The sequence below is a fragment of the Halichoerus grypus genome, chromosome 15 (genome assembly GCF_964656455.1).
Source record: "Halichoerus grypus chromosome 15, mHalGry1.hap1.1, whole genome shotgun sequence".
NCBI classification, from domain to species: Eukaryota; Metazoa; Chordata; class Mammalia; order Carnivora; family Phocidae; genus Halichoerus; species Halichoerus grypus.
Genome location: NC_135726.1, coordinates 11598142 through 11881634, shown reverse-complemented (window position 1 = coordinate 11881634; position 283493 = coordinate 11598142). Strand labels below are relative to the sequence as shown.

Genomic DNA, 283493 nt, shown 5'->3' with positions numbered 1-283493 from the left:
GGATGAGCTGAAAATGTCGTGTGACAGAGGAGGCAGGGACTGACGTGCTGCCGCAGGAGCCGAGGAAGCTAGGGAAAGCACTGGAAGCTAGAGAGGAGCAAAGAAGGATCTTCCCGTAGGATTCAGATGTGGCATGGCCTTGCCAACGTCTTGATTTCAGACTTGCAGGCTGCAGAACCAGGAAAGAACAAATTTATTTTATAGCTTTAAGCCAGTCTGTGGTACTTTGTTAGGACAGCCCTAGGAAACTGATATAGTACCCTTAACATGATATGATGAAAATGGTCCTTTAGCTTTCCTCCCCAGAACCCATAACTCCTGTCTAGTCAGGAGGAAAACACCAAACAAATGCCAGTAGAGGAGCATCCTACAAAATACGGACTAGAACTCCTCAGAACTGTCAACGTCATCAAAAACAAGGAAAGTCAGAGAAACGGTCACAGCCAAGAAGGGCCTATCCCTTAATCCGCTAGAGCTGCTGAGACCATTAACAACAACATGTGCTTCTCATAGTTCTGGAGGCCAGGAAGTCCGAGCTTTAGTCTTTCCATTTGTAAACAGAGGTATCTGGACCAATAGACACCCTGATCCATTCTGTTCTGGATCTACTCATGAAAAATGGGAATCTTTGATTCAACTGCTTAATTTTGTAATAATACTTGGTCCAATAGTACTCATACCCATGTCTTTTTTATTTTTTATTTTTTAAGATTTATTTGGGAGAGAGGCGCCTGGGTGGCTCAGTCGTTAGGCGTCTGCCTTCGGCTCAGGTCATGATCCCAGAGTCCTGGGATCGAGCCCCGCATCGGGCTCCCTGCTCCGCGGGAAGCCTGCTTCTCCCTCTCCCACTCCCCCTGCTTGTGTTCCCTCTCTCGCTGTCTCTCTCTCTGTCAAATAAATAAATAAAAATCTTTAAAAAAAAAAGAAATTATCTCTAAATCCTCTATAAAAATAATGCATCCAGTACTAAAACTTATTCAGAATGACTATGACTTTGTTTTTTCACTTTACAAACTATTCTTCATTTTATTTTTTATTTTTATTTTTTTAAATTCAATTAGCCAACGTATAGTACATCATTAGTTTCCCATGTCGAGTTCAATAATTCATTAGTTGCGCATAACACAGAATGACTATGACTTTTTTGCCGAGCCAAGATCTGGCCAGCAGGAGAAACAGGCTGAAGGGGCAGCTCCCTCCTCTGGCACGGGTACCACTCATTCCCCTCAGGTGGTTGCCTCTGAAAAGCTGGGTGTTGCTGGTAGCAAGGTGCGGGCTGCATAGGAAGCACCTGGTACCCTCAGGTGGCCAGGACTACCAAATTGGATGATCCTGGTCATGGCTGCATTTCAAGCATCGTAAGATCCTGCTCCTGTCATTCTTTCATTCCTCATCTATCGCAAGCACAGTCCTGGAAAGGCAGAGAGAAATGAAACAGTCCCTTGTATACCCAGGGGATCCTTAGATATAACCTTTCTAAGCCATTGGCCATGTGAGAATCCTTCACTCATCAGGGAGAAAGACTTGTCAGACGCTCAGGAAGATAACTGGATTTTGCAAGGTTCAAGCTGTTCCGTTTATGTTTAATTTATGTTTAAAATGAAGGAACAAAAGCATGAGGTATTCACTTTCCTCGGATTTTTTTTTTTTTTTCACTTTCCTCGGATTTTTTTTCCTCGGAGAATTTTTTTGCGAGCTTCTTACTTTGTAATTTTCCCGGGAGAAAAAGAGATGGAAGGCCACTTCTCAGAGCCCCCAGACAAGGAAGGAAAAGCTGAGATCAGGTCTCACTCCCTCCCATCATCTCAAGTATGAAAGAGGGAGGCAGGCCGACTTGCTGGGAGGAAGGGAAACCAGATGGAGTGGTGTTGTCAGACACTGGGAATAACCAAGGGCATCTACCAGTAGGGGTCTGATGGTAGAGTCTTGGAATTATGATTATGGAGCCTCACACCTGATTGCGGAGTCTTGGCTCAAACCGCACCTGCTCAGTAAAGCCTTCTCCGGCCACTCTGTTCCCAAATGCACCCCACCACAGCACTCCTGACAGGTCCTCCTCCGTGGTGAACGCCACCTGACACGCCGCATGTTTTTTTTTTTTTTAGATTTTATTTATTTATTTGAGAGAAAGAGAGAGAGACAGAGAAACAGCATGAGAGGGGAGAGGGTCAGAGGGAGAAGCAGGCTCCCTGCTGAGCAGGGAGCCCTATGCGGGACTCGATCTCAGGACTCCGGGATCATGACCTGAGCCGAAGGCAGTTGCTTAACCAACTGAGCCACCCAGGCGCCCCACGCTGCATATTTTACTTTTTCTGTATTGCCTGTCCCCCAACAGGAATGTAAGCTCACGGGGGAGGGAGCTTTGTGTGCGGCACAGAGCTGTGTCTTCACAGGCGCTTGATAAACCTTGATGGCAGGAATGCTGAATCAAGGGGTAGAAAATAAAGACACCCGTCACCGACCCTGTTGCTCAGTACCTTAGAAAAAGAATCATTTTTAGACCTGGCAAGGAGTAGGGAATCGCTATTAATATATAGCCAAAAATTCTTCCTAAATATTGACCTTCTCAGGTTCGGAGTCCAGATGAGGGAACAGAAAGTTGGTAATTAAAATTTAACATGATCAGGAAAATCCAAATGTGGAAATTCTTCAGGAGAAACAACACTGTGTTTTCAACATGTAAATGGCAAAGAAAAAAAGATATGGATGGAGAACCTCCGTATTAAAAGACATCGATCACAGGGTGTGGACTCATTTGGATCTTGAGTTATAAAAACTTGAAGAAATATATGATGTTTCTGAAAAGAAGTTGGAAATACGAGGGCGCCTGGGTGGCTCAGTTGGTTAAGTGTCTGCCTTTGGCTCAGAGCATGATCCTGGGGTCCTGGGATCAAGTCCCGAATAGGGCTCCCCACTCAGCGGGGAGCCTCCTTCTCCCTCTGACCCTCACCCCCTACTTATGTGCTTGCTCTCTCTCTTTCTCACTCTCTCTCAAATGAATAAATAAAATCTTTAAAAAAAAAAAGAATTTGGAAATATGAACACCAACTGGATATTTGAATACCACTAAGGAAACGATGTTAATTTTTTTTTAGGTGTGATAATGGCACACAAAGATTGTGCTGCAAATGTAGTCTGCAGACTCCTGGGGTCCCCAGGATACTCGCAGGAAATCCAGGAGGTCAAGATTATCTTGATAATAATACTTAGACATTATTTTCCGGCAAAAGCAGTTGGAGGGGAGGGGGGCCTTCCTGGTGCCACAGCAGGATTCCAGAGAGTGGCACCCCACTGAACTAGCAGTCATTGCAATCTGTGCTCTCACGCAATTCTAGAGAAGGAATGCTAGGTTCACTTAAGAATGACCTTAATGGAGCAGTAAAAATTATCGGTTGTATTAAGTCTCAACCTTTGAGCGTGTCTTTTGTTTTTGTTTTTAAGATTTTATTCATTTATTTGAGAGAGAGAGACCAAGCAGGGGGAGCAGCAGGCAGAGGGAGAGGGAGAAGCAGGCTCCCCGCTGAGCAAGGAGCCCCACGTGGGGCTTGATCCCAGGACCCCAGGACCACGACCTGAGCTGAAGGCAGACACTTAACGACAGAGCCCCCCAGGAGCCTGGAGTGTGTCTTTTTAATACTCTGATGAAACAGGAGGAATGCACAAGTACTTCTGCCCCATGCAGGAGCATGATGGTTGTCTCCAGGAAAATCACTCATGCAGTCATTTGAGTCATGAGCTGAACTAGCTGCTTTTCTCACGCAACACCATTTTTACTGGATTGGCTGACAGTCAAACGAAGGCTGGGTGTTTGGCAGACATTTTCTCAAAAATGAATGAAGTGAGCTGTCACTTCAAGGAAAACAACTGACTATATTTGTTGCCCAATGATAAAACGAGCTTTCGAGTGCAGATCAGAATTTTAGCGAAAACTTGTATCTGCTTCCCAATATTTAAAGCTTTTCTGGTGAGACCAGTGGTCATATTACTGTGGTCCTTTGATACTATGTAATGAAATGTATTAACACTTAAAAGATCTTCATGACTCAGTGAGCCAGTTATTTTTCAAATGACCAAGGCATGATGTTACAAAATCATGCCTGGATAAATGATCCATTCAAAGTGCAAGAAAGACCAATGGATTTTTTTTTTTTTAAGAATTTATTTATTTATTTGAGAGAGAGAAAGCACAAGCGGGAGGGGGAGGAGCAGAGAGAGAAGGAGAAGCAGAATCCCCCCTGAGCAGGGAGCCCAAGCCAGGGCTTGGTCCCAGGACCCCGGGATCACCACCTGAGCTGAAGGCAGACGCTTAACCAACTGAGCCACCCAGGTGCCCCCCAATGGATTTTCATATAACAGAGTACAAAAGTTCATTGATAAGGTCACGTGTTGTGATATATGATCTCTGCCCCATAGTAATGTCATTTGAGCAAGTTAACAAAAATTAAAACTTTTTTTGTTTAATGCCTATGAACAAACCACACTGTTATTTATGTGCTCCACTTTAGTCACTATTATTACAGTTAAAATCCCTTTACATCCTACAGCAGTGCCATCCAAGCATGTCCTTAATGGTGCCAGTGCTTGTTGGAACAGAAGGAGATGTTACAACACACCTAGGTGATCGAACAACCTGTAGGATATACTGGGTAGTTGACTGGGAAGAGAGCACTCTGTGAAACTTTAGTGAAAAGTCAAAAAAATTAAAAGCTACATTTAAGATTAAAAAAAAATTTTTTTAAGTAATCTCTACACCAGTCGTGGGACTCGAACGCACAACCCCAAGATCAAGAGTCACATGCTCCACCAACTGAGCCAGCCACGTGCCCCTAAAAGCAACAGTTAAATAAAAAATGCAATTGTGGGGACGCCTGGGTGCCTTGGCTGGTTGAGCGTCTGCCTTCGGCTCAGGTCATGATCCCAGGGTCCTGGGATTGAGTCCCGCATCGGGTTCCCTGCTCCGCGGGAAGCCTGCTTCTCCCTCTCCCACTCCCCCTGCTTGTGTTCCCTCTCTCACTGTGTCTCTCTCTGTCAAATAAATAAATAAAATCTTTCAAAAACCCCCAAAAAACAAAAGAAAAAGCAATGTGTTTTCCAAAAAACATTCTCTACACTTATCCTTTATTCCTAAGAGGAAATTAATAGAAAATAATGTGGTTTTGAATTTTTCAAGCTCTTCAGAAACAGTTCACAGACACAATATTCTGTGTTGTTAAGCATAAGGCGGTAGGACAAATTATTTTGTCCTAATTATTTTGTCCTTTGTGTGCATATGGGGGATGGGATTTTTGTATATTCCAGTAGTCTTCAAAATACACATAAAAGGTATTATTTTGTGTAATACATTTTTATATCTAATAGTTATTAGTCTTTTTTTAAAAAATGTCTTGAGTAGTCTGTTTTTCTTTCTGAAGTATGGAATTATTCCATCAAACGAAAAAATAATCAGAACAGTATAATTAGTAAATAACAAAAATACCTTTCAGAGAATTTGATTTTTAGTGATTTAGAGTTATGCATCTGTCACTTCAATCCAGGATATTAATTTTTTATTTAATTTAATAAAATAGAAAATAAAATAAAATAGAATTAAATTGTTTAAAAAAAAAAAAACACTATGCATGTGCAGAGGCCAATGGCGTATGGAAATTCTCTGTACTTTCTCCTCAAATTTTTCTGTGAACATAAAACTGCCCTAAAAAATAAAGACGAAAGAAGCTAGTTGCAGCCCGTGATATCTTTATGGCCACTTTTATTTTTTTACTTTTATTTTTTTTAAAGATTTTATTTATTTATTTGACAGAGACACAGCAAAAGAGGGAACACAAGCAGGGGGAGTGGGAGAGGGAGAAGCAGGCTTCCCTCCGAGCAAGGAGCCCCAAGCAGGGCTCGATCCCAGGATCCTGGGATCATGACCTGAGCCGAAGGCAGATGCTTAACTAACGACTGAGCCACCCAGGTGCCCCTACTTTATTTTTTTTTAAAGATTTTATTTTTAAGTAATCTCTACACCCAACATGGGGCTTGAACCCATAACCCTGAGATTCTCCATGGAACTGAGCCAGCTAGGCACCCCTGGCCAATTGTATTTTTTAAAAATGAGAAAGGTATGAATTTAATGTTACATACGGTTATCTTTGAAAAATTATAGGTGACATTTACTTTTATTTTATACATATTTTCTAATTAGTTATCATAGATTACCTATGTAATCTTTAAAGGCCAGGTTTTTGTATTTGGGGGTAAGTGGTAGTTATAATTCATAACCCTTTCTGGAGGAAATGAACAGTTCAGACCCGGGATTATCGCCTCCGCCGGGGATTATCTCGGTCAGGCTCCTGCCACCCGCCAAACTAGAAGACCTTCCTGAGAGTCCCTACAGCGGCACGCCCAAAGGCTTATGGGAAATGTAGTTCCGGAGTTGGATAAACCACAACTCAGAGGACCCTGGGACGGCGAGCAGCCCTTGCATCTGCGCATGTGCAATGCTGCGAGCGCGCCGGTGGCTGCCCTTCCCCCACCTCCTGCCTTGAGTGGGTGACAGGGCCCCGGTCTCCGCGCGTCTTCACCGACCCGCGCCGTGACCCGGCCTGGCACTGAGCCACAAGTGGAGGCTGTGCCCCTCCAGGTATGAGGGGGGTTGCCACGCAGCTCCGCGGGGCTTGAGGGCCGAGGGGAAGGAGATGAGGGATGGGCTCCTGTCCGCGCGGGGTGGGAGCCCAAACTTCGGCGACTCGCAAGCGGCGGTGACCCCCGGGGCGGCGTCAGGGGCCGCCCGGCGCTGTCGTCGGCGCGGGGCTGGCGGGGCCCGCCTGGCCGGACGTGCGGGGGCGGAGACGGCGGCGAGGGAGGGCGGCGGCGGCGAGGGCTCGCCTTCCTCCCTTTGTCAGGAGAAGCGCCGCCGACCGGCCGCAAGTGTCTCCTGCCGCGCGGGAGCGAGTCCGGAAGCCCGCGCGGGTGCGCGCGTGACCAGGCCCCGAGGGCGCGGGGCGAGGCCGGGGGCGGGGCCGGACACACCTGGCGGCGCCCGGAAGCCGCGTGCGGCGTGCCCGAGCCTCGCCAGGTGCCGGGAGGCATGAAAGCCCGCGCGAGTTGCCTGATGCACACGGCGTGCCAAATCTTTTTGCGAAAGCCTTTAAAGCTAAATCTTCCTCTGATCCTTACATCTAGCCTGTGACGCCGCTAGTATCTCAGTTGCAACTGGAGGTAAAACGGAGGCTCAGATGGATGGAATACCCGAGATCATACGGCCAGCCAGTACTTTGTGTGAATGGCACAGGTTTTTTCATTTGCCTTTTGATTTTGCTCACTGGTAGTTTAGCCATGCAGGCGTTTTGAGTTTCTCTGTAGTTGAATTTACTGCTCTTCCCACTTTGAGATTATGCAGGTTGACTTATGATTCCCACTGTACTTTGGAATCAGTTGTATTAAAAAATCTGTCTATACTTTTATGATGATCCTATTAATGGCTGCATTTAATTAGGGGGAATGGACTCCTTTATGATGTTGGGTCTTAACTGCAGGCCTTCCCAGTGTTCAAGTCCTGTTTTGTTTTGTCCCCCTTAACGGCACTTGATAACCTTAATGACAAAAGTTTGTCATTTTTCTCAACTTTTTTTTTTTTTTAAGATATTATTTATTTATCTGACAGTGAGTGAGAGAGGGAACACAGCAGGGGAAGTGGGAGAGGGAGAAGCAGGCCTTCCGCGGAGCCGGTAGCCCGAGGTGGCACTGGATCCTGGGAGTCCGGGATCATGACCTGAACCAGAGGCAGACGCTTAAGGACTGAGCCACCCAGGCGCCCCTCTCAACTTTATTCTTATGTCGTATTTTATTGCTGTTGAAGACTTAATCATTTCTCCATTATTTCATATTTTTTCTCTTGTTTTTGTTGATATTTTCCACTGTTCTTATTTTGTATATTTGGGATTTCTCCTCCTTTTTGTTTTTGCCTCCTTAATTATTGTAGATAAGTTATTTTTATTATTAAAGAATAACTCTTTAATATCTATAGCATCTATAGTAGTGTCTCCTCCATCATTTTTGATACTGGTAATTGGTGTCCTCCTTTTTTTTCTTCCTTTTGGTCAGTTTGCCTAGAAGTTTTTCAGTATTACTGATCTTTTCAGATAACCAGCTTTTGGTTTTCTTGAATTTCTCTGTTGTTTTTCTGTTTTGAAGTTTTTTTTTAAATATATTTCTATGCTTTATTATTTCCTTATGTTTGCTTTGGGTTTGATTTCCTTTTTTCTTTCTGATTTCTTAAGGTGGAAGCTGAGTTCATTGATGAAAATCCTTCTTCTTTTCTGATATAGTTTAATGCAATGTTTTTTGTTTTTTAAGATTTATTTGTCAGAGAGAGCACAAACAGGGGGAGCGGCAGGCAGAGGGAGAGGCTGTCTCCCTGCTGAGCAAAGAGCCTGACGGGACTTGATACCAGGACCCCGGAATCATGACCTGAGCCAAACACAGACGCTTAACTGACTGAGCCACCCAGGTGTCCCTAATGCAGTGTTTATAGTTACAGTTAATATAGTTAATAGTTTAATGCTGTATTACGACTTTAGGTATGTCCCTCAAATTTTGATATGTTGTGCTTTCATTTCCATTCAGTTCTATGGTTTTTTTAAGGTTTCCTTGTGACTTTTCACCCCTTGGTTATTTAGAAGTCTGTTGTTTAATTTCCAAATATTTGGAAGGAAGGAATTTCCAGATCTCTTTCTATTAATTGATTTCTAGTTTAATTCTGTTTCAAAGAATATACTTTGTTACAAATTTCAGTTCTTTAAAACTTGAGGTTTGTTTTCTGGCCAAGAATGTGATCTATCTTAGGAATTTTTAGTATGTACTTTAATGACTGTTGTGCTGTTGGTGGTGGAGTCTTCTATAGATATGAAATGGGTCAGGGTGGTTGATAGTGTGGTTCAGTTCTTCTGTATCCTTACTGGTTTTCTGTCTACCTGTTCTGTCACTGAGAAGAGTATTAAAGTCTCCAACTATAATTGTGGATTTATCTATTTTTTTCTTTCTGTTCTGTCAGTTTTTGCTTCTTGTATTTTGAAGTTCTTTTGTTAGGTACTTATACATTTAGGATTGTTAGGTCTTCTGGTCATTTGGCACATTTATCAGGTGTTATCTATCACAGTGACATAATATCACTGTCTCTGGTAATATTCTGAAGTCTACTCTGTTTTATATTAATGTAATCACTCTAGCTTTCTTTTGATCAGTGTTTACAAAGCATATCTTTTTCATCCTTTTACTTTTTTTTTTTTAAGATTTTATTCTGGAGACAGAGGGGGAGAGAGAAAGAATGTGTGGGGAGAGGGGAAGCACAGGGAGAGGGACAAGCGGACTGCACGCTGAACATGAAGCCCCATGGGGGGCTTGATCTCAGGCCCCTGAGATCATGACCTGAGCCAAAACTAAGAGTCAGACACGGACACTGTGTCAGTCAGACACAGACCGAGCCACCCAGGCGCCCCCATCCTTTTACTTTTTTATTTTTTTATTTTTTTTATTTTTTTATTGTTATGTTAATCCCCATACATTACATCATTAGTTTTAGATCCCCATCCTTTTACTTTTGATCTAGCTATGTTTTTATGTTTCAGACTGCTTATAAACAGCACATAGTTTGGCCTTGCTTTTTTTTCCAGTTTGACAACCTCTATCATTTCTTTGGTGTATTTATACCAATTATCAGCATGGTTTGATTAAAATCTACCGTCTTGCTAGTTTTTTCTACTTGTCCTATTTGTTCTTATTTTCCTCTTTTTCTGACTACTTTTGGATTAGTGGGTATTTTTATGATTTCATTTTTTTTCTCCACTATTGGCTTATTTATACCTCTTAAAAAATTTCTTTTGTGGTTGCTCTAGAGTTTACAATATACATCTGGAGTTAATCACAGTGGACCTTTAAGTAATATTATATTGCTTTGTGTATAAGATCCTTATGACCGTATACTCCCAATTTCATCATCCCATCTTTTGTGCTCTTGTCATGTCTTTTACTTTTACATATACCATAAGCCCACAAAACTGCTGCTATTTTTTGACAAATCAGTTATCTTTTAGAGTGATTAAAAGTAAGAAAAAGTTTCCTTGGGACGCCTGGGTGGCACAGTTGGTGAATCAACTGCCTTCGGCTCAAGTCATGGTCCCAGGGTCCTGGGATCAAGTCCTGCATTGTGTTGCGTCGCATCTCATCGCGTCAGGCTCCCTGCTCAGCGGGAAGCCTGCTTCTCCCTCTCCTCCTCTCTGCCGCTTCCCCTGCTTGTGCTTTCTGTGTCAAATAAATAAATCTAAAAAAAAAAAAAAAAAGAAAAAGTTTCCTTTAGAGTCATCTTTAACTATTCCCAGAGATCTTTATTTCTTTGTGTAGATCCAGGTTTTTGTCTCATATCATATTCCTTCTACCTGAAGAACTACTTTAAATATTTCTTGTAGTACAAGTCTACTGGTAATGAATTCTCTGTTTTTGTTTGTTCAAAAAGGTTTTGATTTCAGTTTTTTTTGAAGGATATATTTGCTGGGTATAGAATACTGGGTTGATAGTTGCCCCCCCCTTTTTTTTAAGATTTTATTTATTTATTTGAGAGAGAGAGCACATGAGAGGGGGGAGGGTCAGAGGGAGATGCCGACTCCCTGCTGAGCAGGGAGCCCGATGCGGGACTCAATCCTGGGACTCCAGGATCATGACCTGAGCCGAAGGCAGTCGCTTAACCAACTGAGCCATCCAGGCACCCTGCCCCCCTCCCTTTTTAAGTACTTTAAAGATGTCACTGCATTATCTTCTGGATTGTATAGTTTCTAATGAGAAATTGGCTGTGACTCTTTATCTTGGTCCTCTATATAATGTGTCACTTTTCCCTCTGGCTACTTTCAAGACTGTCTCTTTAACCTCAGTTTTCAGTGGTTTGAATATGATGTGTTGCATATGGTTTGGCTTGGTATTTATCCTGTTTGGATAAATTATTTGAGCTTCTTGGATCTATAGTTGGTATCATTCCTTATTTTTGGAAAATTCGCAGTCATTATGTCTTCAAATACTTCTGTTCCATTCTCTCTTCTCTTGGGATTCCAGTGACATGTTTGTTACGCTGTTTGATACTGTACTACAGCCTTTGGATTCTCTATTTTTTTAAGATTTTATTTATTTGACAGAGAGATAGAGCACAAGTAGGCACAGCCCCAGACGGAGGGAGAGGAGAAGAAGGCTCTCCTCTGAGCAGAGAGCTGGATGCAGGGCTTCATCCCAGGACCCTGGGATCATGACCTGAGCTGAAGGCAGCTGCTTAACCGACTGAGCCACCCAGGCGCCCCTGGATTATCTGTTTATTTAATTTTTCATTCTCCTTTGTCTTTGTGTTTCATTTTGGGTAATTTCTTTTGACTTGTCTTCAGAATTACTGAAAATTTCCTCAGCTTTATTGAGTCTACTACTGAACCTGTTGAAGGTATTCTTTCAACTCTGTTACTGTGCTTTCTGTATTTTCCATTTGAGGTTTTTTTTTTTTTTTTGCAGTTTTCATCTCTTCTCAAATCTCCCATTTGTTTATTCATGTTGTCCACCTTTTCCATAAAAATTTTTAAAAGATGAATCATAATTGTTTTAAATTCCCTGTCTGATATTTTCATCAGTTGAAGCTTGTGTTGATTGCTTTGTCTCTTGATAGTGGGTTGTCTTAGTCTTGCCTTTTCTGGTATCTCATAATGTTTGATTGAAGATGAATGTTGACAGCATGATCCTTTCTGTCCCTTCTCTTTTTTTTAAGATTTATTTAGGTGTGCCTGGGTGGCTAAGTTGGTTAAGCCTCCAACTCTTGATTTTGGCTAAGGTCGTAATCTCAGGGTCATGGGATTGAGCCCTGCGTCGGGCTCCATGCTCAGCTTGGAGTGTGTTTGAGTTTCTCTCTCCCTCTGACCTTCTGGCTTGTTTTCTGTCTCAAATAAATAAATAAATCTTTTTAAGAAGAACCATGAGTGATGATGGACTCTGAGAAACAAACTGAGGGTTCTAGAGGGGAGGGGGGTGGGAGGATGGGTTAGCCTGGTGATGGGTATTGAGGAGGGCACGTTCTGCATGTAGCACTGGGTGTTATGCACAAACAATGAATCATGGAACACTATATCTAAAACTAATGATGTAATGTATGGGGATTAACATAACAATAAAAAAATTAAAAAATAAATCTTTTTAAAAAGGATTGATTTTAGAGAAAGAGACTGCAAGTAGGGGGAGGGGCAGAGGGAGAGAGAGAGAGAATCTGAAAACAGATTCCCTGTTGAGCATGGAGCCCAATGCAGGGCTTAATCCCAGGACCCCAAGATCATGACCTGAGCCAAAATCAAGAGTCGGCTGCTCAACTCACAGAGCCACCCAGGCACCCCTTTTCTGTCCCTTCTGAAGAGGCAAGGGACTATCCCAGTAGGTGGCGTTTTCCCAAGTGATGTGTAAGGCTCTGTAAACAAGTCATTGTAGGGGTTCCAAGGCAGGTCCAATCATTAATAACAATATCTTCCTTTTTCTGTCTTCCAGTTCTGCCTTCATAGTTCCCAGGCTTCACCCAAAAACTGCAAAAAATGAACAAATCCCAGGTGAGTTGATTGTTTTTCCCAACTTTATTTTTCAGTGCATCTGAGGAAGTTTCTAAGGACCCAGAAAATGAAATAGAAAGGCATAGATGAGTAAAACTCAAGGAAAACATAGTAAGAATGATCAGTACCAGCAGCCAGAAAGCAAACAAGTTGTTTTGAATTGAGTATGAGTGTCATCTCCTTGGTTCTCTGGTATTAGGTCTGAATAAATTTTATGGACCTTCATATAGATGGTGTTTTGGACAACATCCCCACACACAGTGGGTTTATCAGTTTGTCTCTGGTTATTTTATGTAGCATTCTTCACTGCAAATGCAGGGTTTTATGTGTATTTTATTTTTTCAATCAAATTATCATGATGCCAAAGAATTCAGTAAATCCCTGGGTGTGTATTTAAATTCTCCCCCAGCTTCCACGAGTACCACTGTCATTCCTTTCTTGAGTAGCTTTCCAGAGTTTATATGTACATATTTACACAAGTACAAATATAGGTTATTATAAGATAGCATATTAATCATGCTGATTTGTTTATAAAGATTTTTTATTTATTTGAGAGTGTGAGCGAGAGAGAGAACACAATCAGAGGGAGCGGCAGAGGGAGAAGCAGGCTCCCCACTGAGCAGGGAGCCCAATGTGGGGCTCTATCCCAGGACCCCGGGATTATGACCCGAGCTAAAGGCACACGCTTAACCAACTGAGCCACCCAGGCATCCTATATGAGTTTTATTTTGTTTTTAATTAATAGACTTCATTTTTTTAGAGCAGTTTGAATTTACAGAAATGTGAGCAAAAAGTACAGAGTTCCCATATACTTCTTCACTCCTTCTACACAATACCCTGTTATTAGCATCTTCCATTAACGTGGTATACCTGTTAGAATTCCTGAGCCAGGGGCGCCTGGGTGGCTCAGTCAGTTAAGCGTCTGCCTTCGGCTCAGGTCATGATCCCAGGGTCCTGAGATTGAGCCCCGCATCGGGCTCCCTGCTCAGCAGGAGGCCTGCTTCTCCCTCTCCCTCTCCCATTCCCCCTGCTTGTGTTCCCTCTCTCACTGTGTCTCTCTCTGTCAAATAAATAAATAAAATCTTTAAAAAAAAAAAAAAATTCATGAGCCAATATGGACACTTTAACTAAAATCTATAGTTTACATTAGGATTCATTCTTGGTGTTGTACGGTCTATGGATTTTGACAAATATATGACAAGTATCCACCACTATAGTTTCCTAGAATAGTTTCCTGGCCTAAAAATCCGCTGTGCTCCATCTGTTCATCCTTCCCTCCCTCTCCCTGAGCCCCTGGAAACCACTGATCTTTTTACTGTGTGCATAGTTTTGCCTTTCCCAGAATGTCATATAGTTGGAATCATACAGTATGTAACCATTAGTTTTTTTCACTTAGAAATATGCATTTGAGGTTCCTGTATATCTTTTCATGGCTTGATAGATCATTTCTTTTTACCACTGAATAATATTCTGTTATATGGATGTACCGTCATTTATTTATCCATTCACCTATTGAATGGTTGCTTCCAAGTTTTGACAGTTATGACAGCTGCTACAAACACTCATGTGCAGGAGATAAAATAACTTACTTGAATAAGTACTAAGGAGTGTAATTGCTAGATCATATGGTAAGGGTATGTTTAGTTTTGTAAGAAACTGCGAAAGTGTCTTTCAAAGTGTCTGTACCATTTTGCATTCCCAAGAGCAACAAATGAGAGTTCCTGTTGCTCCACATCCTTGCTAGCATTTGGTGCTGTCGGTGTTGTGGATTTTGGCCGTTCTGATAGGTGTGTAGCAGTATTTCATTGTAATTTGCAATTCCTTTATGACATGATGTTGAGCATCTTTTCATATGTTTATTTGCCATCTGTATATTTTCTTTGATGAGGTGTCTGTGAAAGTCTTTGGCCCATTTTTAAATCAGGCGGTTTGCTTTCATATTGTTGATTTTTAAGAGTTCTTTTATATATTTTGGATACCAGTCCTTTTTCAGGTATGTGTTTTGCAAAGATTTTCTCCCTATCTGTGGCTTGTCTTTTCATTCTCTTGATTATGTATTTTTATCACTCAGTAACATATCTGAAGTCTTTCCATATCAGAACAGAGTTTCCTTGTTTTTTTGTAAATTGTGTAATGTAACATATATACAGAGGAGTATTTAAAGCATTGTAATACTCTTTATACACATTATAACAATGTGTATAATAAATATGTATGCCTTAAAGAATAATAATAAAATAGGCACCCATGTACCATACCCAAGGTAAGAAATAGAACATTCTCTGAGGTGCCTGGGTGGCTTAGTCAATTAAGCGTCTGCCTTTGGCTCAGGTCATGATCGCAGGGTCCTGGAATCGAGCTCCACATCGGGCTCCCTCCTCAGTGGGGAGCCTGTTTCTCCCTCTGCCCAACCCCCCCCTCTTGCACACACAGGCTGTCTCTCAAATGAAATAAAAATAAAAATAAAAAAAAGAAATAGAACATTCTCTGTTCCTTATGATACATTCTATGATTCAGTCCTCCTCCTAGGTAGCCACTATCTGGATATTTTTGTGAATTATTCTCCTGCTTTCTTTAAAGATTTTACAGCTCATCTATATGTATCCCTAATCAATATAAAATTAAATTTTGAGAAACTGGAACTGGAATTTATATTACCTTGTTTTGCATAATTTTCTTTCTGATTGGTGGAGTTCTTTTTTCTTTTTCTTCCAGACATTAAGATCTAAAGATGTCCTTTTATGCACCCATGTTCCCTTTGCCAAGACTTGGGTGTTTTTTGTTATTTGGGGTTTTTAAAAAATTTATTTAAATTCAATTAATTAACATATAATGTATTATTAGTTTCAGAGGTAGAGTTCAGTGATTCATCATTGTGTATAACACCCAGTGCTCATTACATCATGTGTCCTCCTTAATGCCCATCACCCAGTTAACCCATCCCCCCATCCACCTCCCCTTCAGCAACCCTCATTTTGTCTCCCATAGTTATGAGTCTATGGTTTGTCTCCCTCTCTGATTTCATCTTATTTTATTTTTCCCTCCCTTCCCCTATGATCCTGTTTTGTTTCTTAAATTCCACATATGAGTGAAATCATATGATCATTGTCTTTCTCTGATTGACTTAGTTTGCTTAGCATAATACCCTCCAGTTCCATCCACATCATTACATATTGTAAAATTTCAGGTTTTTGATGGCTGAGTAATATTCCATTGTAAATATATACCACATCTTCTTTATCCATTCATCTCTTGATGGACATCTGGGCTCTTTCCATAGTTTGGCTATTGTGGACATTGCTGCTATAAACATTGGGGTGCAGGTGCCCCTTCAGATCACTACATTTGTATCCTTTGGGTTGTTAAGCATTGTTTTTTCAAGTTACATTAGCCAGTGTTAACTAAAGAGATGTAACCAGTCATGCGTTATTGGTCATAGTCTAAAATGATACAGCCTTACTGGGGAGAAGTATGGCAAAAATGATCAAGTAAGCATAAGTCTAGTTGTGTCTAGAAATTTTGCTGGTATTGGATAAAGGTTTCTAGGAGAAAATGAGTTGAATAGAGTCTCTGAGTCATAGTCTGGCTTCAGCTTTTCTGAGAGTTTCCAGAAATCCCATTTGGAGAAGTCATTGGCAAGGTCATGAGAAACATAGGGCTCACATGCTTGGGCCATCTGGCAGGGTCAAAGTGTGGATCAGGTATTGAATGTCTGGTAGAAATATAATTAGAGCAAGTCGGTTGCTCTATATTCTTGCTTCTTAGCTCACTGGTCAACTGCCCACTCTCAGGAGTAGATCAAAGCAGAACACAAGAAGTGAGTGTCCTCATGTGATCCAAGGCAGCCTGGTTTGGAGGGGAGAAAGAGTTGTCATCAGCACATGTTCAAAACAAGTCAAACCAAGTATGGAAAAGAATCTGGGCCAGGTTCACCCAGGCATTCTGCCCTCAGGTTAAAAAGGTGGTACAATGCAGTAGGCATATTGTTTGTGACAGCCCTCAAAATGCCTGCTTTTGAATCACACTATTCCAGTCTCTGTGACAAGCAGTTTGGTGTCAGTAGAGAATCCCTGCCATCCTGCATTCTCTTTCACACTTTTCCTAGGGATTTCCTTCACTTCTGATATTGATCGTTTTCTTGCCCCTTCCCATGTCTTTGTCTTGTTTGGGTGACTATTGTTTTATTGGAATACATTCTCCAGTATCTTCTTAAGAAAGGGTATGTGAGAGATATGTTTTTGTAGACTTTGCATTTCTGAAAATGTCTTTATTCTGTTGTGATACTTGATTGATAGATAGTATGAATATGTATTTGTCCATTTCTTGCTTTAGTTCTGTCTGGTTTTGCTTAATGTAATTTGAAGCTCTGTTATTGAGTGCATGTGCATTTATGATTGTTCTCTCTTCCTGATGGATTTACCCTTTTATCATTTTGGATTGCCCTTCTTTATCTGTGGTTATAGAAATACAACCATACCTACTTTTTTATGATTAATGCTTTTGTGATGTATTTTTTAAGTGGTTTCTGTAGGGATTACAGCTTATATACTTTACTAATCATCCTGAATTAATATTATACCAGTTCAATATTATCTAAGAACAGTATACATTATATTGCAGTGAATTCTTGCAGGTTTTGTTAATCTCTATATATGCCTTTATTTTACCTTTTTTAAAGATTTATTCATTTGAGAGAGAGAGAAAGTGCATGCCATACAAGCAGAGGGGAGGAGCAGAGGCAGAGGGAGAAGCAGACTCCCCACTGAGCAGGGGGCCCAACATGGGATTTGATCCCAGCACCTGGAGATCATGACCCGGGCCAAAGGCGTCTAGACACCCAACCATCTGAGCCACCTAGGCAGCTCTCCTATTTTACCTTTATTTTGAATAATACTTTCCCTGGGTATAGAATTCTAGGGTTTGTTTTTTCTTTCAGTACTTTATTTTTTTTTTTTTAAGACTTTTTTATTTATTCCTTTGAGACACAGAGATACAGAGAGAGAGAGAGAATATGAGCAGGGGGAGAAGCAGAGGGAGGGGGAGAAACAGGCCCCCCCCGCTGAGCAGGGACCCCGATGCGGGGCTCGATCCCAGGACCCTGGGATCATGACCTGAGCCGAAGGCAGACGCTTAAGCATCTGAGCCACCCAGGCGCCCCTTCTTTCAGTACTTTAAAGATGACATTCTGTTTTTGTCTCACTTCTGTGATTTCTATTAAGAAATAAGTCTTCATTTTTTTTTTTCCTTGAAGGAAAGGGATCTTTTTCTTTAGGCTACTTTTAAGATACTCTCTTATTCTCTGGCACTCACCAGTTTGAGTATGATGTGTCTAGATATGGTTGTCTTTGCATTTATTCTGCTTGGGCTTTATTGAGTTTTTTGGATTTGTGGTTGATGCCATTTACCATATTTGTAAAATTCTCAGCTATTATTCTTCAAATATTGTTTCTGTCCCCTTTTTTTTTCCCTCTTCTTGTGAGACTACACATTACTCTTTTTTGGTTTTGCTTTCAGCATTTTAAGCAATAGTGCATTAGACTTCTTGGCCATACCTCACATTTCTTTTTTTTTTTTTTAAAGATTTTTTTTTAATTTATTCATCTGAGACACAGAGAGAGAGAGAGAGAATGAGCAGGGGGAGAGCAGAGGGAGAGGGGAGAAGCAGGCTCCCCACTGAGCCAGGAGCCCTATGTGGGGCTCGAGACCAGGACCCTGGGATCATAACCTGAGCCGAAGGCAGAGGCTTAACCATCTGAGCCACCCAGGCACCCCCGTACCTCACATTTCTTATTTTGGGTTTTCCTCCAATTTTTCCTCTCTGTGTTAGTTTAGACATCATCTTACTGGCCTGCCTTCAAGTGCACAGTTCTTGTCTTCTGCTGTGTCGTGTCTGCTATTAAAGTCTCTACAGTGAGTTTTTAATTTCAGTTAAAAACTACATTTTGCAGTTCTGTGATGTTCATTTGCTTCTCTTTTGTAGATTCCAGTTCTTTATTGAAATATTCTCATATTTTTATCTACATTATCCATCTTTTTCTCTGTATTTTTTTTCTCTGAAGTAAACTCTACCCCCAACATGGGGCTTGAACTCATGACCCCTAGATCAAAAGTCACATGCTCTACAGACTGAGCCAGCCAGGCTCCCCTCTCTGTATTCTTTTACATAATACTTTACAGTTAATCTGAAGTCTTATGTAGTAACTCTAATCCATGGATTATCTCTAAATATATACTGTTGACTGTTCACCTCTTGTTTCTTGTCTTATCACTGCTTTTTTTGGTTTTTCACATATTTTCTAGTAATCTTTGTTTATTTGCTGGACGCATGTATAATACATAACTCCCTCTAAAGTGTGTTAAATTGTGTTTTGCCAATAACTTAACTATGGCAGAACAAAACTGTTGCCATCTACTAGTTCTCCTAGAGGCTTGCCCTACGTGCACGTTAGGAACCACCCAGAGATCTGAGGTGAATTTTTATGCAGAATTTTAGAGCCCCTTCTCTATGTCTTCTTTATGTTCATTATCTTGCCCCCAAATCTCAGTTGCTTTGCAGACCCACATGCTAATTTTTATTTTTTTCAATGTGGCAACAGTGCCACTTGCTGCTTGGGGTCTGTTTCTCTGTGCTTACCTTTTAGAGAAAATACCATTAGGGACATTTTTGCTGTGTATAGAATTCAAGATTGATTTTTTTTTTTCAGCGCTTTTATCATTGTGCTCCCCTTATGTTCACTGTTCTTTCAGTAATTGTAGCCCTGCAATGGTTGGTCTCCAGTGCCTGCGAATTATCTTATATATTGGTCCAGCTTTTATTGTTGTTTTTCTCTCTCAGAATTTTATTTTTTAAAAGATTTTATCTATTTATTTGAAAGAGAGAGAGAGCATGAGTAGGGGGAGAGGCAGAGGGAGAGGGAGAAGCAGGCTCCTTGCTGAGCCAGGAGCCCGATGCAGGGCTCGATCCCAGGACCCTGGGATCATGACCTGAGCCGAAGGCAGACGCTTAACGACTGAGCCACCCAGGCGCCCCCCTCTCAGAATTTTAAAGTGATTGCTTTTTAGTGTTGTAGGCATGAAGTCCAGAGGCCTTTCTACTTATCAGAATGTGATCTTTCAGTTCTATCCAGAAACTTGTGGGTTTTCTCTTTGTACCCAGTGTTTTAAAATTTTCTGATGATTTGTTTTTTAATTCTGTTTGCATGATAGTTCATAATGTATTTTTTCTCACCTTTTTTTGTTTGGTTTTGTCAAGTGTGAAAATGCAGAGGAATACAAATAAAATTGTATTAGGGTTGAGCTATATGAAAGTACAATATTTGTATGTCACAACAGTTGAATGGCATCAATTTCAATATGGCTCAACCTAATAACTATCAACCTATTACAGTATCCAGTAGTTAAGACTTAACATCTTGGCTTATTTGCTTCCATACTGTAGGTATATATAATATATATACACATATATACACACGCGCACACACACACACACTAGAGAGAAAGACTATATAAATATATATATATGTCATGTATATACCATGTATATATATGTAAGTTCTTGTCTTTATGTGACACAGTTTATATTGAATTCTCTTAGTCTTTCTCATTATCATGGTTCTGATCTCCCTAGCAGGCTCTTGTTACTCCTGGTATTAAGTCACCTTATTCAATGCTAAAATCCTCTTGACCATTAAAGCTTGTCTCCTCACTTTAGAGGTAGCCAGTATTGTAAGTTTTGTGCAGGTATGTGCACTTCTCTTTTTCCATACTTTTGTACGCATTAAATAGAATTTATAGAATTTGAGGGTTGTGGCATATACGTATTTTTGGAATTCTGTTTTCACTAATATTTTAATTATTGATGTTCCTGTGCCAGCTTTTCTGTGCCTTTTATTTTGAAGCTTTGCTATTTAAGTTTGCCTCTTGTAAAAAGTATGTGGTTTTTTGTTTTTTTTTTTTTTAATTATCTGGGGGCATCTGGGTGGCAGAGTTGGTTATGTCAAACATCTGACTCTTCATTTCAGCTCAGGTCATGATCTCAGAGTCATGAGATCAAGCCCCATGTAGGGCTCTGCACTCAGTGTGGAGTCTGCTTAAGTTTCCCTTTCTGTCTCACTCTGCCCTCCCCACCTCTAAAATAAATAAACCTTTAAAAAGAAAACTTCTCTGAGGATCTTAACCTTTTATTAAATGTTTATTCTATTTTTATTTTGATTACTGATTTTCTTCCTCTTGACACTTGTAGCACTTTTCTTCTTCTCCTGGTCTGCCAAAATATATTTCCATTCAGGGCGCCTGGGTGGCTCGGTCGGTTAAGCGTCTGCCTCCAGCTCTGGTCAGGATCCCAGGGTCCTGGGATCGAGTCTCACATCGGGCTCCCTGCTCAGCAGGGAGCCTGCGTCTCCCTCTGCCTGCCACTCCTCCTGCTTGTGTGCTCTTTCTCTCTCTCTGACAAATAAATAAAATCTTAAAAATTATATATATATATATATATATATATATTTTTTTTTTAAGATTTTATGTATTTATTTATTTTAGAGAGAGAGTGGGGAAAGGACAGAGGGAGAAGGAGAGCATTTCAAGCAGACTCTGTGCGAAGCCCAATGCAGGACTTGATCTCAGGCCCTTGAGATCATGACCTGAGCCGAAACCAAGAGTCAGACGCTTAACCTACTGAGCCACCCAGGCGCCCCTATTTCCATTCTTTTAAAGGTTTAGCTTACTCTTTTGGTGCTTATGTTTTAAACAAAGTTTAAGAAGTTAATTACAATTTATATTTTCCATACACACACAATACTTTCTCTCTGCTACAACTCCCAGATTGCTGGAATCCAAATATTAGTTTCAGCTAATTACTTAACACCTCCTTCCCACATCCCCTATGTAGTTATTTTAACAACATATTTTGCTGACTTATTGCTTCCTGATGCTTTTTGTATCTACCTGACTCTTGTTAGATTTAATTGTCTTTTTTATGGTTCTCATCATTTTATAGTAAAATTACCTAACACTTACCTGACATTTATTATTTAGTAGCCATTATTTTATTTTATTGGAAGATTTTTATTTATTTGACAGAGAGAGAGAGAGAGAGCATAAACAAGAGGAGAGGAAGAAGCAGACTCTCCACTGAGCAGGGAACCCGACATGGGGCTCGATCCCAGGACACTGGGATCAGGACATGAGCCGAAGGCAGATGCTTAACCTCCTGAGCCACCCAGTCACCCCAGTAGCCATCATTTTAGATCAGGTTGTTAAACTAATGCCCATGAACCAAATGGCCTTCAGCCTTCTTTATGTATGACCCACAGCTAAAAGTGTTTTTTACGTTTTTTTTAATGGCTGGAAAAAAAAAATCAAAAGAATAGTATTTCATGGTATGAAAGTTATATGAAATTCATATTTCAGTGTCCATAAATCAAGTTTTATTGGAACACAGCCGTGCCCATTTGTTTACAAATATCCTATGCCTGCTGTCACAGTACAATGGCAGACTTGATTGCTTGTAGTTGAGACCACATGTGGCCTGCAGAATCCAAAAGATTTACTACTTGGCCCTTTATAGAAAGTTTGCCAATTCATTTGTTCATTCAGCACTTTGAAGATACTCTGTTGTTTCCTGGCTTACATTGTTTCTGTTGAAAAGTCAGCTGTTGGGGCGCCTGGGTGGCTCAGTCATTAAGTGTCTGCCTTCAGCTCAGGTCATGATCCCAGGGTCCTGGGATCAAGCCCCGCATCAGGCTCCCTGCTCCGCGGGAAGCCTGCTTCTCCCTCTCCCACTTCCCTCCACTTGTGTTCCCTCTCTCACTGTGTCTCTCTCTGTCAAATAAATAAATAAAATCTTTAAAAAAAAGAAAAGAAAAGTCAGCTGTTTTATTGTGTCTTTGTAGGCAGTGTGTCTTTTTTCTCTGGGATTTTTAGCAGTTTTATGATGTAAATAAATGTGATTTTCTTTGTATTTGTTCTTGGGGTTAATAGTGTTCAATGGTCTGGTGTGTGAGCTGTTTTGGAAAATTCTAAGCCATTGTTTCTTCAAGTATTGTTTCTGTTGCATTTTTCCTCTTGTACTGGGACTCCAACTGCAAGTATATTAGGCCTTTTTAGTTTGTCCCATGTGTCTTTTAGGCTTTTTGATGTGTTTCCCATCCTTTGTTCTTTCTCTGTTTCAGTCTAGGTTCCTTGCTGACCTATCCAGTTTTCTCATCATCTTTTTAGATGTGTCTGACCTGCTGTTAAATCCAGTTACATATTTTTAAAATATCTTTTCTGACATTCTTTTTTCCTGTTTAGTTTTACTATGTGCTGTTCCTTTCTTTTGTGGGAGGTTATGTGGCCCATGACTTATGCCTGGGTGATGATGAATCACATTGTATGTCTCTACTTACATTATGTTGAAAATGTGGAGATGGTTTCACTTATACTTACTCCATGCTGAGAAGCTGAGTAACCACTAGTAAAACTGGTATCTAGATACAAATTTATTGTCAAGTACAAATACAGCCAGAATTGATCTAGGAATCATGTAGATTACAAACTGAATAAAAAACATTTTTAATGAAGAGACAAGCATACTAGAGCATGCATGACATCTCAGGAAAATGAGCCAGATATTAAGATTTAGCAAATATTACCAAAATCTTTACACAATCTGACTATGAACAATACAGATGCTGTATTATTTTGGCTGGCTACTTAGGATGTTGCTATAGGAATTATGTAGCATGTCTCTTCAGGAAGAAGAAGATAATGAAAAACAAAGTTGAATACTCCACTCAATTTAGCATTTTTTTTTTTTTTTAATTTGTGCCTAACATAAACTCATGTACTCTGTGCTAACAGGAATATAAAGATGAGCAAGGTACAATTTCTGGTCTAAAAAATTTTAGCATCTAGCGGGGAGAATGGAAGGAATATGACACACTTAACAAAAGAAAGCAAGGCAAAATTGCCACAAGAGATAGAAACAAAATACCCCAGGGTTTAAAACCGATCAGGGACTCAAAATATGGAAGGATCACATCTAAGTGATCTAGGATGTTATCTTACTGGAAAGATCTTTGCATAGAGAGGAGAGCCATGGGAAAGAGGGATGGAAAAGAAAGTTGAATGATGTTGAATACTGAGCTAGTCATTGTTTATTAATTTTTAGTAGATAATGATTGTGTCGACTCAAGGTAATCGTGTACTAGAGCTATTCTTTAGAAAAATGATGTTAGCTTTAGAATGTGGGGTAGATGAGAATAAGGGGAGACAAAATAAGAAGAGGCTTTTGTAATTTGGGTTTTCAGTGGAAACAATAAGCAAAGGAAAGACTTGAGGGGTTCTCTAGCTTGCCTATCAGGGTGAAGAATGATCTTGCTTTTTGTGTCCCTAGTACTTTAGACCCTTGGAAATTTCCTAATGATCCTGTTTTTCGAACTGTAATTTCAGAAGTGATCTGATAATAAGAATAAATATTTACTACTGGGAAAACGTTGGCTCTATGATTGTTGACCCTCCGTGGCCTTGATCTCACCCATGACCCACCACTTGTATTCTCTGCTCCCATGCCAAGTGGCTAAAGAATTCTAGAAGAGGTCATGAAATAATGCTGATTAGGCTACCTGCAAATTTGTTCAGTATAACTAGGTCATTTGTAGTACTCAGACCTTTATGTCATTTTTTTCTTACTACTTTTCCCAAGGCTAGGAGTTATGAATGGGAGACGGTAGGAAGTCAGTAGGGCAAGGGTTTCAAAGATGGTGACAAGTGTAATCTAGATTTTGGAGGTATGGAATCTTACAGGGGCAGTGACAGTTGGGAAGAATCACCAAGGCCTAAGGAATCAAAGGTCGTAACTGAAGATGAAAGATACGTAGATTCAGAATAGAGAGAATGTGAATAGGTTAAAGAAGATTCTTGTACTCAAAAGTCAATTGGGAGGTGACAGTTTAGATGTATAGACAGTCTCCAGCATAAGATTGTTTAACTTATGGTTTTTTTTACTTTACGATGTTGTGAAAGCAATACACATTCAGTAGAAACTGTACTTGGGATTTTGAGCTTTTCTTGGGTTCACAATATGTGGTAGGATATTCTTGTGATGCTGGGCAGCAGCAGAAACCACAGCTCCCAGTCAGCCACACAATCATGAAGGTAAACAACCAGTACACTTAAAACCATTCTGTACCCGTACAACCAGTCTGTTTATCATTTTCAGTACAGAATTCAGTAAATTACATGAAATATTGAACACTTTATTATAAAATAAATAGGCTTTGAATTAGATGATTTTGCTTACATGTCAGCTAATGTCAGTGGTTTTTTTTTTTTAAGATTTATTTATTTGAGAGAGCGAGAGAGAGAGAGAGTACATGAGAGGGGGGAGGGTTAGAGGAAGAAGCAGGCTCCTCGCTGAGCAGGGAGCCCGATGCGGGACTCGATCCAGGGACTCCAGGATCATGACCTGAGCCAAAGGCAGTGGCTTAACCAACTGAGCCACCCAGGTGCCCCTCATGTCAGTGTTCTGAGCATGTTTAGGGTAGGCGAAGCTACGATGTTCAGGGGGTTAGGTGTACTAAATGCATTTTCCAACTTACAATATTTTCACATTATGATGGGTTTATCAGGATGTAACCCTGTCATAAGTCAAGGAATATCTAACAGTTTGAAGGGGTTAGGAAGGGGTATTAAAAAATGGTCTGCTCTGGATATCAGATATGCTAGGCACACCTCTCCTCATGGCCATAGGCTTTTTCCCCCCAGAACACGAAATTCATTCCAGATGGAAACCATACTGTCTTGACAAGTCTTTGAAGTCAGTCATGCTTGACATCCCTTTTAATGCTATGGTATCAAAATTGTGTTTTATCAACAATTTTGGGGGGTTTTTGTTTGTATAGAGTATGGAAAACAGCACTGTGAGAAAAAAGAATATTTTCACATTTGATGGTGGAGTCATTTCTAAATTATTTTAACTTGAGGGCGCCTGGGTGGCTCAGATGGTTAAGCGTCTGCCTTCAGCTCAGGTCATGATCCCGGGGTCCTGGGATTGAGCCCCGCATCCACAGGAGTCCGCTACTCCCGCTCCCTCTGCCCCTCCGCCTGCTTGTGCTCTCTTGGTCTCGTGAACACACGCAGTCTCTCTCTCTCTTAAATAAAATTTAAAAAAAAACCTTGTTTAAAAAATAAATTATTGTAACTTGAGTCAAAGTAATGTGCCACAGGTTTATCCCCCTCGTTGGTCTAGCAGCCATGCAGAAGTTCTTACTGTACTTATCATTTAGCCAAGTGGATGCAGATTAATAAAATCCATATAGCCACCATTCAGGCCAAGAAATAGAAATTAGCCAGGATTCTTGAAGCTCTTGTGAAATCCTCCCTGTGTAGCTAGAAATAGTTCATTTTCATTGCTTTATAGGACTCAATTAATTGTTTTAATATACCACAAAAAAATCTATTTTTTATTAAAGATTTTATTTATTTGACAGAGAGAGACACAGTGAGAGAGGGAACACAAGCAGGGGGAGTGGGAGAGGGAGAAGCAGGCCTCCCGCCAAGCAGGGAGCCTGATGCAGGGCTCGATCCCGGGACCCTGGGATCCTGACCCGAGCCAAAGGCAGACGCTTAACGACTGAGCCACCAGGTGCCCCCCACAAAAAATCTATTGATGAACATTTGTTTTGGGGCTTTGGGCTCTTAATGTAAAATGTGACTGTGAACATTTTCTTTTAATCTTTTATTGAGATATAATGACATAGGATTACTAGTTTCATGTGTACAGTGTAATGATTCGATACTGGTGTATATTGCTAAATGATCACCTCCATGAGTCTGGTAAACATCCACCACCATACATATTACAATTTTTTTTCTTGTGATGAGAACTTAGCAACTTTCGAATATACAATTCAGTATTGTTAACTCTAGTCACCATGCAGAAACATTACACCCCTACATCTTGTCTTATACTTGGATGTTTGTACCTTTTGACCTCCCTTCCCCCACTTTGCCCACTCTCCACCCTCCACTGTAGCAACCAGTTTGTTCTCTGTGTCTATGAGCTTGGTGGTTTTGGGGTTTAGATTCCACATATAGGTGAGATGATACAATTTGTCTTTCTCTGACTTATTTTGCTTAACATGATACCCTCAAAATCCATCCGTGTGTCACAAGTGACCAGATTTTCTCTCTTATGTCTGAGTAATAATAGTCCATTGTATGTATGTGCCACATTTCCTTTTCCACTCGTCAGCCCTTGGACACGTAGGTTGTTTCTGTATCTTGGCTATTGTGAATTAGGCTGCAATGAACATGTATATATAGGGGAGTGCATATATCTTTTTTTTCAGATTTATTTTTATGAGTGAGAGGATGTGCACGAGTGGGGGGGGGGGGTGGGCAGAGGGAGAAGCAGACTTCCCGCCGAGCAGGGAGCCTGATGTGGGACTCTATCCCAGGATCCTGAGATCATGACGTGAGCCAAACGCAGACACAACCAACTGAGCCACCCAGGCGCCCTGCATGTATCTTTTCAAGTTAGTGTTTTTGTTTTCTTTAGACAAATACTCAGAGGTGGAATTGTTGGATCATGTGGTAGTTCTGTTTCTCGAGGCAGCTTCATACTGTGTTGCTTAGTGGCTGTACCAGTTTACCTTTCCACGAACAGTGCACAAGGTTCCCCTTTCTACACATCCTTGCCAACATTTATTCCTCATCTTTTTGATAACAGCCATTCTCACCGGTATGAGGTGATACCTCACTGTGGTTTTGATTTGCATTTCTGTGATGATTAGTGATGTGTTGAGCGATCGTCTCATGTACCTGTTGGCCATATATAGGGCTTTGGAAAAATGTTCAGATCTTCTGTCCATTTTTTAATTGGATTGTTTTGCTATTGAGCTATGAGTTTTGTATATTTTGGATATTAACCCCTTATCAGATGATTTGCAAGTATTTTATCCCATTCAGTAGGTTGCCTTTTCAGTTTGTTGATGGTTTTCTTTCTATGCAGAAGCTTTTTAGTTTGATGTAGTTCCACTTGTTTATTTTTGCTCTTCTACCATTTTTATGGCTTGGCTATGGTAGAGAGATCTACGGATGCCTGACATTTTGTCTTATAATTGTAAGTTCCTCTTCTGCCTTTATATATTTAAAGCTTTAACTCTTTAATACTGTCTGATGTGATACCACAGAAGTACCTACGTGAGCATCATCTCTACACTGGTAACATTCAATACTGCATATTTACGCATTTATCTCCCTGTACACATTTTCAGAGAACAGTGTTTGATTAATCTTCAACGCCTATCACATATGATAGTGTCAGAGGTAGGGGGGAATCTAAATAAATGCTTTAACTGTTATAAAGATAGTTTGGAAACATAAAACCGTGAAGATGTATAGTTGGTGTTCTGGTGAATGACTGTTTTGTAACAAGGTAAGAGTAAGTTTTCACATATCCTTTTCTACATTATCAAATGTTGATCATTTCAGAATGAATAGCAATATGCCATTTCAGGGATCCGTTTCATTCACGGATGTGACTGTGGACTTCACTCAGGAGGAATGGGAGCAGCTGGACCCCTCACAGAGGATCCTGTACATGGATGTGATGCTGGAGAATTATAGCAACTTACTGTCAGTGGGTAAGGACCTCTTTCGGGTGTACCTTAGTGTTTGCCTACCTTTTGTGTACTTTCTCCCGTACCCGCAATTCTGAGTTTCTGAATTAGTGGTTTTGTCCTTCAGCTTCAGTTGTTAAAGCTGAGAGAGAGTGCAGACTCTGAAGTTCTACCTTCTTTATTTTGGCGATTTCGGAAGTCCAAGCAGTTAGGAGCTATGTTCCATTAGCAAGTTATCTGATAGTGTCAAACCAGATGTGATTTTCAAGCAACAGGAAGAGAAGTATAGATAGCATATTAACAATTGCCATTTCACAGTTTTCTAGGGAAGATGGCAAAAGAGGGAAGGAGAACCAGAAGCCAAGGGAAGTAATATCCTAGGGATCATGAGTGGGTTAAAATATTTTAAAATATTTTTTAAGAAGCAATTTTTCAGGTCCCCAAACCTTTAGCGCTGGCCAAGACCAGATAACCTGTATTCCTCAGACCTCCGAATCATACCTCTGATTATGTCTGTCCCTGCTTAACTTTTTTCCTGTTTTTTTTGTATTTTCCCCTCACACTTGACATTGCCTAACCTTTCTTAAACCTTTGTGATTAGTTTTGTCAGTTTGCCAGAATGGTGACTGTGATATTTTAGGTCATGGAATTAATGTAATAGCTGTAAGGAAAAAAAAACCCAACAAAATTTTTTTTTAGTGTAAGGGCGATGTCTTTGTCCTAGACACACATGGCAGCAGGATCACAAGAGTCAGGAATGACCAGGACCATACAGATAAAAATAAAGGTTCTTAAAGGTCTAGGTCAAGGTTGGATAAATCTGATCCTTAAGATTTCTTTCAAATAAAAGTAGGGACAAGACTGGTTTAGAGAAGAAACTAAACATAGTAGGAGAAAAATAAGATATTTCAGTAGAAAAAAGTAGTGAAACAAAGGATTCTGCCTCAAGGATCTTGGACCCTTGGATTAATTTTATTTCCCACAAAATAGGAGTTCTGGATCGTGTCATCCACTTGCAAAAGTCATACTTTAGAGATTTGGATCTTTACAATAGAATCAGCTCTGCCGACCGGTGAGAAGTGTTGGAAGTTGCGTGGCAGGGGCGCCTGGGTGGCTCAGTCGTTAAGTGTCTGCCTTCGGCTCAGGTCATGATCCCAGGGTCCTGGCATCGAGCCCCGCGTCGGACTCCCTGCTCAGCGGGAAGCCTGCTTCTCCCTCTCCCACTCCCCCTGCTTGTGTTCCCTCTCTCTCTGTGTCTCTGTCAAATTAATAAGTAAAATCTTTAAAAAAAAAAAAAAAGTTGCGTGGCAGAGATGAGCAGATCATGGTCATTCAGAGCCTAAGGGGTAGTTGCTAAGCTCAGATCAGCCTAGGCCTTTCCCCTTAGCACAGACCACGAAAACAAGCAGATGAAGATGTTAACTGTTCAGTGTCCTTGAGGACAATTCTGAATCTCCTTTGTCCCCAGACTTGCCAGACTTCCCACATCATTTGTGCCCTGTTTGCTGTCCTTTTTACCCTTTAGGGCCATTTTGTAATGTGGCACTGCCACTTGCGTCCATTGTCAGCTCCCACTTATTTTTTTTTGCCAAGGACTTTTTTTTTCTTTCAGAGTTTTAAGAACTAGGCAAAATTTGCATTGGAGACTTTTTAGTACTAGAAGACTGGATCCCGCACTGAAGAGACAGCCCCACGATAGAACACTTGTAGAGACTTCACATCCTCGAACATTATAGCGCAGGGGCTGACCGAGCGTTTCTCATGTGCTCTTTCCTAGAGGTGTGGAAGGCTGACGACCAGACGGAGAGGAACCACAGCAACCCCGATGAGCAGGCGAGGCCATTTATCATTTTTAAGAACCAAACCCCAATTGAGGAGAGAGGTAATCTCTTTGGAAAAACATTTAATCTCAGCACAGATTTTGTTTCTTTAAGGCACGTACCCTATAAATATGACTTATATGAAAAAACTTTGAAATCAAATTCAGACTTACTTAATAATAATAGAAGCTATGTAAGAAAGAGAGCTGACGAGTGTAACGGATTTGGAAAAGCACTCCTCTATCTGAAGCAAGAGAAAACCCATAATGGATTAGAATACTCTGAATATAACAAAAGTGGAAAAGTCTTTAAAGAAGCCATTTTTAAACATCAAAAAATTAGAAATTTGGTACAACCTTTTATTTGTAATTACTGTGACAAAGCTTTCTCCTTTAAGTCACTCCTCATTAGTCACAAGAGAATACACACTGGAGAAAAACCTTATGAATGTAATGTATGTAAGAAAACCTTCTCCCATAAAGCAAACCTCATTAAACATCAAAGAATTCATACGGGGGAGAAACCCTTTGAATGTATTGAATGTGGAAAAGCTTTCACCCACCAGTCAAACCTCATCGTACACCAGAGAGCACATATGGAGAAGAAGCCCTATGAATGCAGTGATTGCGGCAAGACATTTGCCCAGAAATTTGAACTTACTACACACCAGAGAATTCATACGGGAGAACGACCCTATGAGTGTAATGAATGCGCAAAAACCTTCTTCAAGAAATCCAACCTCATTATACATCAGAAAATTCACACAGGGGAGAAACGCTATGAGTGCAGTGAATGTGGGAAGTCCTTTATCCAGAACTCACAACTCATTATACACATGAGAACTCATACCGGGGAGAAACCCTATGAATGTACTGAATGTGGCAAGACATTCAGCCAGAGGTCAACCCTTAGATTACATTTGCGAATCCACACAGGCGAGAAACCATACGAGTGTTCTGAATGTGGGAAGGCCTTCAGCAGGAAATCCCGGCTCAGTGTCCATCAAAGAGTTCACTTGGGGGAAAAGCCCTGAGAATGCAGCCAGCCAGGACTGTGGAAAACCCTTCCACCCCAACCCTTGACCATGGGGGAGAAACCGCACAAAGGTACTGAAGGAACATGGAAATTCATAGTGAGATACAATCCATCACATCAAAAACATGTAAAAACAGGGTCCCCTCAGAACAGTGTTATACCCAAAGTTAGATACGATGCCCAGCTAAATCTACATCAGCATATATCCAATTGTAAATAGACATGCTTAGTTGTATTACAGTGAGCTTTTTAAAATCTTGAATTACTCAAGAATGAAATGTTCTGGTCAGCAGCATAAAGGATCAATACCTTAGGAATTTAGTGGTTATGTGTGATCCTATCTTAGATCTACACATGTAAATTTAACAGTTACTGGGAGTTTGAAATTCTTGTCCTCTGACAGTTGGGGCACGAATAAGATTTTCCATGCTAAACATAGCGTGTTTTTCAGTACCTTTCCGAGCCAGTATGCATTCCACATGAAATAGGTAACAGTTTCCGTGGCAGATGGCCTATGTTTTCTCCTACTGCTCGCTGGCATAGAGAGTCGGTCTGACCATCGTTATTCCGCTGCCTCTTCAATAAACAGAAGACAATGTTGAAGTTTTAACTTGTTTCTGGGGTTGCTAATCACATCAATATGTAAATGAGCCATAATTAAGGGGATTTCGAGAGTGCAAGAGCACTGTGGGCCGGCACTCCGTGCATGCCCCAACTGAAGAGGCCCTGTCTCTAGCGCACAGTTGTTTTGCAGTGGGCTGTTTGTTTACGTACAAATGCATGTCTTTCAACATAGTGTATAACCCAGAAACTACTTGTATTTTTATTTTTGTTTCCCTATTTCTCTTAATATTTTACAAATTGTCTTATAAAAAAGTAGGATGTGTATGTGGTTCACAAATGTTACATTTTAGAGACTTTAGAGAAAAAATTTAAGAAACTGTCAGTAAATGTCTTACTGCTTTTTAAAATGTCCATGTGCACAACACTTTAGAAATGCGTTTTTGCCACATTCTGTTTAAAGGAGTCATTTCCATTCCTTGAGTTTCACGGTCATCAACCAAAAGCATCTCCCTTTGGAACTCTTTAGTACAGGTTAAGCCTTTCCTTTAAAGGTTCACAAACACCTTAGAAGTTAGACTTTTCAGTGATCTCTCCATATGTTTAACAATTAACCTAAAAAAAAAAAAAAAAGCTTTTTGCATAACTCAGAGGCAAACCATCTTAGTATTGATTTCAAATTCCCATTTCTCTCCTGATCAGTCATAAATCGCACACTAGATTTGTCACTGGCAACTGGCCTTTTTCTTCCTTGTTTCTGAATGTCATTGATGTGCTGTGACTATATATGAATGTGAGTGACTTTCTGAACAGGTTTTACCAGAACAGCTATAGTCCAGTAAGTCTTTGTCTTTCTAAACTGTCCTCTTGTCTACTACCAGCAAGGAAGCAGGGGAGAAGATTCATCTCATACACTGCTGTTAGAAATGTGTAAAGTGCAACTCTTAACATTAAGGATACACAGACCCTTCAATCCAGGAGTCTCACTCCTGGGAATCTATCCCTAAGAAAAGATAAAGTGCCAGTTTAAACTTAAGATTATATGTTTATCAATGTATATTGTATTTTTTGATAAGGACAAAAAAAGGAAACAATGTGAATAACCATCAGTAAGAGAATGATTGAATAAACTGCAGTAAAACTATACCATGGCTGGATGGTATTCCATGGAGAAGAATGTGTAAGTGCAAATGCTTCCAGGTCAGATGAGAAGAGGGAGAGGGAGGGGGGAGAGGAAGAGGGGAGAGAGAGTTTGTGTGTGTACAACACATTTCTAAAATAAAGATCTAAGTATATGTGTGTGTGTGTATTTGTATGATTTTATGGTCCTGGATAATAAAATTCTCTGTCAAAAAATATAATTACCATTAAGTCTAATGGAAAATGTTTCATGCATTCCTTGGTCCCTAAATTAAGTCATTTATACTAAAACAACATCATAACTCACTCGTAACACAAGTTAAATAATTAGCATTCGTTAACATAAGGCAGGTTCTCTTTATAAAACGGCTGTCTTCTGTTCTCAGGCTCTAGCTTTCATAGCTGGATGGTATGCTTGAGCCTGTGTTCTCCATGAAAACACATATTTGACATTCATTGTTTACACAAGGAAATCTTTAATACAAAAAAATAGTAAAGACAGAAAAACCCATGAAAAGTCATTTTTACAAGGTCATTATTACAAATCAGCAAATTACAAATGGTTTGAGAAAACATACCCACCTTTACAAATGCAGAGGTAACCATTGGGGTAACTGTCCTTTCGTGAGCTGTTTGCTCCCAAGGTCCTAGAAATCCAGATCAGGGAAAAAGAAAAAAAAATTCCTTGTAATCCTCATAAATCAAAGTGGTTTTAGATGAAACTTCGGAAACAGTTCTTACAGCCTGGGCATGTGGGTGCATTTCAGTCTTGCAGCGCGCTGGGCACAGCCGGCTGGGGGGCGATGCGCTGTGCATAGCAGAACCCAGCCAGTAGGGGCTGTCTCCAGATTCTGACCTCCACCCATCTGACTCCACACCCAGGCCTGCTGCACTTGGCCCCATTACCTGTCTTTATTCCATTTGATACTTTAATTTTGGAGTTTCTATTTCCACAGATAACCTTTTCTTAACTAAAATGCTTACACTTTCACCCATTGTTTTAATGCTTCCTAAATTTAAAGTTGGGGATCCTCTTGGCATAAAGCTAGCATTGATAAATTTAATTGGCATCTCTCTACTGTTAAGTCTAAGGATGGTGGGGGGATTGTAGGTCTAAGGAAACCAGGATGAGGTGCTGGGGCAGAGCTTGAAAAAAACATGGAAATGTGAGATGCTATGGGTCCTCAGGGTTGGGGGAGGGGACTTTGTGGAATGCCGCTAGAGGTTTCATTCCAGCCACCCCTGCTCCGTCATCCTTCTCTGCAGCTGCATGAGGACACAGAGCCCCAATCCCAACCCGACAGCTGGTGTGGGCCATCAGGGACCTGGGCCATCCCCAGGCCTTGTTTGGCTAGAATTTTTCTTGACTCAACTACTTACCTGGATTGTCCCATCAAATCCTGCTGGCGCAAGTAGAGTGGACTCTCGGTGTCTGGTCTCCACTTACATCTTCTGACTTGGCTAGGTCTGTATTCTGGGGATTTTGAAGGGAAAAACTCCCATAGTTCATCCTGCTGAGCAGTAGTCAATAGAACATATCTGGGACCCTCTGCTCTGGTTTTCCAGATCTGAGCGCAGTGTTGGTAACCTTCTTATCCTCAGGTCTTACCTCTTCTATCCCAAGAGGCTGCTCTTCTATCTCAGACATACACATTGAACTGTATGTAATATGTTTGAATAAAGGACAATCTACCTTTCTCGGTTTTATAAGAACTGTCAGAATGTTAACCAAAATACAACAAAGAAACCAAAACACACCTATAAAGGCTAGTGAGACTTAGGTCAAAGAATCCAGAGATGGGTACTGAAGACTTCAGTTACTGGTTAGTAAAATGAGCATAAACCCCCATGAGAAGTCCGGACCACAGCTGTTGACACGGATAGTGGACATGGGTACATTCATTCATTCCAGAAAACATTCTAGGCACCAGCAAGGGAGCAGGCATTCGTGGGCTGCCAGGGACACAGTGGTGAACAAGATCATATTGTGACAGAGGGCTCCGGTCTTGGAGGTGTTTGCTTACTAGCAGTGCTTCCCAGGAGCAGAAGGAAAACCGGGTAGAGGACCTGCTTCAGGAAGCTGGAGACCTAGGTATGGGCTGGGCCTGCCCCTGTGAGAAAAATGAGAAGCCACAGGAGAGCTTCAAATAAGCAATAGCATCATCTGCTTTTTAACAAGTGATGCTAACTGGGAGGAGAATTTGAGTCGGTGCCCAGAAACAGAAACCCCCCACTTAAGAGGAGAACCCTAAGAGATGAGGTTCTGCCACTTCATGGCCCCCATTTCAATGGCTTCCAACAAAATTTCAAATAGCAACCAAAGGCTTTCTCAATTACTGATTGTTGGCAATCAGTGAGAAATGCTCTTGCAAATTCAAGTTCACTTAAATTCCTGCTTCCCTAGATCTCTTCCCAATGGCTCCTGATGTTTGAACCATTCCTCTTCCTCCAGCCCATCCAGACTCATGAGAATTACCCATTCTCACCTCAAAACTCTGGAACTCCACAGCCAAAAGAACATTTAGAGCAACTGTCCAGGTGATCTGGGACAGGGCTGACCTGAGCACTTTCTCCATCTGGTTGGTGCTGAATGTGGGCAGGGGAGTTATGGGAGGCTGGTTTCCCTGCAAGGTGCTGAAGCCGTTACTGAAAGTGAGAAAAGGAAGGAGAGTAGTGCATGAAAGTTGATACCTCTTAGCAAAGTGAGGCGAGCCTGGACTGAGCAGGGGCGACCCCCTTTACATTGAAGTGGCAGAGACCAAGATGTGGGAGGGCCTGTCATGCTGGGATGTAGGCCTCTGAAGGTAGCAAGGGGCCCGGGGGACTACGGCCTCGGATCACTTTGCTCAAGACAACAGACACTGTAATGTTGGAAACTAAAGCCAGACTTCGTGGTAAGCATCCGGCTAGGGGTGGGGCAGGGACTGGCGAGGGTCAGCTGGTTCGGCTGTACTAGGTACGGGCTCAGGCTCAACAGTGGGCGCAGGGTGGCCAGGCCTGGGCAAGAGGGGGGTCGCTGAGGGGTGCCCTGCTGAGACAGACAGACGTTGATGGAACAGGCCATCTTGAGGAATGGGTGATTGGTCGCAGGTGGAAAAACATGACCAAATGGGTCAAGCTGCTGAGGAAGCTTAATATGGCTTCCTGTGACCTCAGGAGTTCAAATGCTAATAAAAAATACTAGCAACAGCTGCTTCCAGCCGACCCGTAGTAACAACAGTACTGCTATTAGTGATGGTCAGTAGGTATCGCTTGCTTCTTACGCTCTGGGGCAGCACGCTGCTCTTTGCTTTGTAGGCATTAGCTCCGTGAGGAGTCAACTGCTTCACTCCCTGCTGTCATTCCGCGTCCCCTGACCCAGCGGGATATCATGGGTTCAATCCCTGGCGGGATGTTACTTAAAAAATGGACAAATATAAATGTCCCTGATGAGGGAGCAGAAAGCTAGCTGAGGACAAAGCAGAAGCGGACACCCCACAACCCCCCCCCATGGGATATGTGTGACGTTCCTCAGGCACTCCTGGCTGCCCCAAAGGAAAAACAAATAATTAATTCATAGAGATTACAATCCTGCAAGACAGGAGTCTCCCTCGGTTTACAAAAGCTTTAGCAATTTACAAGAACAAAGCATTTCTCTCAATGGCCTAGCTTCCAGAAGGCAATGTAGATACAATTAAGTGTCCTTATAATCTGTAGCCCATTGACAGATACTGGAAGTGGGCAAAGTGTACTGTTCCTGTTAATGCCTTACTAGAAGGAAAAACCACCTTAACTTGACAATGGCAAGGTCTCCGGTATCCTGTGAGTCTTCTTTAACATACAAAAATCCTTTTGAAACCTCCCTTTTCCTTACCTCCCCCAACTCCCAAGTATCAGCCACACCTCACAAACCCGGGGCAGCTTTTTCTCCCTACGGGTCCTGTCCCTGTGCTTTAATAAAACCACCTTTTTACACCAGAGATGTCTCAAATTCTTTCTCGGCTGTCGGCTCCAGACCTCACCCCACCGAACCTCACCTATATTCCAAAACCCCATCATCCCAAACATCTGCAACCACCATCTCCTAAAAACCCTGAGGTGGTAATCAGTTCCTTGGCAAATGCAAACTTCCGTGGAAGGTTCCTGGGCGTTGTTCAGTGCCATGGCGTACCTACTGCCGAGTGTCTGGCATTAACATTCCAGAGGTCTAGGGGCTTTTCCCAAAGTGAGTATCACACTCGTGGAGGCAAACCCCAATCCCAGGGGGGTTCTGGAAAGCAAAGTGGCTGCCTTAGAAGAGGGGGCACATGAAGATTATCACACAAATTTTTCCAGTAACAACACAAGATCAGGGTAACAGGAGAAAATCACAAAGTAGAAACTGAGATCAGAAACTATACCTTAACTGAAACTCAAACCTTTAAGATTTTAAGCAGCAGGAAAGAGAAAAGGGAATTGATTGGCCATCACAAGTTTGGGGGCTGGGTCCTGCATTATTACTCATGGCTGCTGAAATGCTTTAACTGGCCAGTATCTCCAGAGACCATACGACGCACAGATCCATAACCCACTCAAAGATCCGTCCAGGCTATGGGCTTGTTTCCCCGAGATGCCACAGATCCGGCGCCCCCTCGGCTTTACGCCTGATTGGGGCAGAACCAAGAACCGTACCTCCCAAGGCATAGGAAATGTTTTCCTGTTGCCATAGGAAAAGCTGCCGGGGTTCGGAGACCTGCAGTGATGGGGAAGAGGGAGAAGGCAAGGCGAAGGCCCCAGAGCCACCCGCTCGTACCAGGGCCCTCCCTCTCCTCACTCGGATCCTCACTGCCGTGTGCTGTGCCCACACTTCCATCACTCCATCCCAGTGCTGACAGCTAAGGCTCCCAGCGAACGGAAACCACGAATGAGCCCCATCTCCCGCGGCACAAAGGTAGCAGGCTCCATTGGCAGGGGGGCTCCGTGCCTGATCCCACTGCGTGTGTGGCAGAGGGGCTTCCCCCACGCCGACACGCGATGCTCGGACACCAGCTGGCTGCCCTAAGATTCAGCTCAATTCTGACGCTATCCACTTAGAGATCACATCAGATTCCACGGGTTAAAGTTTCAGTCCTAAGCCCCTTGGGGGTTTTTATGAAGGCTTCAATACATTGGCCCGATTGATCACATCGCTGACAACTGGTGATTGAACTCATCTCCAGGCTCTCGCCTCTTCCCAAAGGTCAGGGGGTGGGACTCAAAATTCCAACCCTCTAGTCCCCTGGTTGGCTCCATTAGCAACCAGCCCCCATCCTTAGGAGAGTTCCAAAAGTCAGCTCATTAACATAACAAAAGACATCTTTACCCCTCTTACCACTTAGTAAATTCCAAGGATTTTAGTAGCCGCCAGAAATGGGGACAAAACCCAAATATACGTTATTATAAATCACAACATTACAGCCCATCCCCCCTTCTCAGACATGGATCCCTTACAGCCAGTCTTAAAAGACAGAGGTTACTGGCATATTACAGAATCCCATTCAGTCACTCTTAACTGTCCTGTCCATCATATCCTGTGAAAAGGTCTCCTCTGGTGAGGCCACTCAGATTTGCAGGCCACCATTCAGTCCTGTTGGGTTCCCAAAGCAGGAGGGGTCTCGAGGACACACGTACCCTTTCATGCATCTGGGGTGGTGCAGTTAAGAGACCATATCGCCTCTTGCTTGGAGCCTCTTTCAAGATGTTCATGTATTATTTGATTTCCCTCATCACATAACCCATGTATTCAATCCTTTACCCATAGCTAGTATTTTTTCCTTCTCTCCATTTATCCCCCAATTCTTCCCCCTCTGGAAGGGACATTAGGTTTGGCCACTGCACTGGTCTCGACTGCAAGCAGCTTTCCGAACAGGATGTTGTCCATTCATCTTGAAACTGCCCATCGTAAACCAAGCAGCTCTTTGTTGGCCAGATGAGAGCTGTTCCTAGAGGCCCATCCACGTTATTCTGGAACTCTTCCTGGGCACGGCCTTCCTTACTAGACTGTTTCTCTGACATCACCCAAAACATTAGGAGTATCTCAGTTTTCACGATTATTTTACATCCTGGAAACCCTCTCAATCAGTGCCCAATAGCAGGCTAATAATTGTCGCTCAAATGGTGTACGCCGGCCAGCAACATCCTCTATCTGGGAACTTTCTGGTCCAAAACCCCCCAGTCACTGCTGGGAGGCTGTCTCGAGCACGCTATCAAATCACAGCTTGGCTTCCTATGTGCCCCACAAAGCAAAGTCCAAAAACACAAAGTCACACCATAAAGATACAACCAGGGGTAGGAAGTTAATGAAACCGACATGAAATCGGTCCGAGCGCCGGAGGCTGAGATGAGGCCCCCCGAGTGGTCCAGGTCCAGCTCTCGACACTCACTGCTTATTTCCTTCAACAGTGGAGCAGCTCGGTTATGTTCAGAGGTCTATCGGGCAGAGCCTTTGGTGACAGCAGCCCTTCTAATGTGGTCGGACGTGAAACGGTCAGCGTCCTCCCTTTTTAAAGAGGTGTCATCAGCCTTGGGCCTCTGCAGGTCTCCTGGTGCCAGTGATCATGCTCTCACGGTTCTTCCAGGCTCACATGGCCTCACGGATTAGCAGTCCTTAGTCCTCCCAGTCCGTGCTGCCTTCGGTGATATCTGGCCATGGGTCCAGTGCCCTTGGGCTGCTTGCGTCCCTGCTTGACCTGACGGACTCCGCCTTGCTCTCTACCGAGGTGCTCATGGGCTTTTGCCCTAAGCCCCAGTCTGCAGGAGTACACGCGGCAGACGATTCCACAGTCCCATGAGCCTGGGGATCACAAGGGTCCAAAGGCTCTGAGAAAGCGCCCACCTTCTGTGATTCAGACATGGCCGGTTTTGTTCAGGTGCCCACTCAAATACAGTCTTCTTGTGGGTAGTCTTAGAGATGGGAGTTAGCAAAATTCCCAGATATGGAGTACACATTTTCCAAAATCCAAGTAACTAACCAAACACTAGCGTCCTGTTTGGTCCTAGGGATGGGCAGTGACAGCTATTTTTAGTTGCTGGCATGATATCCCGAGTGGCTCCTGCCCAGGTTATTCCTGCAAATTTCACCGCTTGAGACCCTTGGACCTGGATTTATTAACCAGAACCAGTTGGTCATGGGCATCATCATCACATTCAAATCAGCCCCAGCCTGATCTTCATTTTTCCAGTCTTTCATAAGGTCATTAATGTAGCATATTATTACTCTTGACACCTGCATAAAGTATGAATCCCTTCTGACCACATTATTGATGGTAGCTGGTGAGTTCAGATAGCCAAAGGCAGCCTAGTAAACAGAAAGCGAGATCCTTCCTGCATGAAGGCAGACTGCGGTGGGCTCCTCTCCAAGATGAAGAGAAGAAAGCCTTTGCCAGATCAGTCACTGAGGACCAGATTCCTTTAGCCTGCTGTGTTTTTTCTCCTTTCTTTCTTTCTTTCTCTTTCTTTCTTTTTTTTCTTTCTTCTTTCTTCCTCTTTCTTCTTTTTCTTTCTTTCTTCTTTCTCTTCTTTTTCTTTTTCTTTCTCTTTCTTCTTTCTTTTTTCTCTTTCTTTCTCTTTCTTCCTTCTTTCTCTTTCTTTCTCCTTCTTCTTTCTTTTTTTAAGATTTTATTTTTAAATCACCTCTACAACCAACATGGGGCTTGAACTCACAACCCTGAGATCAAGAGTCAAGAGTCATGTGCTCTGCTCCGCGGACTGAGCCAGCCAGGTGCCCTGAGCCTGTTGTCTTTTCCGCACAGCTGGAGCCGCTGAGGCTGAGAGCGGCACAAATTTATTCAGTCCTCGGTGGTTTACTGTTGGTGGCCATGAGCCATCACTGCTCCCACAGGGCACACGGGGCTACCGTGCTGAGATTTTGTGGCTACCAGGACTCGGGTTTCTGGCATGTCATTAACCAAAGTGGTAATCTCCTCTTGTTCACCTGGTATTCAATTAACCACCTATGTTGGCTCAGGCAGTTCTAGTGCTTTCTGTTGGGCATCTCCAATTAACACTGGCCTGAGGGTGGACTCACATGCCTTCTGTATCAGCCCAGAGAAGCAATCCCCACTTGGACATAATATCCACCCCATAAACTCAGGTAAACAAGATGCTACCACCTTACATAAAGTCTGTTCAAAAAGAAAATCCCAATTTTCATCCCAGCTTTCCCCTTCATCCCATCTAAGGCTGCATCTCCATAGCCTCCCGATCTAACCTCGGCTCCTGTCAAGACTTCACCAGCAGGTTTTGGAATCACAGTGCATGGGCTCCTGCACTAAGGAGTCCCCGAAAAGGCTCTGCTCCCTGCCTTACCCCAGCGCATCTGAGAAGGCTTCTTGAACAACATGTTGTTCAGTTTTTAACAGGGAAGTTACATGGGCAGAAGCGGCCCCCTCCATCCCATCTGGGGAACAGGCTGAAGATCCCCGTTATCATAAAGCCAATCCCACAGAGCTTGCCTACGCTCTATCAGCTGCTTCATGTGGGGTGTCCCACCTGGTGTTTATAAGGGGAGTGAGCAGTCCCCCTTCTCAGGATAGACACACCTCACAGGGGCTTTTATCCAGTCCGCCCAACAGGCTCTTCCCTCAGCAATAACCTCTTGTGTGTCTGGATCGGGGGCAGCCATGTCAATTCAGCCCTCATGACACCACCTCCCCAGGGGGGGGCATCAGACTCCTGTTGGAGGAGATCATCGAGAGGACAGGACCACCTACTGACCCACAAACTAGACCCTGTCAGTCAGAAACTCCTGACCCCTCCCCTGACCTTGGAATCTATGTTCCCCCCCTGTCCCTGTAGGAGGAGCCCCTGGAAGGATGCAGCCTTGAGCAATTAATGTGTTTTGAGGCCATCTGGACAGGATACATGACTGAACCCCACTAAGGCCTCTCTAGGAACCAGTAACGTTCTGGTGGGTGGGTGTGGAGATCTGCTTATGGTGCAACTGCCCAAGAGAGCCTTCATGGCCATCCCCTTGCTCATGAAACCTGCCGCCTGCCAGGCTACGTTGGTCCACCTCTCCTTGCAGTCTCTCCTTGCCCTCCCTGCATGGAGGCCGGTTTCAAATTTCACCCAGAGAGCTCCTGAGGTTGTAAACCACCAATTCCAGAGGTTAAGGGTTCAGTCCCACAGATTGCATGTGCACCCCACCCCCATTTCAGACACCAGTCACCACGTCAGGTTTCTACCTGGGCTTCTGACCAACTGGCCATCAATCAGAGCCCTCCCTTGTGTTCAATTCATTTGCTAGGGCAGCTCACAGAATTCAAGAAACCTGTTTACTCACTAGGTTACCATCTTATTATAAAAAGATGTAAGTTGGGAATAGCCAGAGGGAAGAGATGCAGAGGGCAGGGTACCTGGGAAAGGGGCACAGAGATTCCATGCTCTCCAGGGGGCCTCACTCTTCTGAATCCTCATCTCTTCACCAACCCTGAACCTCTCCCAACCTTGTCCTTCTGGGCTTTTGTGGAGGCTTCATTACATAGGCACGACTGATTAAATCATCACCCACTGGTGATTGAACCCCATTCTCCAGCTCCTCTCTGGGCCCCAAAGGTCAGGGGGTGTGACTCAAAGTGCCAACCCTCTAATCACAAAGTTGGCTCCACTGGAAACCCGCCCCCCATCCTTAAATGAGTTCCAAAAGTCACCTGATTAACCTAACAAAAGACACCTCTCCTGCTCTCACCACTTAGGACATTGCAAAGGTTTTAGGTGCTCCGTGCCGGCGACAGGGACAAAGACCAGGTATATGTATTTACTATAAATCACAGTATCACAAATGGGTTTATCACTGACAGGACCATAGTGACCCAAATGACCCCTTCTTCATTTCCAACCCTGAGGAGGCTCACTTGACCCAGAGTGGAGAGAAATTTTTTTTGCAAGGTCCTCCCCCTAGTTACAGGGCATGGCTACTACATTTTACTGGGATTGCTAAAACCGTCCACAAGGCCCTGGAGGGCACTGCCATGGTTACCAGACACCGAGATTTCCACCCCAGACACCCAGACACTTCAGACTCATGCCCCTCCCCTCCAACAAATTTCCTTCAATAGAAAAGGCTGCCCGCTCCCTCCCCAGGAAACCCGTGGTCCAACTTTGCCCATTAAGGTAAATAGAAAGGTAAACCTTTCTTGGGAGTTATGAAAACTCGGGGTTCCTGTCTACTTGCTCTGTGGACAGCCATTCTCTAAACTCCACGCCCTGAAACTAGCATTCTCCCAGCTACAGCCCCCCTCTGCTGTCCACCCTCTTGCCACACACTTGCCCCGTGACCCGAGCCCGTCCTGGCTACTCCCTCTGCCCCCTTCACTAACCTCCAGGATTGGCAGTCACCTAAGCACCTACCCTACGAAACTAGCAGCCCCCCAGCGCCTGTCCCACTTCCCAGAGAGAATCGCCCCTATACCACATGGTGGCCCACCGAGACAATAAAAATATGCAGTCCGTTTTGGCCCCATGAGACACCAGCGTCCAAGTCAATGTCATTCTAGGAAATCCCTGTAAGTTCTCTGAAGGGAAGTCCTTCTACCTACAAGGCATTGCCAGTGAAACTATCAAGGGTACACAGACCCATTCAGATGTAACTATTAGGACCGTGACCTCAGCTTCCTCTGGAGGTGGCCCCCTGGCTCGCTCTTTCCAGGTGTGGGTGCATTGTCACCACCCCGGCACATAGAACAAACCCAAGCTCTTGGCCTTCCTGATGGGACTCACCACGTGGATGCCGGGGACTCTTCCTCACCTGGGGAGGACAGCACTCCTGAACACGGAATTACACCAGCACTGAAAGCCAAGGCCCTGTTATTAGAGCTGTGACGACAGGAGTCAGGAAGCCCACCCTCCGCCGTTGTAATGGCCCCACGTGGCCGGCACTCAAGCCAGTCACTGATGATGGCGCCTCACCATGGACTGAGGTTCCCCTAAGGCTCGGATTCCCATTCTCACAGAACCGACTGAGCACATACGATGGGCACAAGGAGCGTCCTTCGCGGTCACTCATGTACCTAATGTGTTCTGCTTGTTGCCCCACAGAGGAATTCCAGGCCCAGTGTGGTTTCACTTTGGAAGGGCTACTTTTATGCAGTTCCCAGAGAGATTTATTTTCTCGTTTTTTAGACAGTGAGTGGGTCATGGGGAAAAACAGAGGGAGAGGGAGAGAGGGAATCTTAAGCAGACTCCACACCCAACGTGGAGCCTGACATGGGGCTCGATCTCATGACCCTGAGATCATGACCTGAGCCAAAATCAAGAGTCGGACCCTTAACTGACTGAGCCACCCAGGTGCCCCTACAATTCTATGTAACCTCTGCCACCAGGATTTAAATGCCCTACGGTAAAAAGTCTTGCTTGGGGCACTTCCCTGATGACGTTATGCTGAGGGGTCCCCCTGGGGAGGCGGTCCCCGCAGATTCACACACCTGCACAGGCCACCGACACCACACGGGGTCCAAGGCCCAGCCTCATCCGCCACGGCTCTGGGCATCACCTGGTTCTCTAAGGACTGAGAAATTCCCCCAACCATCAGATGGGCATCACTCGCCCTTCAACCACCCACCACTCTCCAACAGGCCCCACACCTACGCAGCCTCCTCATGTTCTAGAGGACACGTTCTCCGGCCCTCACGAACTCTTCGCCCCCCGTAGGCAACCACGTGCACGTCTGCCGCCTCCCACCGGGGCCAGGCCCAGCAGTGCCCCCGCAGTGCCCAGCGCGCAGGCCAGCCCCCTCCCGGTAGTCCCCCCGCTCTGCGTTCCCACGCAGGTCCTTGGCCACAGCGGACTACGCCTCCTGGAGGCTCCGGAGCAAACACGAGCCCACCTGGCTTCCTACGGGCTTGCGGCCTCAGCGCCCTCCCCCAGCCCCATACGCGCCCCTCGAGCGCCAGCTTCTGGAATCCTGCTGGGCTCTTTGAGGGACCAAGGCCTACCCAGCGCCCACCGAGTCCTTCTCCGAGAACAAGCTCCCGTACTGGCTGAGGTCAGAGACGCGGGCCCGCAGAAGCCTGGCACAGCCCGAGGCCTCCTTGTGGAGGGGGGCCTTCAGGAGAGGGCTGACCTGGCGTCAAGGGCCTTTCCCTTGCGCGAGAGCCCTGAGGAAGTGAGAGGGACACCCTGCTTCCTCCTGGGGCCGCCGCCCCCCGGGGAGCCCCTCGGGACCAACCGTCTGTGGTGGACAGGAGTCTTCGTCACCGATGGCGGTAGCACTGTCCGTCACACCAAGCAGCTCGCGGGGGGCCATGGCAGCCGCTAGTCCCGGGGGGGGGGGTTCCGGCCCAGCCAGTGGGCGGAACTTGCAGCTGTTGGCCTCACCCTTGAGGAGATGGCGACACGGGGCCTTCTGCAGGTCCACACTGTCCCCGACTCCTGGGCTTTGGCTAACGACCTTGCGGTTTGGTCTGACCAACAGCCAAGGGACAGTTTTCTCCCCAGAGGGCAAGCGCATCTGGGGCACCCACACGGGGAAGGACTGAGCAGAGGCCCCACTTCCCATCGGTCACACACACTAACCGTCCACCCGAGGCCACTCTCAGCCATACCTCGGACCCCCTCGCTCCAGCCAACACCCACCCTTCCCGGCCGCTGGTGAGGGGCCCACCCAAGCTCAGGTCGCAGGGGGATTCGTGCCTGAACAAGCCGGGCTCGGGCGAGGGACTCCCCCTCTCCACAGCTGCAGCCAAGCTTGGGACACAGAAGTGCATTCTCTGCTCCCCAACGAGACCATGGATACCATGCGGCTGGGGACACAGCCCTGGGGAGACCCACCGCACGCCTGCCGACAGACGGACTTCCTTGGCCCCTGGCGCCCTCTGCTGGGCCTTCCAGATAGGCCAGCGCCATCACCGATGCTTCCCGGAGACTCCCCTCCGGGACCCTCACCCAGAGCTCCTCCTCAAAGCAGGGCGTCTCCTTCCTTGTTAGCCACCTGACAGGACAGACTCTGACCAGGGTGCCCATCTACCTGTCCGGAGACTCAGCAGTGGACTCTCCAACACAGTGCTCCTGGGAACTCACATTTGGCTACCACCCCCAGGCGGCTGGCTCCTTCAAGAGACTCCCCTTCGGTTCCTTTCAGGCAAGTGATCCCTGAAACGGATCAAAGTCTTGCCCAGACCCTCCTCTTGCTTGCTTCTTGCCCCCGGAACTTCACGCCCCATGTACCCCACTCACCAACTGTTTCAGAGACCCCCCCACCGAATTCCACTTTTTGTCATCTCTGGCAATCCTCAATCTCCCACCCTCCAGGACAGTGTCCTTTCTACTTTGTCCTGATTCCGCCCCTCGCTTCTGTAGGATTTTCCCAGCAGCGCACCATCTACTTCACACTGGTGAGCTCATCGGGGCTGACAGCCCAGTGTGAGGCCCCCCATCCCTGAGTCCCCTCCCCCCCAGGTCAGGAGCCCATCGAGTTAGTGGGAGATCACTTCCTTGGGAGTCCTAACCATGGTGGGGACACTCCAAAAGGAGCCACCTCCCTGCTGGCTGCTCTCCCCAAATATAGTGGCAGCGAGGGCTGGTTCATGCCGCTAAAATCCCTGCTGGGTTCCAGGCAGTAGAAACCCTCTCCCGGGGACCCACAGGGGCATGGTTTGGGTATCCAAGAGGGAGAGAAACGCTCTGCTTGGGAGACATGAGCCATACTCAGGAGTGAGAGCACCACGTGAAAGCTGCAAGGCATGGCCTTCCCCCCACTAGACGAGATAATCCACCTCAGCTGCCGAGAGCTCTGTACCCAGCAGTCAACAAACAGCTGGGCCCTGGGGAACCGACCCAGCTCGTCCAACGCTGCGCTCTACGGCTGTGGCTGATCTTCAGGCCGTGTACGGCCTGGGGGTTAGGGTTACTGGTAGACCCCTGGGCTTCACCCTCACACCGACATAATGCTGGGAAAGTACCACTCCAGCCCGCGACTGCATGACAGGATGGAAAAGCCGGGAACGTTGGAGAGCCCAGTTGGCGGGGCTCAGGCCAGCATGCCATGCATGTGGGCGGCAAAGGGACTGAATCTCTTTTTGGACAGTGTCCCCTTGCAAGCCATGTCTAAAGGACATTCGCGAGCCCCCCCCCCCCCGCCCATTTCTGCACAGCACGTGGGGCTGCAAGCTAACTGGCCATAATACCGTGTGTCAGAGACCTTGTTGACGGCCCAAGATGTTAAGGGAGTCCGCAATACTGCCTACATCTTTGAAGAGACTCCCAGGGCCTCGGAGATCACCAAGCTACTTTCACAGCTGGACTCAAAGTTTGGGGCTGTGGCTACGCGCTGGATTTCAGACTAGTGCCTGTGTAATCATTACAGGATTTGCTACTATAATCTTAATTCGACGTGTAATTTCTTGGTAAAACGTGCTCTACCTGAGTTTTAAGCCACCTGCTACGGATGCTGCTCATGTCGTCCCCAGGGGCTCCCGGGCCTCACAGCGCAGGCTGACCACGGGTTCGGTTGTAGGCAAGCGTCTGACTAGAGTTGCTGATCTCCAGGGCATCCGCTTCCAGAACGGGTATCTCAAATAAACCCGCCGCCAGACTCTCTAGATGAGAAGCCAGGCTGCCCCACACCCCCAGTTTCCTTTGTTTTAGAGATCTCTGGTGGACTTGGAGAGCTCACCCTCCGACCTCATTTTTCCCTTCCGGGGCTTGCATTCCCGCACTTGTTTTAAATTCACCGTAAAGAGGGGGTCCTTGAAACGCCGGGCCCTGGCATCACCGATGAGTGCCCGTGGGATGTGGGAAATCCTGGGGTGAGCTCCCCGCTCTGCGAAGCAAGCCCTGCTCACAGAGGAACGACTGTTGCCCCACCAAGCCCACGATCCAGATGCAAGAGGAGAGGCCAGGGCCCGACAGGTGGTCTCCAACAGCAGGGCATCCCAGGTGCCCCAGGGGAGTGCAGAGCAGGGGGCGCACCTGTCCCTGGTTGCGGCAAAGGAGGCCTGCTGCAATTCGCAGGTGCCAGGAACGCCAGACTGGGGGAGGCAGCTCGGCCTGCCGGTCATCGTCCTTGATTTCCTTTGACCGCATAGACTGAGCCGGGCCCCTGGTAGCGCTCCCGCTGTCCTGCCCCGGGGCTGCCGGCCGGAGGACTCGGCCTCCACATCCGCGCAGGGCAGGACCCCGGAGGCCACCGGTTAGGGTAACTGCGTCCACGGAGCCCAGTTCCCCGGGGTCCCAGCACGTGGCCCCTGCCCGCCCGGCCTCTCTCACCCGCACATTCTCTCAGGCTTTGCTGCGTGGCCGCAGCCCCCGAGCCTTCCCGTGGAACAGCCAGCCCCTGGGCCTTCTGCCTTGCGGGGCGCATTCCCCGTCCGGTGCCCACTTCTGCACCTTCTAACCCCTGTCCCCACCCCCCCGACACACATTTCTGCCTCCTCCACTGTGGCCCACGGCTGCTTTCCGGGCTTCTGGGAGCCATCCTGGCAGCACGGGGGCGCCGTCCCCTGGGGCCCTGGACAGGGGCCCAAAGCTGTACCCCGGAGGAGTGCTCCCGAATCACTGCAGTCTCCCTCCTCCAGGGCGAGGTTCTGCCGCCCTTGACCCAGCCCCCTGCGTCCGGCCCCACGGCCCTGCAGCACTTGCCCGCTGCGTCCTAGCGCACCTTTGGGGTACAGCTTCCGCCATCACTTACCAGACCTGCCACAGCATCACGGCCAGAAGGGGAGGTGGGGCGGACACCGGGGAGCCTGCTGCCCTGCAGGGCCCTGACCTCCCGGCAGGCCTGTGTCGGCTGAGGTCAGCCTCGGAACCGGGCTGCGCTGTGACTCAGTCCTGGCCCCAGGAGGGGAGCGCGCCCTCCGAGCTCCCAACAAGGCACACCGGTTTTCACAGCAACCTTCTAATTGCCTGAGAATCGCTCTCAGCTTTTTCTTGTCTTTCCCCAAAAACTTAATTGGGCTTAGCAACAGCCACGCCATTTCACGGTCCTTATGGTTTCGCCCTCCCGCCAGGTTTTTCAAACTCCTGATACAGGGAGCCCCCTGGTGAATTATCTTCCACCAGAATACTGCCCGATTCGTCAACGGTAAACATTTTAACAACTTGTTTGTTACCTTGTGCTGGGGCATAGAGGCCAGGGGTCCTCACTGCCACCCAGCAGCCCCTGGTCCAGTTCCAGAACCCCATCCTGCACCTGCTTCCGGGGCCCACTCCTAGCTGAAGCTCCGCATAAAGGAAGCTTCTCAGAGGGTGCTCCCTACCTGGTCCAGGAAGGATGGGACGCAGCGCTGGGCACAGGGACAAGGTGGGCTTCACCACTACCCTCACTGTAGGTGAAGAGATTGGGCCTTTACAAACCCCCTGACCAATCAGGGCTGTGGGCTGCCCAGAAAGGAGGCATGGCCTTGCTCTCGATGATTCTCTTCAGCTGAGGAAATCCCCAGAGAGGCCTGAGAGCGGAGGGCTGCCTGCCGACAACCTCCACTCCTAGCACTTGGGGCGTCCACCGTCCCTATGTAAGCCGTCCCAGGATCCAGCAGGCTGTGGGTTCCGACGCGGGCTGATGGGTGGCCAGCGACTAGTGTGACACTGTCCCGATGTGAATGGAGAACATTCTCGTCTGATCAATTCAGACGTTTCAGTTAGGTAGGAAGCAAGTTCACCTGCGTCCGGACAGAGAGAAGGTGGGGAGCGTGCATCGTGTCAAACATACCTACCTTGGAACAAGAAAACGCGGCAGCGGATCCCGTCCTCCAGAGGCTCTGTTTGCAGACGGGGACCGACTCCTAGTTCAACCGTGGAGTGTTTGCTTAATTGTACTTAACTGATTGCAAAAAGGTATATTTGGAACGTGGATATGTAAATCAACATTTTCAATTGTAATTTTTATGAAACTTAACGCGGATCAAGTATTCCTTTTGAAAATTTAGCATCTTACTTGAGATGTGCTGTAGGTGCAAGTTACACACTGGGTTTCAGAGACCACGTATGAGAAAAAGAATGTAAAATATACCATTAATAATTTTAAAACATTGATTACATGTCGAAATGATAATATGTGCATATACTGGCTTAAATAAAATATAGTAATAAAATCAAATCACCTATTTCTTTTTACTTTTTTAGTAAGGCTACCAGGTAATGCAAAATCACTTATTTGGCTCACCTTCTATTTTGCACCAAATGAGTCAGAAGGAAGTCGGAGTCAAGGCACAGCCATGCGGTTCTCAAACTGGCCACTAGGTGGCAGCCTTAACCCAGGACTGCGATTTTCAGACTCCAGGAGGCAGCCTCCCCCAAGATCAATCTTCAGGGAAATCTAGAGGAAAATACGGAGATAGAGAGAAAAGTGGGAGAAAGACTTGGGAGAGGAAAGGACGTTCTGAACCGCGGGTTGTGTGTAGCCATGGCTGTGACCAATGGCAGGAGGCTGTGGGCTCAGCTCTGGGAGAATAAAGTGGAAGTGCGTTGTCCTAATTCTGTCTGTTCCTTCCCCAACTCCAGTGCTTTGGGGCAGTGGGTACCTGCCCCGGGCCCACCTATGACAGCTAGTGCAGATGTCCTTGGATAAATGGGTCGTGCAGAAACTCTGTGCTGGTGAGGAGCTGAGAAGGACAGAAAGACCACCTCCATGCCCCCCTCAACCCCCTCTGGGGGCAGCTACTCCCTGGGGACCGAGCACCAGTGTAGCCCAGAGCAGCCTCCTGGTAGGAAGGGCAGAGATGAGCTGTGCTTGTGTACCTGGGGCTCATCCACTGCTTCTGGGTCCTAAGCTCAAGGGACTGACCCCTACCAGCGGCTTTGGCCTCTCCCCATGTGTGTGGGAGGACCCGGTTCTCCATGCCCCGTTCTCCGAAATAATGAGAATTCTGAGGACCTCAGCTCCTTGAAAAGATATCCACAAACGGGAATTACAGATTCCACTGGAAACAGATATGAGGGGGGAGAAAAATGGACCGAGACTTAAAATAGGCCTAAACACCATACTAAACAAGGTAAGATCATTTGCCAGCAATACCAAATTAGAACAAGAAACTAGAAAAAGAAGAGCCAGGTAGAAATGATAGGCATGAAAACCACAGTGATTGAAGAACATAATAGAAGGCTCAATAGAAGTAACACAGTTGAGAAATTGTGGGGCGCCTGGGTGACTCAGTCACTTAAGTGTCTGACTCTTGATTTTGGCTCAGGTCATGATCTCAAGGTCGTGGGATCGAGCTTTGCGTGGGGCTCCATGCTGGGCGTGGAGCCTGCCTAAGATTCTCTCTCTCCCTCTGCCTCTCCCCCAATGCCCCCCCATCCCCCGCACTAAATAAATAAATAAATAATCCATTTTTTAAAAAGAAATTGATGGGTTAGAAGGTAGGTTAAGAAACTCTCTTGGAAGAAACAGGAAATGAAAAGAAATAGGGAGGCTAGAAGAGGAAATGCCAGTGCCTAGAAAACAGGGGTCCCAGAAAACGAGATGAAGAAAAAGCAGAAACGGATACAACTCTCTGGGCGAAGAAACTATGGAGATAGATTCCTCAGGTTGAAGGAAAAATTTAAAAAAAACCTTAGATTGGAAAAACTCAAGGGTGCAACCGTAGGATTCCATTTGTATGAAGTTCCAAACGGGCAGAGCCAACCTGTGGCACTGAGGTGGGCGTGGGGACTCTGCTGGGGCCGCGGAGGGGGCGTCGGAGGCTCGGTGCTGTTTCCAGGTCTGGTTGCTGTGTGAATGTGTGCTCAGAAAAATTCATCGAACTGGGGCGCCTGGCTGGCTCCGTCGGAGGAACGCGTGATTCCTGATCTTGGGGTCAAGAGTTTGAGCCCCATGTTGAGGGGTAGATTGTACTTAAAGTTAAAAAAAAAAAAAAGTTAATCAAACTATACACAATTTGTGCTTTTTCTTTTATTATATCATTCTTTGGTAAAAAGCTCACCAGAGCAGGAGAGAACACACTGCCATATAGCTCAGGAGTGGAAGAAATCATGATGGAAATAGAAAAACTTAGGACGATATATTATATATCAAAATTTATGGGCTGCAATGAAAACAGTGCTTTGAGGGAAATTTAAAGCCTGAAATATTTATATTCGGAAAGAGGAAAGGCAGAAAAATGAATGAGCCAAAGAGCCAAACTAAGATGTTAGAAAACCACAAATAATAAACACAAATTAGGAGGTTAGTGTTACCCTGATACCAAAAGCAGATGAAACACAAAAAAAAGAGAATTGTAGACCAGTATGTCTCATGAATATAGAGGCGAAAATTCTCCATAAAATACTAGCAAACCAAATCCACCGGCATATTATACACCCTGGCCAAGTGGGATTTATCCCAAGCTCGAAAGGGTTTGGAATAAGAACATAAGAACGTAAGAAATGGACCAGTGGAATACACAATGTTAACAGAATGAAGAAAAACCCATATAACGATCTCAACTGACACAGAAAAAAACCTTTGACCAAATTTAACATCCTTTCATGATAAAAAGCACACAGAAAACTAAGAATACAAAAGAACTTGCTGGATGCTAAGGGGCATTGATGAAAAACACACACAGGTAATGTTGTATCCAATAGTGAAGGATTGAAAGCTTTCCCCCTAAGATCAGGAACAAGACAAAGATGCCTGCTTTCACCATTGCTAGCAAATATTGTACTGGAAATTATGGCCAGAACAATTTAGACAAGGAAAAGAATTAATAAAAGTCATTAAAATTGGAAAGGAAAAAGTACAGCTATCTCTATTTGCACATATCATGATCCTATATATAGAAAAATCCCAAAGAATCAACAAGTGAGCAATTCAAGCTAATAACTTCAGGAAAGTTGCAAGGTGCAAAAACAACACACCACAACATCAGTTGAGGTTCTATATACCTGTACCTATAATACACATGAAAAGAAATTAAGAAAGCTATTCCAGGGGTGCTGGGTGGCTCAGTTGGTTAAGCATCCGACTCTTGGTTTCGGCTCAGGTCATGATCTCAGGGTCGTGAGATCGAGCCCTACATGGGGCTCTGTGCTCAGTGTGAAGCAATTGGAACCCTCATGCATCACTGGTGGGAAAGCAAATGGTGCATCTGTTGTGGAACACAGCCTAGAGTAGCCGGTGTCCGTGTGCGGAGAGCTGCAGAAGAAAGTCCTCACCTGGGGGACAGGTGTGTGGAGGGCAGGAGCCCAGAGTGCCTGGTGTCCACGTTGGGAGGACCGTGGGAGGGTGGTGTGGGATCGCCGAGGGACCTCCTGTGTTGGCGGAGGGGCTAGGGCAGAGCCCGGTGGGCACCCTCACACACCCCCCACCCCGTACTGACCGATCCTCTACCTGCAGGAACCTTCCTCCTGCAGTGTCCCTGTAGAACCTTCTATGAGCATACATAACCTTGTGTTCATTGTGCAAAACACACGCTTTCAGGAATTCCATCCACTATGGCAGAGTGGATGTCCATGGGTGAATTTAGAGCCAAGAGGCGATAAATCACTAGCTGAGGGCACAAACCACCCTGGTGAGGCACGACCTCAGAGACCTTGAATCCCATGAGCCTTTCCTAAGACACCTACCAGAGAATGAGCTTCCCTCACCAGACTGGCTACAGAGACATGGCCAGAGGGCTGGCGGTGAGCCCCAAACGCCCAGTCATTTGAGGCTGAAAGAGAAGGTGAGGGCTCTGTGGAGATATCGAACAACTATTTAAAACCGGGGACCCCTCGGGGCGCCTGGGTGGCTCAGTCAGTTAAGCGCCTGCCTTCTGCTCAGGTCCTGGGATCGAGCCCCGCATCGGGCTCCTTGTTCAGTGGGAGGCCTGCTTCTCCCTCTTCCCCTGCTTGTGTTCCCTCTCTCTGTCAAATAAGTAAATAAATAAAAATAAAATCTTAAAAAAAAAAAAATCCGCAAAGGAAAAGCTAGTGAACATTTCCTCTCCATGTGCTATAGGAACAGCACCGCTGGGCAACTGACTGATAGATGGGGGCGTCTCTCTGGAACTATTCCAGACAATATAGGAGAAATAAATGTTGAAATGAAGGTGCCCCCATTGTACAAGCCACAGAAGAACCAGCCAGCATCTCACCTCAAAAAAGAGAGGCAGCCAGTCCTGACACCTCTGATGAAGGAAGCCGGCCCCCACCTTCAGCCGGGCCAGTGGCATTGAACCTGAGTCTGATGGGGCCTTTGGATTCAACTGCTGAATCCCAGAAATTCAGAGGACAAGGAGGAAGCAGAAAGGACAGCGGTGCCAAGCTCTGGTGCTGGATTGGAGATCTCCCGAGCTACATAGGTGTAATGTGAGTTCAACCTGTGCAGGGGCGCAGGGAAGGGCAAAGGGCACTGCGCAGGGCGGGAGCTAAAGGCAGGGGAAGGTGCCTGGTGGCACGTGGTGGAGGAAGCAGCCTTCATGGATATGCTATCTTGGTCCCAGTGCCCACCCTTCAGGGCTATGGACTGCATAGCCTGGCCAAGGACCGCTGCCTTCCAGAAAGTTCCTTGGGTCAAGCTGGGTCCAGTAGGTAGAACCTTAGTTCTACCCCGTGGTGGAGTCCTGAGCAGGGAGGATGAGAAATAGATACAGCTTCCCCAAGAATGCCTAAAGGGGATGATAACAACACCCCAGGCAGGTGATAGAGATACTCAGCCCCACACCTCCTAGGCCACACAGAGACACGGGTGAACGCAGTGCTCCCCTCCGTATGCTTTTATTGGAAACACTCAGGGTTGGGATAGTGGGAGCCACGGGCTCAGTTGGCAGCAAGTATTTCCTGAACCCAGGGAATGAGCTTGGTGACGCGGGCGTACACAGCAGGGACAGAGGTAGAGCAGGTCCCACTGCCCCAGGACACGATGCCCACCAGGGTCCAGGCTCCGTCTTTCTGGCAGACCAGGGGGCCACCAGAGTCGCCCTGCAGGAGAAGAAAGGACTTGTTCCCAAGCCCGAAGCGGGGTGCCAGGGCCCCAGTGTGCCCTGACCTGCCCCAGCCCAGGTTCTGTGCAGAGAAATGACCAGGGTGGGCACAGTGACTGAGCAGGAGACCCTTCGATGTGGGCCCCACAGCAGCCGCAGCTCCGTCACCGACTCCTGGAGGGCCTGGCTGGGGCAGGTGGCCGACCCTCTGACCCGGCCCGCGTCTGTACAGTGGGCCGGAAACCTCCGCCACCCCACGCCCCTGCCCCCGCCCCCGCGGGGCGGCTGGCGTGAGGATGGCACGGCCCCCGGGAGCCCCGCAGCACGCCCCGGCCACAGCGAGCCCTGGGTCCGAGGCACCTGCTCGGCGGCTCCGGGCGGCTCCGGGCTTTGGCCGCGCCGGCTGGCGGGAGCGAGCGGGAGGAGCCGCGCGCAGAAAGGCCTGAGCAGGGGCGGGGCGGGGTCGGCGAGCGCGGGCGGGGGTGGCGGAGCCGGGCCGCACCTTGCAGGAGGAGACCCCGCGGGCGCCGGCGCAGATCATCACAGCGGTGATCTTGCTGCCCCAGAACTTGCGGCACTCGGCGTTGGACAGGAGGGGCAGGGCCGCCTGCTGCAGCTTGTCGGGGGTCTTGTCGGCTGGAGGGACACAGCAGGCCGGCGGGGGTCAGGGCCCCTCCCCCGCCCGCCCCCCGGCGGAAGCACTTGGGACGCTGGAGGAGGGGCCGCCGCCGGGGAAGGGGAGACCCGGCCGGACCCGGGCCCCGAACCGCAGCTGGACGTCGGACTCCCAGCCCCGACCCCGGGGCCAGCGGAGCACGGCCACCGGCCTCCAGTCCGGGGAGGAGTCCGGCCTGGAAAGGGGGCAACGTGGACCTGGCTGCAAGTTCGTGAGGGCGATGCTTGCTGGTACGTAGGTGTTTCTCGGCAAGTTAGTCAAGTACAAGCTCTTTTTTTTTTTTTTTTTTTTTAAAAGATTTTTATCTATTTGAGAGAGAGCAAAGCAGGGGGAGCAGAGGCAGAGGGAGAAGCAGGCTCTCCACTGAGCAGGGAGCCCGACGCAGGGCCCAACCCCAGAACCCCGGGATCATGACCCAAGCAGAAGGCAGACGCTTAACCGACTGAGCCACCCAGGCGCCCTAAGAGGGTTTTGAATAAAGAAATGGAAAGATTTATGGCTGTGTTGCAATTTAGACAAGAAAAAAAAGGAAAAGCCACAGGGGTGCCCCCCTGGAGACTCCTGCTACTCAGGCAGCCCCAAGCGCAGACACATCTCCTGGGGGGAAACGCCAGGTCCTGCTCACCGTTGTACTTGGTCCTTCCCCAGCCGGTGGTGACACACAGCAAACCAGGGGGGAATTCGTCTGTCGCCCCGGGCAGGCACACGGGGGACACGGTCTGGGAGAAGCGGGCGGGCGTGGCCAGCTTCAGCAGGGTGATGTCATTTTGGACGGTCAGCATGTTGAACTTGGGGTTCTTGAAAACCTATAGGGCAGAGCCAGAACAACAAAATCAAGCCCTCGGATTCGCTGGCAATCTGCAGGTTGCAAAGAGATAAGCTCTTTCTCTGGCGGCCGGTGGAAGAAACAGACCCACAGGAGCCCGGAATGAGAATTCGGAGGGCAGCCCCATCCACCCCTGGGCTCCTGCGTCTCAAGCAGCCCAAAGGTCTTGTCCTTCCTGCTCCTGCCCCCAGCCCCTCGGCTGAGCCCCCCAAGCCAGTAGGACAGGGCTCAGGGGTACCTTGGCAATCTTCAGGACCTGGATGTTCTCCTCATCTGAGCGCTGGTTAAACTCCCCAGCCACGACCAGGTGAGACGTGCTAGAGGAATCACGTGGAAGTTAAGGACTAGGAGTGGGCCCTGCTCCCTCCTCACCCCGAAACGTAGCCAGAAGCAGAGCCCTGAGCCTGCCCAGGCCTCACCTGACCCCGCAGTGGGCGGCAGTGACCACCCAGTCCTTGCTGATGAGGGAGCCCCCGCAGAAGTGGAAGCCAGTGCTGTCCTGGAGGAAGACAGACAGGGCAGTGCTGGCTGGACACCAGTAGCCCCCAGCCTGGCCCCGGGTAGGCCAATACCCCAGTGTGTCCTCCACTCAGGGGCAGAATTCCCCCCTCACCTGCAGGGACACCTGCCAGGGCCAGGAGCCCGGGACAGCGTCCTCCCCATTGACGATCCTGGACAGACCACTCAGCACAGGCTCGATGGTGGGGACCCCGCAGTCTGGTGGGGGGGCAGGAGGAGGGGGAAGAAGGCTGAGGCCCAGGGCCAATCTGCAAAACTCCTAGTTTCTTCCAGGCCCGCGCAGGACCCCACACCACCCTCCTACCACCCCCAGGCAACTTCTGCTGCAGTCCTCAACCTGTAGGCACGAGGATCCCCACATGCAGCCTGCTAACCCTACTCATGCTGCCATGTCCAGGGCTTTCCTGATGAAGGAGCAGAAAACAGGCTGAGAAATCAGACTGTGGGGCTGGACTCCCAGCTTTCTTGCTGTGAGAACTCAGAGTGTCCTTGAATCTCCACTGCTCATTTACCTCAGTAAACTGGGGAGCAAACAAGGCTCCCCTCTCAGGTCAAAACTCACCTGTTGGATGGGAGGAGTGAGATTAAAATTGGCTAATCCCAAGCGCACGGGGAATCTGGAACTAGGACGCCTTGCCCAGGCGGGTAGGAAATGGTACATTCCACCCTTGTGCCCTCGCTGAATTTTCTTTTCCAGAGATTTAAGGAACTATTCATGCATAAAGTTTATGTTTCTTCATTATTTTATTAAATAAAATAATTTGGTTCTGCCCCATACATGGACACATGGGGAAAACAGAAAACGAGGGCTTGAGTCGTCCCAGACGCTGAGAAAAAACAAGTGTACTTAGTATGTCCGTGAGGACCTGGGGAATTCTCGGCACCTGTGCAAGTCAAGTTAGGCTCCCGCAGCCGCCACCGCACCCCCCTGGGTAACACAGGCTGGTGCCTGCCCTGCTGCCCCTGGGTAACCCAATGCAGAGCATTCTTGCCAGAACATGTCAGCATACTAATCGCTTTCTTTGTAACAGCAAAAACATTAGAACTATCCCAGGATGAATTTATACAGCTGACTACAGTGATTACAGCGATGGGGCTCCGCACCAACGGGGATAAATCTAAAACATTACATGGGCGGCAAAAGGTACTTTATTATTTTATTTTTATTTTTTTTTGACAGAGAGAGACACAGCGAGAGAGGGAACACAAGCAGGGGGAGTGGGAGAGGGAGAAGCAGGCTTCCCGCCGAGCAGGGAGCCCGACGCGGGGCTTGATCCCAGGACCCTGGGATCATGACCCGAGCCGAAGGCAGACGCCCAACGACTGAGCCACCCAAGCGCCCCCGGACTTTATTTTTTTTAAAGTAAGCTCCGTGCCCAGCCTGGGGCTTGAACTCTCCACCCTGAGATCAAGAGTCGCAAGCTCCACCGACTGAGGCAGCCAGGTGCCCCGGGCATGTTTTAAAATTGATGTAGCGTATAATACTGTGTGTGGAAGTTTGTACGCATTTTGTACGGTATCTGTGGATTTCTAAGTATGTAGTAAATTGGTAAAAACCCGCCCAGAAATGAGGCACAGCAAGCTCGGAATCGGGCTCACATTCCACGAGGGTCGGAGGGAGAGTGTGGCTTGAGCTGAATCTAGTTTATGTTTTATTTTTTTTTTTTTAAGATTTTTTTTTATTTATTCATTTGAGACACAGAGATACAGAGAGAGAGAGAGAACATGAGCAGGGGGAGAAGCAGAGGGAGGGGGAGAACCAGGCCCCTTGCTGAGCAGGAGCCCGATGCGGGGCTCGATCCCCGGACCCCGGGACCACGACCCGAGCCGAAGGCAGACGCTTAACCATCTGAGCCACCCAGGCGCCCCTAGTTTATGTTTTAAAAAGAAATCCCTGAAGCAAGTCAGCAAAAAAAAGTAATATTTGCAAAACCCTGATGGTAGGTACGTGGTTGTCGTATTATTTCCTGTAGTTTTTACCATTTCTTCTTCTGTTTAAATGGAAAATAAAGGACTTCACAAGTGCCTGGCACAATAAATAAAAATCTAAGGACGGGCACTGAGAGTCTCCTGCGACCGCTCCCCTCCTCTGCTCACAGTACCCCTGCCCGAGCCAGGCCTGGGGCCCCGGGACTCAGCGGCGCCCAGATTGGTCTCTGGCACCCTGGCTCAGAGTCCAAGTGCTCAGAGAGCCCCAGAAGGACCCCTGTGCTCCCCACTGCCTCAGCTTGCCAGTCTGGGGAGAGGCCCCTGCATGCAGGGAACGGGGTTCCAAACTCCTTCTTGGCTGGGCCCCAGGGCTCGCTCTGGACAGAGCCCCTCGCGCTCCTTCCCTGGGGCTGGGTGCAGAGCCACTGGGGGCTCGGGACCCCTCCTCAGCCTGCTCCAGGCCTGGCAGGCCCACCCCTGGGGTCCCGACACTCACAACCGAAGGCAGCCTCCACAAGGGCAAAGCAGGAGAGAAGCCAGAGAAAGGCCATGTTGCTGCTCTCAGGGCAGGAAGATATGGGACAACCACGCTGGGGGCCCTGCTTTTAAGTCTCCTGGGCCACCCCAAGCCCTGCCCAGCCCCTCTGGCCCTGCCCAGCTGGAGAAGCCCGAGGGCCACCCTCCCTGTTATCCAAAGACCTTGAACGGTAAGTGGGGGTCAAGCCCCTCAAACAGCCAGGGCTTGCTCTCAGCCTGGGATGCCTCAGCCCCTGGGAAAAGGGCAGCTGCTCTGAGGCCTCGTCACCCCTGAGACTTGGCGATGCTTGGCATCCCAAAGGCTCTGTGACAGGCGACGCCGGCGCCCCAGCCCGGAGCCGGGGCCCTGGAGAGCGCAGCTCCGTGCAGCGTGTAGCCAGTCCAGGAACCGGCCGCTGCCAGGGCAACGGGGAGGAATCCCAGCTCCTAATCATAGGCAGTCCCCCCATGGGATTCAGAGAACCCCGGCTGTGGTCGCCGGGAGGCCTCCAGGACACTGAACGTAGGCGGCGGGGGCTCAGCAAAGAGTATTTTCAGTGCAAGATCATCTACAAGTGTTCTACAGATGTTCTGGGTCTTCCAGAACGTCCCCTTCAAACCAGCCCAGCCAGGCAGCTTCTGAGCGTGCGTGAGGGTGTGTGGGGGGGTGAGGGCTAGAGCATCGCCTCCACGGAGGCCACTAGTAGGTTCTAGGTGGACAAACACGCTGACAGGCCGTCCTGCATCTAGCCCTGGGCTCAACTCAGTCTCTTTCCGTGGTAACCCACAGCGTAAGGAACTAGTCACTGTAGATAGCTCCGTGTCCTGTAAAGTGGGGCGTTGATTGCTGCCATTAAATGACACACAGGGAAACAGAACAGAAACGATATTATGGTCCCAGAACACTGAGAAAAGGAAGGTGTAGGTAATAGGATGGTGATGCATTTGCCAGAAGCAGGGGCCCAGTGACCTCTCAGCAGACCCTGGTGTAGACGCTGGGTGCTCACATGCATACGGCGCACGGTGCCCCTGTCCTCGGGAGGGTGAGAGCCTAGTGACAGAGTCGGACACTGAAGGGACAGGACTATGATATCGTGAGTCCCATAGTCCAGGCAGGGAAAGGAGAGTGCTGCGGTTCTGGAAGGTACTCTGGGCTTCAGCCCTGAGCTGGTGTGTCGAGGAAGGTGGGGTGACTAGAGGAGTCTCCTCCTGAGGCCTCCGGGCACTGTGCTCCCCAGGGCTGCGTCCCCCTGGGTGAGGCTGGCCAGAGTGAGCAGCACAGGGTCACTGCTCCTGATCGGGACTCCAGTGGCCTGGAGGTTTTGTCTTGATCTGTGTGTGCTCAGTATGGGGTTTGTTCGAAATGCTTCCGGGGGCGGGGGGGGGGGGGATGGTGAGCAGGGGCTCTAAGCAGTGGGGACAGTGGCCACGGGTGGGGCAGGGTCCCGGAGGAACCCCGTATCTCTGGGGCAGGGCTGCCACATTTCCAGGGACGTAGAGAGCCTGCGGCTGGGTGCTAACTGGGTTTGAAGCTTTTTGGCAGCCCCCGGGGATCCTAGCTGAGGCAGCCCCAGCTGTGAGTGTGAGGAGTCCATAGTTAAGGTCCAGATCAGGGTCATTTATTAAAACATTTACATTCATTCGGGTTTTCTTCTCTTTTTTTCCTTCGCTCATTCCAAGCAGGTAGCCAAGCCAATTGTATTTTCCTTGCCTCAGGGACTTTTCCAGAGCAGAAAGCTGAAGCAGCCCCAAGTCTCTGGCTCTCCAGGTCGGTTGCGAAAGTAAACTCCTGGCCCACTGGAGTGTAGGAGGAATCTTCTGGAAAGGCAGGGACAGCTTCCCCAGTTGCAGAGGTGCGTGCGGGTGAGGCTCAGAGCCACGAGGCCATGGCTATTCCTATCTGCTGCTGCCTTTCCTACTGTGACAGTAAACCAGACCACGAGGTGAGCGCCCCCCGCCCCCCCGGAGCAGCGTGGCCTCCGGGCTGCCCGCCCGAGCCGTTCCCCCTTCTCGTCCACACAGGGGGCTCCCGCGGAGGGTCACCCGCCCCAGCTCTCAGCGGGGAGACTCTGACTAGTGTCAGCAGGCGGGGCCCAGCGCTCGGGCAGTCTTGTGCGCATGTGCGGCGTGGCCCCCGGCCTCCCGCCTGAGGCGCTGACTCGGGGCTGCGGCCTCCCTGAGCTGCCCGGCAGCACCTGCCTGGGCGCCCTCACGCGAGAGCGAACCCCTGTTGCTTAGCCCCTGTCTGCCATTGTTTTGTGACGGGCAGCAGCTGGAGGGATGCAAAGCACCTGTCAGAACGCGCTAGGCGTCTTGCATTTTGCCCTCTCGGCCCCCTGGCTGGCCTCCAGCGCGCTGACCCTCAGGGACAGGAGCGGGGCCCCGAGAGGGGGGAGGAGCGAGAAGTCCGGTATTTCTTCTCCGGGCGGCCTCCCTCGCCAGCGGCCACAGCTCCTCTCAGGAGGCCCTGTGGGCTCAGCTACCCTCTCTGGGCTCCATAACTGCTCCTCCCTGGTCCCGTCAGCTCCGGGGATGTCCCTATGGTTCTAGAGCCCTGGGCACCGCACCAGCCTTGTTTGTTTTCCCTAAACCCTGCCCACACCTTTGTAAAGTTTCCTTTATTTAAATTCACCTCAGTAGGGGCGCCTGGGTGGCTCAGGTCATGATCCCAGGGTCCTGGGATCGAGACCCACGTCGGGCTCCCTGCTCCTCCCTCTCCCTCTGCAGCTCCCCCTGCTTGTGTGCTCACTCGCTCTCTCTGTGTCAAATAAATAAATAAAATCTTTTAAAAAAAATTAAAAAAGATAAATTCACCTCAATCACCCAATTTTGAGTGTGCCGCCTGTTTTCCAGCAAGACGATGACTGATAGAGTGGCTGTGTCCCCAGGCCCACTGAACATGGGATTCTGGGAAAGCGATGCTCACAGACTGGAGAAGTCCATGGAGAACCTCTTTGTCAGGGAAGAGGAGACCCCAGTGGCCCACGGGGTGATGCTGTGGCATCACCAATTAACACTGGCGGTGGCAGAGGCTGAAGGGCAGGTGGAAACAGGCCCTGGAGGGCAGGTAACTGTGGCACCGAGTCCCTACGGGGTCAGCGGTGATCATAAATACTGGAGAGTTGAGTTGGACCAATGGTCCAGGAGCACACAAGAAGATGATGAAAACCACCAGTCATCCGGGAGATGCACATCGAAACCACAGTGAGATATAGCCCATACCCTTTAGGATGGCAAATGAAGCCAAAACAAACAAACAAACAAACAAACAAACAGAAAATAAGAATGAGAAAGGATGTGGAGAAGTGGGATCCCTTGTACAATGGCAGTTCCTCAAAAAATTAAAAACAGATTTACCCCATGATCTTGCAATTCCACTTCTCCATATACACCCAGAAGAATGAAGAGCAGATTCCCAAAGAGATATTTGTACACCCGTGTTTGTAGCAACATTATTTATAGTATCTAAGACATGGGAGCAAGCCACATGTCTATCAACAGATGAACAGAGAAACAAAATGTGGTCTACGTATAGAAGGGAATATTATTCAGCCTTAAAAAGGAAGGAAATCCCAACAGAGGCTACAACATGGACGAACCTGGAGGGTATCATGCTCAGTGAAAGAAGCCAGTCACAAAAAGGCAAACACTGTATGATCCCATTTATAGGAGGTCACTGGACAGCAAGTAGAATGATGGTTGCGTGCCGCTGGTAGGGGAGACGATGGAGGGTTATAGTTTAATGGGTGCAGAGTTCCAGTGTAGCAAGATGAAGAGAGTTCTGGGCATGTTGGTGGTGGGTGTACAACACTGTGAATGCACTTACTACCACTGAGCTGTGCACTTGAAAATGGTTCAGATGGTAAATTTTATGTTATTTGCAGTTTACCACAATTTGAAAATTAAAAAAAAAAAAACATACAATGAGATACCACTTCACACCTACCATGATGACTATAATTTTTTAAAAGGGAAATAAGAGGCTTTGGCAAAGAATTGGAGAAACTGGAATCCTCGTACAATGCTGGACGGGATGGAAAATGGTGTAGTATCTGTGGAAAACAGTATGATGGCTCCTCAAAGAGCTAAACATCGAATTATCGTATGACCCAGCAATTCCACTCCTAGGTATACATTCCCCCAAAATGAGAGCAGGGATTTGTTCAAAGCAGCACTATTCACAACAGCCGAAAGGTGGAAACAACCCAAATGTCCATCGGTGGACGAATGCATAAACAAACTGTGGTGCACCCACACGATGGAATATTATTCAGCCGTGAAAAAGAATGGAGTACCGATATGTCCTACAACACGGATCAGCCTTGAAAGGATTATGCTCAAAGACAGAAGCCAGTCACAGTGGCCCACCTACTGCACGATTCCATTTCCATGAAACATCCATCATAGGCAAACCCATAGAGACAGGTATTAAATTCGAGGTTACCAGGGCTGGGGGAGAGGAGAATTGGAGTTATGGTTCAGTGGACACACTTGAAGTGATGAAAACGTTTTGGGAGTTGAGGGCATGGTTGTGCAACATCGGGAACGTAATTAATGACGCTGAATTGTACACTTAAAAATGGTGAAAATGACAAATTTCATATTATATATATTTTACCACAATTTTTAAAAACTAATGTAATAAACCAAAAACCATCGATTCATCCACTTTAAATGGGCGAATTATACAGTACATGATTTATACCGAAACGGCCACAGATGAGCCTGGAGCCTGACTTGGGGCTTGGAGACTTGCAGAATCTGACAAACACTCAACCCCATCAGGTAAGGAGCTGGTGGGGAAGCAGTGGGGTACTTTAGGTAGACAGAGCAAGGCTGGAGAACTCTGAACCCTCAAATCTCCGTGAACCCCCTCCTGCCAACACAGGTGCTCCCGTCCCCCCATCTGAGGGAGCCAGTCTCGCTCCGCACACAAGCTCCGGCCGACCTGGGGCTGCCGCCTTCTGAGACAAAGCCAGTTCTCCGCAGAACCTCCCCACCCATCCGCACCACTCCCTGGCCCGTAACAAGAGTCCATCCTTCCCATTTCCCTGTACCCACACCTTTCACCCTCAAACTTTATATGGAAGGTGAGACACTGAAGATAGAAACGGGCCAGAGCCAGACCAGAGAGAGGAACAGCACTCTGACCCGCCGTCTGCGGCAACCAGGCCAGCGAGCCCGCAGCAGCCCACCCTAGACAGCCACGACTCGATTCATAACTGGCCGCTTTCCTCATCTTTGCCCCAGCTTCCAGCTTAGGACCGGCCCAGTATGCACCCCTAGCCATGCACCGGGGTGCCCCCCTTCCCCGCGCCAACAGCCTGCGATCAGGGCACGCCTCCAGCCCGCCCTTTGTCCACGACAAACCTTCCCCTCGGCCCTGCCTGCCCGAGGCCAGTGAAGCTGCAGGACCCCCCACCCCCGCTACGGATAGCAAGCTCTGAAGGAAGAGCCCCCCCTTGGGCGGTTTTCCCTGTCTTCCACGAAGGCCATGCTCCCGCACGCGTGTTACCCTCCAGCGTGCAGCTCACGCCTCCTGCATCTCCCCGCTGTTGTGAGCTCTGAGCTCGCGTCGCCCGATGGTTTCCCGAAGCCGCACCTTTAGGAGCGGTCTGCACGAGCTGCCCTGTCTGAGGGGGGCTACTGGTTTCCCACGGGGGCCCCCGCAACTCCATCTCGTCTCGGCTGCACGAGCCTGTTTCAGGAACCGCTCAAAAGGGAGAAATGCTGCCGAGGAAACTGAACAGAAGCTGAGCCCCGAGCCTGGTTTTCCAGCTCGCCATCCTGACAGCACTGAGCCTCTTAAGAAACTCATCCTTGCCTTAAGCACACAGAGTTTTCTGTTCTGCTGGCGACCGCTGACTTGCACAAAAAGTCAGGGCTTTTGAACTGGGGGACCCTGGGCTGTTCCATTTCAAATGCCTAAATCCTGAAGGAGTCAAGGCATAAGAGTTGGGTCATTGACGAAAGGAAAAAAGATGTAAGAATCAGTTTCTGTTTTTCCAGCCTCAGAGGAAACAGTTTCCCTGGTGTGGCAGTCGGTGCTGGGAGCTTACCAAAACCTCGTCCTCCATTCTGCCAAATTTTGTTTGAGGTAGAGAAGGTTCAGCTAAAATGCTGCCTTTCCGGACCCCCCACCCCCCTTGCAAATGGAGGTGGTCTGGAGACATGGCTCTGCTAATGAGATGTAAGCAGAAATCATTGGATGGGGGCTAACCAGGAAGATTTTTTTTTAAATGGGACAGATTCTGGTGGTCTTGCTTTTTGTCTTTTTCTCTCCCCCTTCTTTTCCTGCCTGAATGCAGCTGTGATGCACGGACGTTCAGTAGCCCTATTGGAGCCATGAGGAAAACGCCACAGGTTTTTGAGCTGCCACACCAGCCTCGGACTATCTCCCTTTAGAATTCATGTTAAGGGGCACCTGGGTGGCTCAGTCGTTAAGCGTCTGCCTTCAGCTCAGGTCATGGTCCCAGGGTCCTGGGATCGAGCCCTGTGTCGGGCTCCCTGCTCAGCGGGAAGCCTGCTTCTCCCTCTCCCACTCCCCCTGCTTGTGCTCCCTCTCTCGCTGTGTCTCTCTCTGTCAAATAAATAAATAAAATCTTAAAAAAAAAAAAAAGAAAAACCATCTGGCTGAGTGAAAAGAATCCAGATACAAAGACAACATACAGTACAGTTCCATTTATATCAATTTCTAGAACAGGCAAAACTAATCTGTGGTGAAAGAAATAGGAACAGTGGTTGCTGGTTGCCTCAGAGGAGGGGTAGCTGGAAAGAGGCATGGGGGAACTTTCTGGAGTCATGGCATTATTTTATATCTTGGTTGTGGTGTTTGTTACACTATGGTGTGTGTGTGTGTGTGTGTGTATCTATTCATCCCTCTGTTCACTTAACATCTGTGCATCTCATCACATGTAAATTATACTTCAATATATCTTATTTTTAATAAAAAAAGAGGGTTGGGATTTGACCTCCTGAGAGGCAGGCCTTCAAGAGGAGGGGCCCCCTCACCTAAGGAAACGGACATTTGAGTGCCCGCCTCAAGCAATACCAGTCTTAGACTTGTCGGGGGTGGAAGGACGCCCTCCCTCCAGGCCAGGCAGGACCTGGACACCCCCCACCCCACAACCTCCACCTGGGCCCAAATCCCAGGAGGTAGCTGCGCAGGGACTGGCTCAGGGCCTCATGTCCCCGGCAAAGCACAGGCTGCCTGGGCAAGAGCGGTCCCCACGCTGTTTGTTCGCAGCGCGCACACGGAGCTGGTCATCCCGAGTGCACTGCCTTGAGCCACCCCTCTTCCTGGCACTGCCTCAGCAATGCCCGCTGAACACACTAGCTGCTGCACGCTTGCAACGAGCCGAGCAGCGCGGAGGTAAGCTTTTCTGAATGGCACACGACCCGCAAACAAGGCCATACCTTCTCCCTGGGAGTGTGCAAGAGTAGACATGGGTGCGCTCCAGGAGCGCAGGGGGCAGGGTTCCAAACCCATACCGTCAACTTGATTGGCCGAACAACTGGGTCCAGAGATGCGTCGGCTCCTCCTGGGACCCTGACGACTGGCCGCTTGGCCGAGGCCTAACCGCGCGCGGGCGGAGGCGCCCGGCGTCCGGGCCAAGGGGTCCTTCCTCTGGGTCTGGGGTGGCGGCGGGGCGGGCTCGAGGGCCGCGGGCCCCGCCCCAGCGAGCTTCCGGCCCCGCGCCCCGCAGGAGCGGGTGCACGTGCGGCCCGCCCTCCCCGCCCTGCAGCTGCGCACGTTCCCACACCTCCGCAGCCGGGGAGCCAGGGGCGCGGGGCGGGCGGGGTCTCGGCCGCGGCCCCGCCCCCGCCTGCCCCGCCCCTCCCACCTGGGGTCCTGCCAGCCCCGCGGCCGCGGCCACCTGGCCGCCCGGGGCTGCCACTGCGGCTCCACAGGTGGAACGACGCGCCCGGCGGCCGCAGCCGCTCCCGACCGTGTCTCCACCAGGGCCCTCCTCGGTCGCCCCCCCCCGCCCCCGGGCTTTCTGCCCTGGCCTCCTGCCTTCCGGGCTCATCAGTGCCCTCTGCCTCCTGCGGGCGGCCTCCTGAGCATCACCCTTCGCTCTTGTTCCCGCCTCGGCCTGGACACAGCCCCCGGGCTGTGCTTGGCGCACTCCGCTGCTCCCGAAACTTAAATGTCCCCTTCTGGGTGAGGCCCTCCTGCCTCGGTATTAATCACGATAACTCCTTAGCTGGTAGGAATGTACATTTTTTTTTTTTTTAACTCTTCTCACTAAATTCTCCCACTGCTTTCCCCATGTACGCTCGCTAAAAGCAGGAGAAATTTCTTTTCCTTGGTTGCAGCCCACTATGGGCCTGGTTAGCTGGGCCGGAAAGAATGAATGGGCTTGCAGGGATAGCATGGTCTCACAGAGGGGGCCACCCTCTGCCTCCTGTTTTGGGCCCTGCTTTCCCACCTGAAACAGTGTGGCCACCCCGCGTTGTCATCGGACAGTCTGCTAGAATGCGGAAAGGGCACCGATAGGAATTTCAGGAAGGAGTCCGGAGGACCAGCCAGCACGGATTGTGTGTTAGGCCTGGTCCTAGCTCGGGATGGGTCACGCCCTTTCATCATGTGGGATCCATACTACAAGCATCCCCTTTTACATACTTAGAAACAAAACCAGAGAGGGCACTCAACCTGCCCCAGTCTGCACAGCTGTGTTGTGCTGAGACCTGTACTGTGGAGCACGCTACCATCAGTGCGATGGAAATTAAAAGCAGCCCTGAGATATCATTTTTCCTTGTGTGTTTTGCGGGGCTCACGCTGTGCCTGGCAGCCTCACTCTCAAGTGCTGAGAAAGGGCCCCACTGTCCACCCTGTTGCCCAAGCCAGAAGCCGGCCTCCTTGCCTGCCCCCGCCCCAAACCCCATTTCCTGCCTGATCCAGCCTCCAGCAGCTCTCACTGAGGCCATGGTTCCAGGATGCCACACACTCGATTCCAGGGGCCTATGGCGCCTCGGTGAAAAGACCTGGCCTCGTGTGAACAGGCAGTGTGCGGCTTGCCCCTCTCAGCCATGCTGCACATAGCCCAAGTGACCGCCCCAGATACTGAATGGAACCTTCACGGAGACTGCTTGGCCATCCCCAAGACCAGGGGAACATCCTCAGCCCTGGCCACCGGGACCTTGGTCCCCACACCTCCTTCCTCCTTGACCACACTGCCCAGGGCTTTAGAATAACTAACAGACCAAGTAAATTACTTGTCCAAGGTTCTCCTGCCCATGAGAGAATAGGCTGGGGCTCAAACCCTGCCCAGGCCAGGCTGCTGTCCAGAAGTCCCTTCCTGGAAGAGGAAGCCCAAGTTTTCTGAGCCCTTCCCCATGGCTATCTTGTTTGGCCCCACCTTTGCCCTTGACCCAGACCCAAGCTCGACCATGGGCCACAGGTGCTGCCGTCCCATGCCCCGATGCCAGCCCTGCTCTGGCACATTCTATGTCCTCGGGCACATGCCCAAGAAAGGGATTGTCACCTCAAGGTTGGCAGATAACAGCTTGGTGCCCAGGGATATAACGGGGAGCTCCCCAGACAGGCACGCTACACCTCCCTGACCATGGCCTTCCTCTGGGTCCTCTCCTGTTGCGCCCTCCTGGGCACAGCCTTCGGTGAGTTCGGGGCAAACAGAGGCCAGAAGGGATGTCTCTGCTCCCCTTCAACCCCCGGGGTCAGAAGGGGCAACAGGGTCCCTGCTCCCCGTGCAGGTGCACATGGTGGTGTGAGCCTGAGCAGGTCTCTCTCCCCCTCTGAGCCTCACCAGCCCCATCAGCACGATGGGGGTGCTGGGAGGATTGGACCAGACTAGCCAGTGCGAGGCCCCCAGCAGGAGGTGGGCCTTCCTGGGGCTGACTGAGGCCTTGCACGCTGTGCAAGGGACAGGGAGGCCAAGTCGAGGGAGCGAAAATTCTCTGAACAGCTAGTGGCTCCCAAACAGGGTCAGAGGATGAGCAGGCGGCAGGCGTGGCTGGACCACCACGACCCTTTGGGACCCTCGAACCCAGCACTTTTAAACTTGTGTTCACTGAGTCCTTGCTCTGTGCCAGGAAGAGAGCAAGTTCCTGCTTTGCCTGCTTAGTCTTCTTGCTGCTGCTGCTGCTTTTTTTTTTTTTACGATTTATTTATTTATTTATTTGAGAGAGAGAGAGAGAGAGAGAGAGAGTTTGAGGGAGGGGAGGGGCAGAGGGAGAGGGAGAGAGAGAGAAGCAGACTACCCTCTGAGCGTAGAGCCAGACTTGGGGCCCGATCTCAGGACCCCAAGATCATGACCTGAACTGAAATCAAGTGTCGGACATTCAACCAACCGGGCCGCCCAGGCGCCCCGTCTTCTTGCATCCTTATCCCAACTCTGTGAGGTTAGCAGCTATATGATCCTCTCTTTGCAGATGGGAAAATGCTCAGAATGGTAAGGCTGGGCAGTGGTGGGGCTGGGTTCACACCCCCAGAGCCCTGCCTCCATCTCGTGCTCCGGCCTGGCCACCACCTCGAAGCCAACCTGTTGGGCTTGTCTGGGCTGAAGCACACGTCAGACTGAGTTGTCCCTGGGGGTTCCTGGGAGAGTGGGACCTGGGTGGGGAGTGCTTGGCCTCCATCCCTTACCTCATACTCCCACCCCCAGGCTGCGGGGTTCCCACCATCCATCCCGTGCTGAGTGGTCTGTCCAGGATCGTCAATGGGGAGGATGCTGTCCCGGGCTCCTGGCCTTGGCAGGTGTCCTTGCAGGTGAGGGGGGAATTCTGCCCCTGAGTGGAGGACACACTGGGGTATTGGCCCACCCAGGGCCAGGCTGGGGGCTGCTGGTGTCCAGCCAGCACTGACCCGTCCGTCTTCCTCCAGGACAGCACTGGCTTCCACTTCTGCGGGGGCTCCCTCATCAGCGAGGACTGGGTGGTCACTGCCGCCCACTGCGGGGTCAGGTGAGGACTCAGGGTCCCCAGGAAACCCCTTGGTGGGGGGGGAGACTCTCAGCACTGAGGGCTGGACCTTTAACTCCTCGTGCCTCAGTTTCCTTGTTTGGGAATGTGTAGAAAACCCAAGTCATGCTGGTCTCCCGAGGGTCACCAGGAAGGAAACACCCGGCAGGCTGTAGGTGCAGGTGTTTCAGGGGCAATTACTGATATTTTGCGCTCCCATCTCTGGATCAACAACTCTGAGCATATGCACAGAGATACACACGCACACACATGCAGTCTGCAGCCCCTCGCATGGCCCCACCACCTCACAGCAGGATCCTCCTTCTTTCTCGGGCCCTCTCCAGAACCTCCCACCTGGTCGTGGCTGGGGAGTTTGACCAGGGCTCAGATGCTGAGGACATCCAGGTGCTGAAGATTGCCAAGGTATGGTGGCCCTGGAGTCCAGGCTTGACCCCGGGGCGGGGGGCAGGCCCTCAGGAGTGTGCCGCCCAGGCTAAGGCCTGAACACCCCCAGATGCTCCCGACCACCCCGGTACCCCATCGTGAGGGGGCAAAGCAGAAAGCAGGGTGTTCAAGGTCTGCGCCGTGGTCCTGGGCCTGGCCTCGGGCTTCCGGGGCTGTAGAAGGAGCCGACAAGTCTAAAAGGCCATTGTGCAGACAGAAGCACTGGGGTGACCTGGGGTGGCCTGGTGTCCTGCTTCAGCCCCCCCGTCAACCTCTTCCCGGACCCCAACCGCCGCTGTCCGCCCCACCCCGCAGGTTTTCAAGAACCCCAAGTTCAACATATTCACCGTCAACAACGACATCACCCTGCTGAAGCTGGCCACGCCCGCCCGCTTCTCCCAGACCGTGTCCCCCGTGTGCCTGCCCGCTGAGAACGACAACTTCCCTGAGGGGACCCTGTGTGTCACCACGGGCTGGGGCCTGACCAAACACACCAGTGAGCACCCTCCAGCCGGGTGGGTGGGAGGTGGGGGGCCGGGCCGTGCCTGCTGACCGCCCACCCTGCCCTTCCAGATGCCAACACCCCCGACAAGCTGCAGCAGGCGACCCTGCCCCTCCTGTCCAACACCGAGTGCAAGAAGTTCTGGGGCAACAAGATCACCAATCTCATGATCTGCGCCGGGGCCAGTGGCGTGTCCTCCTGCATGGTATGGCCTCCTGGACTCACCCGGCGCCCCCTCCCTCCCAGCCTGGGGTGGGTTCCGGCAAAGTCCCAGGTCAGGGGCTTGGCGGGAGAGAGGAGATGGAAGTCACACGCAGGCCTCTTTGGAGGGCCTGACACTCTGTCCCTGAATTCCTGCTTGAGCAGTCATAAAAATGCTTAGTTCTCCTGGCTGATCACCAGTGACCGCAACAGAGGGATGCCAGGGCAGGGGGCTCTGGTCTTGAAACTGCCCTATTGCAAAAATCCATTGAAATCAGTGTCTGAACGAATGCCCCCCTCCTCCCCCACCGGAGCAGTGCAAGGTATAGCCTGGGTAGTGGACCACGGCGCCCAGAAGTCTCCAGAAAGAGTCGGGCTCCACGGCCAGGCCAGCACCACCCATGCTTCCTTCCTATCAATCAAACCCGCTTTATTAGGCCTCTATCAGAGGGCCCCTGGTGATGGCCCAGCCTTACAGGGGCACAAACCACACAAGGAGCTACTGCAGCTTCTTTCATAATCCCTCCAGTATGTACCTGCCAGGTGTCTACGGGCTGCCAGATCCAAGCCCCTCTTTCTCCCTGCAGGGCGACTCTGGTGGCCCCCTGGTCTGCCAGAAGGACGGAGCCTGGACCCTGGTGGGCATCGTGTCCTGGGGCAGTGGGACCTGCTCTACCTCCAGTCCTGGCGTGTATTCCCGCGTCACCAAGCTCATGCCCTGGGTAGAGCAGATCCTGGCAGCCAACTGAGTCCCCAGCCCCACCCTGCCGTCCCTGCTGACCTGCTCCCACAAAGCCTCAATAAACCAATAAAAGACACATTGATGATGTGCTCTCCTGTGTTGGGGCCCCTGAGACCCTGAACTTGCATCTTCACTGGGACGAATGGCAGGAGGTCCCTGGAGGGCCCTTTTTTAGTCTTGCTCCCAAGAGATGAAGTGGGATCTTGGCCCCCACCCCTCACTCCTTGCTCCCACCCTCGTAGGCAGCAGGGTCCTGGCCATCCAGGCCCTGCTCGAGGTGCTCAGGGCCCCCACCCCCGGGGAGTGGACAGCTGGGGGATGAGCCACCTGCTGGCTGCACACACCTGTGGTTCCAAGGAACCTTCCCAGGAGCAGCCCCCTAGGGCTGCGACTTTCCCAGGCCTGCACAGGAGTCAGGTGCTCCTCAGCCCAGGGACTCATGATAAGGAAGGGATGGCGAGGCCGGCTGTAATTGGTGGGCTAGGGGAATATAATGGGGGTCATTTGGGCAGCCCCATCCCACCTCCTGAGCCACACGCCATGGCCTTTCTTTGGGTTGTCGGCTTTCCCCTCTTTGGTAGCAGCTCCAGTAAGCGCAAGGTTCGGGCAGGCCTGGCAGCCCCAGACCAAGCCTCTCCCACCCCCGGCCCCCCGCACCCCCCAGAAGCTGGGACCTGGAGGGCCAAGTCCTTGCACCTCCCATCACCCGCCCCAGCTGACCCCCTGCCGGCCCCGCTGGCTACCCCCCGCCAGCTTCTCTGGGTGCCTTTCCTGGGCTCCCCACTCCTCCTCCGCCTAGAGGTCCCTCGGGCCCCTCAAACTCCACTGGTCATGCTGGACCTGCCTCGTCTTGGCCTCCTCCAGCGGCTCAGAAGCAGGGGGTCATCTGGGCTCCTCCACCATCCACATGTGTCCCCGAGCCACAGGAATTCTGCCTCGGGAACGTCTTCCATGCCCGTCCTTTTGCCCTGCCTCTTCTGTCTTCCCGACTTGGGCAGCCTCCTGGGTTTGTGCCGCTCCAGGTGGAGTAACACTCGGACCCCGACCTGCTCCTGCTGCAGACTCAGGGGGCCGTGAGAGCACCAGGGACTCAAGCAGGACATCCCAGCCCCAAGACCCAGGACCCTGCGTTCAGAGTGGGATGGAGGCTCCTCTCGGGGCACACAATGGGTTGGGGAGCTAGCTACATAGGGAGTCTCCGGACCCAGGCTTCTAGCTCCGGGCCCCAACTCCAGAGGTCCTCCAGCCTCCAGGACCCTCCACAAGGGCACCAGCTGCCGGCTGGGTTAGGAGGGGCTGAGTGCCCTGCAGTGGCCAAAGCTCCGGGTGCTAGGTGGCCACAGACGCCTGGAAGTGCCGGGTCTTCCCCCCGCCCCATCCACTGACCAGCTACCCTGGCCCTGGCACCCAGGCTGCGGAGTCCTCGCCATCCACCCCGAGCTGAGTGGCCTGTCCCGGATCGTCAGTGGGGAGGACGCTGTCCCCAGCTCCTGGCCCTGGCAGGTGTCCTTGCAGGTGAGGAGGAAGTTGAGGAGGAGCGGGTTAGACTGGGGGGGGGGGTCAGGCAGGAGAGGCGAGGCTGACCGTCCCTCTCCCCTCTCCCCGGACTGGCTCCCTCATCAACCAGCTCTGGGTGCTCACTGTCGCCCACTGCAGGGGCAGGTGAGGCCCGGGCTCGGGGAACCCCCCCGCACTCCCTCCCCAACCCCCCCTGCCCAGGCACTGCTCCCCGGCAGGAAGGGTCTGAGGCAGCCGGCGGCTGGGGAAGAAGCCGCCCCTACCTCCTAGCTATAGGCAGAGCCACCAGCTGCAGGAGAAGACCCCCACCCTTGTGCGCCCCACTGCCTCGGACCCCCGCTTGGTCCAGGAGAGCAGCTCGAGGCCTGTGCCCTCGCTGCACAGATGGGGAACCAGGCCCCCGGGGCCCCGTGGCTTGGCCGGGGCTTCCCTCACCGGGCGCAGTTCCCAGACTCCCCTCCGAGGTGGCCAGAGCCTGAGCACCCTCTGCCACCCCCTCTCTCCAGGAAGAGCCACCGTGTGGTGGCTGGGGTGTCTGGTCATGGCTCTGATGACGAGGCTGTCCAGGCGCTGAGGACCGCGGAGGGACCGCTAGGCGGGCAGGCTGCGGTGGGGCTGCCCCCCCCCCCCCCCCCCCCCGTGCCCGGGAGGAGGGAGGGGCAAGGGGGGCAGGGTGTGTGGGCACAGATGACCCTGGCCGACCCGCTCGGGCCTCACCCCTGCACTTCTCGGTCCAGAGCCTTCTTTCCCAAGGAACAAAGCTCCTTTACAAATACGGAAGGTTGTTTCTGATGGTAAAATTAAGTTTTGCTCAGGGTAGAAAAGCACAAAAATATAAAAACTAAATATCGCCAATGTGTCAAATGCCAGCTTCCAGAGATTTTGTCTGTGCAACTCCATCTGTGCGTCCTTCTCAACGACCGTCCGCCTGGCGCTGAGCCCTCTGCGCCTCCAGGCCTCTGTCCCCGCACTTCAATCCCCCAAGTCCTCCCTCTGAGCTCTGCCCAGCCCCCACCACGTGTCCCCAGGTTTTTGAACACCCGCTGTGGGACAGGATTATGGCCAGCAACGACATCGCCCTGCTGAAGCTGGCCACGCCGGCCGGCCCCGCTCTCCAGCACCGTGTCCCCCGTGTGCCTGCCCAGCGCCAGCACCAGCTTCCCCGCGGGCTCCGTCTGCGCCACCACGGGCTGCGGCCAGACCCAGGGCGGCTGTGAGCGTCCTGGCAGGGCCTTGTCAGAAGCGAGACTCATTCTGGCTTTTGGTCTAAGTCCCAAGCACGTAAAGTGCAAGCCATAAATCTCTTTCTTTATTTAAAACCCTCTTAATGAAAAACCTACCAAACATGAATAGAGATGAGCTTAAGCGCTCTGTACTTGGAAGACTAACTTGCCGAGAAACACCGACCTACCAGCAAGCATCGCCCTCACGAACTTGCAGCCAGGTCCACGTTGCCCCCTTTCCAGGCCGGACTCCTCCCGGGACTGGAGGCCGGTGGCCGTGCTCCGCTGGCCCCGGGGTCGGGGCTGGGAGTCCGACGTCCAGCTGCGGTTGGGGGCCCGGGTCGGCCGGGTCTCCCCTTCCCCGGCGGCGGCCCCTCCTCCAGCGTCCCAAGTGCTTCCGCCGGGGGGCGGGCGGGGGAGGGGCCCTGACCTCCAGCCGACAAGACCCCCGACAAGCTGCAGCAGGCGGCCCTGCCCCTCCTGTCCAACGCCGAGTGCCGCAAGTTCTGGGGCAGCAAGATCACCGCTGTGATGATCTGCGCCGGCGCCCGCGGGGTCTCCTCCTGCAAGGTGCGGCCCGGCTCCGCCACCCCCGCCCGCGCTCGCCGACCCCGCCCCGCCCCTGCTCAGGCCTTTCTGCGCGCGGCTCCTCCCGCTCGCTCCCGCCAGCCGGCGCGGCCAAAGCCCGGAGCCGCCCGGAGCCGCCGAGCAGGTGCCTCGGACCCAGGGCTCGCTGTGGCCGGGGCGTGCTGCGGGGCTCCCGGGGGCCGTGCCATCCTCACGCCAGCCGCCCCGCGGGGGGGGGGGGGCGGGGGCGCGGGGTGGCGGAGGTTTCCGGCCCACTGTACAGACGCGGGCCGGGTCAGAGTCGGCCACCTGCCCCAGCCGAGGCCCTCCAGGAGTCGGTGACGGAGCTGCGGCTGCCGTGGGGCCCACATCGAAGGGTCTCCTGCTCAGTCACTGTGCCCACCCTGGTCATTTCTCTGCACAGAACCTGGGCTGGGGCAGGTCAGGGCACACTGGGGCCCTGGCACCCCGCTTCGGGCTTGGAAACAAGTCCTTTCTCCTCCTGCAGGGCGACTCTGGTGGCCCCCTGGTCTGCCAGAAAGACGGAGCCTGGACCCTGGTGGGCATCGTGTCCTGGGGCAGTAGCTGGTGCCACCCATTCTCACCAGGGGTGTACAACAACGTCACCGAGTTCATTCTCTGGGTTCTCGAGGTTCTAGAGAACCCCCGCCCCACCCCCCACTTCTGCAGAACCCAAATAAAACCCTGAGAGCAACCACACGCCTCTTCACTTCTGTGTCCTGGCCAGGGTGCTGGGTGGGCGGGCAGGAAGGATGGCTGCCTTCACTGGGGTCCCTGCTGTGGAGTTTAGAGCCGAGAGGGCTGACAGGTCCTGCCCTTTCTTCGTAGAGTTAGAGAGACCGAGGCCCAAGGTCACATGCACAAGAGTCAGCGCCAGGAGCCACACCTTCCTGAGTCCCAAGGCTCTTGCCTCCCCCACGGTGCCGGACATACCCCGAGAGGCCAGGGGAGGACACACTGACTCAAGGCAAGGGCCCTCTGGGCCCCCAAACCCCAACTTGGAGGCCAAGTCTATGTGTAATTCCAGAAAAGATGCTCTGGAAGAAGTCCCACAGCTGAAATAATGAGCTCCTCTCTGAGAGCCAAGTTCTGGGCAAGGTCTGTGAAAACGAGTTTCCGTGGTGCCCTCAGTGGGTTCTCTGCCCTGGAATGTAGGCCCCAGGAGAGCCCAGCGCCCTCCTGGAGCTGCTTCAGGCCACGCTGGCTTGCCCCTGACCTCGCCGCGGGCCGCACCCCTCCTCGGAGGACGGCTCAACTTCTCTCCAGCAGCCTGGGCTCCCAAGGTCTTGGGGCCATTGGCAGACCTGCTCTCACCTTGCAGAAGAGCCCTGGCCCAGCCCTGTGTCCCAGGACCTTGGTTTTCTCCTGAAGGGACCCACTTTTTCTTCACCCTCCCAAGAAGCCGTCCACAGCCTCAGCCCAAACCGCCTCAACCTGCAGGTCCTACCCTGTGGCATCTGAGAGCGAGGACACACCTGCCCACGTCCATGAGCCCTCCTGACTCTCACACCTCTCACACCAGAGGCTTTTCATTTTTAAAATTTTATTTAAATGTAGACTATTAGTCAAATGATTGGAAAACCAATAATGAAAAATAGTGTTCTAGAGTTTTTCTCCTGGTACAGTGGCGCTTGCGCTGTGGGGGGACGGGGGACCTGGCACCGCTGTGGGGCTAGGATCAGCTCAAGGGGTCCTCTGAGGCCATGTGGGTCATGGCCCAGGGGTCTCTGGGCCCCAGCCCCCCGTGTACGCAGGGAAGACCACCAGCCCACTCCTCAGCCTTGGCTCCCCGGGGGCCCAGCTCTGCTTGGGCTCCTCTGAACAGGTGTGGTCCCATATCCTGCCCCATCCTAACTATGTACAAATCCCTGGACAGTCTGGGGCACCAGGCCCGGACAGAGCTGGGGCGCCTGTCCCCACGCCTGCAGCATGGCGACTCTCTCGGGGAAGGTGCCCTCCTCCCGACCCCCATCCCTGTGGTCACCGGCTCTCAGGCAGCTGCCAGCTGGCCCAGGACCCGGCGGAACTGCTGGGTGCTGTGGCCCAGCTCCTTGACCCTGTCCACCATGTCCTGGGCAGCGGCAGGCGACGGGTACTGCAGGGCAGCGGCCTTGGTGGTGGCCACGATGCCGCGCAGGAGGTCACACAGCAGGTTGCTGTAGTGGGTCACCTGGCTGCGCACGTCGGCCGCCTTGGCCTGCCTCGACAGCGTGTCCCCGATGAACACCAGCTTGTGTGCGCTGAGGATGACGAACTTGCTGTGCGCCACGAAGATCTTGGGCGGCTGGTTGGTGGCCACGGCGCTGAAGAAGGCGTCCACTGCGTTGGTCAGCGTGGTCAGGTTGGCCTCGCACTGCTCCAGGTAGAAGAGCAGCAGCTCCCGGTCCGAGGGCCCCAGGCTGCCCGTCCGCCCCGGGGCCAGCGGCCGGGCCGGCACCCAGTTGGCCAGGTCGTGGTCTATGGGCCGGGACACCTCCTGCTCCAGTCGCTCGAACTGCTTCAGCTGCGGCAGAGGGAAAGCACAGTGAAAACCACAGCCACACTGCACGAGGGGAGGCCGATGGCTCCCCGCGGGAGCGCACGACGCGAGCCACCTCCAGGCGACAGCCGGAGCACGCGGCCTCCAGGGCCTCCCCGAAACTCGCCAGTAACACCTGCCAGTCTCAGAAGGTAGGATTCCACTCTTGTAACATTTCTGAAGCCACAAGATGACAGAAACGGAGAATTGGTAGTCGCCATAGTTAGGGACGTCGGTCTCTGCTTACTTAGGATGCACTCACTGTGGGAAAGGGGGTGAAGGGTACACTCTCTCTGCACCTTCCGATGGATCTATGCATACTTCAGAATGAATTTTAAAAACCCCACATTTTGTCTTCAACCTATATGTTGCAAGAAGATTCAAACGAGTGTCTGGGTGGCTCCATTGGTTAAGCATCTGACTCTTGATTTCAGCTCAGGTCATGATCTAGGGGTCGTGGGATCGAGCCCCGCAAAGAGCTCTGCGCTCAGCACAGAGTCTGCCTGGGAGTCTCTCCCTCCCGCTGCCGCTCCCTCCACTCGCTCTCTAATTAATTAATTAATTCTTTAACCGCCCCCCCCCCCCCCAAATACACCAAGCAGAAAACAAGACAGCTGTCAGCTGGAATCCCGGGTACCCAGAAGTAACCTTTGGTGGAATGCAATCCTGGTCAAGTATCTTTTAGAACCAAATACTAAAGTATTTGCAGATAAAATGATATAACGGCTCCAAAATGCTTTATGGGGCAAGGGTGTCAGATAACCGGATTAGCAATTGTGCTGAGAGGGGTTGAGGTGGGTGAACGGTACCCAGGGGCCTGCCTTCTTTAATTTTATAAAGGTATTCAATTTCCCATAATAAAAACTTTAAACAGAAGAAATGTACGGGGGTGTGCCTGGCCAGCTTAGTTGATAGAGCGTACGACTCTTGATCTCAGAGTTTCGAGTTTTGTTTTATTTTTTTTAAAGATTTTATTTATGTGAGAGAGAGACAAAGAGCATGAGCGGGGGGAGAGGGAGAAGCAGACTCTCCGCGGAGCAGGGAGCCCGACGTGAGGCTCGATCCCACGACCCTGCAATCATGACCTGAGCCGAAGGCAGACGACGCTTAACCGACTGAGCCACCCAGGCGCCCCGGGGTTGTGAGTTTGAGCCCCATACTGGGTCTTTAAAATCTTAAAAAAAAAAAAAAAGTCATGGTATTTGTAAAACTTCAGAAACAAAATTCACATAAAAAAATAGTGACTATTCTTCAAGATGCTTTCCTTTAAACATGAATATTCCTGTTTGCTTTTTAACCAGCAGACTGGAAACACTACATGTGCCTGCAAAACATGCGGGTCATGGGCACCAACCCACCGTGCGGTCGAAGTCTGCATGACTTCTGACAAAGCTGACGACTCATCAACAGCCTAGCCTGTTACCTGGAAGCCTTACCAGTAACAAACAGCTAATGAACACGTATTTTACAGATTACATGTACTGAATGCTCTTTCCTCACAACACATATTTTCAGTATTTCTAGGCTACGTGGTTCATCTGCAAGCTTTTTCAAACTGTCTTAGTCTCCAAAATACTTTTCCAATATATTTATTGAGAAAAAAAAATCCAATGGGCAGAAGACATGAACAGACATTTTTCCAAAGAAGACATCCAAACGGCCAACAGACACATGAAAAAGTGTTCAATATCGCTCGGCATCAGGGAAATCCAAATCAAAACCTCAATGAGATACCACCTCACACCAGTCAGAATGGCTAAAATTAACAAGTCAGGAAATGACAGATGTTGGCGGGGATGCGGAGAAAGGGGAACCCTCCTACACTGTTGGTGGGAATGCAAGCTGGTGCAGCCACTCTGGAAAACAGTGTGGAGGTTCCTCAAAAAGTTGAAAATAGAGCTACCATATGATCCAGCAATTGCACTCCTGGGTATTTACCCCAAAGATACAAAAGTAGGGACCCGAAAGGGTACGTGCACCCTGATGTTTATAGCAGCAATGTCCACAATAGCCAAACTGTGGAAAGAGCCAAGATGTCCATCGACAGATGAATGGATAAAGAAGAGGTGGTATATATATACAATGGAATATTACGCAGCCATCAAAAGGAATGAGATCTTGCCATTTGCAACGACGTGGATGGAACTGGAGGGTATTATGCTGAGCGAAATAAGTCAAACAGAGAAAGACATGTATCATATGACCTCACTGATATGAGGAATTCTTAATCTCAGGAAACAAACTGAGGGTTGCTGGAGTGGGGGGTGGGGTGGGAGGGATGGGGTGACTGGGTGATGGACACTGGGGAGGGTATGTGCTCTGGTAAGCGCTGTGAATTGTGCAAGACTGTTGAATCTCAGATCTGTACCTCTGAAACAAATAATGCAATATATGTCAAGAAAGAAAAAAAGAAGAAGAATGTAGCAGGAGGGGAAGAATGAAGGGGGGGAAATCGGAGGGGGAGAAGAACCATGAGAGACGATGGACTCTGAAAAACAAACTGAGGGTTCTAGAGGGGAGGGGGGTGGGAGGATGGGTTAGCCTGGTGATGGGTATTGAGGAGGGCACGTTCTGCATGGAGCACTGGGTGTTATGCACAAACAATGAATCATGGAACACTATATCTAAAACTAATGATGTAATGTATGGGGATTAACATAACAATAAAAAAAAAAGAAAAAAAAAATCCAGGTATAAGTGGATCCATGCAGTTCAAAACCGTGTTGTTCAAGGGTCAGCTAAATACAGTGTTTTATAGCCTACTTCCGGCCCCTAACAATGGGTCATGGGCTTCACGCTGGCCAGTGTGTGTAAGCGCAGGGGGAGAGGGCATCTCCATGACCAGCAGCCCCTGCCTTGGGAGTCATCCATGTGGACTGACGTGTCCTTCCCCAGAGCAGGTTCCGACCAGGGGCCTGAGGGGCTGGGACCAGCTGTGCACAGGCTCAGGGACAGACAGGTTGTTTTATCCAAGATTTCAAGCCTTCATTTAATAAGCAAAACCAACATGGAACTGCCCCTTCCTCATCCCTGAAACACTCGGCAGCAACTGGGGGAGACTCACCATTTGGCTCCCTTATGCAGGGGAGAGAGCACACTCATTTTCAGTTTGGACTCTGGGGGGTCTTTTCCATTCTTTGGCCATTCTTTTTTTTTTTTTTTTTTTTAAAGATTTTATTTATTTATTTGACAGAGAGAGACAGCGAGAGAGGGAACACAAGCAGGGGGAGTGGGAGAGGGAGAAGCAGGCTTCCCGCTGAGCAGGGAGCCCGATGCGGGGCTCGATCCCAGGACCCTGAGATCATGACCTGAGCCGAAGGCAGTCGCTTAACCAACTGAGCCACCCAGGCGCCCCTCTTTGGCCATTCTTAATAGCCACCTAATATTCTACTCTATTAACGTTTGTATTTTATTTATTCAACCAATATTCTCATAGTAGACATGTGGGGCAGGGGGTTCCCAATTTTTCACTGATGTGGAAATGAAGCAATCGACACGTGCGTCCACACATTTTATAAGCCTGGACTGTACAGGCGTTTCTGTCCCTGGTCGAAGAGGGCTAGATCTTTATAGAGTTTTCCATGTATATTCCTGTCTCTTCTTCCAGCTTCTAGGAATTTACCTAAGTGATCAAGCAATCAGGTGAAGAGATTTATATTCAGTGCAGCACTGTTTACAGAAGCACTTCTGGGAATAACCGAAATGTCCCACCAACAGGGGACTGGATAAAGAAATGCTGGCAGACTCCAGAGAAGATAAAAGAGGATAAAGCACGTGTCCATTTCTTAAATCAGTGGAGATTCCATATGTGAGAAGGACAGATGATGGATGGATGGATGGAGATACATCTAATTATGAACCTTTATTCCTTTACTGAGTATGTTCTGTGGGCCAGGCTCCTCCTCGGTATGACACATTCTTTACTCAATTCTCCCACTGACCCTGAGATGGACCCACTATGATCCCCACCTTACCGCTGGGCAAACGGTGGCTTTGTGAGGGTCAGGGTGGAGCCAGCAAGCTCTCCTGGCCTCTGCCATCCTTCCCAGTGCCCGGGGGGAGGGGGGGGTACGGAAAACTTGACGGGTGGTATTTCTGTGCTGATTTTGTGCTAGTCTGTATTTTAATTTTTTATTATCTTCATAATCAGAATAAAATACCTCATTTCTTAAAAAAAAAAATCCCTTTCCTACCCTCGGGAAATGATCCAAAGAAATGAAGAAAATTCTACATCTGCAGGTAAGCCCAGCAGTACAATCATAATCAGGGAAAGTGTGTACAACGTAAACACTCAACAGTAAGAGATGTCATGTGGCCTTTAAGAACAACTGAGGAGGAATGTTTAACGCCATGGAACAATCTCGAGATAAAAGCAGATGTAGAATCATCGAAAACACACGGAGACAGGCCCCTCCAGACCAGGAGCAGGGCTGCAAACTAGCCCCAGGGCACCCCCACTGCCTCGGGGCCTTGTTTCCTGCCTTTTTACACTTTTCTCTGTGTGTTCCCCAAAATGTCTCCCATAATCACTCTGATAACTCACACAGAAATCCAACACTCATGTTGACAGTCGGCGGTTGAGCAGGGAGGGCTGTGGGTTTGGGGGGAGGGTGCTGGGCTCACCGGCGGCCCGAGCCCAGGGAAGCCAGTGACCCTGGGCATCCTCACCTGCTGCAGCTCGAGCTGGCCCTTCCCCTGCCGCATGATGTTGCCCTTTTCCAGCAGCTCCTTCTGGGTCTTCTCAAACTCTTCCTTCCCCTGGAGGCAAGGCACAAGGACTGGGCTGAGCCAGGAGCCCCTCAGCGGCTGGGGGAGCTCAGGGCCCCGCAGGCAGCCACCAGGAGCCACCAGGCCAGGCCCAGGCTCACATGGCAGGCCCCGGGCCCACAGCAGGGACAGCTTCCGAGACGGCGCCTCTCTGGGGCCCCTTTCACCAACTGCCAGCCCAGGGAGGGGCTGGGCACACTCCAGGTGGCCAGGCCATCCTCCCTATCCTAGCTCCCATACCAGGAATCACATTCAAACCCTTCCTCTTGGCACACAGGGCCTGTTCACCCAACCCTGACCACTGGGCCTTGGCACCTGCTGACTCTCAACCTGGAATGCTCCCTACTGGGGCACTCAGAGGCCTGCCCCTACCCCACCTTTCCATTTCCCGGTTTTCTTTCTTTCCCCACGCCTGGTAGGAAATCCCTCTCCCCACACAGAAGACAGCTGCTTCTGCCCTGCTCACTGGAGAAGTCCAGCTCCTGCAGGAGCTCAGGAGCCGTCCCTGGCTGGCACTGCAGGGCCCCTGACGACACGGCCACGTTGGTCCAAAGGCCTGAGGGGGGTAGAGGAATGGGTTTGGGTGGGGGGGGTGCATCTGGCCTGGAAGGTCAGAGAGAGGGCACAGGGACTCACCGAGGCCTACTGGGGCCCAAATTCTCTTTTGGCCACAAGAAGGCTCAGTATGGAGGGGATCAAGGTCCCCATGACAGGGGTAGCAGAATTAGAGACCTGAGAAGGCCAGCAGGCTTCCCCGGGGAGCCGGGACGGGGCAGGCACTTACCTGCAGGTGGACGTAGTCGTAATCCTCCATCCAGCCCCCCTCACTGTTCTCATACTGCCCGTCCGGGGAGTCCTGGGAGGTGAACTTAGGGGGTGAGGGCAGGGGCCGGGACTGGATGCTGCTGGCCTTGTCGATGGGGTTGGGGTGCAGGGGGCCGCCCCCCTCCGGCCCCGGCACGGGGGCCTTGGTCCGTCTGAAGAGCAGCGAGGCATTGCCATGCAAGAAGGAGGCCAGCTGCTTGGCGTCCTCGGGCACAGCCCGTGAGCAGGCCACCAGGCGGTCCAGGTCTTCGGGAGTGGCCCCGGGGCCTCCCCGACCACCGTCGAGGGCCTGACCGTGGGCCCCCAGCGTCTGGTACACATCCTCCATCTTCTGCAGCTGCCGGCTGAGCTTCGCATGCAGAGCGCGGTCAGAGGTGTGGGCGGCGTTGCCTACAGCACCGCGGGCAAACTCCAGCAGCTCGTGGACGGCGCCCTGGACGGCGGCCACGGCGGCGCGCAGGTCCCGCACCAGCGGCTCCTGAGGCTCGGCGGCGCTGCGCCAGCCCCCCCCGCCGCTGCCCGCCAGGTCCAGGAGCTGGGCCACGGTGGCGCCGACGCCCTGCTGCAGCCGCGCCAGGGCCTCCACGGCCACCTCCAGCTCCAGGGGCTCGCGGCCCGGCCCGGCGGCCTCCAGCGAGGAGGCCGACTGGCTGCTGCGTGTGCTCCCGGTACTGGAGGCCGACAGCCGCTTGGCCTCGCTCGGGGCCTCCCGCTCGGCGGGCGGTGGCACTGCGTACACGCTGTCGTCGGCCACACTGCCGTCGGCCGCCTCGGGAGGGAGCAGCCGCTCGCGGGGCACATCGTACAGGGTGCCAGGGCCGGGCCGCCGCAAGCCGGGGGGCACGTCATAGAGGTCAGGAGCGGGCGGAGGCACGTCATACACATCCTCGGCCGGCAGGGCGTCCGGAGGGGGCGCAGCAAGGACCAGCGGGTGGCGGGTCGGGTCAAAGGGCTTGGCCTTGGCAAAGGCGGGGGGCACGTCGTAGGTCTCCTCACGCAGCAGTGGGCCATCAGGCACGTCCTTGCTCACTGACGGAGGAACATCATACACCTGGGGGCAGAGGAACGGTCAAGGCCGCCGCCCGCCCGCCCGCCCACCCAAAGATTCAGACGCAGCACACTTCATCCCAGTTCATACCCACACAGGTTCCAGCCTGTGCTCAACATCCTGGCTCCAGGGCTCACTAGCTCTGTGACTTAAGGCAGGCGACTCAACCTCTCTGTGCCTGTCTGCTCAGCCGTAAGATGGAAGAACTCGCTCACAGGTCTGCTGTGAGGATTACGTGGGTTCATTCACTGTGTAACTACAAACACTCGGTGGGAGGACAGCTTCCACACCACCCCCACCCCCTCACCCTTGTATTCTCTACTCCATGGCAGGAGCTTGGTTGATTTAGGGTGACGACACCCCGGTTCACCCAGGACAGCCCTGGTTTGTGCCTGATGCCCCCTCATAATTACTGGTCCCCTTTCACTCCCAGAAGTGTCCTGCGTTGAACGATAAATCCTGTGGTCGCCTTGCTAATACCCTGTGTGATCCTCTCAAGAACGTGCTAAAGGCCCACGAGGGGCCCTGGTGTAGACGAGAAGCGGAGGCTGGAGGAGCACTCAATTTCCACTTCTGTCACAGAGTGAGTGAGGGGCAGAGCCGCTGCCTGCGGTCAGGTCTCTCGCTGCCTCCAGGCCTGCAGACGTGGGACCCCCAACCCACCCCCAGCACACACTCCGTCACACCCAGACCCTGTATGTCCATCAGGCCTCAGCCCCCGACTGCTCACCGCACGGTGGCTGGACAACGGCAGGCCCTTCTCCACGCTGGGGGGCACATCGTACACATCCAGGGACGGATCCCGGCCGCTAGGACCCCTGACAGCCATGGGTGGCGTGTCATAGACCTGCGGCAGAGAAGGTGCAGTGACTTGGGTGCTAGGGCCACCAGCGGGGACGGGAAGAGCAAAAACCCCGCGGCACTGACCCCAGGACCACCCTGGCCAGGGCAGAGGAAGCCCACCTCCCTGGGCGGGGCCAGCCCAAGGTCCCCTCAACTCCCAGACCCAGGGCCTACCTCTTGGCCACACTGGCTGGGAAGCAGAGCCCGAACTGGGGGCACGTCGTAGATGTCCTGGGGCCCCGGGGCCAGGAGGTGGCGGGGGATGTCGTACTCGTCCTGCTCCGGCTGGGAGGCCTCAAACACATAGCCCTGCCCCACACGGGTGGGCACCACCACCTGGGGGCAGAGAGCCAACTGTCACCAATCTGTCACCACACCCTCAGGTCCCCAGGGAGAGCCTATGCAAGGGGGTGGTTTCCAAGGCGGGGCTAGGAGGCCCTTTGCGTCCTCTACCCTTTCTTCAATGTGACGCAGCATCTGGGGAGCACTAGAACCCCCGTGGTTTGTCTGGAGCTGTCTGGCTCTGGCCAGGAAATGGCAGTGCTCTACAGCTGGATGACCTGGAAAGTCCCAGAGGAAGGTCCAAGGGGGCTGACGAAGAGGGTCCGCCCATGACTGGGATGGCCCTGCCTGACACCTCCTAGCTGCCCCCTCCTCAGAAAGGCTGCCCAACACGGGGCCGCCCCCGCTGCAGGAGCCAAGAGCCCCCTCCTAGCTTTGGGACAGACATCACGGTGCCAGGCTGTGCCCACCTGGAGGTGGCCTGCAGGAGGTCCCAACAGCTGGGACCTGGGGCCTCCAGAAGGTGGTGCTCCTGCCCTCCTCATCCACCAAGCACATCCTGGGGAGACTCCGGAAGGCAGGGCCACCGAAGACTCCCAGACCTCAGGGCCAGTTCTTGGGCTATGCTGGAAAGTTGGGTGTGGGTGTGAGGGAGTGGCCAAGACTAGAGCCCAGGCCCCCGCACTCCCCAGTACACCACACCCACGGGGCTGCCGACACCACACCCACGGGGCTGCCGACACCACCATAACCCGAAAAGGATAAGAACTTAGGGGATGCTGGCCTAGAGAAGGAGCCAACATATTCCCCTCTCTGGTACCCTTCCCTGGCCTGGCATCCAGGACAGCAAGCTGCTGAGAGCCCTTCACACCAGCCTCTTCTTTCCGGGCAAGCACCCTGGCCCTGCAGGAGCGCGCAGCCTAGTGGGAGGGGCTGGCAGGATCTAACCCCGCTCAGGGCACGCCTCCCCCACAAGGCTCCATGCTCAGCGCTCTGGGACAGAAAGGCCTTTTGTTCCTTAGTCAAAGGGGATGTCTGGAACGGAGTTGACTCAGGCCCTCCCCACACACATCCCTGGGGGCAGCAGGGCTGGCCCTCGGGCTCGATGCCCCCAGAACCCTGCATCCCGTGCCTGCACTGGTCCCCACGGCACTGACAGCCGGCTCCGCACGCCCACGTGTCCTGCGTATTTGCAAGCACTAAGTGCTCCCGCAGCAGCAGAGTACCCCGGGCCTGGGGCGTGGGCCCCGGCACCTTCCTGCTCAGCCCCGGGCTTGGGACAGCCTCTGCTGCTGCGCCCTCTGCCCACCTCCCAGGCAGCACAGCAGAACCGGGCCTCGCCGTTAGCTGCCGGGGCAAGCGCCTCCGTGGGGTATTCCCTGCCCACCACACCCCACCCCCAGCGTGTCTGGGACTGGAGTTGGCGGCCCTCCCCAGACTCATCTCCCTCCCTGAGCCCCAGACTTGAGTCTCCTCCAGAGCTATTTTTAGCCGCTAGAACCTGCCAACGGACAGCACAGGCGGGGCAGGCGGGGGCAGGCGGGACGTGGCAGGTTGGCAGGGCTTTGAGGCGAGACCCGAGGCGTCTCCAGGCCCTGCGGACTCCGGGAGGCAGCCAGGTGGGGAGCCCGCCCCACGAAGAGGGGTAGGGAGCCGCTCACTCCGAGGCCCACAGTGCCTCCCGGAGACAGAGAGAACAGGGAGCACAGGCGGAAGGCTCTGGGGCCGGACCCCAGGCCCAGGCCATGGGCAGCTTGCCACTCCGGCAGCCGAGAGGGTGACAGTAAGCAGCTACACTGGCCAGCAGACGCTCTCCGTCCGAAAGAAACTGTAAGGCAGCCACCAGTGAGGGAAAGCTCGTTAGGGAAACCTACTCTCCAGAGAGCTGCTGAGCCCGCTCATCACAGGCTGCCCTGCTCTGCACCTGAGGCCCCGTTAGCAGGCCCCCGAGGCCCCCGGGGCGGGGGGGTGACACAGCCAGAGCCTGGGAGGAGACACAGAACCCTTGACCCAAGACCCACGCATACACATGTCAACAGTGCAGAGAACACACAATACCACACGAAGACACACAACAGACCCAGGCAGGGCCGGGCCCCAGCAGGGCGTCTGTAGAGCGCGCGGGGTGGGGTGGGGGCTGGGGGGTATGTGAGCCCAGAGACCCCACTGGGAAAGGCCACACCCCCTGCCGCATTCTGCTTGGGCCCGCAGTCACCCTCCAGGTAGCTCGGCTACCGGTCTCCCCCTTCTGCAAAATGGACGTCACCCCACGTGACCCAGGCTGGCTCCTGCTCTGGCATCCCCTCCCCCCCCCCAAAGCCTCAGCTGCTTCCTCTAGAGCACCGCTGGAGTGCTGTGGGACCGAGCAGGTGACAATCTAACCTCTCACCCAGAGCGAGGGACATGCTGGACACGGCCCCCTTCCCAGCTCCTGGGCTCCCCAGGAGGAACAGGATGGAGCTCAGCTGTGTCTGCCCAGCTGTCCCCTTAGCACAGCTGCGGCCCCTGACCCAGAGGCACTGCCCACAAGCGACCTCACAGAAACACCTCCCTCTCTGGGGGCCCTGCCTGCTTCTGCCCTCAGCTCTGCCCTCAGCGTCCTCCAGCCACGCCCCAGCCCAGACGCTGCTAACGCTGTGGTATGGCCCTGACCTCTCCCCCCGGCCATGCGGGCCACGGTGCCCCAGGCTCCACGCACCTGACCCTTCCCCTCCTGGCCAGCGGCCTCATCACTCACCTCTGGCTTCCTGGGTAGCAGGGCCTCCCACCCCACCCACAGTCCTGGCAGGGTCCCTCCTCACCCTACCGGACCTCCACCCCTGAACTAAGAGCCTCCGCTTCCCAGACTTCTGAGGGGGAGCACAAGGTTTATGAAGCACAACCTTGAAATGTGGGCAGAGAAGCCTGTAGCGAGATGTTTACTGTCTGTTTGTACCCCAGACCATGCAATCAGGCCCCAAGGGGAGGGGGCGACACAACAAAATCTGGGGTGCCCATCACAATCACCTTAGGGACCCCAGAAAATGCTCTTGAAATCCGTGGAACTTACAGTCTCAAAATGCAAAAGTGTGCATACAAATCCACGCGAGACAGATAAAGAATACGCGATAGGTAGAATGATCACCTCCTGACTGGGAGTCTCCTCTCCAGGTTTTTTCTTTTCTTTTTTTTTTAAGACTTTATTTATTGATTTGAGAAAGAGAGCTAGAGAGAGAGCACAAGCAGGGGGGAGTGGGAGAGGGAGAAGCAGGCTTCCCGCCGAGCAGGGAGCCCGATGTGGGGTTTGATCCCAGGACCCCGGGAACACGACCTGAGCCGAAGGCAGACGCTTAACGACTGAGCCACCCAGGCGCCCGTCTCCGGGCTTTTTCACACGTTATGTGTTTTCTATGACAAATGAGCACCGCTTTCATGACCCTAACATAAAAGCAGATGCTCCAGAGGCTGCCCAGGCCAGGAGCAACGAGGCTTCTCAAGGGAAGGCAACACGGCCCCAGGACACAGGGCGCCCGCCAGGCCAGGGCCCTCAGGGACGCGGGCTCCAAGCAGCCCTACCACTGGGCCCAGCCAGTTGAGCCCAGATGTCACCTAAGAGCCAGCCCCTCGCCTGGGAGGGACACAGAACCCAAGGCCCAATTGTGGGCTCAAGTCCACAGCCCAGCCCGTGGATCTCGCTGCTGCTCCCTGGCCCACGGGCTTCCAGCGCTTGGAAGGACAAAGGCACCAGGACCAGCTTGTCGGTTAAGATTCAGGGAGGGAAGCAGGAAGGAGAAAGGGCATGCTTCCCCAGGGTGTGTGCAAACCGTGGATTTTGTGTGTGTGTGAGATGGTGACTGAGTGTGAGTGTACAGGGGGACGGACTCCGGCCTGGCCCGAGGCTCGGCAGCCAGGCCCTGCTCCCTGCCCCCTCCCCGGCAGGGCTCTGCTTCTCTCCCTAAAGCCACCTTAGGAGTGGCCCATCTGGGCTCTTCCAGTCCAGCTTGGCGTGCTTCTGTCACTGGCAGGCTCTGGCCAGGCAGCTGAAGGGGCAGGTAGGGCAGGAAGTGGGAGCTAGTGACCCTGGTGGCCAGCGCCCATGGAGCCTCACCCTCAGCCAGCACGACCTCCGGCCGGGTCTCCTGGACGCCACGCCACGGGCGTGGGCAGGGGCAGGGCGACACGAGTGCCTGCTGACTACGGCCCAGCCAGACTGGGGGAGGCTCCCACCTCAACCCTGGACAGGCCCCGAGGACAGAGTGCCCACCCAGCCACCGTCTCTCCGGCCACGGGCAGCTCTGGAGGAGACCTGGTCTGGGCCGCAGGGAGCTGATCCGCAGAGGTCGGCAGCTTCTCCTACGGGCCGGCTACCGTGCCCTCACCTGGCCTCTCCCACCAGGGCTTCTGGGGCACGCTGCCTGCCGGGGTCTCCCCTCCGCAGAGGGCTGGGCTGGCTCTGAGGGCCCTCCCCGCCGGCATGGGCTGGGTTTCTCAAGGTCCTCCTGGGCGAGCTGGAATGGAAGAACCACCATGGAGGAAACAGGGAGAGCCGGGTTTGGCAACTGTCCTCAGAAGTACGTGGGACACCTCCTCTGCTTCTGGGCTTCCAGAAACTCCACTCCCCAAATCTTCAAGGGACTTGGGCATGGAAAGACACAAGCCAAAGGCGAAAAGACGCTGCTCCCGACTCGGCCGAGAGCACGCAGTGGGACAGGGCCTCCCTCTTCAGTCTGCCTCCTTGCCACGGGTAGATGGACTTGGGGGGACAATGCGCAGGCAGGCCTGCGTGGAGCTGAGGGTGCTGCCCTTGGGGCCCTGTCCCCCGGCAACAGCCCACACGGTGACCTCTGAGAGGCCCTCCTCTGGCAATCCCACAGGCACCCTCCTCCTCGCGGTCTAGGCGTCACACACAGGTCACTGTGCCGGCCCACCAACACGCTCCGGGAGAGAAGGGGTGGGTGCCCATGGAGCCAGGCACGGCCGGAAGATGTGCTCCAAGCCCACCCACAGAGCTGACACATACTCCCAGAGGACTCATGGGAGCCCCTGGGCACAAGGTGGCTGGCCTCTCCCCTTTGTGTTCCTCCTTTCCCTGCTGGCCGGGATGCAGACATGCTGGCTGGAGCTCATGCGGCAGCCACCCGGGCCCAGGAGATGCAGGCCCCGGGCTGAGGACTGTGGAGTTAACAAGATGGGCTGAGGTGTGGCCCCTGATACTCATGGAGGCGCAAACCGTGACATGGGAGAAAGGAAAGTCTCTTATGCCATCTACTCCAATGGATTCTCAGCCATTCTTGCCTAACCGCTATACTGAGCTCCCTCCTTCCAGTGCTGCCCCCAGGGACACCTCCCTCTCCTGGGTGCTCCCCACCCCCCCACCGGGCCCTGTACCCTGCAGTCTGTGGGCAGAATGACTTCACTACAGCATGGATTAGGCAAGTCACTTCTACTCAAAACCCTCCACCCTCAGGCAGGAGTCTGGTTCTTCAGGAGCATCAGGGCCCACGCTGGGGTTGGTCCCCAGTCTGCCGCTTAGGCTTCATCTGCCAAGTCCTGCCTGCCCACCCCTTCCAGACTTCCAGGCCTTTGACAGAGACTGCATCCTTTGCTGGGGACACCCTCCCACTGGGGTTTGTCTGCTGAAGGCCACCTCAGGGTCCAAGGCCAGCTTGGATCTCTTCGCTGGGGGGTGCCTGTTCATCTTCAGTAGCCAGATAACGCAGTCCCCAAACACTCACTTCCCATCTTGGCCCAGACCAAACATGCAGCTGTTGCTGGGGTCTGGCCTAGGGCCAGAACCCAGGGCCTGGGCAAAACTCCCAGGGGATGGATTGCCCGCTCAGGCCAGGACAGCCTTACCTTTGCTGGTGGCTTCGTCCCCTCCCAGCTGCGTGCGTCCATAGATGGGGGCACCTGGTAGATGTCATGCCCTGTCCCGGCAGCAGGTGGCACCTGGTAAATGTCCTGGGCGGGGCTGCCAGGCCCTGGGGGCACCTGGTAAAGGTCTGGGGCTGGGCTGGGAAAAGGGTGATGGGGCATCTGCTTCGAGAATGTAGATGTCTGCTTCGCTGGGGGAGACTGGAACTGTGGGCTGGGCCCAGGGGCTTGGTAGAGGCCTTGCTGAGTCTTGCTGGGGGTGGGCACCAGGTAGACGCTATCGGGCTGGGGCTGGTATGTGGCAGGAAGCATGGGCGTGTACTGGGCAGCCGGGGCGTGGAGGCCAGGCTGGGGCTGGGCCGAGGTGGCGGGTGGGCCGGGTCCGGGTCCTGCTGGCTTCTTGTCGTGCATGCCCACCAGGATCTTAAGGCGATTTCCAGGCACTATGCCTTGGCGCCCATGCAGTGAGCAGAGCCACCAGCCATCCAGGCCCTGTGTGTCCCGCTCCAGCACGGTCATGATGTCGCCCTTGCGGAAGGAGAGCTCATCCGGGGACTCGGCCACGTTGTCATAGAGGGCTTTGGCCAGCACATTCTGGGGAGAGAGGACACAGAGGGGCATGAGCATGTATGCCAGGGGCTCGGCAGGTACCCAGATGCCACCCAAGGCAACTCGTCTTGGCACTGAGAAAGGAAAGGTTTGAGGAGATCCTGGAGCCTCTGCCCCTATTTGCTCCCGGCAGAGAGGCCCAGCTGATCTGGCATTTTTCAAATAGGCCTGACAGTTCCTCAAAATCCTCCCGACTGCAGCCACCACCTATAGTCCAGGATGGCACTCAACATACTCTTGGAAACCCCTCCAAAGTCACACTACAACCCCGACCAACACTGGGGAGGACAGTAATAATGACAATAATGACCAGCACGTTCTGGGAAGCAAACAGGATGCACACCCTCCCTGCTCCAACTCCACGGCCCTGCAGCCCTGCCAACCGAGAGGAAAACATGGGAGTGTGCGGAGGGGACCTGCAGGGACAAAGTGGTCATCATCTGCAGGCCACATGAGCATCTACGTAATAATTCCAACAAATCAGAACCAGCAACTGATGAGAAAGAAATACAGAAAAGCCCACACAACAGCAACAACAAGCTACTAGTTACCCAGGAATTAATCAAGCAAAGACAGCAAGAGACCTCAGAGCAAAAAATGTGTACGTTCTGCCAAAAGGCTCAAGGAAAAACCTGAATAAAAGAGAAAACATACCAAGTTCACGGTGGGATGACTAAGCACTATAAAAGGCCAATTTGCCCAAGCTTACTTAATAAGTTACAATTATAACAAAAATGCCAGCAGGAGTTTTCTTTTTTTTTTTTTTTAAGGAATTTGACCAAAGAAAAAGAATCCTTCTAGAATAAATGGAGAAATAGAGGTCCACGAATAAGTAGGTCAGTTCTGAAAATGAAATGCAAAGGGGCACGCTCTTTTTAGGCTGCGAGGATGTGCCAGGATTCTGGATCGGCGCGCGCGCCCGGGACCAGTGCCCCCAACACAGGGCTGGCGGATGGCCCAGCGGCAGAAGCCCCGGCGGCGACCAGACGGCAGCACCCCAGGGCAGCCGGGAAGGCCAGCGCTGCTTCACGGGTGGCGTTAGGAAACTCACTCACCGTATGAGGAAAAATCAATTTGCACACTCGCCTCACCTTATAAACAAAGGACAATTAAAGACCCAAGGGTGAAAGATACAACTCTAGCTCTAACAAAAGAAAAAACTGGGGAGAATATCTTTGCGACCTCGAAGTGGGAAAAAATTATGAAATACAACTCTAAAAACAAAGACCGCAAAAGCACAAGACCTAAGGTTAACAACAAGGACAAATAGATGGATTCAACCTCACCAAAGTGGAATGGTTTCTACTGGAGAGGGAATAACACAAAGCTGACAGGGTAACGGGTCACCAAATGACAAGAGCAGGATGAATCCAGAATCTGGAGCGTTCTACAGATCAGCAAGGCAAAGACAAGACACCAACAGAAAACCAACAAAATACGAACAGCGTGCTGCCTGGAGGGGAAAGGACTGGCCAAGAGCACTACGAAGGCTGCTCAGGGTTCCAGCCAGCATGTGAGGCCACATCCGCGACTCTGCTCTGGGCTCCAGCAGGTGTCCAGGGATCTGGTGAGGAAGGCCGGCCACACCGTCCTGAGTAACAAACCCAGAACCCTTTATGTAAACATTATAAACGTCCACGAAACAACTCTATGTATAATTTTCCAGACACTTACCCAAGGACAGACTACACACATGACACTAGCATGGATGCTTCTGGAAAAGGGACAGGCAGCAGGAATCAATGAGGAAAATACAGCAAACCAAGAAAGGGTCTCATTCGGACAGTGGAGGGCCAAAGAAGAGCAGTACCCTCCCCTGGCCCTACCTTTACCCTGTCATTCTGCTGCTAATTCTCCCAGCCACCCAAGAAGCAGGCGCTGCTCTGGGGCTCTGCTAGGCACAAGCCGTCCCGGAGAGGGACGTGAGCTCCACGTGGCCCGGGTAGAGCCTACACTGCTAAGCAGCCTGCGTGGGACCTGGGGAAGGCCTGGGGGGGAGACTGGGGTAGAGGCAGGAGGTCCCCAGCACCAAGCTGGCAGGCCCAGAACCTCACTGGTCCTGGTGTTCTCAGTTCTCAGTTTCTGCCCTGCTGCTCCCCTCGGGCAGGTGCCAGGACCAGGCTGGACCCAGAGGTATCACAGAGGGTCCCCAGCACAGGGATGAGAGGAGACCAGGGCTGCTTTGGCCTCCCAGGGAGGGGAGGAATGGGGATCACCTGGGAGTCCATTTCTCCAGAGCCACTCAGAGCCTCCAGACCCAGAAAGAGCCAGATGCTGAAGCTGGGAACCAAGAGGGGCCAGGCTGGGGGGAGAAGCCAGGCCAGGTGGGCAGCTCAGAGAGAGCACAGAAGGCAGGTTCACCCCGGCCCCACGGTGAGCACCGGGGCAGAGGCCCTCGGGACCTCTAGTTGCTGCGACACTCTGCCCACGCCATGACTATGATGGTTATATACGCACCGAAGCATGGATCATGCCTCCATAAACTGTCACTGTAACTTAAAAAAAAAAAAAATGGAGAGAGGGTAAGAATAACAGTGTGAATGTCTGGGACAACGGGGGATGCTTTCTCTTCCTGTTTTTCAGAATTTCTCAGTTTGTATTTAATGAGCACTTCTTGGCTTGGGGTTTGAAAAAAATACACATCCTGAAAAAGTACAGTGGACTACCTCCTAGGCTCCAAGGCAGGATGGAACAGGGGAGGCTGAAGCAGGTCCTGAGGCCGTAGCCCCAGGAGGAGTGGGCAGGGGCAGGGGCTGTCCTGCAGCCCAGGGGGGCCCAGGGGCCCCATCCCCAGGCTGCCTGCAAGAAAAGCAAGTTTCCCAAATATGGTCTGCAGCCTGCCTGAGGGAATCACATCCCGTCAGGGGGCGGGACACCCGGCCCACCCTCCCCCTGTGACCCCAGAACACAGAGCCACCCCACTGGGTCCCCCCCCAGCCCCTGCCCTGGTGACCACAGGAAGTGCCAGCAGAGTGAGTCACAGGAAAATTCCCCTCCAGCCCAGTCAGAGGGGGCGGGGTGCAGACGGAGGGGACTGCCCCTCAGAGGCCCCTCACCTCTCAGGAGGACAGCCCAGGGAAGGCTGGCAGATGGGCCTCGGCCAGGCCCTGCCAGGCAGTGCCGCGCGCTCAGGAAAGCTGGAAGGCTCTGCAGAGGGCAAGGTCCAGCGGGGAAGAGGGAAGGAGGGAGAGCTCCTGGGGCCTCCTGCGCCCCGGGCGGCCAGCCCCCACCCCCTTGGCGTGAGCTCGCGGAGCGGTCAAGGCCAACAGGGCTGCAAGTGTATAGTCTGGGGCGGCTGGAGCCAGGCTGGGAAGCACCTCTTGGGCTGGGCATGTGGCACAGAGCGCCTGGCACCGGGAGCTCCTCCGTCTGCATCAGCGGGTGCCCCCACCCGGAGCCCCAGAGGCAGCCTCTCCACAGCCCAACACCTGAGTCCTAGGCACTGCTGGGGCCGGGGTGCTCCGGCTGGCCGAGCACCCCAGCTCTGGGCCTCTAGGCCTCCCCAGCTGTTCCCGAGACACGTCCCTCCTCGCTCCCCTACCCTTCGGATTCACTCAGCAGCAGCTAAAACCAGTCCTGAGTCTGGCTCTCCCTCTACTGCTGGGTGACTCTGGGCAAGTCCCTGAGCCTCTCTGAACATCCAGATCCCCCGTGCTAACAGTCCGGTTTCACAGGACTGTTCCTTTGTTCCACAAAAGGTTTGGCCGGCTCCCGCTCTCTGCCAGGTGCTGGGCCAGGCTCTGCAAGCCGGCACAGGCCTAGCTTGTCCAGGCCCCTGCCTGCATGGGGCTTACGTTCAAAGGCAGCAAAGAGCCAACGATTTGTTAGGGCAGGGGGGAAAACCAGGGCACCTAAAGTAATGTGGGACAGGGCCACTGCATACAGGGCGGTCAGAGATGACCTCCCCAAAGAGGGGACGTTTCAGATGACTCGTGAAGACTGGAAACCAGGCACCATGACACCAGCTAGGGAAGAGCACGCAGGCAGAGGATGGGCATGAGCCAAGGCCCCGGGGGAGGAAGAGGCTGGAGGGAGACAGGGCTGTGGCCCTGGAGTGGCAGGCAGGCCGCAGCCGGTCACACTGCAGGAGGCTCCCGGACAGTGCCTGACAGCTCAGTAAATGTCATGGAATGGTGGCGCCCCATGGCAGGGCAAAGCCTACATACAGCACCTGAGCATTTCTGCTCTGGACACACTCCCCAGGACCCAGTGTCTCGCCCCGGCACGGAAGAGGGGCCGGCCCCCCAGAGCCTGGGCCAATCAGGTGCTTCCCCCCACCTCGTAAGGGGGCACAGCTGTGGCCTCTAGAGGGGCACACCGCCAGGGTGCCATCACAGTCCGGGCAGACACTGCCAGCCCTCTGTGCCCAAGGGACCACAGACAGTGCGACTGACTTACCCCAGGGTTCTGGCAACCTCATTCCTGCCTCAGGAAACCTTCCACTGTGCCCTACTCCTCCAGGAACGTTCCCATGCCCCTCCTTGGGCACGCACTCCCCGTCACCCCCAACTCGAAGTGCTGACCAAAACGTCTTGTTGCTGCCTACTTCGTGCCCTCTGACCCAGGTGCCCAGGATGGGGGGTGGGGGCTGCGTCCTTCAGCATGGAACCCTCAGGCACACGAGCTCAGAGCCTGGCCCTCCGTGGGCAGGCTTAGGCAGAAATCCCCCTTGCAGACGATGGTATCCTAGCCTCCCTGGGAGCAGCTAGGAAGACCATGTGGGGCTCACTCACCCCAGAGGGAAGGGGAGAAGAGAACCCCCAGCCTGATGCCAACACTCCCCAGGCAGTGACCTGCCAGCCAGGCCTGCTCAGAACAACACCCTGGTTGTTGCACACGGGAGCCTACAGGTCCGCCCCACAGGCCCTGCCTGGCTCTCAGAATAGCCCTCATTGTGTCCTAGGGCCCTGTGGGCACCAGACCCACCCGGGCTGGGTGGGCTCTCAGACCCGGAGTCGCTGGGCCTTGGCCACAGGCGGGCACATGTCTGGAGGACGGCAGCAGCCATCAGACGGCCTTGTGGGTCTCTTCTTTGGCTTCGCCAGTGCCCTGGGGAGCGCTGAATACGCTCTCAGTACCCCCAAACCCTGACTCTGCAGGAAGGCGTGAGCTGGTGGCTGGGACTGGTGAGGAGAGACATGATTGGCAGGTTCACAGTAATAGCAACAATGACACACTGTCAGGAGCAGGCTCTTTTGCATACTCAGTCCCCCCTTTTAGCCTTATGAGACACTCGGACTACTTCCACCTTACAGACAGGGAAACCCTTGACTTGCTAGGGACACAGTCGGCAAGCAGCAGAGGCAAACCTGCGCCCTATGACAAAGCAGAGCCAGACAGCTCCCGGGGTGCTTAGGTTCCTGGAAGCCAGGAGTGGAACTCAGGCCTTTTCCTCCACCCGTGTCCCTCAGCCCCAACACACACACACACACACACACACACCCCAGCCCCAAGCATAGAGCTTTACACAGAGTAGTCACTCGGGAAACACTAGTTCCCTTCATACCCAGAACCGTCTCACACTTGGGCCAAGATTATTTCTGGGGCATTCTGTTTGCTTGTCCCAAGGAGCCCCCAGTGGCTAATGGACAGAGGCCCAACGCACGTGTCTGTGAATGGCAGTCTGCATCCACAACCTCTACTCACTGGTGCCCTGGGAATCCCCCTGGAAAGGCAGCAGCCAGGGGCCCAGTGGTCAGGGTCCTGACCATCCCTCCCACTCTGAGGGCAGTCTCTTCCCTTCCCAGAAGTCCCCACACCCTTGTCCTTGGTGGAACTCTGTCCCAGCCAGCCTTATCATCACTCCCCTAATACACCCAGGAACAAGTGAGTAGCCAGGGTCCGGGCTCAAGTCCTCAGTGTTCGACCAGCAAGGAGCAAAACCGTGGGCAAGCCTCTATTCCAGAGCCATCCCCAGGGGAGCGCGGCTCCTGCCCTACCCACCTCAGGAGTGCCTGAGGCTCAGAGGACAGAGCTGGGACCGTGCGCGGGTCCTCAGCCCCGTCTGCCACTCAGCACCTAGAGGGCAGGGCTGCTGAAGGAAGGACTGAAAACCCACGAGTGCTGGCACAACAGCAGCTCCCTCACACAAACACGAGCCGGGCCGAGCCTTGGCTGCAGCGGCAAGAGCAGATGCTTCTGGGTGCCGGGCCGGCTCTGGGCTGGAAGCAGGACCCTGCCCCTGGGAGGCTGGGCAGAGAAGGAAAGGCGGCATGGGCAGGGCCCTCCCACCGGAGTACACGGCACGTGCAGCCCCTCACACACCTCAGACGGCAGCAAGCAAGCTGGAGTCAGAGCCCTGTATCCTGCAACCCACTCCAACTGCTAGCGGCTTGGGAATTGTCCCCGACCCCTTTAGAACCCTCACCACTGCCACCCAGCCCAGGGAAGTGACCCAGGCTGGCAGAACCCAGACCTGCGCACTTGACTACCCATTACTCTGCTTCTCTGCTCCTGGGGCCTTGCTGGGAGGACTCAGGATTCTTGAGTGGGCTGGCAGGTTCACTACTGGGATTTAGTCTCTCGCAGAGGGCTCCACATGAGGCAGACCTTTACTTTGGGGACCACATCAGCCCTAGATATGTCATCATGGAGGGGAAGAGGCCGAAGGAACAGCCCCAGCAGGGATAGGAGGGACCCCAGTTTCTCTACCTTGACACCTAAAGCCCCCTGCAGCTCTGCCACTCTCCAGTCCTGAATGGTAACTCGCAGCAACCCTTAACCACCTCAGCAGGAATGGAGGGGGACACAATGGTACAAAAGTGGGGTTCTCACTCAAATAGAAGTACCAAATCCCTGATTTCTGGGATGCACAGTAGAAATGACGGCCTGAGATGGGGCCCAGCCATCCAGGCCAGTAACTCACTCCTTACTCAGAAGTGGAAGGAATCAGGGCAGCAAGACAGCAGAGCCAGGGCCTCTCTCCCGGGCCCGAGGGCCGAGCCCCACCCCCTTCCCTGAAGGGAGACCACCCGTTAGCCCCTTATTTGGGGGCCCTGAGGGCCCAGCGAAAGAGAAGTTTGCCCAGTGTCTCTGCTGGAGAATGATCCCTATCTCCCCGGCCCTACACCTTGCTCTCCAAATGCGACTCCAACAGTGTCCCTCACCCCTCCGAGAAGCCTGCCGGGGAGCACACCTGGCCTCTGGTTCAGGCTGCCCCAATTGTCTGTGGGCTCCTGGGGGGGGGGGAGGGGGTTTTCCAGGCCCACGAGCACAGGGTGATGGGAACTCCTGGAACAATGGATGCCACGAGGGGACCACAAAAGCACCGTCCTAGACCCAGAAGGACCCCACCAAGCTGGCTGCCAGTAGAACAGGGCAGCACCCCAAGGCCCAGAGCACTCCCAATCCGGGGGGAAGGGGGGTAGAGCACACTTGAGGCAGAGCATGGCGCTGTACCGGGAGACTAAGTTCTGAATTCAATCCCGTGTGAACAAGTACCTGTCCCTCTCTGTGCCTCGGTCTCCCTATCTGTACGACAACAGGGAGAGCAGCTGTCTCAGGGGCCTTTCCTGCTCAGGATGCCCGAGTGGCACTGCCCTTACTTCGATCCCCTGTCCAGGCCTGAGGAGATGGTCCTAGCAGCCCGAAGCCCTCACACCCTGGCTCAGCACAAACTGTAATGGCCAGAGGCTCCAGGTCTCCTCCTGGAATCAAGGGTGACTGTCCCGGCAGAACCTGGCACTGCCCTGCCTCCACCCAGTTCCCACAGGGCCCCTTCGTTGCCCGGGGCAGGCGGGTAGTGGGTGCTGCTGCCAGGAGGGCATGCCAGCAAGCTCCTCCCAGCACCCAGCACACACCTGCTCTTCTAGGCCCATCAGCCCTGCCACCCCGGGACCCCACAACATCAGCTCTCCAGCCAGGAGAGGAAATGGGCACAGGACGTGTCCCTCGGCCCAGAAGGATGAGGAACATGTCCCAGCCTGGCTGAAATCTGCAGAAGAGTCACGGCAAACCGGGAGAGTGCCTCCCAGCCTAGACCCTCAGGGTAGGGTAGGGAAAAAGAAGCTCCGTGTCCTCAAGACTGACAAGTGAGCCACTACCCCCAGTCTGGAATCCAAGACCCCCAAATCTCCCCCGGCACTAACTGGCCCACGGCCCAAGCACCCCAGCCCTCAGCAAGTCTCAACTTCTCCGACTCCTTCAATACTGCTCTGAGCTATGCCTCCCGCAGCACTGAGGGGCTGGGCACTCTGGGGGACCCCCCGAGTGGCGGCCCCGCTCCTCCCCCCAGCTCCCCGCGCTGGGACCTCGAACGTTGGGACCCAGGGTCACGGTGCAGCCCTGGACTCCCGCCGCCAAGATCCGGCTCCTACCTCAGTATTTGCAACCAGGGTAGGTAAAGGCGGAAAAGCGCCTGCCCCTAGGCCTGGAATCCAGCGCAGACAGGCCGGGGGTGAATCATTAACAGACCGAGGATTGGCTCCCCGGCGGCACCAACACCTCCTCGGTCACCACGCACTTGTTCGCTCAACCCCCAGCCTGGGGGCGGGGAGCGGCAGCTCCCCACTCCAAAACACACACAAGGACCAAGGATGGACCACCACCCCGCGTCCTGGAAATCCACGCCTCCTGGAAGTTCACGGTCCAAGGAATCTCGGACCTGTCCCTATAGCTGAGGAAACTGAGGCTCGGAGACGGGTCTCGCAGGCCCAAGGTCACCCAGCAGGCGGCGGCCCGCAGGGGGAGAGCGGGACTCTGGCCAGCAACTTTCCCGGATCCAGGAACTTTCCTGCCGGCGAGCGGCCCCTGAGTCCCGCCCTTCTAACCGCCCCGTGGGCACACAGGCTCTGGGATCCTCCGCAGTCCTCGCCTCCGGGTGCCCCCGCCACGGCGGGAGAGGGGTTCTAGAACCTCGAACCCCTGCCTGATGGCGGCCCCGCGGAGGCTCCAGCGGCCAGCGGTTCCCAGGACCCGCAGGTCCGGCAGGAAATGCCACTCATTTAACTCTTTCAAGCTAGGGACCGCCCAGCCCGCCCCGGGACCGCCTCAAAGCCGGTACGCGGACGCCGGCCGGCGCTCGCAGGAGCACGGACCCCGCCCCGCGCTCCCGGACCCGGGCCGCGTCGGCCGCACTCACCAGGTAGTTCATCGTGTCCGGCCGGCCTGGGGCCCCGCCTCCCCGCGGGGGCGCACCACAAGCTGCCCGCGCCGCGCGCTCTCGGGGCTCCGAGAAGGCCGCAGCCGCCCGGGTCCCGGTGTGGGTCCGACCGCTTCAGCCACCACGCTTGCGGCCGCCACCACCGCCCAGAGAAGGTCCCACCTCGCTCCGCCCGCCGCCGCAGCCGCCGCCGCCGCCGCGGCCCGGCCGCGCGCGCCCATTGGCCACTGTGGCTCCCCATGCAAATGAGCCGCCGGCCGGCCCCGGGGGCGCGGGCGCGCACCGCCCAGTGGGACCGCCCCTAACCACCCCCTTCCCCCGGCACCAGGCTCAAGCTACCAGCCTTCGAGGCTGGCACGGAGGACATTACCTTTTCTTCAAATGCACGTCCCCCGCCCTCCATCAAGGACGAGAATGCGTCCCTCCTCAAGGACTAAACAAATGCCCCCTCTTCTGGGAAGACTGCCGGGATTACCCCCCTCCAACATGCGCTGCTGCAGTCCCATGCAGCCCCCAAAACGCTAGCCTCAAGTCGACTTCTGCCTTCACCGCCCACCAAACCCTGGGCATTACACACGTGTCCATAGGGCCGTCTGATCCGGATCTGAATCTAGAAATAACAGGGAAGGGGCAAAGAATAGCTGGTAGAAAACTAAAAACGACCACCTCACCAACTCTGGTCAGGCCTACCCTGAAAGCCCCAGGAAATTAAGACTCAAGGCGGGGGGCTGGGAACTCCAACAGGTCCCATAATCCAAGAGGCACAGAGCCGCAGGGCTCACCCTGTTCCACCAGACATGCCTGAGGCTCTGGCCTATCCAGGGTCAAGGGGCTCACCATCTCCCACCTTCTCCACTGAATTGAACCAAGCGACCCTGAAGCGTCCCCCCCCCCAATGGTCTCAGTTCTGCCCTAGAAGCTCTGCTCCCACCCCAATCCCTCAGTCAGTCCTGTCCAGGCCTAACACCATGCCCAACAACATGGGGGTGGGAGGTTGCCAGGAATGAGAGGGAAGGAAGAAGCACCACAGGGAAACTGAGTGGAGAGCACCTTGATTCTGGGGAGCCCCCCTCCCTAGGCTGCAGGTCAGTGACCGTCACCCCACACAGCACAATCAGGGTGTGTCAGAGTCCCTGAGCATGTCCAGGGTTGCACAATGGTCTGTAGAGACGTCTAGGATAGAAGCTGCTCCAGAACCAGACTGTGCAGTGCCTTATCTCCAGGATCCTCAGCTACCGTCCTGGACCACTTGCTGAGCTTACAGACACCATCAGGCAGCTCACAGTGCCAGGGAAGCAGTGGGCAGACCTGGCTGTACCCTGCAGGGAACCCTAGGCATGGCCTATAAAATATATACAAGCCCAAGGCAGACCCACAGCTGCCCCCACACCTGAAGCACCTACCTGACACCCAGGGCTCAGCTGCCTCAGCCGCTGGCCAGGTGTGCCACCTCAGCCCTCTCCCATCTGTAAAACCAAGGGGTGGGGCTAGGGGCCCCTGGATAGCTTGTTAAAAACCACATTCCTTGGGGCACCTAGCTAGCTCAGTCAGTAGAGCATGCAACTCTTAATCTCGGGGTTGCGAGTTCGAGCCCCACATTGGGTGTAGAGATTACTTAAAATATATATATTTTTTAAATCAGATTCCTAGTTCTCCCCCCTTCAGAAAAACTCACAGGGACCCACTAGACAGAACTCCTGGCCTGGAGGGAGGGGGAAGCAAGGAGCAGCGGGATTTGTGACCCAGAGTCCTCAAGAAGGAATGGGGCAACTAGCTGCCACCCTATGCTCTCCCCAAGACTGGTCCCCTCATCACTCTTAAACTGCCCACTTCCCCACAAGCGGAGCCTGCGGTCAGGGAAACACTCCCTAAGGCACCCCCTCCTGCTGTTCCCAATGTCTCTGCCCCAAAGTCAGGCATGGAGCTGTGGGCCCAGCCCCTCCTAAACCCTGACCCTGTCCTCGCCCAGCTAGCACCGGAGGTTCCAAGGAAGCAGAGTGGAACCAGCTGGGCAACGCGTGAGAATGTGTCTGTGCTGGATGCTAGAGGGAGTCCTTAGGTTTTTGGGGGTCTCCACTCAGGGGAGATCAGGCTTTCACAGCCAAGCAGAACCCTGCCTGCCGGGCTCCAGGCAGGTCTCTGCAGGGGTGGGCGGGGACACAAAAGGCCTGGCCCTCAGCGGGCTGGCCCTACTCCATCCTAGCTGGCCTTGGGAGAGAGGAGGCGGCCGGCTGGGACCAAGGGAACAGGAGACCCTCCCGACTCTGGCTCTGGATTAAAGCAGCGCTGGAGGCGGGGTTGCTGGTGTGGGCGGGGAGGCGGGGGAGGGGAACCCCGCTCAAGCGGAGGCATTTCAAAAATTTGCTCCTTTTCCACTTAAACTCCCTCCCACTCCCCAAGCCTGTGCCTCCCAGAATGGCATTTCCGCTTTGTAATCAAGGCCCTAGGATCTGTGCCCCACTGTGATGGAAGGGGGGTAATTCGAAGGGGAGAGGAATGCCCCCTCCCAGGCCTGCAGGTAGATGGGTAGGGGAGGGGTACCCATTGGGCAGGCTCTGGCTGGGGTGTATGGAGAAGCAGACCCTCAGTGCCAAGAAGCTCTGGCAGTGATAGAGCCCCCAGGACAGCCCCCATGCTGGCCCTGGGCCTAGGGCTCTATGACCATGTGCTCACTTCATGCCCACAGTGATCCTACAAAACAGGCTTCATGATTAGCCCCACTGTCCTGATGAAGAGGTTGAGACCCAGTTTACTGCCCCTTGCCCCATCCTATAGGCTCCCAGCCACAAAAGGATCAGAGCTGGTGGCCAGGGAAGGGAGGATGGGGCTGCTAGACAGGTGGGGCTCCAGGACAGGGCAGGAAGGGAATGAAGGAGCAGGGGCACTAGGGCTCAGAAAGCCAAAGAAGCTGTGGCACTCAGAGACCCCAAAGGACAAGCAGCTGAGACACAAGCACTGCCCCAAACACAAATGAGTTCAGAACTGGGGCCCAGTACCACCACTCCAACACGGAGTGCAGGGCAACGTGAGGGCCATGAGGATGAGCCTGGAGAAGGCGGAGAAGGTGTTGCTGGCTGGAGACAGCCTGGCATCTCCTGCCCGGCAGAGGACTCACAGCTCAGAGGCTGGAAGGGGGATGTCACCAATCCTCCCCTGGGTCCCAGAGGAGCAGTCTCTAGGAAACATGGTGGGACGAGCACATGGGGACAATGGTTTCCCATCTGTCCATTAAAGTGTCCACTGGGGTGGGGGCTGCTGCTGATCCCAGACCCTAAATGGGGAGGAGAGCTTGGGACCCAGCTCCCACTCTCTGGGCTTTTTGGGTCTTCTTCAGGTCAGACCCGCCGCACAAAGAACTATTCTTGCTTTAGGGCCAACAGTGTCTGTTGCAGCGTTTGTAACAGCAAACAAAAGGGGGGCCCACCCGAGAGGCCCAACTGTAGGGGACTGGTTAGACAAGCATAGCCTCTCCATGGAATATTGTGCAGCTATTAAGGTGGCCATGTTCAAAGGCCGAAATCATGCAAGAAAATGCTTATGACGATGGGAAGTGAAAAGAGTAGGCTAAAGTGGCTTGCGCAGTGTGATTGCAGGCTGCCCCTTTCCCAGCAGCACGAGAGGGTGGCTGGATGGGTCAGCTGATGGCCAGCTCTGGGAGAGGCAGCAGGAAAGGATTTCCTGAGGCCGGAGGTGAGTGCTGCCCGCCCTGGGGACAGGAAGAAATGATGTATCTGGAGGGCCACGGGGTGTTGACGCCATCCCTCTGGGCTGGCCGCTCAAAACCAGCCTGAGAGCTGAAGGCAGCCTGTGGATGGCCCAGGCAAGACGTGAGTCCAGCCGCATCCAGAACCACTGCCACACATAGGCTGGATGCCCCGCACACTGGCCGTCAGAACTCCATTCCCCAGAGGCCCAGAGAGGGGACGTGCTGTGCCCAGGTCACACCACCAGGAACTGAGCTGACTGCAGCCCGCCCACCCAGTGAGCCAGGTGTGTCCCCACGGGAAAGCACTCCAGGTGACCTCCAATAGTGCAGAGCATGTCCTCTTAGGGTGATGCTGCAGCTGCCGGACATAAGGAGCTTTCCCATTTTCCCCTGCTCTCTGAGGATGGAGTGACCAGTGACCAACGGGGCAGTTCATTCATCCATGATGAGTCTGACTGTGGGAAGGTGGGCGGGCCCACCAGCCTGGAGCCAAATCTCAGCCTGCCATCCTCTTCTACCTCCCCCCAGGCTAGTGCCTGGAGACCTGGGTCCCCTGGGGGGGGGGGGACTGCCAGGTGCAGGGACACAGCCAGTGAGGGCAGAGGGCTGACTGCCCTCCCAGATCCAGGCCTGGCTCCCAGCAATTGCAATGCGCACCCCCCCCAACTCCCTCCCCTACCTGCTGTGGCTCTTTCAAGGACTGGGAACTGGAAGGAACTGAATACTCTTCTAATTTTTTTCTTGTTGCTTTTCTAACTGGAAAATTAAAGAGCAGCCGAGGCACCTGGAGGTGCCAGCTTCGGAGAGGAGCAGAGCCCCAGGCTGGCTCACAGCAGGCCCCAGGCTGGAGCTGGTGAACGTGGCTGGGCCCTGGAGCACTTCCCAGAGGCTCTCTGCCACACCCCAGGGCGCTGACTCCGGGTGGCCCCAGTCCCCTTTCTCCTCTGCACCCCTTCATACCCATCTCCCTCAGAGACCACCTCTCCCGACGGGATCCCCCTGGGTGCTTGGACCAACAACCAGGCCCCCATGTGTGTAAGGAGAAGGTTAGGGCCTAGATGCACTTGCCCTCTCTGCTAGTGAACACCTCTCCCTGCATCCTTACCACCCCACCTCCCCAACACTACCTGGGGGAGGAATGCAGAAGAGGCTGCAGAAGAAATGGGGGCAGGCGGAGAGAGGAGCAAGGTCCTGGCTGGGGGTGGGGGATGAAGACAAGTCCCTGTCCCCAGAGAAAAAGCTTAGCTGCTGGTGGCTGCCCAGCCCTGGCTGACAGCCTGGGCCGGCAGGGACAAGGGTGCGATCAAGAAGCCACCCCAGCTAGCCATCTGCTCGCGCCTCTCCCCATAGCAACCAGCCCCAGCCTAGCAGGGCAATTGGAGGGGGATGACTTCAAATGCCATCTGCCACCCCCCCCAAGCCTCCTTCCGCAGGGACACAGGTGCTCACACCCACAGAGACCCAGGAGGGGCAGACAACGTGGCCCGGCCACTTGGCTGGGGTAGGTGGGCAGGGAGAGGCGTGAGGGGCAGTGGAGTCACAGGAGGGGACCCTGGGGCTCTGGGGGCAGCAGGGTGAGAGCGCAGGAAGGAGCCGCTGCCTCCCCCTCCTTGGACAGCTCTGTTGGGGCGTCCTGCTCGCCCTGCTCCGGCCCACAGAGGAAGGCTCCAGGGGCCGCAGGACGCCCAGAGCCCAGTCCTCAGCCAGCTGGAAGCCACAGGCACAGGGCAGAGACTGTTAGTGACTCCAGCTGGCGTCACCGTACCTTTCGGAGCCATGGTCGGCGCGCGTGCTCAGTGTAAGGACAGCAGCAGGCCCGCCCACCACCGGCCAGGAGACCGTGGCCGACAAAGGCACCCTGGTGTCAGCAGCACGCCCATGCACCTGCCAGTCACACAGCAGCCACACCTGGCCTGGCACTGGGGGGCACTCCCTTGGGCACTCCACTAAGCCCTCCCAACTCTCCCAGCCCCTGCTCGGGGGGCCCGAGCTTCCCTGAGCCCCTGAACCACAAGAGGAACAAAACCTGCTCTGACACCCTCGGGCAAAACCTCCCTGCGAAGCCCTGTTGCCCCTATCTCTAGCAGCCCAGGCTGGGGGCGCTGGCCGTGTGGGGAAGGGCCGGTTACGGGGTTTCTCACTACCCACATTACAGTGTGCCGGTCATTCCTTCAGCACCTATCACCACCAGGACACAGCTGCATGAAAACGGGTCCTGGGGGGGTGGGGGGGCGCGGCACACACACAGACACGGACCGTCTGTGGGGACGAGAGCTCGGGAGGAGAATGCAGCAGACCACAGGCGATGGCAGGGGCTAATTCATACAAGGTGCTGGGGTGGGGGGGTCCTCTCTGAAGAGGTGGCATTTAACCAGATGAGTGAATCTCCTACCAGGCTCATTATGTAGAAAAAATAACGGTAAAGATTAGTAAAAATAGCACAGGCTCGCCAACTCCCTCCGTGTGCAGTGCCCTGATGCAGAGAATGGTTCTCACGCAACCTCCCCCCATTCCTTGAGTGGGTAGGGGGTGTCCACCAGACTGGGCTCCCTAGAGTTAAAGCGGAGCAGCCCAGAGTATCTGCCCAGGGCGGTGTCTCGGGACAAAGAGTGAGCCCAGGAATCTGTCCAGACCTGAGAGGGTGCAGCGATGGGGGCAGCATACAGGTAAGGCTCCATACTCTCCTACCTCCTGCTCTCTACAGGTGTCTCCCTGCCAGGACCTCTGGACTGGACTGGATAAACACAGCTGACTCCAAAACCTAAGACACGTCACCTCTCGAGCAACCTAGAAAGAGGGCACACAAACCCCAGATACCTGGGCAGGGCTGAATAGAAGGGTGTGTGGTCACACCACTTCCTGAACAAGATGTAACTCGGGGGGACCCAGGATCTGGAAGCGCAGACAACTCTCTAGGCATGCCTCAAGGCGCACGTGCTTGGATATCAGGTCTTATAAAATACTGAAATGGAGTATTATGCCAACAATGCCAGGGTTCCAGTACCTAAAAATACACAGCGTACAAAACCAGAGACAGACATCCATCAGCAAGAGAAGGGCTAAGTACATAATTTCATATTCATAAACAGAACACTACTCAACATGGCAGAGAAAAAAGAACTCTTGATACACACTGCATGGATGAAAATCTCAAAACTGTTACGCTGAATGAAAGAAGCCAGGCCTCAAAGAGCACATCGCTATATGCTTCCGCTTACAGTAAGCTCAAGAACAGGGGCGCCTGGGTGGCCCTGTCAGTGCAGCATCCGACTCTTGGTTTGGGGCTCAAGTCATGATGTCAGGATCATGAGGCCCAGCCCCATTGGGCTCTGCTCAGCTAAGGGTCTGCTTGGGATTCTCTCTCCCTCTGCCCCTCCCCCAACATGCTCGTGCTAGTGTGTTCTAAGATAAATAAACTAAGCCACAATGCAAGAAATCAGAATGCTGGCCACCTTACAGAGGGTTGGAGACAGGTGACTGCAAAAGGGACACTTTCAAACTTGCTGAGATGATGGAGATGTATCTTGATTTGATTGATGGTGACATGGGGTCTGCATTAGTCAAAACTCATCTAACATCTGTCCATTTCAATAGATGTAAAATTCCTTAATAAAAAGAGTCTCACTGGTAAAAATAAAACAAAGCACAGAGGAAAAAATACATGGAATTAAGAATACAAAAATAGGTATTGCAATCCTAAACCCACCGTGTTACCCTTTTTACCCTGGCTGTCAGGGAGCTTAAAGTTATGTATGTCTACCTTCCCCATACATTACATAGTTCTGGATCTTTTGATGATCCCAGACTATTTGTGTCTTTCACTATAATCTGCTTCAAATCCTTCTTGGAACTTGGAGGAGTTTAAATAATAAATTTAGATGACTGAAAAGCCCCCTCAGCCTCTAATCTTCTTTAGAGAAGGGATTAATTTTAGAGCTGCAACTTGTGACCATCAATCTGGCCAGAGCAGGCATCCAACACCACCTCTACCACAGTTCCCAACCTGTCCCCAGCCATTTTTCTTTTCTTGAAGAGAGGGAGAAAATGGCCTGGCAAACAGTGACTAAGAGTAAACCAAAGAAACAATGGGGTTTGACCAGGATGAAATCAAAGCAGGCAGCTGTGACAAAGCCCAAGTCAAAGGCTGGGGAGGTAAAGGTGACCCAGTGGTGAAGGTGACCCACTGACATGGGGGGGTGGGGGGAGAGGGGCAGGATCCCAGGCACCCCTGACCTAGGGAACACAGCCTCCTGCCTGGAGGTGGGAAGTGGGGGCTCAGTGGGTGCTGCCTTTGTGGCCCACTTGCCTCACTCACGGGCTTGAGCACCCCCTAAAAGTGCCTCCTTCTTGTAGAGGGGCTATTCCCTTACTGAGCAGGCTGCTGCAGATCATACCTGAGGACAGACTGCAGGGCCCCAGGGCTTCCACTGCCTGCAATTCTGTACCCACTCCTGGGGGCACTCAGTGCAGGGCATGTCCACCTGGCCTGAAGCACGGTGGGCCAGCTGGTGGCCCTAACGGAGACCACTGTATGTCGGTGGGGTGAGGACAAGTACCTGCCCATCCAAAGCTCAAGAGGCAGGGGTCCTGTTGGCAAGGTGGGGCAGGCGAGGGTCTAGGGTCATCCTATGCTAAGGCCTTAGTGGGAAACACACTAACCATCAAGAAAGGGCCACTGGGGGAAGATTGGGCAGGCCACAGAGAGCTGATCACCCCGCCCCAAGTCAGGAGTGGGTCTCGGCCACTGCACCAGCCAGTGCTGCAGGATAAAGATCATAACCTCAACCAAAGGAGCTGCTATGACTTATTAGCCTCTTACTAAGAGCTTTCTGCAACCCTTGCCAAGTTCTCACAAAACTCCACGAGTTAGCGCTGTTAACCTCCCTGTAATACAGATGCGGAGACAGGCTCAGAGAGATTCAGTAACAGCTCAAGGTGTAGACTAGCCAGCATGATTCATTCTAGAGCCCTTGCCCTCAACTCACCAAAAGTCCTCCCCATCCTGAAGCAGCCTCTCTGGGAAGCCCCACTCAGCCCCCAGCCAGGCTTCCAGGACAGCAGCTGAGACGCCAGGCTCTCTGCATGGGGACCCGGCTGTCTGTCCGCGGGGGTTCCTCTGCACTCCCCGTGCCACATGCTCAGCAAGCAGCCTGGGCAAGCTAGGGCACTGAGGCAGACAGGAGCCAAGCAGGCCTGGGACCTACCCCGAGGAAGCCTGCGGCCTGGTGAGGGAGCCTGACAGCAACCAAATAACCCCAGCAATAAACACACAGTCACAGATGCGAGCCCCCGAGGGCTATGCAGAATGGTGCCCTCTGCCTGAGCACTTGAGGGTGAGCACGGGTGAGCAGGAGTGACCTGGTGAGCAAGGCAGTGGCCGGAGATCACTTCCTGCAGAGGGAGGGCCAGGCAGAGCCAAGGCCAGGTGGGAGGAGCGGCAAGCCAGGTGCTTTGGAGCCCGAGCGGAGGACTTTGGACTAGGACCTTGCCTCTCCCCACTGTCTTCTTCTGAGCCCGTTACATCGGGCCTCAGCCGTCCACAGCCTGGAGCGGTGAGCCCAGCAGTGAGCCCAGGGCAGAGCCTCCTGGCTTCCTGGCCAGCTGTCCCATCACAGCGCCGGCTGGCATAGAACCAGCCACCCCTGGTTCCTGGGATCGCTGGTGGAGGTGCAACCAGGTGCCACACCTGGTCCACTGATCTCCACCAACCACGGCTGGGGCCTCACGGGGCTAGACCCACCCTGCCGCAGAGCCGGCGCAAGCTGCCTGGCCTCTCCGAGTCCCAGCTGCCTTATCTCCCCAGGGTACCGAAGGGGTTACACAAACTCATACTTGAAAAGCCACAAGCAGAGGGTCAGGCTCTCAGCAGCCTTGGCCTCTGTGGACAGCTCAACAGGCCGCAGCCCCCACAATTAGAGAGGCCATGCAGGATGACGCTCACTTTCCGGCTCTGCATCCTGCCAGACCGGGCTCCCGCCCCGACTTCGTCTCTCAGTAGCCATGCAACCCTGGCAAGACACAGGTCCTCCGCGAGCCTGTGAAGCCCAGAGCCCAGCTCCTAGCACACACATCAGCGCCTTCACTCCTTGAAAGGACCCACCGTCAATCAGTAAAGGAGCAGAGGAAAAGATAGTAATAATTTTAAAAAGGAAAATAAAAAATTAAATTAAAATGAATAAATAAAATAAAAGGGAGCAGAGAGGCTAGCAGGGTAGGGTCCATTTCACAGACAGGAAATGAGTGGCAGGAACAGACATCAGGGGACTTGTCCACAAGCTGGAAGCTGGCCTCCTGCCTGACAGCGCATCTTGCCGCTCCTAAACATGAATCATGCCAATGCCCACCAGGGGCCTCAGGGGGGTGGCACGGCGGGTTTCCTTTCAAATGCTCCCTGCCTGACTGGAGGGAAGAGACAGGCCTGGGGTGCCAGATGGCCATGCCCAAGAAGAAGGCCAATGTCAGGGAACGGCCAGGAAGTAAATCTCCAGGTGCTATGTGAGCGCCTCCCTCAGCTCAGGCAAGAAGAAGGAGCAACTGAGCAGAGCCTCGGGATGACTCTCTGGGCCCCAGAGCCCATGAGGGTCAAATATCAGAGTGAGATCAGCTAATCCCCGCACAGGACCCCACTCTAAGAGGAAGTCACTCCTAGCTCAACCTGGCCCATCCCAACCTCTTCTCTCCCTGCCACCACCTCCCATTCCATTTGGAAGCATCTTGTAATTTCTATGGGCCAAAGTGCCTGCGTCAGCCCCATCCAGGAAAAGATTGCCCAAATGAACGGGTATGCTTAAAACCAAAACACATCCGTGAGTACCACATGGGCAGTCACCACTCTGGGTTCCAAGAGCAGGGCTTAAGGAGGCAGCTTGGCCTGGAAGCCTCCGAGGGGCCTCACCACTCACAAGCATAGGAAAGCCATTTTCAGAACATTTCACAGCAGCTCCAAAAATGAACCTCTCCTCCCAGCCCCACCAGCTCATACACTGCCCAAGGTCCCAGGAGAGAGCTGGGGTACTCTGACAGCCCAGCCACTAGGGGCAGATGGTGAGGCCTCTGCCCACCCCCAGCAGAACCCCCGAGGGCCGCGGCTGTAGGCCGGAGTGTGGGGAGTGACTTGGAGCTATAGCAGCGGAGGGGACCCACCGTGCAGACCACGGCTCCAGGTCTTTACGCAGGCGTCCACAGCAGTGCCTAAGTCAGACCCACCCCCCTGCCATACCTCTCTCCTTACAGTCGGGGCCACTGAGGTACCGAGCCCAGGAAGGCTGCCCAAAGTCCTGTAAGGCAAGGGGTCTGGCTGCCACCCTAACTCTAGGTCCAGACCTCTGCTATGACTGTGGACAACCAAACCAAATCAAGCCCAGACCTCCCAAACTGAGACCCACCCAGCTTGTGATGTGGCCTGAGTCACATTCCCCATTCACTACTGCCCTAAAGCCCCAGGCCCTCAAGCAGGCTCAGAGGGTCCACTTCCCCTCCAGCCAGGGCCCACAGGGTCAGGGCAGGTCCCTTGATACCCTGGGCCAGAAAAGATCCAGAGCTTTGCAGGACAGCAGAGCAGGAGAGAAGACAGGCATTTTCTGTCTTCTTTCTATCTTTCTAAAGATGAGGCAGTTATGCTCTGAACCCGAACACGCGGGTAGGGGGGGGGGTGGAGCGGTGGAGGGGGGGTGGAGTCCACCTCAGCACAGTCTGGAAGCCGTACTTTTTTCATCTGTAACTCTGCATTACCGCTCTGGAGGCGGCAGGAGCTGGGGTCTCTGATTCCATAATAACAACGCTCTGCACTTAACCCAGCACCTTCTGTAATCTCCACACACTCCACGGTGGTCCATTAAGAGGCCACTGCTCTGCCAGGAAGCCCCCACTGTCTGCTTCACCCTAAGAATAGGGCTAGGAGTGAGGCGCAGTCCCAGGAAGGCGGGCAGGTGGGCAGGCACTCTGGCCCACTGCCCCTTCCTGTCAGAGGGAAAAGACCCTAAGTCAGCAGAGAAACAATGGCTGAAAGCCACAGATGGCCCAGCCTTCGATGGCGCCCCTTCCGGGTAGGACGCAGGATGTGGGCCCCTACCTCAGTCTGTCCATCTGTAAAGAGGGCTGGGGCCTGCACCTGAGGCCTGGTGACAGGGGGTGGCCAGGATCACCTGCCACCCTTAGGAGGCGCCCCGATGCCCCCAGATGCAGGCCTAAGTGTGGAGCCATGATGGCCTGGGAGCTGGCCAAGCCTGCCTGGCTGGGGCAGGAGGAGGGGGTGACAGGCGAGAAGAGAAGCCCCCATGGCTAGGAGGGAGGAAAGGGCCGGTCCGGCACCCAGAGGAAAACTTCCCGGGAAAGTGAGCCCATCAGCCTTCCTGGGGGTTGGCACAGATCCGCACTCCGCCAGGCCGTCCTGGGGGTGGGCTGTCCAGGGAGAGACACACCCCCGGCCCCAGGCCTGGCCATCGCGGGGACGTCCCTGGAGCACAACGGGGCAGCTGCCCCAGGTGGCTTCCTGGGGGCAGCACAGACCTCCCCCCTTCACCCGGCCCAGCCATCCTGGAGGGGGCCTCCCGGCGAGCGACACAGACCTCTCCCCACTAGGCCTGGCCATCCCGGTGGGGGGAGGGGGTTCCGCGGGACAGCACGGACTCCGGCCTGGCCCGGCCGTCCCAGGGGTTTCCCGGGGCCAACAAAGGCCCCTGCCAAGCCTCCCGTCCTAGGGGGGTCCCGGAGGGGACAGCACGGAACCCAGGCCGAGCCGGCTCCTGTGAGAGGGTGCACAGAAAGGCAGGGGCAGAGAAGCCGCCCCCACGCTAACCCCCATTCATGCCCGGACCGGGAAGGCCCAGGTGGGGTGACCTCCGCCCCCAGCCCGGAGCCCCCCACGGCATTAGGCCTGGAGCGGGCGGCGCGAGGTCTCAGGCCCGGCCGGGGGCGGCAGACCCGGGGTCCCGGCCGGCGGGCGGTACTCACCGGCACGGACATCTTGGCCTCCGCTCCCGGGCCCCGGGCGGGCAGCGGCGCCGGCAGGCTGGGGGCTCCGGTCCGCCGCGCCGCTCAGAGCCCCCCGCGCGGGGTCCCGGCGCTCTCGGGGTTCCCCGCCGGCTCCTGCGCGCTCCCGGCTGCCGGACTGTCCGGCGGCTCCAGCCCGCGCCGCGCATGCGCCGCGCCGCCCCTCCCCCTCCCGTCTCCTCCCCGGGGGCCGCGTTAAAGGCGAGGACCCCGGACCACCGCATTTTTCTGTCGGCCCAACGCGGCGAGGAGGCTCGGTCTCCACCCTTTACTCAACCTTCAAGGGCCACCTCGAGTCGCACCATGTCCTGTTCTCCCACCGGGTTCTGGAGACCAGAGCCCCCACCCCCCACGTTGCCCAGCCCAGGATGCTGGGCGCCTGCCCTGTGGTCTGGCGGGGCTCCCAGTCCCTGTGTCTGAAGGCGATTGCAGGTCAGCCTCGCAGGGCTCCTAGAAACCCTCCCCGCTCCTCCCGCTGAAAGCCCAGAGACCCGGGCACCCCCACGCTACGCTGCCCAGACCTCCTCCGTCCGCTCTGCCCTCCCCCGCGGCCCCTCCCTCGGTGGTGGGGAGCTTCCGACTGCCTGGGAACAGCCTAGCGCATTGTCGGGTCATCCGACAAATAGAGCTGACAGATAGAGCTGGACTGGCTTTTAGGGAGGATCCTGCCTCCCCATAACCCCCACTCAAGGGCCACCCACAGCCAGGCCACCCAGAGCCAAGGGCCAGCCCTTAGACGCTGGAAGAGGGGCCTTCGCGGCCCCAGCCTTTCTTCCCCAAGGTTAAACATCCCCAATTTCTTCAGCTGTTCCACATCTGCCATGGTGTCCACAGATAGAGGGCCCATACCTGTGCGCCCTAATTTCCCACCCCCTGCCAGGTAGGCCTTGCTCTTCTCATGTTACATTTAATAAACTGAGGCTCTGAAATCCCTCAGCAACCAGAAGGCAGAACCAGGAGTCCGACCACTCTGGTCTGCCACTCATCGTATACAGCCTGTCCCTGTTCCCTCTGTTTCCCAGAGAAGGGGCTGCTACCACCCAGGAAGGATGAGTGAGCACCTAGACCAAGGTTCCACAGCCGGGTCAGTCCAGGGAGATCAGCACCACTGCCCCACCCCACCCCTCCATGGAGGAAAGGTAGAGCTGGCTCCATGAAGCTGGCTGGCAGCAAATGTGGTTCATGGCAGGACCTGGGGGACAGAGCTCCAGCCCTCTAAGACATCTGTAGGGGCAAGCACCCAGGGCTACAGGTTCTTTCATCCGCCAGGTGTGCAGTGCCAGGAGTCCTAAGGTCATTGAACAGAGGGGAGGAAGTACGGGTGAGGTGAGCTTTCTCGGAGACTTAGATCCGGCCCCAGCTCCCCAGGCCTCAAAACCCCCCGTTGGCAGGTCATCCACTGGGGTTTAGGAGGCTTTCCAGCCTTCTTCCCCGAGAGGTGGGGCTGCCTTGGTCTTTCTCTAGGATGCTCCTGGGGAGAGTCCTAACAGTGGTCCCCAGCAATGAGAGGGGTACTAGATGTGCAAGAAAGGGGGGGAAATCGAGGCCTGCTATGAGGCCCAAGTCCCAATTCTAGGACTGATGAGCTGGGGTCCTTTCCTGTTCCACCTAAGCAGTGTTGCCCGCCCCCTTGAATGGGCATTGTCAGTTATGCACCTCAGTTTCCCCAGCCCCAGTGCTCGGTAAGGCATTGTTGGAGGGAGCAGGCAGGGCCCCAGCAAACAGAGGGGGTCTGGGCCGACAGCTGCCACCTCCTCAAAGAGCGCTCTGTGTGTGTGTCTGGCAGGCAGCCCTGCCCGTGCCCACCCGCCCTCGTCCAGCCGGCACTGGGGCTCCCGAGCTGGGGGCAGCAGCTCAGCCTGGCGCCTGGGCTCCCAGCCACATGCGCGCGCTGTCTCAGAGGCCCCCACGGCCACCCTGGCCCCTCCCTCACTGAGTCCGGGCTCCTCCTCCTCCCTTCTCTCCTTTGGCTGGATTCTTTTCGCCCACTGTTTCTGTATCTTCTCGCATCAGCCCCTTCTCTAGGTGCCCAGGCCAGAATGGGGCTAGCAGTGGGAAAAGACCCCCCACACCCCTGGGTATAGGGAAATGGAAACCCAGGGGAGGGGTGCAGCTGGGGTCATGACCTCCAAGCTATCTAGTCCTTGCCTCCATCTGGTCCCCAACAATGGCTTCCAGCCGCTTATTCGGGGAGGGTGTCTCTAACTCATCCCTTAGCACAGGAAAAGGGATCCCTGGCCAGAGCCTCACTTACTCCAAGGCAGGGACCCAGCACCTTGGGTAGGGTGTTGTACCCCCCGCCCACAACTGCATCCTCCATTCCCCAGCAGGCAAATGATCCCAGGATGACTCAGTCCCACAGAGGACAGGCTCTGGGGGCCTCACGACTAGTAATTCACACGAGAAGCAACAGCTGGGTTGCCTGAGCAGTTGCCAGCACCCCGAGAAGATCCTTGAGGGCCGACCAGGGCCCTAGGGAGACAATGGTTATTGCTGTTCCTGGCACTGGGAGGGAAGGGAATTTGGACCTGGCCACAGAGTAATTCGGGACAGAGACAAGCTTCATACTCAGGTCTCTGGACACCCAGGCTTCTGTCCCCTGGACCTTGCCATGTCTAGAAGGCAGAGAGGCCTGGGAGGTGGCTCCTTCTCCCCACCCCCAACCAGGGTAACCAGGGACCTCTCTAACAGAGGGACTCCTGGCCCAGGAGCACACAGTGAGCCTTTCAGGGCACTTGAGGGCACCGTGGGATAATCCTACATTAGCACTGTGCTTTTGTCACCATTGAGGAACTGACATTGATAACATCTCATTAGCTAATGCTCACACTCTGTTCAGACTGCCTGAGTTTTCCCCCACTGTCCTTGTCCTTTTCCTGTTCCAAGATCCCATAGACAATCCCACATTACATTTAGCTGTCATGTCCTCTTAGGCTCTGCTGGGCTGTGGCCATTTCTCAGACTTTCCTTGCTTTTGATGACCTTGACAGTTTTGATGAGTATTGGTCAGGGATTTTCTGGAATGTCCCTCAACTGGGATTTGCCTAGTGTTTTTCTCATGGTTAGACTGGGGTTATGGATTTTTGGGACGACCTCAGAGGTAAAATGTCATTCTCACCACATATCAAGGATAGATACTGTCAACGGGACAACTTATCACTATTATGCTGACCTTGATCACGTCGCTAACACAGTGTCTGTCAGGTTTTCTATTCTGTACTCTTTGGAAGGAATGAGGATTTATGCTCCATTTCCTGAGGGCAGAATATCTACATAAAAACATTTGGAATTCTTCTGTGGGAAATTCCTCTCTTCTTCATTTATTATTCATTTATTTATATCAGTATGAACTCGTGGATATTCATTTTATACCTTGGATTATAATCCAATACTACTTTATTTTCTTGCATGTATTGACCTTGCTTTGGTGATAGGGAGTTCTTTCAGTTGGTGCATCAGATTTTTCAAGAGAATCTAGAAATCCAGATGTTTTTATAAAATCGCTGGCTTTTGAAACGTTGACTGAGTGAGCCAAACAAATGCTTCCATAGGCCAACCCCAGGCAGCTCTTGGCTCTGGAGTTAGATTACCTGGTTTGAGTCCTGCTCTGCTGCTTGCATCTGGATCATTTTGTGCATATGCATGAGTTAATCTGTCTGGGGCTCTGTTTCCTCATCTGTGAAATGGGAGGATAATACTTCCTGGGTGGTTGAGAGGATTCTATCGAATGACTCTGGGAAAGTTTGGGCAAGAACCCTTGCTTTGTAAACAGCAGGGACCATCATGGCCACACGTATGAGCCAGGCACTTAGGTTAAGCAGCTTCCTACGGAGAGCAAGATCTGAGCTTGTTTGAAGGAGACCTTTTAGGGTTGGGGGTGGCCAATGGGACCCTGTGAACTCTGGAGTGGATGAGACCAGGAACTACCACCCCAAGCCTGGTTTTCAACTTAAGAGTTGAGTTCCACTACTCTGTAGTAACACCACATTGACGGGTGGGGGAGTACCCAGACTAGAGGTCCTTTCTTACTCTAAAGTGTGAATGACTACCTCTCCCAGGGACGGCAAGTCAGCCTGGCACAGAAAGAGACGCTCACCTTAGTGAAGTGGATGGGGAACCCACTGGCCCACCAGGTGAGACCTTGGGGTTCTGTCTTGGCATCACTTCAGACTTATCCTGTGACCTTAAGCAAGTCCAGGTTCCAGTATCCTTGAGGGTAATTCCACAGTCTCCTTGAGGGTGGGCCCTAGGGGCTAGGGCAGGGTACTTCCTTGTCTCTCCCCCATTCACAGAACCTTCCGTATGCTCTGCCTGAGAAGCACCTGGTTAGGAGAGGGGGTGATGTGCAGGTCATCAGGCGACTGGCTACAGAGGGAGACCATCGTGCCCTAGACAAGGCGGCTTCAGGACCTGGTGGCAGGAGGGAGATAGATGTATTAGTTTCTTACTGACGCTGGAACAAATTCCTACACACTTAGTGGCTTACAATAATACGAACTTCTTTTTTTTTTTTTTTAAAGATTTTATTTATTCATTTGAGACACAGAGATACAGAGAGAGAGCGAGCATGAGCAGGAGGGGAGGCAGAGGGAGAGGGAGAAGCAGGCTCCCCACTAAGCCAGGAGCCCGACGTGGGGCTCGATCCCAGGACCCTGGAATCATGACCTGAGCCGAAGGCAGACGCTTAACCATCTGAGCCACCCAGGCGCCCCAACAATACGAACTTCTTATCCTATAATTCTGGAGGCTGAAAGTCCAAAACTGGCTGGCAGGGCTACCTTCCTTCTGGAGGCTCTAGGGGAGGACAGCTTCCCTTGCCTTTTTCAGCTTCTAGAGACCGCCTGCATCCCTTGGCTTGGGGCGCCGCGTCACTCTGACCTCTGCTTCCATCCTCCCATCCTCTCTGGCTCTGGCCCTCCCGACTCCCTCTTAAAAGAACCTGGTGACTATCGTGGGTCCATTCAGGTAATCCAGGACCACCTCTCCATCTCCAGATCCTTAATTTAATCAGAGCTGCAGAACCTCTTTTGCCTTGTAATGTAACCTCATCATAGATTCCGGGGGTTCAGATGTGTATGGGAGGAGCCCTGGCCCCGCAGACTGCTCCCCATCTGGGCCCTAAGGCCTGAATCCTGGCGATGGCTGAGTTTGGCCAGGGCAGAAATCCTCTTACTCAGCTCAAGTGGCATCTCTTGCTGTTCGTGGGAATAGCTATAAATGACCTATTGCTCCCGCATACCATCTGGCAAGACAAGGCAAAAAACCCCAACAGGCAGGGACCCCTTGACCCCAAAATTCCAGGAATTTATCTTTAAAAATGCACTCATGAGTAGCCAAAGATATACATGGAAAGGCTATCACTTGCAGCTCTCCTTATTAACAGGGGAACGACTTACATATTCAATAACGGGCTCCACTTAAATCGTGGAATATTTACATGATAGAATCCCATCCTGGGTGTCACCACCAATGATAGAGAGTGACATGGGAATACATTTATAATATGCTGTTAAGGGAAGAAAAATAGGCTTCCTGAATAAGTATGGTCAGATCCTATTTTCATAAAAATTCACATATTTATATTTATGTCATATATTTGCGTTGGGAAAAAATGTGGAAGGGTAGATAGCACAGTATCAGCCGTGGCTATCTTGGGGTGGGAGTGAGATTTTGTTCACCATGTGTAATATTTAGAGATGGCCTACTGGGAGGTTGATTAATAAGTAGGGTTTTATCTGTCTTCATGGATTAGGATTTCACAGGAGACTGTTTTTGGAGGAGGGAATGGGGTTTCGGTGTAATTAAAATTATTTTCTCTATTTTCCATTGTTTTTTCAAATGAACATCATTACTTGGGCATTTTTTTTTTAACAGTATACACTTTTTTAAATGGTGGTAAAACATACATAACAGGAAATTCATCGTTTTAACTGTGTTTTTTTTTTTAAGTTTATTTATTTAAGTAATCTCTACACCCAATGTTGTGCTCGAACTCACGACCCTGAGATCAAGAGTCACACACTCTTCCGACTGAGCCAGACGGGTGCCCCCCATTTTAACTTTTTTTTTTTAAGATTTTATTTATTTATTTGACAGAGAGAGACACACAGAGAGAGGGGACACAAGCAGGGGGAGTGGGAGAGGGAGAAGCAGGCTTCCCGCTGAGCAGGGAGCCCAACACGGGGCTTGAGCCCAGGACCCTGGGACCATGACCTGAGCCAAAGGCAGACGCTTAACGACTGAGCCACCGAGGCACCCCCCATTTTAACTATTTTTAAGTGTACAATTCAGCGACATGAAGTTCATGCACAGTGTTGTATAATCATCATTATTATCCATCTCTAGAACCTTCTCATTATCCCAAACAGAAACATCCCAGGGACGCCAGGGTGGCTCAGTCAGTTAAGCGTCTGCCTTCGGTTCGCGTCGTGATCCCAGGGTCCTGGGATTGAGTCCCACATCGGGCTCCTTGCTCAGACGGGAACCTGCTTCTCCCTCTGCCTGCAGCTTCCCCTGCTTGTGAGCTCTCTCTCCCTCTCTCTGATAAATAAAATAAAAATTAAAAAAAAAAAATCCCAAACAAAATGTCTCCATTAAACCGTAACTCCCCTTCTCCTTCCCCAGCCCCTAGCAACCACCATTCTACCTTCTGTCTCTAAGAGTTTGCCTGTTCTTGGCTAACTTCTTTTTTCTTTTTTTTTAATAACAGTTTATGAGGGGAACATGCAATTGCCAAGTCCTAGGAAATGCAAGCCACCGTGGATGGGTTCCTACAGACACTCTGGGGCCTGACACCCAGGAGATGCAAGCAAGCAGCCATCAGAGTAAGACCCTGTGGCCAGTCCCACGCAAATCCTGCCGCCCGGTCGCTGCCCCCCCACCCCGCCCCGCCCCCAGCAGGCAGGAGGCAGAGGGGAAGGGACTTGCCAAGGGCTCCCAGAACAGGACAGCTGAGCTGGGCAGAACCCCAGGCTCCCACCTCGGCTGGCTCCGAGGGCCCTGGCCGCCAGCCTCCTGGTCTTCTAGGATGTTTGTAAACACCCAGAGACCAGAGCCCCTTCCAGGAACAGGCCTGCGTTCTCAGTGACTGTGACAAGTGGAATTTCACTGTCCACTGGAAACAATCCCCAGGGCGTTGTGTTTCTGAATCCGGGGATGAAGCCACCCGCCTGAATAGTATACATTCTCTAAATTAGTAAAGAGCCCGAAAGAGCTGTTGTCACACTGAGGTCACCAGTGCGAGTCCCCAGAGCAGCGGTCCGGTTCTCAGCAAGGCAGGGAGGCCGGGCCCCCAGCCCCCCAGGGGCGCTGGGAAAGTCTCCCTGCTCCCGGGGACTGAGACTGACCCTTGTGGAAACAGGAAGGGACTCACGGTAGGGAGTGAGATCTGCACTTTGGCAAGAACCCGGCCTCCCTGTCACCTTTGGCCTCCAGGGGCAGGGCAGGGCAGGGCCTGGGTTCTGGTCCTGCCTTGTGAACTTCAGCATGGTGTTTCCACTCTAAGCACGTTTTCATCCCCTCTGTCAAATGAGGCTTTAGTAAAGCAGCAAAGCGGCCCCCAGCTCCAGGGAGCCCCCTCCCTATTTCATTCTATGTGAAAGCCGCCCCCACCCCCACCGCCGAGCATTGAGCAGTACGTGGCCCTGGCTCGCACGTCCTGGAAGGCCTGGGATCCAGGGCATGTAAGGGCTACTGGGGCCCCCAGCGCGGAAACACCCGTTAAACGCTGCTGCCTGAATCGCTGACTTGTCTCTCCGCCCACCAGCCGGCCTTTCCTGGCCCGGAGCTTTCTACTTCTCCTGCTCCCCGGAGGCAGCCGCGGCCCCACCCGTCCTGATGCGGCTGAGAGAAGGGGAGGCTAATAAAGATGCTGGAGGCTGGGACCCGGTGCGGTGGCTGCGGTGGCTGCAGGGCTGACGAGAAACTACTAAAGTTCCTGTGGACGTAAAGTAGAATTTCATAAGAACATAATGGATGGAGAAGAGAAAACCTCTGGTGGCTGTGAAGGCCCTGACGCCATGTATGTTAAATTGTATCTTCAGATGGTCATGAATTTATTGTAAAAAGAGAACATGCACTAACATCTGGAACAATAAAAGCCATGTTGAGTGGCCCAGGTCACTTTGCAGAGAACGAAAACTAATGAAGTCAATTTCAGAGAGATTCCTTCACATGTGCCATCAAAAATATGCATGTATTTTACCTACAAGGCTCGCGACACTAACAGCTCCGCAGAGATTCCTGAATTCCCAATTGCACCTGAAATTGCACTGGAACTGCTGATGGCTGCAACTTCCTAGATTGTTAAATAAAATAAATTATAATAAACTGTTAACTTTTTTCAGTATGTAATACCTGTAGTTCAGTTAGTAATTTTTTCATATATAGCATGTGGCCTGTGTGCAGTTGAACTTTAAAGTTCACTGCAAAGCAGATTATCTTCTGTTCTTTTGCATAGCAATCAGAGTTGAAATTTGTTTGCTATATCAACAAATTAAGGACATTTTCACAAATTGAGAAATAAACAAATATGCCAATTAAAAAAAAAAAAGATGCTGGAGGCTGGCCCACGTTCTGGCCTCGAGGGTGACCTCTGGCAAGTTCTTTATACAAAGCCCTTGGGCTCAATGTTTGATGGGAGCAATGTCTGGCGGAAGGTTCTAGAAAGACAAGGCTGCATATCACCCAGATGACAGACCTTCCGAGTGGGATGGAGTGATGCTTGCTGAGGGGCAGCCCTCCAATGTCAGGCTAAGACCTGGAGACACAGTGAAGACCCGGATGGAGGAGTGGAAATGGGCTCTGCCCTCCTGGGCGGCCTGCGCTGGCAGAGGCTTCCTGGAGGAGGTGGCGCTCAAACAGGAGCTTGAAGGATGAGCAAGAGTTCAGGGGGCCTGTGTGGGCAGCAAAGCCGGTGCGGAGAGGGGCTCCCCTCCAGGGTCCAGCAGCCTGAGCCCCACCTGTTCCTGGGGAGAGACAAACCAAGGTTTCTGAAAGCAGACCCTCAGTGGGGAGGCCTGCATTTAAACGCCGACTCTGCCATGCTCTAATGCCCCCCACCTGGGCCAGTCGCCCCTCTTGGGACCTCAGTATCTCCTTCTGGGCAATGGGGCAATTGCATAGGGGGCTCAGAGAGAGTGCTGGGGACACCTGGGTCCACCCATTTGGGGGGTCTACTTCTGTTCCCTTAGAAGGCTGCGTCTTCCTCCGTTGTTCAACCATCTCTCCATCTCTCGGGGTATTGTAAGGCATCAGACCCAGACTCCTGCTGGGAGTCTGCATCCTGATGGAAACCCGTGGCGGGGGGGTGGGGGGGGCCCTGGGTGATAGCCACCTATGCAAAAATATTGATTGTGTACCTAATCTGTGCAAGACATCATAGGGGTTGTCATTTCCTAAAGACAGAGCCTGAGACAGGGATTCTTTGAAAGTAGCTTCTTGAGAGAAGGGGAGTGGGGCCAGAGAGAACGGGGAGGTCCAGCTTCAGCCTGGCCTCCGGGGAGCTCTGGAGTGACTTGCACTTCAGAACTGGTCCCACCTAGGGGGTGGCCTGTTAGGCTACACACTGACCACTGCCTGGCGTGGGGTGGGGAGTAATTTGGGCCAGGAGGTCCCATTCGGCCAAGGATACTTTTCCAAAGATGCAACAGCTGTGAGCAGGGAGCAGCCACCTCTCCCCGCACTTGGGGTTCTGGGCCGTTCCACAGAGGAGAATGGGTCAACAGTCTACAGTCCTACCGGTTCTTCTGCCCTTAAGGAGCCACCAGCTATTGACTTTCCTGTCCTCACCGACCCTTGGGCATATTTGGGGAGTTGCTTGCAGAAAGGCCTGAAGAATAATAAACAGGTGGGGATAGGATTTCCGGACAACCCTTCCTGTTGCTTTCTCCCCCTCGAATCCCGGCAGCACCCCACGCAGTGTCCCCTTCGGTGTCCCTGGACACTTCAGGGAGGGAAAGGCTCAGCGCAAACCGTGCCCTGTCAGGAAGGAGCCCTCAGGGAGAGGAAGGGGCTTCGTCAAAGCACCACAGAGTTGGGGCTAGGACCCAGGTTTTCTGATTTCTAGTTCTTGCCCTGCCGGGGAGAAAGCCCATGTAAGCAGGAGCAGAGTCTCCCTTTTGTGGGGGGGGGGGACGGGGAAAGCTCCCTTGGTGAGCCGAAGCTGGATCCCCTCTTACTCTCTGGCCTCTGGGCACGTCGCTTTAGGCTGCTGAATAACCCAGGCCACAGCGAGACTAGGGAACAAGGACATGGCAACCCCTGGGCCGCCGGCAGCCTGAGGGAGACTCACTACCGTGACTCAGCTTGGAGAGAGGCTGCCCGAGAGCTCCGTGCATTGTGGGGTACTGTTCTTGCTGCCAGCATCTCAGGCTTGTGAAAGGGATGCGCCTTTGGGTTGATTTAATTTAATTTAATTAATTTATTTGAGAGAGAGAGAGAGCGGGAAGAGGGGCAGAGGGAGAGGGAGAGAGAGAATCTCAAGCAGATTCCCCGTGGAGCAGGGAGCCCGACGTGGGGCTCGATCCTATGACCCTGAGATCACAACCTGAGCCAAAACCAAGAGTCAGACGCCCCAACTGACTGAGCCACCTAGGTGACCCTTGGGTCGGTTTTAAATGGTTTCCTTCCAGATAATCCGTTTGTTTAGCCATCTCCAAGGAAGGAGGTTTCAGCAGCCCTGAGGCCCAGGGTAGCCTAAGCCCAGCTCATCCTGGGGGGCCTGGGGTCTTGCTGTAGTTGGCAGTGAACCCGTTTGCCATCTGCAGGCACAGAAGCCCAGATGCGCTCCGCTCTCCTGCTGCCCCAGCCTCACTGGCTCCCTCTTGTCCAGGGACGCACCGAATGAGGCAGCTGCCATGGGCCAGTCTGCGCGGCTTCGTAACTGTCAAGCAAAAGTGAGGCTGTGTGAGGCAGCCAAAGTTCACAAAAAAACAATGGTGCCAGAACTGACGCTTGGGGCCTGATCCCAGCTCAAGGTCAAGGTAGTAGACCTGGAGAACACACAAAGGGGTTGAGATGAAAAAGGGGGCCGGCAAGCCATTGAAAGGAAGGGGAGAGGCACCTGGCTGGCTCAGTTGGTAGAGTGCCAGACTCCTGATCTCGGGTTTGTGGGTTCGAGCCCCATGTTGGGTATAGAGATTACTTAAAAATAAAATCTTAAAAAAAAAAAAAAAAGGAGGGGAAGCCTTAGTTTGGGAAGATAAAGACAGAGAGGGAGTGAGATTGGAGGCCAAGCAGCTGGGAATAATAGTTTAAGGCAAATTTGGACTTGTTCACCAGACCTCAGAACCGCTGGGCAAGTGTAAAGGAAGGGTAGTGAAGCCCCACCTTTTCTTTCTTTCTTTCTTTCTTTCTTTTTAATTAAAAAAAGATTTTTTTTAAAGCAAGCTCTACACTGAACATGGGGCTTGAACTCATGACCCTGAGATCAAGAAGAGCACGTTCTACCGACTGAGCCAGCCAGGCACCCCTTGAAGGCACATCTCTTAACTGCACAAAACTCATCTGCCCTGGGAGGTAAGTCTAACTGGATTCAAAAACTGTTCAGAGCAACCCACAGATGAACGTGCCACAAAACTAGGTTTGTGATGAATCAGGTCCTCGGGCATATTCCTGCTGCCTTCGTCAGGTTCTCCAAAGAAGGAGAAGCAATAGGAGACAGGGAGGCTTCCAAGTCCCATGGTCAGCTGTCTGTGGGCTGGAGACCCCGGCGGGGAGCTGACGGTGTATGTCCGGTTCAAGTCCGGAGATCTCCCAGAACCAGGAGCACGGATGGGTGGGAGAAGGATGTCTGTCTGAGCTCAAGGAGAGAGCAAATTTGCCTTCCTCCTCCTTTTGTTCTATCCAGGCCCTCAATGGATTGGATGATGTCCACCCACACTGCTGACAAGGATCTTTACTCAGTCTACCTATTCAAATGCAATCTCTTCCCGAAAAAAACCCTTACAGGCACATTCTACCAGCTATCTTGGCATCCCTTAGCCCAGTCAAGTTGACACATAAAATTAACCATCATGCCTGTCTTGTTCAAATGCCCCTTCCAGAGACAGGGCTGGGCTGGGCTGGTACCAAAGAAGGTTCGGCACTTAGGCATGATCTAGTCCAGTCTTCTCCAGGGATGGCCATTCTCCTCCTAGTTCCAGCCACATCTCACCCAAAGCACTGGGCTCCATGCTCAGAGACAGGCAAGCAGGGCAACCTTGCTGAATCTTGTCTTTTCAGAGGAAGACAAGATTCACATAGAAAGAGAGGCACACAACCACTTTGCTGGAGAGAGGGAGACCTTTCTGGGAGGTAAATGGACATTGTATTTCAAGGCCTTGAAGATGTGTGCCTTCCCTGACATGACAACTCCACTTGTAGAAGTGATCTAGAAATAACCAGTGATGCAGATCAAGATCTAAGGACAAGGCAGTTCATCGCGGCATTATTTTTAAAAGCAGAAAGTAGGTAACCTCAGTGACCAATGGTGGAAGACCAGTATAATAAATTATGGTACAACCACGTGATGGCATATCCTAGAGCCGTTAAAACTGTTTTCTCAAAGAACGTTTGAGGGGCACCTGGGTGGCTCAGTCGGTTGAGCATCCGACCCTTGATTTTGGCTCAGGTCATGATCTCGGGGTCCTGAGATTGAGCCCCTCATTGGGCTCCACGCTTAGTGCGGAGTCTGCTTGTCCCTCTCCCTCTGCTCCTTCCCCAACTCTCACTCTCTCTCTCTCTCAAATAAATAAAATCTTAAAAAAAAAAGGAATGTTTGAATCAATGGGGAAATGCTCGTGGCATATACCACAGGGCAGTTCAGTCCAATACAGTTCTATGATGATGGAAATCTTGGGTGTCTGCACCGTCCACGATTGTAGCCACTAGTCACATGTGACTACTGACTACTTGGAAATCTTTGGTTAGTGTGACTGAGAAACTGAATTTTGAATTCTTTTTTTTTTTCTTTTGGATTTTGAATTCTCATGAATTTAAAATTTAAATTTAGGGGCACCTACCTGGCTCAGTCGGGAGAGCATATGACTCTTGATCTCAGGGTTGTGAGTTCAAGCCCCACTTTGGGTGGGGAGTCTACTAAAAAAAAAAAATTTTTTTTTTTTTTTTTTTTGTTTAAATAGCCATATGTGGTCAGTAGCTTCTGTGTTGAGCTGCGCAGGTACGAGTATAATACCAACGGCCTTATGAAAAACTACCTAAAAACATGGGGAGAAGTCTGAAGGTATCCCGAAATGTAGCAGTTTGCTCTGTTAGTAAGATGATGAGAGATCTGAATTCTGTTTGATTTTTCTGCTTGCAAATTTTCCAACAATGAACGGTTTCCTTCTATCATCAGAGGAAGGGAGAAGAGAGAGGAGAAGCCTGGAGCAGCGAAGTTCACGTTGGCAGGAAGGGCCGGTGTGGGCGGGGCTTGTTTTGACAGGCGTGCTGTACCTCTGGTGGCCTGGGGCTTCTCCAAGCTGCAGGGCAACCTGCTGACACATTACAAACCCCGCTTAGCGGGTGCGAGCACGTGTGTGTGTGCGCGCGCGCGCGCACGTGGGGCCCCCATCCGTTGCCAACCTGGCAGCGCGGTGCTGGGTCTTCAGCTGTGTTTGCTGGGACTTGGGTGGATTTTGTCGTCTGAATTTCTTGCTTGCTTCCCCAGGCCTTCCTTCAGCTGCTTCTGCCAGTGACTGCTTAACGTTAAGGGGCTTCCTGCCTAAGCTCTCTCCTGGGCCTCTGAAGACTTCTCAAAGTCGGAGAAAGTTCCTGCAGGTGGGTCTCGGCAGACAGCAGGGAAGGAACCCGGGCGCGTACTCATTACGGTTTGCTGATGCGTCAGGAATTTAGGAGTTTGAATTATTTGAAGTGGCAAGATTAAAGGAAGATGGAATTTTCCTAAATACATAGCTGGAGGCTTTTTTATTTTAATGAGTAGGGAGGCGATGCGCAGTGGTTCTCACACTTCAGGGTGCATGAGCATCACCTGGCTGCTTGTGAGAATTGAGATTCCTGCCCCCCGGGATTATGTAATCCCTCCCTTTTGATTTATAGATACAGAAATGGGGGGGGGAGGCGAGGGGCCAAGCCATGTACCCAAGCAGGTCACTCCACTAGACCGTCTCTCGGTCTCCCGTGGCAGGTGTTTGGTGTTAAGGGAAGAGACAAAAGCGGGGTCCAGCACATTCTCTGACACCACCTGGAGGTCCAGCAATTCAACTCTGTCACCAAGTACCGAGAGTCAGTGCAGACCTCCCACAGATAAGAGGTGCAGTCACACAAGACTGTCCCCACCTCAGACACCAGCCGCAAATGGGGCGCTCAGAGTGCGCACCCTTCTGCTCAGTCCATGACCGCCGCCAACGGCTTGGATCATTTGCTAGAACTCGAGGGCCCAGGAAAGTGCCCTATTTATGGTTGTTGTCTGTTACAAAGGATGCAAATGAACAGCCAGACGAAGATGGGTGCGGAAGGGTACCATGCAAGAATCTCTGTGCCCATGGAATTGGGGTGTGCCACCCTCCCGGCACGTGGATGTGCTCCCCCAACTCAGAAGCTCCCCAAACTTTGTTGGTGAGGAATTTTTATCAAGATCTCATTACACAGGCACAATTGCTTAAATCACTGGCCTGATCGGACTCCCTCCCCGGCCTCCCCTCCCTCCCCAGAGGTCCAGGGACCGGACTGTAAGTTTAAACCCTCCAGCTACAGGGGCGGTGTTGCTGGTGACCAGGCCCCATCCTGAAGCGTACAAATCCCAAGGGTTTTAGGAACCCAGAACTGCACAAAACCTATTTTTTTTTCTTATACCATGTGGGCTATTTGCAGTTTTGTGGAAAACACCACTTGCATTGCCAAGACAACAGAGGCCTCCGCAACGATGCTGCTTCTCGTCATTTCCAGCTCCAGCTGTCCACCGCAGTGCCGGGGGCACACACAGGTCGTGCCAGACACTGTTGGTGCAGGAGGGCTGGGGGGTGGTGACTGAGAACGGGCAGAATCCCCTCCCTGTGTCTCAGGACCCCAACCTCAAATTCAAAGGTCCCATAATGGAGCTCAATGGCAGAGCGTAACAGAACTGTGGGGTCCGGCTTGAGACAACAGTAAAGACGGAGCAATCTTGATGAGGCGACCAGGACCCAGAGGGTCCACCCTACCCCAGATGGCGTTCTCCAGGCCCCAAAGAGCTTCCAGACTTAAAAATGTCTTCCACTTGTCAGTCCCAGTGCCTCAAACACAGATGGGCTTAGGTTATAATGCAAAGATGTTAGGGTGGAAGAGGGAAGGCTGAAGAGAGCAGAGCAGCTGGGCAGCAACCCTCCACACCCTGAGGACTCTGGCCACCGCTCCCTCTGAGGCACCCACAGCAGCCCCATGTCACAGCTGTGGCCCAAGTGCCCTGGGGACGGCTCAGGACGCTGGGCACAGTTTGAAGATGGGCAGCTCCATAACTTCTACTAGAAAACCCACACATTGTAATTCCTTTTGGTGTCTTCAAATTTGAAGCTCGTTTATCTGGGTCAGGGACCATTTATTTGCATCTAACAAGTCGAGGCTCGCCACAGCATCTTTCCAACATATGGCCTGTTTGTGTCCTGTCTCTGTGCATCTGGTCAAGGCCACGTGGGCAAGGGGGCATTGGCCTCGCTGGGAGGGGGTACATGGCCTAGCACAGACCCCTCAGCTTCCCAGCCACCCAACCTGCTTTTCAGAGAAATGGCAGTTGGGGGCACCTGGTAGTTTACCTGAATGAGTCTCTCATCTCCTGGGGAAATGTTCCAGGAGCCGTTTGGGAAGATCATTCTGGAAGCCAGCAAGCTGCATCACCACGGCAAGCCCTGCATCCCGTGGTGCCCATCCCTTGGACACCTCTCTGTAAGACGGGCAGGGGAAGTCTAAACGTGAGCTTATCTTTCTTTTTTTTTATTTTTTTATTTTTATTTTTTTAAGGTTTTATTTATTTGACAGAGAGAAAGACAGCCAGAGAGGGAACACAAGCAGGGGGAGTGGGAGAGGGAGAAGCAGGCTTCCTGCGGAGCAGGGAGCCTGATGTGGGGCTCGATCCCAGGACTCTGGGATCATGACCTGAGCCGAAGGCAGACGCTTAACGACTGAGCCACCCAGGTGCCCCTTATCTTTCTTTTTAAAAGAATTATCTTGAAGTACTTCAGAAAATAAAGGCATAATGAATAATGTAAGAAATATCTGTGTCCTGGGCGCCTGGGTGGCTCAGATGGTTAAGCGTCTGCCTTTGGCTCAGGTCATGATCCCAGAGTACTGGGATCGAGTCCCACATCGGACTCCCTGCTCCTTGGGAGCCTGCTTCTCCCCCTTTGCCTCTCTCTCTCTCTCTGTGTCTCTCATGAATAAATAAATAAAATCTTAAAAAAAAAAAAGGTAATGAAAATTACCTTTCTAAAAAAAAAGAAAAAAGAAATATCTGTGTCCTCACCTCCCAATTTAAGATATAAAACCACATCTGTAAACGAAGCTCCTTTTCTCTGATCATAGAAACTTCCCTATCCTGTGAGAGGTAACCGCTATGCTGAGTTTAGTGTCTATCACCCATTCATTATATATAATTATATTTATATATTATATATATGATTATATACCCTTCCTATATTCTGAACCAAGGTATAATATCTTTTGCAAGTTAAAACATTTTTTTGAGGTGAGAGTCACGTAACATAAACCCAACCATCTTAAAGTGTAAAATTCAGTGGTATTTAGTGCATTTGCAGTGCTGGGCAACCATTACGTCCATGTTCACGTTTTTGAGCTTGTATAACTGGGATCCTACGTTAGGACTTTTGCTGCTTGCTTTTTGCATCAATGCTGCTTACGAGGCTCATCTGTGCTTATGCACGCTGCCCTCCTCGTTCGGCTCACTGCTGTCCTGTATTGCCCCGTGTGACTATTTCACAATTGATCCTTTCTCCTGATGGGTACTGGGTGGATTCCAGGTTTTTATGATCACAGTAAGCCTGCCTCCTTGTGCTGCTTCTCCAGGATGTCAACCCAGGAGTAAAAGTTGCTGTGTCATGGGCTGAGAGCAGTTCCAGATTAGACATCACCCAACTGTTCCTCAAAGTGCTAATTTATATTCACATAAGCCTGGTTGTCTTGGGAAGCTGGGGGCCAGGTGCACAATTTAATTATAGTAACCTAACACTTGGATAGTGTGCTTCATTTAATAAAACACTGTGAGGTAGGCAGAGCAGGATTATTAACCATTCTCAGCAACCTTCTGAACAAGGTATCTGAGACTCAGAGGGACTCCACCTGGATCCTAGCAGTGTTAGGATTGAAGGTTAGAGGCAGGACGACCCATGTGTCAGTCCAGGATGGTGCTCTCCTTAGGCAATGTTAATTTCTCCCCTGCCCCCGCCCCCACCCTGCCCCCTTGTACCTTACTTAAGCATAGGTCACAGTTTACCCCATCAGCTTTCTGAGGTGACAACACCATGAACGATGGCTGGCAGACCATGGAGAGGAGACCCTGAAAGAGGGTCTCTGTGGTTTGGACCATTCCAGGCTGCAGGGAAGCAGGGCAGAGTCTTCTGGACTTGCACATTCCATTTTCCTTGCGGTGGTCAACATGCCTGTGCACAAAGATCGCATCTGATAGTATTTGGGGACCTAAGTTGCCCCAGGAGGGCACAAAGAAAAGGCTTTACAGAAAAGTCCGAGGGAGGAACTGTGAACACCCAGGGAAGGAGGTACAGCGGGAGAAGCATTTATGATACCTCGAGTCTCTAAGGAACTGTCAACTGGGCCCGCCGGTCCCTCCTCCCCACACTCCCTGAAACCAGGCGGCATCCCAAAAGAGGGCAGCCCTGTGAACCTTGCTTAGCACAGAAACTTGGTTCTGGAGCAGAGCTTATGCCTGAGTGACATCTGAGCAGAGGCCTGTCTGAACAAGGCCTGGGGGTGTCTCGGGGTGCAGAGAGTGGTTGGGCTGCTGCCCCAGGGCGGGGGCAGAAGTGGAAGCCGAAGGGGTGTGCCCACACCTCTGTGTCCTTCTGCCACGAACTTTTGGCACCAGGAGCACCAGTTGCCGCTCTCCACCTGCAATCATCTCCCCATCCTGGCTGCTTCTGTCCCCCCGGACTCATGTCTGTGCGTCGGGATCCCAAGGGGGCGGAAGGCAGTTCCGTTTTGCCTTCCCCGCCCCCATCCGACCCTCCAGTCACAAGATGTAGGTGTGATCCCTGGTGGCTTCGCAGTTTGACCTCAGGCAAGTTTCCTCTGGTGAAAAATGAGGAGGATCCGACAGATGGCCCGCGAGGAAGCAGCTGGCTGTGGGACCTCACCACCACTTGCCTGCCAGGGCTCCCAGCCCAGGCCCCCCGCTTCGGCTCCCACGGTGCGCAGCTCACTCAAGACTGAGTTCACCTCGCCGTCCCTTCTTCCCTAGAGACCTTATGCCGAGCTCATAATGAGAGCACCGTGTTCCTCAGGAAATAGGTGAGCAGAATCTCCTAAGGAAACTCGTTTTATTCTTTGACCTGATGCTGTCCGGGGCAGTTTTTTCAGCATTGGGAAGGCATCAGATGCCCTGGAAATCCGACACAGCCATCTGGGGCAAGGAGAAGACAAAGACTGATGGCAGAGCAGGGCCAGGTAACAACTTTCAGGGATTCTTGCCCGCCGTGGCCCAGCCAGGAGGTGTCCTTGGGCCGTCCCCGTGCCACTCCCACCAGGCCGTGGCCCCAAGGCCGCGGTGCCCTGCCCACCCACCTCGTAGCGCTGACTCAGTCTCTCCACTTCCCCACTCCCGGATAAAGGGAAATCATTTCCTCTGGAGTTGGGCAGAAGAGTTTTCACTATATGTGGATATGAAGAGCTAGATAAAATACGATCCACTTATTCTTAAAAACTGTGGGCTAGACGGTGTCTGCCACGGTTCAAACAGGACGGATGGAAAAGGAGATTCTTGATTGAACATGGTAACACCTCTGTTAGCCCCACTACCCTGCCGGGCCTCAGTGGGCCCACCAGGAAAGGCCAGATGTTCACTGAGGCAGCTCTCAGGCCTTTGAGAGCGAGGTAGGTAGGGGTGGGGACAGGTGGCCACGCTGGCTGGGCAGGCAGATCCCACCAAGGGCACGAACGGGGCTCAGGCAGGAGCACAGCTGACCAAGAGGAAGACCCGAGGCCCGGGTCCTGTCCCTGGGAACTGAGCCAGAGCAGTAAGCAAACACAGGGGGCAGAGGGGCCCAGGAGATGGGACAACACGCAATCTGCAAAGACTGGGCTCCAAGCTGTTAAAACAAGCACAGGATGTGGGGGGGCAGGGAGCGTCCCCGCCACTATGCTCCTGGCCACCGTTAGACCTGCAGGGTGGGAGCGGGGCTCTAGGAGGCTGCCCATTCTGCCCTGAACAGCTGGGCCCCTCTTAGTCCTTTCCTATACACAGCTCCGTTCTCTCTCGCTGGCACAACTGAAAAAAACCAATTCATTATTAAAAACTCAAATCCAAATAGAAGTAGAGAGAATAGTGTGAAGGATCTGCTGTCTTCCTCACTCAGACTCAGTAATTATCGACACATGACCCATCTCTTCTCCTCTGAGCCCACCCACTCCTTGGTGACAATTTTAAGGACCAAATGGAGAAAAGCCTGTTGGTTTATTACAAAGAATCGAGTGTTCCGGGGACCACTGTTTGGCTGACCAATCACCTATTCCTAATTCCACCCCCATCTTCCACAACAGGCTTTCCAGCCTCCCCTCCAGCTGGGGGCAGTCAGATGATCCAGCAATGGCCAGTGAGACGTACATGAAAGCCAGCTTTGAAGCTGCTTTTAAAAGTCTCATTGCAGGATGATACATGTGCACACATATACACATCTGCACGTGTATTAGCCAGAGGAAGCGGCTTCATCAATATGAACTTAGTTCAATATGAGGGACTTTTCTTTTTTTTTTTAAGATTTTAAGTAATCTCTACACCCAGCCTGGGGCTCAAACTTAGAACCCCCGAGATGAAGAGCTGCACGCTCTACCGACTGAGCCAGCAAGATGCCCCAATGCAGGTGGCGTTTAAAGAGGTTCTATGGAGGGGTGCCTGGGTGGCTCAGTCGTTATGTGTCTGCCTTCGGCTCAGGTCATGATCCCAGGGTCCTGGGATCGAGCCCCGCATCGGGCTCCCTGCTCAACGGGAAGCCTGCTTCTCCCTCTCCCACTCCCCCTGCTTGTGTTCCCTCTCTCGCTGTGTCTCTGTCAAATAAATAAATAAAATCTTTTTAAAAAAAAAATAAATAAAGAGGTTCTATGGAGATGAAGAGGGAGGCAGCTGAAGTCAAGGCAAATGAAACTATTTTAACTGTGAAAGTCTGGGAACACTGAAGCAAGGATGCACGAAGCTGGGAGGAAGGGCGTCTGTAACAAGAATGGTCTCAGTAGCTGCACATTCCTTGGCCAGCTGCCGGATTCTGCCCCAAGGGGCTAGGCTTGAGGGGCTTTCTGTTTTACTGGCTGCTTGGAGTTTATTTTCCACTGGGTGCAAGGCACACGGTTCCAGGATGTCAGGAAGGCCTGCGTGTGGCTTGGATAGTAAAAAAAAAAAACTTCTTTTTTGGTGTTTTGCTATACAAGAACCCCACTACTTCTGCTTGCAGCAGCCTGCCTAGTCTATGGGGAGGGGACAGTGGGGCCCTGATGAGCCTGGCGCCTCCTGAAGCCTGGTGGCCGGTGGTGGCCACGCAGGACCGGGGCCCGGTGCAGGCTTTGCCAGGCTGGCCACCAGGTTGCTTCCCGGGGTGGGGGGACGGGGAGGCTTTCCAAAAGACGCGTGGATGTGTAAAAAGTCACTGAGTGGAGATCAGATGTGTGCAGCAAACCCGCCTGGAAAAGACTCACTAAGTTGAGACCGCAGAAAGGATCCCACTTTTGTGCAGCTGTAAATTTAACCTAATGCAGGGCCCAGCAGAGAAGCCTGCGTGAGGGCTGGGTCGTGAACAGAAGCTGAAGGGCAGATGCGCTCTGGCGCTCCCTGACTCGTCGGACTTCCCTCTCCACACCCTGGAGCCAAGCAAGAATAGCACACCCTCCTGTGCCAAGAACCCAGCATGCTCTTGCAGCTCCTGTCCCCACCTCGAAGGCTTCAAGGGCGTGAAGATTTGCTAAAAAAGAAAAACCCTAACTTGCGATGGGCTCAGCACCATTTATTCGGTAGGATTCCAGATCGTGTCTCAATCCAGACGAGGCGCTGGCTCACGCTGAGACGAAGAACCGTGGGAGGGAGCGCGGGCTGGAGGCCCTCAGGACTCGGCAGGCAGGCGGCAGTGGACAGAGGACGATGCCCAGAGGGTGCCACGCTGTCTAGTGTGGCTCCTGCGGGTCCGGATGTCCTTGTCCTAACCAGAGCGCTGCCTTGTCTTACCTTAAAGGACTTTCCCGTTACTCCTGTATCCCTGTGTAGGACCATAACCGAGGCCTCACAGCGACCTGTTCTGATGCTGGCCCGAAGGGCTCTCCTACCACTTTTACAATCCTTTATCAGAGTGGATGTGAACAGACAATGTGTTCCAATGTAGCCAGTAAACTACCTTTCTGAGTAATAAGGTCCATGACCCCATAACCATGTAGTGTTGAGGATCAGGCCTTGGTTGCCATGAGCTTCTGACTATGTATTTGAGGACTGGATGGGGGACCCCAGGTGTGTCATTAGCTCATCTCAACCCTACAAAGTGGTGGTGTTCCTCGTACCATTTACAGACCAGAAAACAGAGGCTCCGAAAGCCCAGCTGTGGTCAAGGTCACAGGGCTGGTACATGTCCAGGCAGGGACTGGCTCCCAGTCTTTGGAACGCTACCTGACCCTAAATCTGTCCATGTTACTCAGGACACCCAGACACACACACCCCAAAAGCAAACTGTGGGGTTTACTACTTTATTACTATGCAGTTTGGAATTTAAATTTTCCTAAGCAGTATAAAAAAAGAGTCTTTCAGAGTTTTCTTTGACAGAATTACTGAGGTGGGAGCACATCTTAAACTGACTTGAACTCTGGGAAGAGGAAAAAGGCTGAAGGGAAAAAAATCCCTAATTCAGCAATAATACATGCTTACTTTCAGCCTGACCTTGTACCAGTTAAGTAGGAATCCCGTTCAGCAGGGAGGAAGAGAGCAGGAGAGAAGCAGCAGCGGAACAAGAACCAAACTGCAAGGACTTGGCGTTCCACCCACCCTCGGGAGCCTCCCTCCCCCAGTCTCGGGGGCAAGGCCGACTCCAGAACGGGCCCCAGAAATTCAGCCCCAGGCTGGTCGCGCTATTCCCTGGGACCAGCTCGGGCAGGCCAGGACGTGCGGGCCTGGCTGGTGGCCTTCACAGCAGGATAAAGGGAAGGCCAGTGGTGTCCTCATCTTCACCAGCCTCTTGTAGGACCAACTTTTATTTTTATTTTTTTCAAGGACAAACTTTTAAAAGTAAAACGGATGAAACCACGTGAGGTCAAGATACAAAGACAGAAATTCAACGTGGAAAAAAGACCTTGCTGGGAAATAGCTGATGAGAAACACCAGAAATATTTCACAGACGCACCAGAAGCTCACATTGTCAACAGGATTAAGCTGCTATTGATTTCCCGCCATGACATCAGGGTTTCATTTTGCTCAGCCTGAGATCTCGCTCGATTTCAAACTGCCTGTGGTCCACTCGGTCTAGAAAAGCCTTCCGTTCAATGTACCTAGAAGAAAATATAAAATGTTTGTCAGCAGACTCTTGTAGGAGAAAAACATCTCCCCTGCACTGTCCCACCCCTCAGGTGTGAACCGCCCCCCCCAGGTGTCCACTTGACCAGTGGGATCCCCGGGTTAGAGCAAATACAAACAGATTACCACAGCTGGTACCCAGAGTAACCACCCACAACTTGCCCAGTAACATCCAAACCACTCACGCTTGGTCTAAACAAGATGCTTCTGGCTCAGAGGTCACTGCAAGTAAAATGGAAAAAAGAAAGCAACCACCTATCCGGGGCTTGGTGGCAGGAAAATGCAGCAGTTTTGTAACAAGGTTTTAGGGACAGAAGAACATAGGCTGAGTCAAGCAGGGGTTCAGTGGGGGGCTCTGTTACACATCAGCTGGGCCACACTGGTCAAGCACTCAACATCTCTGAGCCTCATTTTTTTTTTTTAAAGATTTATTTATTTATTTGACAGAGAGAGAGAGACAGGAGAGAGGGAACACAAGCAGGGGGAGCGGGAGAGGGAGAAGCAGGCTTCCTGCTGAGCAGGGAGCCCAATGTGGGGCGCAATCCCAGGACCCTGTGATCATGACCTGAGCCGAAGGCAGACGCTTAACGACTGAGACACCCAGGCGCCCCTGAGCCTCATTTTTCTCAAGAGCAAAATAGTGATGCCGTATTTCCTGGTCTCAGTGGTGGGCTGAGACGGTGAGGGAAAGAAAGGTATGCATCCTGCATATCTACAGTACATCAAACTGAAAAAAGGTGCATCTGAAAATGGAAGAAACAGAGTCTTTTTTTTTTTTAAGATTTTATTTACTTACTTGAGAGAGAGCACGAGAGCAAGCGAGAGCACGAGAGCAAGCGAGAGCATGAGCAGGGGGAGAAGCAGATTCCCTGCTAAGCAGGGAGCCCGATGCAGGGCTCAATCCCAGGACCCCGGGATCATGACCTGAGCAGAAGGCAGACACTTAACCGACTAAGACACCCGGGCACCCGAAACGGTCTTTGTAGAAACTACTTTCTTGGGCTGCTGTGAAGCTCAAGTGGGCACACAGAGCGCTCACTTTAAAGGGATTTCACTGCCTTCAGCGCCCTCCTTCCTTCCCCTGCTCCTCTCCGGTGTCCTCTGCCCACTTGGGGCCAGAAGAGGCCTCCCTGAAGTTTCTCTAAGGGAATGAGAGCAAGAACGGCCACCCACAGTCCACCTACGGGGCCCCTTAAAAGGTCGGTGCTCGGCGACCTAACGGGGGCCAGGTTCAGCAGACGCGGCTTCCCCAGGTGCCGGGCAGAAGTGGGCAGGTAAGGAGTGGCTGGCAGCTTAATGAGACAGGGCTGCATTTTAATGCACCTTCTTGCCCTAAAGCGGGCCGCGTCTCGCCTGCGGGAGGGGATCTCTGCTACTAATTCATCTACTGAGAGAGCAAAACTGTCACTGAAAATAGGAGACATAACTGAATCTCCGCACTAATTTTTCTTGTGTAGCACTGTGTAAAATGTGCACCTGTCATTACAAGGTCATTATGTTAGCAGGCGCAGGAGCCCATACGCCTTCGCTGAGTCCGGGGCCTGCTTGCCAGCCTCAGGCCGTGGCCCCTACCCCGCAGACGGAGGTGGCTCTGAGTTCAAACCCTGACTGCCACTGGCGAGCTGTGTGACTCTGGGTACACCACATCACTCTGCCAATTCTGTTTCCTCATCTGCCAAGAGAACAAAGAAAAATGGATCATCATCCCTACTCTGGAGGGCTGCTGGGTGGACTGAATGAAACTGTCCACAAAATGCCTAGCAGAGCAGGCGCTCAAGAAAATGGCAGCTAATGCTGTCACCATCGTTTGGGGAGGCCCAAGGACAACAGATCCAAGAGGGGAGCGCAGTCAGGTCTCTTGATGGGTATTATCGGCGACTAGGTCAGGGATCAGGAACTAAGCTGCTGCGTCTACACCGCCGACCAGAGGCCAGAATGGCTGGAAACGAACAGGAGGGCCTGCTCCTAGGTTTGACAGAAGCCCATCGGGGCCAGGCCATCAGATTTAGCGAGTGAAACACAGGATGCCCGGCTAAATGTGAATTTCAGATTCCCTGGCAGAGAGGAAAGCCACAGACACCGTGGACCCCCTTCTGATAAAGAGAGAAGACAAGGCGGACTGCGGTGGGGAAGCAGACATGTGACAGAACACACTCACCTTCCACCTATCGCCAAGGGGCCCGTGATTCTCCAGAGGGGGCTGCTAACCAAAATCGACCAAAGGGCTCTGCCACACTATAACCATCATCCTCCCCCACCTTAGTTTTCACCAGCCCTGGGTGAAGGCCGAGATGGGCAGCAGTATTTTGATAGCCCGAACTGCCCCTTGAAGTTCAGCAGGAAAAAAAGGGTGCACCTTGGCTAGAGAGGAATTTAAGACGTGTTTCAAGAGAGCCATTACCCAATGCTCTCTTGTCGGAGAGTGCCTGGGGGGAAGGAAGAGGAAGTACGTGGCTTTGAGCAGTTGTGGTCTTTCTTCTCGATTTTCCTCTAAAGAGGAAGTGATACTTAAATTAGGATGCTCACAGAGCATGAAGGATGGCCTTGCAGGTTCCTGGAAGCAGTGCTAGGTCCAGCTGCATTTTAATGCACCTTCTTGACCTAAAGCGGGCCTCGTCTACCTCCATGACCCCCAGAAGTCACGCTTTCAGCACCAGCACAACCTGGTGAGACTCTCAAGAGTGAAGCCAGGCTGGGTGCTACCCAGGCAGGTGCAGGCAGAGCTCAGGTTAAGGGGAGGATTCAGGCAGCCAAGAGGGGCATATGTGCAGAATGCAACTGAATTCTCAAGGGCGACCCAGACAAAGGCCGTCAAGGCGGGCCTGGCGACTTCACTTCCCCATTCAGAGCCACGCGTAGCTGCTAACAGGATCCAGCCAAGAGCTGGCCAGGAAGAAAACTTCTATTGAACGTGGACCACTCCCCTCCCCGAAAGACAGGAAAGGTGCCGAGGATGAGATGGGCTCTGATATTTACTATTTGTTTCACTTTGGGCAAGATACTTAATTTCCGTGCCTTAGTTTTCTTCTCTAAAACAGGAATAAAAATTATAGTAGCCCTCTGACAATGCGGTGAGCCTGTGAGAAGTGCTCTGTAAACAATAAAACAAAGAACAGCTGAGCACTGAGGGGTTCTTGCTTCCCATTTCTGACCTGACTGTATCACTACAGAACCTCAGACCCCGGGACAGCTGCAACAGGGGCCAAGAGACCAAATGCTCCGGGAGGAGCAAGGGTTTGTGGGGAAGGCCGCCTCCTCCGAGGTGGCCCAGGTAGATGGCCTATTTAAACCGAGCTTCAGCAAGTTTTCAGGCACCTTAAGTGGGTTACAGTCCCAGAACACAACCACCAGCTGACAAGTGCAATGGTGCCTTTCTGGCCTGTGCCCAGCACTCCTGGGGACCCAGCCTGATTGGGCGCAGTCCCCTGGGAAGCTGGGGGTATGTGTGGGCGGGGGCATCATCCCTTCCTGCTACTATTGCTCTATGTGGCCCATTTACCCTCGAGGAAGCGGCTCTTTACTTTCATTAATAAAACATGCTAATAGCACCAAAACCTAAGGGATTTTCTAGCTTTTCCTTTCAGAACCAGGTTAGATACAACAGGTTCTGGCATCTTTTTGATCCTTTGACCCAAATTACTTTTCTGGTACCAACTGTTTGAGATCCAGGCCAAAAAGGAGGGAGGGAAAAATGGAAGAACAGAGGAAAAGGGTAGAAAATGCTTCTAGGGAATATGCTGGTACCTACTCCACAGGCAAATGAAGGATGGCCATCCACCCAAAAAGTCAGAGGTCTTTGAGGGTGGGAAGGCCCAACGGGTGGGCCCATCCTGGGCCTCGGCCTCCTGCCCCCGGTCAGGGAAAGAGCAAAGGGAGGTGCGGGGACATGTGACGCCGGTACACGACTGAGGGCATTTCCAGCTGCGTTATTACTCTGTTCCCAGCGTCAGGTCCCCCAAGCAAGCACGCAGTGCCGCACAAACATGACTGGGAATGCGGGCCAGCTCAGTGCCCAGCACCAGGAGGCAGTGGGCCATGGAGGCTGTCTCAAGATAAAGCCCTGTGATGGATGTAGTAAGGTAGGCCCTTTTCTGCCCGAGAGAAGCAAGCTACCCAGTGTCGCAAAAGCCCGCATCCCCCTCACCCCGTGGAAGAGTGTGCGACTTGTAAACCGCTTGAGGCCCAGAGTAGAAGAACGGTGACTTGAATGAAGCTTCTCCCCTGCTTTCCTCCCATCTCACCAGGTTGTGCTGGTGCTGAAAGCATGACTCCTGGGGGTCATGGAGGTAGACTGTTTGGAGAAAAAATGATTTTCTCTGGGCTCTCCTACACGCCTCTCCGCGTCACAAGCACACCTGGTATCCAATCATGGCGCTCCCTGACCTTCGATTTGATTGCCAGCGGCAGCCAAGCCCGGGCCTGCAGTCCGCTCAGGCACGGTGCCCCCAGCCCTTCTCCAGGCCTGCCGGCCTCCGCCTCGGCTGACAGTGCCTGCTGCCGGGGAAGCCGTGTGCTCGGGGACGGGGCTGGAGGGAGCAGTGCGGAACGCTGGGCCAGCCCGGGAGCCCGGGGCTCAGAGCGAGTTGCGACCCTTTGCTATGCGGATGACTGACCATCTTGGGGACGGGCGTTTTAACCAACTCTGCTGCATGGGCAGAGACATCATTCTGATGGACCTGATGTCATGCCCTTCTTTTCTGGGGGGCTGATTCTAGTCCTACTAGGTTCCCACACAAAGTCATGACTGTCTGGTGGCTTAGTGGGTCAGGCATTTGGACAGTGAGGTGGCTTGGCACCTGCTCTGGGCTGGGTCCTCTTCTAGGTGCTGGGGACAGGTGGTGAACCTGCCCCTTGTTGTTGGAGGCTCACCGTGTATGAAAGAGAACACGATGACACACTCCAACAAAGTGCTATGACTGACGGTTCCTCGGGTGGGGCTACTCTAGAGAGTGGCATCTGAGTCGAACGCTGAGTGACAAGAGCGAGCCATCATGGAGGAGGACCTGGAAGAGCCCTACAGAAGCTGGGCTGTCATGAGCGGGGGAGAAGGGGGTACGAGGTGGGCAGGAGACAGCTCAGGAAGGGCCTAGAATGCCAGTAAGGAGTCAAACACTGACTGCAAGTACTCCTGGGGGGGCCTCCAGAAGGGAACAGAGGAAAAATAGTTTATATTAAAAAAATCCTTTTAGCTACTGTAGGGGAGAATGGAGGGAAGGGGACAGACAGACAAAAGCAGGGAGTATGACAGATGTCTGTGACTTGTACTGGAGGGATGGCAGTGGGGCTGGACAGAGGGCATGGAATGAAGTATTTTATGACAGAACTGTCTACTGGACTTTTGCATGTGAACTGAAAGAGGAAATCAAGGATGACTCCTAGGTTTTTCTTTTAACAGTTGGGTGGATGGTGATGGTGTCATTTTCTGAGAAGTCTGAGGAAGAAGACTTTATGGAAAGAAAGGCAAATATTTGGTTTTGCATGTTAAGTTTGATGTGTGTCTAGGACATGCAAATGGAGGGGTCAACCCAACAGCTGATCTGGGAGTCTGAAGCTCAGCGGAATGGTCGGGCAAGGGAGAGCTTTTCTGGGAGTCATCAGCAGAATGTGGTACCTAAGCTGTGGAACTAGTGAGCTCTCCTGGGCGGGGGGTGGTCTGCAGGGAATGGGAGGACAGACAGCTGCCCAGAGCTCAGTCCTGGGACTTTCCAAGTTTAAAAGCTGGGGGAAGGAAGAGGGACTAGCCAGGGAGGCTGGGAGGACATACCCCCAAGCTGTATCTGCCACCTTTGTGGAAAGTATTCCCGAAGGGTTGGCAGGAAGACACCAGGAGGGAATTTAAAGGAATAAGGCACCCAGCTTTCCATTTGCAGTAATGCCCCTGACAGTGTGGTCAGTAACGGCAGATGGAAGAAAGAAGAGTGAGCAGAGGACTCACTATATTTATAAACACATCAGATATCTCCTCTACCTAATTCTCATAAACTTGAGAGGTATAGTATACTGAAGAGTTTCTACTTTATAGATGAAGACATGGGCTAGAACACATGGCAGGTTGGTAGCAGAGCCAGGATTTAAATACAACTTCAATTCAGTTTTTTTTTTTTAAAGATTAATTTGAAAGAGAGAGAGAGAGAGTGCGCTCGTGCACGCTTGCACACAACTGAGTCGGGGTGGGGAGGGGCAGAGGGAGAGAGAATCTCTAGCAGACTCCCCACTGAGTGTGGAGCCTGACCCGGGGCTCGATCTCACAACCCTGAGATCATGACCTGAGCCGAAATCAAGAGGAGGACATCTAACCAACTGCACCACCCGGGAGCCCCAGTTTCAATTCAGTTTTGTCATAAAATGTAACACACAAGATTTAAAGTGAATAAAACGGGCAAGGCAAACGCCCCATCGTAAAGCAAGTGCTCACGTGGCCATGGCCAGATGAAGAAGCGGAAGGCTGACAGCCTGGAGGAGGCCCCTGCATAACTCTCCCACCAACGCCAGCCTGGCCAGGTGCGAGCTTGCCTGCCTTTGAAGTTTGCATGCCCTCAACATTATGGTCTAGTTGTGCCTAATTTTGAACTTGACATAAATAGACTTATACTGTGAATTCTTCTGTGACTTGCTTCTTTCACAAAATAACTCAACAGATGCACTGCTTTTGCCTGTCTTTGACCTTTATATAAATGCGATCATACTGTGTGAACTTCTTGGTGTTACTATGTTATTGAAATTATCCATGTTCATTCCCAAAATGGTGTCACTTAGGTTAAAGCCCCAAGTCAGTCAACCCAGACTTAATACCTAACCTCATTGCAGTTTCAACCCTCTAGGAATGTAACCTTTAACCGGTCAGTCAGGAATTCTCTGGTCAGCACCAGTGAGGTTATATGTCACATGGGCCTTCTTCATCCTCCAAAGGAAGATGAGGTAATCCACCTACTAAAACCCTTTTGTCCCCAGACGGAGGTGACCTCACCTGGAATAATCTTTCTATTTATGACTTCCTTGTCCTGCCTTTAAAAACCTTTCCCTGGGGCGCCTAGATGGCTCAGTCGTTAAGCGTCTGCCTTCAGCTCAGGTCATGATCCCAGGGTTCTGGGATCGAGTCCCGCATCGGGCTCCCTGCTCAGCGGGAAACCTGCTTCTCCCTCTCCCACTCCCCCTGCTTGTGTTCCCTCTCTCGCTGTGTCTCTGTCAAATAAATAAATAAAATCTTTAAATAAAAATAAAAATAAAAATAAAAACCTTTCCCTTTCTGTAGCCCTCTGGAGCTTCCCTCTACTTGGTGGAGGGGATGCTGCCTGATCCATGAACCATTTAATACGATCTCCACACTTTGCCTGTTGCATTATTGATAGATACTTGAGCTGTTTCCAGTTTGGGGATATTATGAAAACACTATCATTGAAATCCTCACACCTGTCTTTGGGGAACGCACAACGGAATTTCTGCTGGGAACACAGCTGGGGTGGGACTGCTGAGTCGCAGGGAATGAGTGCAGTCTGGTGGTTAATGCCAAGGGGGACATCCGAGCATGAGCTGTCCTATCTCCCAGATGCACTGAGTGTTTCCATCATTATGAGGCAACCGCCTCTTCGTTTCTGGTCATGCTTTTGTCTCCAAGTCTGTTTTGTCTCCTATCAGCTTTCTTCTTGTTTGTGGCTGCATGGCTTATCCTGTCACCCATCTTTTTTATTGTCACCAATTCTGCATCCCGCTGTTTCGACGTGTGTCTTTTAACCGGTATATAGTTGTTTTTTGTTTTCTAATTCAATGTGTCAATCTCTGTCCCTTCACTGGAGCGTTTAGTTTATTGACATTCAATGAAAGTTCTGGTAAATTTTCTGCAAAGAATGTAGACAATGGATGTATCAGATACATATTTTAGAACAGATCTGGTCCTGTGCCTGCAGTTTCTCCAGGTACCTCGTCTCCTTATGCGCGTATTTTAAGATGGCAAACTTGCCTTTAAAATAACTGGACAAAAATAGGGGCACCTGGGTGGCTCAGTCGGTTAAGCGACTGCCTTCGGCTCAGGTCATGATCCTGGAGTCCCGGGATCGAGTCCCACATCGGGCTCCCTGCTCAGCGGAGAGTCTGCTTCTCCCTCTGACCCTCCCCCTTCTCATACTCTCTCGCTCTCTCATTCTATCAAATAAATAAAAAATCTTTAAAAAATAAAAATTAAAAAAAAAAAAAATAACTGGACAAAAATAACCCAATATTGAACAATCTGCTTCAAATTTTATCCAATTTTTACAAGGGGAAAGATGTGTTAGCATTTACTGAACTGGAGTTACTATCAAAACATAAAATGCATGACATAAGCTTTTAATCTCAATCCAAACTTACTTTAATCAGGACTGTGTAACAGGAATATTTTTACCATCATTTATGACTTGAATTCTTGTATAAGAGATCAATTTAAATTTGGTACTTGTGAAAAGGTTTTATAAATATATATATGGCAGAGGTCAATCAAAACTCACAGGTAGCTCTTCTGAGATGTTATCAAATATGACTTTCCCCCCTTCTTGGTTTCAGCAAAGATCACTTTTATTCCAGGGGGATGCCTCTTGGGAATCTCCACATAGTCCCTCAGAGTAGCCCCTCCTGGTGATGCCTTTGTTGTTGCTGGCGTCTGTGTAAGAGAATTTGGGGCCTGACCTGCCTCTGCTCAAACAGACCTTACAGGTTTGGTTCTTGTGCTTCTATCAACACCGTGGCACGGGGCACACTTCTCTGGAGAAATCTTCTTGCGCTTCTCGACATTCCTGGTTTTGAACTTGGCTCTCCAATTACGTATGTGTTGGAAAGGCTCAGCCAGCAGCTGGCTGTCTTGCTCTCATCTCTAGAACTTTGATGCTATGGTCTAGTGATTCCCAACCCTGGCTGTGCATCAGAAGCACCTGAGCAGTGAGTTAAAGATACAAGTCTCTGCGACTCTCGGTTCAGCGGCCCTGTATAGGAGTGGCCTTGTCATCCCAACTCTGAAACCACCCCCACAAGACGATTCTCACGCTAAGCCAAGGTAAGAACCCAAGCTACAGCCTGTTCCCTGGACTAGGGGTTGGGCCCCTTTAATCTGCCTGCAAGAGCTAGGAAAGGCAAGTGAGTGGAGGTGTGGGGACGGGCACTAGAGAGGGAAGGTGAGAAGAGCCAGAGGCAGAGCAAAGAAGTCATCAGATCTGCCCTGGAAAAACACAATCAGATCGGTGGAATCGTTGGGTGGGGGGCGAAGGGTCTCAGAGAAGCGGGGAAAGCAGGGCGCTTAAAAGCTGCACGCCTGTTAGTGGTTCCCGAACTGTTACGTGATTTTCCATCGCCTGAGAAGTCCTCATTGGGCAGATGGCCTTTTAATCTTGTTTTCTCTTCTCGTCTACATTTTATTAGCTCTGCCTTATCTTCAACAGCACCACTCCCTACTTTTATAAGACCTCTATTGACTTGAGCAGAAGAAACAGTGTCCGCCCCACATAATCAATACCCAGAGGACCAATAAAGTGTCACACACACTGGCAGGTCCCCTGCTGTCTTGGATCACCAGGCAAACGTGGAGAAGAGGAATGAGCTGTGAGCAACCAGAGCAGAGTCAAAGACGGGGAGGTCTGGGGCAAACGTCAAAGGCCTTCTCTAGATAACAGCGACTCCTGCCTGGGCTTTATCCTGGGCCTTCCTCAGAGGACTCTGGCACTCCCACCTCAGCCCTGCGGCATTCCATCTTTGACAGAAGACTGACTTAGAAGTCTGATGGCTAACCAAGCTCATAAAGTCATTTAACAAAAATTTTTTTAAACATACTGATCAGCTTCTAGGTTAATTCAAATAATCTTGAAGCCAAATTTAGAAATGTGACCCAGAAAATCACCCCCTCACCTGTCTGTATTATAACTTAGCTTAGAAGCTGAATGACTACCACTTAATGCACACTTCTATGTGACAGGTGCTCTGCAAAGCGCTTTATGTACTTCATGTGCATTATGTGTATGTGTCATACATGTGTTACATGCATTATCTCATGAGATCCTCACACTCACCCCCAGTGTGGTATCATTACCCCAATTCACAGGCAAAGGAGCTGAGTTTCAGAAATGCTCTGTGTGTTGCAGGGAGAGCCCTTCCTGGTGAAGGGCAGGGTGGGGAGGACCCAGACTGTCTGACAGCCACACGGCACTTCTTTTCACCGTTAGGGGCGGGGGGAGTGATGACCTTGAGCCATGGACCCCGTTCTGCAGCAACTTTGCTTCTTAGCTCTTTCTGAGGTTCCTAAGTACTCACCAAACACTGCCTTTCTTGACATTCTTGCCTACAGAGCCTATGGATATCCTCTTCGTACTCCCAGGTGAAGAGGAGGGGTGCAAGTGATAGCCAGGGTGCCGTGAGAGGGCCGGCATGTCATGTAGGTTGAAGCCCCAGCCTGGGCCACAGTGACACGGACAAAAACAGTCCGCAATGAGGCGACAACATCTAGGCACTCTATTGGCTCTGCTCTGGAAGCACTGGGCTGGTCTGGCTTCTCAGAAGACCAGATCATTCCGACCACGACAAGGCGGATACAGCGAGCCAGATCTGACCACGTGACGAAACGAGGTGACTTACAGTTCCCGGGAGCTGTCTGTTGTCATTCGGGGAGCTCGGCTTGGCAGACAGGACTGGCCCCGCCCCGCCCACCCCCACCCCCACCCCCCCCAGTGTTCTTCTCACCCAGGGGACCGGCTCCACATTAGAACAGAGCTTCACCAACAAATGGACAAAATTTGCTTCACCAGGAAAAGTGCCTGCTTATTTAAACTGGGTGGCCTGTCTACAATAAACTATTTCAGATTTTTTAGAATTTTCAGAGGAACAGAATCTACTAGTTCTTACCCCTCCTTCCCTCGATTATGGATGGCTAGTTCTTCACCAATGCCCTCTTCCTCCTTGAAGCTCTCCCAGTCCAATTTGGACTTCTCTAGGGTGCTCATCTTCTGCTTCTTGGCTCCAATTTTCCCCAAAAGGCTGCTCATGCCACTTGATCTTTTTAACCTAGAGAAAGTGAAAAAAATGAAACACGTAGCGTGTAAAAACTCTTGATTCATGTTTTTTTCTGACTGGCACGGGGCTCCCTAGATTCGGGCTATTTATCTTAATTTAGGAAACCATTTTTGTATTTAGGGTACTTCCTGTCTGCTCTGGAGAACACTTTAAGTAGACCAGAATTCAAATGCACTTTTCCTGCCTAACATCTCTGACCGCTCTAAGGACCTAGGAAAAGGAAATCCTAAAGCCCTCTATATGCTCTGTAGGACAGGTCTCTGCTTGCAGGCAGGGAGAAGTGCAGCATGATTCAGACACGGCTTTGGAATCACATGCCTGCGTTCATATTCCAGCTCTGTGTGACTTTAGGCTACTTAACCACATCTGCCCTGGCTTCCTATCATCTACCAAGTGAATAGTGACTCAGAGGGCTGCAGTGTATCTTCTATGTCAAGTGCTTTACGATAGCACCTGGCACAGAGTAAAGGTGTAATAAATGTCAGCCACGCTGAGTCAGTCATCATTTGTGCCCTCAAACACCAGGGAATGCTTGTAAGAGAAAGAGAAACAGATCCCAACACTGATGAGCAAGAAGTCACAGTATCTTAAAAGGACTCTTAAGATCAGTTTCCTTTTTGACTCCTGTGAGTCAGGACCCTGGATTTTCCCAGGAGGTGGAGAACATTCCTCACCCTGAAAGGAGGGAATATACAGCCTGGGTTCTCCTTGCTGGTGACACGACCATGGACTGTGGGAGAAACCCCACATGCCCAAGGTCAAGTCTTAGCAGGTCACATGTTTCCAGTCATTGTTAAACGCAGGACAAAAAATAAGGAAAACAGAATGCAGCTAGTTAGTAAGAAGGTGGTATTAGGGGAAAGAACTATGGAAGGGACATGGCCCTTGGTCTCTTTATGAAACTAAAATACGTCGTATACCACCACGCAGGAAACTGGAAGTTACTTCCTGTCTTCCTGGGAAATGTGAGAGAGTCAAACGTGTACAATTTCTGTGAGCTAACATCACAAGGCCTCCTGATAACATCAACGGTAATACCTTTTACTTGCCTACAATGCTCATTCTCCAGGTGCTTTATTCACTATTTTCTCATCTTCCTCTCACAATGGCCTGTGAAGGAGGACCACCAAGTCTCCGAATAGGGGGAAGGGGCTTCGAGAGGATCTAGTGTCACACTAACCCTTCTGAAACCCACCTCCCTGCAGCACAGGGCCAGTGAAGGACGCCCCGTTCCTGCCCCAGAGTGAGCAGACAGGCCAGTGTCCACACTGAACACAAGACTCTCAGGCTGAACCATGACCCTCCACACCCTCGTCCTATTCATGTTGGTTGGAAGGATGTTAGCTTCACTGCTGTGGTCATTTCCCACCACATGCTGTTAGCTTAACATCGATTCAGAATAGGCTGGGCAGGCATCATCATCCTCATTTTGAGTTGGACAAATAAACAGAGTTCAGAGAGGTTAAATGACACAACAAAGGTCAAACCAATAGAAAACGCAGAACCAGGCCAAAGCAAGGTCTTTCTGACTCCCAGTGTGGTGCCCTGGGCTCTCTCATGACTAAGCTGAGAACTTACTTGAGATATTTTCTCACAGCTATTTTACCTTCCAGTTTGCTTATGAATTTTCCACACAGCTATGAGCTTTCAATTCCCATCTTCTAAAAATTCTTTTCTAGATAACTCACTTCCTACAACAATCTCTCATCAAAACATGCACACACACACACGCGCGTGCACACACACATTCAGGCTGTATTTACCAGCAGAGCACGAGTGAGGATACAGAGACTAATGTGTCCCCAGTTCTCACCATTATATCCTCAAACCTGGAGAACTGCAGTCTCTTCACTGGTCTCCCTGACTTCTGTTCTGTCCCACTCTTACTCACCTGCTCCACCCTGGCATCTATTCAATATGCTGTCGTTAGGGTGAATTTTCTAGAACAGAAAGCTCATCATGTCTTTCTGCTTCAATGTCTCTTCCCCGACCCCTTATTGCTCTTACAGTGAAGACATGCTCCTTACCTTGAAAGGTCTTCCTGCTCTCCCCTCACCACATCTACCCTCGCCATCTAACCTCCAACCATACAGTCCTGAATCTACAGTTCATCTCCCATTCATCTGGTCTTGTCTCAGCTTAGAGACCCTGCCCCAATCTCTGGATGAGATGCCTCCTGGTGGTGTTTCTAGTGCACCCAGTCCTTCTCCCATTACGGCACCGATCCTTCCCATAGCAGACGCTCGAGGACTCTTGATTCCAGCTGCCGCCATACTGGTCAATTCTGAGCAAGCTCAGAGTCAGTGCCGACAACATCCACCAAAAGCACACACCTTGAGGCTTTCCTCTGCTGCCTGCAGGGGCTCCTCCGACCCCGCCTACGTGTCAGAAGCACTGCCTGGCCATATTATGGGAGTTCATGCCATTGGGGACACCCTCATGGAGGACAGGGGCTGTGGCCACATGGCCCAGCCTCCTGTCCTCACACAGGCAATTCTAGGAGGTCCTCTGAACGCTTCTCAGAAGTTCTGGTGACAAGGAGCCCTTGCAGTCCTGGAAACACACTCTTGTACTGGCTTTCCCTCCTTCCCCATCTCATTCCCTCTACCTCCTCACTCCTACTTCCCGAGGACAGCTTCCCAATGACTGACCTATGCTAACAGACTTATCCAAGGTTCTGCTTTGAAGGGAATCTAACGAAGATGCTTAGGAGCAACACTATTTTCCTGTGCGTGCTCTATCTCTCTGAGGGTACTTAAGCTCTGGGTCCCCAAATCTCTCTACATCACATGGACTGAGATCTACAAACAGTAGGAACTCAATAGAGGTCACCTGGATCACAGAAACAAGTGGAGAGAATCAGATCTCTGTAGTTTAAATGAAGGGTGTTCAGAACACTTTTAAATTGGGGGATCCTAAGGGGTGTAATTTCCATTTGCATTCATTCACCAATCAGCTCTTTATAGAATTTCTGCTTTTACCTGGGCAGCCCCCTAGGCTCTATACACCATCTCTCACTCTCAGCCTCTAGCTCTGACGGTATTCCCAAATTATACCATCTTTTTGACAAATCACTTTGAGAAGCCTAAGAAGATGATCTTTTGCTGCACAGCAGTGAAGAGAGTTCCAGAACGGTGAAAAGCCATAATCGCCCTTCGCCTTGTCCACCGCTAACGAGCAGCAAGTTGTCACCAGTGCTCAGATGCTTTAAGGAAAAACTTCCAGGTCTGCCTTCATTGGATCATGAACGTGGTTTATGATTTCCTAATCTGACAGTCTCAAAAGCAAAATTACCTGTCTTGTATTTGAGGCTAAATCAAAGTGAATGACACATTTACAGCAGCAGCCAAAACACGCAGAGGCTCATCATGACCGGGAGCCTTTTCTTCCTGGAACCTGGCAGGTGGGGTCCCTGAGGGCTTTCGAGCGCTCACACTCACCACCCCCTTCACACGGGGCTTCCGTAGCACAATCCTGGCATCACGCCACCACAGCTTTCTGCAGAGCACATTTACCGTGACCTTGGCCCTGTCTCTGCCGCGAAGGTTCATCAATCAGGCAGGCAGGAAAGCCTCGGCTTCTGGGCAAGGGTAGCTGGCCCTTTGCTGGGACAGAGCACTTCCGAGAGCGCCGCCGCGGTGCTGAGAGCGGCCAGCGAGGACGGAGTCCATCAGCACCGGCCTCCCACAGGCCTTCGGCAGCTGTGGAAAGGGGGAGGTCAGAATTCCCAGCAGGAACTGGTGCACTTTCAGGCACCACATCAACACCACCACAGATTTCTCTATCTTCTGGATCCTAAGCCATAAGGGCAAGGTACTACCAGAGAGTTGGCTTTGACAGACCACCCCGTCCCCCTAGCCATGGATTTTCTGGTCTTGGGTCTACAGTGTGGTGAGCTGTGTCACAGAAGACCACAGTATTTCATTCAAGAGACTCTTCATCCACCTGTTGCAAGGCAAAGTCCGAAGAAATGCGCCATTCACTTGCCCATTGGCAGTTACACCCACAATGTTATACTCAGACATGTCCAGCACGTTGTTGCCTACAGGTTTCCAACATAACAATGGCATTTCAACCACCTCTTCCTGAATGTTGCAGTCCTCGACCGACCTAACTACTGTAAGTTCGATGTAAAGACTAAGCCTGTCCAAGCGGCATGGGCTCTGCTTGCCTCTGCTCTAAGCAGCAGGCTTTCAGGCTATAAGACAGCAGGGCTGAGGGCAGTGGGCTCCTACCAAGCCTTTCTTTCTTTTTTTTTTTTTAAAGATTTTATTTATTTGAGAGAGAGAACAAGCAGAGGGAAGGACAGAGGGCGAAGCAGACTCCCTGCTGAGCAGGAAGCCCGATGTGGGGCTCGATCCTAGGGATCCTCGGGATCATGACCTCGGGATCACGACCTGAGCCAAAGGCAGACGCTTACTGACTAAGCCATCCAGGTGCCCCAAGCCTTTCTTTCTTACTCATTCTGTCTAGTCAACCCTCGATAAGCGATTACCTTCAATTCCCTTTCCACGGCACCCAGCCCAATGTCCTGTGCTGACACTAGACACCAGTGAAGACCTCACACACAAAGATTCAGAAACTCAGAAAAGTAAAAGGGACAAAAAGGCAAAATGAAAGTCATCTTTTTCCTTTCTGAATTCAAAGTTTACGATAATTTGCTAAAACTTCTTCTGCCTCTCTCTAGCACCAGAAATGTAAGTTTAACAAAATTCACTGCAGCTAAATAAATGATAAACTGTATCCTGTAGAGTCTGTCTGAAAGATATTATAGTAAGCTGTTTTCTTTGTTGCAGCCCTGTAAGCATGGACTCAGATCCACCCAACCAATTTGTTTTGTAGCCACCATCAAGACACTCTGGATCCTGCTGTTTATTTACAAGAGGTGCTGGAAAGGAGCCGGGAAAAGAATTTAAGTGGAAATAGAGAGGATGACAGGACACCACAATTGGCTGTGAAGGAAATGTGGGCACATCTTTCCCCATGATCTTTTAAAAATTGGCCTCAGGCACCCAGCCGGCCCACAAAATAGAATTTTAGGTTTTGGAGTGAATTTAGAGTCAGTCATATTGTATTCCTCCAACAGATTACTGAGAAATTACTGTATCCCAGACATTGTGCTTGGAACTGGGGACACACACATAGACAATGCATGATCTCTGGCTTCAAGGAGATAATGTAATAGAGGAGATCGTCATACAGGCAAACTGTAACTGCAGACTGTGAGGGCACAAAAGAGGGACCATCTGAGAGGCTGCTTAATTCAACCCCCTTATTTTAGAGCTGAGTTAACTAAGATCCAAGGTTAAGAAACCTGCCCAAGTTCCCAAGAGGAGACGTGGGACTAGTACTCAGTGCTTTTGACCTCCAGCCTGTCTTTTCCACTGGAGTTGGGGACAGATAGCCTTTGGGGATCGCTTCCGTACTTCAACTTCTATCATTGCTAATTTGGGGGGGTGGCATTCTTACTTTCCCTGTTGTCCTGCTCCCTGTACACAGAGCCCACGTCTTACTCATTCTTGCCTCACTCACAATGTGGCACAAAGCCTCGCTATACTACATGTTTAATGAACTAAATCGCCGTGATTTGACAATGGGCTTATCCAAATGATTTTTTTCTCATAGCAGAAAGAGTCAACATTGCACTTGAACCGACAGGCCAGAAAAGGTAGCTGCAAAAGTAGACCAGCAAGGATAGAGTCAACACATGTACAAGGAAGCACTACCGACCTTTACTTAGAACTTCAACACACAGAGCCTGGCTCCACTAGGCCTTCCGTCTTGTAACTTGCATAACCACTAAAATGCAAATTATTTGGAACAAAGATTCTTTGGCACAAATACGCAGTTTCCTTAGTATCTGTCATCTGTTTACAAGGCAGGAGTGGATTTTTTTTGTAGCTCACACATGGACTATTTTCCAGAGCCATACAAGGGTCTGGAATTGGCATGGTACTCCCTGAGAGACGGGAAGATATTTTACGTTGATAATTCTTCAGTGAGAGCTGTCTGCTTGGAACCACTGTTCTCTTTCAGACCTTCTTTGGATTTAGCTGAAATCTGTAAGAATGAAAAGTAAAGCCCTAATCCCTGGACCAGTTTCACCCCTCACCTGTACAAATCTCTAAGCAATCTCCCCAAAGCCCAAGACCAGACCACTCAGGGAAATGGCCTGGAAGCCAGCAGTACAATAGGGAGAGAGTTTAAATCGCGTTCACTTCCCAACATTGTGCTGGCAGTATTCTATGGGACACTGGGCTCAGGAAAGTAGAAAATCAGAAGTCAGACAAGAAGTTTCAAATGATCTTAAACATTTCGTGGCTGAAAAATTGTCAGTACTCTTGACTCTATTATTAACATTGATAAAGTGCCAGCCCCCCCCCCCAAGTGGCATCTCTCAGCAAAAGGTGACGTAAAGGCCAGCAAATGGTAGCAGCTTCAGTGTTTATACAAATAGCAAGAGAGATCTGCCACTCAATTCTATTGCTCTTACACCAATCCAAGAATGAAGTACACTTAAGTCTGTCTGGTATTTTTTTTTAAAGATTTTATTTATTTATTTATTTAGAGAGTGAGCAAGGGAAGGGGCAGAGAGAGAGAGAACCTTTTTTTTTTATGTTATGTTAATCACCATACACTACATTAATGGTTTTTGATGTAGTGTTCCGTGATTCATTGTTTGCGTATAACACCCAGTGCTCCATGCAGAACGTGCCCTCTTTAATACCCATCACCGGGCTAACCCATCCCCCCACCGCCCTCCCCCTTTAGAACCCTCAGTTTGTTTTTCAGAGTCCATAGTCTCTCATGGTTCGTCTGGGAGAGAGAGAATCTTAAGCAGGCTCCACGCCCAGCATGGATCCCGACACGGGACTCGATCCCACGACCCTGAGATCATAACCTGGGCCGAAATCAAGAGTCGGATGCTTAACCCACTGAGCCAGCCAGGTGCCCCAAGTCTGTCTGATTTGATTTCAGCTGTGCTACATCTTTAAAACATGTCTCTCAAACAAACCTGATTATTCTGGTGGCAAAGTCTTGGATTTTCATCTCTTCTGAAACAATGTATTACAGAAAGCCCTTTCCAGCTCTTGTCTGAGAAGCACAGAGGCGGCTTGTGCCCTGCTCTGGCCTCTCAGCTGATGCTGGCAGCCCAATCACTCCAGCTCACTTGGTTCTACGGAAACGGACAGCTCTTCCGGGACAGGACGCACCATCCATTCACAGTAAGCCATGAACTGCTCTCCTCTACCCGCACCGTCTCTTGGTCTCTATTGTAATCAAGGATATTCATCTTGAGACAAGTAACTGGGGTTAAGGGCTCTGCAGTGACAATGAAAAGGACGTTTTTTCTGGGGCAAGCTTTTTTTCTGGGATCTGCTAGACAGTGTTTATTAGCATCACACTCCAACGGAAAGTTAATGTCCCTTTTCTCTGTGACGAATAGTCCTCTACTGGTCTATTGTGCTGCTGAAACCAGCCAGTTCAGTGGGCTGGGGAGTCTTGCCACAAAGGGCCACTGTTTGTTTTTTTTATTGTTGCTTGTTTTTATTAATCTGCCTAGTGCAGACCTTTCAAAGAAGGTCAAAGTTAGACAAGTGCTCGGGAGGAACGGGTCCCTCCCCTCGCCCTTCCTTGGTGCCCGGAGGCACCTGCAGTGCTTGGTTCACACGTGTAATGCAGAGAGAAACCTGCAGGGAAATGCACAACGCCTTGTACTACCAGCTGGGCAAGCGTGAGCTTGAAATTGAGCGTTCATTCCACTCCGGCTTCTGAGGGGTGGGCTACGGCAACACTCAGCACAAGAACTCTGGTGTGGTCTGGCAGAAATTTCCAACTTTCTAGTCTGAAAAATGTCACGCTGACAGAAAACTTGAAAGCAGAAACAACTATTATCTGAATGCCCTTTGCTTAGATTTGCTCATTATTAACATTTTGCCACATTTGCACTCTCTCCCCCCCTCCCCCCTTTCTCTCCCTATTTAAATGTTCTTTTTTGGAGGTGTGAAACCACTTTGAAGTAAGTTGCAGACATCACGCCACTTCACCTCTAAGTACTTGGGTACGTGATGCCTAAGGGCATTCTCCTACATCAACACCTCACACTGCACCCAAGAACTGTAACATCGATACAATGGTGTCATCTAAAGTTCCTGTTCACATTCCCCTCAATGCCTCTCCAGATGGCCTTGACAGTTGTCCCATGCCCTCCTTCCAGGCACTACATCTGATGTTTCCTTAGCCTCCTTTACTTTTTATTTTTTTATTTTTTATTTTTAAAGATTTTATTTTTATTTGACAGAGAGAGGTGACACAAGCAGGGGGAGTGGGAGAGGGAGAAGCAGGCTTCCCGCGGAGCAGGGAGCCCGATGTGGGGCTCGATCCCGGGACCCTGGGACCATGACCTGAACCAAAGGCAGACGCTTAATGACTGAGCCACCCAGGCGCCCCCCCGCCCTTTACTTTTTAATCTAGCACAGTCTCCTGCCTTTTCTTTTGTTTGTTTGATTTTTGGTCTTTGATGCCATTGCCAGTTTTTGGAGTCCAGGTTGGCGGTCTTAACGGAATATTGCTCGTTCAGGGTTTGTTTCTTATGCCAAGTAGGCAGGTAGGTGAGGCTGGGTACTACTTACTGCACCACCACACAGTGATGGGCGGAGGGGCGGGCCCGCCCGGGGCACTGATGCTCGGTGTGGTCTGCTGGGGAGGGGGGGGTGCTGTCAGAGCTCTTACTTGTAAAGGTATACTCTCCCCTCTGTAACGAATTTGTAATTAATGTGTAATACGTAGGCTAATACTCCCAGGACATTCAGGAAGTTCTGACTGCTACTTATTCCTGGTATCTCACTCTATAAACGCCCTGGCAATGTCTCAGGACAGACTGAGGTGGAAAAAGTGAAGGATCCTATCTGAAGGACAAATATTTAGGAAATCTCAAAGGGATCATAAAGCTCTGGCTGTAAGAAAGTCTCTAAAAAGTGAAAGAGCAGTAGCTAGAGAAAAGGCCAAGGGTTATAGGATCGTCAGCGGAGTCCTAGATTGGACAGGCCAATGGTGAGTCCAGAGGTCTCTGGCCAACATGGAAGCACTCACTCAGATACCCGGATACTCTTCTCAAGGGCCTGGAGGCATGCTATGCCTAAGGGTTAAGTGACAGAAGTCAGTGGCAAAAAAAAAACCCCTTTTGGCCGGCCCACGAGACCTCTAGGAAATGATACTCCTGAATTTCCCTTCTCCTTTGTTCCACTCCCCTGTGGTTTCATCTCACTCCCTGTGAAAGAGATAATGCCACATCCCTTCCTGCCTCTGCCCCAGCCATTTCCTTCCTTACACCATTCCCATGGTGGGGATCATGGCAGAGTGGGGAAGGGCCTCCATCATTTTATAGCAGCTGGGGAGTGAAGAAGGCCTGGCTCTCCAAAGTGGGAACCTTTAGTTTATTGGGAATGGGGACTGTGCTGGGGAGGGGGGTGCGTTCCCGGAGGTGCAAACTGCTGTTGCTTTAATTTGTATGATCGGGCACAGCTGGGAATAATAATTTATTGACCAACACAAATAGACCATTTACAGTTCTGAGGCAGAATTTTAAAGGAATTATTAAATACAGCTTCTAATGGAGCCCATAATGGCATTTTTCTTTATGCAGTTGAGCCTGGGAGCTCAACTGAGGAGGGCACAGCTTGTTTTCCAGATACTGGTTCCACAGGGGCTCCCAACCAATAGCAGCCACAGAGGCAAAGAAGAGAAGAGACAGAATCAGGACCCGGCTGCTAACAGTCGGTGCCCTCTCTAAAGGAGAGCCTTGCTGGCTTTCTCCTGGGACAGTGCTAAGCCAGTGTGGGTCTGCGGACCACCTGCCTGGTCTGAGGGCAGGAGCCACACTCACGCGGATCACTCCCACCAGGAAACATAGCTGAGCAAACAGGACATCTCTCCAACCAGCCGCCGTGAGAAGCAAAGCACAGGGCACAGAAGATAAATGTGCCTCAATTATGGCTTGTTTGGCGAACTGCTGATTAGGGACTTGGCATGCTTTCTCAAACGGCAGCATTCTGCTTTTTCTGTGACTTTCAGCTTTCTTTTTCTCCCAGGCAGGTCTCTATCTCCTCAAGCAAATGTCAGGATGTCAACATAAAATAAATGTTATATTCCTGGGCACCTCCCAGGTTGAGATCAGGTTAAAGTTTCAGGATGTGGGGGTGTCCTCAGTCAGACCAGAAATATTCCTTTCGTTTTACATCATGGAGACTTCATGGAATATGAGTCACACCTGCGCTCCTTTCTAGACATGGCTAGGCACACGGACCACACGGCTTTAAATGAAACTCATCTGTGTTGGCTACCATACATCCTGCAAAAGGACTCCTCCTCCGTTCCAAACTTCTCACTCCTCCTAAAGAAGCATGCTACATTCCAAACGAGAGGGTATGGAAGTCGGACACAGCTGGGATTCCCGACATCTCAGAGTTCTGTCTGGAAGGGAATGTGCTTTATGGTCCTTTCACTCGATGAGGCTGAAGTGGTAAAAAAGGTCATTTCTTAGCACTTGGCACTCCTGCTTGGGGCCCTGACTCCAAATCTCTCTCACAGTGGTGTCTGCAACATCGCTCGCTCACTCTTTAGCTAGGGTATCTTCCGGAGCCTCCTAGAAGCTGCAATCCTGCTAACCTCAATGGGCAACTCAAAGAGGCTTCGACTCCAACCTCCCCACCTCCCCGGGGCTGCTCCAACCTGTCCTCAAAAAGCTGGAGCCCACCAGCACCAGCATCAGCGGCTTCCCTGTCACGGCACCCTCCCCATCCAGCATTTAGGAGCCCTTGGGAAGCAATGACCTGCACGGGGCGATCAAAAGGAGGGGGCTGTTTCAGCCTGGGCCCAGGAGGTCACTTTGCTAAGGCAGAGCAGTGGATTTCAACAAAGAGAAATGTCCGTTCCCTGGAGTTCGGTAGAGAAAGCAGAAAACTTTCTTTTTACTGCACGCAGGAAATGGTTTTCATAGACGCTAACCACAGCTGGGCAGTCTGTACAACCACAACATAGTTTCTCTTTAATAAATGGCAGATTTGTACCCATTGCATCACTAACCACCAAAAAGAATTCCCACCCTCCATCTCTCAGGCAAGAGAAAGCGTACGTTGAACCTCTTTCCTTTATCTGCCAGCCAAGGGTTGCTACAGCAGCTTTTTCATTCAGAAATGAGGCTTGTTCTACAAGGTTCCTATCACCCAACCCTACCATGAGTGATACATGAACGCTGAACAAATTCATTTTTTTCGTGTTCTGGGGTTCCCGCACAGCACGTGCCTTTACGACCACGATCCACCATGGGTCATGGCCAGGTCTGAAAAAGGTGCTTTAGCAATTGCTGGCTGAGAGATGAGGGTCTGCTGAGACAGGGCTGCCAACCCTGCCATTAAGAGATGGTTTGAGGGAATTAAATAAGACTGCAGCTCTGACCCGTAGCTCCTTGACCCCCAGCCAGCAAAGGAGCCTGTGAGTCTGTGCCCCCTCCTGGGACGGGCGTGGGGGAATGGGCACAGACAGTGGCCCCATGATGCCCTTCCTGTCCCCGCGAGGCTCGGCGGGTCACTCGGCAGACGGCGTGCGCGCGCTCAGCACTCTCACTGCCCAGCTGAAGGAAGGAGGCTTGGGGCTGGGAAACGCTGACGCGCTCACCTGACTCCTGCAGCTCAAACAAAAACAAGCAAGCACAACATAACGACCCCCAAAACTATGCAGCCGTACTGGGGAAGAGGTTTCCTCTAAGAGTGAAGATAATGGAGACAATAACTCAAATACAGAAGCTACTAAATTTACTCGGATTTTGAAAGAGTGCTGGAAAATCTGATGACCAATCACTTCTTACTCTCAGCTAATACTTTTTAAAACCACTTGACTGAGATATAATTCACATACTAAAGAATTCACCCATTTAAAGTATGCAAGTCAGCGGTGCTTAGTATATTCAGTGTGTAGCCGTTACCACAACCTAATTTTAGAACATTCTGTCATGCCCTTAAAAAAACCCTTATACCCATCAGCAGTCATCCCCATGTCCCTAGCCTAGGCAACCACAAATCTACATTCTCTACCAATTCGCCTATTCTTTCAACTAATACTTTTTTAAAAAAGATTTATTTATTTATTTGAGGGGGGACGGGCAGAAGGAGAGGAAGAAAGAGAATCTCAAGCAGACTCTGAGCTGAGTGAGGAGCCTGACGTAGGGCTCGATCTCTCGACCCTGAGATCACGACCTGAGCCGAAACCAAGGATTGGACGCTCAACCGACTGGTGCCCCTCAACTAATACTTTTAAATCCTAGGTTTAAGACTATCTTAAAGCATTCAGAAGCAACATGTCTCTCTAGGAAATGCACTGAAACTCCCAATCTGTCCCCTATGCTGATGGTCACATAGAAATTTCTCGAGGGGCAGGAAAATCAGAAATCTAGACTTGAGACAAGAACACTGGACTATATGAGCACTGCCTGGACATCACCAGTGCTCGTTTGGATCTGTGTTTATAAAACGGTGGGGCACAATGGCTCAGCACTCAGTGCAGAAACCTGCCCTTACCACTTAATTTTTGTTGTTTTTAAATCCTAGGCGAGTTAATTTCTCTGAGCCGCAACTAACCAATTACTAAAATGAGGATAATGGTAACTGCCTTGAAGGACGACGATTAAATGAGATATTCATCAGGTCAGCCCTTATTTACCGAGCGCCTCCACTGTGCCCGACTCTGCTGGCCACTGTAGCTAGGGACACAGGTTTCTTACGCTCATTTGATTCATTCATGCAAGACAGATATGCAAACAAGTAATTACATTGGGAGAAAACTGCTGTTCACTGCACTAGGAGCGTGAAGGCTGCAGAGGGGGGGGTGGGGGTGTCTGAAGTCTGAAGGACGAGAAGGAATTTGCCAGGAGGACAAGCTGGGACAGAGACGTCCAGAAGGAGATTAATAACGCCCGCAGTCTACGTGAAAGCACTTAGCACAACGCCTGGCACAGAGCAGATAATCAGGATTTCCTGCTGTCCCCACTCTTATTTTCATAAGTCCTTGAAAAGATGCTCTAGAATCCAGAAAGAAATTAAAATCTTGCTGCTGCTAGAGAAAAATTAGTGGATCTGGTACTTGAGGACTTGCTTCTTCTATCTTTTTCTGAGGCTAATTCATCTGTGGCAGCAAAGTAGATTTTAAATTTTGACTTCTTCCCCCACCCCCAAACTTTTCAGTCTGAAAAACTTCAAACCAAGAAAAGCTGATCTTAATCTAGAATAGTCCCCCAGCCTGTAGGACAGCCCCAGTTTGGACCTGATTGTTAACATCAGCTTCTTTGAAGGCATCTGGGAGTTCTCCGGCACCGATCCCTGGACGGCTCTTCTCCATCTACACTCGCTTCCTGAGTGACCTCCTCCAGGCCCAAGGCTTACATACCAGTTCTAGGCCTCTACCCACGGTGTCTTTCTTATCCTTGCCCCAGCCCTCTGTCCCAAACTCTGGCCTTCTATACCCACCCGCACAGTGGATCTCGCCTGCAGCAGCTTGCCACATCTTACCGGATGGTGACGACACCAGGCCATGCTTACCTGTCAGACCTCCTCTCCTGAGACTACCCCCATCATCCCGCCTCAGGCATGCGCTCACTCTGTGGGGCCTGCAAGACCCTCTGTCTGCTCTCAATACCCTCTTCCCAGACACTGTCTTGGTTCACTTGCTCACTGCTGTCAAGTCTCGGTTCAAGGCTCAACCTCCTAGTGAGGCTCACCCCTGACTGTGCTAGTCAACTCTTCACCCTTACCCCACACTCCTGATCCCCTACCCTCCTCAGATTTTCCTTCCCTCCGTAACACTTAGCATTTTCTGACACACCATGTAGTTTATTTGTCATGTGTACTGTCTAGCTCCATGCTGGATTGGAGAGGAGACTCCACAAAGCTGGAACCAATGTCTGTTCTGTTCACTGATATAACCCGAGCACCCGGCACAGTGCCAAGCACATGGTAGGCACCCAATAAATATTTGTTAAAAGAACGTATGCATCGTGAGAAAACGTATCAACCTCACACATTATAAATAGATTCCAATAATGATACCTACTAAAGTACCAATTCTCTGTGCTGGCTAATCTCATAGCTGCTGCCCGCCCTTGGCTAGGTTTTCTATGGAACTAAGTTCTTCAGAGCAGGCACAGGAAAAGCATTTGTTTACTGCAACAGATGGCAGACCCCCCTGAATGGCTGTCAGTAGCCTGGAATTTGTCCTAGGCTGGCCTTGGCACCACCCTGAGAGCCTGCAGAATGTTCAATGATCTTGTCATAAACTGCAATCTGGGCTGCCAGGGGCTAAGATGCCTTAAATTTTTTTTAAAGATTTTATTAATTTATTTGAGAGAGAGAGAAAAAGAGAGACAGAGAGATTGAGCAGGGGGAGGGGCAGAGAGAGAGAGGCAGGCTCCCTGCTGAGCAGAGAGCATGACTCGCGGCTCGATCCCCCACTCCGAGATCATGACCTGAGCCCAGGGCAGATGCTTAACTGACTGAGCCACCCGGGAACCCCTAAGATACCTTAATTGAAACACAAATAAGGGGCAGATTAAGGGGAATGCTGAGCGAATCTTTTGCCCCCTCTTTTTTTTGATCTCCGTGATAACAGAATTTGCAAAGAAAACAACAACAAAAGTGGTATTTGGATTTATTCTATGTGAAAATGCAGTTCTGGAACAATCCGGTCAGGAGACCTCATTTGCTGTGTGTGGCAAATGAATTTTTTCCCTTGCCACTGGCTACCTTACGCAGGGCTGCCTTTGTTTGTTTGGTTCTGGGGGACTAGTTTTGAAGTCATTTACAGCACTAGGTTACGAGCCAGAAGCAATGCCTGAGTTCAGCTTTGAAGCTAAAACCCACACTGAATAGATGTAATTGGAGCAATTAGCTAACTCAATACTCAGCCAACTGAACATCTTGTCAGAATCTGCCAGAAAGAATTATCCAGGTATAGAGTTGCTCCAGGGAGCAAACTCCCTCCAGCTGTCACACCACATCAAAGTAAGAGAATTACACAGATACTAACTTTCTCTCTTGCTCAGTGGGAATCTGAGCTGGTATACACAATGGAAGAGATAAGATGGTGACAAGAAGCTAGAAAAAGATGCAAAAAGGAATTGGTTCTTCTCACTGCTAGGGGTCTTGGTACTTGGCTAGAATCCCAGGGATAAAAAGAAGATTCTAAAAACCTCCAAAGGGATGGGGGTGGGGGGGTGGGGGGGATGAGGTCATATACAAATATTCAAGAAGTCCAAATGGCTTCAGACTTCTAGAAGCCTGGTGGAGCAATGTCTTCACAGTTTTAAAGAGAAATAATTTTCCACCTACAACATCATACCCAGGAAGACCAGTAATAAAATGTGAAGTTAGAACAAAGTCCTTTTCAGAAACGCAAAGTCTCAAAAATATATCCCCCATAAACCATCTCTTCAGGATGTTACTGGAGGATGAGCTCTATCAAAATGGGAGAATAAACCTAGAAAGAAGAGGACAAGGGATCCAAGAAACAGAACAGCTACACAAAGAGGGATAAAACAGCTGGACAGAAAGTCAAGAGAACAAAGAGCCCCAACTTGAGCAGGAAGGTGGAAGGGTCCAGAAGGGACCGGGGGTGGGGTGGGGCGTGGAGATGGGAAATGACAGATTTTCTGACATAGTCAAGAACAGTATTGAAAGGGATTTTACAGCTCCTTTGAAAGAGTTTGGAAAAAATTTGTGATAGGGACATAGAAAACCAAGCAACTAACAAATATGTGTGTGTATATATATACACACACACACACACACACATACATACACACACACATACACACACACACGCGTGCGAGGAAATACTATGTTAGTCCACATCCTGGCTCAGTTAGTGAACAACACTACAGTGACGACAATGTCATTAAACTGGGAGACCAGAAGGAGGACTTGGGATGTTGAGGGGCGGGGCGGTACAAGAGGTTATTCCTCTTCTTCCAAAACAGGAGCTGGTGCTTCTTAAAAGCTAGTTAACAGGAAGTTAATAAATAATGTCTAAAATTGATAAACCAAGAAATAATGGTACACTAAACACATTAGTTTAAAATAGGAACCAAAAAATACCAGAACTAGCTAAAGGAGTTTAAAGCGGTTGCCTCTGGAAAGCAGGACCCAGGACTGAGTCAGGAGACTGAACAGCACATTTGACTTTTGCAAACTATGCACCTGTATGACTTTGACTTGATACCCAATCTGGGTTAATACATCTTAATGTTCCTTGAGCAGAAGCGAAGAGAAAGGGATTTTTCCGTGCAGCCATCAGTCTGGCAGTATTAGGCTCTTGGCCCTCCTGATTGGCAATGTGTCCTCTTACTTAACCTCTGCTGCTCATGTCATTTAACACGTTGCTTACTGCTTATCCTTAGTAAAGATTTTCTACATGTACAATCCTTCCCTTAACACTGAAGTACCTGAATTGAGCTGAATTTGACAGTGTTCTCCATATGGGTTGCTTGTTCCTTTAATTAATGTATTTACTCATTCAAAATGTCTTAACACTCCTGCCATATGCTAGTGGCCAGACTGATGCCAGCCATACAAAGAAAACGACAGCCGCATTACGGTTCTGAGGGAGCTACAGCCCCTGAGGACACCTGACACATTTCAGGGATGAAATCCTCTCCCTGCTCCTCCCTCAAACACCCAGTATAACTTTTTGCAGTGTTTCTCAGTATTGTCCAAGAATGCCCCGTGCTTAATAAAAATGCAAACTCCAAGGTCTATCCCGCCTCCTGAATCACAACCTCCGGGCTCAGGGCTATACAAGGAGCATACAGCGATTTGAGGGTCATTATTTTAGAAAAAGTTCCTGATGCCTCCCACTGAAGCACATTACCATTTAAGTAATTACCCAAACATTATAGTTTGAAGAGAAACTGAATGGGCTGTCTAAACATTCAGGTAAGGCTGTGGACTCAATTTGGGTTAGCCAGGCCATGTCACTGAGGAGTCACGAGGCTAGTTTTCAAAAATAATGATGGATAAATAGACTGAGGATTTTTTTTAAAAAGATTTTTATTAATGTGAAAGAGGACGTACAAGCTGGGGGAAGAGCAGAAGGAGAGGGAGGGGCACCTGGGTGGCTCAGGTCATGATCCCAGGGTCCTGGGATCAAGCCTTGTATCGGGCTCCCTGCTCAGCGGGAAGTCTGCTTCTCCCTCTGCCTCTTCCCCTGCTTGTGTTCCGCCTCCCTGTCAAAATACACACATACACACACACACGCGTGTGAGGAAATACTATGTTAGTCCACATCCCGGCTCAGGGGTGTGGTTTTAAAAAAAAAAAAAAAAAGGAGAGGGAAAGGCAGAGAATCCCAAGCACACTCCGCGCTCAGCCCCATACAGGGCTCAATCACCCGACCCTGAGATCATGACCTGAACTGAAACCAAGAGTTGGACACTTGACCAACTGAGCCATCCAGGTGCCTGCCCCTAGATTGAGGATTAAGGTGAGGCCAAGAAGAGAGTGGTTCTGTCTTCTACATCTGTTTCTGAACCCATTGGGCAGGATCAAGCCACTGGAAAAGCTGGTGAAACAATCTGTTCCCCAGGGAGTGCACTGCTGAAATGATGAAAGAGATGAAAGCTAAAACATTCTTCCAATGCTTAATATCAAAGGTTTTCCAGAATCACATTTATTTCTCAGGAGGTTGTGTATGCTGTTAACTAAAATCTGAGGAGCATAAAACTGTTTAGAGCTCTCATAAGATGAGAATGCCCCTCAGTTTATTAACACTCAAGCTTCACTGTCCATCCCCAAGTACACTGAGTCCAAGTAGCACAATTTTGCTATTATTCTGAAGACTGTTTCTCAGGCAGACAAGCCAGCCCTTATGATGACAAAATGAAGCACATTCCAGTTATTGAAAGCTGGAAAAAAACACAAAGTGGGCCTTATTCACCAGGGCTACTTCAAGGGGCAATGACACTCATTCCACGGCTATTTGGGACAGGCCTCCTCTGCTGACAGGCACTGTTCCACCTGCTGGGTGGGCTATCAGGCACGGAGGGCCACAGACTTAGAAGAAAATATCAAACTCCACAGTGCCTCAAACTTGCCCCCCACAAAGGCGGCCAAATGCAGTCAGTCCCCTCACCTCGGCCCCCTCCTGTGCTCAAGCATTCCTGCACTGACAGCAGGGAAGGAAGAGAGGCCTCACTGGATGTCACTTCTGTCTTTTCCAGCAGCACCTACCTGCCCCATTTCTTGGCATTGAAAATGACATACAGTGAAATGCACAGATTGAGGGTACATTTTATCTGCCAGTTTAGTAAATGCATACCTCTGTGTAACTCACACCCCTAGTCAAAATACAAAATACTTCTATCACCCCGGGAAGTTTCTTCTTCGTCAATTCCCACCCCCATTCTGACTTCTAGCATCACAGATTATGTTTTGAACTTATTCTTTATTTATTCTTTTGCATCTGGCTCTTTCATGTAGCACGTTTCTGAGGTGCATCTACGCCATGGGTACCAGGCCATGCGGTGGGTACCAGTGGCCCGTTCCTTGGTTTGCCCACACTTGGTTTAGCCAGTCTCCTGTCAAGAGGCCCCTGGGCTGTTTCTAGTTTTGTGCTACTATGAATAAAACATTCTCATACAGGTTTTTGTTTTGTAGACATGACATGTTTTAATTTCTTTTGGATGAAAACCTAAAAGTAGAACAGTGTGTCACAGAATAGGTATACATTAAACCTAACCAAATGTGAAACACATAGCCAAAATTATTAACCCTCCTGGTTTAGGTTTCCACCAGCAACGCATCAACAGTTCCGGCTGCTCCATAACCTCACCAACACAGTGCTCTCAGTCCTTTTCATTTTAGCCATTTCAGGGGGTCTGAGCCAAGATCTACTGTGGTCTGAATTTGCATTCACCTGATGACTAATGCTGATGAACACTTTTTTTCATGTGCTTATTCTGTAATCTTTTGTAAAATGTCTGTTCATTTTTTCCCATTAAAAAACTGGTTTGCCTTTTTTATTGTCATAGTTATTTTAAGTGTATATATATATATATATATATATATCAGATATATATTTTGCAAATATTTTCTTCCGTTCTGTGACCTACCCATTCAGTTAATGGTATCTCTAGATGAGCAGGAGGAGGGCTACTGGGTCAACATAAAAGGGAAAAAAGTAGTGACGTCACAGATTTAAAGAAACAAGGTGATCAGCATTTCTTCTTTAGCAAATGCAGAACCATATTCATTCCATTGCCTGAGAGCAAGGTAAATTTTAGAAGAGACACAATCTTTGACGGCTGCCCTTCAGACAGATGCTGTGCTGCAGAGCCGAGGTAAATCACAGGAAATGCTAGGAGGGAACGTGCCTCTATCAAATGAGAATCAGAGAGGGAAGTCCTAAAATGCTACCAACACGGTCATCAAACCAGCAAATTTTTGTTTTTGTTTTAAATTGGGGGAGGGAAGTGAAAAAGGCAAGGTGAGGAAGTCTTTAAAGCCTTCATACCACATTCTGGTTATTATATGGCCCATTCCTTTTTTCGCTCTCTCCACAAGCTGATTAAAAAATAAGGAAGGAAGTTATGGTGGTGAGAGCAAGGCGTTAAAACCGTGCGGCTTCTGGACTGCACTCTAATTCATCTGCCGTGTGGGCTGCCCCCACCCTGGAGCGGTCACTCCTTCACATTTTCTACTTCAGTGACTGAGACACAGAGAGACCAATTTAACCGTGAGAGGCCACGGACATTATTAATCATTAATGCTCTGCAAGCGCCTCCATGGCCCAGAGGTATTGCAATATTAGTTACTCCTGATCATCTGGAAAGGCCAACAATCATCACCACCCCACCCCCACTACCTCCCACTGATCCCTGACTTGCTGCCTCCTTATAGCTCCTGATCTACTTGCAGCTGTGGCAAAGTTTGCTTTTTTTTCCCCCTCTCCTGTAATTAATTAATCCAAACAAAACCCTTTAAAACAATAGAAACAGGTGAAAAGGAACAGGAAAGAGGATAATAATAAGGGTAAACTGTTTCAGCAATCCCACCTGTCCAGACCATCCTGCCAGCCTGGAAAGCTCTGGTGAACATCTGCACTTCTCCCCAAAACAGCTGCAGGCCAGCAGCCCTGTCTGGTACTACAGAAGCCCAGAGCTGGAGGCGGTGCAGGGGCGGAGGAGGTTTCCATCGCAAGGCGGGGAGAGGGGAAAAAAGATGGGATCTTCGACTATGCATGTGAAATTGTCAAAACAAGGCTACACAAGAAATGAAAGGGGGACACTCCCAGCACAATGTAAACCCTATCAAAACAAGTCTGGAGACCAAGAAAAAGCCTCTTGACCAGGTCAATTGATGGGCTGAGGGTACACATATGGGAGCTGAGAAATGGGCTCAGGTGCCCCTAAAATTAGTCTCCCAGTGGGGACAGTCCATGGAGTCAACTAATTCAGTGATCCTTCTGAAGCCAGCCATCTATTTTGCGTTGGCCTTGCCATCTTACAAATGCTGTAATCTGTCCTCTGGTCAGGTTTCAAAGACCCCAGATCTCTTGATTTACAATGAAATGTTTGAGCTAGTAGAACATGAAGTTCATATTTGCCAGAAGTCTTGACAGTGACTCTTTGCCATTGGTGGGGGACGGGGGGTAGACTTAAATCTTTACTTGGATTCTGCAACTGGTCAAAATCCAAAATGATCAAAAAGAGACCGAGCGAATATAACATCTTACCAGTCCCCTAGTCATCAATTCTTTTTTCTCTGAGGTAACCACTGTTACTAGTTTCTTGTGTCCTTCCAGAGTTGTTCTCTGCATATGTGAACATTGACAATTCACAGACTACACCTCAGTAGCTGATTTCCTAGCTCTGTAGGTAGAACTTAACTTCCTACCTGATCTTGTGGCAAATCTCCATATATTTAGTTTGAGTCCAGAAATAAAGCTCTGCAAATCAAATTTTAAAAATCCTGTTTCCTCCCTCCAGAGCCATTTCATGCATTTCCAAACAATGCATATATTTGTATATATTCTCTCTCCCTTCTTAATATAAATGATTGTATGGTCCCTACACTATTCCAGTCTTTGCTTTTTTCACTTATTTATATATTTTAGAGATTACGACCTCTGAGTACATAAAGCATATCCTCATTCCTTTGTTTTACTGTATGGAAGTACCATGATTTATCCGGCAATCACTCCTGATGGACTGTCAATGATGATCTTTTGCCACTACAAACATGGAGAGCCACATGTCTTTGTTAAAAGAGACTTCCCCATTAAGGTGGGTGATATATTTTTTTAAGGTTTCTTTATTTAGAGAGCAAGCGAGCACCCCAGGCTTCCCTGCTCTTTGTCCCTCATCACTGTTTAACACCTACTAACTTGTCCAGCTACTTCCCTGTCTCTCTCGACTTCAGCCCACTTGCTTGCGCTTGTCCTCCCTCTGTCAGGTGACTTCAATATCCACAGATGATTCAAACTTGGCCTCTCAATTTTTAACTTTCTCAGAGCCAAGTAACTTTTTTTTTTTTTAAGATTTATTTATGGGGGGGGAGGGGCAGAGGGAGAGACAGAATCCCAAGCAGACACTCCAGTGTTCGAGGAGCCCGACATGGGGCTCAATCCCGCAACCCCAAGACCATGACCCGAGCCAAAACCAAGAGTCAGATGCTCAACCAAGTGAGCCCCCAGGCCCCCCAAGTAACTTTTTCTTTAGCCCAACTCAGCCACCTATCCCCATGGGCATTCTCTGATACCAACAAACCTCCACAACCTTATTTCAAAGGTTCTACTGTCTCATCACTTCCTCTTACCCTTTGTAGCTTGAATATATTAGTACTTCCACTAACCTCAATAGCAAATCCAGGAAGAAGGAGGAAAGAGAATTTGGAAGCAGTGACAGGGTATATGGAAGACATGAATTTCACCTTCAGGTCTTGGGAAATGTGAAGCACAGGAGATAAAAACCAGCTTCTGCCTGAGGCTGCTCTACAGGACCAGTGGGCCCAGTTTCCCATGAAGGCAGAAGGTCAAGGGATCATTCATCAAAGAAGCTGAAACTGTAGGGGTTCAGAGTTTGTAACCCCAAAATATGCCACTTTGGCATTGATTATTTGGAATTAAAGGCCCTTGAGAAACACCCAGTGCAAGAAAGACACTCTGACTCTTCATCCTCCTAAAAGCAGAAGGCGCCCCAGAACCATGAATATGTTTGTTGGGTGATCATCTTCTTGCACCAATGTTGCCAATAAGACTCTGATGCCAACCTGATTCTGGCTTCTTTATTGGCTGGACTGTGTGGTCTCTCTGGAAGCTTCTGGGATTTTTCCTTATCTTTCATGTTCTGAGACTTCTATTATATGTGCTTTTAAAAAACAAAATTCAACAGAGTAAATTTTAAAGGTCTAATTTGCTTTATTAATCAATTCATGAGTCAGGCAGCATCCGTTCTAGCAAGTAGAGGGGAGCTCCTAGGAGTTGTACAAAATGAAGGTATTTATACGCAAGTGGGGCAGAAACTGATTGGCAAAAGGACTGTTTAGGGCTGGATTACCTTCTCTGAGGCTTTATGCAGATTACCTTATCTCCCTTTGAGGGATGGAGAGCAAGAACATGCAGACTACACAGGTGCCAAACAGAAAATTCCAGATATACTGTGGTAAAATTCCACTCCAAGGGAGGCTGAATCTGCACTTCAGTTTGCAGGGGACCACCTTGGGCCTGGAGTTCTCTTTTTAACAGTGTAAAATGTGAGTCTTCTCACACTGATAAATTCACAGTGGGCACTCTGGTGAACCCTTCCATTCTAAGGATTTTTGCTTTTCTTCTGTTTGGGAAATTTTTTTTATTTCTTTGGGTGTGTTCCCCTCCATTTTCTCTTCTCTCAGAACTCACTGGATAAACCCTGGAACTTCTGAAATGATCCATTATTGTATTCACTATTCTGTCACTCTATCTCTTTTTGTTATTTTATATTCTAGGAGAATTCTTTGGCTCTTTCTTCCTGTACTCTAATTTCCTTTAGTTGTACCCATTATACTGTGCAGCCCCTTTAAGAAGGTTCTAGCTAAACAACCATGTTTTATTTCCAAGATCTAGGAAATAAACTTCATTCTTTCCCACAATAGCTTGTTCTTGTTTCATGAATGCAATATTCTTTTTTTATCCTTTTCAGGGTATAAGCACACTTTCCTTAAAATCTCCTTCTTTATGCGGTGCCTGAGTGGCTCAGTCAGTTAAGCATCCGATTCTTGGTTTCAGCTCAGGTCATGATCTCAGGGTCGTGAGATTGAGCCCTGAGTCAGGCTGTGCGCTCAGCGCGGAGTCTGCTTGAGATTTGCTGCCTCTCCCTCTCCAGCTGCCCTTCCCCTGCTCTCTCTTGAAAATAAATAATTTTTTTAAAAAGTCTCCTTCTTTATGTTCTATTTACTTGGATCCTCCCGTGTTAGCGTCTCAATTTCTTGAATTTGGAGCTTTTATGACTGATGTTGGTTTTCGTCGATGTTTGGTGACTCTGAGCTATGCACTTGCTCTGATGTTTCAGATCCCCAGTATATAAATCTATTCACCAGAGCCCATATCCAGTAATCACAGGGAGGGATGGGACACACGGGGCTTTAAGACTGATTTCTAGGGGCACCTGGGTGGCTCAGTCATTAGGTGTCTGCCTTCGGCTCAGGTCATGATCCCGCGGTCCTGGGATCCAGCCCTGCATCAGACTCCCTGCTCAGTGGGGAGCCTGCTTCTCCTTCTCCCTTTGCCTGCTGCCCCCCCTGCTTGTGCTCTCACTCTGTCAAATAAATAAATAAATAAAATCTTTTCAAAAAAAAAAAAGGCTGACTTCTACTTTAATATGATTCCATCTGCCTTCTATCCTTCAGGAATTCCTCAAATTTCTAGACTAATCAGGACATTCTTTTTTTCACCACTGTTAAAGACATATCTTTCTGATATATTTAGGGATTTGGGGCACATGTGTGGTGGCATGTGTTCAATTTACCATCTTAAGACACTTTAGCAGTGGCCATATAGCACTGACCAGGTAGAGAGGGTTCTAAATATGAGCCACTAATACCAAACACCTGACAGATACATGGCTTATAGTAGAATACAAGATTCCTTCCTAGTCTCAAAATGGGCATATATATGAGGTGTCTTTAAGATGAAGGATCCCAGGGCGCCTGGGTGGCTCAGTCGTTAAGCGTCTGCCTTTGGCTCAGGTCATGATCCCAGGGTCCTGGGATCGAGCCCCGCATCGGGCTCCCTGCTGGGCGGGAAGCCTCCTTCTCCTTCTCCCACTCCCCCTGCTTGTGTTCCTGCTCTCTCTGTCAAATAAATAATATCTTCAAAAAAAAAAAAAAAAGATGATGGATCCCCCTTTTTTTCCCCCCTTTGCTTGCCAAACTAAGCCTCCTTTTACTTTTTATGATTTTCCAGGTATTGGTTTTGAGATGTCTCAATAGACAAACTCGGGGCACCTGGGTGGCTCGGTCGTTAAGCGTCTGCCTTTGGCTCAGGTCATGATTCCAGGGTCCTGGGATCGAGCCCCGCATGGGGCTCCCTGCTCCGCGGGAAGCCTGCTTCTCCCTGTCCCTCTCCCCCTGCTTGTGTTCCCTCTCTCGCTGTGTCTCTGTCAAATAAATAAATAAAATCTTTAAAAAAAATAGACAAACTCTTCTGGTTAATGAAATAGTAATTATAAGTTAATAAACGTTTTCTTTTTTCCTTCTATTTTTTAAATAAACATTTTCTAAACCAAATGTAACACCAGCTTTAGGAGTATGGCTGTCATGAATCATTTCACCAGTATCTAACCAACTGATTAAATCATATTTCTAGAACTGCAAAGCTGAGAAAGGACCCTGGGACAGAGGTATCCACAACAACCCTGGGGCCCCCAGGGGCTCCCTTTGAATCATGGAACATCACCAACAACCAATCACTAAAAGAAAAAATAATCTGGGAGAAGAAATAATTTCTAAGACTTGTCCAAGATAATCTGATTTAAAGGAGACTATTTCTCTCTAGTAAGCTGAAGAGAGGATATGCCTCCTGTAATAAATGCCAGGTTAATAATGTTTACTTAAAGAAGTTAAAATATCTCTTTCCTGCACTGAAATATTCACATAAAACTCAAATACCTATCTGGCTCAATTCAAAGCTGTTTCTTGTCAGAGTAATGGGGGGGGAATTCTTCAATAAAATGTCATTGCCTTGGGGTAAACGCAACATAACAAATAGATCAGTTTTATTACAGTTCTGCAATAAGAAGAAAATATTTTTTAAATGAGATTCCTGCCTGCAAGTGAAGTTAATGCTGAAATAAAAAAATGAAGCAAGAGAAGCCAGTCGGTAGGCTCCGCGCTTTCTCTGCCACTCGGGTTCTTTAATCCCCAACTGTTTCTCATTTGCTAAGTAAGAAAGAGTTAACTCATAAATTAGAGGAATGTTGTTTCAGCTCCACAGAAAGCTTTTAAGAAGAGGGTCAACGCCAGGACTAGATTCTTCATTAACTCATTAACAAGACAGGTCACCGTGGCCTCAGGGTTCATTTATCAGCAGGAAAACCTCAGCTGGTAATGGCTGGTTGTTTCCTGCACATCTCAAAATTCAGAATGGAGAAGCAGACTCCATTGTGAGTGGGCTTCCTGGCTTGGAAGGAAAGAAAATATTTTCCTGATGACTATTCTTTTCTCAGGCTGGTGTGACACTTGGCCCAAAGGCTCAATGGGCAAACATGGGGCTTCTACTCATGGACACGTTCTAATGCTTTTTGTTCCTAGTTAATTATGGTCTAATGATGTTGTGTGTAACCTCACTGGGTTTCACTGACAAGGCACTCCTTTTTAAATGAATTTTTATGTAAATGTTAATAGCTGTAAGTGAGGCAAGTTTCAGCAGTGACTGCCCATCGGCCTGCACCACGTACCAGCAGCTACCACTCCCCTGACGGCTCCTGTTCTTGACTGTGACCTACTGTTCATAGTCCAAAATGGATTCAAAGCCATCTATAACCCTATGGAAATCCAACTGGTTTTGCTATAATGTTCAGAAAGGCTTTATTTTGTAGTGTTGAGCCTGGCATCTACCTTGAGGAACACCACGAAAGATCATGCAATCATTACACTGTCAAAAGACTGACAATTTCTCTTCAAAATAAGCAACTGGCTGGATTAGCAGAGAGCTTAAAGCCAAACTCCAAAGTAAAACCTCTCAGCTGGGGGGATTATAAGTCACGCTCCTGTCTATTTGGCATTGCTTTGGCAATTAAGCCCTGGGAAGGCTTCTTTGGTCTTACTGCAAATAGCAGGTTTCAGCAGGGTCTGAGGGAAAAAAGACCTGATGTCCCCCCTCCCTTCCCAGCCCTGAACCCGCAATGCCGACACAGCTTCCATGGTGCCAAGAAAAGGAAAGGCGGCCACAGCATTTCTGAGGGGTAGAGAGGTTGTGTTTCCTTCCTACCTCTTGCTTTTGCGACCACTTCTAAGACTCCTTTTCGGTGCTCAATTTAGTTCTCTTCCCAAGCAGCCAGCTGAGGAGGCAGGATACTGCAAGTGGAAAGAGCTGGCTGCAGGAATCGAGAGGCCTAGTCTTTGGACTCTGCTCTGGTCCTTAGCCTCTCCATGTTCCTTTCCCATGGTCTCTTTTACTTCTAAAACCCTAGTGGTGTTTTCTTAATTCCGAGCACTTGTAGAGCACACACTTTCCAAGCTGAACACTTCAAATACGCACCTCAGGTGCCTGAGTATGACAGGCCACACCAAGGATGTTCCCAGCTTCTAGCACACTGCCATGACCAACTGCAGAGGTGGCCATGCTAGGGGGTTTTATAATCCTCTGTTGATATCACAGTTGACTTTTTACTGTAAGATAATAGAGACCAGGGGTACTTTCCAATTATTGTCGGGGAAAATCTCCGATATATTGTTTTGAAAAACTGCTACTCACAAGTCCATACTGGCACTTGTATTTCCGCAGGTACCCTCCCCCTACCTCCAAGAAGAACAAGTCCGTAGTACAACAAGCACTTATGAGTACAAAACTCTGCGGTCTCAGCTTCACAACAGCTTTGGCAAAAGAAGAGTGTTTTCTTTACCAGCTGACTCATTAACAGAAAGACCATAAAAATTTGTTTAATTAGAATAAGAGGGGCAGGTAATAAGGAGGTCAGGCTGCTGGCTCATCACTTCCCATCCCCAGTGGATGCCAAAGCCAAATCCAGGTACAGTTCAGACTGACTCTTACACAGCAGCATGCCCGCTGTCTAGCTGCACACAAAAGCAGGATAGGAATCCTTTCTCTAGGCTCTTACTCGGGAGAAAAAAAAAAATTTTTTTTGAGGTTAGTGGCTGGGTTAAGAGTCAGGAACCTTCATCTTGCCTTTGTGAGAACCCTTAGCTCAGTAATTCTCAATCTTGGGCGATTTTGTCCCCAGGAACATTTGGCAACATTTGGAGGCATTTTTGGTTGTCCCAACTTGGAGAAGAAAGAGGTATGATGGGCACCCAGTGGACGGAAGCTAGGGATGCTGCCAAATATCCTGTAATGCACAGGACAGCTCTCCACGAGAAAGAACAATCCAGCCCAAATGTCAGGGGTGTGGAGGTTGAGAAGCCCTGCCCTTGGGGAAATGGCAGCCCGTGTCCAATGGCAGCAACTCTGCAGAGCTGCTAAAATGAGCACAGCAGTCTCCTTGATTTAGCACTCTCAGCTCCTTGGAAGAAAACCAGATTTAAGGTCAGATCCATCAGTGAACATGCTCCCTGAGTGCCAACTTCTGATTGTTCTTGGGGACGATGGAGATGAGCCTGGTTCTTGGGAAAATGGAAAAAAAAAATCTCTGGGCTAAATGTGAAGATTCTATTGCATGACAGTAAGCATTTCTAAATACCATCAACAAAAACCCTTTCACATTTCAGCTGGTTTGAGAACAAAATGCTGGTGCTGGTGGCACGAGACAGGCAGTTTTCTCTGCACGCACATGTTCCTCTCTCTGATTTAATGGCAGCTTCTTTGTTGAGGACTCCACCGCTGAGCAGCCCTCCAGTGGCCTGGGAAAAGCCTGGCTATGACTCCCTCACATTAATGTGCTGACTCTGTTTTTCTCCAGCAAAAAAGGTGCTGGTCCACACCATGGCGATGAGAAACAATCGCTAATGGAATTGTTCCAAGATGGGAAGGAATTTGAGAGAAAATATATGTCCATGAGAAAACAGCTGGGGCAATTCCCACAGTCTTAAGGGGAGCACGAGGCCCCAGAGCACGTGAGGGCAGCCTGGGAAGGATTTCATGACCTCATCACTAGCCCAACTATTTTAAAAGCTTCTAAATAGAAACCAAGCACTAAGCTTTGGAACTACCTTAGCTAATAAACTAAGTAGAAAGAACCCTCAAAGGTGGCCTGATGAGCTAAAAATGATCAATCTCCTAATATTGACTAAACCTATTCTTTCGCCATACCACTGTAAATCAATCAATGCAAGATCAGCTCATGCAAGGTTGATTTCCTAAGGAGGCAAAGGAAAGGGAATAATTCAGCTGACGACTGGACAGCTGAGCAGACTGGGTAATGAGTATGCAACATTTTTATGCAGAATTTTAAAAAGGCATTTGTTTAATTATGAGGACATTTTAAGAATCTCTAGTACGAAACAGTTTCCCCCTTATCCCCAAATTAAAGCAGCATCAATGATTTTAGAGCTCCTATTTGGTGCAATTATGGTAAGACAATGGGCTTTAATAAACCACAATTATTTAAAACCCAATAGATCAATTGCGTGGCTGCTGGATGCAACTAACCAACCTCTAGCAGTAGTGCACAAACTCTGAAGCCAATGAAAAGCCTGCCCTGTCAGCATATACAAAGCTTTGGGGGCCTATACATATTTTTTTCATTGCTATACACAAACATAAAAAGGAATCAGGGTGATGACTGCACAACAATATGAATGTACTAAATATCACTGAATGTATGCTTTAAATTAATTTTATGTTTTGTGAATTTCACCTCAGTAAGAAAACGAAGATATCAGGAGTTCAATCAGTTTAATTGCTTTAGAAAAAAAAAAGCACCTCGGTGGCTCAAGTCGGTTAACGTCTGCCTTTGGCTCAGTCTGCCTTCAGCTCAGGTCATGATCTCAGGGTTCTAGGAATGAGCCCCCCATTAGGCTCCCTGCTCAGCAGGGGGTCTGCTTCTCCCTCTCCCTCTGCCTCCTCCCAGCCCTGCTCATGCTCATGCTTTCTCACTCTCTCTCTCAAATAAATAAATAAATAAAATCGATCTTAAAAAAAAAACCCTGTTTAAAAAAAACAAAATCATGAGAAGTAGGACTATTTGACAAGTATCTATAAAATAATGGTACCATTCATGACCAAACAACTCTATTATAACAGCTCATGTTCAGATGTTTTATAGAAGTGTATTCACAGGACGCCTGGGTGGCTCAGTCCATTACGTGTCTGCCTTTGGCTGAGGTTGTGATCCCAGGGTCCCAGGATCCCTGCTCAGTGGGGAGTCTCCTTCCCCTCTGCCTCCTCCCCCCACCACCTGTGCTCTCTCTCTCTCAAATAAATAAAATTTTTTTAAAAAGTGTATTCACGTAAGAAAAAAAAAAGGAAAGCTGAATGAAAGACTACTCAAAATAAATTTTTAGAATAATCATCTTCAAGAACAACCCAAAAGCAATACCTTTTAGGTAAAATGTCCCCAGAACATGTGAGAGAATGTGGTGAACAGGTGTTTAAGATCATTTGTTTTCTTGTCATGATTGGTTTGAGGTAGACCAATGTGGAAGCTGGAATAAAAGGAATTAACTGAGTGAACCTTAAGATCTTGAAAAATGTTGATCTTTCTTTCCTCTTTAAATATTTTTAAATGAATTAATTAGCTAATCAATTAATTTAGAGAGCCACCCGAACAGGGATAGGGGCAGAGGGCGAGGGAGAGAATCTCAAGCAGACTCTGTGCTGGGGACAGAGCCCGATGCAGGGCTCGATCTCGCGACCCTGAGCTGAGATCATGACCTGAAATGAAGAGTGGGACGCTTAACTGACTGAGCTACCCGAGTGCCCCAAGAAATGTTGATCTAAGACACGTGTTATTTGGTCCTAAATTCGTCCCAGCTGCCACAAGGCCTGCCTGGTCTGGCCTGTATTCTCAGGCTGCACTAGGGAATAATCAAGGTCTTCTTTAGATGAAGTCTGGAAGCTTCCACATCTCTAACCAAGGAGAAATCTGCATGTCCATTAAGAGAAAATAAAAGAACTGGATGGTAGTGTGAACAGCATGAAGTGATGGTTCAAATGTAACTGTTCAGTTCAAATACATTGCCCATGAGGACTCACCTCGCTTACATTCTGTGGGGCACATACCGTGCTTACTCGTCTAGTGTGAACAGAAAGGAGGTGAGATTATGTCCTAGATTCCCACATAAAAGCTTCTGGTGAAATGTAAATGAAATAGCCCAAGGACCAGGAATGTTAATTTGCAGGGCGCCTGGGTGGCTCAGTCGTTAAGCATCTGCTTTCGGCTCAGGTCATGATCCTGGGTGCTGGGATCGAGCCCCGCATCGGGCTCCTCGCTCAGCGGGAAGCCTGCTTATCCCTCTCCCTCTCCCACTCCCCCTGCTTGTGTTCCCTCTCTCGCTGTGTCTCTCTCTGTCAAATACATAAATAAATAAATCTTTAAAAAAAAAAAAGGAATGTTAATTTGCCAAAGTTCTTTGGGAGTAATTGTTCTACTGCACATAGTACCAGAAGGACAGGTAGAGTGAAAGAAGCAAGAATAAACTACTGAGTTTCGAGATATTCTACACCAGGCATACTTTGATTTTCCAAAATAACTCTAAAAATTTCTACTCCGAAAAAAAAAACAAAAGTCAACACCCCCTGCAAAAAAGATTAGTATGCCATCCAAAATCTGGCAGTATTTTGCTGCCTAACAAAGATTTGGAAATCCAGTCAGTCATCAGGACTTCCCCACCCTGCCCCTGAAAAGTGATTTCGCTTTCCTTGGGAAAATGAAGGCATTCTCATCTATCCTCCCCACAAAACAGTAAGTAAGCAAGTAGTTGATGCCACAACACACTCTGCAAGCTCAAGCTCAGTAACTAGAATCAATGTTCCGTTTTTTTGTGTTTTTTTTTTTAAAGATTTTATTTATTTATTTGACAGAGAAAGACATAGCGAGAGAGGGAACACAGGCAGGGGGAGTGGGAGAGGGAGAAGCAGGCTTCCCGCTGAGCAGGGAGCCCAATGCAGGGCTTGATACCAAGACCCTGGGATCATGACCAGAGCTGAAGGCAGACGCCCAACCATCTGAGCCACCCAGGTGCCCCTAAAAATATCTTAAAAAAAAAAAAAAATCAAGACTGAGAAACTGTCAGATTAGAGGGGTCTATGGTGACCTGACAACTAACTGCAAGGTAGAATCCTAGTTTGGATCCTGAACACAAAAAGGACATTAGTAAGAAAACTGGTGAACTATGAATATAAAGTCTGCTGTCTAGTTAACAGCATTGTAGCAATGTTAATTTCTTAGTTTTGATAAATGTACCAGGGTTATGTAAGACGTTTTAACACTAGAGGAAGTTGGATGAAGGGCTCATGGGAGCTCTTTGTACTATCTTTACAACTTTTCAGTAAATCCAAAATTATTTAAAAATAAATTTAAAAATAAGAACAAAAATAAATAAATTTAAGCCCAAAGCCTAAAATTTCTTGGCCTCTGCATTGATGGTCATTGTCTTGTCTTGAATGGGAAAGAAATGTTGATTTAACATGAAAAACTGGAAAACCCCAGTAAACTGCAAGTTGTTTTCTTCTTTTTGGTTTACCTTAAACCAAACTAATGAGGTAGTAATTTATTGCAAGCTTTTTTTTTGAAAGAGACATATTTGTGCATCATAAAATGCACTCTATTTTAAACTGCACATTTCAGTGGTTATTAGTATAGTCAAAACCTGTATAACCATCACTAGAACAGTTCCATTTTTTTGGTCTTCCTCTTGCCGAAAAAAAAACCCCTGTAACCATTAGCAGCCAGCTACCCCCATCCCTTACCTTCTCCAGCCCCTGACAACTACTAATCTACTTTCTCTGTATGGATTTGCTTACTCTGGATATTCCATGTAAGTGGAATCATAATATATGTGGCCTTCTGGCTTCTTTCACTTAGCGTAAGGTTTCTGAGGTTTATCTATGTTACAGCATGAAATCAGTACCGCATTTTTTGTGGCCAGATAATATTCCATCATATGGATTTTATACCACAGTTTATTTATCCATTCACCAGCTGACAGACATCTGGATTGCTCCCACCGTTTGGCTATTATGAATGATGCTACAATGAACATTGTGTGGACAAGAGATATCTACTTGTCCCAGTACTGTCTGTTGGAAAGATGACACTACACCATCTCCATTTAATTGTCTTGGCATCATGGGCAAAAATTAACTGACCAGGGGCACCTGGGGGGCTCAGTTGGTTAAGTGTCTGCCTTCAGCTCAAGTCATGATCTCAGGGTCCTGGGATCGAGCCCCGCGTCGAGCTCTCTGCTCAGCGGGAAACCTGCTTCTCCCTCTCCCTCTGCTCACTGCTCCCCCTGCTTGTGCTCTTTCTGTCAAATAAATAAATAAAATCTTAAAAAAAAAATTAACTGACCGTAGGGCTGCCTGGGTGGCTCCGTCAGTTGAGCATCAGATTCTTGGTTTCGGCTCAGGTTATGATGTCAGGGTTGTGAGAACGAGCCCCACATCAGGCTCCGCGCTCAGCAGGGAGTCTGCTTGGGATTCTCTCTCCCTCTCCCTTTGTTCCACACCCCATTCACGTTCTCTCAAATAAATCATCTTTTTAAAAAAATTTAGAAAAAATTAACTGACCATAGATGTGAGGGTATATAGTAGCCCCCCATCCTTGAAACCAAGGATAGTATAGAACCCCATATATGTTATGTTTTTGCTTATACATGTATACCTATGGTAAAGTTTAATTTATAAATTAGGCACAGTAAGAGATAACAATAACTAATAACAGTCATATGAGTGTGGTGTCTCTCTCAAAATACCTTATTGTACTGTATTTATTTACTCTTCTTGTGATGATGTGAGATGATAAAAGGCCCACATGATGGGAGGAAGTGAGGTGAATGATACAGGCACTGTGAGCCAGCGCTCGACTACCTCTGACCTTCTGACCGTACATCAGGAGGATCATCTACTTCCGGACCGTAAGTGACCACAGGTAACTGAAACCCCAGAAAACGAAACCACGAATAAGGAGGGACTCCCATATTTCTGAACTCTCAATTCAACCCCACGACTCTGGATGTGTTTTCTTATGCTGTACCACACTGTCTTCATTATTGTAGCTTTGTAGTAAGTTCTGAAGTCCAAAAATGTGAATCCTCCAGCTTTGTTCTTTTTCAAAACGTTTTTGGCTATTCTGAGTCCCTTAAGTTTCCATATGATTTTATTTTATTAAAGATTTTATTTATTTGTCAGAGAGAGAGAGAACACAAGCAGAGGGAGCGGCAGGCAGAGGGAGAAGCAGGCTTCCCGCTGAGCAGGGAGGCCAATGCGGGACTCGATCCCAGGACCCTGGGATCATGACCTGAGCCGAAGGCAGATGCTTAAACGACTGAGCCACCCAGGCATCCCTGATTTTATTTTATTTTTTAAGTATGTATGTATGTAATCTCTATACCCAACGTGGGGCTCAAACTCACAACCCTGAGATCGAGAGTCGCACGCTCTTCCAACTGAGCTAGCCAGGCACCCCTCCGTATGATGTTAGAATTAGCTTATCAATTTCTATAAAGAAGCCACCTGGGATTCTAATAGGAACCACATTGAATCTGTACATCAATTTTGGGAGTACTGCCATTTAACCATATTAAGTCTTCCAACCCATGAACGTGGATGTTTTTCCATTTATTTAGATTTCTAGTCTCTTTTGCAGTATTTTGGAGATTTCAATGTACAGGTCTTAAAGATTTTCTATTAAATTTATTCCCAGTATATTATTCTTAACGCTTTTAAAGTAAAATTATCTTAATTTCATCTTTGGATTGTTCATTACTACTTTATCAAAATATAATTGATTTTTGTATAATTGATGTGGAGAAAAAGGCAAAAGAAATGTAGAAAAAAATTAAATTTCCTTACAACTTCCAGCCCACTGACAAGTTCCTGAGACAGGCAGGGTGACCTTCCTCCAGAAGCTTAAGTGCCTCAATGTTAATACTTTACTGGGGGTGAAAAGCAACCTTAGCTTGATATTAGCCCGACCTCCAGGATGCTCTAAGTCTTCTTTAACACCTAAAAATCCCTTTGGAAACTTCCTTTATCTCTCCCCCCACCACCCCAAGATATATGTTAGCCATCATCCTTCAAACATATGTCCCAGTGATATCCGTCTGAAAGGTCTCATGAACCAGTCTTAACAGCAGCTAGCTCCTCCTCAAGGTCCTGAAAGCCTTGCTTCCAAATTCCTTAGAGACTTACGCTCTAACTCCCTCACAACTTAAAAGTATATAATCAGTCACTCTGCACAATCCCAGCACAGCTCTTTCTGTCCACAGGGCCTGTCCCTGTGCTTTAATAAAACCATCTTTTTTGCACCGAAAACATCTCAAGAATTCTTTCTTGACCATTCGCTGCTGGACCCCAACATTCCACATCATAATGATCTTGTATCCTGCCTTGCCTGAACTTGTTTATTAATTTTCATAGTTTTTTGGAGGATTGCTTAGACATTTCTATATGTAAGATCATGTCATCTGTGAATATAGTTTAACTTCTCCCTTTCCAATTTGGATGCCTGTTATTTCGTTTTCTTGTGTAATTGCTGTGACTAAAACCTCTAGCACAATGCTGAACAGAAAGGCATGAGGGGACATCCTTGCCTTGTTCCTATCTTGGGAAAGCATCCACATGTTTCATGATTAAGTAAGATGCTAGTTGTGAGTTGGTTTTTCATAAAGTGACCTTTATCAGTTTGAGGAAGTCCTCTTCTATTCCTGGTATGTTGAGTGTACTTCATTCTTTTTTTTTTTTTTTTCTTTTTAAACAACTGAATAATATTCTACTTCCAGTGTATCGATGTGGCAGAATGAGAAATATATTTGGTCCGTCCTCAGTTCCTGGGACAGAGCTCTTAAAACCCTGAATTTCCTGCACATAAGAGTGTCTTTTGTTCTTCATACTAAGAGCCCCTTTGGATCACACAGGGAGTTTAATGCTAATGAGGTGACTTAAGGTGGAGCCCCTAGGTAGAGCCTCAGGATGGAGCTGGGCACTAGAAAGACCAAATGATTACAGTGTTGAAACGTTTAGTCCACACACTGACCTCAGGAAAGGGGAATGGGAGCTGAGATTAGGCTCTATAAAAACCTGAAAGTGAGATGTGATGCATTTCTAGGTTAGTAAACACATCCAGGTGCTGGGAGGGTGGGGTTCCTGGAGATAGCCTGAAGCTCTGTATGCACACTCCCCAACACCTATGCATATCTTCCATCTGGCTGTTCGGGAGTTGTATCCCTTATAATAAACTGGTAAACTTAACGAAAAGTGCCTTCCTGAGTTCTGTGACCATTCTAGCCAATTATAAAATCTTAGGAGGGGACTGTGATTGTAATTTACAGATAACTGGTCAAAAGTATGGATGGCCCAGGACTTGTGACTGGTGTCTCAAGTGAGGAGTAGTCTTGTGGGACTAAGCCCTTGTAGACTTACTAATGCTGTACACGCTAACTCCAAGTAGTTAGTATCAGAATTGGAATGTTGAACCCCCCAGTTGGTGTCTGGAGAATCAGAGAAATGGCTATTGGTATTGGAAAACCCTCCAGAATAAATGGACATTTTGTTTATCCATTCTTCAGTTGACAGACATTGGGTTGTTTCTAGTTTTTGACTACTATGAATAATGTTGTTATGAACATTTGTGTAAAAGTTTTTGTGTGGACATATGTTTTCATTTTTCTTAGGTATTTACCTAGGAGTAGAATTTTTGGATCATATGGTAAATCTGTGTTTAACTTGAGGAACTGCCAAATTTTTTCTAAAGCAGTTACACTATTTTACACCCTACCAGCAATTTTTCTATGCCCTCATCAACACTTGTTATTTCCATCTTTTAATTTTATTTTTTTAAGTAGGCTCCACGCCAAGCATGGAGCCCAATGTGGGGCGTAAACCCATGACATTGAGATCCAGACCTGAGCTGAGATCAAGAGTTGGGCGCTTAACCAAGTCAGCTACCCAGGCGCCCCACCATCTTTTTATTATAGTCATCCTAGTGGGTGTAAAGTGGTACCTGACTGTGGTTTGATTTGCATTTCCCTAATGAATAATTATTTATTGCAACCTCTCTCTCTTTTTTAAAGATTTTATTTATTTATTTGACAGAGACACAGCTAGAGAGGGAACACAAGTGGGGGGAATAGGAGAGGGAGAAGCAGGCTCCCCACAGAGCAGGTAGCCCGATGCAGGGCTTGATCCCAGGACGCCGGGATCATGACCTGAGCCAAAGGCAGACGCTTAACGACTGAGCCACAAGGCGCCCCTGCAATCTCTTTTTAATTACATGTTATTTAAAATTATTGCAGACATTTAAGTGGATACAACCTAAGTAAGGATAGCTTTAAATCACATTGAAATTCTGGCCAAGGGGCGCCTGGGTGGCTCAGTCGTTAAGCGTCTGCCTTCGGCTCAGGTCATGATCCCAGGGTCCTGGGATCGAGCCCCACATCGGGCTCCCTGCTCAGTGGGAAGCCTGCTTCTCCCTCTCCCACTCCCCCTGCTTGTGTTCCCTCTCTCGCTGTGTCTCTCTCTGTCAAATAAATAAATAAATAAATAATCTTAAAAAAAAAAAAAAAGAAAAAGAAATTCTGGCCAAAAACCACAAAAACACATTGGCATAAGATTATTCATTTCAGGACTCTTTATAATAACAAAAGACTAGAAACAACCCATATGTTGTTTATCAAAGAAAACTAACTGAGTAAACTCTGGTACACTTATACAATGAAATAGTTTGCATGTTAAAAGAAATGAATGAGGAAACTCTAAGTATTACTATCAAGTGATCTCTAGAATATAAACTAAGTAGAAAAAAGCAAGGCAGAGAAAACTATACATAGTTATAACTATATATAGTTATATTGTTAATCTAAGTCAGGGGAGATAAATATAACTTTTTTTTATTGGAAGGATAAATATTAAAAAGAGGTTACTTATGGTATAAAGAGAGAATAGGTAAGAGGGAACACAGAAGCTAAACTTATTTGAAAATGTTTTTTTTTATTTGAAAATGTTTTTATCAATTTTGCGTAAGTACAAAATAAAATTTAAGTAGAAACAAAAGCAATCCCTAAAAAGATAAAACCAATGAGGGCACCTGGGTGGCTCAGTCGGTTAAGCATCCGACTCTTGGTTTTGGCTCAGATCATGACCTCAGGTTTGTGAGATCAAGTCCCGCGGACTCCGTGCTCAGTGCTCAGCGTCGGCTTGGGATTCTCTCTCCCTCTGCCCCTCCCCCACTGAAAAAATAAAACAAAACAAATAAACAATATGTATCTAGTTGGTGGCATTACTATAAAAAGAAATACTATTCCAAGAGACTTAGAATTTGACTCTACATTTCTACTGAAATATACCCTGAGGACAAAAAGAACTGCAAAAACAAACCAACCAACTTAATCCATTTGTACTAATCACACTCAGTGATGGTAGTGTTGGTACTGTCATTCTGAGACTTTCATTGTACATTGTGAAATAAAGCAAATGGGTATTTATGTGATATCCTATCATTCCTCTTGTTTGATCTCAGTTTAGGAAGGTAGAAGCTTCAGACGTAAGATAACTAAAGAGTCTTAAATTTGAGGAACCACCATACTGTTTTCCAGAATTGCTAAATCACTGTACTGTACATCTGAAACTAATATAACACTGTACATTAATTATACCAGAATAAACAGAGAAAGAGTCCTAAATTTGATCTGGAAGTAGCAGTATTGTCTTTAGAGTAAGGAAATCAAAAACAAAACAAAGTTCTTTGCTCTGTGTACTGAGAAGTCCTTGTGACAATGACCTCCTCAGTAGCAACTAGCAACTCCTTATCCCTAGTGTGTTGAAATAATGTTTCCCACCAAAAGGCCCCAGGACTCCTACATTAGATAGCGGATACCAGGTCTGGGGCAGGACTTGTACTAAATGGGCCTGGGATATTCTGACATACCAGATAACATGGAAGCGAGGGTCACAATAAGAAACACTAATTGGCTACTACCGAAGCATGTTAGTGAACAACTCATTTTGAAAACAGGTAAATAAAAACAAAGAATCAAGCATTTATCTTATCTTTCCTATATGAACTGGGAACCAAACAGAGATTTATACTTATGGAAGTATTACAGCTAATAAATGAAGAAGGAATGACAGAATTAGACTGTCAATGCTACAGACTGAATGCTCCTGTCTCCCCAAAATTCACGTTGAAATCTAAGCAAAATGTGATGGTATCTAGAAGTGGGTCCTTTGGGCGGTGTATAGGATATGAGGGTGGAATCCTCATAAATGGGATTAGTATGCTTAAAAAAGAAATCCTAGAAAACTCCCTTGCCCCTTCTGCCATGTAAGAACAGTAAAACGCCAAGAACCAGAAAGCAGGCTCTCACCAGACATCGATCTTCAACCTGGGCTTTCTAGCCTCCAGAACTGTGAGAAATAAATTACTGTTGTTTATAAACCACCCAGTCTCCAGTAATCTATTACATCAGTTTGAAGAGATTAAGACAGTCACCATTTTGCAACCACAAATGGATCTAGGATCAATAGCTACTAACATCAAAAAAAGAGAAAACTAGGAATTATGTCTCCTATATAGCACTCTGATACAGTTTTGAAAATAAAAATTATATATATAATTGGAACCTAATCAAATCTTTAGATACACATACCAACTTATAGGAAACAGAGAGACCAAAGAAACATATTAAATTCTATTATGGGGATGTAACCAGCAAAATCTAGGATGTGGGAAACTCTACAGGACAAACAACCTACTTTCTTCAACAAATATATTTCAAGTAAAAATAAAGGAGATGGAATGGAAATTTTAAGATTATAAAGGAACTAAGATATAACAACCAACTGCCAAGCCTGGGCCTTACTGAATCCCGATTCAAACAAACTCTAGAAAAATAACCAAACACAAGACAAATCAGACAAATCAACAATGACTGGATATTTGGCAATATTATGAAAACAATTTTTTTTCAGGCGTGATGTGGTAACTGTGCTTAAAGAAGAAATACATACTACAATATAAATATTTATATAATATTATAATATTTATAGGTAAATATTTTTCCTTTAGAGATAAGTATTAAAATATTTATAAGCAAAATTATATTCTGGGATTTGCTTCAAAATCAATCAATAAATAATAAATAATATGGTGGGGTAGATAGAAGTATAAATGAAATACGATTGGGCACTAATGTTTAATTATTGGTGGGCAAAAAAAAGAAAAAAAATAAATGGACCATGATATTAGAGAAGTAACAGTAATAAAAAAATTATTTATCAAAGTTTTTAAACTACTTTTTTTAATTTTAAAGCTTTTAATCATTTTACTGAATCTCTGTTCTATGCCTCTCTCTGAGAACAGAAGAGACTATTTATAATTGAAGTAGAATGCTTATACTCGCTGCTGTAATTACTTCTTGCGTTTAAAAGAATTTCCACAGAAACCACCATAAACATCCATTCTAAGAATCTTAACTATACAGTCATGTCTCCAATGAAATAGCTGTTTATATGATACCAATATTATACAAGATTTTTTTACTGTAACATAAAGGAAAAGTTAACAGAAAAATAAGCTTGCTTGCTTTAATGAACTAAGTGGTTTTCACTGGGAGTATACTTAAGCACAAGAAAAGTTAAATGTGAATCACAACCTTCATGTAATTCCTGTTTCTCAAGGAATATTTAAAATCCAGACAGCACGAAAGCCATTCATTTAGAAAACTGACGAGGTAAATGTCCAAAGGGAAAATTATCACTTATATCAGGAATGGCAAATATCCAGCAACCATGTCTTTGCTTCCTGGCTTCCCTTTCCTTAGAAAAGCATCATTAGGGGGGCCTGGTTAAACATCCGACTCCTGATTTTGGCTCAGGTCATGATCGAGTCCTGAGTCAGGCTCTGCGCTGGGTGTGGAGCTTGCTTAGGATTCTCTCTCTCCCTGGCCCCCACCCCTGCTCTCTCTCTCTCTCTCTTAAAAAAAAAAAAAAGAAAGAAAAAGCATCATAAGATAGTGGATTTTGAGCTTTGTAGTCAGACAAACTTTGAGCAAATTAACAATCCTATCTAAACCTGTTTATTTGTAAAATGAAATAACTATTACCATCATCCTCTCCCAAGGCTTGTTGAAGGACCAGAGTGCCAAGCCATTCCTGCTACCACTACCTGAAGGGTAGAAGAACATCCAGCAGAGTTGGTGGAAAGAAGATACTGGCCCACAAAGAAATACTGGACTATCTGCCTTCACGATCCAGGCCTATGTGAGAAGTAGTATGTGGAAGCCCTGCAGTGACCTGTGCTGATCTGTGAGGAAAGAGCATACAGGACGTACACAAGCCAAATGATTCTTCTGCTTTTTTTAAATGAGCTTTCTATTTTATTTTTATTATTATTTCTTTAAGTTAGCTTTACACCCAATGTGGGGCTTGAACTCACAACCCTGAGATCAAGAGTCACGTGCCCTACTGACTGAGCCAGCCAGGTACCTCTGGTCAAAAGATTCTTTTTTTTAGATTTTATTTGTTTATTTGAGAAAGAGCACACGAGGGAGGGACCACAAGCAAGGGGACGGGCAGAGGGAGAGGGAGAGGGAGAGGGAGAAGCAGGCTCTCTGCTGAGCAGGGAGCCTGACGCAGGGCTCGATCCCAGGACCCTGGGATCATGACCTGAGCCGAAGGCAGACGCTTAACCAACTGAGCCACCAGGTGCCCCAAGATTCTTTTTTTTTTTTTTTTAGTATTTATTTGAGAGAGAGAAAGAGCACGCATGTGCGAGCACATGGCGGGGGAGGGGCAGAGGGAGAGCTAGAGTCTTCAAGCAAACTCGTCACTGAGCACAGAGCCCGGAGCCTGGACCCTGAGATCATGACCTGACCTGAAATCAAGAGTTGGACGCCTAACCAACTGAGCCACCCAGGCGTCCTCAAATGATTCTTTATGTGGGCTAGAGATGACTGCTTCAGATCAACAATTAAGAATGACTTGTTTTAAAGTTAGCTGTAGAGATATTTCCCTTTCCCACTAGGATTTGAGTCCTTTGAGGACAGATTTTTTTCTTTCTTCTCTGTATCCTTAGCACAACATTTTGCCAAAAGTATTCTTCACTGCCAGGCAAAGGAAGGAGAGAAGGAGGGAGGGAAGAAGGAAGACAATTTCACTTAAGAACGAAGCAGCAGTTTGCTGGGCGCCTGCCACCAGCACTGCATTTGCCCACCTGGGAGGAGGAAGCTGAGGCACAGGAGGACGTGGCTGGGTGGGACGCAAAGCCCTCGTCTGCCTGACTGCAAGGATCCCAGATACAGAGATGCTGAAAAATCTACGACACATCTCCAGGGGAGGTGTCCTCATGAGGATATAAAATCATAGTGGCCTCAGAGGTCCATTAGTTTGGACAAATGCACTGTGGTTAGGCAAGACATTTGTATCAAGGGAAACTGAGTGAACGGTACATGACACTGTTTTATCTTTGCAATTCTTCTATAAATCTAAAATTTATTTATGTTCTTAAATATGGTAGGGCAAAAGGAGAAAGTGCAGTTTAAAAATTAGCTGCCTAGGGCGCCTGGGTGGCTTAGTCAGTTAAGTGTCTGCCTTCGGCTCAGGTCATGATCCCAGGGTCCTGGGATTGAGCCCCACATCAGGCTCCCTGCTCAGCAGAGAGCTTGCTTCTCCCTCTCCCTCTGCTGCTCCAACTGCTTGTGCTCTCTATCTCTCTCTGTCAAATAAATAAAATCTTAAAAAAATAAATAAATAAAAATTAGCTGCCTAAATGCGATGGGTATTCTGGATTGGATCCTGGAAGAGCAAAAGGTCACTCGTGGGAAAACTGGAATAAAGTCTAGAGTTCAGTTAACAGTTCTGTCTCATTGTTAATCTCTTAATTTTAGCAAAAGTTTCTTGGTCATGTAAGATGTTAACTTTAGGAGAAGCTGGGTGAAAAGTATATGGGAACTCTGCATCATTTTAGCAACTTTTCTGAAGAAATTATTCTAAAATAACTTCTTTTTCTTTTTTTCAAAGTAAGCTCTATGCCCAATGTGGGGCTTGAACTCATGACCCTGAGATCAAGAGTCACATGCTCTACCAAATGAGCCAGCCAGGTGCTCCTAAAATAACTTTATTTTTATAAAAAGGAACAAAAAGTAAAAATTAAGTAAAGTAAATATTTTATATACCATATTTAAAATATAATTGTATTTGTAATTAAATAAACATAATTCTATTAAAAATGAGGCTCATTTATTAAACCTTAACTTTTAAATAGGTATCTTTTTTTTTTTTTCTAAAGATTTTATTTATTTATGAGAGAGACAATGAGAGAGAGAGAGCATATGAGAGGGGGGAGGGTCAGAGGGAGAAGCAGACTCCCCGCCGAGGAGGGAGCCCGATGCAGGACTCGATCCGGGGACTCCAGGATCATGACCTGAGCCGAAGGCAGTCGCTTAACCAACTGAGCCACCCAGGTGCCCAATAGGTATCTTTTTAATATTGTTTTACAAAATGGGAAGTAAGCCACTCTTCTGCCTAGTGTGGTGATCTCCAGGAAAAACATTTGTGCAACACTCAGCAACTCATGCAAGCTAAATAACCTGCTTTTTCAGATAAACTACGATTATTGACACTTGGGTATTTGGCAGACATTTTCTCATTTCTGAAAAAAGAACGAAGTCTGTCACTTCAAGAACGACTACAGCCAATGATAAATTTTGAGCTTTCACATTTTGGAAAACTTCTATCTACCACTGTGAGTTGGACAGCTTCCCAGTACTTAAAGGCTTTCTGATGAGATTGGCAGCATATTAATGAATGTGGCTTGTTAATGAAATTAGCCAACATTAGATCTATATAACCCAGTAAGCTAGTATTTTCCAAGTGACTAATGCATGGTGTTATAAATCACATATATCGATAAAAAAAATTTTCATTCAAAGTACAAGTGCCAAAGACTTTGATATAATAGTACAAAAAGTTTACTGATGCAGTCCCAGATCCTGTTTTGCAACCTAACTAAGAAACTACCACCGTTAGGGACACCTGGGTGGCACAATTGGTTAAACGTCTGACTCTTGGTTTTGGCTCAGGTTGTGATCTCGGGGTCGTGAGATCTAGCCCTGTGTTGGGCTCCACACTGAGTGTGGGGTAGGTTTGAGATTCTCTCTCCCTCTCCCTCTGCCCCTACCCCACCCCCTGCACATGCTCTCTCATACAAATAAATAAATCTTAAAAAAAAAAAAAATAAACCACTACCATTCATATTTTGGTGTAGTATCACAGAGTGATGTCCAAAATTATCTAAACAACTATTAGAATACTCCTTCCTTTGCAACTACATACCTATGTGAGGCTAGATTTTTTTCACATAATTCAACCAAAATGACATCAAAATAGACTGAATAGAGAAGCAGATCTGAGAACCAGCTATCTTAAGCTTGACAATGAGAAGATAAAATCACAATATGGCAGCCCCTCTTAACCAGTTTTGCTTTCCATGGTTTCAGTTACCCGCAGCCAATCACAGTCCAGCAGCAGATTACCCTCCTCCTGCCCCACAGCTAGGTCAAGCGCGGCCTGAAACTACGTCACATCGCCTACATCATTCCGCTCACTTCCTCTCATCACATAGCCATTTTATCATCTCACATCCTCACATGAAGAGGGAAGGAATAGTACAATAAGATAGTCTGGGAGAGAAACCACATTCATGTTAACTTTTACTACAGTGTGTTATTACCATTGTTCTATTAATAGTTATTGTTGTTAATCTCTTACTGTACCTAATTAATAAACTAAACTTTATTATAAGTATGTATGTATAGGACAAAACGTAGAAGGTTTGGTACCATCTGTGGTTTCAGGTACCACTGGGTGTCTTGGAATGTAACCCCCACAGATAAATGGGATTACTGTTCTAAACTCCTCACTAATTTTCTGGGGGAAAATATAGTTATTTATATTATGTTAACATGTAATAGGTTTAGTATTGTTATTTCAAAATGAATTCATAAATATTTTATTTTATTTTATTTTTTTAAAGATTTTATTTATTTATTTGACAGAGAGAGACAGCGAGAGAGGGAACACAAGCAGGGGGAGTGGGAGAGGGAGAAGCAGGCTTCCCACCGAGCAGGGAGCCTGACGTGGGGCTTGATCCCAGGACGCTGGGATCATGAACTGAGCCGAAAGCAGCCGCTTAACCGACTGAGCCACCCAGGCGCCCCAAATTCATAAATATTTTAAACTGCTCTCAATTTTAGACCCCCCATCATCTGTCTTGACTCTTCTTATTGCAGGTAAGTGAAAGATTGTTTAATTTCTAGATTCTACCTTGCAATAATTACATCTTTGTTAACTAAAAAAAAAAAACGTTTTCAGTTTTAATTTCTTATACTATAAACGACAGTTATAACCCATTCATTAATGTTACAGAGTTGCAAAGAGGTCTTGAAAACAAAAAGTTTGAGAATAGTTGATGTAGGGTCACATGTGCACATAAGCTTCATTTCTGCAATAGGGGAAAAAAGGTCAGATTCTTACTAACAGAGTAATTCACACCATTGGCTCCAAAATAGCAAAGCTCTGCAGAAGGTGATATGCAGTGAAGTGGATTAAGTTCTGATTTTTAGTTAGTCTGTACACCAATTTTTTACTTTTAGAGAGGGAGAAGAAAAAAAAAGACAAAACAACAACAAAACCACCAAAATCTTATGCCGTGGGTTTGGCAAACCACTAAGCCAATCTTCCCTGAGACTCCATGCCTCTGCAGCCTATAAGCAGCTTCATGGACTATTGCCATCTCCACCTAGCACTAATCCAAGTGCTCACTTTCTGATTTTCCTATCTCCTTCTCCAGGAGTAAGAGCCCCAAACAAATTTGGAGACATAGTCAGCACCATTAAAAATAACTGGTTTTGGGGGCACCTGGCTGGCTCAGTCAGTGGAGCATGAGATTCTTGATCTCAGGGTTCTGAATTCAAGCCCCACACTGGGCATGGAGCCTACTTAAAAACAAAAACAAAACAAGTGGTTTGAATTCAGAACAAAAGGATAACTACCTCTGGCCCCAAACGGATGTGCTTTGCTGTCTACTTGACCAAAGTCAATTTCTCTGAGTGCCATTGTTTCGTATGTACCATCTAAAGTTTTCAATGTTTTGTTTACTGTGCTATCAAACCAAACCTCACATTTGCATTGCTAATGGCTACTCTCCAAAGAAAACTGAAAACAATCTCCTGAGAGACAGCTAGTTTCTACTTGGCTAAATCTTGAATACTTTCTACCTTTTCAAATGTTCATCTCCCAACAGAGCTTGGAACACCTGTTTTGTGACTTGCCCACACATACTTCTTAACACATCAGATAAAAGATGGCTTCTGGAAGGATGTCGTTTCAGAAACTAAACACACAGGTCCTTATACTACAATACAGCTTTATTTCATAGACTTGGGGACTTTGGGGTGGAAGGCAGGAAAGAGCTACAGGAGTCTCCGAAGAGAATAATGCATGTAATCAGTCTCAACCCCTGATGGGTGTTGAGTCAGACAGCTGGGTGGTGAATCAAGTTCCTTGGAGCCAAAGCAGTGGGGTAAATTCTAAATCCTGGCATCAGATGAGTAAGAGAAGCCTGGGGGAAAAGAGAGCTGAAAAAATTCTTATGGTACGGGCAGATAAAGAAAGCATAAACCATTTTTCTTTTAAGATCAATTTACACATGTAGAATTATATCCACCTACTAATTCTACAGTAACGTGAACAAATCAGGTCGTGTATAGTGTGGCCCGTGTAATTCTTATCAGTTACCAAGCTGTCACCAAGGCCTTAAGGCTACTGGATTATCTTGTCTATTAAGGTTTAAACGAAATTGGTTTGATCTATCATCTTATATTTAGGGAAAACATGCATCTTCCCACTCTCTTCTGGATATTCTTAGGATCTTTCATTTATTAGTTGCTTCTCTCTTCAATTCTTTTGGTTGTGTGGAATTCATAACCTCCACTGTCACTCATCTTCAGCACACACTGTCCATACACACAACATTCTATCTGTTGGGGCCCCATGATGGATACCAACTCAATTCTGCCACCAATGCAAAGCTGTAGGCCATTTCAAACCTTTACAGAAGGTTTCAGGATGGGGAGGTACAGGAGAGCTTGGGCGTGAAGGAGGGGAGAAATCTCAACCCCGCACAGTAAATGACTTTTGTAATAGATAATTAGCCATCTCTCTTTTCTGGAGTCCGTGGGAACTTCTCACCAGCTATCCATTCCCCTGAAGGTCCTGAATGGTCAAGAACTCTCTGAAGTTCTATGTCAAATTTACGTATGTGCATATATGTAATTTTTCTAGGAGGCAGGTCCATAATTTTCATCTGATTTTCGAAGGCTTCGAGATCCAAGAAAGGTTAAGACCTACTTCATATTTAGATGAAAATCAAAGCATACTCTAATAGCAGACGAAATCACTCTCTCCACCAGATAATCTGATCAGTAATAGGGAATAGGGATATGCAAATTAAAATTATAGGGCATATAATAAAGTTTGAGATTAGTTGATGTAGGGTCACATGTGCACATAAGCTTCATTTCTGCAATAGGGGAAAAAAAGGTCAGATTCTTACTAACAGAATAATTCACACCATTGGCTCCAAAATAGCAAAGCTCTGCAGAGGGTGATATGCAACACTGAGGCTGCCGAGGACTGGAGAAGCAGCAACTCTCACTTGCTGCTAGACTGATTAACCACTTTGAAAAACAAATCGCAGGGATGCATGGGTGGCTCAGTCGGTTAAGCGTCTGTCATCGGCTTGGGTCCCACATCGGGCTCCTTGCTCGGTGGGGAGCATGCCTCTCCCTCTGCCTGTTGCTCCCCCTGCTTGTGCTCTCTCCCTGACCAATAAATAAAGTCTTAAAAAAGAACGAAAGAAAGATAAACAAATCGCCATAATCTTTTTTTTTTTTAGAAGACTTTATTTTTAAGTAATCTCTCCACCCACCGTGGGCCTCAAACCTACAACTCAGAGATCAAGAGTCGCTTGCTCTACCAACTGAGCCAGCCAGCCACCCCCAAATCGCCATAATCTTCCTAGGTTAACATTTAAATGTACTCTGTTGCCAGCAAATTCACTCTCAGAGAAATTTTTCAAACTGATTTTTGTACCCCAATGGACTCCTAGTCAATTTAGTGGGTCACAACCAGTATTTTATTTTATTTTATTATTATTATTATTTTTAAGATATATTTATTTGACAGAGAGAGACACAGCGAGAGAGGGAACACAAGCAGGGGGAGTGGGAGAGGGAGAGGGAGAAGCAGGCTTCCCACTGAGCAGGGAGCCCGATGTGGGGCTCGATCCCAGGACCCTGGGATCATGACCTGAGCTGAAGGCAGATGCTTAACGACTGAGCCACCCAGGCGCCCCAGTATTTTATTTTAATGAAAGAGAATAGAATGTTGTATTTCTACCTCACTACAAACAAGTATTGCATTTTACCTTATTATACATTAGTAAAATTTTTGTCTCATTAGTGTGTGCATGTGCACTGGGGTTATAATGAAAATGATTTCTTACAATGGGCTCACTTCCCAGAACAGTGACCTGGGCAAGCTCTTATGCATGTACACAAGGAAGCATGTATGGGAATGTTCACAACAATATTTTTCCAAAAGCGAAAAACTGGAAACAATGTAAAAAAAAAAAAAAAAAAAAAAAAAGAGTAAGAACTGTGGCACATTCATACGATGGAACGTAATAAAGCACTGAATATGAACGAACTAAAGCTACTACATCAACACGGACCTCAAAATAGTGTTAAGTGGAAAAAAGTGAGGGAAAAATACATATCGTAAGACAGCATTTATTTCAAGCTTAAAGACAAGGAAAACTAAATAATGATTGTTTAGGGGCACCCATACAAGTGATAAAAACTATAAAGAAAAGTAAGAGAATAACAAAAACAAAAATTAAGATGGTGGTTACTCACATCTCCAGGATGGAAAGGGATGCGACACCAGAGGAGTCACAGGGAACCTCTTTAGTTGAGTAACGGACTGTCTCTTAAGCTGGGTACTGAGCCTAAGGGGGTGTGCTCTCTGTGTATCTCTTATATGCATGTTACACATACATTTTTTATAAGTAGGACGTATTTTGTAATGAACAGGAAGACAAAGCTGTCACTAAAATTAGTTTAATGACAACAGTTTTCAAGCACTTTTGCTGGTCACCAACACTCATGAGCTCCCTTGAGGCCAGATTTGACCTCTAATATTAATCCAGGTGAGGTGACTCCAGGTCTTGGGGCAAGAAAACAATCAAGACTATTCTGGCACTTTCTAGCACTGCAAGAAAGCAAGAATACCTAAGTCAGTCCGAGTTGTGCAGAAAGGACAAAGGGGTCAGCTTAAAGACAAAGCCATTCGACTGCAACAGCTACAGCACCAAAAAGAAAATAACCATGGCTAACTGAAACAAACTAATTTTGTAAAAATAATTTAGCATCACAAATGGGATGTCCAGAGGGTCTAAAACGGGTTTTTGTATATGACAAGAAAATAGGAGCTCTCTTTTTCCAACTCAGTAATGCCAAAAGGGAGCATAAGATAAAGACAAAAACAGCAGATATAATAACTTTTCTATAGCAGATCAAAATCCCCTCCCTTCTACCTTTCTATTAGCTGCAAAAAATCAAGATGATTGGGAATTAGCACCAGTTTACCGCCAAGATAGATAGTAATAAGTTGTATACTTTATCTGTTAAGTTGTTTAGAGTGTTTAAAAGAACAAGCCACATTAAATTTTAATTAATGTTTAATATTTAAACATTAATTTTCAGTAAACAAATTAAATATTAAACAAACCACAGAAATGATATAGGTAAAATGTTTAAAAGTTGTATATAAGGGGGTGCCTGGGTGGCTCAGTTGGTTAGATGTCTGACTTGATTTCAGCTCACGTCATGATCTCAGGGTTGCGAGATCGATCCCCTTGTCGGGCTCCGCACTCATGCGGAGTCTGCTTGGGATTCTCTCTCTCCCTCTGCCTCTCCCCCGCTCATGCGTGATCTCTCTCTCTCAAATAAATAAATCTTAAAAAAAAGGTTGTATATAAAACTTTTTTTAAAAGCAATAATAAATAGAAGTTCATTGTCTACATGGTCTCTAGTATTAATCCAACTTCTTGAATGTTAAGATACATTTCTGGCTATCTTTCAAACATGCCACCCATTTCCCAATTTTCTTCCTATAACCAACATTTGTTAATTCAACAACTATTTATTGAGTGCCTATTTTTAACATAAACTGTTCTAAGTGCTGCTGATACAGAGGTAAGTAAACAAAGCAGACTGGCTTCCATGGCCTTGGGGCTTATGACCTCCTCATATAAATATGGCCCTGTACACTTTAACACTACCCAACCACAGCAATGAAATTCTGGGTTTCAGTCACAGATTCAAGTCCCTGTAAATGCCCCCTAGAATGATAACGGCTATCAGTGTTACAGAGTTTGCTGCTTTGGGACAAGAGGTCCAGCAGGAACTCTAATTCTCATTTCAAAACACAATCTTAGGTCTGATATTACAAAAAACTTAGAAAGGGATAATGATATGAAAAGCTCATAGAATGAAAAAATGCTTACAATACGCGGTACAACTGCCAAGGCACCTGTACCCTCCATAAATATACTGCAGAGACGAACTCTGAACACACGGCCACGTTCTCTACTCGTCTGGTTTCTTTCTGAATTTCTCATGTTTGTTTCCTTTTTGGTTCCCTTGGTTTCCTTGTATTTGTTTTCAGAACTTTTGTTATTTCTTTGCTCTCTTCCTTCTCCTATTCTGCAGCATGTAGCTACGGCAGGGGCTGGAAGTGTGGCCTAAGAAAAACAAGCCAAAGAGCCTGTCTTGACCAATAATTCCCATACCTTCAGGAAGTTATTTGTATAAGATGAAGAAAGCTCAGAAAAACCGAAGTATTCAATGAAGTTCTTCTTTCCCAGAGGTCCTTTTACTAGCCTCGAGGACTTGCATGTTCCTACAGTGTATGACCTCCACAGATTAGGGGATGAGAGTCACACAGGACAGTCCTGGGTCACTACTGGGCTTGTCCTGTTGCCACTTGTCTGCCCTGCAAGCTTTTTTTTTTTTTTAAAGATTTTATTTATTTATTTGACAGAGCGAGACACAGCGAGAGAGGGAACACAAGCAGGGGGAGTGGGAGAGGGAGAAGCAGGCTTCCCGCGGAGCAGGGAGCCCGATGCGGGGCTCGATCCCAGGACCCCGGGATCACGACCTGAGCTGAAGGCCGACACTTAACCACTGAGCCACCCAGGCGCCCCTGCCCTGCAAGCTTTAAGGCATAAGTGTCCTTCACCCCGGAAACCATATCTGTACGCAGACCGATGGTGTGGACTGCAGTCTAAGGTGGAGCACCCTACTTTGGTGGAGAGGTAGGGCCAGGGTGTAGCTCCAGGAGTGCTGATGTCAACACTGTGCTGAAAGACCAGCAAAGTAGAAATTAAAATACAGCACACTGCTCTTTTAAAGACTCAAACTCTTGTCTTCCTTCCAGACAAGGCAGCCCTATCTGCTGGATTCTCCTGGACAGTCCCAGCTTTTTAACTTTATAGTCTTTAATGTATTAACTTATTTAACGTTAAAATTTATTCACATTTAACTTATTTGTTATACCATTGTAATACCCTTCTGGTATATAAATCTGCAAATAAAAAAACCATGTGACACAATAATGAAGCTAATCTCAATCTACAACACAGGCTGTGAGCTGAAGTACCTTCCCCAAGAGTACTCTCTGCTTTTCATTGCTACACATACAAGCAAACGTATAGTTCTGTTTACAAGAAGGAAAAGAATTACTTCACCATGAAACTGCAGTTCACTGTGGCCCCTACTAACGACTGTAAACCTTCCGCTCCGTGGGTTCTTTTAAAGAGAAAAGACACTAATTCTTTTTTTAAACCATGGTATTACATGGAGCCCAGACCTCAACGACAGCAAGCAAGAGCTTGCTATGGCAGGGGCGGATCTTGTGGCAACGGAGGCTCTTGGATCCACACAAGCTCACCGCCGGCTCCACAATCCAGCTGTCTGCGTCTAATGACCCCGGGGGTGAATGAGCTGAGAATCGTGAATGACCAAACCACCACAAGGAAACAGATGAAACATTTGGCCAACTTCATCGAGACCCAAAATGTTGTTCTTGTTGTTTTAAATAGGCTCCACACCCAGCGTGGAGCCCAACGTGGGGCTTGAACTCACGACCCTGAGATCAAGACCTGAGCTGAGATCAAGAGTCGGCCGCTTAATCAAGTGAGACACCTGGCACTAGAGTCAGGTTTGGTACAAATCCAAATGGGGTCTTTTTTTTTCTTTTTCAAGTTTATTTTATTTGGAGAAAGATATTTAGAGAAAGATAAAACAAAAGGATGAGAAGGAAATCTTTAAAACAGCAAGCTGACTTCGTGTATGAAGTCTGAACACAAAGGAACCATTCTGTGGCCCCTCTTCTGACACGTGCCTTGCCTTATAAACTGCTTATTAATTTATTGCTCATCTCACACAATTGGGAAACTGGAACAAACGCAGGAAGCTTTTCAGTCCCGCAAAGATGGTGTTTGGGCAGGATATCTGTCTCCTGGCAACTGCCCACAACTGCTCAGCACTGACAAATGGGGAACTGATGTGAGCTCCCCAAAGATCCTCACTCGTTCATTTAATAACTCTGTCCTGACAAACTATTAGGAACCAAGTGCTAGACTGAGAACAGTGTGCAAATGGACTTGATTCATGCCCTCAGGGAGCTAAGAGTCTAGTGGGGGAGAACAGAGGTGAAAAAATAAAATATACATGACAATCCCTGGAATTAAACATTGACCTGAGCGCCACAGAAGAAACATGGGGGGAGGCGGGGCTCTGAGAGAGGATGACAGTTGGAACCAAGCAGATTGGAGAGGTTATCTCCTGAGGCTCTTCTCCTCTCTGACTCTATGTATCTAAAGGTAATTTTAAAAATCTACTACTTCAAGCACCTTCCTGCCTGAAGGAACATGAGCATTATTTAATAATTCACCTTTAAAAATGGTAATTCATGTACAAGACAAATTTGAAAATAAGCCTCCCTTCTTCTCTCCTCTGTCTTCCAGCTACCAAACTCCCCCTCCCCTGAGACAAGTACTGTTCTTAGTTACTTGAGTATCTTTCCAGAGATACACTAAACTTGCAGGTCCCAAAATGTGGCCCAGGGACGCCTGAGATTTTTCAGGCAGCTGAATTCATGGGCAGCACTAAGACATTACTCGCCTTTTTCTCTGTCATTCTCTCACGACGTCCGCGAGAGTCTTCCAGAGGCTACGTGATAGGCCATGGTATCAGCACTTACAGCTAACGGGGCGTGAGGCAGATATGGAAATGGGCCTCTCTTCTAGTAAGAGACATTAAAGACATTTGTAAAAATGTAAAACAATGCCACTCTTCTCACTGAATTCCTTTTCGTTTTGGAAAATATATTTACATTTCATAAAAATGCTATTTATACTAATATGTACTGAATTTATTATTGCTATTTGAAATAAGTATTTTAAATTTCTTAGTTTTAATTTCCTTTTTTTAAGATTTTATTTATTTATTTGACAGAGAGAGACACAGCAAGAGAGGGAACACAAGCAGGGGGAGTGGGAGAGGGAGAAGCAGACTTTCCGCGGAGCAGGGAGCCTGACGTGGGGCTTGATCCCAGGACGCTGGGATCATGACCTGAGCCGAAGGCAGATGCTTAACGACTGAGCCACCCAGGCGCCCCTGTTTTAATTTCTAATATAGTAAATTCCCATCGATACCAAAAGCTCTTTGAGGTCCTCAATTATCTGTATGAATGTAGAAAAGTCCTAAATCAAATAGCTTGAGAACCATTAATGTAAACATTTATAAATGCTTGTCAGTCGTTCATTTTTAGCCCTAGAAAACACTGGTCATCTACTGCATCATTCCGGTGGATGTTTTGAGTGTGTTTTAAGTAGTTAGGTGGTAAAAAGGCAACCAATTACTTCTCTGTGGCTATAATGTACTGTTGGTTATTTGCCCCCCAACACTACACAAATTTCACCATGGTGAAAGGCTAGTTGTTTTTCCACACTGTTTTAAATGCTTGGTGTATTAATTTGCAGAGTTACTCTAAGCCCATAAAGAGCTTACAAATCAGAAAGTAATTATAAAGTACATGTGCTACCTGATGTTGAATGGCAAGGTTAAATTCATACCTGTGGTGGGAGAGTAGAGAAAAGCTAATTTTAAATGGAATAACACAGTAATGGTGGAGTAGCTTTTTTGGACTAACCCTCCCACAGACAGATAACAATTATAAACTCTGGACAAAACATAAAAACAGTTACGTGAAGGACTAGAGAGCAACCAATACGAGACAAGAAGAAAAAGGGAATGACTGTGAGAGCCGAGTTACAGCGTGCTGCCTACAGGCACTCGCCAGTCCCTGCAGCGTGGAGGGGCTAGAACTCAAGCAGAAAGCTGCATCTTCGTGGCCTGAGGAGACAGAGGTCTGAGTTTGGGTGTGAAAGCTGCTGGAAAATGAGGGCGGGCATCCCAACTCAATTAGAAGATATACAATCCATAACCCAGTTCAAAATTTGGCAAAAAAATGGCATTGGTGGTATAGTGGTGAGCATAGCTGCCTTCCAAAATTTGGCAAAAAATGTTTAAAAGACCAGGTGTTGGTAAGGAAGTGAAGAAAAGGGGACCCCCTTATACTGATGGTGGGGATGGAAAATAGTGCAGTCACTTTGGAAAACAACTTGGCAATTTCTTTAAACAAACTTACCATACCACCCAGCGATTACAGTCCTCGGTATCAACCCAAGAGAAATGACAACACATGTCCACACAAAGACTTGGACCATGAATGTTCACTGCAGCCTAACAGCCAAAAAGTGGAAATCATTCAAATGAAGAAAAACAAAATGTTGTTTATCCATATAAAAGAAAAATTATTCAGCTATAAAAAGAACGAACTACTGATATATCCTATACCATGGATGAACCTCAAAAACATGATACTAAGTAAAAGAAGGCAGACATTAAAATACTACATTAAAGACATGAAAAGTGTGACTCTAGTACTGGAAATTTCTAGAAAAGGCAAATCTACAGGGACAGAGAGCAGAGCAGGGTTGCCTGGGACTAAGGCTGGAGCAGAAACTGACTATAAACAGGAAGGAGGGAGCTTTTCAGGAGATAAACATGTTCTAATACCGAATGATGCATGATGAAGGTTACAACTTTAAAAAGTTTACTAAAAATCATTAAACTGTAGGGGTGCCTGGGTGGCACAGTTAAGCATCCAATTCTTGGTTTCAGCTCAGGTCATGATCTCAGGGTTGTGAGATCGAGCCCTACATTAGGCTCTGAGCTCAGTGCATGGAGTCTGCCTGGGGTTCTCTCTCCTTCTGCTCCTTCCCCCACCCCCATGCTGGTTCCCTCTCTCTCTCTCTAAAATAAATCTTTAAAAAAAATCATTAAACTGTATACTTACACTGAGTGAATTTTATGGCACAATAAAAAAAGCTGTTTAAAGAACAGGAAAAATTACTAGGACACAGGGGCAGGGTAGAGGAAGTCAAGTGAGACTTCAAAGACTCATCAGTCAAATTGAATATGTGGACCTGTTTACATCCTGATTAGAGCAAATCAGCTGTTAAAAATAAAACCCTTATGATACAATTAAGGAAATATGAACCCTAAATGAATACTTGAAGATGTCCAGGAATTGGCTTTATTTTTCAGCGGTAATAATGGTAACTATGTCTAAAAGAATACTTCCTTTTTAGAGATACAAATTGAAATATTTATAGATAAAAAGACATGATATTAAAGTTTTGCTTCAAAACACTCAGTGGGGTTTTTGGTGGAGTGGATGGAGTGATCACAGGTGAAACAAATGAGACTTGTGCTGGTAAGTGGGGAAGCTGGGTGATGTGTCTATCAAGATTCATACACAATTTTCTCCATGGTCTGGACTTTTCCATAGTAAAAAAACAAACAAACGAAAAGGGGATAATACATCTACCTCACAGATTTATATGAATATTCAATTTGATGATATAATGAAGGGCTGAACATAAAACATGATCGGCAAAATGTTGGAACTGTTGAAGTCTGATGATGTGGTATAGGGTTTCATTATACTTCCCTCTTTACTTTTGTATATGTTTGAAGTTTTTCCATAATAAAAAAATTTTTTTAAAAAAGGAGTCTGAGATCTAGATGTTTCACTGGCATCAGCACTTTCATTTTTCATTTTTCAACAATTTAAACAAAGTAAGAGTAAAATGCAATAAAATATTGCAATACTTGCCCTATCTTGTCTTGCTTTGCAAAGACCAAGACACTTATGTGGCCAACCAGCTAATGTATCAAGGTTTGGATAAAATAGGTAGATCAGAAACAGAAGTTAATTATATACATATATATGTGTATAATGTAAAATAAATATGAGTTGCTCAAAAGTCAAAAGAAAATATAGTTCTTTATGGTTTTTAAAGTAAAATGAGACTGATTTCATTAGGCATAGAGAAATTTTTTTAATTGGGGGAATAATAACAATAATAAAAGAAGCTTAAGGCACATATTGCTATGTCGAAGGTTAGCTGGATGTGGGCTTCTGCTTTAACTACTCTATACCTTTAGACTCACAGCTTTGCAGTGAGTAACCTGTTATTCTGCAATAATCTAAACACAGACTATTGCTAGAGAAATATGTCCCCATACTTGTTTACTCTCATGAAATTGGAAAAGCAATGAATGCAAACTGTCCACCAGACACAAGGGGGATTAGGAGGGGGAAACAGAACCAGTCTGTTCTGTGCGCTGAGGCAATCTATTCTCTATTATTCAAAGTCTCAAGAACTGGTTAAGGAGCCAGATCAGAGTTTTGATACTGCCCTGCTTTTGTTTGACCCACACATTGTTTTTTTAAAAACAGGAAAAAAATTCACACACAAACTCACATAAAATCCAGATCCCCAACATCTCTCGAAAAACTGTAAGATCTGGTAACATTTCATGAGGCACCAACTGACTGGTAGATATTGGAGTTTGAGACTCCTGTCCTAGACCAGTATAAAGACAGACACAAGACATGATGTTCCCTGTCCTTATGTCAATCAGGTAGAATTAATGCAACTGTAATGAATGGGTGGTGGTGTGTGTGTGTGTGTGTCAGAGGTTCCTTTTAAAATTTTATTATTATTTTTTTAATTTTAAGTACATTCCACTCCCTAATGTGGGGCTCAAACTCATGACCCCAACTTCAAGAGTTGCATGCTTTACTGACTGAGCCAGCCAGGTGTCACCCCTTAAAATTTTTTAAACTCTCTTTTTAATGCTATATATTCTGGTGCACAGACATGGCCATCTTATATTTTGGGAGGCTTCACATATTCTATATATCTTTAATAGAAGGGTTATATCAAACACTTCATTTATGTTCCTTAGGAGCCTTCAATTGGCACTAGGCTCAAAAGAAACAGTCCATAAATCTTACTAGACAACATTAAAGATCAATTTGCAGAAATCAACTCATTTGTCAAAGGACCTGCCCACAACAAAATTCAAGATGGGACCTGCCTCACTTGTTTATTCATTTATCAAATATGTCCTATATATGAGCATATTCTGTGCCAAGTACAGAAAAAGGCACATTTTAGGGGCATCTGGGTGGCTCAGTCGTTAAGTGTCTGCCTTCAGCTCGGGTCGTGGTCCTGGGGTCCTGGGCTCGAGCCCCGTGTCGGGCTCCCTGCTCAGTGGGAAGCCTGCTTGTCCCTCTCCCACTCCCCCTGCTTGTGTTCCCTCTCTCTCTGTCTGTGAGATAAATAAATGAAATCTTAAAAAAAAAGGGGGGGGGCACATTTTAGAACTGTAAAAACAAAGAGCTAAATATTCACATGGGCTTCACTGTAGTGCTACACAAGGTTTTTCAACCTGGGCACTGCTATCTCAAACTGGACAATTCTTTCTTGGAGGGGGGGCTGTCCTGTGTAACACCACAGGAAGTTTAGCAGCATCCCTGGCTTCTAACCCCTGGATGGCAGTACTACCCTTGCCTCCCCTACACCCAGCCCAGCTTATGACAGCCACAAATATCTGTAGATGCTGCCAGATGTTCCCTGGGACATGCTACAAATTAAAATATTTTAAATAGTGTCACTAGAAACATACACAACTTCCTAATTAGTGACCTCTCTCACTCTGTGTGTGTTTGTGTGTATATATTTTACATATACATGTATATGTAAAATCATCAAATAGAGGCTAATTAACGACATCCTAAGTAAATGAAACTGAGGACTTAAAAAAATAGTGATACCAAAGCAAACTAAGAAACTTCAAGATTTCGGATGCCTGGGTGGCTCAGTTGGTTAAGCGACTGCCTTCGGCTCAGGTCATGATCCTGGAGTCCTGGGATTGAGTCCCGCATCGGGCTCCCTGTTCAGCAGGGAGTCTGCTTCTCCCTCTGACCCTCCCCCCTCTCATGTTCTCTCTATCTCATTCTCTCTCTCAAATAAATAAATAAAATCTTTAAAAAAAAAAAAGAAACTTCAAGATTTCTATAAACTCAAATGAATTTTTTAAAGGCTAATATCTTCATAAATCCTATGGTTAAGCTTCTTCTGTAGCTGAGAAGTTCTTATTCTGCTAACTCGGGCTCTTTTCTGGATACACGTTTATATATTCTAATACATACAAACATTAATATAGCCTAACATTCATGGGAAGAACCGGTTTCTGAGTCTCCCCGCTCAGACGTTTCTTTATACATTAGGATAAGCAGAGGAAAAAAACAGTCACTGAAATTTCAGCCGGAGAGCATTCTCCTCTAATTCAAAGATTTCACTAGAAGGAAGAGAATGTATATATTGGTTAAACCTACACAGGTTTTTCATCAGTCTTAAGTTTCACCTATTTGTTAAATCTGCCTCCTATTTTTCCTGATCATTTTATAATTTCCTTGTCCAAATATTAACTAGTAAGTGAAGATCAACCTTTTTACTTAAGAAGGGGTAAAAGGGGGGCGCCTGGGTGGCTCAGTCGTTGGGCGTCTGCCTTCGGCTCAGGTCATGATTCCAGGTCCTGGGATCGAGCCCCGCATCGGGCTCCCTGCTCGGCGGGAAGCCTGCTTCTCCCTCTCCCACTCCCCCTGCTTGTGTTCCCTCTCTCGCTGTGTCTCTCTGTCAAATAAATAAATAAAATCTTTAAAAAAAAAAAAAAAAAAAAAAGAAGGGGTAAAAGGGATCAAGAACTAATTTTTATTGAGCTCTTCCGTGCCAGCGACTCTATCAAGACACTTTATCTTGGGGCGCCTGGGTAGCTCAGTCGTTAAACATCTGCCTTCGGCTCAGGTCGTGATCCCAGGGTCCTGGGACCGAGCCCCGCATCGGGCTCCCTGCTCAGCGGGGAGCCTGCTTCTCCCTCTGCCTGCTCCCCCTGCTTGTGCTCTCTCTCTTCTGTCAAATAAATAAAATCTTAAAAAAAAAAAAAAAGACACTTTATCTCATTACATTGTCAAAACAGCTCTATGAGGTAGGTATTATGATCCCTATTTTACAGCTTAAAGAATTATGTGAAGCTAGGGTCTGAACCAGGCAGGACTGTCCAAGTCAAAAGCACATATAATTATACTCTACCTACTTCCAAAGGAGCCAAGAGGAACATTAGTGACAGCATTCTCTCTTCCCTTTACTGTAAAATACCAGATGCTCAAAATAATAGTTACATTAAGAAGGGCCTTAATCTGAAGAGTCTGACAAAGAGCTAAGACTCTCTAAGTAAATAAAAATAATATATAATGTTTTCGTATCTGTTCACAAATAACAACACTGGGCAGCAGGAACACACCCACAATTTCAAGACTCCAGCTGGGAGTGCTGAGTCAATAAAATATCAACTTCTGCCAAAGGATACAGATCAGTGAAAGTTTCCAGTTTTCTAGGAAGCAATATATAGTTGCCTGCAAAAATGGTTCCAAAACCCAACCAGAACCAGAAATATTTAAAAACTCAAGACCAGGCACAGAGGACCAGTATCTTCTTCATGAAAGAATCAACAGAAAACCTAAGAGAAGTATGCTAGTTATGCCTTAACCCAGGGTTTAAGGTCTACAAGTGTACTTTTGCAACTGCTGGCAAAGTTCATTCAACTTTTTCTTCTAGGTTTTGTTTCATGAGGAAAAATAAAGCCACCACTTTTTTTTACACGAGAGAGTGCTAACTTTTTCTCCTGACACCTGTCTCCCACATATTTAAAAGCATGTGTCGCGCGCGAACACACACACACACACACACACACACGCTTCCAATGCCTGGTTGAATCCTAAATAAACCAGAACACATGTGTCAGGAAGAGGAAAATAAAAGCCTCACCAAGGAAACATTTTAGTTCCAAAATTCTAAAGGCAAATTACTAACTGTAAAGGGAAATTAATTTTAACAGCTGTAAGAAAAAGAAAAAAGTTCATGATCTTGTTGTTTTAAAGGAATTCCCAGGCATGGAATCAGACCACAGACTTAATTCCCAGTTTAGGAACTGAAACAACTCTAATCTGGGGATAAAACGGTGACAATGTGCTTGACACACCTCTGCTGGAGCACCTGCTGCCATGTGTCCACTTTCCTCCCTTCCTTTAAAAACTACTTCAAGGTCTGGATTTATCATTTCCATGTGCTAATTGAAAAGAAGGCATATTTCCCAGGCCATCTAATTTACGGAAATTAATGATGACCCATTTCAGCACTCACAAACAGATGTTAAATTGGCCAAAGTATATTTAAATAATCTCATCTCATTCATTCTTGCTAATGCTTACAGATTCATTCTTTTCTGGGTCTTTCTTCCCACAAAATGACTGTTCATACAATGTTTTATAAATATTAAGAAGGTTGCTTTACTCTGAAAAAAAAAAGAAAGAAAGAAAAGAATTGGAAAAGAAGGAAGCTTTGAAAAGAGTTTTCATACGGCAGGCATTAAAAACTCCCCTAAGTGGGGTGCCCTGGTGGCTCAGTCTGTTTAAGTCTTGGTTTTGGCTTGGGTCATGGTCTCATGGGTCGTAGGATGGAGCCCAGAGTTGGGCTCCGCACTCATTGGGGAGTCTGCTTGAGTCTGCCACTCCCCCCACCTGTTCTTGCTCTCTCTCTTCAATAAATAAAACTTTAAAAAACAAAACAAAACCGGGCGCCTGGGTGGCTCAGTTGGTTAAGCGACTGCCTTCGGCTCAGGTCATGATCCTGGAGTCCCGGGATCGAGTCCCACATCGGGCTCCCTGCTCGGCAGGGAGTCTGCTTCTCCCTCTGACCCTCTCATGCTCTCTCTATCTCATTCTCTCTCTCAAATAAATAAATAAAATCTTAAAAACAAAACAAAACAAAACAAAACAAGAAAAACCTCCCCTAAGTTGAGGGTCACCAGAAAATAACTAAGTCTTTAAAAATACCTCAAAAACCAAAAATACTCCCCTAAGCTGTTGGTTGAGCGTCTACTCTTGGTTTCTGCTCAGGTCGTGATCTCAGGGTCATGAGATCGAGCCCCATGCTGGGCTCCGTGCTTGGCATGGAGTCTGCTTGGGATTCTCTCTTTCTCTCTCCCTCTGCCCCTCCCACTTGTACTCTCTCTCTAAAATAAATAAATAAATCTTTAAAAAAACAAAACACAGGGGCGCCTGGGTGGCTCAGTCGTTAAGCGTCTGCCTTCGGCTCAGGTCATGATCCCAGGACCCTGGGATCCAGCCCTGCATCGGGCTCCCTGCTCTGTGGGAAGCCTGCTTCTCCCTCTCCCACTCCCCCTGCTTGTGTTCCCTCTCTCTGTCAAATAAAAATAAAATCTTTAAAAATAAAATAAAATAAAATAAAAAAATAAAAAAACAAACACAACCCCCCGCCAAATTCCCCTAAGCTGAGACACAGAACGCTGGGTTCTTTTCCTTTGTGACCCTCTATCCTGCCTAAACTCACTGAACAAGAGGCACAGTCTGAACTCCAGCAGGAGAAATACACTATATTGTATTTTCCCCCTTAAGATTGTTCTGATTTTAGCTAGGAAGCTATTCTGTCCTTTACAAGGGAAGCCGTGACCTCCTCTATACAATTCACCCATCCTAGCAGGAATAACCATTTCTATTTGAGAAGAAAATTCTAGTATGAGTTTTATCATCTTTCTAAATATGAAGCTGTCTCTACAAACACACTGTTTATCAGAGAGCAAAACGGTAAATAATCTAAATGTCTTTATAGGGAAATGGCTTTATAAGTTACAGAACATTCAAAACAGAACACTATGCAGCCATTAATAAGAATATCAGATCAGGGCGCCTGGGTGGCTCAGTTGGTTAAGCGACTGCCTTCGGCTCAGGTCATGATCCTGGAGTCCCGGGATCGAGTCCCGCATCGGACTCCCTGTTCGGCGGGGAGTCTGCTTCTCCCTCTGACCCTCCCCCTTCTCATGCTCTCTCTCAAATAAATAAATAAAATCTTTAAAAAAAAAAAAAGAAGAATATCAGATCAATCTATATGCACTAACATGAAATGTCTTAGTGTATGTATATATTCTGTATTTTTAAGCAAAAATGACAAATTTCAGGAAAACAGGCTTAGATGATACTATTTATGTAAATAAAAACAATTTCATATGTGGGAAAAAATCCCATACACAGATACATATACATAGATACTCAATACTCAGGGAAAGGTCTAGAACAGAGCTGTCCAACTGAAGTATAGTAAGAATCACAAATGGGAGCCACATATAGAATTTAAAACTTTACAGAAAGCACATTAAAGACTGTAAATGTAAAATGAATTTTTTAATCACTGATTCTATTTAACCAACACGTTACCACTTCAACAGAGTAACGGACATAAAAATTACTGAGACAGTCTGCTATGCTTATCTTACTAAGTCTTTAAAACTTAGTGTATATTTTATACTAACAATGCATCTGAAGCAGTGCTCAGCAGCTACATGCGGCTATGGGCTACTGTACTGGACAAAGGAGGCCGAGAAAGAGAAATGTCAAACTATTAACTTTCATTTCCTCTTCTTCATTTTTTAGCATTATTTGATTTTCTTAAATAGCCAGGTATTACCTTTATGACAGTTCTAAAAAACCTAAAATGTGTCCGTATATAAAAATTGATCCAATATAGCACAAATCTGAACTTTAGCCATGAACCATAAGGTTTCTAAAAAAAGAGAAAGTTTCTCAGCCTTAAGATAGGCAAATTTCTTAGGACACAAAAAGCACTAACCATAAAAGGAAAAAAACGGATAAACTGAACTTCATCAAAATTTAAATTTCTGCTCATCAAAACACACCAGAAAAAGGTGAACAAGCAGACATAAGACTGGGAAAAATACTCAGTAACATTTATATCTGACAACATACCCATATCCAGAATATATAAAGAACTTCTACAAATCAACAACAGACTGATGAACAACCCAATACAAAATGAGCGTGGAAGAGACACTTCATAAAAGAAGAGATACAAATGGCCTATAAGCACACAAAAAGATGTCATCATTATTAGTCTTCAGAACAATGCAATTTAAAACCACAAGAGATAGCATTTCACATCCACTAAAATAAAAAAGACTGACAACACCAAATGTGGGCAAGAAAATGGACCAAGTGGAACCCTCATACACTGGTGGCAGGGACATAAAATAGTACAATCATTCGGGAGAACTGTCTAGCAGTTTGTTATAATATTAAACACACATCTACCGTGTGCCCTAGAAATCCCATTCCTAGGTATTTGCTTACCTAAGAGAAATAAAAACAAGTATCTTCAAAAAAAAAAACCTGGAAACAACCCAAATGTCCAACACTAGGATGGATGGATGAACTGGTATATTCTTATACAATGGAAATAAAAATGAATGAACTACCGATAGACACAGCAACAATGGACGAGTCCCAGAATCACTATTCTGAGTGCAAGAAGGCAAGCACAAAAGAGTTACACAACAGATGACCTGATTTATATGAACTTCTGGCACAGACAAACCTAATTCATCATCATAACAATGAGCGGCTGCCTGAGGCAGAGGGTGTTGAGGGGGTGGGAAAAGAGAACCAACTGGAAGGCACATGAGGGAACTTTCTGGGGTGATGGAATCATACTAGATCTTATTTTGGGTGGTGGCTTCATGGATGTGTACAACGGTCCGAACTCACTGAAACGAACACTGAAGGCTCCTGTGAAAAGTAAGCTATCTCCTGCCACTAGGGCCGGGGCTACGGGAAACTCAAAGGCACTATGTAATAGACACCATTTGATACATCTTTTGAACAGATGAAGACTGAGAAAATAATGAAGCTGGGAATATGGAGAATTGTCACTAAAATGCTCTCCATCATCTTTTCCACTATACTGATGTGAGTCATCACAAATCTCTTCAATGTACTTTCCTGTAGTTTTGTAATTTATAAATGAGTTGAAGGAATACTAATCGCAACTAAAATGATCTTTATCTCTCTGAAATTTTGCTTTATTTATATCTCACCCCTTTCTTGAATATTTTCAATGAATGTCCATTTAACAAGGCATCCAGCTGAAATTACAACAAAGAGAGAGGGGGGAGGGGAGGAGGAAGGAAGGAAGAAAGGAGGAAAAGCGTGGCAAAGAAGATAAGAAACGAAGTATGAGAGAAGATCTAGAAAGGACTTCCCGTGTTCAAGTGCTATCTAGTCAATTTAGTTTCAAAGGAGGAAAAACACGAAGCCACTAACTATGTTCATAAATGAAAGTCAGGGAAGTCACTCAAAAAATCCAACAGTTTATTTCTCCGCTGCTCCTCCCCACAGGTTCACTCAGTTCTACTTTTTCTTACAGTAAAAGCTGTAAGAAAATCCCCCAAAGCAACAAAGACACAGTCACTCCAAATTGCCTTAGCAATAGGAAAACGTGCCAAGTGGCAGATTATTTAGCTCACATCCGGGTCATGTCTCCTACATCTATCCCATCTATTCCACACAGCAATTTAACCAATAGTCACCGGTCACAGCCTGAACACTTTAATAATGGGACACCTTCTAGTTCAGAATCCCTCAGATACATTTTATTTTATTTACTTATTTTTTTTAGGATTTTATTTATTTATTTGACAGAGAGAGACACAGTGAGAGAGGGAACACAAGCAGGGGGAGTAGGAGAGGGAGAAGCAGGCTTCCTGCGGAGCAGGGAGCCCGATACGGGGCTCGATCCCAGGGTCCTGGGATCATGACCTGAGCTGAAGGCAGACACTCAATGACTGAGCCACCCAGGATCCCCCCTCAGACACATTTTAACCTGGTACCTGTGCTAAATGGGAGAAAACAACTGAAAAGGTTATCCGTAAGGAAACCCAAAGTTAAGTGCAGGAAAGGCTGAGGGAATGCTGAGTGCTTCCTGACTGGGAAACAAGGCTTCCAGGCACGCATCAAAGCTTTTGCTCCCTCTGACGAGAATGTGCACTGTGAAATGCACTGCTGGGGCAACAACAGTTCTACAAGAGGACAAGTCAACCTGAAATATAGGAAACAGTAGGAGGTGCAAAATAAGTCTTGTGGAATGAGTAAGGAACTTCCCACATGTCTATGCTTGAACTATGGTTATGATTAAGGTGAAATAAAATGGCAATCCAATCATAAAATAGATATTACAGTCTGTTTCCAGAGTCAGTTGCTTGCTGAACACAGCTGTGGAACCAAAAGCACTCTACTTTTAAGATGAAGACTGATAGAATAGATACAACGAAAAAGAATGAAATCTCCATAGATCAAAGTCTACCCAAGGCTTTTAAAAAACAGTGATCATTAATAAAAGCTATTCATTTATTTATTCATTTAACAAATACCTATAAATTATTTACCATGTATCAGACTGGACATACAAAAACAAAGATACAAGGTCTATGCCCTCAAGCTCACAGTGCCGTGGTAGGGACTAATATGTAAACTGAGTGAGTACAGTTAAGTGCTAAAATAAAGGCTATTAACAAATGCAGCTCGAGAGGGGTACTGAGATTTTTAGATGAAGACACAGACACTGACTCTGACTAATTTAGACAGAATAGGAATTTATTTAAAAGATATTGAGAGAGGGGCACCTGGGTGGTGCAGTCAGTTGAGCATCTGACTCTCGGTTTCGGCTCAGGTAATGATCTCAGGGTCATAAGATCAAGCCCCACATTGGGGTCCACGCTCAGTGCTGAGTCTGCTTGGGTTTCTCTCTCCCTCTCCCTTTGCTTCTCTCCTCCTCTCTCTCCCTTCCCCCTCCCCCTAAATAATAAATAAAAGCTTAAAAAAAAAAAAAGATATTCAGAGGAAAAAAAAAGGAATATTGGGCTTTGCAAGTGTCCCCAGAATATATACCAAGACAGACCATGTCAACAATTTAAAAGTTTGAAATCATAAAGAATATGCTCTCCAACAACAATGCAAATGCAGTATGTAAAGCAAGGCAAGTAGGGAAATAATAATAAGTGGAAGTCAATGAAATCAGAGAAAAACCAATGAAACAAAGAGCTAGTTCTTTGAAAATAACCAGTAAAACTTAAAATTTTCTAGCAAAACTGACACAAAAACAGAAGACACAAATTACTGATATCAGGAATGAAATGAGTTATCACTACAAACCTCAAAGACATCAAAAGGATCATAAGAGAATGCTACAGAATCCTACTCACATAAACAATACAGATAAAACGGGCCAATTCCTCAAAAACCACAAACTACCATTAACACATCCACTATGAAACAGATAATCTGAGGAGTCCTGTAACTATTAAGGAAAGAGAATTTATAATTTAAAAACTATCAAAAAGGAAATTTCCAGGCCCAGATGGTTTCACTGGAGAATCTACAATCTGTTCCAGAAAACAGAAGAGGAGGGAACACTGTCTGATATCAAAACCAGACAAAGACAATACAGAAACAAAACAAAGAAAGAAAAGTAATACCAACATCTCTCACAAAAAATATACACAATCCTTAAAATACTCACAAACAGAATTCAACAATAAAAAAAAAGAATTATATAACATGACCAAGTGAGTTTTATTCCGGGGATGAAAGGCTGGTTCAGGTTCAGTATTTGAAAATTAATCAATGTTTACTGGCCTGAGGATAGACATAGAGATCAAAGGATAGAGTTGAGAGTCAAAAAATAAACCGAATTAAAGTCAACTGACTTTTAACAAAAGTATCAAATTCAATGGGGAAATAATATATTTTTTTCAAAAATGGTACTGGGACAACAGGATATCCACATGCAAAAGAAGATGATGGACCTTCTACATCACACTATATACAAAAATTAACTCAAAATGATCAAAGACCTAAATGTAAGCATTTAAACTATAAAATTCTTGGAAGAAAACATAGAGGTAAGTATGATCGTAGGTTGGGCAATAATCTCTTAGATATGCCACCAAAATCACAAGTGACCAAAAAAAAAAAAAAAGATTCATTGGAATTCATCAAAATAAAAAAAATTTGTGCTGCGAAGGACACGATCAAGTGAAAAGATAACCCACATGAGAAGTATTTACAAACCATCTACCTGATAAGAACTTGTATTTAGAATATATAAAGAACTCTTATGACTCAGTAATAAAAAGACAAATATCCCAATTAAAAATGAGGGAAGGATGTGAAAATAGATACTTCTCCAAAGAAGATATATAAGTGGCTAATGAGCACAAGAAAAGATCATCAGCATCACAAGCCACCTGGGATATGCAAATCAAAACCACAGTGAGATAGCACTTCACACCCCTAGGATGGCTATGATCAAAAAGAGGGAAAATGACAAGTGTTGATGAGAATGTGGAGAAACCAGAACCCTAATACATTGCTTGTAGGAATGTAAAACAGCACAGCCACTGCCTGCCACAGTCTGGCATTTCTTCAGTTGAACAGTTACCATATGATCATGCAATCCTACTCCCTTCCATCCGAAGAAAATGAAAAAGGTATTGACAGTAAAACTTACGTAGAAATGTTCATGGCATTATCCATAAAAGCCAAAAAGTGGAAACAATTTGAATGCCCATCAACTGAAAAACGGATATCCATACAATGGACTATTATTCGACAATAAAAAGAAATAAAGTACAGGGGTACCCGGGTGGTGCAGTAGGTTAAGCAACCGACTTGTGGTTTCAGCTCAGGTCATGATCTCAGGGTCGTGAGATTGAGCCCCCATCAGGCTCTGTGCTCAGTGGGGAGTCCGTTTGAGATTCTCTCTCCCTCTCCCTCTGCCCCTCCCCTCCTTGCACATGCTCTCTCCTTTTCTAAAATAAATAAATCTTAAAAAAAAAAAAGTACTGAAATATACAACATGGATGAACCTTGTAAACGTTATGCTAATTGAAAGAAGTGACACACAAAGTCACATATTGTCTAGTCCATTTACATGAAATGTCCAGAATAGAGAGAAGTCCATATAGAAAGACCAGTGGCTGCCTAAGCTAGGAGTGGGAGGAGTGGGAAGAAATGGAAAAGAGACAGCTAAATGGGGGAGTGATAGCTAAATGGTGCAGGACTTCTTTTTAGGGTGATGAAAATGGTCTGAAATTAACTATGGTGATGTTTGCAAAACTCTGTGAATATATAAAAACCAATGAATTGTACATTTTATTTTTATTTATTAACATATAATGTATTTATTTCAGGGGTACAGGTCTGTGATTCATCAGTCTTATACAATTCACAGCACTCACCATAGCACATACCCTCCTCAATGTCCATCACCCAGCCACCCCATCCCTCCCACCCCCCTCCACTCCAGCAACCCTCAGTTTGTTTCCTGAGATTAAGAGTCTCCTATGGTTTGTCTCTCTCTCTGGTTTTGTCTTGTTTCATTTTTCCCTCCCTTCCCCTATGATCCTCTGTCTGAACTGTACATTTTAAATGGGTGAATTGTAGGATATGTAAATTACACCTCAACAAAGCTTACAAAAAAGCTTATAACAAAGTTATAAAAAAATAAACCAATGTAATTCATCATATTAACAGGCTAAAGGGGGAAAAAAATCACATGACTCTATCAATCTATACAGAAAAAGCACTTGACAAAATTTAACACCCATTCATTATAAAAACTCTGAAATTAAGAATAGAGAACTTACTCAAATTGATTAAAAAGCACCTACAAAAATCCTAAAGCTAACCAAAAGACTGAATGCTTCTCCCTAAGTTGGGACCAGGGCAAGGATGTCCACTCTCACTGTTTTTATTCAACACAGTGCCAGAAGTTTGAGCCAGTGCAATAAGGGACAAAAAGGAAAAAGCAATAATGATTACCTATGTAGAAAATCCCAAGGAGTGTATTAAAAACTTCTAGTACTAATATTTAAGTTCAGCAAGGTTGCAGGATATAAGATAAACATATAAAAATCAATTATATTTCTATATACTAGCAGTGAACCAGCGGCCACTGAAATTTTAAATATAGTACTATTTATAATCATTGAAAAGAAAAATATTACGTAGAAGTCTAACAAAACACGTACAGGACTTGTAGGTTGAAAACTACAAAATGCTAAAAAAAGAAATGAAAGAAGATCTAAATGAATGGAAGGACATGGACATACCATGTTTATGGGCTGGAAGACTCAACATAGTAGAGGTATCAATTCCCCTAAGATTGATATATAGGTCTGTATTAGTCTGCTTGGGCTGCCATGACAGAATACCATACACTAGGTGGCTTAAACAACAGAAATTTATTTTCTCACAGTTCTGAAGGCTAGAAGTCCAAGATCAAGGTATCTGGTGAGACCTCTCTTTCTGGCTTACAGATAGCTGTCTTCTTGCTGTGTCTTCACATAGGCTCTTCTCTATGCGTGCTTGGAGAGATCTCTGATGTCTCCTCTTTTTGTTTTTTTAAGATTTTATTATTTATTTGAGAGAGAGAGCATGAGCAGGAGGGGCAGATAGAAAGGGAGAATCTCAAGCAGACTCCATGCCAAGCACAGAGTGTGACACGGGACTTGATCTCACAATGCTGAGGATCACAACCTGAGATGAAACTAAGAGTCAGACACTTAACCAACTGTGCTACCCAGGTGGCCCTCTTCCTCTTTTTATTCAGACACTTGTCCTAATAAGCTAAGACCTTACCCTTATGACCTCATTTAACGCTAAATATCTCCTTAAGGCCCTATCTCAAAATATATTCACATTGGGAGGTTAAGGCTTCAACCCATGAATTTGGGGAAGGGACAGACAATTCAGTCCATAACAAAGTTTAATGCAATTCCTACCAAATTCCCAGGATTTCTGAAGATAGAGACAAAATTATTCTAAAATATACACGAAAAGGCAGGGGCGCCTGGGTGGCTCAGTAAGCTGAGCAACCAACTCTTGGCTTCAGCTCAGGTCATGATCTTGGTGTCACGGGATCAGGCCCCAGGACAGGCTCTGTGCTCAAGGCAGAGTCTACTTGTCCCTCTCCCTCCCCGTCTCCCCAACTTTTGTGCGTGCATGCGTGCTCTCTCAAATAAGTAAAATCTTGGAAAAAAATTAAAATATATATGAAAAGGCAAAGGAAATAGAATAGTTAAATTTGAAAAGAATAAAGTGGGAGGAATCAGTCTACCAGATTTTAAGACTTATTATATAGGTTAGTAATCACGATTGTGTGGTACTGGCAGAAGGACAGATACATGTAAATGGAAAGAATAGAGTAAGTACAGAAATAGAGCCACATAAATATGCCCGACTAATTTTTTTACAAAAGTGCAAAAGCAATTCAAAGATGGTCTTTTGAACAAATGGTGCTGGAAAATGGACAGACAGCATAGGCAAAAAAAGATTAACCCTGACCTAAACCTCCTAACTTATACAAAAATTAACTCAAAAACGCATCATGGGTTTAAATGTTAAACATAGGGTGGCTGGGTGGATCAGTTGTTAGGCGTCTGCCTTCGGCTCGGGTCATGATCCTGGGGTCCTGGGATCGAGTCCCACATTGTGCTCCCTGCTCAGTGAGGAACCTGCTTCTCCTTCTGCCTCTGCTTGCCACTCCCCCTGCTTGTGCTCTCTCTCTCTGTCAAATAAATAAATAAAATCTTTAAAAAATAAATAAAATAAATGTTAAACATAAAATTATAAAACTTTTACAAAAAAGCAAGGAGAAAATCTGGGATCTAGGACTAGGCAAAGAATTATTAGACTTGACACCAAAAGTGTAATCCATAACAGAAAAACTGATAAACTGGACTTCATCAAAATTAAAAACATTTGCTCTGTAAAAGATCCTCTTAAAAGGATGAGAAGACAAGCTACACACTGGAAGAAAGTATTTGCAAACAACATATCTGATAAAAGACTGATATCTAGAATACATAAAGAACTCTTAAAACTCAAGAGTAAAAACCTAAACAATCCAGTTAGAAAGTGGGCAAAAGATATGAACAGACATTTCACCAAAGATATACAGGTGTCAAAGGAGTACTTGAAAAGATGTTTAACACCGTTAGCCATTAGGGAAATGTAAGCTAAAATCATAATGAAACATTACTACATACCTATCAAAGTGGCTAAAATGAAAAATGGTGACAACACTACATGTTGATGAGTATGTGGAGAAACTGGACCTCTTATACACTGCTGGTGGAAATGTAAAATGGTACATCCTTTCTGGAAAAGTTTGACAGTTTCTTATAAAAACTAAACATGTAGGGTACCTGGCTGGCTCAGTTGGTAAAGCATGCAACTCTTGATCCTGGGGTTTGAGTTCGAGCCCCACATGTGGTGTGGAGTTTACATAAAATTAAAAAAAAAAAAAAAGGCAACAAAAAACTAAACATGCAACCACCACATGACCCAGCAACTGCACCCCTCTCAGAGCATTTATCTCTGAGAAATGAAATTTTAATAAGGGCTACCACAAATGTCCACACCCTTTCCCCCCTGCAGCCAAAATCCGTGAATTCGTTACGATACACAGCAAAAGGGATGTGATTTAAGAGTATGGACCTTGGGATGGGGGAGATTTATCCTAGGTTATCTGTGTGGGCCCAATCTAATCATAGGAGTCCTTAAAAGCAGAGGACCTTTCCCAGCTGGGTCAGAGAGATGAGACAGATGGAAGGAGGAGGAGTCAAGATTCACAGCTCGAGAGGGAAATTAACCAAGGTGTTGCTGACTTTGAAAACAGAAGAAGGGGGCCATGAACCAAGAATGGGGATGGTCTCCAGAAGGTAGGAATGGTCCACAGCTGACAAGACCCCAAGAAAATGAGAACCTAAGTCCTACATTCACAAGAAACACAAACCTGCTTTGATTTTCGTACAGTGAGACCCATCTTAGACTTCTGTCTTTTACAGAATTAAAGAGGGTTGCCTGGGTGGCTCAGTCATTAAGCGTCTGCCTTCGGCTCAGGTCATGATCCCAGGGTCCTGGGATCGAGCCCCACATCGGGCTCCCTGCTCAGCAGGAAGCTTGCTTCTCCCTCTCCCACTCCCCCTGCTTGTGTTCCCTCTCTCGCTGCTCTCTCTCTCTCAAATAAATAAATAAAATCTTAAAAATAAATAAATAAATAAAAATTAAAAATTAAAAAATTAAAAGAGTAAATTTCTGCTTTGTAAGCACCTAAATTTGTGGTAATCTGTCATAGTAGCAATGGAAAATTTATGTTAACAAAAAAACCTGTTCATGAGTATTTATAGCACTTTATCTGTAATAGCCCAAAACTGGAAACAACCCAGACGTCCTTCAGTGGAAGAACATGAAACAATCATCCACAGCACAGAATCCTAGTCAACAATAAAAACAAATGAACTATTGATATACACACAACCTGAATGAATCTGCAGAGTGAAAAAGGCCAATTTCAAAAGGTTTTATACTGTATGCTTTCATTCTTGAAATGACAAAATTACAGAAATGGAGAACAAATTAGCAGTTGCCAGAGAGGGCAGCAGGAAAGTGGGTGTGGTTATAAAAGCAACATGAGGGATCTTAGTGGACTGGAAATTTTTTTTTAAAGATTTATTTATTTCCGGGGCGCCTGGGTGGCTCAGTCGGTTAAGCAGCTGCCTTCGGCTCAGGTCATGGTCCCAGGGTCCTGGGATAGAGCCCCATGTTGGGCTCCCTGCTGGGCGGGGAGTCTACTTCTCCCTCTGCCCCTCACCCCAACTTGTGCTCTCTCTCTAATAAATAAAATCTTAAAAAAAAAAAAAAAAACCAAACAGAATTTCAAAAAATAAAGTGCTCAGCCACTGAAATTAAACCCAATGAAATTAAAAGAGATTAGACACAGCTGAAGAAAAAGTAAAGTGCTGGAAAACAGGAAGTAACTGGAAGGCCACTCAGACAAATAATGAGATTAAAAATACCAAAGAGAAGTGAAATAACATGGAGGACAGACTGCAAAGATCTGACATATACCTAACACGAGTTGTAGGAGGAGATAGTAGAATGCAAAAGAAGCAATATTCAAAGAGAAAATGCTTGAGAATTTTTCAGAACTTTCAAAAGCCATGAATCCACATTGTATTAAAACTGCAGAAATCCAAAGTCAAAGAGAAGAGCTTAAAAGAGCCTTTACTCTTTGTAGGGGACAAAAAGAAAGAATAAAATAACTATACTTCATGGTCAAACATTTAAGGGGCCATTAGTGGAACAGGAGTACAAGGAGGGCATGTATCAGGGAAGAGTGTGGGAGGGCAGAGATGGGGCTTGAAAAGCAGGCAGGATTCCAATCGATGGGGAGAGATGGGGAGAGATGAGGGTACACAGGGAAGAGGAGAGAACAGCTGAACAAAGCTGGGGGAGGGGAAGATGGGTAAAGGGAAGGACTCCTTTCTGGCTGCCAAACACAGTAATTCAGAACAAGATATGGTTGGCTATAGCTACATAGCGTTCACTAATGTAATGTTCACAGAATACAGCGTTCACTAACATCAGGCTAAGAATGTGAACTTAACTGTAGATGAGTATCAAATTTTTGAGCAAGTGTCATGATCTAAACTGAATCTCTGCCAAATTATCCCAGCAGTGGCATGTAGGGTGGATGTAGGAAGAGGGACTGCAGGCTTTAAGTAAACTTAGGAAACGATTACAATAGTCCAAACCTTGAGAAAATATTCCAGTCACACAGAGATAGACGCTTAAGACCCAGAAAAAAGGCAAATGGGAATGGAGATGAAATAGAGAGAAAGAGGGGAGAGGAGGGAGCGAAAGAATAGGAGTGAGTATTTACAGACATTGTGAATGTAGAATTAAAAGCACTGAATGGATTGGGCAGTTGGGGAGGCAAGGAAAATAAAGGGAAATAACTGCACACCCTGGGGGAACGATGGTGGCACATTTTTTCGTCCAGAGAGAGGCAGGCAGTTTGGCCCAGCAGAGGACCACGCTGGACTGGAAAGAAGCCTTCAGCTCTAGTCCAGGCCCTCTCCCTTGGACAAGCTACTTAACTTCACAGGCTCCATTTCTTCAGCTCTGTAAAATGGGAGAGAAAATGAGTCGAACGTTGAACCAGTGTAGTGTCAAGGAAATTCAGAATAAATTTCTAGCAAGCAGTAAGACATATGGGTTTGGAGTTCAGGAGAAAGGCAGTACTGGAAGGGCAGAGCAGAGAATCACCAACATTAAAGAGATGGGTAAAACTTTAGAGTAGATGAATGGTATTAAATGCACAAAGAGAAGAGGTCTGTGGGGCGCCTCGGTGGCTCAGTCGTTAAGCGTCTGCCTTCGGCTCAGGGCATGATCCCAGGGTCCTGGGATCGAGCCCCGCATCGGGCTCCCTGCTCCGCGGGAAACCTTCTCCCTTTCCCACTCCCCCTGCTTGTGTTCCTACTCTCACTATCTCTCTGTCAGATAAATAGATAAAATCTTAAAACAACAACAACAACAACAACCAGAGAAGAAGTCTGTGAATCTTCAGAAAACCTTTAATAAATACGGTAAAGGTGGCAGTAGAAAGCTCAGAGGCGTACTAGTCTTATCAGGAAGGGATGGCCTGAGACAGTGTAGCACAAGGAGAAAGGAGTTGTGTTTCATTTTCCATTGCCAACCAATTTCGTCAGCAACTGATAAAATATAAGGAAAATAAACGTCTTTATCACAGACTCTCCCTACCATGCCTAAAAAACATCAATGCTTTGCTTTCCTTACGGTGTTAACCAAAGTCCTACTTCAAAGGAGTTTTTAAAAAAATATAACTCCAATTTCATAAAGACAGATACTTTAAAATCTAAGCCTTCCTGCAGCTGGAATTCCGCCTGGCTAGTTTTTATACAATACTGTCAAACACACAGCTGACTAAGTTAGCCCAATAGGAAAGCTGGCTTCACCACATCAAGACTGGGAAATTGAGGTCCAGACTGGTCCAACAAAAGCTAAATTGGAATGACTTTCTGAAATGGTATAAAAAACTTGGAATTACTTCACCCACAGCACAACACAGAAACATGGCTGGAAAGCAGACATGATGCTTGTGGTTACTGTTCTAAAGGAAACTTCTCCCAAAATCTTTTTTTAAAGCTCGCTACCATTAGACAAGAGACCAAGATCAAGAGTGTTTTGCACATGGTTATCCTTGGATCGGATTCTCATTTCTGGTCCAAACAAGTCACGCTCTATCTGACTGTAGAGAAAACTCTCCTCCTTTGGTTTCTCCCTCCTACAGCTCACCATCTATCTCACAAACAACTGGGCTAAAAGATCCCAGTTTAAAGCAGAAGCCAAGGCAACACATGGGTTTTTCCTGTTCATTCTCAAATTAGTAGCTACTGAAACTGTACCACATTTCAAATTCAAGAGGCTAATAATCAAAAGGCTGTGACTTGTTTATGGTCTTACACATCCAGAATTATTAGATCTAAAGATTAATGCTTGCTCAGAATCTCCCATTTTCTCAATGATACAGAAATATTAGCCTAGTTTAGAAGTTTTAAGTGATTTCAGCTTAAATTTATCTTAGGTTCCCTTGGGTAACAGTTTTGGCAAGAATCCAGGGCTAAGCAACTGAATATAGTTAAGTGCTGGACTTAAGATCAGACTGATTTTCAACCCCTGACCAAAATAATCAGAACACAGCTGCTCAGCCTCTCCCATAAGAAAAATTCCCTGTTCCAAATTAAAATATTTACCTAATATGAATCTTTCTGTGTAATCATAACCTTCCATGAAATGGCAGCAAGATGCCTATATCAAAACCTGATCAGAAAATATCAATCACTGATTGCTATGCTTAGAATAAGTAACATTCTTCACTGACTTCAAAACGTGGGAATAGTAACTTCCAACTTTAAGGACCTAAGAAAGATATAGCACAGAGCACTTTAATGGACCCTATAATATGTAGTTCCTAAATGGGCTCACAATTTCTCTCAGTGTTTATAAAACTCAGATTTTTACCTGAATTTTTAGATGACTGAGAACTGACTAACTTTGATGATTGGATACAGTATGGAGACCACCTCTAGGTGATACTCAAATCTTAACGGACATCTGGCAAATACACAGAAGTATAGCATTAGTTTATCTTGAAAAAAGTCTGTTTTTGGTAAAGGTTTTCAGAGAAGAAACACAAATGAAACCAGTAGGTTATGAAAATCCAGCTAATGTCATGACTATGGAGAAAACCCTGACAGAAAGGAGTAATGCTGTGCGGAAAGGGCCCTCTCACATAACACCAGAGACACTTCATTCAGATTGGTATTGCCTATTTGGCAGCATCTGTTAGGATTTAAGGTGCATATATCTGATGACCCAGCAATCCCATTTCTAAGAATCTGTCCCCCAGAAATAACAGCATGAGAACATAAAAATGCATGTGCAAGGATCATCACAGAATTATTCATAACTGTAAAATTTGGAAAACTAAATGCTCATCAGTAAAGAAATGGTTACTCAGGGCGCCTGGGTGGCTCAGTTGGTTAAGTGACTGCCTTCGGCTCAGGTCATGATCCTGGAGTCCCAGGATCGAGTCCCACATCGGGCTCCCTGCTCGGCAGGGAGTCTGCTTCTCCCTCTGACCCTCTCATGCTCTCTGTCTCATTCTCTCTCTCAAATAAATAAATAAAATCTTTAAAAAAAAAAAAAAAAAAAGAAATGGTTACTCAAACTACAGAATATTTATATAATGGAGTACAACACAGACATAAAAAATATATAGATGTTTACACTGAACCTGAAAAGATGCCCAAAATAGACTGTTAAGGAAAAACAGAAGTTGCAGGCTAACACAGAGTCCACTTTTGTTTTAATGGGTTTGAACTGCACAGATTCACTTATATGTGTTTTTGTTGTTGTTTTGTTTTGTTTTTAAGTAGGCTCCACACGCAGAGTGGAGCCCAATGCGGGCGTGAACTCACAACCCTGAGATCAAGACATGAGCTGCAATCAAGAGTCAGATGCGGGCGCCTGGGTGGCTCAGTGGGTTAAGCGACTGCCTTCAGCTCAGGTCATGATCCCAGAGTCCTGGGATCGAGTCCCACATCAGGCTCCCAGCTCAGTGGGGAGCCTGCTTCTCCCTCTGACCCTCTCCCCTCTCATGCTGTTTCTCTCTCTCTCAAATAAATAAATAAATAAAATCTTAAAAAAAAAAAAAAAAGAGTCAGATGCTTAACCGACTGAGCCACCCAGGCACCCCATCCTACATTTTTTTTTACAGTACTATAAATGCATTTTCCTTTCCCTTATGATTTTCTTGTCTCTAGCTTATTTTATTATAAGATTGTAGTATCTAATACATGTAACATTTAAAATATGTGTTAAACAACTGTTTATGTTATCAGTAAGGCTTCTGGTCAACAATAGGCTATTAGTGGTTAAGTTTCTGGGGAGTCAAAGGTTATACACAGATTTTTGACTGCTTGGGGAGGGAGGTTCAGCAACCATAAATACCATGTTGTTTAGAGGTCAATTGTATTAGCCTCTGGGGTTGGGAATGAAGGATAGGCAGGTGGCAAGGAAATTTCACTGCTCTTTTCTGAAAAAATTTAAGTGGTGGAACTATGGGTCATTTTTACTTTCTTATTTGTAATAAAAAAGCGAACAATGATAAAAGCTTCTGCATCTCCAAGAAAAAATGAGAGAAGAAAAACCATCTTTCACTTTCTAAGCACAATGGTAGAGTTGAAAACAAAACAAATTTTAATTAAAGAAAAATGTAGAAACAAACAGTATAGCACATAGAAATCTCATGCCAAGAGACTAATCTAATTAGGCAAAGAAAAATGTATAGCACTCATATACCAAATCTAGGACAGCTCCAAGTTCCTTGTACCCTGCCAAAGCAGTATCTTTTGGGGGGGGGGGGGAGGGTTCTGCCCTCTAGTGTACACTAAAATAAGCTAAAGCACATGAAACAATTAACTCAACAAATCAGCATTTTATTAGTTAACCAAAATAGTTTCACTTCATTTCTAGAGCATCACAATTCTCTCCTTAAAGGAAGGTTTCCACAACCTTGTTTCCAAGTCAATTTCCAAAGATCATACTAAGTAAACTCTGTGAACACCATAACTTCAGCTATCCTTTCAATTCTTCCCTACACTCCCAGCAAAGCACCCTAAGCACTTTCCTGACTCGAATTTCACACCAAGAGAAATCTGGCACAACCAAGGGTATAGTACTACAGCAAAATAAAGTCTTAAAAGTTTATAACACATATAGCCACCCAGCTCTTAAACTCAGATTTTTGAAACTTGCAACTATAATTCAATGATAAGAGCAAAAGGAAGAAGGCTGCTCTGGGTAATAAAGTTCAAATCCTGTAAGTGTTTTCTAAGAACACTAGAATTTGTTCCACTCTGGGCAACCTTGAAAACCACTAGGGATACTTCCTAGGTTCATAGTATTTGCTGTAGGTATTCAATCCAACCTGACAGAGGTTACCCCAATCCTGGTGACGACAAATGAAAAATGTTTTTGCTTTTAAAGCTTTTCTATGTTTGAGATCTCATTTAGGCGCTCACATTGGCCGGCACTTTACTATTTGACCCAAATGGTCAAATTTTCTACCTCCCTCCCCCAACAACAACAAAAAAGAATATTACTAGTCTCTCTCCACTTGTAATTATTCTGGTTCCTAGCTTAGCCTGGAACAATCTCTTCAAATCAAGAATGTGGATGAGATAAACTTTAATAAATTCAAAATATTCCAACTATTCATGGGGAAATCTTTAGAGAATTAATTTAATTTCAATTTCAAACTCATTTACTCTGTACCTGCAAAACCTACAGAGATATATTTAAAAAGCAAGTTAAGAATAAGCTAAAATTGGGGCGCCTGGGTGGCTCAGTTGGTTGAGTGTCTGCCTTCGGCTCAGGTCATGATCCCAGGGTCCTGGGATGGAGCCCCACGTCAGGCTCCTTGCTCGGCGGGGAGCCAGTTTCTCCCTCTCCCACTCCCCCTGCTTGTGTTCTCTCTCTGTCAAATAAATAAATAAAATCTTTAAAAAAAAAAAAAAGGAAGAAAGAATAAGTTAAAACTGAATGAAGCTGAATATTTAGCATCCATTGAAGAACACGAAGGTGAAAGTCCAATACAGAGTTTTTTTCTGGGGGGGGGGCGGTGGGGAGTACAGAGTTCTCTTGCCCCAGTATAAAACACATCATACTGGAGTGACAAGTAAGGTAATAGCAGGACCACCAACACTACCAGAATCAATCATTTTCACTGTCATAGTAGGTCCTTGAAAAATCACCTTGGGGCACCTGGGTGGCGCAGTCGGTTAAGCATCAGACTCTTGGTTTTGGCTCAGGTCGTGATCTCAGGGTTGTGAGATTGAGCCCCGTGTCGGGCTCTGCACTCAGCGGGGAGTCTGCGTGAGATTCTCTCTCTCTCTCTCCCTCTGTCCTTCCCATTCAAGCTTGCTCGCCCTCTCTCTCTCAATAAATAAATCTTTAAAAAAAAAAAAAAAGTAGTATCTTCTTAAAACTATTTCTAGCTAGTCCTACCCTGGAACAAATGACTGCCAGAAGAAACGCAGTGAACCCAACTGGGCAAGGACTATCTCCTGCCTGGCTCTCTGGCAACACCCTCACATTGCTGCCTCCAGTGTAGGACTCAGGCCTCAGGAGGAGCCAATACACACAGAAGCAGCAATACATATTACTGCTATTATCCCCAGCTGACTGATCACATCTGTCCCACAGCTTCACTGTTGACTGCTGACAGATTATCAATGTACAAACACACCTGGAACTCATTTTTTAAAATGTGCTACCCCTTCAATTTCATGAGAGTAATGGGACTGAAATCCAATACAGGAGACCTGGATTATCTGTCATTAATGGGGAAAAGGCCTACAAAGGAAAACGGAGGAAACCGTCATCTCATTTCCCTAAAAAAAAAAAAAAATTCAAAATAGCTTTCAAAGAGTTCATCATCAGTTATAAAGCTGAAGAGATACTTCTTACCCAAAAAGGCCAATTAGGTGGGTAAGAAAGAATGGTTGTATGACACAGTGGCTGAGAGTTCAGCCTCTGGTCTCAAATGGATCTGGACTGGAATCCTGCCTCCACCATCAACTACAGAAACTCCACAGGTTAATGGCACCTCCCTGAGCCTCAGTTTCCTGGTCTGTAAAATCGGTACAAAGTTAGCACCTACCTCTTAAAGTATTCATGTAGATTCAATAAAATAATACATGTGAAACACTTAGCACTGTGCCTTAAATTTGGAAATCTGTCAATAGCTATCCTTTTAAAAAAGGTAAAGAACATTTAACATGCAGTATGAGAAGATGTTTGATATTTAATCTAAAGGACAAACTGGTGCCAAAATGAAACTGACCTGGTCATTGAAAGGAAACATGTCATCCCAGTGTTAAAAACACCCGACTATAGGAACCCAGCAGGTAACAGGAAGAGGGAAGCAGCTGAGTCGGAGCCAGGAAAGGGCAAACCCCATCCCCTCTGCTCCAGCTCACTGGGGCGGTAAGGAAAGATGGAGGGCAATGGCACAACTTCTCGTTTCTAAAGAAAAACCAGTAATCCAGATTTTTATGTCAGCCCTCCTGATTTTTAAATACTGGCCAAATAATAACATCCGAGGACAGGCTTGGTCCATGAACTGTCAATTTGTGAATGCCTGCCATGGAGTGGAGTCTCAAACCAGAAACTGAAGAAAAACCCAGTGGTTGTATACCCGCGGGACTCCAGCTCCCTAAAACAGTGTGTCTCTAAGGGGATTTTGGAAAAGAAAATTCTTCTCTGTACAAACTGTCCTAAGCAACGCAGATATTTAGTATTCCTGAACTCCACCCACTAAGTACCAGTGGTCTCCTCAAGTTTTGTGACAACCAAAATATCTCACCACACACTTCTGAACACCTCCTAACTGAGAGCACCACAACCACTAAGAATAACAAAGTTAAATCCAAAAGTTAGTGGGAAGGTCAAGAACATCTATTTACAAACACCAATAAAATAAGAACAGGGCCAGCCCTGAGTCAACTAAACTAAAATCCCAAATTTAAAAGCTTAAAGCTGGTTGTGGGAACAAATCAAAAGGCTTAAATCCCTCTACCTACTTCTAGAATTAATTAAGATGGAAGGAAACTGCCTTATTTTTTTCTAGCCATTGCTTTAAGTGTCACTGAACATCGCAGATCTCCACCCATCTTTTTCCTACAGCCGCAGCTTACATACAGGACTGTACGTGCTCAGAGAAACCACAGTGCATGAAACCGAGGCACTCAGGGCACCCACCCTCTGTAACGTTCCTGGAGTTTTCTCTTACGGCTCATTCTCCTATTCAAGAGCATGTCCAAGTTACCATATGACCGAGCAATTCCACACCCAGGTACACACCCAATGAAATGAAAACACATGTCCACACGAAAACCTGCACATGAATGTTCACAGACACATTATTCGTAATAGCCAAGAAGTGGAAACAATTCTATGTCTATCAACCAATGAATGGATAAACAAAATGTGGTATATTCATACAATGGAGTACTATTTGGCCATAAAAAGGAATGCAGTACAGAAACACGAACCAATCTTGAAAACATTATGCTAAGTCAAAGAAGTCAGACAGAAAAGGACAAATATTGTATGATGCCAATTATATAAAATGTCCAAAAAGGCAAACCTAGGCACAGAAGTTTGATTAGTGGTTGCCTGAGAGTGTGGGAGATAGGTAGGATAAAGAGGGACTGCATTTCTTTTTTGGGGTGATGGAAATTATTGTGGTTCATAGCTTTATGAATACACAACTCTGCAAATATGCTAAAAACCAATGAACTATGTAATTTAAATTGGTGAATAAACAGAAACAGCTTAATAAAGCTGCTTCTAAAAAAAAGGGAAAAAAAAGCACATCCAATTTTAAATCATTAAATTTGGGACACCTAAGTAGCTCAGTCAGTTAAGCGTCTGCCTTCAGTTCAGGTCATGATCCCAGGGCCCTGGGATGGAGCCCCGCATCAGGCTCCTTGCTCAGCAGGGAGTCTGCTTCTCTCTCTGCTTGCTGCTCACCCTGCTTGTGCTCTCTCTCTCTGACAAAGAAATAAAATCTTAAAAAAAAAAAGATCATTAAATTGACTAACACCCTTTGTTCTCTTAAAGACTATATCATATCACAGGTCATAACTGCTAGAATATCAACTTTCTTCCAATCATCTTAGTTATTATAGTAATTATCAATAAGCCCTTAATCATGATATTTACTCTTTTGAAACAAACTGATCTTCCTCTTCTTGGAGTGGCCATTCTCTAGGCATTAAAAGTAACCTAACTGTGTACATCTCTTCACCAGGGACAGGGGCACATGTCAACTGACCAGGCATTTCACAAGGGCATCAAACCAGGAGATAGTCAGATTTCTGGGGTAGCTTGTGTTTTTTGTTGTTGATATGAATACATTTACTGTGAATAACTTGGAGGTCCTTTCTTCTCTGTTAGTAAAGATACTTGAAAATAATTAGATCTAGCTTCCATTTTATATTTTTTAAGGATTGATTAAGATAGGGATATAAGGAACATAATAATGTGTCATATTTATGAATAGAATATCAGATTTTCTAATGAGTTATTTTTAAGTTCATCTATAGATTTCTTGTTGGAAACAATGCATTCTCCTATGGCAAAAATGTTTGGGTTTTGTTTTGTTTTAAGATTTTATCTATTTATTTGAGAGTGAGAAAGAGCATAAGCAGGGGGAGGAGCAGAGGGAGAGAGAAGCAGACACCCCACTGAGCAGGGAACCCGACATGGGACTCCATCCCAGGACCCCTAGGATCATGACCTGAGCTGCAGGCAGATGCTTAACTGACTGAGCCACACAGGCACCCCTAGATCTAGCTTTTTAAATGTTCTTCTCAGCAAGAAAGCAACTCCTTTAAAAGTAAAAGGGCTTACAAACTGTGGAAGGAGCCGAGATGCCCTTCAACAGATGAATGGATAAAGAAGATGTGGTTCATATATACAATGGAATATTACTCAGCCATCAGAAAGGATGAATACCCACTATTTGCATCAACATGGATGGAACTGGAGGGGATTATGCTAACTGAAATAAGTCAAGCAGAGAAAGACAATTATGATGGTTTCACTCATATGTGGAACGTAAGGAATAGCACGGAGGACATTAGGGGAAGGAAGGGAAAACTGAAGGGGGGAATCAGACAGGGAGACGAACCATGAGAGACTATGGACTCTGGGAAACAATCTGGGGGTTTCAGAGGGGAAGGGGGTAGGTGTATAGGGTAGCAGGTAATGGGTATTAAAGAGGGCACATGCTGTAATTAGCACTGGGTGTTATACGCAAATAATGAATCATGAACACTACATCAAAAACTAATGATGTACTATATGGTGACTAACATAACATAAAAAAAAGCAAAAGGGCTTAAAAAAAGATCAACATAGATCAGAGCTCTGACTGATCATTTTAACAAGAGATTCTGATCAAATTTTAGAAATGTTTCCACCTAATATTGTGGCTATGCCTAATTCTTGTTGCTTTAAGTGAAATGCTCAATGCTATCAGAAGACTGTATATTGAAAAATGTAAAATCTTAAAAGCCAGTAAGGTCTTGTTAAGTCCTGTCCAAGGAGGCTGGGAAGGACAAGGTTACCTGCTCAGGCACGAAGAATGTTGCACAGACGAAAGGCTCCTGGGGGCCAACTGGTCAAACACACTGAGCACAGACAAAGCACAGAAACAGTCAGGGGCTACTGTCTTCACAGGTCTTTAATCTGGGTCTTCTACCTTCAGCAGGACACTATGCGGAATTCTGACTTTTCTATATGGGAAGCAAATGTTGCTAACCTGACACCACCCACAATGTTGTGTTGAGACTCAACAATAAGGTCTTTGTTTTTTGCTCTCTCTTCTCTCAACAGACCAAGAAGACAAGACAAAACCACATGGGAAAATGATGTTTTTCACTCTTATGTTTTATTGCTTCAGGTTATTCCTAATCTACAAGGAGGCAACTAAATAGTAAGCCCTTAGTTTAACAAGTTGATGCCTGCGGCTATGATTATATTATAAACTTTAACAAGTCTAATAGTAGCCTACTGCTGCAAAAGGTGAGTAATAAATGTGGGGATGAAGGCTGACCTAGCCAAATACCCACGGAAGCTGGACTCAAATGGCCATCGGTGCTGGAGTGAGGACTGGGGCAGGGGACTGGCAGGGCTGCGGGAGAGGTGGAGGGAAAGAAATGGATCCAAGGGATCAATGGATTAGAGCCACAGAACGGCAGGAATGTAGACACACCAAGCTGTGCTTTCTATAGCCAAATGTAGAGAACGCTTCTTATCGTCTGTGATTCCTGCCTCTAATTAAAATTGGGTGTTTGGTTTACTTCATTCCCAAAGCATAAACTTTGGCTTTTTATAGCCCGAGCAGTGTGCTATTTTAAACATGTAGAGGAAATGCATTTTCAGTTACAAACATTTGCTCCTGTGAATCTGTTCTTATTTGCTAGCAAAGGATGTGGGACAGGATGTTTTGCCCTCCTGCTCTGGTTTTCCTGTATTGCTTAAATCTGTTTAGAGAGAAGAAAAATAAACAAATAAAGTGTTTCTGCTGGACAATTTCTATAAACTGAAGCAACTCCAAAAATGAAAATGAAAAACATTTGTGGAAAAGTATTACAATAATTTTATTTTAATAAATTGGATTATTCCTATAGATTCTTCCCCTGAAAAGACTTCCCATGCCAGGCACGTGCAGCCTGCAGCAGATACTAATATTTGCAATGATAAAATTTGCCCACTTGGACCCCAGATCAGATGCATTCCTCTTGACCCTGTTTTTTCCCACGCAAAATTACAACTGGAGCAGCTTTCTGAGATGCGTTTCAGAGAAACGATCATGCCAACCTTGAGGGTCACCTTCTGGATTTATTCAGAAATTTTCCTGTATAACTCTGAGCTGTTTTTGATGCACGCAGACATATCCTTGAAATCTGTTACATTCCACGACTGCATTTTAGAAGAAATTGGGTGCCTGGGTGGCTCAGTTGGTTAAGCGTCCGACTCTTGGTTTCAGCTCACTCAGATCATGATCTGAGGGTCATGAGATTGAGCTCCACGTTGGGCTCAGTGCTAGGGTAGAGCCTGCTTAAGATTCTCTCTCTCCCTCTCCCTTTGCCCCCCTCCCACGCACTCTAAATAAATAAATACAATCTTTAGAAGAAACTGATTTTAATCATGAAATGAATTTTAATCAAGAAATTAATTTTAATCAAATTTCACTTGACCCTTTTATAATAAGGGAGTCAGTGGTCCATTTATCTATTGAAAGGTATTTTACCAGTTGGCCCCTCCAGATTCCTCTGTCCTTCTGCTCTCTGTCCCAGACGCGGTCCTGTATGAACAGCCCTAGAAAGACACTCTTCTTCATCATTTTAGTCAGGCTGCTTTGAGCCCTCTTCTCAACTAGGCCTCAATCTTGGCCGCCATCCTTGCTGGGCGTGTGTTTTAGTAATTTAGCCCAATTTTAGCAAGAATCCTGCTAGGCCAGTTTTAAGAGAATCCTCCATTCTTGATATCTGATCACCCTGATATCTGAGTAAGTTCCTCATTCCCCACCCTTGATGTATAAGTACTCAGCCTGCCTTCAGTGAGAATCCTGTTAAGTCTGTTTAGCAAGAATCTCCCTACCCCGGTGTCTCTTAGTAATGTTCCATCCTCAGACACCCTCCCGGCTGCCCTCATTCTGCTCCTTGGCCATAAATCCCCAGCTGTCTTTGCTGTACTGTACTGAGAGTTGAGCCTGATCTCTCTTCCTTATTGTGATAGTCTTGCCACCTACTGCAATAATCCCAAATAAGTCTTCCTTACCATTTTAATAAGTGTCAGAATGGAGTGTCCTGGCAAGAGATGGGAGAGGAGGAGGAACGGGAGATCTGGGTATTAATGTCCCTGGATTCCCCCTGGAGAGTCCATTGCTCAAGGGAAGGTCTCAGCTCCTGTCAGGAGGCCCCCCCGCCGTGTTCAATGCCAAAGCTGTTCCCCCCTCTTGCCCCTTCAGGTCTAGGGGAGGTAAGGCAGCCTCATATTACATGATTAACCCCAAGCACAGCACACTATCCTATCTGTGGTTTTTCATCACTTTGTGAGTTATTAAACTCTCCTCAAAGTATCCTAATTTGAGGATGCCATCTGTGTCCTGCTGGGTCTCCCCAATACAGATACCATTTCAGCAATTTATCCTTGAGAGCTACTTGCTCTTTCTAAGAAAGGAAGGCCTGGATCCAGAATGCAGTGAGGCTTCCACGAGTGACTCAGTGACTGAAGCAAGCTGACCTTGTTAAGCTGCCACTTCTCCCTCCTCCAGTAACCTTCATCATTATAGCAACAGAGTGTTTTCTGAAACACACATGGTTTCCAAGTAGAATCTCTAAGCATCAATAGGGGATTATTTAAAGAAATATCCAAGGAGGCTGGAAGTAAAAATTGTGCTCGCTGAAATGAACTATGCTTGAGCCCTAAGGTACAAGAAACTTTGCCTTTATTTCTAATACTTAATCCAGAGTTAACTTTTACAGTAAAACTTTTAATAGATGTAAGAGACACTGTTTAATAATACCACATATATGCCTGGTAACCCAAGTAAAACCTGCAGAAGACTATTTGTCAAATTCAGATTGTTGTAGATTATGAAATCAATTCAGTGGCCCATGACATTTTTTTAAACGACACATACTACACACAATCATGTAAAACAGAAAATCAGAATTCATCATATGTAGTAAAGGTAAATATTTCACCAAATTTTATTTCACCTTTTTATATTCCTATATTTATGAGCGTACTAGGGCATACTATAAAATGCATTCCTTACCGTGAGTCAATCAAGTCTGAAAGCTACTGGTCTGAAGAGAATCCCTTTCAAACAATTTAACAATTATAAGGCTAAAAACATGCTGCTTCAGCCTACAGCCTCACATTTTTTTTATCTCAACCCTCACTAAAAACAGTTTATTTTGTCACTCAGTATAAAAATTTTATGAAATAATACTTACCATATAGTAGAGTATGCTATTTTTTTTAAAAGATTTTATTTATTTATTTGTCAGAGAGAGAGAGGGCACGCACAAGCAGCCAGAGCGGGCAGAGTGGCAGGCAGAGGGAGAGGGAGAAGCAGGCTCCCCGTGGACCAGAGAGCCCAATGTGGGGCTCCATCCCAGGACCCTGGGATCATGACCTGAGCCGAAGGCAGACGCTTAACTGAATGAGCCACCCAGGAGCCCCTAGTATGCTATTTTTTTACTCCATTTTATTTCTTTTCTTTCTTTATTTTTCAAGATTTTATTTATTTATTTGAGAGAAAGAGAGAGAATAAGCGGTGGGGACGGGCAGAGGGAGAGAGAGAAGCAGACACCCCAATGAGCATGGAGCCCCATGCAGAGCTCGATCCCAGGACCTGGAGATCATGACCTGAGCCGAAGGCAGACACTTAACTGACTGAGCCACCCAGGCACCCCCCATTTTATTTCTTTTAAATGATGATTGTAAACCACAGCTTGAAAACTACTGGCCTACAATATGAACAGGGCCAGTGTGGAGAGCCCTATCCCATGGCTGCCCTCTTTGGTGTTTACATCGTTTCCACCATGGTGGCAAGCTCTCAAATCCTTTTCCTTCTTAGGTTTCTATGTAACTGCTATATGACTTCTGCCACCTACTCACTCCACTGGGAGCGAAAGCCTTGGGGTAAGGAGCAATGAAGAGTACACGGCAGATGTGGACACGGCCTGGCCACGTCCTTGCACTCACCACCACAGCACCCGCCTTACTGCAAGCACCTGCTGCTCACAGCCTGAGGACTGAGGGCATGTGGAAGCAGTCCTGAGCCAGCGACAGATGGGAACTGGAGGAGAACTATTCCAGGGTCCTTGCCCTCGCTGTGTCCTTCACCACCTCCCTGAGATACCTAGCAGAACCAAGTGAGCACCAGCCGACACTGGCAGTAACCTGCTAGAACCCATATCCTACCCGGGCTTACTTCCCAGCCTTTTCCACCCCCCTGCTGGGGCTTCCTGGAATCACCTCCCACACTAATGACTTGTACTCAAACCTCTGTCTCAGGGTCTGCTTCTGGGTAAACACAACCTAGATGAGCACACAAGCTTACACAGCACTGTTTGGAGCCAGGGCTACAAAGATGAGAAAGCCCTGTCCTAGAAAAGCTCATAATCTGATAGGAAAACCAATGATTTATTTTTTTTTAATGTAAAAAACAAAATTGTACTGTTCGTAGCAACGAGTTAAGTAGATAGATATATTTAGGGAGGGAAGGAAGAAGTGACAAGCTGTGTGACTGAAGGGGCAGAGAAGCCCCGGGAGGTGACCTGTTCCACCCCAAACCCTCTAGGACACAGCCCTCCCTACAGGAGTAAGTGGCTGATGGGTGCTGCCGATGGGCCGCGGTCCATGTTCACGTCCCTGCAGGCTAGCACCCTGGCTTCTCGTATTTACTGTGATGCTTTACATCTTACATACAAGTTATAAAGAAGGGAATTTTTATTTTCCCCAAAGGAAAAAATTCTAGTCTTCAGCTAAAAATAACTCAAATAACATGGAAAATACAAAGAAAAAAAAACTATTAAGTTCCTGACAGTGTGTTAATAGAATTACTTGTAAATCAGCTCGGACCTTCCAATGTTCCTTTGAGGTCCTTGGGGGATGGGCCTGAGGGCTCAACCCTAATCTCCACTAGAAGTTCTAACAAACTGCTGACATTTTCATTTAAAAATTATTTTTAAATGTAAAATCTCCTACACATTCGGCTCTGTGGTCAACACTGTAAATCAGCACTTTCTTGAGGCTGGAATCAAAGAAGAAACCTAAGGCTCATTTTTCTTTGCACCTTCCATTTTGATAAATATTTCAGCAAAGGCAAAGCAGCAGCATAATTCCTGCTCTCAGAAAACAAGTCATGCCAGCTACGGTTAAAGAGGGTTCTTGTACAGCTCCTCCAACGTGCCAGGCAGAGCTGAGCCTGACAGCGGAACACTCACCCAGACCCAGCAGGGAGTGCCGGCAGAGACGCAGCGACAGGAGCCGGGGGCTTTTCCTTCTCGTTCTGCTTGAAGAAAGATTTGGCTTCTTTAGAGGTAGCATCCACTTCCTTAGTCACCCTGTGTCAAGGAGGGAAACGTCAAGTTTATAAGAAGACTAAAGAAAGAAACAAAATCTAAGAAAAGGAAGTAAGTGACAACAAGGAAAACACCCGATGGGCTTCCAATGAGTTCTGGCTGCTGAGGTTTCTGATTCAAGTCTACTATGACAATTCGAAATAAAGGCATCTTCCCTTACTAAAGGACCAACAACGTATGGACCTCATCACCCTAAAATCGCCTCCGTTACTTCTGTCAGCTTGCCACACACTCCAGGGGTCACTGCTGAATCACATGGGCTGCTCACGGCAAGGCTGAGAAGGCTCTCCCACTGCACCTCACATGTAGATTAGGACTCACAGTTAAGAGTCTGGGGAGAAATGGGGAGATGGAGTATTTGGGAGAAAAACACTAACATTATTTCAAGAAGAAGAGCAACAGTATAAACAACTGGGAATATTCTGCAGAATGCTCCTGTTTCACAGCTAAAATAACCCAAAGATGAAACAAAATGCCTTCAAACTGGCTAAACAACACTCATTTGGGAGTGGAAAAAAACTATAGGATGGAGAATCCTGTCCAATTTCAAATCTGAAAAAATGGTCCTCAATAAAACTGAGTCCTAAAGGATCAAATAAGGTTACTTACAGTGTCTGAGATTTCAGCTAAAGAGAGGACAAGTGTTTAACACCTGCTTACTCTTGCCAAGTCAACAAAAACATCTAAGGAATTTCGTTTAAATTCCAATCTATCTGTAGGAGGGTCCAAGATTAAGGTCATTGTACTGTGAGCGTTCAGCCAGGTCCTCCGGAATAAATTGGCCAAGAATAATGACAGGTGAATCAAATAAATTCCATTTTTGCAGGAATGTAAGTCTCTGTCTCTTCTCTTCTTCCGACTAGGCTTCTGGGAAGCAGAAGCAAGTTTTCTTACTGACAGCCAACTCACTCCTGCACTGTGTCACCCACTCAAGTGGCACAGAATGAGAGTTTGAGAATTCTGTACTGAGAATCTTCACTAGGCAACACCGGCAAGTTAATCTTGAGGGGTGACTTAAAACAATACCACCTTCTGTTCCTCCCCTAGTCATGGTCTTGCAATGGTCGGTATTACTCAGAGAATCAAATGGAAATTGCTGAACCTCTAAAATATGGTCCTACTCTTTACCAGGCTTAATTTGTGTATCTCTCTACTCTCCCCAATGAACTTCTCAGTAATGAGAGCCAAGATTTAAAAATAAGAGGAAGAATTTATACCAGAAATTAAACCATCACTCAGCAAATATACATTCCTTCCCTGTCAACCAAGAAGAAACTTGTCTAACCCACTGATGTTGAGCTTGGGTGCATGCTTCAATGGTCAATTAGATGTTGGCTGATCTGACAGGAAAAGCAGCTTTAATGTTTGTGTCGTTTCACTTGCCCCTTGAGTTCCTCCTCTTAGCCCCATAAGAAGAATACGCCTCAAGTACCGGCTAGTCCAAGATGGCTGAAGGACACACACTGAAGATGTGAATCCAGCAAGCAGCTTGGAGCCAAACCCAGACTGGCTGAACCCCCGACACCCAAAAACACACAGGAACAAACAAATGCTTACTGTTGTATACCACTGAGGTTTGGAATGGCTTGTCACATAGCATTTCTGTAGCCACGGCTGACACATCTACGTTTCATGAAAAAGAAATGAGAAATCTAAGGGGCTAGGTTACTTTTCCAAGACTATGCAGAGATTAAGTAGCAATGCTAGAGAGGACCCTGTAGTAGACTCTATTTCCCAAAGATGGTTGCCACAACCCATTCTACATGCTCTTCCAAAACCTGACATCATCCCAGTGAGAGGGGAGGTACATGTCACTCCCTGCTTAAAACTGGCTGGGCCTTTGTGGCTGCCAATTCACAGAGCTCAGTGGGAGTGGCACTACATGACTTCTGAGGCCAGCTGATAAAAGGTGACAGAGCTGTCACCTGCTGCTCTCTCGAGAATGCAACCTCGAAACTTCAAGTTACCATACACGAAGCCTGGCTACTCTGGATCCACCATGCTACACAGAACACCTGGGAGGACCAGAGAAAGAGATGCCTGAGGAGACTGTTCCAGTCCAGGCCCAAGACAATGGCCGCAAGGAAGCCCTCGAGATGGCGCCACACCCAGCTACTAACTCCAACTGCGTAAGAGACCCTGAGCAAGAGCTGCCGGAGCCCGGCTACCCCCCTGCCCCAACCATGGGAAACGACAAGAATACAATTGTTTTAAGCCAACAAAACTTCGGAGTAATTCCTTACATGGCTATACAGCTGACCAAAATAAACCCCCATCCAAACCTAAAGCTTAATGCAGAGTCCCCGTGTACTGAATTAGAACGAGGTGCTTTAAATCTCCTTGCTCTGGGTATAATCTGGGACAGATCTGAGACAGCTCACGAAAAACAAGTGGACACCTGCACTTAGGAATGACAGTTTGAACACAGGCTTTATTCTCCACTCCCTACCAAAACCGTACTAAACAGTGGTAAATAAATTTACAAAGGCAAAACTACATAAGGATATGGAGAAGAGATATAACAGAGAAAAGATGCCAATCAAGTTTTCTGAAGGTAGAAAGTAAACAGACAAGTAGAAATTGGCTTTGGTTTTTGTCTTCTCTGATCTAAGCCGGTAGCCACATGGAACGGCCAGTAACAAGCCAATCTACATTACGGTATTCTACAAAGGCTCAATAAATTGAGTTACCAGGAACCTTTGAAGGGAGAGGAGAGGAATAGGGCTAAAATCAGTTGAAAGTTTGTCTCAGGAGCAACTAGGTCCAGATCCCCTTCTCCAACCTCGTACCATAGGTTACTGTCCCCCACCCAACCCAGCAAAACCCATTACTCCTTGGAGAAATAAAAACCACAGAACTTCCAAACTAGGGGCGCCTGGGTGGCTCAGATGGTTAAGCATCTGCCTTCGGCTCAGGTCATGATCTCTAGGTCCTGGGATCGAGCCCCACGTCGGGCTCCCAGCTCAGCAGGGAGTCTGCTTCTCCCTCTCCCTCTGCTTGTGCTCTGTCTCTCTCTCTCTCTCAAAAATAAATAAATAAAATCTTAAAAAAAAAAAAAGAGGGCTCTTCGGTGGATCAGATGGTTAGGCGTCTGCCTTCGGCTCAGGTCATGATCCCAGGGTCCTGGGATTGAGTCCAGCATCGGGCTCCCTGCTAGGCAGGGAGCCCGCTTCTCCCTCTGCCTCTGCGTCTCTGTCTCTCTGACTCTCATGAATAAATAAATAAAACATTAAAAAAAAAAAAAAAAAAAAGAAGTTCCAAACTCACAGGGCAGGGCTGAAGTCCCATTCTGAAACAGGGTATTAAATGAAAATCTATTTATTTGCTCTTCCTTTGCCACAACAACCTCAAAAGCTGTGTTCCAGATGGCTGAGTTACAAGATGGAGCACTGCCCAACCTGTGTAAGACTTTGCATCAATAAGAAATAAATATGTAGAGGTGACCCTTGAACAATGCAGGGGTTAGGGGCACTGACTCCCCACACAGTTGAAAATCTGCATATAAATTTTGACTTCCCAAAAACTTTACTAATAGCCTACTGTTGACAGAAAACCTTACAGATAACATAAACAAATGATATAATACATATTTTGCATACGTATTATAGACTGTATTCTTACAATAAAAGTAAAGAAAAAAAATATTGAAGGGCGCCTGGCTGGCTCAGTCGTTAAGCGTCTGCCTTCGGCTCAGGTCATGATCCCAGGGTCCTGGGATCGAGCCCCACATCGGGCTCCCTGCTCGGTGGAGAGCCTGCTTCTCCCTCTCCCACTCCCCCTCCTTGTGTTCCCTCTCTTGCTGTCAAATAAATAAATAAAATCTTAAAAAAAAAAAAAAAGAAAAGAAAAAATATTGAGAAAATCATACAAGAGAAAATACATTTACAGTACTGCAAAAAAATCCACATACAAGTGGACCCATGCAGTTCAAACCCGTGCTGTTCAAGGGTCACCTGTACTGTGTTATGCTACTGAGGTTCTGGGTTTGTTACTGCAGAATGGCCTAGCATAACCTTACTATTATATCTACTTAACAGGAATTTCAGTATAAGAGAAAATATGGAAGAGGTTGTAAACAAAAAAGAAAATTTCCTAGAAGGTTGACTTTTCACAAAAAGAGCCACAGAATATCTGACGTGGCAAGTTTTAAGATCCACTGTAACATCACTGTAAAATGTTACAATGTTCGTGATAAGAGAAGATGAAGATCAAGCCGTTCAAAGTATAAGGAAAGTAAAAGAAGCCTTTATGCAAAGCACGTTGTGTTTTGGTTACCTGTTTTACCACAGGACTGACAAAGCTCCTGCAGCGGTCACATAAAGCTATTTGGTGAATGTTTTCGGAAAGGCACCCTAGATCCAGGCATTGTGTGAGATGTGGAACTTATAAATAAAAATATATGCATGGGGGCGCCTGGGTGGCTCAGTCGTTAAGCGTCTGCCTTCGGCTCAGGTCGTGATTCCGGGGTCCTGGGATCAAGCCCCGCATCGGGCTCCCTGCTCGGCGGGAGGCCTGCTTCTCCCTCTCCCACTCCCCCTGCTTGTGTTCCCTCTCTCGCTGTCTCTCTCTCTGTCAAATACATAAATAAAATCTTTAAAAAAAAAAAAAAAAATATATATGCATGGTCTCTGCCCTTCAGGGGCTCACAGTCCATCAGGACAGATAACCACGAAATAAGTTATGACAACACATGTAAGTACCACAAAGACAGCATGAAACAAGTATAGCCTATGGGAGTACCTCTGTTAACTTCTTAATGCCAAAGTCCTATCCACAGTCAGAAAGAAATGACATCTATAAACTGCTGTTTCTCTCAGGGACTTTGGGAATCTGTGCAAAGTAACATAAGCGGATTTTTACTCTTCATTAATAGTATGTCCGGAAGAACTCCATTCTTAACAAGCAATAAGAAGAGATTCAGCTCTCAAAATATCTTCAAGGAGGAGAACAGTTCAATTATAGACCACTTCTAATATATAAGAGGGAACCTTGATAAGAAAGGCCCACTATTAGCAATAGTTAGCTCAAGTGTTATCAGCAGAAATGTCATTTTAACTTCATTTCACTTACTTAGAACTTCCTGAAAAGTCTTTATTTAGGCAGAAACTTTCCATGACTGGCCTTTTCCAAAAGGTGAATCACTCAGGAAAGTCTGAGCTAACTGGCTCAGCTGGTTATGTGATAGAGAAGGGTAAAAAACACTATTTTTCCTCATTCCCGAAGGTTAACAAGCTACACAGTTTTCAAGAGGGAAGAAAACAAAAAGATAAAAATCCAAAGCTTAACAATTAAAATATAATTAGAAAGAACTAAAAGACTAACTTTGTGCTAACACTACCTTATGCTTATACTTACAAATTCTTCCCAGTCATCACTAGCTCTTTCTCACATTTCTTAAAGATGTAGTAATGCTCTTAACTTGATACAAAGAAAAAAAGAAAAAGCAGAATAAGGACATCAATAGATTAAAAGATATGCTCAAATCCATGTATGAAGTTTGCATCTGGTTGTCAATTAAAACTCAGGCCTCCCAAGTTCCTACGTGAGGGTTCCTTATAACACCTAAATTTTAAGTCTAAGCAATTTAAGTTAAAAAAAAAAAAAAATCCTGCCAACATGCCAATTAACAGGGTTTTATTTTCTTTAGGAGGAAGGAGTTATAGAGAACATTTGCTTATCATGTTATTTATCTCGGTAATATGTTATTTAAAGTAATAAGCTTGTATTTCTTTTGAATATAAAATATATACATGTGAGAATATGTATATTTGTAGGGGGAAAAAAAGGTGCTCCCCCGAGCATGTGTCTTTGGGTTGTTTGGTTTTTTTTTTTTTAAATAGACACGGTGCTGCCCCCTTCTGACAAATGACAGAAATAGCAGGCTCCCAAATACCCATCCAGTACTTAAAATTACCATCCATTTGCTTTATAAAACGAAATAGGAAATTTGTGTCATTAATATAAATATTAATACATCCACAAAATTTATTTGATCAGGAAATTTAATGATTTCTCATAACAGTTATTCACCAGCTTTTCTAACTCTATGTCGGACCGATGGTAAAATTATAATAAATCTGTCTTGGATATCCTATGACACATGGGAAGTAATACAAACCAAGAAAGATTTCTAAAAACTTTTAAATATATATTCCTAATGGCATATCACACACTTTCTGCATTATTTTGTAGGATTTTCAAACTATTAAAGGCTTCCTGTTAGTGTTCTGCTACCCTCTACTGGACAACTCAATAGTTCCAGTGTGATTTCTGGCAGCAAAGTAACATTACTAATTGACATCATCAAGAATTACCTAATGGATCCCCAAAATGATTATCAAGGAAATGGGTGTCTTTACAATGGAGAATTCTGACAGATATCGCTTAAGTGGTCTAACTTATCACCACCAATACTGAGTGTTATCGATGTGATGTACTGGGGAAGACAAAACATCACCAACATAGCATATTTGTCTAGGTGACTAATCTGAAGCAAAATTCCAAACTACAAAACAAATGGACTCTGAAAAACATACAGCTGACCCTTGAAAAAGCAGCACTCGGGGCACTGCCACCCGCCCACCTCTCACCGTCAAAAATCCACGTGTAACCTTGACTCTCCCAAAACTTAACTACTGATAACATAGTCACTTAACACATTTTGTATGTTTTATGTACTACATGCTATATTCTTTTTTTTTTTTTAAAGATTTTATTTATTTGAGAGAGACATAGCGAGAGAAGGAACACAAGCAGGGCAAGTGGGAGAGGGAGAAGCAGGCTCTCCGCCAAACAGGGAGCCTGATGTGGGGCTCGATCCCAGGACCCTGGGATCATGACCTGAGCCGAAGGCAGATGCTTAATGACTGAGCCACTCAGGTCCCCTACATGCTATACTCTTATAATAAAGTAAGCTGTATAAAAGAAAATGTGATTAAGGAAGTTATAAGAGGGCACCTGAGTGGCTCAGTTGGTTAAGTGACTGCCTTGGGCTCAGGTCATGATCTGGAGTCCCGGGATCAAGTCCCGCATCGGTCACCCTGCTCAGCAAGGAGTCTGCTTCTCCCTCTGGCCCTCCCCCCTCTCATTCTCTCTCTCATTCTCTTTCTCTCAAATAAATAAGTAAAATCTTTAAAAAAAAAAAAAAAAAAGAAAGTTATAAGGAAAATACATTTATGGTACTGTACTGTATCGGAAAAAAAATCTATGTATAAGTGGACCTGTGCAATTCAAACCCGTGTTGTTCAAGGGTTAACGGTATATGTCAGTGTCATGAAATACTTTAAATGAAAGGCTTTAAAAAAGGAACTTAACAAGAAAAGACTAAAAAGACTCAATGCAGAGTGTAATCTTGCACTTGATGTTGGACTGAACAAGAAATACAGCTATATAAAAAATATTGCTGGAATAACTTAAAATATTTGAGTAGAATCATATCTAGAGCTTTTTAAAATACAGGCTACAAAACTACCTGTTATTGGTCCAAAACAAGATGGGTGATACACAAAAGTTAAGTAAGTACTTAGAAATTTGTTTTGCCATTTGACAATGTCACAATAGTCAAGACATGATAGGTGGACTCACTGTATTAACCAGAATAGACCAATTTGGGTACTGTCACACTTGCAAGCTAGTCACATGTGACATGAGTGCATTAGTCATGCAAGGTGAGACATAATGCATATGATACTTTAGGGTTATTTTATCAAAACCCAAAAATGTGATAAAATGTAAGCATTTATTTTTATAAATTATTTTTAACAATCATTTTAATTGTTAACCAAGTGTGACCTTTTAAATTCATATTAACTGTTAACCAAGTGTGACTTTTTAAATTTATAGTTTAAAATTAAGAAAGTAAAATTGGTATTATTTTCTTAATCCTAATTTACTGATGGCAAAACGAGCTCACTGGGGGAGCCTGGGTGGCTCAGGCGTTAAGCGTCTGCCTTCGGCTCGGGTCATGGTCCCAGGGTCCTGGGACTGAGCCCTGCATCGGGCTCCCTGCTCAGTGGGGAGTCTGCTTTTCCCTCTCCCTCTGCCCCTCCCCCTGCCCCTACTCATGCTTGTCCTCTCTCTCTCTCTCTCAAAAATAAATAAATAAAACCTTTAAAAAAACAAAAAAAAGAGCTCACTGTATATATCTGTAAAGAAAACATCTTTTTCTGAAAGCAGCAGTAGCAGCAAACCACATGATGATAATGCAAGTGATTCTAAAGAAACAAAGACCAACTGAGGTCAAACTGCTTTTACTATATGAGCCCTCACACAGAGTTTGGTTGTTGATCATGCACTGCTAAAACCATAGTGAGTTAGTGAGTTCTTTGCAAATGTTTTGGCTAATGAAGCAACGAATTCATCAAAACTTCAGTGGCATTTACATACAAAACATAAAGAAATTCAAAATCAAAAGAATTCTTTGAAGAAAAGAGTAGTGATCTAAAAAGCCAATAGAGGGGCACCTGGGTGGCTCAGTCGTTAAGCGTCTGCCTTCAGCTCGCTCATGATCCCAGGGTGCTGGGATCGAGCCCCGCATCGGGCTCCCTGCTCAGTGGGGAGTCTGCTTTTCTCTCTCCCTGTGCCCCTCCCCCTGGTGCTTGCTATCTCTCTGTCTCTCTCTCTCAAATAAAGAAAATAAAATCTTAAAAAAATAAAAAATAAATAAAAATAAAAAGCCAATAGAAAGAGACACAAAATTCCATACATTAACATTAGTCTTCTGAGAAAGAAGCACTTTTGGTTGCTAACTAAAATAAATAAACTACTGTCAAGATATTAGGAGAAGAGTGTATCAAAGATGTCTGCTTGGAAAGCTTGGTGCATCTGTGACACAGAAGATGATTCAAGTGCAACGTTCCACTGACGCCGCAGCTTGAAGTCCTCAGAATCTGGCTTATGAGAGTGAGAACGATAGTCAAATTAGCAAACTGTTTTCTCAATGCAATTTGAAGAATGCCAGGTTATTACCAACATAAAAATTATCATGATATATGTGTGATTTAAACATGACGGTTATACGAAGGATTCTTTTATCAGTTTCTGGCTGACAAACATAACTGACACTGATCTGTAAAAAAAAAAACTAGAATTACATTGTCAACAAATGTGATGTGAAGCTTAAGTGTATGCAAGAGTATAGTCTAACAGCACAGGTGCAAGACAGGAAAACAGATTAGATTAAGGAGCTGGTGCTAGAACATAAAATTAACACACTGCTTCCTTATCGAGAAAAATCTTGCCACCAAAACAAACAACCCCACTGTTCTTAGTACAGTAGTAAAAACTGTAAATTATGTAAGACTAATGCATTACATTTTTCAATGACTACCTTTATATGTGATAAGCTGAAAGCTGACCATAAATGTGCACGTGTTACATTGCACGCTGAGGTACCATGGTTATGCAAGGGAAAAATGCTGTTAAGAATGATGAGCTTTAGGGGCGCCTGGGTGGCTCAGTCGTTAAGCATCTACCTTCGGCTCAGGTCATGATCCCAGGGTCCTGGGATCGAGCCCTGCATCAGGCTCCCTGCTCTGCGGGAAAGCCTGCTTCTCCCTCTCCCACTCCCCCTGCTTGTGTTCCCTCTCTCGCTGTGTCTCTCTCTGTCAAATAAATAAATAAAGTCTTTAAAAGAAAAAAAAAAAAAAAGAATGGTGAGCTTTGGAATAAACTCAGTGTCTTTAAAAGAAAAAAACCATGGGGCGCCTGGGTGGCTCAGTTGGTTAAGCGTCTGCCTTCGGCTCAGGTCATGATCCCAGGATCTTGGGATCAAGCCCCACATCGGGCTCCCTGCTTGGCAGGAAGCCTGCGTCTCCCTCTCCCACTCCCCCTGCTTGTGTCCCCTCTCTCGCTGTCTCTCTCTCTCTGTCAAATAAATAACAAAATCTTAAAAAAAAAAGAAAAAAAAAAAGAAAAAACCAGTTGGGTCTCCAATTTTAAAAGTCTTAATTAGACAGTAAAACTTGGCTTATTTTTCTGATCTTTGGTATTTTTAATAATCTTAGAGTACTTCCATGCAAGGAAATGATTCAACATGTTTTTCAGTAGCAAATAAATGACCAGGGTAAAAATGAAAGCTAGAAGCCTGGAGGAACAGAAGAGTCTCTACAGATCAACATGCTTCAGGGAATGTTCTGAATTCCATTTCATATCAAAAGAATATCCACACAGAGGGAATTCATGCATGCAGAATTCCTTGTTTCCACTGAAATCTAACTTAATTACAACTTGACAGGATAAACTGTGGGAACTGGTTACTGATGAAGCACTGAAGATGAACTCTGAAACTATGGTATCACTGGCTTCATTTTGCATAAAAGTAAAAGTAAAAATCTTGAACTTACTGAAACAGCTTTAAAATCTTTATTTCCATCCTCACGAAAATATCTCTGTGAGATGGGTTTATGATGAGTGTTATTTAAAAAAAAAAGTGTTATTAAAAAAAAAAGAAAACCAACACAAATGTACTTAAATAAATAAAATCTTTTAAAAAAAAATTACTGCCAAGGAAAATGTGACTCCCTATAAAATTGTTGATTGATTGGCACCTTATCTGTTCCCAGTTAGCTCCAATTTATAGATCTGCTGTTTTCAAGTAATAAAATTTAAATAAATGGAGAAGAGGAAATTCTAGGCATGTGGCTCTTACCTAGAACAGCCAGGAGCTTATTAAGTCTTTACTGTTTTTTTAAAGTGATAACAAACCTATGAATCAATTTAAAAAATAATACCAATGTCAGGAAATAATATAGGAACCAAATTTCTCTCCTAGTACTTCCAATTTTTACCTGATTTCAGGGGCCTCCATGGGGCTCAGACTTCACAGGTAAGAAAAGTAATAAAGGGAGAAATGACTCAGCCAAAGTCACAAAGCATGACAACAAGCGGAACCAAATACTTAACTCTTATATTTTCTTGTTTCTACTCAGCCAAACACTTCATGATACCCACAACTACATCACCGTACGTGAAAGGACCTTTCCTCCTATGCTCCCTGATAATTCATGGGGCCACCATTTTCCTGGAGTAAAAAAGAGAACTCTTCCAAAATATTATGCTGATAGGATGGAATGAGGACAGATGGCCCACACCATTTAGAAAGATGCTCATTTTTAAAAGAACTAGTTTTGAAGTTTGTGAAGGTCACCTTACCTGACTTCTTCACCAGCAAAATCAAACACCTTAGTGATTTTAACTTTTTCAGCTTCTTTCGGTTTCTCAAGCTCTTCTGCTCTGACCAACAATTTACTTGAACTTGTCTCTTCAGTCTTCTCTCCTCTCTATGAAATAGGTAAGAAATGCAATCAGTTTCACATGAGGATGAAACCTAAGAGAACCATCCCAACATTCTATTTACGGCTGTTCTTAAATGTTTCATCTCTAAACAATTCAAGACCTATCAGAATTTATTTGATTAGAAAGGATTACTTTTCCTACCATAGGGAATGCTTTGCTTTTCACTTGAGTTATTATCAAAAGGCATCTAGTTTGATTTCTGCTGTAAACATCAAATCTCGTTTTGGAAACAAAAACGTCTATCTGGGGAACTTAGGCTATTTCCGGGGAAGCCTACATCTCATTCGGTGATCAACTTACGTTAACATGTGTACTTGGGGGCATTTTTGGTTTTGGTCCTACATCATTGAGGAAGCTGGCCCATAACTCATCCTCCTTCTTCTTCCTTGCATCCTCTGACCCCATGCCTTTCTCCTGCTCTGTAGCTTCATCTTCCTCCTCACTGCTACTTCCCTCGGATTCCTCGTTGGCATCCTCTTCCTCTTCTTCTTCTAATGAGAGGCCACCTTGTTTTCTCTTCCTAATCACCAAGAGTCACAAGAAAAAGGAGAGACAAGACAGATAACGCAAAATGACTTCAGCTATCCCTTCCTCAATTCCAAACATAATGTTGCAAACCTGAGAAAACTTTAAAATCTGGGGACTACTGATTAACACCCACCCAGGGGGGAAGCAGGGGAGGTAAGCTGAGATTTTGTCGAAGAAAACAAGAATGGAGCTCTTACAGTTAGCAATTTCCCCCAAACACTTAGAATCAAAATATAGTGTTCTACTTCTAAGTCAGGACCAGCTATTTTCACCAAGAAAACACCCAAAAACCACCTCACTGAATCAATCTGCCCAGAAAGTGTGTTCCAAGAATAAACACTATAATTGGAGAACATGTTCTATTAAGGAGAGGCTCAAATTTATTTGCACTGTTTCTTCCCAGAGTTCTCGGGGGGGGGGGGGCGGAGGGGAGGGAGGGAACCCATGTTTTTTCCCCATTTCCTGAAAATTTGAAAGTTGGAATACAGAAAAACTCAAGGACAAAAGAACTGGGCCCAAGACCTAAAAGAGTAAATTGTTTCTTCGTCTATTTTGACTTCAAGTGAATCATCTAATACCTAAAATTCTTTTTTCCCTTTTTATAAACTATAACCTGCTTTTTTGCTTCAATGCCCAAAAAACAGAAACACCAATCAAAGAGAGGTAAAAGACTTCCATGGAAGCGTTTCTTATCTGAGCTAAATAACCTGTCAGAATTTTCATAATGGGGGAGGAGTGTAGTGTAATTCAGTACCAGGTCTATGGAAGGTAATTTGCTAACATTTATGAAAATTTTTTTTTACTGCAGTAACTCTGTATCAAACAATTCTACTTCTATAAATCTGATTTACACATATACTTGTACCTGTGTACAACACCATAACAGAGTATTCACTGCAGTTTTGTTTGTTGTAGTAAAGACAGGTATAATCTCAATGTCCCTCAATAAGGGAATGCTTAAACAATGCAAGACGTAGCCCTATAATGTAACATCACGCAGTCACTGGAAAGAGTAAGGTAGGGCTATATGTCCTGCCATGGTACACATCTCCAGGAAGTGAAAGAAAATGAGAACCTATAAGCAGAGGATGCCACTCTGTTTTGGAGGGAGTTTTTTGTTTTTTTAAAGAGTAGGAAATAGGGGCGCCTGGGTGGCTCAGTTGGTTAAGCAACTGCCTTCGGCTCAGGTCATGATCCTGGAGTCCCTGGATCGAGTCCCGCATCGGGCTCCCTGCTCGGCAGGGAGTCTGCTTCTCCCTCTGACCCTGCCCCCTCTCATGTGCTCTCTCTCATTCTCTCTCTCTCAAATAAATAAATAAAATCTTAAAAAAAAAAAAAAAAAAAAAAAAATAAAGAGTAGGAAATATACACCTACATACACACACAAACTGTCTCTGGCAACATAGTTCTTCTGAGGCAAAGCAACAAGGGATATCGAAGGTACACGTTTTTGCAGTAAATGAGTTTTTAATTTTTACCAAGTGTACATGATACCTATTAATTTTTTTTTTTAATTAAAGCTCAAAAACTTTTAAAGCTTGCCCAAGACTGAGAATGTAATCCTAAAATGTCACCAAATGTTTCCCTTGAATAGACAAAGGTAAGAAACCCTGGTAGGAAGAACTCATGAGACCAGTCCCAGTCATCTGGGTACTGTGACGATAGCCCCTGACTTCTACGGGCCTTCAGGGCAGCATCACCTGGCCGGAATGCTCTGAGCCTTTCTTTTTTTCCCTTTGGTTTTCTGTGTCTGCTCTTCACCATCCACTTCATCTTCCTTCACTAATTCATTTACATCATCTTCACTATACTCTCCACCTGAAATCACATAATAGAGTGGTCAGACATACAGGAATAAAGGTTTTCACATCAAGATAAGACATTTTCAATAAAAATAAAGTCTAGTACTTTCCTCTATTCTTCGTCTAACTAAAATATCATTTCCTTAGGGAGGTCTCCCCATCTCTGAAGACTAGGCTAAGCTACCCTATTCTAGGCTTCCATGACAGTCCATATTTCCCTCTATAAATGTACCTACTTATATTTAATGTTTGCAATTTCTGCTATGCTCTACATACCATGAGGACATGGATCTTGTTTGTTAAGTATGTGCTGAATGAATGAATGAATGAAGAGAAATTCTAATTCTACTACTATACTGTTCAAAGAAGAAATTAACGTTCCCACTGTATCTTGGATATCTTTCAAAAGTAATCAAAAGAGACCTTGAGAAAAAAGAGACATAAAGACTTCCAGTTAGACACAGCAGAAAGAACAAACATGCCTAGTTCCCATCTTCAGATACTAACATTCAGGGGTCCCCAACAAGAGGGTGTTACCCAGACGCCCAGGATAACTACACTCTGTGGGCACCAGTCAATAAATCCTGTCCACATAGAGATTCAACTAGGTTCTTTCTTTTTTACTTCATGTAGACTTTTACTTGAAGTATAACACACACACTGAAGAACACACAACATACAGCTCAATGAAATTACACAAAGTGAACACATTTGTATAACCAGGCCCAGCTCAAGAACCAGAACATGAACCAGCATCCCAGAAGGCCCCTCATGCCCCGTTCCAGGCATCAGCCACCACCCTATCCAAGAGCTATCCTGACTCCGAATACCACAGATTAGGTTTGTCTCTTTTTGACCCTTAAACAAACAGAAGTCTACAAAATACACTCTCAAGTGTCTGGCTTTTTTCACTCAACATTCTCTGTTGGTCATTGTAGCTCTAGTTTATTCACTCTCATTCCAAAATAGTGTTTCATTGCACGACTGTACCACACTGTATTTATCCATTCTGCTGATGAACATTTAGGTTGTTTCCAGTTTGGGGCTATTACAAATAGTACTGTTTTGAATATTCCTGTACATCCAACCAGCTTCTAAATATTTCACTCACAATGAACCGAGGGCCACCAAACACTTGAGGAAAGCCTCCAATATGAAAGGCAAGACAGAAAAACAAGAAAGGAATTCAGGGGAAATAGAATTTAAAAAAACCCAACAAAACCCTTTATAATTAATATCCTCAAAGAGATAAGAGAAAGTACGGCATTCATTAAATAGTGACTTAAACATTTTTCAAGAAACTTTAAATAATTTTTAAAAACTCTTGAAAACTACAAATATGATGGCAGAGATTTAAAAAAAGAACGAAGTTGATGAGAAGGAGCCAGTCATGTGAAAATACACAGAATACACATTCAAGGCTGAATACCACAAACCAAGTGATAAATGAAAGTGTTTCCTGAACAAAGGACTGAGTTCCAGGCTAAGATGGCAGTCTGAAGGCACAAATGTCATTTTGCTTCCCCTGAAACCCCAGTAAAATCACGGCAGCAAAAAAACTTTTAAAAAGCACAAACCTACAAGCTAAGTAGGCATATAGCTGCATTGTATTTGTTTATATTTGCAAAAAGCAACACTGGAAGGATAAGCAAAATACTAATGAAAATAGGTGCCTTATAAGGGTCAGGGTAGAACAGAGTGGGATAGTCAGGGGTAGAAGCAAGAATTCTCTTCATCTTTCCTAAGAATTTTGAAAAGCCCTTAAATTAAGAACAGTTTGAATAAACAAATACTTGTTTGAATAAATAACTGTAAACCCAAACAATAACAAAACTGACAAAGAAAGGATTTATTCCAAGGACTTCAGAAACAGTATTTTGACTACACACCCTTAGCAAGACCCATTGTAAAGACAAAAAATAAACAAAAAACAACAACTCTATTCTGTGTAGTAATGTTCGTATTTTGTTTTGTTTTGTTTTTTCTTTTTAATTTTATTTATTTATTTGAGAGAGAGAAAGAGAACATGGGGGGAGCAGAGGGACAGGGAGAAGCAGGGTCCCCACTGAGTAGGGAGCCGGATGTGGAACTCGATCCCAGGACCCTGAGATCATGACCTGAGCCGAAGGCAGACTTAACCGACTGAGCCACCCAGGTGCCCAATGCTGATATTTTGAAACTATTTCCTTTATATAACAGGTTAAAGCAAGTAAGTACTATGTTAATCACGTCAGGGATCCAGATCTTTAGAGTAAGAGAAATGACACACGATTATAAAATCAAAGAAATTAGATGAAAATTCAAATGTTAAAACTGAACTAAAAATATCAATATGAGGGGTGCCTGGCTGGCTCAGTAGGTAGAGCATGCAACTTTTGATCTCAGGGTTGTAAATTCAAGCCCCATGCTGGGTGTAAAGATTACTTAAAAAATCAAATCTTTAAAAAAAAAAAAGTATCAATATGAACTCTCTTTTTAAGATAAACATTTTCTAGTTCTGTTCACTGAAATGGCACACAAACAATGTCACTTTGGTAGCAATGAGCATCTCTTCAGAGTCCAGATTATATACCTCGATATGATTCATCATGAAAAGGGCTCCCAGCCAATTTCAGGTCTGAAGGAAGGAAAGCACAAGGTGAAACTGGGACATCTTGCTGTGTCAGAAAGCAAGGAAGTTATTTAAGAATAAAGGGTCACATTAAAACGATGTAAGATCCAGCTTGAAAGAACTCCTAGTGGCCAAAACTGGTAACTTGAGCATTAAAAGGAATAACTGTTAGTTGACTAAAACACATTGAAACAATAAAAATCTATAAGCTCTTTGTGATGTTTTTTAAAAAAGACAAAAAGTAATTTGCACTGGGGTGCCTGGGTGGCTCAGTCGGTTAAGCATCTGCCTCCGGCTCAGGTCATGATCCCTGGGTTCTGGGACTGAGCCCCGTGTCTGGCTCCCTGCTCAGCGGGGAACCTGCTGCTCCCTTTTCCTCTGCCCCTCCCCCTGCCTGTGCTCTCTCTCTCAAATAAATAAATAATTTTAAAATCTTTAAAAAAATAATTTATACTTCTTAAAGCTACTATTAAAATTATTCCCTACTTTGAAAGTTAATAATTAAAGAAAATGAATTAAACACTTATCCTTTCCCAGTTGATGAGGGAAAGCAATACTTTACAGAAGAACATCAACTAATAAATGTAGAAACACCACAGAATTAGAAAAATATCACTTTTCACACTGTAATGATAGTAATTTAGGCAAGGATTATCAAGTAATGTTTTCAAAAAATGAAGTTTTAACCATTAAGTATTACACAGAATACTTCAGTTCCAAGGGAAGAAATTACACAATAGAGGGATCAGACTCTCATCCCCTGAATCCGGTAGTCGCAACTATGGGAACGAACCTGGGGCTGCATGTCTTTTGATGTTATGCATTATGAAACACACAGTCATCTATAAGGTATTCTAGCCAAAAATATTTCATCTGAACCCATCGAGCATTTAGATCTAACTTCCAGAAATTTCAGAACTTCAGAATTCCAGTAATTTCAGAATTACAGAAAATTCAAAGGACAAAGGAACAACCTAAAATACAGGGAGGGAGCGATCAGACAAATCCAGAAGGTGAGACATTCTGCAGGACACACCTGCTTGATCTCTTAAGCAAATCAATGTCATTACAGAGCATGCTAGATTAAAACAAATTTAAAGGATGGGACAACTAGATGATATGGGTAGTCCTGAATCTAACCGTGATTTGGATAAACAAGCTATAGTCTATTCTGGGTCAAGTGGCAAAATCTGAATAAGGTCTGTATATAAGATGAGTCCAAAGTTTACTGAAATGAACAGAGAGAGATTGTTCACTGAAAAGAGCAGGTCACAAAGTAACAGAAAAAGTATGATTTCAGGTTGGGGTTAAAATACAAGTATCTATACCTGGGTGTAGAAAAAGATCAGAGTTCACTAAAGGATTAATACTGATAATGCAATGATTCTATTTTTTGATGCTTAACTGTCTGAATTTTCTAATTTTCTACAAAGCTCACACACTACTTTTGTAGTAATATAAGGTTATTTTTCACCATAAAAATGGGCAAATGTTGCAAACAGTTCAGACAAGGAGAAAAATATGGCTCTGGATCTCACATATGTAAAAAATGCTCAGTTCCATTGATAAGAGATAAGCAAATTTTAAATTATACACATGCACAAAATGATCAAATTCCATGCAGTTACTTTGACAAAAAAAAAGAAGCAAAATAACGTCCCTGTAGATAATAACAAAGAACAAAATGAACGTATCTTGTCCAAAGACTCAGAGCTTCCAATCACCTTTTTAGTCCTCCATGCTTAAACATGAGCCAAACAACTAAGAATCACTGAAAATCTGAGGAAGTATCTAATAAAACCAAAATACAGGGTGAACAAAAATCACCTTGGAGAAATGTTTCCTCATGTCTTGAGGCAGCAGAATCTGATACTAAAACAAAACAAGGAAATTACACGACAACTACACACCAACATCCCTCATATACAGATGCAGAAATTCCCAACAAAATACTAGGAAACAAAATTCAGCAATGTATAAAAAGACTTTATTATTTATTTTGGAGGGGGAGAGCAGGTAAGCAGTAGGAGGAGCAGAGTGGGAGGGAGAAGGGGGAGGCAGAAAGAATCTCAAGCAGACTCCATGCTGAGTGTGGAACCCAATGTGCGGCTGGATCTCACAACCCTGAGATCATGACCTGAGCCGAAATCAAGAGTTGGACACTTAATCGACTAAGCCACCCAAGCGCCCCAGCAATGTATAAAAAGAACAATACAGCATGACCAAATGAGTTTTATCCCAAAAATAAAAGGCTGTTCAAAATTTAAAAAGCAATCACTATAATTCACCGTATTTTTTTTTTTTTAAGATTTTATTTATTTATTTGACAGAGAGAGACAGCGAGAGAGGGAACACAAGCAGGGGGAGTAGGAGAGGGAGAAGCAGGCTCCCTGCTGAGCAGGGAGCCCGACGCGGGGCTCGATCCCAGGACCCTGGTATCATGACCTGAGCCGAAGGCAGACGCTTAACAACTGAGCCACTCAGGCGCCCTGCAATTCACCGTATTAACAGGAAGAAAAATCATACAAAATCCTATCAACAGATGGAGGAAAAGCATTTGACAAAATTTGCCTCTCAGCAAATCAGGAGTAGAGGGAACTTCTTTAACCTGATAAAATGCATCGGTGAGGAGCAGTATACGCAGACTGACAGGGTTCAAATCCCAGCTCAGCTACTCTATAGCTGAATGATTTTGCGCAACTTGCTTTAATTCTCTATGCCTCAATTTCTTTGTCGGCAAAATGAAGAGAATAGCACATACTCAGTAGTGAGTGAGCTAGTAATGTATTAGTCAATGTAAAGGACTTAAAACATGCACACACAAAAGGCATCTGTAACCCAAAGCTAACATACTAAATAGTGAAACACTGATAATTTCCTCTTAAAACTGGGAACAAGGCAAGGATGTCCACTCTCACCACTCCTATTCAACGTCATACTGGAAGTCTTACCAAGAGCAGTGAAGCAAGCAAAAGAAACAAAAGACATACCTATTGGAAAAGAAGAAATAAAACTGTTCCTATTCAGACATCATGGTCTATGTTTTATTTGGGGGGGGGGGTGGCCTTGGAACTGTTAATTTTGGTGATGGTCACTCAACTCTAAGCATTTATCAAAACTGATAGAACAGTACACTGAAAAGAATAAATTTTACTGTATGTAAGTTAAACACTGAAAAATTTAAATTAGTATTAATATCCATAGAGCAATAAGATACTTCACTATGAAATGAGAACATGATGCTATAAAAAATGACTAAGGGAGAAAAAAGTTATTCAAACTTAAAAATATCAAAGGAGGAAAAAAATACAAGAGTTGAAGATACTGAGAATTTTCCATTGAGTGGAAAAAGTCAAGAGTTAGAAAATAGAATGATAAAATTAGAGGGCCAGTCCAGAAGATCTAACATAAGATTCAACATCTGAATAATGAGGTTTCCAGAAAAATAACAGAAAATGAAAAAAGGAAATTACCTCTCTCCAAAAGTTCCAGAAACCTAGCACAATGGATGAGAACAGACTCATACCACGGTATATCATTGTGAAATATCAGAAAAATCAGGAATAAAGAGAAGATTCTATCAGCTTCCAAAGACAAACAGATCTTTTTTTTTTTTTTTTTTTTTAAAGATTTTATTTATTTATTTGAGAGAGAGAGAATGCGAGAGAGAGAGCACATGAGAGGGGTTAGGGTCAGAGGGAGAAGCAGACTCCCCGCCGAGCAGGGAGCCTGATGCGGGACTCGATCCAGGGACTCCAGGATCATGACCTGAGCCGAAGGCAGTCGCTTAACCAACTGAGCCACCCAGGCGCCCCCAAAGACAAACAGATCTTATACAAACAAACAGAAATTAGCAAAACAGACTTCTTAATAGAAACACTGGAAGCTAACAAGTAATAAAACAACACCCTTAACATTCTGATGGAAAGCTATCATTACCATTACCATATCATTATAAAGCCTAAAATTATTATTACAAAACACAGAATTCTATACCAGACAAAGTATCAATTATGCCCTGGGGTCACATAGTTATTTTTAGAAATACTGTTTTGACACCTTGAATGTCTATTATACATCATCTGTCCTCGAGTAGTTGAGAATTTATTCTCATTTTGGTGGAACACACCAAGAAAAAAAAATAACACAGGACCCAAGAAACGGAATCCAACAGAAAAGGGAGATAAGTGGAACACCCAGAGTGGTGATGGTGACAAAAGATCCTAGGTTTAAAAGTGATAAAACCAAGGCAAACTGGAGGTCAGAAGGCAAAGACTGGACTTCAACATGAAAGTAAACGACTCTTTAATGAATCTGATTGCCTTGGGAGATGATTTATACAATTCTGAGAGTTTAGGGTCAAATTAATAGTAAGGACATAGACAACTAAGCAACGACAAAATGGCAATTATTAATTCCACACAGAACAAGTTGTGTAGGAAAAGCAATCACAGCATACGCCACATGGTTCAGACCTGAATGTGTGCATTACAAAAAAGTAAACTTGGAATACTGATCTAACCAAAACTGGACATGGTAACAATGGCAGGCTGGGGAGTTGGGAAGGGCCTGAGGGTGGAAGGGTGTGTGTTGGGAACGATCGGGATGACCTAAGAGGGTATTAAAATAACACCTACCGAGCATGGGTTAAGTCAACATAAAATGAAAATACCAAATTAAAAAGTGGAAAGCAGTTTCTCCTGAGGAGGAATGAACAGGGATGCAAGGTGATGGGGCCTGTTAGTTTTCAAAACAAGGCTTTTAGAAATAATTGACCTTTTTTTTTTTTTTAAGATTTATTTACTCATTTTAGAGATGGAGGGAGGGTCAGAGAGAATCTTAAGCAGGCTCCTCCCCTAGCATGGAGCCCAACCTTGGCTCAATCTCACCACCCTGAGATCACGACCTGAGCCAAAATCAAGAGTCCCACCCTTAACGGACTGAGCCACCCAGGCGCCCCTGACTATGTTTAAGTATGGGTATGCACCACTTTGATTAAAATGAAAACTAGTTTTCAAATAACCACTCTGGCCATTACCATAAAACCAACGTTGGTGGCCAAGAATGGAAACGGAATCAGGGAAACCAGCTGGGAAGCTATGGCTAATCCTAGTGAAGAATAATGGCAGCTCAGTAACAGGGAGATTGACAAGGAAGCGGTCAGAAACCGACTTCCCACGTAGACACAACAGAACTTACCAACTGCTTGAACCAAAAGAGAGAAAATAAGAATGAATGATTCCTAGGGTTTTTGTTTTGTTTTTCCCCTGAGCGACTGTATGGATACTTTAAATGAGATGGATAGCCTGGGGAAGGCGCACGAGAGCGGAAGGGGTAGGTTTCAGTGACAAGATTTATTTTGGCCCCCTTTAGTTTGAGAAACCTGTACCAAAGACAGAGACACCTGAAAAAAGAGGAATAGGTATACGTCGCAAAGACACAAAATGCATCATCAGATGAACTTTCTAATAACCATGCGAGGGCATACAGTGGACAGATTTATCTTGGACGTAGTGCTAGCGAGCAAGGCCCTCGGGACGGAAGGTCTGACGATCACGTCCAACACTCACACTGCCTTTCAGACCTGAGCGCTGGTGCAGTCGGCCCGCCTACCGACCGACACCGACAGCATCCCCAGAGGAGGGCGGTGTTCACGTGCGGGTTCCCGCGCTCCGAGAGGGGGCGGCGGCCCGAGCCAGGCCGCGGGGGTCGGCTGCGCGAGATTCCCCCGCGCACACGTCTCGGCCCGGGGCGACCGCGCGGACGGAGCAGGCGGGCGAGGAACCGGGGCTTGCACGGCGGGGTCGCTCGAGACCCGCGCCGCCGGGGCCACCGGGGCCAGCGGGGCTACCGGGCCACGCACGCCGGGCCAAGCGCGCCTCACGTGAAGCGCGGGGCGGAGCAAGCCTCCTCTCGCCTCCGGCCGAATCGCTCACCCGACGGCACGTAGTCTTCGTCCTCCTCCGAGGTGGAGAAGTCTTCAGAGTCGAATTCCTCCATGTCGCTGCCGCGCGGAGCGGGCGGAGCCACAGGACCTCAGCAGCTGCCCCAAACGGCAAAGCTCTAGGGAGAGACCATAGAGCTGCAGCGGGGGTGGGGGCGGCGGGGGCGGCTGGGGCGGGGCCCCCAACCCGCAACGTGTGCGCATGCGCAGAGAGTGCTGCGTAGTCCAAACGCGACATTTCCGGGCCAATGCCTCGCGCCTGGCGGTACTGTAGTGGTTGACAGAGCGTGTACTCCGCCGGTGGAGCGGTGCATGCTGGAACTTGTAGTCTTCAGCACCGTCCGGTCGCTTTGATTTAATAAATGTGCTTAAACAGAATTACATGTCTATGGGGATACAGTTGACCTTCGTTATTCACAGGTTGGTATTTTCGAATTCGCTTACTTGTTTAAACTTACTATAACCCCAAAATCAATATTCGCGGTGCTTTCTGGGGTTATTCGCGGACATGCGCAGAGGGTGAAACTCGAGGCAACCAACGGTGCGGTATACTTGCTGAGGTTCAACAAGGCAGACGTAGTGGGCTTTCTTGCTTCATCTGTCATGCTGTAAATAATTGTCCTTTTCGCAGTCTATTCAGGGGCACGTTTTTTGCATTTTTGTGCTTTTTGGTGGTGATTTCGCTGTTTAAAATGACCCCCAAGCGTAGTGGTGAAGTGCTGTCTAGTGCTCCTAAGCGCAAGAAGGCTGTGATGTGCCTTATGGAGAAAATACGTGTGTTAGATAAACTTCGTTCAGGCATGAGTTGTAGTGCTGTTGGCCGTGAGTTCAATGTTAATGAATCAACAATCCGGTACATCAAAAAAAAGGAAAAGGAAATTCGTCGATCTGTACGTGAGGCTGCTCCGGAAAGTGCTAAAGTAACGTCTATAGTGCGCGAGGAAGCAATGGAAAAGATGGAAAAGCGGCTAAATTTATGGATTCATGAGATGACAACCGATAAAAAAGGTGTGGTGGACAGCATTGTCGTGAGGCTGAAAGCCAAAGAAATTTATGGTCATGTTACCCAGGGCCAGAAAAATGTTAGACCTTTCTCCGCCAGCGCTGGCTGGCTTGCACGTTTCAAAAAGCGGTATGGTGTGAACAATGTTAAACTCGCAGATGAGGCAAGTTGTGCACATCAGGAGGCTGCAGAAGAGTTTAAAAAATACTTGCTGAGTGTTATACAGGAGAAAGGATATGTGGAAGAGCAGGTTTTCAATGCTGATGAGACTGGCTTATTTTACAAGGACGTTGGCAAAAGAACCTATATAACGCAAATGGCCTGCAAAGCCCCTGGCTTTAAATCATTCCAAAACTATGCAACCTTGCTCTTGTGTACCAATGCCAAGGGCGACTTCAAGTGCAAACCCCTAATAGTATACAGAGCCCAGAATCCACCAGCACTGACAGGCAAAAGCGTGAACCATATGCCAGTCCATTGGAGGTGGAGCAAAAAAGCGTGGATGACATCTAATTGGTTCCATAACTGCTTCATACCGGAAGTTGAATGCTATCTCCAGGGCAGAAACCTTGCCTTCAAGGTTTTATTAATTTTGGATAATGCCCCAGTCCATTGCTGTGAAGAACTCAAAAGTGCCCACCCCAACGTAGAAGTTCTTTTCATGCCCCCAAACACTACATCTCTCATCCAACCCCTGGATCAGGGGATAATAAAAGCTTTCAAGGCACACTATACCAGGGAGCTTTATAGCAAGGCTTTTGAGGCTCTCAAGTCCAACACCGAGACTACCATGTTGGACTATTGGAAGTCAGTCACTCTGCGCAACGTTATTGATTATGTTGGGACAGCCTGGGACAGCATCAAACAAGCTACTATCAATAGCTGTTGGAAAAATGTTTGGCCAGACTGTGTGCACGATTTTGAAGGCTTTGAAGGTGTTACAGAAAGTATAAACGACAGTGTCAAAAATATAATGCACATTGCACGGCAAATAAGTGGGGAAGGCTTTGATGACATGAAGGAGGAAGACGTGGAGGAAATTCTGGCAGAAAAGGCAGTAGAACCCACCAACGAAGACCTGGATGAGATGGCAAAACAAGGCATTGGAGTCGGCAATGACGAGGATGAACATGAGAGCCAGCCTACGGCTTCAAGAATTGACCCTCTTACAGTGACTAAAATATCAGAATGGAATTCTGCCTTGGAAAGAATTTTCAATGACATGGAAGAGTGCGACCCTATGCTCGATCGCAGCCTCAAATTTAAGCGCCTCACCTCCACGGCATTTGCCCCTTATTCCAAGATGCTTAAAGATTTGAGGCAAAAAGCCAAGCAGAGGAGGCTGACCCAATTTTTCAGGCCGGTTTGGGAGGGAAAGTTGCCGACTCCGTCAACAAGTCATGAGAGGCAAACTCCTGAGGTTGAACTGCCAAATGTGGACATGCTGCCCTCTTCCTCTTCTGCAGAATAAATTCCACCTACCTCTTCCTTGGTTTTCGTGAGGCAAGCTAAGGTCAAGAGGTTTACCCACACTGTGCTGCACCATCACACATCCTGCCGTTCCATCAACAGTAAGGTTCTAGTTAACGTTTTCATGAAATCTCTAATTTTTTCAGGACTCTATTTGCATTACTGTGTGGTATAACAGTATGTGTTCACAGTACTCTGTGTTTGTGTGAGTATCGTATGTTATCCTGTGTGTTTACTACATGTACTATATACGTGTACTGCCTGTGTGCATGACTGAGGGAAAGAGTTAATACAGTCGCAGTATTGTGAAGGACATTACACAAAAATGCTGTAATTGAAATATTGTTTTATTATGAATACTGCACATAACTATTGTAAGAAAGATGTATTTAAAAGGGTGTCTTTGAACAGAAGCACACATAGAACAAGATTATGTATTGATCAGTTGACAAAAGTATTGTGAGCAGAGACTCGCAGGAACCCAACCCTGTATTTCCCCCAATAGTGGTTCAGTGTTCGATAATGGAGTGTGCACAGTGACTTTAGAGACATAACTACTGTCAGCAGGAATCGACTGCATTCTAGAATTCAGACATCTGCACGAATCCTTCAAGTGAATCCATATGGAAGTACAGTCACGTACAATCTTTATAATTTTACCAGACTAAAATGTTTTAAGATAATCCAGTTATGGGAGGCAGCAATCAGGAACAAATGCAGAGGAAGCATCAACAATTAACATCCTCTTTTTTCAGGTTTATGTTTTTTTCCAGCTGAAAATTGCTCCTCATTGATACTCTGGACTAGACTGGGTCTGACTGACCCAGTCCTACAGTTATCTTAATTAAGAAAGAGATGAACACACATTTGTGATTAATAGGACATTACCGTGGCACTATGCCAGCAAACTTTTAAAAACAGCCTAATTGAAACATAATTCACATAAAATGTACCCATTTAAAGTATACAATGCAATAGTTCTGGTAAATTCACAGACTTGTGCAACTATCACACCAAAAATGAGCTCCTTACCCATTTCTCCCCAATCCCCAGCCTCAGGCTTAATTTTTCTGTCTCTATAGATTTGCCTATTCTGGACTTTTCGTATAAATGGTATTATACAATATGTGGTCTTATGGGATTTTCTTCTTTCAGTTAGCACATCTTCAGAGTTAATTTCTCTTGGATATATACCTGCGGAGTTTCTTGATCATATAGTAATTCTGTGCTTTACCTTTTGAGGAAAACTGCCAGATTGCTTTCCAAAGCAGCTGTGTCATTTTACAACCTCAGCAGCAATGTATGAAGGTTTCAGTTTCCGCACACCTTGGCAATACTCTTGTCTCTTTGATTAAAGCCATCCTAGTGGGTGGGAAGCGGCATTTCATCGTTTTTTTGATTTGCACCTCCCTGTTCAATAATGATGTTAAGCATCTTTTCTTGTCTTTATTGGCCATGGTGTATGTTCTTCGGAGAATGTCTATCCAGATCCTTTGCCCATTTTAAAATCAGGTTATTTGTCTTTTTATGGTTCAGTTGTAAGAGATCTTTATATATTCTGAATACCAGTCTCATAAAACACAGGCCTTGAAAATATTTCCTCCTATTGTGTACCATCACTCTCTTGATGGCACCCTTTGAAGCATAACATTTTCTCATTTTGATGAAGTCCAATTTATCTATTTTTCTCTTTTCCCTGGTGCTTCTGGGCTTCTATCTAAGAACGCTTTGCCTAACTCAAGATCACAAAATTTAACCCCTGTTTTAAAGTTTTATGGTTTTAGTTTGTGCATTTAGGTCTATGATCCATTTCAGTAGATCTTCCTTATGGGAGGAGAATAGAAAAATAGATGTGAAATTAGGACCCAATATTTGGAAGTTTAACATGCTCAGCCTTTTCCCTTGGACAGGGTAAGTGGTACCTGCAGTGACAAACCAGGACGTAGACTTTTGCCCCATCACTGGGGTCCACGCCTGGGGAAAAGGATGCGTTGGGGTTCTCTAGCAGACTTTCTCCTCCAGCATCATCTCATTTCTCCCAGTCTCCTCTTTACAGCTCACTAGCACTCCATACATTTGTTCAAATCACAAAGTTTCTAACCACTTTAAGGATAACCAGGGTAGGAACTATTTTCCATTGTTTCAAATAGCTTAATGAGGAGGCCAACTCAACGCTCAAAGGCATGCGTTATTTGACCTGAAAAGCATTTTTTGTGAATTCAAATTAGTTGCGCTTAAAAATATAGATTTCAAATAATCTAGATTTGCAACTTCCCTTGAAAAACTGGAAAATCTGGCTATTCTGGGCTCAAAATCCCACCAAGTAGAAATAGGCTGGAACTAAGCAATGGTTGGCCCGAGTACAAATTCCCTCAACTCCCTAGAAGATTCCTGGGCTCATTAGTACTGTGTTATCTTAGCAATAGTTTATGGGGTCCACTTTACCATACTCAGCACCTTTAGCCCCTCATCTTACACAGTCTCTTTCCATTGTCCAATCTTGGGTTATCACCTTTTGAAAATTGAAGAAAAGTTCCTCCTGCCTTGGGTCCTGGATACGTATACAATCTTGGGGGCTTCTGGCCCAACTCTGCATGTAGGGTTCTCCTGGGGTCCTAGAAATTGCTCTGTACCTTGTTGCGAATGGTATTCACATAAGTGTATGAATATGTAAAAATTAATCAAGCTATACATTTAAGATGTGTGCACTTTACTGTATATTATACCTCAATAAAAAATAAAAGAGAAAGAATGGGCAGTCTCCTGCCAGACACTGTATGTCTATCTATGAGGCCTGGAACTGTAGGGGTCGTCTATCTTGGACTAGGATGTAAGACACCCAAATTGGACAATTTGCTGAGAACGGCAGAGCAGAGAAAGACTTCTGTGACGTCCCTGAGAGTGCTAAACCGACATCGGAGCCACTCTTCATGTGAACCTACTATTGAAATAATTTTTTTTCATACACTGTATCAGCTCTCAGCCATCCCAGTGTGGAATCAGACAAAACGCTTCTTGATGGCAAGATACAGCCCACAAAGTGCAGTTAATAGGACTCAAGTTCACATGTGCATACAGTTTAATCACATCTTTGAACAAGGATTTTACCATAAATTAGTAAGAAATTGAATGTAAAAGAAATACAGGTAAACATATGTTAAGTACTAAGTTATTTAAAAATCCAAAAATCTAAGTCAGACTTTATTGCAAAAGATTAAATTCACTGGTCACTGTAAAAAAGAAATAACCATTCCTGTTCACAGAATTGAAATTCTTTATTGATAAACATTTATACCAGAATTAGAAATGTCAGTAGAAAAATAAAAATTTAAATTATTTTCTATTGTACAAAGATTTGATCATTTTGACTAGAGCAGTTAGTGAAATAATCTAATACAAAAGTTAAGCTGATTTTAGTCACAACCAGCCTAACAGAGTGCACAAAAAAGAAATGCACATACACAAAACTTGCTGCGTGTGGATAGCTAATGGCACGAGGGCTTCACATTCCAGGAAATGGTGTCGTAGGGAAGGTTGGAATGCACTGCAGTTGTAGTAAGAACTTAATTCACACCAGACACTGAAATCAAAAGCCAATATACAATTTAAAATTTAAAAAACATAAGGAGTGGTTTAATTATTTGCATCAGCTTTCTCTCACTGGTTTAAACATTTCCTAAGAAGTAATGTTTTACTGTAAAATTAAAAAATGAGTTGAGAGCACAAAGAGACATCCTTCTGGTGGAATATTCATTACACATTTTATATGGACTTGTCTTCACAAAATACCTTCATCCCCAAACCCCCATATTAAAGAATGAAGCTTTTATGGTTGGGAGCTGCCTCTCTCCCCTGCATAAAAAAAAAAAAATTGGGGAAAAAAAAAAAATAGGAGAAGTGGATGTCCAGCTGGGAAAGGGTGGGGGTTGCATAGGCCCTAAGAAAGCAGGTTGTTGGCAAAAATTCTTAAAAACTATAGTAAAATAAAATGTTCAACACATATGCCAGTATTTTTCCATCTGAGTGACCACCCCCAAATAATTGTGTATTTGAGAAATTAAACAAAAAACCCAAGGGGCACTAGATATATTGTTTATCATTCAAATAGTTTCTCCTTAAAAACATTTCAAGCTACAAAGCTCCATGTATATAAAGGTCTATATAAATTTATTCACAGGAGAATGTTCACATACTTGGATGGATGAAATATTCAATAATTTGAAGATAGATCTTATATTTGAAGTTTTTAAAAAGAGTGGATAATCAATGTATAGCAAAGAAACAGATGGAAACAAAAACACCTTTCAAAATGCATTAATTTTTGTGTCTTGGCTCTAATAACCAAATATTTAAATAATCGATCAATATGTTCAAAAATTAGTATTCAGGGGGAGGGGCCTAACAAGCACAGGCCCATATGTTCAATTTGAAAAATTCTATCCAAAAGAATGTTTTAGATGAGAATTCTAATAAGAGGCATACTTCAAGAGAAATGATTAAAATCATTTTCTGTAACAAAGGATATAATGTTCCAAATTTCTTAAACTGAAGGGCTACTTTGCAAAAATCACAGCTCCTTGAACAGAAAAATGGAGTCTTATTTAAAGACGTAGGGGCACTTGGCTGGCTCAGCCAGTGGAGCATGTGACACTTGACCTTGGGGTTGTGAGTTTGAGCCTCACGCTGGGTACAGAGATAACTTAAAATCTTGGGGCACCTGAATGGCTCAGTTGGTTAAGCGTCTGCCTTCGGTTCAGGTCCTGATCTCAGGGTTCTGGGTTCGAATTCCATGTCGTCATCAGGCTCCCTGCTCAGCGGGGAGTCTGCTTTTCCCTCTGCCCCTCCCACTGCTCATGCTCTCTCTGTCTCTCTGAAATAAATAGAATCTTTAAAAAAAAATCTTAGGGGCACCTGGGTGGCTCAGTCGTTAAGCGTCTGCCTTCGGCTCAGGTCATGGTCCCAGGGTCCCGGGATCAAGTCCCGCATTGGGCTCCCTGCTCAGTGGGAAGCCTGCTTCTCCCTCTCCCACTCCCCCTGCTTGTGTTCCCTCTCTCACGGTGTCTCTCTGTCAAATAAATAAATAAAATCTTTAAAAAAAAAATCTTAAAAGACAAGACTTAAAATTTGCAAGATAGAAAGATTTGCACATTGGAGAGAAACTTCTTGGGGAATTTGTAAAAACATTTGCCAGCATTCCAAGTCTACTTGTAATTTTCCACCTATTCTGAGCATATGTCACTGTAATTTGGTAAGTGGTCTAATGGCCTCTGAGTTAAAACAAAATGGCCAATTAAGTTCTGTGCTCTCTCTGTAATTCTTCCTCTTTGACTTTCCCTGGTAAGTTGGTCCTTCTGGCTATTTTTAATCAGAAGCCAGAGGACATATTGCTTTAAATGGAATAGGTATGTTTGTGTGTACATAACCTCACGGGCTATTAGCCTTACTGTCACAATGAAAACTTTCCTTTAAAAACATCAGATTTAATGATCAGAAACTATTCTGAACACAGAGAACAACGGCTATATTCCATTTAACACAGCTGAAGTGGTAAGGATCAAGCTCGACACTTAATTTTTGCAATCCTTTCTCTTTTGAAGGTCACAGTTTTCAGGCCTTTTAATGAAAAAGAAAGGCAGTAGAAGAAAAATTAAGATAGCTAAAATTGGGTTTAAAAAACTCGGTGTTTAATTCTCTGGAAGGACATACATTCTCTTGAAGGGAAATGTAAAGTGGAAGCTTATCTGAAAATTAAACTTTAGGCACTTTCTGGGAGTGACACCCAATACTGTAACAGTGGTGACCACATTAAGACTAAGAAATGAATAACCACCAACTCTAGTTTAAGCTGCATTTCTACAATTTCAACCAAAGTCACCAAGAAAAACTATGACAATGCTAAAAAAAAATTTTTTTTGGTACCTCAATGTCCAAAGAGCATCCTAACCAATCTGGCTTAAAATTTTGAACTCAAGCTATTTAATAGGGTATGTTTCTAATTAAAGTAAACAAAATCAATAGAATGAAAGTGATGGGAAGGGATGTAGGAATTCTAGAGGGAAAAAAGCCTCAATTAGCTAGCTTATTTTGATATAATGTACAAAACAACAAATTCACATCTCTTAAAATATTATTAAGCAATCAGAGGTCAAGATAGTTATCCAGAAAATGTCACATCATCTTCTTTTTCTTTCAACAGTGGAACTGAAGCCACTACTTGTGTTGTAGGATTTTTTTTCCTGTTACATTTCCACAAATTTGTTCTCAAAGCTCTACTCAACCAAAACCTAGTTGGCACTTATTGTCATGAAGATGCAGTGAAAGAAGAGTCTGCCAAATTTTAATCAAGATTAGATTAGGTAAGATTTTAGTACAGCATACTCTGCTCAGAAAAAACCAGTATTTTTCGTGGTTTCTCTGAAATACGCAACACTGTATTTTCTCACAGAATATTGTAGATTTCGGGGTGAAGGACGTCAACCCAGAAGCGCTGTTGACCCAGCGTGGGTAAAGGTGCACTTGTAAAACTGCTTAAATTAAATCCAAAAAAAAAAAAAAAAAAAGGTGCTAAAAAACTTGATTTGTTTTGGTTGAGGACAATAGGAGTCCAGAAAGATCTTCAGTTCCTAGAGCTTCAAACTGAAGAAAGGGCTGAGATGTCATTTTTCACATACTGCTTCATCCAAGTTTCTTCCACTTGAAGAAGTAAGAACACACTACATTCCATAATGTATTCTTTTTGTGAGGAGCCTATCAAACTTAGGTTCAACATCATGGCCTACGGGTGTACGCTATAGAGTAGCTAAAATCCGTAAGAAGGAGACCACCACTACACAAAATGTCTGTCCAGTGCCCAAGGTGAGGGCTTCAAATGGGATCATTTCCTTTCCTGCTGCTCGGTACACTCCAGCAATTGCAGCACCTGTTCAAAAAAAAGGGTGTTAAAAAAAAAAAAATCAAGGTTAATATAATCAGGAAAATACAGCACTTAAAATCCTACTATATGTAGAATGTTCTAGATTTTTTACATTAAAATTTAAATATTATAGAAATGTTTTGTTTTCCCTATACTTTTTTGCTGCCTACTCTAGGTTTTAAGTATTCCCCATACAACTTACAAATCACTGATTAGTTCTTTTAGATGGTGAAAAGTGAGTCCTTAAAACTGGGTCTCCTAGATTTACTCAGTAAAATAATCTGGAAGTCATCACCAAAATCATGAAGATATAGCAACTTCCCCATGACCTGATTACAAACTCAAAAACATCTTATTTGCCATGCTTAGCATTTAACAGGTACCTAAAAAAAACTTGGCAATAAACGCCAACAAAACTTCTGTGTGAGACTAAGCAAGAAATATTTCAGAAGCCACAGGGAATCCTCATTCCACTTTCTACGGTACTCAGAGCTCCCCACCCAAAGTGGATAGAGGAGGGAGCAGAGGATGGGAAAAGGAAAGGATGACTCTACACTTATGGAGTTGTTATTAATTCAAAGGGCATGAGGGGAGAGATCCTAAGGGGATCCTTTCTGTTCCCCATATCACTAATCGTTTTTATTATATTAGTCACCACAACTTCTAGAAACTGAGTAAACCAAACAAACACAAACATCTTAATCTCCCTAGAAACCCATATAAATTGCTACAGGGACTCAGCATTGTACCAAGAAAGCCAAGATTTCATTAGTTGGACAAGAATAGATCCAAAGTTCCCAGATGACCCTCCCCTCAAAAACTGTTCCAAAAAGAATCCTCTTTGATCATTGTGTTTATTCATGCAAATATTTGTTTACCTCTATGTCTGATAAGGTATGATCCCTATTCTCATTAATGCTCAGAATCAAGCTGAGACACAGAAGGAAAGCATAAGCATGAAACAGATTTTAAATAATACAAGACAACATACAGCATCTCAATCAAATGTCTATACATTTTATACATGGGATATGAGGGCATATTTACATACTTTAAGAAAGAGCAAATGAAGCAGTTTCTGTATTGGCTGCCTGGAGTATCTGTGACTTTGAGATGCCCACCTCCAGTGGCTCCGCACACATATCGTGTCACTAACATGCGCAAGGCACCTGTTTCACTGGGCCCCTCATATGGATTGGGTAGAAAGAAGCTTAAGAAACTTGAAGTAGGCCCCAAAGTGGGGTTTGGATGATGAGGTAGGGAAGAAAGGGAAAAGCAGACCAGGGAGAGCAGCAAAATGGGAAATAGACTCTATTCATTCCGGAGTCTTAAAAATAGAATAGACACACTTATTGCACAGTTCCCAAGTGTTAGGTATTATGCTAAGTTCTTTAATAAACATTTCCTTTTATCATCACACAGTCTCAGAGGTGGGTAGCATTATCCTTATTTTACTGAGGAAAAATCTGAGACAGGTCCTAGGAGCCAGGAATCCAGTAAGAAAACTGGAGCAGAAGGTCTCTAAAGAGCAGCTGTAGGAGATACAGTTAAAAATACTATATAAAGCCAGTTATGGAAACACCTTTATGCAGACAGGAGAAAAGGGGCCTCCTCTTCTTATTACCACAAATGTTTCATCACCTACAGAACACATAGAAATGAGGCCACTTTGTCCCCCAAAAAAACTCAAGTCAAAGAAAGGGACACTTCTGTTTAGAGCTCAAGGCTTAAATACACACACACACACACACACACAAATTAGTAGGAATGTTATGTTTCTAATTTTTAAGCATATATTTATGTTGACACATACACCTAGAAAAAAAGTTTGAAAGCACATACCAAAATGCAAATTGCGGTTTTCACTTAGAGATGTGATAATGGAGTGTTTTTAGCTTTGCTTTGTTATAATTTTTAATTTATATAAAATAGAGATGATATTTACACTTAATCGTGCGCTTAAAAATGATTTAAACTTATTCTCATCTTTGTGACATGAGCAAAAGCCAAAAAATAAAAAAAAAGTAAAAATAATTTATAATTTGTTATTCCAATTCTCATTCAGAAAGTTGTGAGAGGGGGCGCCTGGGTGGCTCAGTCAGTTAAGCGTCTGCCTTCAGCTCAGGTCATGATCCCAGGGCCCTGGGATCGAGTCCCGCATCGGGCTCCTTGCTGCGGGGAGCCTGCTTCTCCCTCTGCCTGCCACTCCCCTGTCTGTACTCCTCTCTCTCTCTCTCTGACAAATAAATAAAATCTTTTAAAAAAAAAAAAGTTCTGAGAGGGGGGAAAAAATAACCAGAAGACAAATCAGGTACTTTCCTAAACAAGAATTCTTGTCATCAGAATTTGTCTTCCACCCTTAAAGTAGCCGCCCCTGAGTGAGCAGCACTAACTCAGCAACAATCTTGCGATGCCACCAGTCAATTGATCGCTGACAAGAAAGAAGCAGTGGCTTCCAAAAAGATAAACAGCTTCTCTTACTAGCGACCTATCTCATAAAACCTCACCTGGCTTATCTGAAAGATAGGAGAAAATACAACCTAGGAAGTCAAAGATGTTAGCCAAATAATGGGAATGGGGGGGGGGGTAAGAGGTCAGAAAAAAACAATACACTAAATGAGAGGCCCAGGGTGAAAAGCCACTCTTTTTTTTCTTCATTTCACTCAGACACGTTTCTAAAGTGGGTCCTGAAATTAAGTGACTAGTCATATGAACAGTTCGACTGGTATCATAATGTCTAACATACTTGTCAAGATTCCAGCAGTAATTGGTCCCACGATGCCCATCAACAGGATGCTTACAGACATGAACCTACCATATTTGTGATGTCTGAGGGTGAAGAGGGCCAGTAATCCAGCAGGGACATGGAAGAAGAGAGAGGACACCAGAGCCCACAGGAACACACCATACCACATCTCTGCAAGGAAAAGCAAACAGGGCGCAAGTCGCCGACTTTCCTGGTAGTGATTACCAGGGGCTAGTCACTGTATCCGCTTATTTCATTTTCAAAGCCACCCAGGTGCAGTGTAGGCTCATCAGTCAAACATCCAAACACTGATGGTTCTCGAGGCATCAGCAAACTGAGGCCCGCAGGCCACCGGCAGGTTCTGTACGTAAACTCTTCCTGGAACTCAGCCACGATCCTTCAGTTAAGTCTGGCCTATTGCTATTTCAAGCTACAAGAGCAGAGCTGAAACGGCACACGGCCCACAGAGCCTGAAATATTTACTATCCGGCCGCTTCTAGAACAAGGTCGTCAACCTCTAAAATGGCCAATCATGTTAAGTCTTCTCAAATGAAAAAGCTATACAATTTTATTCATTCAACAAACATTTCAAGACAATGCAGTGTCAGGCCATTGCCCCTCAGCATAGCAAAGCTCTTTAAGATATTAAATAAATACCAAAAAACAGAAATGTCTTGGCTTAGAGACAAACGGCAAATGAGGGGGCAGGATGGAGGAGCTGGTTCCTATGGAGAATGTCTAGTTAACTTGTAAGATGACTGCAATTCAAGCAACATTAAAATATTTGATAACCAACTATGTCTAAAAACCTATGCGTGAGCCCCCTCGGGAAATAGGAAACAGGAGATACCATCCTGCCCTCATGACTTTGCAATCTGGTAAACAGCGGATGAAGCAATTTCCCCCACCAAGCCCAGGCAAGGCTTTGAAATTCACAAAACAGCTCTTTAGCTACCCACATGGATACAATGAAGGTGTCACGTCAGATAAAATCTGTTGTCCTTTGCGCTAGAAGCAGGTGAGTAACAGGTAATTTCAGAGATCAGTCAACAGCTTAACTCAGCCCTACTGACACCTGGACCAGTTAACCCTTTGTTGTGGGGGACTGACCTGTGCACTGCAGGACCCGGGGTGGTAGCCCTGGCCTCTGCCCTCTACTGTAGCTCAGTAGCACCCTCTCCCCAGTTCTGACAACCAACAATATTTCCAGACTTTGCCAAATGTCCTGGTGGGGGTGGGGGGATGGGGATGGGGTCAAAAATCGCCCTGATTAAAAACCAGCGGTCTGACTGAAGCAGAGGGTCTGTAAAACTAAAAGCAGTTAAAACAACAAAGATAGGGGCCCCTGACTGGCTCAGTCGGTAGAGCATGAGACTCTTGAGTTCAGGGTCATGAGTTCAAGCCCCACATTGGGAATGGAGCCTACTTGAAAAAAAAAAAAGCTACAAAGACAGATGGGGTCATGTTACGGTGGGTTTTGAAGGTCAGACTAAAGACTTCAACGTGAAAACCCTAGAAGCACCATTAAAGGCTTTGAGCAGTAAAAGGTTGTCAGGACATCATTTCACAGGTCCTACCTTACACTCCCAGTAGGAATACAAACTAGAAAACCTTTCTGGAGGGTAATTTAGAAGGGTGTATCCAAAAAAGTCAAGTGTGCATGCCCTTGGCCACGGCGACCTCACTTCCAGGAATATCCCAGGAACACCACCTATAGGAATACACATGCGGGCAAGGGCAGAGGTGCCAGGGTTCCAGCAGCTCTGTGATGGCAAAGACCAGACACCACATGCGTGTCCGCAAATGGAAGACTTGTCAAACACATTTTGGTGCACATAATGTAACATTACACAATCCCATAAAAACATGGGCTAGATCTTTATATACTGAGGGGATTAAGATGCCCAAGCCACCTTGGGAAGTAAAAAAAAAGGCAAGTTGCAGAATAGTATATAGAAGATCCTGTTTTTGTAAAACAAAAGAAACACAAATGTGTGTATAAATAATTCTATGCACCCGGAGAAAAGTCTGGACATAGGTGTATTTAATAAATATTTATGACATGGGCAGGCATTGTTCTAAGTGCTTTATAAATCTTAACCGTGCAATCCTCTAACACAACACTATGAGGCACAGATCATGAATATCCCTGGCTCCTGGATGAGGAAATAGAGGCAGAGGGAGGGAAGGAATGTGCTGGAGCCCACACTGCTGGTGAGCCCCACAAGGCCAGCAGGAGGAGAGCCCGGCTGGAGCCCTATTGGAGCCTAGTTGGAGCTTGACACCCGAGGCCATGCCCTCATCCTCTATGCTGTACAGCAAGCAACAGCAAGCAACAGCAAGCAACAGAAAAGTGTTATTTCTGGGGAGTGGGATAGGCTGGGGAAGGGCTAATGACCATTCAGTTTTTACTCTGCTTTTTTTTCTCTTTTTTAAAGTAGGCTCCATGCCCAATGGGGGGCTTGAACTCCCAACCTTGAGATCAAGACCTGAACCAAGATCAAGAGTGGGATGCTTAACCGACTGAGCCACTCAGGAGCCCCTACTTTGATTTTTTTTAAAAAAGCTTTTCTAGCTGCTTACTGGCTTTTTTTTTTTTTTTTTTAAGATTTTATTTATTTATTTGACAGAGAGAGACACAGTGAGAGAGAGAGCACAAGCAGGGGGAGTGGGAGAGGGAGAAGCAGGCTTCCCGCCGAGCAGGGAGCCCGATGCGGGGCTCGATCCCAGGATCCTGGGATCATGACCTGAGCTGAAGGCAGACACTTAACGACTGAGCCACCCAGGCGCCCCTGCTTACTGGCTTTTACAAAATTATTATAAAAAGAAACTAGAAAAAGAAAAAAAGAGCCTTTGTTTCTAAAAGAGCAGTTCAGGAAGGCTGATCTGATTGGAATGTTACAGAAACAATGAGGAGCACCAATCAGCTTGGGGACAGTGGAGAGCAGGAAGGGAAGGACCAGGAGCTTTTCTCAAAGCTGTCTCTGAGGCTGGACTTGAAGACGCTCTAAGAATTACCACTGTGGATGTTTTCTTTCCAGATCAATTTCTGAACTGTTGGGGGTGGGAGATTAGGAATGGAGGCCAAATCCCTCTAAGCCACCCTTGGCATGGTCACTGATGACTGTTCTAATTCTTCGCTCATTTTGACTCACATAAAGTTTCAATTAATACCTAAATTAGGACACCTAATTCAAGCTTTGGTTCCAAATGAAAGTATCAGGCATGCCCCATCTAGGGCTCAATGCTTATTAAAAATAACAAATGACTAGGGGCGCCTGGCTGGCTCAGTTGGGTGTCTACCTTCGGCTCAGGTCATGATCTCGGGGGTCCAGGGATCGAGCCCCTCGTCGGGCTCCCTGTTCAGCTCAGCAGGGAGCCTGTTTCTCCCTCTCCCTCTGCCCCCCTCCCTCCGCTCACGCTCTCTCTCTCAAATAAATAAATAAAACCTTTTTAAAAAAATAACAAACAACTGAGGTGTTTTGGCACTTTTGCTCTGGTGGAAAGCTATCAGATACCTATAAAAAATTTCAAACCATTTGTGAAATTTTTTTCTTTTTCTTTTCTTTTTTTTTTTTAAGATTTTATTTATTTGACAGAAAGAGACACAGCAAGAGAGGGAACACAAGCAGGGGGAGTGGGAGAGGGAGAAGCAGGCTTCCTGCTGAGCGGGGAGCCCGATGCGGGGCTCAATCCCAGGACCCTGGGATCATGACCTGAGCCGAAGGCAGACGCTTAACGACTGAGCCACCCAGGCGTCCCGAAACTTTTTTTTTTTTTCTGAACAGGATATATCTTCAGAATAATTTTATTACTGTTGAAACTGGTCTATTTGATGGCATTTGGCAAATTCTGCTAAACCAAGTTAGATCATGGAATACGGAGCATAAAGTGATTAAAGAGTAAGGTCCCAAGCTTAAAAATTAAATATGCATAATGTAAAAAACTAATATGTATAAAATATATAACTATATATACATACACTAATTAACTACTGTCCCTCCTCCGCCAAAGAAAAACACCACCTTTCCAGTCAATATGTTGATCAGAAATTGCAGGCAGGGCTCTGAATCCTCACGGTTTGAGCCCCATGCTCTCTGGAAATAAACCTGTTGACTACCGCAGCCTCCTTTCCAGCCTCGGGCTGGAGCTCCTCCTGCTTCCACGACCTAGGAGACTCGCCCTCCATGCTGGGCAGCAGCTCCCAGACGTTGCACCGTCTAGTGTCCCGATACTGCCCGTCCAATAAACGCGCACCGGCCAGAGCTGTGGTGCCCACAAACCCCTCCCGCCTGGGCAGCCTCTGCAGCACCCTGGCTCAGGGAGGGCAGCCTGTCTTCCCCGCCTAAGCCGCCTCCTCTACCAGCCACTACTGGCTTAACCCCAGGCCACAGCCCGGCCCCACGCTATTCCCTCCCAAAGCAGGAACCCCATCTCCAGTCCCACAGTCCTTACTAGCTACTCCCCGGGTCACGCGCAGACTCTGCCCTCCATCCCACCACCTCGTCGGCAAAATGCTATGGTGACACCAGGAACACCGCTGTCCCAGGAGGGGACAATCGGATGCAAATCTGCCTCTGAGAACTCAGAGCAGTGGCCATCCTGCTGATGACCTGATACCACTCGCGGGCCCTGCTGGAGCTCCCCGAGCTTTAGAGGTGAACTGGGTAGCGAACTGGGAGGTGAGACACACCAACTTGATAACTTCCATGAAGGTGGGTCTGATAGGCCTGAGGCCTTATAAGAAGAGGAAGAGAGGTATCTCTCTCTCTCTCTCTCCCTGCCATGTGAGGACACAGCGAGAAGGCGACCCAAGAGGGCCCTCACTACAACACGGCCATGCTAGCACCTGGTCTTGGCCTTGCAGGCTCCGGAACTGTGAGAAAATAAGTTTCTATTATTTAAACCACTCAACCTAGGGCATTTTGTTATAGCAGCTGAAGCAGACTAAGACACCAACACTCACTCCCAATTCCCCTGGAGCACAGCTCCTGCCCCAGGAGGATTCCTTTTCCTAAAAGCTGAAAGGCCTATTTGTAAACAAAGGTTGGCACAGCAAGTCAGCACTTCCTTGAGTTTCTCAGAAAGGGATGCACGCTGCACCCTCCTACAACCTTGAGCTGCATCCGTTAGCTACCTCAGTGCCTACATATTTTATATAGTGTCTCTTAAGTCACATTAAGTAACAAAAAAAGGCTTTATTATGTTAGATGAGTAGTATACTTTATAAAACACTTTTCAGATGGATGAGATTATTCGAGCACTCTTAATAGCGAAGGCAAACCCCGATCAATAAAACACTTAAAAGTAAGTGATTTCCCTTTAACCTACTGCACCTTAATTTGCTATCTATTTAATAGCTATTTATTGATCATCATACTTTTCATTTCTCTGGTTCAATACGCTGTCAAAAATCTGTGTCTCCATATCTTACAGCGTTTCTTTGTTCACTGTTTCAAATCAAGTGCATTATCTTCAACTTTGCTTACTCTGACAGCTAAAGTCACATCCTTCCTGTTGTTGAAGTATAAATCAGATAATTTATCTGTAACAAAAAAATTCTAAGGGGAAATCAGATTAAGCACTGGTGACAGAATGGGCCCCAAAGATGTCCACACACTTATCCCCAGAACCTGTGAACAGGTGGCAAAGGCAGTCTGTGGTGTGATTGGATTAGGGGTCCTGGGACAGGTGAGTGGCCTGGCTTCTCCAAGTGGGCCTAATGTAATCACAAGGCGCTTGTAGGAGGGAGGCAGGAGGGTCAGAGGGAGTTGAAGATGCTATGCTGTGGGCTTTAGAGATGAGGGGAGGGGCCATGAGCCAAGGAATGCAGGCAACTTCCAGAAGCTGGAAAAGGGAAGAAAACCAATTCTTCCTAGACCCTTCAGAAGGAAGGCAGCATTGCTGACTTATTTTGGATTTCTGACCTCCAGAACTCTAAGATGATAAATCTGTGTTTTTTTAAGCCACTATACTGTGCTAAGTTGTTACAGTGGCAAGAACAAACTACTACAAGCACTAAGAGTTCATTCACTCAACGATCAAGTATTTACTGAGCTCTTTGCATAGGTCAGTGAAACAAGACGAAACAAGACAAGACACAAGATGCTGCCCAAAAGGAGCTTATTATCTTTAAGAATCTGTTTTTCAGACAGACATTTCAGTTAGAGAGATAAGCCACACAGACTGCAGATTCCTCTAGGTACGTTCTGTATTAACAAAAGGGGTTAGTAATGGCTGGCCCCCTGGCCCTCTAACTTCCACAACTGAGTTATGCAATTTCCAAGCAAGGCCTCAAGACCAACCTGGCTCCATTAGCAGGAGTGGAAGAAGCCTAAGCCAAGGGGGCAGGGTGAGGCTCAGCATTTAGATATCCTTTTAGCTGGCCCCACTCCACCTTATGCTCCAGGTCAAACAACCGTATGAACACAGTCAGCTCCTCTGAAGCCGGGGTTCTAAGTAGACCACATCAGCCCTCCTGGGAACTGGAGTCCTACCTGCAACTCAATGCTGAAATGCCTTGATACTGCCCATCAGCCCCCATCTCTCCACACTGCCCACTGTGAGACCCCTCCCTTACTGACCCCACCTACCTACCAGGGGGTCCATCTGTTCCCTTGTGAAATAATAATAATTATATATATATATATAGGTTTCTGCCCCTGGTTCCTGACACAAAGCTCCTCAAACCCTTAAAATAGTGGTGCTGGGGGGCACCTGGACAGCTCAGCCAGTTAAGCATCAGGTCATGATTTCAGGGTTGGGGGATCGAGCCCTACGCCAGGCTCCATGCTCAGCGGGGAGTCTGCTTAAGATTCTCTCTCTCCTTCTGCCCCTCTCCCCACTCGCACATGTGCTCTCTCTCTCTCTAAATCTTCAGGAAAATCGTTTGTTCTAATATTCAGTCTTTGAACCTAGTTTCCGATACAGAAGTCCTAAATCCCTTGGAATTTCCAGGCACCTCTTTTGTTCTCATGAGGCAACTCTTTTTTTTTTTTTTTTTAAAGATTTTATTTATTTATTTGACAGAGAGAGTCACAGTGAGAGAGGAACACAAGCAGGGGGAGTGGGAGAGGGAGAAGCAGGCTCCCCGCGGAGCAGGGAGCCCGACGTGGGGCTCGATCCCAGGACCCTGGGATCATGACCTGAGCCGAAGGCAGACGCTTAACGACTGAGCCACCCAGGCGCCCCTCATGAGGCAACTCTTGGTGGGCTCCAGGATGGGGGCTGGTCACCAGAAAGCCATGATTATAAGCACGGAAATAAGCCCACCCCCCATTCTCTGCAGAGGGGATAAGGGCTGGAAGTAGAGTTAATAATCAATCAGGCGTACGTGATGAAGCCTCCAAAAAACCCGGAAAGCATGGGGTTCAGAGAGCTTCCGGGTTTGGTGACTACCCCTATGTGCTGAGAGGGTGGCACTCCCCCAACTCCTCAGGGACAGAAGCTCCTTTGTTCAGAATCCCTTCTGAACCTCACCCATCGTATCTCTTTATCTGGTGTTCATTTGTACCCTTTAATATCCTGTGTAATAAACCGGTGATCTAGTAGGTAAACTGTTTTCCTGAGTTCTGTGAGCTGTTCTAAAATTAACTGAACCGAGGAAGGGGGTCGTAGCAATCGCCAACTTAGAGCCAGCAGGTCAGAAGCACATAGGACAACCTGGACTTCTGATTGGCATCTGAAGTGGGGAAACTGAGCCCTTAACCTGTGGGATCTGGTGCTAACTCCAGGGCGACAGTGTAGGAACTAACCGAACTGCAGGGCACCCCAATGGTGTCACAGAACAGCTCAATGTAGAAAACCATATAACTGCTGTCAGAATACTGTGAATTCGGGAACTGTGTGAGACTTAAAGGAAAGCAGAGTTTATTTCCTAGAGACCCTTCCACTCCTTCCTAACAATGACGGGACCACCCACTGTGGGCTGCCACCTCTCTCCTGACACGCCTGCCTGCCTGTTTGCTCATCCCTGGCTTCTGAGTGTGCCCGTCCAGCCTGCCTCCCCCCAGTGGTCTCTCGGCCCCCAGCCTGGCTAGATCTTGTCTGTCCTGATCTGCCCTTCTCCACACAAAGCCAGAAAGTTAGCGCCAACGAGTATGAGGTTTCTTGCTGGTGATAAAATATTCTGAAGTTGCTTGTGGTGATGGCTGCAAATTCTGCAGATGCTAAAAAAATCTTTGAATTGTACATTTAAAAGAAAAAGTCCATCAGATCATCCCTTCTCTGCTCAAAACCCTCCAATACTACCCTCTGGGATCTGACCTCACCTACACTGCCCCATCCTCCTTGCTGGCCTTCTTAATGTTTCCTAAGCAAGCTCCTATTCCAGAGCTCTGAACCTGTTGTGCCTTTGCCCAGAATGTTCTTCTCCCAATAGCTGTGTGTCTCGTTCCTCTCGTACTTTAGATTTCAGCTCCAATGGCATCATTGTAAAGAGCTTCCTTATGACCTTAAGTAAAACAGCATTCCACCCTGACACACAAGACCCACCGCTTACCCGCCCTACCGTCTTACACACCACTAAACTGTTCCTTTCCATACTTTTTATTTTCTCTCTATCCCCATCAGAACGAAAGCTCCTTTATTTTGTTCCCTACCACATCTTTACTTGGTACCTAGAAAACAAAAGGCAGGCAACAGACATAGAGCAAATATTTGTTGAGTGAATGAATAAATAACTGGTCCAACTGCAACCCATTCCTTTTTTTTTTTTTTTTAACTGTTTACCCATTCTTGACTCTAGCAATAGCACAACCGAAACATAAGTAGGTTTAACTATTACACACATACTTTAACATTGATATTAATAAAATTCATACCTTCAGAGGGTTAATACCATTCCTGATAAAAGAAAAGATCTGCCTTTCTTGGCATTTAGATTTGCTAAAAAATGATGACAACAACAAAAGAAATCTGAACATCTTGGAATAAGGAGGGTTAGGCAGAAATCTAAATGGCTAAATTGCAAATGCAGGTAAAAAAAAAAAATCAATTCTAAGCTTCCTGATAGTGACAAACCACAGAGTATTTTAGAGCAGTGATTTTGCCATACTGACTTAGCATAAAGTGCAAGTGACCTTTCCTGTGAGGCCAAAATAGGAACTATTCCAGATTCAGGTCAATGAACAGAACTCACTGTAAGCAGGCTTTGGTGCCTCAAAAAGGATGAAACCCCATGTGCCTATAACATCCATTAGTGCAGTTAAAGATGAGACACAGCGGGGAGACTGTGTGTTTACCCATCACATTCTGATCAACTTGGGTCAAGGGCTCTAACTCATGCATGTTTATACCCCCTAGCCCAGAGTCTGCACTGGGCCAAATGTATACTCGCTGAATGAATAATTCCTAGTGATCAATGCCCCCAAATTATATATCCAATGAAGCACCCATAAACTCATGTACATACGGCAGTTTATTTTCAGAATAATTTCTGAAAGCAAAACAATTCTCATTGTCATAGCTACTATGACATAATGTTAAAACTACTGTCCCAGGGCGCCTGGGTGGCTCAGTCGTTAAGCGTCTGCCTTTGGCTCAGGTCATGATCCCAGGGTCCTGGGGTGGAGTCCCACATCGGGCTCCCTGCTCCGCGGGAAGCCTGCTTCTCCCTCTCCCAATCCCCCTGCCTCTGTTTCCTCTCTCGCTGTATCTGTCAAATAAATAAAATCTTAAAAAAAAAAAACAACAAAAACTACTGTCCCAAGTTCACTTATCTCAATCTTAAAAAGGCAACTAAAAGCCAGACAGACTGAAGAGAACATTCAATTTCAAAGTATCACCTGGCATATGACTTATCACAAAAGGCTTAAGGTACCCTTTTAGTGGAGATCTGACAAGCACCGCCTTCACCAAATGATATACAGCATTACCAATAAAGGCACACACTGCTGTTGAGTGTCTCCGGAGGTAGTGCACTGGGAAGTGGACATCACCTATAGAGCTAGAATTCTTCGTGGTTTTTTAGATTTATTTATTTATTTATTTATTTATTTTAGAGGGGGGGAGGGGCAGAGGGCGAGGGAGAAAGACCATCTCAAGCAGAGAGCACACTGAGCACAGAGCCAGCAGGGGGCTCGATCTCAGGGCCCCAAGACTGACCTGAGCCAAAAACAGTCACAGGCCTAACTGGCTGAGCCACTCAGGCACCCCCGTAGGTAGTACCCTAAACCAAAATGTTTAATCTGAATGTAATCGTGAAAAAGTAATCAGATAAACTTAGATTATGGGACAGTCTAGGAAATTAGCAAGGACTCTTCAAAAACATCAAGCTCAAGAAACAGATGGAGTAACTGTTCTAGATTCAAGGAGACTAAAGAGACACGATAATTAAATGCAACGTGTTAGGGCGCCTGGGTGGCTCAGTCGTTAAGCGTCTGCCTTCAGCTCAGGTCATGATCCTGGGGTCCTGGGATTCAGCCCCATATCAGGTTCCCTGCTCTTTGGGAAGCCTCGAGGAGCCTGCTTCTCCCTCTCCCTCTGCCTGCAGCTCCCCCTGCTTGTGCTCTCTTTCTTTCTGTCAAATACATAAATAAAATCTTAAAAAAAAAAAAAAAAAGCAATGTGTGACCCTTGATTAGATCTGGGGTTTTTTCTTAAAGAAAAAAAGCTATAAAAGACATTATTCAGACAATTGGAAAATTTAAATAAGGCCTGTACATTAGACAGCATTATTTTTTTGTTGTTGTTAATTTTAAGTAGGCTCCACAACCAACATGGGGCTTGAACTCACAACCCTGAGACTGAGTTGCGTGCTCTACCAACTGAGCCAGCCAGGTGCCTCTAGACACCATTATTCTATTCTTAAATTTCTTGGGTGTGATAAGGGTTTTTTGGCTATGACAAAGTGGACTTGTTTTAAAAGATACATGCTGAAGTATTAGGTGTCCGGTACCACCACTTCAATAATTTCCTTTCAAATGTCTCTGCATAAAGTAAAAATGTTATGTATATATATGTACATACATAATACACACACAATATACATATATATGCACAGAGATGCGAAAGTAAAAATATTAATAATGAGTCTAGATAAAGGATATATGTTCATTATACTAGTACTTCAATTTTTCAGTATGTTTGAAAATTTCAAAATAATGAGTTGGGGGAGAAATAAGGAAACAAAACAGACTAATCTGGCCCAGTAGTACCTCTGGGCTGCATGAACATTTCATTTTTTTTTTTTTAAGATTTTATTTATTTATATGACAGAGAGAGACACAGCGAGAGAGGGAACACAAGCAGGGGGAGCGAGAGAGGGAACACAAGCAGGGGGAGCGGGAGAGGGAGAAACAGGCCTCCCGCCCAGCAGGGAGCCCAACGCGGGGCTCGATCCCAGGGCCCTGGGATCATGACCTGAGCCGAAGGCAGACGCTTAACGACTGAGCCACCCAGGCGCCCCAACATTTCACCTTTTAAACAGTGTCTCCAGAATGCCATATATTTCTGTTGTCACTGTCAAATGTGATCTTTGTACCTTTTGAAACAAAGTGAGTTGCCAGATTATTTTAGGTATAGTTCGAAAGAAACATCTGCATCTGCCCCAACATGGTTATTATCAGCTGTCCGGGGAAAATACTAGGCAGGTAATACCCAGCAAGTCCCGGGTGTCCACTGAATGGCGCCTGGCAGTCGCTTCCCAGTGGATGAGAAATCACAGGTGCCTTGTTTATGACTGCAGTCAGTAATCCAATCGTCCCTCCTTTGCAGGTCTCAGGCCCAGTTCTCGAACTGTTTACCAAGTCAACATACCAGTCAGCTTTTGCGGGACAGCCCAACCTCACCCTTCAATCGCCACTGTTGTGTCTTCTTGCCTTATCAGATCCAACACCGAACTGTGCCCTCCTCTCAAAGCCTTTATTAGCTTCCCAAGTAATTTCTCCTCCTCCCAGCCTTCTGAGCACGCAGAGCTTTCAACCTTGTGTTGTAATTTTGAAAAACCCTTACACCAGGCCCAGCAGAAGCTCCAGTGGGCGTTAAGAAGAGTGAAAAGGAATCTGTTTCAAAGATCTCGAACGCATGAGTGGGGAACTCGGCAACAGGTCTCAGAAAGTGATTCCTAGAAAGAGAAGCTGGCGGACTGGGTGCATTTGGACGAGGTGAAAGCGAACGGTAGACAACCTGGGGGCGCTGAGGCGAGACTAGACCCCAGGGGAGCGCGATCGCTGCGTTCGGCCCCTCAGCCCGGCCCGGACGGTTCGGCGTCCGAGCCGCGAAAGCCGCGCGGCCGGCGCGGACCTCAGGGGCCAGGCGCATCGCACCCCAAACAAGGAGGGGCGACCGCTTCCGGGGCTCCTTCGGGTCCCAGTCTGACCCTGGGGCGTCTGGAAACTCCAAAAGCAAAATCAGTCCGAGCGGTGGCCGAGCTCCCTCCACTGACCCGTCCACTCGCGGCCGCTCCCTTCGCTCTGGCCCCCAGCGCGGGGTCGCAGTAACTGGCCCGAGGTGCCGGCGAGGAAGCGACGGGGAAAGGGCTATATCCCCCAAGTCCCCGCCGGGGGAGCGGGAACCTCCTTCCAGGAGGAAAACAGCTCAGGGAGAGTGGGACCGCCGCGCGCAGAAGCCCCCAGTCAGCCTGCCGGCCCGCCCGCCGGAGAAGCGGCGCCCCCCTGCCCGGCAGCAGCGCCAACACACGCAGTGCGCAAGCGCGGCACGGGGCGGGGCCGATACCTGGGAAGGAGCAGAGAGAAGTGGAGTTGGGGCACAGGGTCCCGTTGCCCACCCGCGGGACGAGCTTCAGGCTGAG

General features: G+C 47.2%; 8 protein-coding genes, 1 non-coding gene and 1 pseudogene across 19 annotated transcripts in view; 6 read left to right on the top strand and 4 right to left on the bottom strand.

Annotated features, from left to right (window-relative positions):
- The first annotated feature begins 6360 nt into the window (after window positions 1-6360).
- Window positions 6361-32981, top strand: ZFP1 (ZFP1 zinc finger protein). Of its 5 annotated transcripts, none has more exons than XM_036088024.2 (4): window positions 6361-6625; window positions 12541-12599; window positions 28071-28222; window positions 29976-32981. In XM_036088024.2, the coding sequence occupies exons 3-4, from the start codon at window positions 28072-28074 to the stop codon at window positions 31049-31051; spliced, it is 1227 nt and encodes a 408-aa protein (XP_035943917.1). In that variant the 5' UTR covers window positions 6361-6625; window positions 12541-12599; window position 28071; the 3' UTR covers window positions 31052-32981. The 5 variants fall into 5 exon arrangements, with proteins under 5 accessions (XP_035943917.1, XP_035943920.1, XP_035943921.1 ...); XM_036088027.2 differs by having other exon boundaries at window positions 6362-6625; window positions 28096-28222; XM_036088028.2 differs by lacking the exon at window positions 6361-6625 and adding an exon at window positions 6973-7203 and having other exon boundaries at window positions 28096-28222.
- A 21374-nt stretch (window positions 32982-54355) lies between these two features.
- Window positions 54356-66666, bottom strand: LOC118533041 (chymotrypsinogen B). Its single transcript, XM_078063543.1, has 7 exons — window positions 66452-66666; window positions 56685-56788; window positions 56491-56570; window positions 56310-56388; window positions 55871-56051; window positions 55072-55205; window positions 54356-54567 (listed from the first exon to the last, which is right to left on the bottom strand). The coding sequence occupies exons 1-7, from the start codon at window positions 66522-66524 to the stop codon at window positions 54406-54408; spliced, it is 813 nt and encodes a 270-aa protein (XP_077919669.1). The 5' UTR covers window positions 66525-66666; the 3' UTR covers window positions 54356-54405.
- Window positions 66667-68604: 1938 nt separating this feature from the next.
- LOC118533075 (chymotrypsinogen 2) lies at window positions 68605-71854 on the top strand. The gene is made up of 7 exons (XM_078062372.1): window positions 68605-68656; window positions 69664-69767; window positions 69882-69961; window positions 70303-70381; window positions 70718-70898; window positions 70976-71109; window positions 71693-71854. The coding sequence occupies exons 1-7, from the start codon at window positions 68605-68607 to the stop codon at window positions 71852-71854; spliced, it is 792 nt and encodes a 263-aa protein (XP_077918498.1).
- Window positions 71855-72387: 533 nt separating this feature from the next.
- Window positions 72388-75864, top strand: LOC118533042 (chymotrypsinogen B-like). Its single transcript, XM_036088034.1, is given in 8 exon segments — window positions 72388-72436; window positions 73259-73388; window positions 73456-73509; window positions 73872-73945; window positions 74389-74465; window positions 74467-74578; window positions 75025-75158; window positions 75664-75864. Coding segments are annotated over 8 exon segments (831 nt in total).
- Window positions 75865-76702: 838 nt separating this feature from the next.
- On the bottom strand, window positions 76703-114149 carry BCAR1 (BCAR1 scaffold protein, Cas family member). 3 transcript variants are annotated; one of them, XM_036088017.2, is made up of 8 exons: window positions 113680-114149; window positions 91295-91906; window positions 85352-85513; window positions 85065-85181; window positions 83246-84337; window positions 82928-83017; window positions 82363-82452; window positions 76703-77679 (listed from the first exon to the last, which is right to left on the bottom strand). In XM_036088017.2, exons 1-8 carry the CDS (start codon window positions 113689-113691, stop codon window positions 77167-77169), a joined length of 2688 nt encoding a protein of 895 aa, XP_035943910.1. In that variant the 5' UTR covers window positions 113692-114149; the 3' UTR covers window positions 76703-77166. The 3 variants fall into 3 exon arrangements, with proteins under 3 accessions (XP_035943910.1, XP_035943911.1, XP_035943913.1); XM_036088018.2 differs by lacking the exon at window positions 113680-114149 and adding an exon at window positions 101001-101168; XM_036088020.2 differs by lacking the exon at window positions 82928-83017 and having other exon boundaries at window positions 113680-114121.
- A 7443-nt stretch (window positions 114150-121592) lies between these two features.
- On the top strand, window positions 121593-122026 carry LOC144380319 (elongin-C pseudogene; annotated as a pseudogene).
- Window positions 122027-124778: 2752 nt separating this feature from the next.
- On the top strand, window positions 124779-124851 carry TRNAR-CCU (transfer RNA arginine (anticodon CCU)). Its single transcript has one exon. It is a non-coding gene; the product is annotated as a tRNA-Arg (tRNA).
- Window positions 124852-136082: 11231 nt separating this feature from the next.
- On the bottom strand, window positions 136083-258779 carry CFDP1 (craniofacial development protein 1). 3 transcript variants are annotated; one of them, XM_078062953.1, is made up of 7 exons: window positions 258603-258779; window positions 249954-250071; window positions 248026-248245; window positions 247582-247709; window positions 236293-236412; window positions 147275-147433; window positions 136083-136392 (listed from the first exon to the last, which is right to left on the bottom strand). In XM_078062953.1, the coding sequence occupies exons 1-7, from the start codon at window positions 258664-258666 to the stop codon at window positions 136302-136304; spliced, it is 900 nt and encodes a 299-aa protein (XP_077919079.1). In that variant the 5' UTR covers window positions 258667-258779; the 3' UTR covers window positions 136083-136301. The 3 variants fall into 3 exon arrangements, 2 of the variants coding, with proteins under 2 accessions (XP_077919079.1, XP_077919080.1); XR_013444215.1 differs by lacking the exon at window positions 136083-136392 and adding an exon at window positions 150958-151143 and having other exon boundaries at window positions 147307-147433; XM_078062954.1 differs by lacking the exon at window positions 147275-147433.
- A 523-nt stretch (window positions 258780-259302) lies between these two features.
- On the top strand, window positions 259303-261084 carry LOC118549358 (tigger transposable element-derived protein 1). The gene has a single exon (XM_036113668.2). The coding sequence runs from the start codon at window positions 259303-259305 to the stop codon at window positions 261082-261084; it is 1782 nt and encodes a 593-aa protein (XP_035969561.2).
- A 3255-nt stretch (window positions 261085-264339) lies between these two features.
- The window catches only part of TMEM170A (transmembrane protein 170A), a 19405-nt gene continuing 251 nt past the window's right edge, over window positions 264340-283493 (bottom strand). Inside the window, exons 1-3 of one of the 3 annotated variants that reach the window (XM_036113674.2) lie at window positions 283418-283493; window positions 270812-270913; window positions 264340-268002 (exon numbers count right to left, since the gene is read on the bottom strand). The exon at window positions 283418-283493 is cut by the window's right edge and continues 251 nt beyond it. In XM_036113674.2, the coding sequence (XP_035969567.1) occupies window positions 267872-268002; window positions 270812-270913; window positions 283418-283493 (309 nt within the window). In that variant the 3' untranslated portion in view covers window positions 264340-267871. Of the gene's footprint in view, window positions 268003-270742; window positions 270914-283417 lie in introns of all 3 variants that reach the window. The other 2 variants (XM_036113673.2, XM_078062955.1) reach the window with 2 other exon arrangements.

Excerpts from the sequence above, each read along its gene's own strand:
- LOC118549358 (XM_036113668.2), top strand. The coding sequence starts at position 259,303 with ATGACCCCCAAGCGTAGTGGTGAAGTGCTGTCTAGTGCTCCTAAGCGC.
- LOC118533075 (XM_078062372.1), top strand. The coding sequence starts at position 68,605 with ATGGCCTTCCTCTGGGTCCTCTCCTGTTGCGCCCTCCTGGGCACAGCC. Across the intron at positions 70,899-70,975 it reads GGGCCTGACCAAACACACCA|ATGCCAACACCCCCGACAAG; the intron begins GTGAGCACCCTC and ends CTGCCCTTCCAG. Across the intron at positions 71,110-71,692 it reads GTGGCGTGTCCTCCTGCATG|GGCGACTCTGGTGGCCCCCT; the intron begins GTATGGCCTCCT and ends TTCTCCCTGCAG.
- BCAR1 (XM_036088017.2), bottom strand. Across the intron at positions 85,514-91,294 it reads GGACGAAGCCACCAGCAAAG|GTGGTGGTGCCCACCCGTGT; the intron begins GTAAGGCTGTCC and ends CTCTGCCCCCAG. Across the intron at positions 85,182-85,351 it reads CCAGCCAGTGTGGCCAAGAG|GTCTATGACACGCCACCCAT; the intron begins GTAGGCCCTGGG and ends TCTCTGCCGCAG.
- CFDP1 (XM_078062953.1), bottom strand. The coding sequence starts at position 258,666 with ATGGAGGAATTCGACTCTGAAGACTTCTCCACCTCGGAGGAGGACGAA. Across the intron at positions 250,072-258,602 it reads CGAAGACTACGTGCCGTCGG|GTGGAGAGTATAGTGAAGAT; the intron begins GTGAGCGATTCG and ends ATGTGATTTCAG. Across the intron at positions 247,710-248,025 it reads CCCCAAGTACACATGTTAAC|AGAGGAGAGAAGACTGAAGA; the intron begins GTAAGTTGATCA and ends CCTATTTCATAG.
- LOC118533041 (XM_078063543.1), bottom strand. The coding sequence starts at position 66,524 with ATGGGTTTGGAACCCTGCCCCCTGCGCTCCTGGAGCGCACCCATGTCT. Across the intron at positions 56,571-56,684 it reads CCTGGCAGGTGTCCCTGCAG|GACAGCACTGGCTTCCACTT; the intron begins GTGAGGGGGGAA and ends GTCTTCCTCCAG. Across the intron at positions 56,052-56,309 it reads AGGTCCTGAAGATTGCCAAG|GTTTTCAAGAACCCCAAGTT; the intron begins GTACCCCTGAGC and ends TCTGCCCTATAG.
- ZFP1 (XM_036088024.2), top strand. The coding sequence starts at position 28,072 with ATGAATAGCAATATGCCATTTCAGGGATCCGTTTCATTCACGGATGTG. Across the intron at positions 28,223-29,975 it reads TAGCAACTTACTGTCAGTGG|AGGTGTGGAAGGCTGACGAC; the intron begins GTAAGGACCTCT and ends GCTCTTTCCTAG.